This window comes from Bos indicus, chromosome 9 (genome assembly GCF_029378745.1).
Source record: "Bos indicus isolate NIAB-ARS_2022 breed Sahiwal x Tharparkar chromosome 9, NIAB-ARS_B.indTharparkar_mat_pri_1.0, whole genome shotgun sequence".
NCBI classification, from domain to species: Eukaryota; Metazoa; Chordata; class Mammalia; order Artiodactyla; family Bovidae; genus Bos; species Bos indicus.
In genome coordinates, this window is record NC_091768.1 from 23736136 (window position 1) to 24024493 (window position 288358).

At 39.3% G+C, this 288358-nt stretch overlaps 2 protein-coding genes and 1 pseudogene across 22 annotated transcripts in view; 1 reads left to right on the forward strand and 2 right to left on the reverse strand.

Annotated features, from left to right (window-relative positions):
- Window positions 1-7276, forward strand: part of PRSS35 (serine protease 35) — an 18895-nt gene extending 11619 nt beyond the window's left edge. For 3 of the 4 annotated variants that reach the window (XM_070795795.1, XM_019967097.2, XM_019967098.2), the window contains one exon: window positions 4292-7276. In XM_070795795.1, the coding sequence (XP_070651896.1) occupies window positions 4311-5549 (1239 nt within the window). In that variant the 5' untranslated portion in view covers window positions 4292-4310 and the 3' untranslated portion in view covers window positions 5550-7276. Of the gene's footprint in view, window positions 1-832; window positions 1040-4291 lie in introns of those variants that run through there. The other variant, XM_019967099.2, reaches the window with a different exon arrangement.
- Window positions 7277-22506: 15230 nt separating this feature from the next.
- On the reverse strand, window positions 22507-192302 carry SNAP91 (synaptosome associated protein 91). Of its 18 annotated transcripts, none has more exons than XM_070795798.1 (29): window positions 192079-192302; window positions 190721-190880; window positions 131655-131797; window positions 130951-131026; window positions 130104-130206; window positions 128028-128121; window positions 125377-125488; window positions 115905-116011; window positions 111763-111804; window positions 105984-106054; window positions 100422-100449; window positions 94687-94796; window positions 92239-92354; window positions 73781-73795; window positions 73467-73634; window positions 67269-67376; window positions 66096-66356; window positions 65769-65846; window positions 65538-65609; window positions 65012-65095; window positions 63694-63777; window positions 53590-53724; window positions 51895-52044; window positions 48460-48490; window positions 47495-47606; window positions 31571-31654; window positions 30432-30536; window positions 25840-25942; window positions 22507-23920 (listed from the first exon to the last, which is right to left on the reverse strand). In XM_070795798.1, the coding sequence occupies exons 2-28, from the start codon at window positions 190848-190850 to the stop codon at window positions 25850-25852; spliced, it is 2712 nt and encodes a 903-aa protein (XP_070651899.1). In that variant the 5' UTR covers window positions 190851-190880; window positions 192079-192302; the 3' UTR covers window positions 22507-23920; window positions 25840-25849. The 18 variants fall into 18 exon arrangements, with proteins under 18 accessions (XP_070651899.1, XP_070651902.1, XP_070651898.1 ...); XM_070795801.1 differs by lacking the exon at window positions 192079-192302 and adding an exon at window positions 191826-191943 and having other exon boundaries at window positions 51895-52029; XM_070795797.1 differs by lacking the exon at window positions 192079-192302 and adding an exon at window positions 191826-191943.
- LOC109563745 (tRNA (cytidine(32)/guanosine(34)-2'-O)-methyltransferase pseudogene) lies at window positions 53613-63664 on the reverse strand (annotated as a pseudogene).
- Window positions 192303-288358: the final 96056 nt, after the last annotated feature.

Sequence of the window (288358 nt, forward strand, 5' to 3'; positions counted from 1 at the left end):
CACATTTATTACTTCACAGATCACTATTATCAAATGTTAAAATGTACAATGTGATTCTCTGTAGTTTTTAATGAAGATAATTGTCTGACTCAGTCTTTAATGTACTCATATATTAAGTATATAATGAATGGCTGTTATCATGCATGTAGGGCTAACTTAAAATAATTAAAAAAATATTTCCTATACCAAAAAATTTGTTTGATTGACATTTTTCTAAGGATCAAATAGATAAAAAAAATATATGTATCTTTTAAAAAATCATCTACTTTGGTCTGTTGATAAACTGCTGCTGCTGCTGCTAAGTCGCTTCAGTCATGTCCGACTCTGTGCGACCCCATGGACTGCAGCCTACCAGGCTTCTCCGTCCATGGGATTCTCCAGGCAAGAACACTGGAGTGGGTTGCCATTTCCTTCTCCAATGCATGAAAGTGGAAAGTGAAAGTGAAGTCACTCAGTCGTGTCTGACTCTTAGCGACCCCATGGACTGCAGCCTACCAGGCTCCTGCATCCATGGGATTTTCCAGGCAAGAGTACTGGAATGGGGTGCCATTGCCTTCTCCCGTTGATAAACTAAGAGGCAGCAAATAACTGATTTTAGCATTTTGTTTTAAGGGAAAGACAACTTTTCATCTTGGGAAATACTCAATAAAACATATAATTTCAAGATCTCAGTAGTTACTGAGCAGTTAGCCTTATTCATTCCAATCCAATTAAATAAAATGGATGAAATACTCATTATGAAAACTGCATGCTGCTGCTGCTAAGTCGCTTCAGTCATGTCCAACTCTGTGCGACCCCATAGACAGCAGCTCACCAGGCTCCTCCGTCCCTGGGATTCTCCAGGCAAGAACACTGGAATGGGTTGCCATTTCCTTCTCCAATGCATGAAAGTGAAAAGTGAAAGTGAAGTCACTCAGTCGTGTCCGACTCTTAGCGACCCCATGGACTGCAGCCTACCAGGCTCCTGCATCCACGAGATTTTCCAGGCAAGAGTACTTGAGTGGGGTGCCATTGCCATCTCCAGAAAACTGCATAGAAGGTACAAAATACTAAGTGGTTCAACAAAATCATTACCAATATAATTACTGTTTTGTGTAAAATCAAATTTGCCATGGTAATGATTAGAAAATATTGTACATGAGTGTGGATTTTTCCTGAAATGTATTTAATGATTTAGGGGACAATATCCATCAGTCTACAGAAGAATGGCCTGTCTCCAAAATAAAGTACAAGCTATTAGGCAAACAATACAGTTTAATATTCACCAAAATCACCATTACTTAGCATTCAAGTGTGAGCAAACAGAAAAAAATGGTAAAGATTATTCTAAAGTAGAAGTAAAGATTATTCTAAACTTGCTTAACATGTTTTAATATACAATGATTCAAAATAATTATATTTTAATGAACAGATCATGTTTAAACAACAAAGAGATTAATATATGATTTGTTTTATCAGAAGAATGTTATTAGTTTGTTAATAAAGTTCCATACTTGGATATGGCAAGATGAACTCTGTTGTGTCACGAGATGCCCATGTTTGGCTCTGCATCAGAGGCAACTTTTGCTTTTCCTGCCAGTGCTTAGGATCTTAGGGGTGTACCCTGGTTTGTGGGCCATTCCTGACATCCTGTATTAACTTTCTTTTCCATGCAAAGGCTTATCAGAAAGCCGTGAGAGTGAAGGTATTATAGGCATAAACTAACCTTGAACTGACTCTGCTTTATACAAAGTGCAAAGCATTTGGTAAGCCTGGATATGTTAACTATTAGTTAAAAACAACTTGGAACATAGCTCACAAATTTCCAAATTGCTGCTCCAAAGAATGTTACACTCCTCCTTACTCTCACAAAGCAATAACTGATAAACAGCAGTTCTAGGAAGAGATTTACATACCAGCAAACCTAGAGAAGCAGGAAAAGAAGGCAAGAAGATGTAAATAATAGATGAGATATTATATAATTCACCAAGTACTGGCAACTTTCAATGGCTCTCAGGTGATGAAACCCATGATGAAAGGGTCCCATTAAACCTATGATTTAATCACGATTGTGCTCCCCCAAGTGGTAAATCCACGACAATTGCTTGTGCTCCATAAATTCTTACAATTTTAATATCCAGTAAAATGTCACTATAACACATTTTTGTATATTGTTTTGCTTGGGTGGTAGTTCCAAGCACAACTTCGTTTTTAAAAAGAACAGGGTATATTTTTCTTATTTTTGAATAAAACAGCCCGTGCTGTGTACTCTTTATGATAAGGGGTTCTGCTTGTTAAAAAAATCAAAGCAGGTCAATAGTAGAGGAGCTCCTTTATTTCTAAAACTTCTACTGAATATTATATTTTAGAATATTATCTGATGATTAAAAAAATTTTTTTTAATGTAGACCATTTTTGAAGTTTTTTTTATGATGTTTGTTAAACTTTTTAAAATTTTATTTTTAATTGGAGGATAATTGTTTTACAATATTGTGTTGGCTTCTTCCATACAACGTGAATCAGCCATAATTATGTCCCCTCCCTCTTGAACATCCTCCCAACCCCATCCCACTTTTCCAGGCTATTAGAGCACTGTGTTGAGCTCCTTGTGTTATACAGCAACTTCCCATTTTTTCTTTTTTTCCACTCAGTCGTGTCCGACTCTTTGCCACCTCATGGACTATACAGTCCGTGGAATTCTCTAGGCCAGAACACTGGAGTGGGTAGCCTTTCCCTTCTCCAGGGGATCTTCCCGACCCAGGTCTCCCGCATCGCAGGCAGATTCTTTACCAGCTGAGCCACAAGGGAAGCCCAAGAACACTGGAGTGGGTAGCCTTTCCCTTCTCCAGAGGCCCTTCCAGACCCAGGAAGTGAACGGGGGTCTCCTGCATTGCAGGCATATTCTATACCAACTGAGCTATATATGATAATGTATGTTTCAATGTTACTCGTAATTCGTCCCACCCTCTCGTTTGCTCGCTGTGTCCAAAGTCTGTTCTCTATGTCTGCATCTCTATTTCTGTCCTGCAAATAGGTTCATCAGTACCCTTTTTCTATATTCCATATAGATGCATTAATATACGATAGTTCATCTCTGACTTACTTCACTCTGTATGACATGCTCATTTCTGTTTTACATTTTGTTTTTTTGTCTGTGAGGCATGTGGGATCTTAGCTCTCTGACCAATCTCCTGCATCTGGGGTTAGGGACGGGGCGGGGAGTGGGGTGGTGGTGAAGTCTTAACCACTGGGCCAGGGAAGGGTCTATTATTTAATGATTTTATTTTATTTATTTATTTTTAAATTTTATTTTTTAACTTTACAATATTGTATTGGTTTTGCCATATATCAAAATGAATCTGCCACAGGTATACATGTGTTCCCCATCCTGAACCCTCCTCCCTCCTATTTAATGATTTTAATTGCACCATCAATCAGCTTGGTCTGCAAGCCGTGATTCGGGGAAGTAGTGCATTCTAGTGAAGGCCTTTTTTAAAAAAATTTTTTTCCAGTGAATGCTTTTTTTGAGCTCCGTGCTAGTCATTTACATTGTAGAGATGAGGAATTTATGGTCCGTGCCTTTATTAAGACGCTAAGTTCAGGGATAGTGTCAGACATCTGTCGTTATCTTTATTTCTAAATCATCTGGAGATAAGGTTGCAGGAGACCTTGGAAGGTGTGGCTTAGGCACCAGAGGACCCCCCTTGCCCCTCTTCTTATTCTCCCATGCGTTGGGCTGTCTGGAGAGGAAGAGGGGAAGATGGTAGGCGGGGGTGGGATGTGTGGGGATTAGTGCAGGTGGAGGGAAGTTTGAGTGAAATCAAATTTACTGATTTTGGATATCTGTAGGAGCCTGCTTAGTATGGTATTTATCTAATCTCAGTAAAATCTAAGTACAGTGAAAATAGGACTCCTCTTTGTGGTGAAGCTACATTTAGGACTCAAGATCTAAATGAATGGTAATTAACGTTTAAACAGAAAGCAGTATAGGTTCATCTGTACCATTTTTCTAGATTCCACATCTATGCATTAATATATGGTACTTATTTTTCTTTCTGACTAATGTATATGCACTGCCAGGTGTAAAACAGATGGCTAGTGGGAACCTGCTGTACAGCACAGCAAGCTCAGCTCAGTGCTCTGGGGGGACCTAGGTGGCTGGGATTGGGGGGTGAGGGTCTAAGAGGGAGGAGATACATGTATACCTATAGCTGATTCACTTTGTTGTACAGCAGAAACTAACACAATATTGTAAAGCAACTATACCCCAATAAGACAAAAGCATAAAGCTTCTTTTTTTCCTGTTTTAAAGGACAAGATAGAAGAACAAAATGGGAGCTATGTTCTTCGGGTTGATGCTTTTCACCCTTGGGTGGACCCTCATCGATGGATCTGAAAGCGAACAGGATTTTATGTGGCACGTGAGAAAAATACCCCGACTTGTCAGTGAAAGGACCTTCCATCTCACCAGCCCCGCCTTTGAGGCAGATGCTAAGATGGTGTTAAATCGAGTGTGTGGCATTGAATGCCAGAAAGATCTCCCAGCCCCCAGCCTTTCTGACCTGGAAGACTCTCTCTCCTACGAGACTGTCTTTGAGAATGGGAGCCGAACCTTGACCAGAGTGAAAGTTCAAGGTTGGGTCCCTGAGCCAACTCAAAACCTTACCTCACAAGGAGCACCCGTGAGGAGAAAGAGACAGGTGTACGGCACCGACAGCAGGTTCAGCATCCTGGATAAGAAGTTCTTGACCAATTTCCCTTTCAATACGGCGGTGAAGCTCTCCACAGGCTGCAGCGGCATTCTCATCTCTCCCACCCACGTCCTAACCGCTGCCCACTGTGTCCACGATGGAAATGACTACATCAAAGGCAGCAAAAAGCTAAGAGTAGGCTTGCTGAAGATGAGAAATAAAGGTGGTGGCAAGAGACGTCGGGGGTCTAGGAGGAACAGGAGGGAAGTGAGTGGTGCTGGAAGAGAAGGGAGCCAAGACAGTCTGAAGGAGACAGCCAAGGCTGGAAGGAGGAGAAAGGGATCTGCTCGGCGTCAGAGAGCTGCTGACGGGAGGCCCTCCTTCCAGTGGACCCGGGTCAAGAACACCCACATCCCCAAGGGCTGGGCTAGAGGAGAGAGCAGAGACCCAGCCCTGGACTATGACTACGCCCTTCTGGAGCTGAAGCGCCCTCACAAGAAGAAATACATGGAGCTGGGAGTCAGCCCCACCATCAAGAAGCTGCCCGGTGGGATGATCCACTTCTCAGGCTTCGATCAGGACAGGGCAGATCAGTTAGTCTACCGGTTTTGCAGTGTGTCTGATGAGTCCAATGACCTCCTCTATCAATATTGCGATGCCGAATCAGGCTCCACTGGCTCCGGGGTCTATCTGCGTTTGAAAGAGCCAGACAAAAAGAGGTGGAAACGCAAAATCATCGCCATCTATTCTGGCCACCAGTGGGTGGACGTGCACGGTGTTCAGAAGGACTACAACGTGGCCGTGCGCATCACGCCCCTCAAGTATGCCCAGATCTGCCTCTGGATGCATGGGGATGATGCCAATTGTACCCAAGGCTAACAGATACCTGAAACGAGGCTGTCGATGATCTGGACATGGCACAGAAAAGCAGTTTTGATTTATTGTAGCAAAGATCACTTCATAGGTTTTGCCCAGACTTGAACCCTACCAGTAGCATTTCAACATTTTTAATGTTTCCTTTTTTCAAAATTAGGAGCTATTCATACATTTAAAAAAATGTGTAGGTATACATCTTGAAACTAGATGGGTACTTTAATGCCAAGTGTATATTCTTCTTTACATGGTGATAAGTTTCATTTGTGGGAAAGGCTTTGCTTCTTTCTGCCTTTTTAAAGATTGGACACTTTAAAATTTCAAGCATAAATACTATGTGATTTCTCAATGGACTAACTCTCAGGGTCCTACTCTAAAAAGAGGCTTATAGGGTGTTGGTTGCATATTAAATGTGAAACTGCATATCCAGAAGTGGACAGTCCCATGGCTACAATCAAATTTGAGGCAGTAATTTACAACACACTCTGTACTGCTCTGAGACAGACCCCTTCAGCCTATGCTATCCCTCTTTGTTAATATTGTGTTTTCCATTGGGTCTAAGAAGCTTTTAGGTTTGTTTTATTTTTAAGAATTACAAGGAACAGAAAACTTTATAAATAAAACAATTAACTATTTTGCTGCCTGAAAAATACCAACTGCAGTGTTCTTATTTATGGGAGAAATACTTTGTTCTATGAAATAAATTTAGTTTAAAAATAGGGAAGTTGAAACATTTTACGATTTCAAGTCTTTAACTCATATTCAAAATATGGACTTTTCAGGTATGCACAGGGAAGACTGTTGCAAAGTTATAAACCATCAGGTATTGAAAGCCTGCATCATTTTACGCCACGCAATCTCCTATGAACGAAGTGTTACAGTTTTAGACAAGGAAATCTATGTCTTTTTCAAGGAAAAGCCCTTTCATCCCCTTGACAAAGTTATTTTCTTAATAGGGTCATAGATATATTATTGGTGATTTCTCTGATTAGGGGATTTTTATATATGTCCTTTTAACAAGATGAGTATAATTTATGAATATAACTTTTTAAAAACAATTCTGATTGTTTTTCCTAGGGACCAAGGCTCTATCCTCACTTGGGCAGTCTCAGAAGACAAGAGTCCAGTGACCACCCTGGGGCAAAACTCAGAGTAGACACTGAATACTATTTCTTCAATGAACAGATATTTGCTGAATGACTTGTAAGAAGGTTGTGGTGTGCTCAGTTGCTTGGTCATGTCCGACTCTTTGCAACCCCATGGATTGTAGCCCACCAGGCTCTTCTATCCATGGAATTTTCCCAGCATGAATACTGCAGTGGGTTGCTATTTCCTCCTCCAGGGGATCTTCCTGACACATAAGTGCGTTAGTATAGGCCACTGTGTTTAAAGGGTTTTAGTGATCTGTAAGTGAGTGCACTATAAAACTTAGGAGCTGTAGCTAGCCCTGATTTCTGGGCTGTTCTTCCTGGCAGTTTCAAGGATACATACTCTTCTTTTGGAATAAACCCAAGTCATTGATTCTGCCTGAGTTCAAAGTTATTTTACTTGTTATTATTTTCCATAGTAAGAAGTTATACCCTTGTCTAGTATGCAAAGGGAATACATGACTAGATTATTATAAAAAGTGATTTTGTAAATGGTGTTGAAAATAGCTGAAATTTCACACAAGTTATATTCCTTTATAATATGAATCTGTTAGAAATCATTCAATAAATCAACTGTAACTCTTACTATGTTTGTATATATGTTTTATATACAGGGTTTTAGCAAGTATTCAATTAAACTGCTTATTAAAAAAAATTCTATTTAATTCTAAGCACTTTTTGCTGGGAAGTATTTAACTACCAGTAGTAGTGGAATAGGGCTGTTGTCTCAAAAGTTTTGATCAGATCCTTTCTGGGGAAACATCTATTTGATCACTGTGACTCAAATATTTGCACACTTGCAAACACACACACACACACATTCCTCATCTTAGATTCTTAGAAAATAAGTCCTGGGTTTGAGTCAGTTTGGAGGAATTTAGAATGCTCAGCATCAGTAGTTTGGGTCTTAAGGTTAAGTTCTGAATGTACATGATTTCCTTAAAATCACTGTACAATATACTTTCCAAAAATATAAAAGTTTAGCTCAGTTTATTTGCAGAGATTTGATTCTCTCATTTTCTTCTCTTTCCCAAGAGAATCATGAATCTTACATGACTCATCTGGGACCACTAAAATGTACTATTTACATTACTCAATTTAACTTCACATACTTTTTCTGTTACACTTATCAGATTTAAAATAGAAAATTAATTTGAATTCTCTTAGCCAAACACACATACCCACATACACAGGCACTGTCTACTGTGTGCCAAGGATACTGACTTACTGCTTAGAGAGACTTATCAAGGGGTGAATTCAAGTAAGTATTTATAAAACAACTGAAACTTAGAATTGTGAGTTTTTTCTTTACTCAAATATTTCATTTCATTTATGTTTTTTTCTTGCTCATAAGTGTATGGGCAGAAGAGACTTAACAGTTTTTCCTTTTTTGAAATGCTTCTTAGTTAAATCCCAAATGTTCATTTTGAATAAGATTTAAATATATGTATAATCAAGATCAGAGTTTTGGACAAATCATTACCCTTTTTATTTGTAGGTCAAAGAATTCTTTGAAATTCTTATTTCTTAGAATCCCAGGATTAGAAGAGAATATAAAGATCATCTATTTTAATTCCACATTTTAGATTTTAATTTCCCTCCATAGCATTCCACTGAAGGGTCTGTCTAGTAATAAGAAAAATCTTTCACCACTTAAAGATTGTTAGTTATTAAAACTAATTCAGGAATATAATTTATTGCTTTAAATCATTAGTTCATTTTGCTATGTATTGCAAAAATTGTACAGTGTTTATCTTGCATTTTTACCCAATCTTGACAATTTTAATTACTCATAATTCTTTGGCCTTATACTAGTAAATCAAATATTTACTCTCACCAAAAATGAACTGTGATTATTAACTAAGAATATTGGATTAATGCAATTGAACCACTGTACCACCAATAGAAAATCCACTTAAAATGAAGAAAGTAGGGAAAACCACTAGACCATTCAGGTATGACCTAAAGCATATCCCTTACGATTATACAGTGGAAGTGACAAATAGATTCAAAGGATTAGATCTGATAGACAGAGTGCTTGAAGAACTATGGATGGAATTCGTGACATTGTACAGGAGGTGGTGATCAAGACCATCCCCAAGAAAAAGAAATGCAAAAAGGCAAAATGGTTGTCTGAGGAGGCCTCACAAATAGCAGAGAAAAGAAGAAAAGCTAAAGGAAAAGGAGAAAAGAAAAGAATAACCATTTGAATGCAGAGTTCCAAAGAATAGCAAGGAGAGATTAGAAAGCCTTCCTCAGCAATCAATGCAAAGAAATAGAGGAAAATAACAGAATGGGAAAGACTAGAGATCTCTTCAAGAAAATTAGATATCAAGGGAACATTTCATGCAAAGATGGGCACAATAAAGGACAGAAATGGTATGGACCTAACAGAAGCAGAAGATACTAAGAGGTGGCAAGAATAAACAAAAGAACTATAAAAAAAAGATCTCCATGACCCAGATAACCAAAATAGTATGATCACTCATCTAGAGTCAGACATCCTGGAAATGTGAAGTCAAGTGGGCCTTGGGAAACATTGTTACGAACAAAGTTAATGGAGTTGATGGAATTCCAGTTGAGCTATTTCAAATCCTAAAAGATGATGCTGTGAAAGTGCTGCACTCAATATGCCAGCAAATTGGGAAAACTCAGCAGTGGCCACAGGACTGGAAAAGGTCAGTTTTCATTCCAATCCCAAAGAAAGGCAATGCTAAAGAATGTTAAAACTATCACACAAATGTACTCATCTCACACACTAGCAAAGTAATTGTCAAAATTCTCCAAGCCAGGCTTCAACAGTATGTGAACCATGTACTTCCAGATATTCAAGTTGGATTTAGAAAAGGCAGAGGAACCACAGATCAAATTGCCAACATCCATTGGATCATAGAAAAATCAAGAGAGTTCAGAAAAACATCTACTGCTTTAATTGACTACGCCAAAGCCTTTGACTGTGTGGATCATAACAAATTGTGGGAAATTCTTCAAAAGACGGGAATATCAGATCAACTGATCTGCCTCCTGAGAAATCTACATGCAAGTCAAGAAGCAACAGTTAGAACCGGACAACTGCTTCCAAATTGGGAAAGGAGTACGTTATGGCTGTTTGTTGTCACCCTGCTTATTTAACTTAGATGCAGAGTACATCTTGCAGAACGCTGGGCTGGATGAAGCACAAGTTGGAATCAAGATTGCCGGGAGAAATATCAATAACCTCAAATATGCAAATGACACCACCCTTATGGCAGAAAGCAAAGAAGAACTAAAGAGCCTCTTGATGAAAGTGAAAGAGGAGAATGAAAATGTTGGCTTAAAACTCAACATTCAGAAAACAAAGATCATGGCATCTGATCCTATCACTTCATGGCAAGTAGATGGGGAAACAATGGAAACAGTGAGAGACTATTTTCTTTTTTTGGCTCCAAAATCACTGTATATGGTGACTGCAGCTATGAAATTTCATAGACGCCTGCTCCTTGGAGGAAAAGCTATGACCAACCTAGACAGCGTATTAAAAAGCAGACATTACTTTGCCAACAAAGGTCCTTCTAGTCAAAGCTATGGTTTTATCCAGTAGTCACATATGGATATCAGAATTGGACTATAAAGAAAGCTGAGCACTGAAGAATTGATGCTTTTGAACTGTGGTGTTGGAGAAGACTCTTGAGAGTCTCTTGGACTGCAAGGAGATCCAACCAGTCAATCCTAAAGAAATCAGTCCAGAATATCACTGGAAGGACTGATGCTGAAGCTGAAACTCCAATACTTTGACCACCTGATGCAAAGAACTGACTCACTGGAAAAAACCCTGATGCTGGGAAAGACTGAAGAAGGGGATGACAGAGGATGAGATGGTTGGATGGTCTCACCGACTTGATGGACATGAGTCTGAACAAGCTCCAGGAGTAGGTGATGCACAGGGAAGCCTGGTATGCTGCAGTCCATGGGGTCACAAATAGCTGGACACAACTGAGCGACTGAACTGAACTGAACCAAGCACTGGGCATTATAAGGAAGTGGCTCTATAGGTATAAACAGCCTGAAAATATCTTCATTATTCACTAATGTGGTTTTCCTATAATGTTTATTTTGGTTACTGATTTTTAAAAGTACCTGTCAAGGCTTAAAAATATTTTTATTGAAAATGAGTTTTATAAACATTGGAGATGTTACTTGTCCAGTTTTTTGAAGCTCCAATTGATTAACAGGAGAATCTTTTTAATAAAGTGATTTTTCTTTCTTCAATGGTCAAATCATAAAGTTCAGAGATATTTAGGATATTTGGTCTAATTGGTGGTGAAATCATGTTCTCATCATTTGGAGTCAGTGTATAGGCAGATGCACAATTCTTTACTGATTCGCCATTCAACTAAGGGGGAAAATCACACTTTGATAGTTTTCTTTTCTAAATAAAGTCTAGTAGGGCATGCGTGAATGCTAAGTTGCTTCACTTGTGTCTAACTCTGTGTGACCCTATAGACTGCAGCCTGCCAGGCTCCTCTGTCCATGGGATTTTCCAGGCAAGAACGCTGGAGTGGGTTGCCATGCCCTCCTCCAGGGAATCTTCCCAACCTGGGGATGGAAGCTGCATCTCTCATGTCTAAACTGCACTGGCAGTTGGGTTCTTTACCACTAGTGCCACCTAGGAAGTGCAGTTTGATCCAGTTAGTGAACCTGTCTAGAGCAGGATGGCCGAAGTAACTTGTGATCCCAGTTTGGGCTAGTCTGCTTTACCCACAGGCAAGGTTAATTGTCTTCATCAACTAGGGCTGCCATAACAAAATAGCATAGACTGGGTGGCAAAAACAACAAAAAAATTATTTGTCAGTTCTGGAGGTTGGGAAGTCTGGCAAGGTAGGTTTCATTCTGAGGCCTCTTAACTTGGCTTGTGATTACATGACCTCTTCTTTGTGTATTCTCAGAGAGAGGAAGCGAACACACTCTTTGGTGTCTCTTCTTACAGGGGCACTATTCCCAGCATGAGGGCCCAACTTTCACGACCTCATCTAATGGATGTGAGAGCTGGACAATAAGAAAGGCTGAGTGCTGAAGAATTGATGCCTTTTAACTGTGGTGCTGGAGAAGACTCTTGAGAGTCCCTTAGACAGGAAGAAGATCAAACCAGTCAATCCTAAAAGAAATCAACCCTGAATATTCATTGGAAGGACTGGTGCTGGAGCTGAAGCTCCAATACTTTGGCCACCTGATGCAAAGAGCTGACTCACTGGAAAAGACCCTGATGCTGGGAAAGACTGAAGGCGGGAGGAGAAGGGGACGACAGAGAATGAGATGGTTGGATGGTATCACCGACTCAATGGACACGAATTTGAGCAAACTCCGGGAGATGATGAAGATGGGAAGCCTGGGGTGCTGCAGTCCATGGGATCGTAAAGGGTCGGACACAAGTGAGCGACTGAACAACAACAACAAAGCCCCGTTGCCAAATACTATTGTATTGCGGGTAGGGCTTCAACCTATGGATTTTGGGGAGACACAAACATTCAGCCTATAAAAAGTATCTATTCCAAACCCACAAGTTGAAACTTGTATCAGGCCAAGGGAACTCATAAACAAAGCAAACAACAGAGGAACTAGGCAATGGGGTAGAATGGCAGCCCAGGCTAACCAACCCCCTTTTCCTCACTTTCATGATCATTATCTCAAGTGTTTATACCTGGCACAGAGGATGTGCTAAATATATGCTTAAAAATATCAGCCAGTATACCTTGAAGCTTACTCTTTCAGGGCACCTACTCTGTACTATATGATAAGGCTCCAAATACTAAAGGTATTATCGTAACTGCATATTGTGTATGTTCAAGTAATGGAGATGTTTATTTGCAATGAGAATTTTAATATCAGAATATTGTAGTATGCTATAGGAGTCAGACACATGCCACATTCCTTTAGTGGCTATGGTATTTCTGATAAATGTATCTTCAAACCAAAGGGTGCCAGGCTCCTGTAGTCACACCTCATCCCCTGCTCTGCCCTGTAAACATTTCATCAGATAATCTCTGCTTCAAAACTTGCCTTCTAAGTCTTTCCTTTAAGCAACATTTTAAAATTTCCAATAACATGTTAAAATGCATCTCTTTTTCTCAAGCCTGGGGACAAGTAGTCTACATAGAATATCTACTTTAATCCACATTGCAGTGACTGTGACCATGTGATCCATTATTCCCTTCCAGTGTAGTTTTACCAAACTGAGACAATATGATATTTTTATCTGTATTTGTAAATGTTTTACTAGTACTAAAACTTGCATTTATGTTCTTGAAATCGCTGCATATACATTTATACACTGAAATGTGTGTGATACATACTCTAATGCACATGGCATAGGTAAGAGCAGAACTCTGAAAACTGTTCACACAACTGAATACAGATGAGTTTGGTAAGTTCCTCTCACCTTTTGCTCAGCATAACTACCATTCAATTTCATCAGTGATTTGTAACATACCATACAGTGAATATCTCACTTATCCAGAATTTCCTTTGCTGGTAATTTCAAGTATCCAAAATATAACAAAAATATTAAGTTCTAAATGTTATTCTCTGCTGACCAAAATGGATGACATGAAGTTACTTTTACTCTGGAAATGATATTAGTAAGTTTGGTCATCTCATTTCCCAAAACATAATTGAAGACAGCTGTCAAGACAAGTCGAGAACAATGCCCAAAAATGACAGCCTGACAAAGAAGGATGCAGAGAAACTGCATCTAAACTACTGCACATGCAAACTAAACTACTAAAACAACAACAAGAACACGTATTAAAAGCCACAAAATTATAGGAGTTTGAAGCAACTGATTTTGGTGCTAGTAGCTAAGCAAATGATATTAGCTTATGAAAGTATATGTATGTTATGTTCCAGTGTTGACTGAGCAACTGATATAAAATTTAGTTATGTTCTGTATGAGTTTTAGAAGGTATTATAGAATGTTTTTCATAAAAGAGTTTAACATATATTTTTAAAGCTTTGTTTAAAAGAAGAGAAACACCTGTGATCTACAGAATTGACTTGCTTTTGTACCAAGTGAAATCCTAAGATCAAAAATTAAGAAAGAAAAAAAAAATCTTTCCTAAATATTTTATTATACCCTCCAAATCCTTAACCATTTAAATACTTGTGAATTTTGACTGTTAAAGCGGTATGGAAAGTTTAGAAGTAGCCATACAGCTGAATCCAATTTATGCATACCCAGCACTAAGGCATACAAACAGTGACTCTTGTGTACTGGAAAAAATTCAGGATGTGAAATACAGTACTTTTAATTGTCTAACCCTAGTAGACTGCCCTGTATAAAGTAAATGGCCACCAGATATAATATGCTGATAACTGTAATACTAAGTACAATATATAATTAGAATTATGTAACTACTAATTAATTACAATTATAATACTAATTATAGAAATTATCCACTATGATGGAAAGGAGGAAACACTGGAATTTCCTAAGGGCAGAGATCATCCATCAGTCAACCCTTAAAGAACTGGTGTGAGTGTGAATGAGTGTGTATGCTGGCATGTTTTGGGAGCATTGGGGTAATGCAACCAGAAACTCTGGTTTCTGAAACTAGTCAACTTCCCCTCCCCATCAAGTCACTCCTAAGCTTCCAGCTTCCTGGGGTTTTGCCAACAACACAATGTTTTGCTAAGAACTACCTATTAAGGAACTACTCTTGTCTCAGCTAGATAAGGCCCTTAAGGGGCTTCCCAAGAGTAATCCTTAGACTACAGAGGTTTCTGGAAGATAAGAAGTCCCTTTCCATTCCAAGCATGCTCTGTTCTTCTCCTTTTAACTGACAGGAGTAAAAACTGCAACTTTTCCTTTACTTAGGATTGAAACTACAGCTACTGATCCCGACACCAGATCACAAAACAACATAAACCTCAGGGTATAGGAAAAAAAAAATACTAGTAAACAGTAGAGAGATCTAAAAGAACACATTCATTTTTCCCCCCTCAAAATGCCTTTAAACGGATCAGTTGTTAGAAAACTTTGCAGCGAATAATCTTAGAAGATGCACCTTTTAAACTTTTCAGTAGTTTTTCTTTACAATATCTACAAAGTACCATTTAGTTTTTTGTTTTTTTTTGTTCTTTTAAAAAATCAGAATGGGCTTGGGGCCAAAATTCTACTGCCAAACAAAAGTACCACTTTATGAAGCAACTGCCTAAAAATAAAAGCGTATTATTTTTGAGACAGAACCAAATTTAGTATTCTGCCACTGTACTTGGAACATGTACTTTAAAAGGCTCTCTTTGTGGCCTGGGAAAATAAGCAACACCATTGTACCCACCCAATGGGCAGCAGCCTCACTTCATGTAGATGGTACGTGGCTGATGTGGCGCGTGGAAGATCTCCTGGGCACTCATCGGTCAAGCATCTTTCCTGCACACAGCCACCAAATGAAAGTTTGGGTTTTGGTGCAAGCTAATGTATCATAATGTCTTAGGGACCATCTTTTTATGACCAGGAGCTACATGTCTCAATTTTAAAGCTAAAGGCAAAAAAACACACAAAACTTTCTGTGGATTTTTCTATTTTGGAATATCTAGAAATTCCCTCTTTTGTTGGAATCACCTATAACTTTCAAATAGAGCTAAACCCTGTGAGTCTACCCAATTTGTGACATTTTAGTGGTTTCCAAATTTGGTTGCAGTTCATGGGGTCGCAAAGACTCAGACACAACTGAGCGACTGAACAACAACGACGACAAATTTGGTTGCTCATTGAAAGGACCCAGGGAATTATTTTAGAAAGTTTGTTCTCAGGGTCTCACTGAGATCTATCTCCAGAAATCTATATTTGATAAGGCTCTCCAAGTACTTATGATGAACATAATTCAGTTTGATTTGGGAACCACTGTCACAACCCATCTTTCCTAAATTAATTGTCCTTCCAGTTTTCCCTCTGTGCACAATGATGTTTGTCTTTTTCTCCCCAATCAAGTGTTTTCTCAGATTTATCTACTTTTCTATTTTTTCCCTGTAAACTGCCTTAAGTACTTTGGTAAGATAAGTGATGATAAAACTATCAAAATACATAGATGGTATTCTTTTTGGTATTTCTGTAAGTGGAAACACATTTTAGCAATAACATTGTCAAGTTCTGTTTCATGATGGTAAAGTGTTAGTCATACAGTCGTGTTCAACTCTTCGTGACCCCATGGACTTGTAGTCCACCAGGTTCCTCTGTCTGTGGATTTCTCCAGGCAAGAATACTGGAGAGGGTTGCCATTCTCTTTTCCTGGGGATCTTCCTGACCCCGGGATCAAACCCAGGTCTCCTAGTTTGCAGGCAGATTCTTTATCATCTGAGCCACTGGGAAGCCCTTATGATGGTAAGAAAAGAATCAAAGTTATAAAACTCCTGAATATAGGCAATCATTTTACAGTCAGTGACAAAGTCCAATTTTTACTTATTTCCTGGAAATTAAATACTATGTTCTTTTAATTCACAATCCATTTTACACTATCAATTAGATCAAATATCAATACAGCTCAACAAACTTTTATTGAGTCCAATCTTAGGCACATGGGATACAGAATTAAGTCCTAGATTCTACCGTTCTTCAAAGAATTCACGATAGGGTAAGAAAGACATTTTAAAAATAGTGGGAAAAAGGTGAAGCGAGTACAAGTTGTTGAAGGAACACATCTGAGAAGGATCAATTCTATCAGGGTGGACAGATGTGGTGAAAAGAAAGGTTTATCATCACCTAGAGGAGGTGATACTCCAACTGGGGATGCGTTGAAGTTTGCCAGCCTATCAGTGAGGGGCTTGAGGGTGTGGAGGGCATCTAAAGCGAGATGAAACCGCCCGTGGAACGTATGAACGTGAAACAGTTTGCCGTGCGTTTAGGGCGCAGTGTCTGGGGATTGCTGCTATGGGAGGTTAACGCCTCCTAGTGACAAGGAATGAGGCTCCAAACTAGATTTCTACCCTTGAGTAGACTTTTTAAGACTTGAATGCCCCAGTAGAGAGCTTGGACTTCAACTTTAGATGAAGGCTTTGAAGTCAAGGAAAAGTCATGTGATCACATGGGAATTTTGAGAGAGAAAACCTGGCCGACCGTGTAGGCTGGAATGGGGTGGGTTTGGGTGGGGATTAGACTAGAGACAAAGAAACCAGTAGAAGGCTGCTGTTCCAAGGAAGTGGTACCAGGAATGGCAGGAGGGGGCAACTTACAAGACATTCTAAGAGCAGAATGTTCAGTACACTTAGTGGCCCACTGAATGTGGGAGAGAAGAACTGAGGGTGTCATTTCAGCCCAGGTTTCTGGTTTGGGAGTCTAGGGAGACAGAGACCACCAACCTAGACAGGAAAATCAGACTTGAGAGAAATAGAGTTCACTCTTAGACACGTTAAATATTTTTTAGAATATTTGTTAATAAGTTTGGTAACACCCATACATAAAGTAACAAAAAAGTTAAATTATAAATATGATGTGGTTTATAGCAAACTAACCCATTAGTTAACACATCACCAACACGTCACTTATGTAACTATATATTGTTCTGAACCCAATCAAATACGAATCACACCTTTGTCTCTGTTCTAAACGAAATGTTCCTTTTAATGTAGTTTGAAGCCATATATATTTTTTCCTATGAGAAGAGTTAGGTTGTTTTAAAAATCTGGCCCCAAATTTACATTTAAAATATTACACACATGGTCACAACTCCATGCCCTGTTTTCAACAGAGTACCCAAAGCCATGTGATCCAAAACAGCAGATTTTAAAAATAACTCCAAATTTTCTTGACAAAGATTTGTGAGTCACATCAGGTTATATGTTCTTAACTTCCCGTTTAGGTTTTACAAAGACAGTTATTAATTACAAAATTAGTTGACTTACCCCAAAGATGTTCCCTAGTCTGAAGCAGAGAGATGATCCACGGGCTGTTTGGGTATCTGGAGATGAATTTAGCATTGAAGAGTGGCTTAACAGCAGAGAACATGATTACTCAGAGAGGACTATTTCTCTCCCAGCTCCTTGTTGGAAGAGGACCCTTCGAGCTCCTACCCACCTGTGGGCAGTTGTCTACAGACGTGGGTTTTGTCCCAGGCTATAGTCTTTTGCTGCTATAGGCTTCTGTTCAAAATTATCTCCTTACTCCAGTCCTCAGCATCGCAACCTGCACATACTACATCCATTTTGGATATTTTTAACTTCCATCTCAGTCAAATAATCACTAAATATTTTTCTAGTTTTTAAAAAAATCACCATCAAACCAAGTATATTTGTTGAATATATCTGATCTCCAAGTGGAAACACTTTGGCCAATGGAAACAATTCTATTATCGGCCCAAAGCATCTATCATATCAGCATCTTTCATGGAGGCCCTTAAACAGTGTTGTTAGATACTGGAAAGTGTGCTCAGGAGGCAGCTCTAGGGAATCAAGAGTAATTCTGTGCTGGATGCCGGGTTGTACCACATTCAGGGACCTCATCCTCCAGCTCTGAGTTGAATTTTGAGTTGTATTTATATGTGTAACAGGCACTTAATGTTGACCACATTTTAAAACACATTTAGAACTTCTGGTGATTGTACTTTACTAAAGAATATTCCTAGGACTATTTTTTATACTACCATAGCCATCCTTTTGTGTTCTTAAAAGTTGTAGACAAATGACTAAATCTATAGCAAAAATAACAGTAATAATGCTTAAAAATAACAACAGTCATATTTATAGAGCACTGCCTTTATGTCAAGCATTTTCCAGGTATTATTTCATGGAAGAGTAAGTACATAGATTAAATTTTCTCCCTTCCACAGACAAGAAAACAAAACCTAGAGAACTTATGTAACTTGGCTAAGGTGAAAGCGGGTGCCTGAGCAGGGATTCTGTGGAGTTTGATGCAGAATTTTCATTCCTGTACATGCCTCAGCATCCCTTAAGAAGTAACGTAGGGGCAGTGGAGGAGGGCATTTGGAAAGACATTGAACAGAAGACAGTGGTGGTGGTGGGGTTATTCTGTTCACACATGTAGAAAATGATACAATTTGTCAACTAGCCAATTTTCTCTCTTTCAAAGAACATGAGGACAATATTCTTGTATGTGTGGCTATGCTGTGCATCATGTGGAATCTTAGTTCCCCAACCAGGGGTGGAACCCACCCCCACTAAAGTGGAAGCATGGAGTCTTAACCACTAGACCACCAGGGAAGTCCCAGAAACAGTTCTTTGAGATCTGAAAAAGTGGTTTTCCAAGCATGGTCTGGGGACTCCTGAGGAACCCACGGATGCTTTTAGAGGGTCTGTGAGGTCAAAATAATTTTTATAGCCATATTGTATGGTAAAAACTGTTTTTATAATAATACTAAGATGCTCATTTTTTCCACAAGTGTGCTCACAGTAAAATATTCCATGACTACATGACATATTGCAACAGATTGAATGAAGAAGTACATATAAAAAGGTAGCTGTCTTCTGTTAAGTCTACCATTAAAGAGGTTAAAGATAGCAAAACAATGTCACTCTAATTTTTTAAATTGGGATTTTTCATAAAAATATTTCACTAATGTTACTATCGGAGAAGGCGATGGCACCCCACTCCAGTACTCTTGCCTGGAAAATCCCATGGATGGAGGAGCCTGGAAGGCTGCAGTCCATGGGGTCACTGAGGGTTGGACACGACTGAGCAACTTCACGTTCACTTTTCACTTTCATGCATTGGAGAAGGAAATGGCAACCCACTCCGGTGTTCTTGCCTGGGGAATCCCAGGGACGGGGCATCCTGGTGGGCTGCCGTCTATGGGGTCGCACAGAGTCGGACACGACTGAAGTGACTCAGCAGCAATGTTACTATAGAATAGTTTTAATATTTTTTAAAATGAATTAAAAATTTTAAAATATTCTCAGTTTTAATTTCTAACATAGTAAGTATTGACAGACATAAGCCATACAAACAAATACATTTCAGGGAATTCCCTGGCAGTTCAGTGGTTAGACTCCATGTGTCCACGGCAAGGGGCCTGGGTTTGATCTCTGGTTGGGGAACTAAGATCCCGCAAGGCGGTGTGGCCAAAACAAAAAAAATTTTTTTTTTCCAAACTTTAGTTCTGAAAATACAGGGTTTGAACACCTCTGTTCTGTGATTGGATATAGAATATTTAATTATAGAATCAATGATAGCATGGTTTCCTATTTCAGAATCACTTGAAGAGACATGTTGTAAATGATGCATGATTTAGTGTTGTAGCTCTGAGAGTTTAGTGACCATTATCACTAAATCACACAATCTTGCTCCCTCACACATTTCACTCATACGGGAGACCTGAATAGTGTATACGGCAGTGAAAGGTGCTGTCAGCAAGGCTATGAGAAACAGAAGTTTTCTTACAGTCCAAGAGGATGAGTAACAAACTACCGCAAAGCCTGCTGCCTCAGAAGTATAGACCAACATGACTTTTAAACCAAGACAACACACATTTAATCAACCACTTCCACACATGAAAACACTGTCATTACTGCTCCAAGACCATGCTCTTTTTCCACTTCAAAATCTAGGGACCTATTGTTAAAGGTGTGTCTATTTAAGAGGCAGAAAGAGGACTTTACACATTTTATCTTTCTGTGATTCAAACTTTTCATGTATTTTTTCATGTCCACTCCTTTCTTCCTCTTCTGAACCCCATGATTCCTCCCTCAAAGTTTCTATTCCTTTTTTTTAAAAGCACAATAAATAACATGAAAGAGAACAGCGGAGACACTTTCGTACTAAGAGAACCACTAGTAATTACTTCACCATATATGAAGTAATTCAAACCTTCAACTCAAGATGGGTTTTCAATTGGTGTTAATTTTTCCACTGCAATGACCTGAGAGAGAGCTATTCAAATTCTAGTAACATTTGACAATAAATGCACTACAAGAATTATTCTTCAGTCATCAGAAATATGATAACAGCTGAGCAGTATCCAGCTAAGTGGTAAGGCCTCTAAGAACTAACATTATTATGTTTATCCTTCAGACACACGCCTACTGAAGTGCTAGTTGCTAAAGGTTTGAACAAGAGAAAACGTTTCCCGCCTTTCATGCTCCCAAATGGCCAGGGCAGAAGCCACCTTCCCAGACAATGATAACACAGTATGTCAAGTGCTGTCAAGGCTAATGAAAGTTGGGCCCTGAGAAGAGGATGGTAGGGAGCCATGATGGACTGAGGAGTGAGTCACACCGTGGGGTTGGAGAGGGGATTTAGGCAGAAGGCCATGTGTTGGCTGGCAAACTGATGCCTTGTGTGAGCAGTGGTGTGGTCACAACCCAAATAGGGTACTTATGCTCAGGTGTGCATGCATGCAGAGCCCAGGTGAGGTAGCCCAGACACCCTTACCACGTAGAAGAACACATGGGTAAAACGGACTTGTGTTGAAGGTTCTCCAGAAAGATGAGTTGTTTGAGCAGAGGCCCTTATCAAGCATCTCTTCTATGAGATAATTCTCCCAACAAGGACATGAAGAATCTTAGCACAGTAAGGTTTCAGCGTCCAATTTAAAAATAATGCTCTTATATCTTTGTCTATTAAGAATTTATACCACATGGGCCAATGAACAGACAAAGCATATTAAAAATGCAATACTAAAAGCTTAAAATTATTTATAATCTGAAATACATTTTATTACAATATGCTCACAAAGTAACATATGATCATACTATAATCTATAAAAATCATATATAATCAGATAGTAGTTTCTGAAAGCTAGTTCTCAAGACAGAAATCCTAGGTAACTCAGAGAAAGACAATTTAGAAATAGAAATATGCTTCTATTTGAGGAAAAATGGCTTCCCTGATAGCTCAGTTGGTGAAGAATCCACCTGCAATGCAGGAGACCCTGGTTTGATTCCTGGGTCAGAAAGATCTGCTGGATAAGGGACAGGCTACCCACTCCAGTTTTCTTGGGCTTCCCTTGTGGCTCAGCTGATAAAGAATCCACCTGCAATGAGGAAGACCTGGGTTTGATCCTTGGATTGGGGAGATCCCCTGGAGAAGGGAAAGGCTACCCACTCCAGTATTCTGGCCTGGAGAATTCCATGGACTGTATAGTCCATGCGGTCACAAAGAGTCGGACTTGACTGAGAGACTTTCACTTTCACTTTCTATTTAAGGAACACTTCTATTTGAGATTAGACTACTTTTTGAGACATTGTAACAATCTAGTTATAGGCATCAAGTCATGCAATTTTACTAAAACTGGCTAATCTAGATTTTGTGTCTGAGTATCTGTGCATGCCAGTGTGTGAGTATGGAAGTGAAGTGAAAGTTGCTCAGTTGTGTCCAACTCTTTGTAGCCCCATGGATATACAGTCCATGGAATTCTCCAGGCCAGAATACTAGAGCGGGTAGCCTTTCCCTTCTCCAGGGGATCTTCCCAACCCAGGGATCAAACCCAGGTCTCCCGCATTGCAGGTGGATTCTTTATCAGCTGAGCCACAAGGGAAGCCCATGAGTAAGGAAACTATGACCCAAAATAATTAACTCTTCAACTTCCACAGAAAATTGAGGCAAATATAAGAATTTAATTGCATATTTTAAAAGAAAGTTCATCCTTTTCTTTTTTGAAATATGGGGTTTAAATTTATTTGGCAGCAGCCATGGAGTCCCAAGTTTAATGACAGCTGATTAAAATGGTTTTTTTTCCCCCTTACTTTGACTTTATTGAAAAAGAATCAAAACTATGTTGGCACAGACTGTATTTCTCATCCTAAATGGTTTAACATTTGCAATATTTTGTATATGATATGTGTGTCATCTGAAACAGGCTTTTTCCCATTAAAAATAATCAAAGAGAAAAAGATGATGTTTGCATTTTCTTTGTTTGAGGTGTTTATTGCATCTCAGAGGGCGTACATGCACTGGATTTTTGAACTGAAATACAAAGAAAAGCCATGTTGAAATTGGTTTTAGGTAATTTTCCCCATTACAGTGTATGTTATCCCCACAGTAAATTCAGATACAACCACTTTTAAATGGTACCATACATCTATTGAGTAATTTGAAAAAAAGGCAAACACCTTTCCAACCCAATATGCTTTAACAAAGAGCGGCCAAGCCACTAGCAACACTGATCAACAGTGACCTCATGTATGCATCAAAATCTTAAGCCAAGCCATCAGCACAGACAATGTGACGACAACTTAAAAATGAAAGAATACAGTATGTACAGTAAAGAATACAATTCTCTGATTTAGTTTAAATTCTAATCACAGTGGTACAACAAAACCTACTTTGCGCTCAATTGAGGAATGGAAGAACACTAGTCTACAGAACACACAAAGAAATACTAAATTAACAAATGTACAGAAACCCCACAAGAAAATAAACAGATCTGCAGTAAACTTTAAATTACAGCTATACCTTGGGGTGCCTTCATAATCACTTGAATAGCACACTTCTAATTGCATTTTCACAGACAAGATGGAAACAGACCCTTTACTTTCAGTGCACTGAATCAAGAATGAACAAGTAGGTCAATTTAGATGCAAAACCTGTCAAACATAATTAAAATAGATAATTTAATACAGCAGTGATTAAATATGGAATTCTTCCCATATGGTTTTTCATTCTTGATTAAGGTAGCTTTGAGGGGAAATATTTGTTATGGACATTAACCTTTATATTTTCTTTAAAATAAAATTTCTTAACATATACAGTGCCACAAAAATAAACATTTCCCACCACAGCTGAAGTTCCTGTGATTGGAAAAGTGTACTCCACACCGAAAAAAGTTCTGTATATTTAAGAGTGTTTTCCTTACTATCCGATATTATCACACTATATTTGTAACGCAGATACAGAAGAAAAGAGAATTTATGGGGAGAGTTCAGGTGTGTCTAAAAGTTATATATACATTGAAACCTTCAAAAACACAGACACGTCTTTCCCAGTGGCTCACCACACAACAGCTGCGTCATCCGTCCATGGGCGAGGTCCAGAGAGCACTGAAGGCATCAGAAACATCCATTCATTGTTTACGTCACGCAACACACGAAGGACCCACATACACTACAGCTTTGAGAGTAGGGATAACAGCTAAGGTAGTACACATTCCTAATGTTCACTTTCACAGCTGTGCTACACATTTTGGAAGAGAAGTTATGAATAAGCATTGGGATTGGTACTGGTGGCTCCCTTTGAAACTCTGAGCGTCAATTTTATTTGAAGTCTCCAAAGTCATTATTTTTTTTCCTATTCAGTCACAAAAATTGCAGCTGTAAAGATAAAAAAGCACTTGAATTAGAAAACGGAATTATGTAGTTCTCAAACATTTTACCTTCCTTGCAATTTTACTTTGCTGTTTTACACAGCAGGTCTTCATATTACCAACGTCACATTTAAACACTTTTCACAATTCTTTAAGACAAGCTTAAAATTTCATCCAGGAAAATTAAAAACAATTTTTTTTTCAATGTATAGCTTCATTTTAAGTAAGCAAATTCTATTGGCAAAATTTGGAAACTGGATACTTAGAAAGTATCCAATTTCCAATTTCTAAGTATACTTAGAAAAAATCTTAGCAAGACATTCAGTATCAATTAAATACAGTTAACCTTAAAAAAGGGCAGTGATAAAGAGGGGGGAGGGCAAGGACTCCGTTTAAGGTTTTCAAGGAGCCACTAAGTACTTGTACAAGTGACAGAACAGAGTGGGGAGACAACCCCAGTGATGCAAAGCCTTCATTTACACGCCCTCTCCCCTCGCTGCTATCTCCCATGCTGTGTCATCTCTGCAGGAAACCCTTCCTGGGGTCTTCAGGCTTAGGCATGGGCGTAACTCTCCTTTGTAACATAGTCTGTGTCTGTCCCTCTTTTGACTGAATCTGAGAGCAGAGGGTGTCTCAGGCACTTCTCAGAATTTCAGCACATGCCTACAGCAACATTTCTGAATAACAAGTGCTGCTTCCTGCTGCACTCTTGATCATTTCTGAAACTTCAGCTGCTAAGAAATAAGTGCTTGTTGTCTTATTTATGCATCTACATCTTCATGATGCCTACCTCAGCCCAATCCAGCCCAAAGTAGAACAGAAAAGTTGGGCTCAAGGAGAATTACTTGGCTGAGATGTCAAGGCCTTAAAATGATAAATCATTAATGTTGTATGAAGAAAAAAAATCACAAGGCAGAAATGCACGAAAATCATCATAGGCATCAGAAGAAGTTTAAAAAAATATATATAGTAGAGGTATGATAAAAAGAACACCAGACAGGGGTTCAAAAACTTCAACACTCATCCTTCTCTTCCAGTGTGACCCTGGGCAAATCACTTACTGCCAAGGGACAGTTTCTTTAGCTGTGAAATGGAGCTAAATAATCTGGCTAGCTTATCCTGCAGGGTTTGATCTCCAACAGAGGTGATCAAAGAGTTAATTACTGGGAAGAATGAAAAATACTGTGTAAATGAAAAGCATCACTACTAGCGTTCACCCACATTCAGCAAGTATTGGGTTGGCCAAAAAGGTCGCTCTGGTTTTTCTGTAACATGAAAAATTTGAATGAACTTTTTGGCCAACTTAATATTTGTTGAGAAGCTATCCACTGTGTCAGGTTCTGGGGTTAACAGCAAATTGTCTTCATTAGTTTCCTTCTATAAGTCCACTATTAGCCATAACGTACTTTCACAAATTATATTAGAAATTTAAAACTAGAATGTTAGAAATGAAAATTTTGCCTCAATGCAGAGATACAAAGGGTAATCTAAGTTTTACTTGATGAGGCCAAAAAGAATAAGCAAATTAAAATTACAATTGTCACCAAATATATTCTTAGTTTCTAAATGATGTATTATAAATGTTACCTTCCTATAAATCCTAGTCATCATAGAATGCAGTAGTAATTTTCTAATTTATGAAGTAGCTTGGGCAAACTTTTGCTTTTTAGTATAATCTATGGGCTTTCCAGGGTAAGGACAATTTGGAGGTTTCTCTCCCTCTTAATTTTGCAAATTAAGTAAGATTAAAAAAATCACTGACAAAGATAGCTTTCAATATGGATTTCAAAAGCATACACATTCAAACAATTATTATTATATATATGTATTAAAGACACAGAAGTACAAATATTATACCTAATAAAATAGCTAAGCATAGCATAGGTCACTATTACAAGCCCACAGGAAAAGCTCAATATTAGATACCTTAAATTGTTTACAAGAAATCCTTGATGTTAAGATCCGCTAATGGGTCCTTTGCTGGAGGTTTCTTGGGACTCTGAGAGGCAGGTGTAGGGCTTGGAGAAAGCTAACGAGGAAAAGCCAGCCCAAGACAGTGGAAACAGAAAGCAAACAGAGATAGATAAGCATTAGGCCAAGCACATACCACAGAAAACAAACATGCAGAAGATTAGATGGCTAAAAGTTTACACAATCTACTTTGTTCTACTTAAGTCACAGGGTTGTTTTGGATTTAAAAAACATACTTCAAAGGATATTGGCTTTCTTGAAATTATTTGACATCAAATTTAGCCAAAGTAAAATTTGAGGACTCTTGTAGAACAATATGGATATTAGTTAGGGAAGATGTGAAAAACTAGTCACATTAAAGCTATTATGAATACATAGTGAAAAAAACAACTTCTCTATTCAAAGCATTGTGACTTTGAGTTATTAGTACCTCTAAACTAATAAAGGAATATAAATGACTTTTCTCAGAGTGAGAGTGAGTTTGAAGGAAAAATGGAAAGAAAACAGCTTGCAGAAAGTCACCTAAGAAATTACTTTAAAATATTAGCTAAATAGACTAGAATTTCATATAAAGTATTTTAAGTGAACACCTGTCAAATCTGGGGGCACTGTTTCCTTTCGGATGAGCAAATAGTCTAGTTGTGAATGTCACCGAATTCTAATTTTGCCTATCCAGCTTGTAGAGATTAATTACTAGATACTACAGAGAAGAATCATACTGAACTTAAAGCAAAAGCAACCAAAAATTTACTTACCTTGTTTCTGTTTAATGAATACCTGAATTATTTCATTGTGTGACAAACATAAGATTTGGGAACAGGCTTTTGCAGGAATGTTAGGGTTCAAGGCCTTGAAAAAGGTCACGGAGTCTACATAGAACAATAACTAACATATATCCTTTGAGCTAATAATCTTCTATGGCTGTAACAAGATGGAAACTCAGGAACCTGGGACTGAAGGGCAGGGATGTATGTTTTCTTTTTTGGTTCTGTAAACAAAGCTCCAGAAATAAGGAGTTTTAGATTTGTTCCTTTGTCCAGAAACTATTAACTGTAGTATGTTTCAGTCAAATTTCCATTTTTAAAACTGGGATCCTATCTCATGGAAAGGCCAGGAAAAAATAAACATAAAGGGTCAAAGTTGTTTGGAAGGTAAGAAACTCAAGGACTGGTCCATATTTAATAATTAGGTGATATAACATTGAGACACCAACCAACTGACCTACAGAGCAAGAGTCCACACACCAGTAATGAAAAATTTCTATGTCTTCCAAAGCTACTAACTCATGTTTGCTTTCTTATCTAGTATCTAATCAGCTATGATTCTTCTCTGATGTAGGAATACAGCTTAAAGATTGTATAACTATGGCATACCATTTCCCAAATTACCATAAATTCAATTAAATGATTAAAATCCTGTTTTCATTGTATCATCTATTTTTCATTTTCATCCTTTGAATTAAGTAAACAAATTGATGCTATGCAACACTGGTAACAAGCAGGAAAACTACCTTATATAATAAAACTGTGTTATTTCTAAAGCATTCAGCACACCAAATACAATAAGACTTTAAAAAAATCTCAGTAACATCCTTTCAATTTTTATTTTTCAAAAAGGTGGCAGATGGTCATGGATATATTTAACCATCAAGGAAATATTCATAAGTGAGATTCTTTCTTGGAATTTAAATATATCTAGATTGATTGTAATCCCAACTATGAAACCCAAAACCTCCCTTCATATCCACTCCCCGCCCACCACCCTCCCCAACCCCAAACAACATTCATTATCTCAGAGCAGAAGAGAAAATTTCTCAGGAAACCAGTGCTTTGGTGATGGCCTTGAAGGCTAGAGTCTCTTACCTTTTAAATTTATCTTTTTGGACACCCACTATCACTCTCCTGGTCATTATGGCTTTTGAAGGGTTAAAGTAAAGAAACTGAAGCCAATTTTGGGAACAGGTAGAGAAAGAATTTAGAGATGATTCAAGGAAGAAAAGGGGATTAAAGTACATTCAGAAGGTTCACAACAGGATTCCTATTGTGAGGCTGAGACAATATAAACACACGTGATAAATTTAAAAATTATACACTAGAAGTGAAACCATTTACTGATATCCTTAAAATATCTTAGAGCCATGTGTTTTGAGTGCTCAGCACGGTGCTAGTAGTTATAATGTTCTTCCTCCATCCTAAATCAATTTCTCATGGTGAAAACTTCTTTGGTTCTACATATACCTTCCCTTGGGCCAGGCATTTATGAGAGGAATAAACAAAGGGTGATTTATCAGCATGAACATCATTATTAGCAGCAAAACAGTTCAACAAGGTGCATATATTTTAGCATCTTTGCAAATAAAGGTAGCACGCTGTATAGTAAGAAACTTGGCCTCATCCAAAGAGAGGTTTGCCCTTTGTCCTGGACCCTGGTCGATGACTTCTAAACCTTTGGCATTTACCTAGCACCTGGAATGTCTTTGTTATTCAGAGTGGATTTGTGGCACCACACCTGATAATTTATGCTAATTAGGTAACTCAGGGTTGGGGGCTGGCCATGCCAGAAAATCAACCATATGATTACAGTTCAGTCTTTGGGCCCACAGGATATGAACCTGACCTTCAGGGAGGGAGGGAGGGAGGCTGGAGATGGAGTTCAACCACGTGAGACATAATTCAGTTAGTCATTCCTATATCAGATCAGATCAGTCGCTCAGTTGTGTCCGACTCTTTGCGACCCAATGAATCGCAGCACGCCAGGCCTCCCTGTCCATCACCAACTTCCGGAGTTCACTCAGGCTCACGTCCATCCAGTCAGTGATGCCATCCAGCCATCTCATCCTCTGTCGTCCCCTTCTCCTCCTGCCCCCAATCCCTCCCAGCATCAGAGTCTTTTCCAGAGTCAACTCTTCGCATGAGGTGGCCAAAGTACTGGAGTTTCAGCTTTAGCATCATTCCTTCCAAAGAAATCCCAGGGCTGATCTTCAGAATGGACTGGTTGGATCTCCTTGCAGTCCAAGGGACTCTCAAGAGTCTTCTCCAACACCACAGTTCAAAAGCATCAATTCTTCGGTGCATATAATGAGAGCTTAATAAAAACTCTGCGTACTGAAGCTCAGGAAAGCTTCCTGGGTTAGCAATACTGCATGTGTATCCTCACACAGTGATGCCGGGTGGGTAACGCATCCCTGAGGACAAAGAAGCCGCATGTGGGATCCTCTCAGACTCTGCCCAGTGCATCTCTTCTTTTGGCTGGATCTGTTTGTATCTTTTCACTATAATAAAACTGTCATTGTAAATAAAGTTAGTGCTTCCCTGAGTTCTATGAGTCCTTCTAGAAAACTGCCTAATCTGAGGGTGGTCCTGGGAAACCTTAAATCTGCAGGCAGCTGGTCTGAAGTTGAGGGTGGCCTTTGGGACCTGAAGCGTCTGATGAGGGCAGTCTTGTGGGAATTGCTCCCTCAGGCTTTGTTGTTGTTGTTGAGCCACTCAGTTGGGTCTGACTCTTTGTGACCCCACGGACTGCAGCACACTAGACTTCCCTGTCCTTCACCATCTCCTGCAGTTTGCTCAAACTCAATGTCCATTGAGTCGGTGATGCCATCCAACCATCTCATGCTCTGTTGCCCGCTTCTCTTCCTGCCCTCAATCTTTCCCAGCAACAGGGTCTTTCCCAATGAGTTAGCTCTTTGCATCAGGTGACCAAAATACTGGAGCTTCAGCTTCAGCATCAGCCCTTCCAATGAATATTCAGGGTTGATTTCCTTCAGGATGGACCAGTTTGATCTCTTTGCTGTTCAAGGGACTCTGAAGAGTCCTCCAGCACCACAGATAGAAAACATCAGTTCTTCAGCACTCAGCCTCCTTTATGGTTCAGCTTTCACATCCGTTCATGACTACTGGAAAATGCACAGCTTTGACTAGACAGACCTTTGTCAGTAAAGTGATGTCTCTGTTTTTTAATATGCTGTCTAGGTTGGTCATAGCTTTTCTTCCAAGGAGCAAGTGTCTTTTAATTTCATGGTTGCAGTCACCATCTGCAGTGAATTTGGAGCCCAAGGAAATACACTGTTTCCATTTTTCCCCCATACATTTGCCATGAAGTGATGGGACCAGATGCCAAAGATCTAGGCTTCACAGTTTGGCAGACTCACTGCAGTTAGTGTCACTAGTCTTGGGCAAACTTAGCAGCAAGGAGTATGGTGTCCCTAACCTTAATTTTGGCTAACTCTAGGAACACGAAGTAAGACAATGGATTAGAGCTACTCATTTTTTCCTGGAATAAAGGCCTAGATATTTTAAATACCTGGTAGTTCTCAGGAAACATTGCAAATTAAGGGAAGGAATGGAGGGATCTTAGGACAGTTAGTTTTTTCTATCATTTTCCTTTAAATGTCACCACTGTTCATCTGTCTTCCTTGTTCCCTTTACCTCTTCCCAAGTAGCAACCATGAAGATGGCATCAGGTAAAAACATTTTTAAATTGTTGGTCACATGACAGCTTACACTTATAAATTAACGTCATTCTTTTGTGGACGTTTAAAAACTGACCTGTGTGCCAGGTACAGCTGCAACTCCAAAGGGTGGCCTCATCATGGGCTGTGCAAACATGACAGGCTGCTGTGGCATCATGGGCATGCCTGTCCCCGCCGGAGGCTGAAAAAAGCAGAGGGGTTCCCAGTGTGAGTGGAGTCCACTCTGGCAATGCCCTGACGTTTATGTCTTTAATATGTTAAAGACAATTGCTGAGGAATCCAGGTTTGTGAAAAAGTATCACTTGTAATTTTTTACAAAGATGCTTACTTACATTTATTTTTATTTATGTTTTTGGCTGTGCTGTGTGGCATGTGGGGATCTTAGTTCCCCGACCAGGGACTGAACCTGTGCACCCTTACAATGAAAGCATGGATTCTTAACCACTGGACCACCGGGGTGCACACTCAACTGTGTCTGACTCTTTGCGACTCCATGGACTGTAGCCCGCCAGGCTCCTCTATCCATGGGATTTCTGAGGAAAGAATACTGGAGTGGGTTGCCATTTCTTCCTCTAGGGGATCTTCCCAACCCAGGGATTGAACCTGTGTCTCCTTCATAGGCAGGCAGATTCTCTGCCACTGAGCCCACCTTGGAAACTCCAGACCACCAGAAAAGTTCCTACAACTGGTAACTTAGAATGATGGGTGTTGTGAGGCTGGCAGATGGCAGGGAACCCTGAGGTGCCTGACAAGCCTGGCTGGCCAGACAGCACCCTTACCCCAACAAGGCTTTGCTGTTGTTTATCTATCTTCTGTATGTATAGTTCTTAAAGAGGTAAAGACTTATTTCTTTATGGGAAATGGCCCTAAAATTTGCTAGTGATAAAGTGGTAAGTGAAAAGTCAGTATACTGATGAAAAGTTGATTTCTGATGATTGAGCTAAGAGCCCAGGTCACTGGTTTGGCAAACAGAACTCCAAAAATGACATTATCAGTGCACTACAAAAATTATTTTGATGGTGGAAAATTATTTTAAGTGTCTTATAACTGACTTGATCATGTCCTGTGTAGACTACTTAATGTCTAAAGCAGATGACTTAATTTTTAAATTTTACTCTTCTGGGTTATGGGGAGAATTATATTCTATAGTTAATCTGGGATTGGCAAAGTCCTTAGAAGTATTAATTACAATTTTTAAAACAGGTCATCACTCACCATTCCAAACCCTGCTCCAGGTTGTCCGACAGATGGGGCCCCGGCAACAGGAGGAACTGAACTGGTTGGAGGTACAGCTCCTTGCTATCAAAAAAACCACAAAACACACAGAGACACGTACATACATACACACACACACAAACAACAAACAAAAAGAACCAATACAATATGGCTTTAAAAGGACAGAATATAACTTTTAAATGCATGCTCCTAAGTATGTGTAAAGATATAAAGAAATCTCAAATTTCAGTTTTCACTTTTAAAAACAGGCACTAGCACCATGCCAGTGATACAAAGGTGACTAACATGACGTTCACCATTGTGGAGCTATTAGGGCTCAGCTTATGCTCTCTACCTACTTATGCCCCCTTCAATGTAAGGAAGTCAAATTTTTCTAAACTTTTTTTTGTCTAATCATTATATTCTCCAATAGGCATTGAATTAGAAATTTGAGGAATGCTTTCATTTACATGTTTACAACTTGGTTGCCATTTCCCCTCACTTAAAAAAATTAATTTATTTTTTAATTGAAGGATAATTGCTTCATAGAATATTGTTGCTTTCTGCCAAATATCAACATGAATTAGCTATAGGTATACATATGTCCCCTTCCTCTTGAACCTCCCCTCATCTCCCTCCCCATCCCACTCCTCTAGGTTGTTACAGAGCCCCTATTTGAGTTCCCTAAGTCATACAGCAAATTCCCATTGGCTATCTATTTTACATATGGTAATGTAAGTTTCCACGTTACTCTCTCCATACATCTCATCCTCTCTTTCCTCCCCCTGAGTCCATAAGTCTGTTTTTTATGTCTGTTTCTCCATTGCTTCCCTGCAAATAAATTCATTGGTACCATCTTTCTAGATTCCATATATGCATTAGTATACAATATTTACAGTCCGTGGGGTCGCATAGAGTCGGACACGACTGAACGACTAAACAACCACCAACCAACCATACAATGGTTCCCTGGTGCTCAGTGATAAAGAATCTGCCTGCCAATGCAAGAGACACAGGTTCGATCCCTGGATTGGGAAGATCCCCTGGAGAAGGAAACGGCACCCCACTCCAGTATCCTTGCCTGGGAAATCCCACGGACAGAGAAGCCAGGTGGGCTACAGTCCATGGGGTGGCATAGAGTTGGACACGACTGAGCGACTAAACCACCACCAACCAACCATACAATATTTATCTTTCTCTTTCTGACTTCACTCTGTCTAACAGGCTCTAGGTTCATCGGCCTCATTAGAACTTACTCAAAGGCATTATATTATATGGCTGAGTAATATTCCATTATATATATGTACCACAGCTTCTTCATCCATTCATCTGTCCATGGACATCTAGATTGCTTCTATGTTCTAGCTATTTTAAGTAGAGATGCAATGAACCTTAGAGTACGTGTATCTTTTTCAGTTTTGATTTTCTCAGGATATATGCCTTATAGTGGGACTGCTGGGTCATATGGTGATTTTATTCCCAGTTTTTTATTATTCTTTTTTGTGTTATATTTGCTTCTCTCTGACTGTTGTACGTTTGTACAAAGACCAAAATTAATTCCAAGTTTTAGGAAGCATTTAGAAGACTACACATGATACTGTTCACATATCCCATTTCAGGCTCAGGTTTGAGAGTTTTCAGTCATATACCAAAACCCCTATTACTTCCCTTAGGCATCAAATTAACCCTACTGCAATCCCTTGAAATTTATACTGTCCTCCAGTTCAGCTGTAGCCTTGAAAATAACAGCACACATTCCCAGGAATAGTATCACAAGGAGCAGAAAATATTTTAATTATTTGCTTTGTCTTGTCTCTTGTCTAGGTAGCTTCCTAGAAACACTGGCTCAAAAGGCTTGTTGTTATCTTGCCAAACTGGGAACCCATCTAGTGCTAAAGCTGTTATCTGAAGACATTTGTGTAAAATACTTAAAGGCAAATTTTTCAGTTGTTGCTGTATCAGGTAATGGATATCAGTCACGGCAAACAGCAGCCTAAACAAAAAGCTCAAGAGGAAAGGCTGGAGAATGAGATGCTTTGAGGATTAAGGGTTTGAAAAATCCAGACATCCTCCTGGGAAATTAGATAGCCCTGCACATGCCCAGGGCTATGTAAATACTCCGGAAAGACTTGAGATGCCTCTGGGCTGACTTGGAGGCTGTAAGCAAGCAGTAGTAATTGCTAAGGTAGAGTTACAACCTGCCTGTTTGAGTCTCAAGTCATGCCTAACACACACGCAGAGCCCCTCTGCAAATACCAGGAGATATTTTTGGTTCCAGGAGTTTAAGTAGTATCTGTCTAATTCTCAGCTGACGTACCTAAAGGACAAAACAAGCAAGCAAATAACTCAATCTACCAAAGTAGCAAAACAACAATAACAAAAAAAGTAGCAACAACAAACCTTGGGGAAGGGTAGAACATGATTTTCAGTGCTGCCTTATTACAATATTCAACGTATCCAGGTTCCAATAAAAAAATTATGAGATATAAAAAGAAACAAGAACATATAGCTCATATGCAGGAGAAAGATCTCAACTCAATAATCTAAACTTCTACCATAAGAAACTACAAAAAAGAAGAACTAATTCTAAAGTGAGCAGAGAAAGCAAATAAAAACAATTAGAGCAGAGAAAAATGAAAAAAAAAAAAGATCAGAAAAACAAAAGAGGAAAGAAAAGATCTTTGAAAAGATCAATAAAATGAATAAAATTTTAAGTAGACAAGAAAAAAAGAGAAACCTAAATGACCAAAATCAGGAAAGGAAGTGAAGATATTACTACCAATCTTACAGAAATAAAAAGAATTAAAAGGATATATTATAAGAAATTATATGCTAAAACATTAGATAACCTAGATGTAACAGTCAAACTCCAAGAAAGACACAAACTACCAAACCTGACTCAAGAAGAAATAAAAAAATCTAAATAGATGTATAGCAAGTAAAGAGACTGAGTTAGTAATCAAAAACTTTTGATCACAGAGAAGCCCGGAAACAGATGGCTTCACTGGTCCATTCTATTAAAGGTATAAAGAAGAATTAATATAAACCCTTCTCAAGCTCTCAAAAAAACAGAAAAGGAACACTTTCCAATCATTCTTTGATGCTGGTATTACTGTGATGCCAAATACAGACAAGGACATCATAAGAAAACTACAGCCAAATTCTTTATACATATAAATATAAAAATTCTCAACAAAATACTAGCATACCACATCTAGCAGCATATTAAAAGAATTACACACCATGACCAAGTGAGATTTATTCCAGAAATGTAAGGCTGGATCAATTAATGTAATATAATAATATAAGAAATAAAAGAAAAACTTATCTCAGTACATGCAGAAAAAGCATTTGACAAAATCCACAATCTATTCATGACACAACACTAAATAAACTAGAAATAGAACGGGAATTCCTACACCTGATAAAGGGCATTTACAAATAACTCACAATGAGGTCAGGGGCGGTGGCCGGGAGGAGCTACCCCATGTCCAAGGTAAGGAGCAGTGGCCGTGCTTTGCTGGAGCAGCCATGAAGAGATAACTCCACGTCCAAGGTAAGAGAAACCCAAGTAAGACGGTAGGCACTAAGAGAGGACATCAGTGGGCAGACAGACGGAAACCACAATCACAGACAACTGGCCAATCTGATCACATGGACCACGACCTTGTCTAACTCAATGAAACTAAGCCATGCCATGTGGGGCCACCCAAGATGGACAGGTCACGGTGGAGAGGTCTGACAGAATGTGGTCCACTAGAGAAGGGAATGGCAAACCACTTCAGTATTCTTGCCTTGAGAACCCCATGAACAGTATGAAAAGGCAAAAAGATAGGACACTGAAAAATGAACTCCCCAGGTTGGTAGGTGCCCAATATGTTACTGGAGATCAGTGGAGAAATAACTCCAGAAAGAATAAAGGGATGGAGCCAAAGCAAAAACACCACCCAGTTCTGGATGTGACTGGTGATAGAAGCAAGGTTTGATGCTGTAAAGAGCAATATTGCAGAGGAACCTGGAATGTTAGGTCCATGAATCAAGGCAAATTGGACGTGGTCAAACAGGAGATGGCAAGAGTGAACATTGACATTCTAGGAATCAGTGAACTAAGAAGGACTGGAATGGGTGAATTTAACTCAGATGACCATTATATCTACTACTGTGGGCAGGAATCCCTTAGAAGAAATGGAGTAGCCATCATAGTCAACAAGAGAGTCGGAAATGCAGTACTTGGATGCAATCTCAAAACGACAGAATGATCTCTGTTCGTTTCCAAGGCAAACCATTCAATATCACAGTAATCCAAGTCTATGCCCTGACCAGTAACACTGAAGAAGCTGAAGTTGAACAGTTCCATGAAGACCTACAAGACCTTCTAGAACTAACACCAAAAAAGATGTCCTTTTCATTATATGGGACTGGAATGCAAAAGTAGGAAGTCAAGAAACACCTGGAATAACAGGCAAATTTGGCCTTGGAGTACAAAATGAAGCAGGGCAAAGGCTAATAGAGTTCTGCCAAGAGAATGCACTGGTCGTAGCAAACACCCTCTTCCAACAACACAAGAGAAGACTCTACACATGGACATCACCAGATGGTCAACACCGAAATCAGACTGATTATATTCTTTGCAGCCAAAGATGCAGAAGCTCTATACAGTCAGCAAAAACAAGACCAGGAGCTGACTATGGCTCAGATCATGAACTCCTTGTTGCCAAATTCAGACTGAAACTGACGAAAGTGGAGAAAACCACTAGAACATTCAAGTATGACCTAAATCAAATCCCTTATATAGTAGAAGTGAGAAACAGATTTAAGGGACTAGATCTGATAAGACAGAGTGCCTGATGAACTATGGATGGAGGTTCGTGACATTTTATAGGAGACAAGAATCAAGACCATCTCCAAGAAAAAGAAATGCAAAAAAGCAAAATGGCTATCTGAGGAGGCCTTACAAATAGCTGTGAAAAGAAGGGAAGCAAAAAGTAAAGGGGAAAAGGAAACATATGCCCATCTGAATGCAGACTTCCAAAGAATAGCAAGGAGAGATAACAAAGTCTTCCTCAGTGATCAATTCAAAGAAATAGAGGAAAACAAAAGAATGGGAAAGACTAGAGATTGCTTCAAGAAAATTACAGATACCAAGGGAACATTTTCTGCAAATATGGGCTCGAAAAAGGACGGAAATGGTAGGGACCTAATAGAAGAGAAGATATTAAGAAGAGGTGGCAAGAATACACAGAAGAACTGTACAAAAAAGATCTTCACAACCCAGATCATCATAATGGTGTGATCACTCATCTAGAGCCAGATATCCTGGAATGTGAAGCTAAGTGGGCTTTAGGAAGCATCACTACGAACAAAGCTAGTGGAGGTGATGAAATTCCAGTTGAGCTATTTCAAATCCTGAAAGATGATGCTGTGAAAGTGCTGCACTCAATATGCCAGCAAAATGGAAAACTCAGCAGTGGCCACAGGACTGGAAAAGGTCAGTTTTCATTCCAATCCCAAAGAAAGGCAATGCCAAAGAATGCTCAAACTACCACACAATTGCACTCATCTCACACGCTAGTAAAGTAATGCTCCAAATTCTCCAAGCCAGGCTTTAGCAATATGTGAACCATGAACTTCCAGATGTTCAAGCTGGTTTTAGAAAAGGCAGAGGAACCAGAGATCAAATTGCCAACATCTGATGAATCATCGAAACAGCAAGAGAGTTTCAGAAAAACATCTACTTCTGCTTTATTGACTATGCCAAAGCTTTTGACTGTGTGGATCACAAGAAACTGTGGAAAATTCTGAAACAGATGAGAATACCAGACCACCTGACCTGCCTCTTTTTTTTTTTTTTGTTCCTAGTAACTTTATTCATAATTGCCAAAATTGGGAAGAACTAAATGAATGGATACATATACTGCAGTATAACCAAACAATAAAATATTCAGTTCAGTTGCTCATTCGTGTCCGACTCTTTGTGACCCCATGAATCACAGCACATCAGGCCTCCCTGTCTATCACCAACTCCCGGAGTTCACTCAAACTCACTCCATCAAGTCAGTGATGCCATCCAGCCATCTCATCCTCTGTTGTCCCCTTCTCCTCCTGCCCCCAATCCCTCCCAGCATCAGAGTCTTTTCCAATGAGTCAACTCTTCGCATGAGGTGGCCAAAGTACTGGAGTTTCAGCTTTAGCATCATTTCTTCCAAAGAAATCCCAGGGCTGATCTCCTTCAGAATGGACTGGTTGGATCTCCCTGCAGTCCAGGGGATTCTCAAGAGTCTTCTCCAACACCACACTTCAAAAGCATCAATGCTTCACGCTCAGCTTTCTTCACAGTCCAACTCTCACATCCATACATGACCACTGAAAAAACCATAGCCTTGACTAGACAGACCTTTGTTGGTAAAGTAATGTCTCTGTTTTTGAATATGCTATCTAGGTTGGTCATAACTTTCCTTCCAAGGAGTGTCTTTTAATTTCATGGCTGCATTCACCATCTGTAGTGATTTTGTTCAGCACTAAAAAGAAGTGAGCTATCAAAGCCATGGAATGATATTGAACAAACTTGAATACAAGTGAAATAATCTGAAAAAACTATATTCTCTGGGATTCCAACTATATGGCAGTAAGGTCACTGGCCCTATTCCATAAAGTTGATTTAAGAATCTGGATGACCCAGAGGGATGGCACGGGGAGGGAGGAGGGAGGAGGGCTCAGGATGGGGAACACGTGCACACCTGCGGCAGATTCATGTCGACACATGGCAAAACCAACACAATATTGTAAAGGTAAAAAAAAAAAAGAATCTGTTACTATTTCAAAGAAATAAAAAGTGCTTATCTTTTGCCTACTCTGTGACCTTTATATGCAATCTCTCATTCTTACAATAATTCTTTAAAGCAGATGATAGTGACTTCCATTTTACATATGAGTGATCCATTGCTCAGAGAAGTTAGGTTAATTGCTTGAGGAACACAGTTGATATCTGCAAACTATATGATATTCTGCATAATGTAAAACTACGGGGACAATAAAAAGTTAAGTGGTTGCCAGTGTTGGGTTGCCAGAATATGAATTGATGAATTTGGTAATCACAGAGGATTTTTAGGATCGAAAAAAATCTCTGTGTGAAGGATTCATATCATCATATATGTGTTCGAATCCATTTAACGTACAACATCAGGAGTGAAGACTCATGTAAATTATGGTTTTTGAGTATGTTGTGTCATTGTAGGTTCATTAATTGTAAAAAAATTAATTATGCTGTTCAGTGATTTGATGATGGATGAATCTATGGCTGCTGCTGCTGCTGCTAAGTTGCTTCAGTCGTGTCTGACTCTGTGCGACCCCATAGACGGCAGCCCACCAGGCTCCCCCGTCCCTGCGATTCTCCAGGCAAGAACACTGGAGTGGGTTGCCATTTCCTTCTCCAATGCATCAAAGTGAAGAGTGAAAGTGAAGTCGCTCAGTCATGTCCGACTCTTAGTGACCCCAAGGTCTGCAGCGTACCAGGCTCCTCCGTCCATGGGGTTTTCCAGGCAAAAGTACTGGAGTGGGGTGCGATTGCCTTCTCTGATGACCTACCTCTTGAGAAGCCTGTATGCAGGTCAGGAAGCAACAGTTAGAACTGGACATGGAACAACAGACTGGTTCCAAATAGGAAAAGGAGTACGTCAAGGTTATATATTGTCACCTGGCTTATTTAACTTATATGCAGAGTACATCATGAGAAATGCTGGGCTGGAAGAAATACAATTGGAATCAAGATTGCCAGGAGAAATATCAATAACCTCAGATATGCAGATGACACCACCCTTATGGCAGAAAGTGAAGAGGAACTAAAGAGCCACTTGATGGAAGTGAAAGAGGAGGGTGAAAAAGTTGGCTTAAAGCTCAACATTCAGAAAACTAAGATCATGGCATCTGGTCCCATCACTTCATGGCAAATAGATGGGGAAACAGTGGAAACAGTGTCAGACTTTATTTTTGGGGGCTCCAAAGTCACTGCAGATGCTGATTTCAGTCATGAAATTAAAAGATGCTTACTCCTTGGAAGAAAAGGTATGACCAACCTAGACAGCATATTGAAAAGCAGAGACATTACTTTGCTGACAAAGGTCCATCTAGTCAAGGCTATGGTTTTTCCAGTGGTCATGTATGGATGTGAGAGTTGGACTATAAAGAAAGCTGAGTGCAGAAGAATTGATGCTTTTGAACTGTGGTTTTGGAGAAGACTCTTGAGAGTCCTTTGGACTGCAAGGAGATCCAACCAGTCCATCCTAAACGAGATCAGTCGTGGGTGTTCACTGGAAGGACTGATGTTGAAGCTGAAACTCCAGTATTTTGGCCACCTGATGCAAAGAGGTGACTCACTGGAAAAAATCCTGATGCTGCGAAAGATTGAGGGCAGGAGAAGGGGACGACAGAGGATGAGATGGTCGGATGGCATCACCGACTCCATGGACATGGGTTTGGCTGGACTCCAGGAGTTTGTGATAGACAGGGAGGCCTGGCATGCTGCAGTTCATGGGGTCACAAAGAGTCAGACACGACTGAGTGACTGAACTGAACTGAACTAAATATCATATTTAATGTTGAATGACTGAAAGTTTTCTCCCTAAGAACAAGATAAAGAGGTACTGGGAGATCTTGTCAGTGCAATTAGGTAAGAAAAAGAAACAGCATTCAAATAAAAAAGGAAGAAACAAATCTATCTCTATTTGCAGATGACATTATCTTATACAGAGAAAATCAAAGAATTCACACACAAAAAACCATCAGAGTTAATAAACAAGTTCAGCAAAGTTGCAAGATAAAAAATAAATATACAAAAATCAATGTGGTGTTCAGACTAGCAATGAACAATAAAAAATGCAATTACAAAAAATTTAATCTATAACAGCATTAAAAATAACACACTTAGAAATAAATTTAACAAGACAGTAGAACACTTATACACTGACAGCTATAAAACATTGTTGAAGAAATTAAAGACAACTTGCAAAATAGACATCGTCTAATCTATTAAGGACTGCTGCTGCTGCTGCTAAGTCACTTCAGTCGTGTCCGACCCCGTGTGACCCCATAGATGGCAGCCCACCAGGCTCCCCCGTCCCTGGGATTCTCCAGGCAAGAACACTGGAGTGGGTTGCCATTTCCTTCTCCAACGCATGAAAGTGAAAAGTCAAAGTGAAGTTGCTCAGCTGTGTCTGACTCTTAGCAACCCCATGGACTGCAGCCCACCAGGCTCCTCCATCCACGGGATTTTTCAGGCAAAAGTACTGGAGTGGGGTGCCATTGCCTTCTCCGACTAGAAGACTAATATTGTTAAGATGACAATACTTCCCAATTTGCTTTATAGATTCAGTGTGATTCCTATCAAAATTTCAATCCCTATCAACTTTAACTACTTCTCTTAGAAAAACGGACAATCTGAACCTGAAATTTATATGGAAATCCAATGACCCAGAATAGACAAAACAATCTTGAAAAACAAGAATGAATTTGGTTCGTTTACACTTTCTGGTTTCAAAACTTACAACTAAGCTACATTGATGAAAACACTGTGGTACTGGCATGAGGACAGACACATAGATCCATACAGCAGAACAGAGAGTCTGGAAATAATTTACACATCTACAGTCAGCTGATATTTGAGAAGACTGTGAAGAATATTGTTGAAAAAACAGTATTTTCAACAAATGATTCTCGGATTAACTGGGTTTGTGCATGCAACACAAACAATTTGGACCCCTATCTCATACCACATATGAAAATGAGCCTAAAAAATAGGTCAAAGACCTAATGTAACAGATAAAATTATAAACTCTTAGAAAGAAGTCTAGGTATAAATCTTTAAGACCTTGGATAAGGCAACCGTTTCTTGAACATGACACCAAAAGCACAAGCAACAAAAATAGATAAAATTGGAGTTTATCAGAATTTAAAACTTGTGCATTAAAATATACTATCAAAAAAATGAAGGTGACTCACAGAATGGGAGAAAATATTTGCAAATCCTATGTCTCATAAGCATCTAGTATCCAGAATAATGCTGGGAGGGACTGGGGGCAAGAGGAGAAGGGGACGACAGAGGATGAGATGGCTGGATGGCATCACTGACTCGATGGACGTGAGTCTCAGTGAACTCCGGGAGCTGGTGATGGACAGGGAGGCCTGGCGTGCTGCGATTCATGGGGTTGCAAAGAGTCGGACACGACTGAGCGACTGATCTGATCTGATCTGATCCAGAATAATAAAGATCCCTTAGAACTCACCACATTCCTCAAAAAAAAAAAAAAAAAAGATATATACAAATGACCATTAGGCACATGAAAAGATTCTCAAGATCTTTAGTCATTAAGGAAATTCATATGAAAGTCACAATTGAAACCCTATGCACTGATGGTATAAATATATAAGATGATGCAGCTGCTGTGGTAAAGTGCGTCAGTTCCTCAAAAAGCTCAACAGAGTCACACAAGTCCTGACAATTACATTCCTAGGTATATTCCCAAGGAAACTGAGGACATATATCCTTACCAAAACTTGTATACAAATAACAGAAGTATCTTTCATAATAGCCAAAACGTGGAAACACAAATGTCCATTCATTAATGAATGAACAAACAAAATGTGGTATATCCAAACAACAGAACTGTCGGCCATAAAATAATGAAGTACTGTTACATGCTACAACACAGATCAACCTTGAAAACATTAGGCTAAGTGGAAGAAGTCATGCACATAAGACTCCCTAGGGTAGGATTCTGTTTATATTAAAAATCTAGAAGAGGCAAATCCACAGAAACAGTAAATTTTTGGATGTCATGGAATAGGGAAGCAGAAAATTGGGAAAGACCATGTTCCTCTTTGGGGTGATGGAAATATTCTGGAATTATAGAGAATGTAAGTTTTACAACTTCAAAAAAATACTAAAAATCACTGAATTATACACTTTTAAAGTTGTAACTTAATGTTATACAAATTTATCTAAAACATTTTTTAAAAGAAAGAAAATACTGAAGGGTAGCAAAATATCCCCCCAATATGTTTTTTGGAACCAGGATTCTTATGAGCTGATTATTCTGAAGAACAGCAGATGCAGGAGGAGCCCTGACAACAGTAGACATTAAACTTTTGTAAGGTGTGTTTAGATTTACAAAGGAGATCCCACTTAAGGGTCTCCCCCTTTCTGTACCAGGAAGAGTAGGATGACTAAATCACAAGAGAATCTCTTATCAATAGAGAAGTCATTGACTTAAATGTAAAGAATGAATTTTAAAAATAATTCTATTTATTTGTTTATTTCTGGTGGGTGCTGGGTCTTTGTTGCTGCACGGGCTTTTCTCTAGCTGTGGCAAGCATGGGCTCCTTTCTAGTTGCAGTGTGCAGGCTTCTCATTGCAGTGGCTTCTCTTGTTGCAGAGCACAGGTTTTAGGGCATGCGGGCTTCAGTATGCAATTCCCAGGCTCTAGAGCACAGACGCAGTGGTTGTGATGCTCAGTTGCTCTGTGGCACGTGAGACCTTCTTGGGTCAGGGATCAAACTTCTGTCTCCTGCACTGGCAGTCGGATTCTACACCGCTGAGCCATCAGGGAAGCCCTGTATAACAAATCTTACCTTTGTTGACCCGCTTTTCCTGGTAACCTCTCCATTAACTGGCCACCCTATATTTTTCTTTCTTTTGTTTTTAGCTGAAGATGGTTATTTCAGCCAGTGGCTTAGACCACCTCAGGGAGTTACTCATTTTTTCCCTTTGGTATCTCCCATGTATATATGAAGCATACATGTTAACAAGTTTCTGTTTTTCTCTTGTTAATATGTGTTACTACAGGAGTCTCCACTAAGAACTTAGAAGGATAGAGGGAAAGTTATTTTTCTTCCTCTATAAGACAAATATTATATTTCAGATTCACTCTACTCATTATTTCAACAGTCTAGGGGTAGGCTACTCAACAGACTAAGAATTGTATCATTGATTGGAATTGCTTTATCAGAATTGTACCTTACAATAACAATTGTATTTTTTACAAGAATTGTATCATTAGGATTTAGTGATGTGAAAGCAAAAAGGTTTTTAACTAGTTATCAAAACAAAGTGAATCTGCAGATATTCCTGATCAAATAAATGGGTCAAAAATTTAAAGAGAGTCTAAGTTTGTCATTTTGTTCAAATGGTAGATTAACTCAATAATTTATCCCCTCAATATTATTTATCCTAAGGTTTAAAAAATTATTTTCTTTTTTAATCCTCGACAAAATGTTTCACCTACAGATGTATAAAGGTTAGCTGGTTTTAGGGGCAGAACTATGGCCTTCTACAAAATGCACATATTTCTGAGTTGCAAGTACCTTCCTAGTTTGTCTGATGGAAACTGAGCAGGTCTGTTGTGCTCAAAACTACGAATGAATAACCCTATTGATGGCCATGATAGTATGCCAGTCCTGTTAAAAGTTTTTACATCTAATTTGGGTGCTGTCATCTGAAAAGTTTTAAGAGTTGTACCTTTAAGCAGCATGTAAGGGGAATTTAAAACAAACTGAGAAAAGTAACCTAGCTCTTGTCTCTTAATAAAATCTATAAAAGGCAGCAGAAGGGTCTTCACCCTGACATCCAACCTTTCATTTCCTACTCAAAAACAAAGGCCTGCAGATTAATGGGAAAACCTGCAAACCCTCCCTCATTGCTTCTGAAGCACACATCTCAGCTCTCTCTTCTTTTTCTTGACTGTCCTTAGAAAAAGAGACTCAAACGTATTTAAGGAATAGAAAAATGCAAGAGACATTTTATGAGAGAACTGGGGTGGATGGAAGCCAGAGAAACTCAGAATGATTAAAGTGAAAGCAAACCAGAATTTTGATCGGGAAGTACAGTTCTGCAGTAAATGGAGCAAATGGTAGTAAAATTTTGTGACGAAGTGAGGGTTAACAATGAAAAAGTAACTGCCTTCATATTGCTGCCTAGAACGTTAAGGAAAATAAACAAAAGAAACAGAACTACAACTCTGTTTAGGCAACTCTGCCCTCCTAAAAGATTACTTTTGTTGTTCTAATTTCTCTTTCCACAGCTGCTGTGGACATTTTATGCTAAAGTCTACTGTCTTTAACTTTCTTGAGTTTCATTATTAACAGTGTAAAGTTTTCTGCCCCATAAACAAAAATAAGGTGTTTGGGGGTTTAAAAGGAATGAGAATGTTAATCTCAGTCTCTAGGATGCTGCCTGCCAATCAGATAACTGGTGGCCCTGTGGCCTCAGAGAAGCAAAAGAGTTGTTTGTTAAGTATCTGATGAATTCTTGACTGTGTATGGTTAAAATCTTCATCTTAGGGGAGGTGATAGTCAAGGAAAGTCTCCAGCTCAACACTGTCTTTAAAATACTTTTCCCTTGTTCCCCTTTGGGGATAATGGCCTCATTACTCAGCAAACTGCCCCATATAGAAACCTGGCAGCCAGTGTCTTGCTGAGTTTGTTCACAATAATCCCCAGTTGAGTGGATTCTGCCTGAGACTTTTCTTTCTTATCTTACTCTCCACCTCTGGCTCCAAATTTTTTTTTTTTTTTTTTAACCTATGGTTGATCTGCCAGATATCAGTATTCTCAACACCTTTCCCTCCACTCCCCTATCCTCTTCTTTGACTTTGCTATCACCATGACTGTTTTTTAACTAACCAGTTAAAAAAACACTGAATGGGGGTGGGTAGGTGGGAAAGAGGTCCAAGAAGGAGGGATATACACACACACACACACACAAAGCTAATTCACTTTGTTGTACAGTAGAAACTAACACAACACTGTAAATCAACTATACCCTAACAGAAAAAAAAAACCCAAACCAAAACACTGAACAGCTTTATCTTGCTGATAAGAGCAACGTTAGATCCTCAGCATCCCAGTCGTGTCTGACTCTTTGTGACCCCATGGACTGTAGCCTAACCAGGTTCCTCCACCCATGGGATTCTCCAGGCAAGAATACTGGAGTGGGTTGCCATTTCCTTCTCCAGGAGATCTTCCCGACCCAGGGATTGAACCCAGGTCTCCCACATTGTAGGCAGACGCTTTACCATCTAAGCCACCAGGGAAGAGTATAAACTACTTAGGACTGCATATAAGATCTCTTTAATTTTGCATAGAAGAGAATAGAAAAATGAGTTCTTTTAATTTGGTGATGATAATATAAATTATGAGATTTCTTGACAATGTGCAGTATTAACAGATGTATAAGATGTGTTCTGAAGAAGCTTTTTCTTTCTTTAGGGATTTTATTCAGAGTTATCGAGTCTCTCTCCCTCTACTGCCAACGCTGTTTTTGTATTTAAGAATGCAGTGCAGTTGAGGGATGGGGTGGGAGCTTGGGGTTAGCAGAAGCAAGCTCTTATACAGAGAATGGATAAACAACAAAGTCCTACTGTACAGTACAGGGGATTATACGCAACATCCTGTGATAAACCATAATGGAAAAGAGTATGAAAAAGAATATATACATATATATGTACAGCTGAATCACTTTGCTGCACAGCAGAAATTAACACAACATTGTAAATCAACTATATTTCAAAAAAATAGACTAAGAAAATAAAGAATGGAATGCAGCTGCCTAGGCCCAGAGTGCTACCTGCCTATGGTCTCAGCATCTATGTGGGCCACCAGACACATGCTTGGGGCCCCAGAGTAACAATTATGCTTCCTTTCGCCCTCAAAGAGCACTAGTTTGCACAATAAATTATATGGCTATCCTGGGCATGGTGGTGGTGGTTTAGTCACTAAGTCGGGTCCGACTCGTGCGACCCCATGGACTGCAGCCTGCCAGGCTCCTCTGTCCATGGGATTCTCCAGGCAAAAATACTGGAGTGGGTTGCCATTTCCTTCTCTAGGGGATCTTCCAGACCTATAGGTCAGTTTAAAAGAGATGGGTAGTTTTCTACTAAGTATCCTTTACAAAAATTAAAATGGAACTTTATTTATAGATAAATACAAAAATGGCCCTCTTAAGCATTGTCTTATGCAAAGAAAGATTTTAAAAGGTAAACATCCAGATATAATAGGCAATCTTCTCATTGTTATCTTTTAGAAATCACTTCTTAAAATTAAGTTCTTTCAGACTTTGAACTCACCAAAGGCAGAAAGCATTAGTCCTTGAGTTTCCTGCTCTCTTACAAACACCAGCAGGTGGAGTGGGGAGACCAAAGGAAGTGGGTTTTGGAAACCAAGTCTGAGAAGATATTTTCCTATAGAAACTACCACTTAAGTTGTAGTTCAATTAATAATAATAGTATTGAAAACAAAAGTGTTATTTCACAATCGGGTCTAACTCCTTGTAACCCCATAGACTACAGCCTGCCAGGCTCCTTTGTCCATGGGATTCTCCAGAGAAGAATACTGGAATGGGTTGCTATTTTCTACTCCAGGGGATACAGAAACGAGACGTATCTAAATTTCATAGGAAAGGCGGTGATAGTAGTTTCAAATTTAAAAAACAGTGAGAAGACTTCATAGGGTTTTAAAATGAAAGTTCAGGTACACAATAGAAAACAGCTCACTCTTTCTGCCAAGAATAAAAGTATTCATTATTTATGACCATCAGGAAATGTGGGCAAGAGATGTGGTAAAAACATAGATAAATATCAATGGTATTACATGTTTCAAAATATCGAAATATCATTTCTATAATTGTAGAAATAAAAAACTAATGTCTGAAGTAGTATAAATACTATTTTGAAATACTTAAAAAGCTAGGTCACAATCTTTAGTAAATATAAAGTCAATGAAATGTGCCTTTTGGTAAATATTGCATCTTGCTCCATTTCTTCAACACGGATCAAGAAGTACAACATCAGTAGCAAAATTCAGCAACATGCTCCCTGCTCCATACACCTGGAAACTGGCACAGTGCCTGCACCACTCTGGCCTCTGGGAGCTACGTACCAAGGGTGCGCTGGGTGGAACGCCTGCTGACCAGGTGGCAGGGGCTACTTTCGGCTGCCAGTTGGCACCCCCAGTCAACTTCTTCTCTCCAGCATTCCACTGAAGATCTCCCCTAAAATCAACCATGCAAAACACACACACACAATCAGAAAAGAATAGTATGTGGCTCCTTAAATGTTTATTTGTATTTGGGGTCAAGAAGTAATAAAGAGAATGGATGAAACAGACAGAAGAGCCTTACCATATCGTATCTAAGAGAGCTTAAGGACATTTGACAAAAACATCAAGAGAGTTTTGACCTCAGTGACAACAGGAATTTCCTGTCACTGCTCATGGAAAAATGTGCCACAAAATTCAATTGAATTCATCACTGGTTACAAAAACTTCCAAGTAAGTCATAAATACTGTCTACCCTTTGCTGAACTGATAATGAATCCAAGATGGCACTTTCTGGATCTTAGTGGCTTCAACAGAAGGTTTCACACAATTGAATCATCACTACCAACTGCCTTCCAGTGATTATAAGATTATATCTATTGCTAAATGCATCCCAATTTCAGAGAGATTGAAATATGCATCTAAAAAACATATACATTGTCATTTTTACTATTCTTCCTTAGAACTGATTCCATGAGACACTTTTTAAAATCAATGTTAGCGAGGAATATTACAATGCATCTAGAATTTAAAGCTATTAAAGTATTCAAACCACAATTCCCAAGTATTTCTAGATATAATTTAGTGTGAATCTGGAGACTGAAACAGATTATTCCTTTTCATTGCAGAGTCAATAGTGGAATAGAGATTCCAGTAGAATAACAACAAAACAAAAACTGACAATGAAATAAAAACCAATTTACCTAGTCTGAGAATGAGTAATACTCCATTAAGTACAAGGTTTGATAGTCTCAAACAAGTACAAATACACTGTCATAAGAAAACCAGACAGTTTCAAAAATACTTACTTTTTGGATGTGGTACCAGAAATTCCAAGATCTATAAATGGATAAGAGAAAAAAGAATTTAAATCTCTATACTCAGTTTAAATGATATGACATTTAAAAGATCAAAGAATCAGAGGTCTAAAAAAAGTCCATGTTTTGCATACAAATGACTGCATTTAGTTTTACAGAAGAGAAACCACTTTAGGAAACATATTCACAAGTCCAGCATTTTCTTTCACTTCACGTTATTCTTAAGGATCAAACTTTAAAGTCAATCTGTATTCAGAAATGTGTGAACTTAGGAGGCTTGAGATTGCTGCTATCTTAGGCCTGTGTGGGTGGGAACTTGGCTAATATAAACTGTTCTCTGTGGCTCAGTGGCTAGGTCGTGTCCCACTCTTTGAGACTCCATGGGATTTCCCAGGCAACAATACTGGAGTGGCTTGCCATTTCCTTCTCCAGGGGATCTTCCTGACCCAGGGATGATTGGCCGGCAGGTTCTTTATCACTGAGCTACCTGGGAAGCCAAATTGTTCTCTACAGTTGTTCTCCTAATGATAAGCATGGCTCACTTGTCTGAACTGTACAAGCAACTAGGTTTATGCTGAAAATCTGCTTTCCTTTCAGGAGACTGGCTGGTATTTTGGTACATGTTAGGCAGAGTGCCTACAGGATGAGGATCCAATAAAAACCTTGGATGCTGAATCTTTATAAAGGGCTTTCCTGGGCAGAAACCTTTGTGTGTTGTTGCATGTTTGTGTGTTCTTCCCCTCTTAGGGAGGAGAGAGCATAAGGAAGTCCATGTGTGGATTCTTCTGGACTTTTCCCTTGATGATCCAGCTGTGTATCCTTACGATTCTGCTATAATCTCAGCTGAGTACAACCATGTGCTGACTCCCTTGGGTCCTTCTAGTGAATCTACGAATTATGTGAGTTGTCTTGGCAACTCCTGACCCAATGGGTTAAATCATTCTGCTCTAATCTCAAATCATTGACTACTACAGCAAATATTTATTGAGCCCCCATATGCCAGACACTGTTCTAAGTATATGAGATAAGCCAGTGATGCAAATAAAGATCCCAGTCACAGAGGAATTTGCATTCTCTTGGGGTGAGATGGATGATAAAACAACAAAATAATAGAAGAGTATATAAGCTACTAGAGGCAATACAGCAAGCCTATGGAAAAGTGAATATGAAGAACAGGGTAAGAGAGAGCTGGTGGGTTAGGTTGAGAGTGGGGGCAGGCAGGATTAAATAGGGTGCTCAAGGAAGCCTCATGGGATGAAGCTTGTGCAAAGCTGCACAGAGATCTAGGGAAGAGCTTTCTAGGCGAGTCACCTGGTACCCCCTCTGGTGAATGGTAACTGTATGTTTAACATTTCCAGAAACTGCCAAATCACTTTTCATGGCAGCTGCTCAATGTTATCAATACATTCTCCCCAGTAATGTTCAGTTCAGTTCAGTTCAGTCGCGTCCGATTCTTTGCAACCTCATGAATTGCAGCACGTCAGGCCTCCCTGTCCATCACAAACTCCCGGAGTTCACTCAGACTCACGTCCATCGAGTCAGTGATGCCATCCAGCCATCTCATCCTCTGTCGTCCCCTTCTCCTCCTGCCCCCAATCCCTCCCAGCATCAGAGTCTTTTCCAATGAGTCAACTCTTCGCATGAGGTGGCCAAAGTACTGCAGTTTCAGCTTCAGCATCATTCCTTCCAAAGAAATCCCAGGGCTGATCTCCTTCAGAATGGACTGGCTGGATCTCCTTGCAGTCCAAGGGACTCTCAAGAGTATTCTCCAACACCACAGTTCAAAAGCATCAATTCTTTAGCGCTCAGCCTTCTTCACAGTCCAACTCTCACATCCATACATGACCACAGGAAAAACCATAGCCTTGACTAGACGGACCTTTGTTGGCAAAGTAATCTCTCTACTTTTGAATATGCTATCTAGGTTGGTCATAACTTTCCTTCCAAGGAGTAAGTGTCCTTTAATTTCATGGCTGCAGTCACCATCTGCAGTGATTTTGGAGCCCCCCAAAATAAAGTCTGACACTATTTCCACTGTTCCCCATCTATTTCCCATGAAGTGAGGGTTTTAATTTTTCCACGTCTTCATCAAGACTAGTTATGATCTTTTTTATTACAGCCATCCTAATGCGCGTGAACTAGCTTCCTTGGTGGCTCAGTGGTAAAGAATCCGCCTGCAGTGCAGCAGACTTGGGTTCGATCCCTGGGTTGGGAAGACCCCTGGAGGAAATGGCAACCCACTCCAGTTTTCTGGCCTGGAGAATTTCACAGCAGGGAAGCCTGGCGGGTTACGGTACATGGGGTCGCAAAAGAGTTGGACATGATATAGCAACTAAATGGCAAAAAATGGTTGTGAAGTAATATTTCACTGTGGTTTGGATAGACATTTCACAGATGACTGATGTTGAGCCCCTTTTCATGTGGCCATATGTATATATTCTTTGGAGAAATGTATTCTTTAAATCATGGGAATGGGAAACAAAAATATGTCTGCAGGAATACTACATAGGAAAAAAGTTGTCTCAGGGATCTGATAAACTTTTGATATAGCCTTGAGTGAAACAAAATGTATTGGTGATGGTAAGCCCATTCACCTTAACAAAATAACTGAATTCAGAGTTAAAACAAGGCCAATCTTTGTAATAGCTCCCTCATCTCCTAGGATTCTCTCCTTCACTTACCCAGCTCCAGTCACTAATGTCCATGGAACTCCTTGAGTATACCAGGCAATCATCTGCCCCAGTGCCTTTGCACTGGCCATCTCCTTTGCCTGCAAATTTTTTCCTTCAGATATCCATATGATTCATTCCTTTACCTTCAAATCTTTGCACAAATTTTACCTTCTCAGTGAGGGCTACTCTGTAGTACTTACAGACCCTCTTTGGATGTCCTGGTTTTTCTCCATGGCATTTACAACCTAACATATTAGAGAATTTATTTATTTGAAAATATTTAATGTTGTCTCTGCCCTGCTAAGCACTGTAAGAACAGAAATTTCTATCTGCTTTGTTCACTGATTTATCTCTAGAGCTTGGAAGACTGCCTGGTGCTCAATAAATATTTGTTCAATGAATAACTGAAACTAATTTGGATACTCAATTGGTAAATATGTTATTTTCAAATGAAATAAAAAATTAAATACTTTATTTAAGATAATACACTTAGATTTTACTCTACATGCTCTCTAATTACACCTTTGGCAATTCAGATTAAAAGTGGCCTCCATGTTGCTTGTGAGACAATGGCACAGGGACTGTATATCTTCCAAGGAATTGTACTGGGTAAAACACTATGAATTTCTGTCTACTCCTTGACATACTCACCTGTAAGTGAATTCAGAAACAATTCATACAAAAAAAAAAAAAAAAAAGAGAGAGAAAAAAATTCACATATGATTCTGCTAAAGAAAACTATTCTATTACTCACTGCCTACTAAGCTGGCAAGAGATGAGTCAAGGTCACTCCCAAGGGCTTTGCTTGCCGCCATTGCAGGACTTGGTGGTACCAGTGAGATGGGTGCAGGCTGCCCAGTTGGTGCCATGGTTGGCATCAGAAGATCACCTAGACCATCAAACACTGGAAATCAAATAGAACAGGTTCAGAATAATTGCAAAAGAAATATGCAAAATCAAAGGGAAACTCTTTTGAAAAAGAATGAAACAAATACATTTACAATTTTACCAAAGAAGGCACTTAATCCATACTTTCAATGACGATAACAACAAAAAAACATCTCTACATATGGCTACTCATAAAGTACGGAAATACTAATGAACATGAAAGTGGAAAAAAGAAATTGTGTAACGTTCAGGAAAGAACACAGACTTGGGAATCAGAATTGGGCTCATGTCAGCTGCCTCACTAGTGTGTGACTTTGAGAAAGTGACTGTCTGAGTTTTTATTACCTGTAAGTGGGAAGAGTACAACTACAACATGGATTTGTTGTGGAGATTAAACTAGATGATATACGTCATGCCTTTACTATAATGCTCACTCAAAATAGGCATTCAATATGTGGTAGTTACAGTGCCTACTTTTATAAAAATTCTTAAATGAGAAAGAAAGTCTGAATCTCCTAATTCCTATGAAATCAGTGCTGGGGTAAAATCTGATCTGATGATTAGTACCTATTAACAAATATCTGAAAAACATACTGTAGAAGCAAGAATTTTGATTTTTGTTTCTTTCATTGTAGTATGAAAGTTAGAACCACTTCTGGTTCTAACTTTAAGGGCATAGCTACAATATATGCTATTTTCAGTATTAAGAATCATGCTATTATTGATGGTTCCTGATCAGCATGTAACAAATGACCATTTGTTTAGTTCCCGGAATACAGAGAGACTATTCAAAAATGCTGTCTCATAGAATTTGTAGAAAAGCTTCTGGTGATACCTACATCAAAAGTTTTATGGTTGCTAATTTTTTAATATATAAAAAACAATGCATATTTACCATACACACACCACTCTACAATAATTCTAAATTAAAAGAAGGACAGCATTCAACTCAGCACTGGCAATGGAAGCAACCAAATTGTCAGGCAGAGGATATAGTTGGGGTGTTTCTGAAACACAATTACCAAAAACTCACCAATTGAAAATTTGTAGTAGGGACCCAGCATGAGAAGAGTAGAATGGAAGAAAATACAAACAAAATGACAGCAGGATGAAAGGTTAAAGGCAGGCAAAGAATACTATTCGTGTCAACTTCATCAAACGGAGGGCCAGGCAAACTTCAGAGAGTGTAAGCAACAGCAGTGGGAGTGTCTACACATTGAGATACTGCACAAAGATTTAGCACAAAGTATTTGTTTTCCCTTAACTTTCTCCAAACCATGTGCACATAAGCTCATGCAAACAGATGGTGTGCATGTTAAGTTAAATTTCTGCTAAAAAATAAAAACAAAAACAGAAAGAGACTGCAGGTTATTCTTAAAGCCACTAAAAATGTATGGAAAATATTTACTTAGGTTACAGAAGGACAGATTTATTGAACAGTTTTAAAACCAGGTCTTCATTCAATATTTGCTTATAAATTTCCTGATATCACACGAACCTGAGGCGGTGTATTTTAGAAACAGAACAAATAAAAAGAATATTTGAAAAATCACTGCCTCACCTGAAGGATCAAAGGAGCTGCTGCTAGAAGTTGAAGGCGTTGTTCCAAAAGCTGCCTCAAAGTTGGGCTGTAGCAGGTTATTCTGAGCTGGAGTCACTGGCGATGGAGAAGGAGCCATGAAAGAACCCCCAAATCCTGGGAAAAAGTAGTTCCAGAAAAATATAAGCAGAAACAACTAAAGACAGGTAAAGGCCAATAAAACAGAATCAGCAGAAGTAACAGAAGACCAAAAAGGTATTGAGTGCATATGGATGAGAAGGCAATGAAACCCAGGAAGTTATGCTTTTGGAATAGTTTTTCAAGTATCTTAAAATCTGACACATAATGAGAGATTTAATTTAACTGCAAATCAGAGAGCACATAAGACTTTATGTCCCTGTTAAGAGAACCTGCAGCAATCCAATCTACTGTTATGATGGAGTACATAAAGCTGAGGTGGTTTCACTATGGTTAAACTTCAGATAGTTATTTTTGTATTTAAATTTTATTTCTTCAAATCACAATACCAGGTACCTCGAAAATGCTTAGTTTACACATTGGCTCAGCATAATAATAAAATGCAAATCAGAAAAATATGCATGTATCCTGCCATCAACTCCTCCTTAATATATTTCTTATATGTTCCAGTCTAATTGCTGCCATTGACAAATTTAGGCTCACCCAATACAACACAAAGCCACTTTCTGTCTCTAATCTGTAGCTCCTCCAACCTAGCCTTTACAGTGCAGCCAGAGTGATCTTTCTGAGTAGACAATGCTGACAAAGTTACTTCTCTAATATCCTTCATGGGCTCCCCAGAACTTTCAGATTCATATAATGTGGGTTCCTTTATATAGCAAACAAGCACACCTGTCTCTGGACCTCCTTCTCCCCTCCCTGCAAACTCAGTTGCGGCCATAATACATCACAATGAGTCAAATACCAGCCCCAGGAGGGCTTCTTTGCCTCCTTTTGCCACCCACAGCTACCAGCCACAACGACCCTGCCCCTCCCACACCTGGTACACATGGGTGATGTGTCCTGCCTCTGTGCTCTCAGCACTGGTACATCTCCCCACCCTACCCATACACCATCCTTTATTTCCACCCCAAGTCCCCACCCTGGGGGTGGCTTTTTGGTGTCAGGAACTGTCTTTTTTCATCTTTTCCACGAATACTCAGTCAAATATCTAAAACACTGAATTAACACTTATTGAAAGAAGGATACTTTTGAATTTAAAAGGTGAGGAGAAAGCAAAGACCTCAAATTAAGTGTTTCTCTTTTGAAGCCTGGAAGTAAATTATTGCTCTCAATCAACAGACAGAAGCAGAGCTCACTGTATTGCTTCTGTACAAAAAGATATAAGGATTCCCTGGTGGCTCAGATGGTAAAGCATCTGCCTGCAATGAGGGAGACCTGGGTTTTGTAAAGCATCTGCCTGCAATGAGGGAGACCCGGGTTTGATCCCTGGGTCGGGAAGATCCCCTGGAGAAGGAAACGGCAACCCACTCCAGTATTCTTGCCTAGAAAATCCCACGGATGGAGGAGCCTGGTGGGCTACAGTCCATGGGTTCACAAAGAGTTGGACACGACTGAGCGACTTCACTTTCACTTTCATGAAGAAAGTGACTCCTTAAGAAGACATTAGATGATGTCCTATTATCAAACACGTATCAAAATTAAAGAAGTCTTTTTTATACTCAAGTTTGGGTATATATATAATATATATATAAATGTATTCTTTTCTCATCTAGCTATATTTTTTCTTCACAAAATGCTTGCCAAAAAACATAAAGAATGCTTACAAAAAACCTTCAGCTTACACTTTGTAACAGTCAATTTATAATTTTGGAAATGACTTCCACTGAAATTCTCCAGTTACTATTTCTAACCAGAAAATCATGCTGTCCCTGGAAATGGATAGTGACACTGGCTTAGGTTTCCTTGTTTATGTATGAAAAAATGAAACATGGAGAACTGTTACCTATTACAAGATGCTCTCTAAAATTCATGGGGACTACCTGAAGTGATTTTAGCAGTATTCAAGTGACTTAAGGATCATGTAGCCTTCCTAAATGAAGACATCCTGTAGATATTTAAAAATTAACATCATAATGAAGCGAAGATGGGATCAGTTCAGTTCAGTCGCTCAGTCGTGTCCGACTTTTGCGACCCATGAACTGCAGCATGCCAGGCCTCCCTGTCCATCACCAACTCCCAGAGTTTACTCAAATTCATGTCCATTGTGTCAGTGATGCCATCCAACCATCTCATCCTCTGTCGTCCCCTTTTCCTCCTGCCTTCAATCTTTCCTATCATCAAGGTCTCTTCCAATGAGTCAGTTCTTCGCATCAGGTGGCCAAAGTATTGGAGTTTCAGCTTCAACATCAGTCCTTCCAGTGAACACCCAGGACTGATCTCGTTTAGAATGGACTGGTTGGATCTCCTTGCAGCCCAAGGGACTCTCAAGAGTCCTCTCCAACACCACAGTTCAAAAGCATCAATTCTTCGGCACTCAGCTTTCTTCACAGTCCAACTCTCACATCCATACTTGACTACTGGAAAAACCATAGCCTTGACTAGACGGACCTTTGTTGGCAAAGTAATGTCTCTGCTTGTGAATATGCTATCTAGATTGGTCATAACTTTCCTTCCAAGGAGCAAGCGTCTTTTAATTTCATGGCTACAATCACAATCTGCAGCAATGTTGGAGCCCAGAAAAATAAAGTCAGCCACTGTTTCCCCATCTATTTGCCATGAAGTGATGGGACCAGATGCCATGATCTTAGTTTTCTGAATGTTGAGCTTTAAGCCAACTTTTTCACTCTCCTCTTTCACTTTCATCAAGAGGTTCTTTAGTTCCTGTTCACTTTCTGCCATAAGGGTGGTGTCATCTGCATATCTGAGGTTATTGATATTTCTCCCGGCAATCTTGATTCCAGCTTGAGCATCCTCCAGCCCAGCGTTTCTCATGATATACTCTGCATATAAGTTAAATAAGCAGGGTGACAATATACAGCCTTGACATACTCCTTTTCCTATTTGGAACCAGTCTGTTGTTCCATGTCCAGTTCTAACTGTTGCTTCCTGACCTGCATATAGGTTTCTCAAGAGGCAGGTCAGGTGGTCTGGTATTCCCATCTCTTTTAGAATTTTCCACAATTTATTGTGATCCACACAGTCAAAGGTTTTGACATAGTCAATAAAGCAGAAATAGATGTTTTCCTGGAGCTCTCTTGCTTTTTCGATGATCCAGTGGATGTTGGCAATTTGATCTCTGGTTCCTCTGCCTTTTCTAAAACCAGCTTGAACATCTGGAAGTTCACGGTTCACATATTGCTGAAGCCTGGCTTGGAGAATTTTGAGCATTACTTTACTAGAAGATGGGATAAATGCAATTATTTTTGAGGATATGACCAGTTTGGTTTTAGGGAGGTTGGTTGCTGCGTTAAGGTTGACTTCTTGGAAACATCCCCCACAAGTTGGAATACGGCAGTCGGAAATCTAGGCAAAGGGTGTGGTTCTCTTTGTTACAGTTGAACATGGAAACAACTGTACCTGATGCTCAGTTTCTTAAAATTTGGTCAAGAAAGGACAATGTATTCTAAGGTCACAGCATGTCAGTGTTCGAAAGGACATTAAAATCAGCTGATTCAATCCTATCTTTTCACAGCTAGAAAAGATGCAAAGGGAAGTTAATACACCACCCTGACTCAGTAGTAAAAAGAGAAAACCATGTGCATTTACCCAGGGCTCACCTGCTTAGTGCTGGTGAGTTTCATAAGGTAAGGGGTTCATTCCCATAGATGAATAAATAACACTATTTAATGAAAAAAAAAAGATCACTGTTTTCTCTATGAAAGTGAAGGTTTAGCCAAAATTGGCATGAGGCTCACCAAAAGACAGGCACATTCTGAGCAATTTTTTTAGGTTGAACTATCTGAGCCACATACACTGCCAATACTCGACCATTTTGATCCTACAAAAATACCAATTTTATATCATTCAACCTAAGACATATATTAGCTTATTTAAGCCTCACAATCACTCCAGCAATTTTCATGAATGAGGAAACTGGGGCCAGAGAGGTTAAATAATTTGATTCAGGTGACCTGATGGCAAGTGCGGAGCCAGGATTTCAGAAAGGAATCTTCCAGAACCCTGGTTTTTCCCAATACTACTTGACCTCTTTCCTACAGCCAGGTGTGAGGCCAGAGTTATCCCCTTCTGATAGGTTTATAAAGTCAACAGAGATCTGGAAAGATGGCTTTTCCCCATTATACTCAGTTCTTATGAAGCAGGCACCTTCACAAACCTAGACTAATTACAAAGCTATAAAGTGATATAAAATAGCCAACCGATTATTATGTTAAGGAAGAAAAATCTGTCGCTTTACTCTAAAGGAAGAGTTAAGCAGGAAAATGCTAGGCATTAATAAGGAGTTTGGAGAACTCCTGTTAAGTGAAAAGTTTTAGAGACTTGGAATAGAGGTAAGGAGTAAGAGAATACTAATGACGACTCTTTCTTTCTCTTTGTTTTGGAATTGATATTAAGAAAGTCTGTGCAATTGAAAATAAAGTAATAACTGCTCGGCTTCCTGCCTATATATATATATATGTCTCAGATGTCCTACAGACATGTTTGAGCTGTCCTACATGAATCACCAGCTGCAGACATACTGCCTTTTATCACAGATGATCAGTCTTATGAATGTATCTCTCTACAGGGGAATGGCCTACACACTTAATGAAGTTCTATTAATAGAGACAAATCAAAACTGCCAGTCATTGTCTACACACATCACTTGGGTTGAGGGAGTACCATGTTAAAATTACTGGTAGATAAATACATTCCCACACACATTTTCCCACACTCACATGAGCTCTATTATGTTAAAGATGCTGTAATTTCCTTTATTCTCAGTGGTACAGTTATTAAGTCCATTTACTAAAATCAATTTGAGAGAGTCAATATTTCTAAGAATAACAGCCTGAGAACCTTCTGTCTGTTCTGTTTCTGACCCCTAGAGATGAAATGATTGGTCCTCTATAGACCATACCAGTTAGTGGGAACTGTTATTAATTGCACACTGAAAGTTTTTATATTTTAAATCATTTCAAGGACTTCCGTGGCCCTGCTAAAGCTACCTGTGCCATGTGGTTAACAGAAAATGAGAAACTATGAACGGTCTCCCTCCTACTGCAGGACGTAGGTCTCCCTCCCACTACAGGCACAGACCTATGCTAGTACAGATTATGGTGCCGTCATCCCAGAATTGTCTCTTATGGAAGAAAATGGTTTCCCTGTTTGATATCAACCTCACAAATTAGGCATATCCCTCAACATACCTAACCTCCCTTAATAGTCCATTTTTACAGGGCCATCCAGGAAACTGTCTACATCTTTCAAACATCTATATCTTCAGTTGATATCTCATGAGAGGAATTTGACAGTTTTACTCTTCACTGGGTGAAATAACATTTCATTTGTTATAATAACTCTCAAGTTTCCAGCCAGACTCTGTCTGAGATGTGGGTGATGCCTATATCCCACCAGCAACCTCAATGACTTGGAGAGATTTTTTTCTGTTAGCCTGTCCTCCTTGGACACAGAAGTTGCCTCTTCTAGAATGTTCTCTAGTTTCACCACACTAGGTACACCAAATAGAACCTGAAATTTCTACTCAAGGAGAAGACTAAGGTGATATTTTATTCACAGTTCAATTCTGGAATTTCAATTATGTCATAGCTCTAACAGTAAATTAAATGAAGAATAACTAGTTTTTCTGGGATATGTGTCCTTTCAAGAGATTATGCATTTAGTCTTTGAGTTTTAAATTACACACTTAAATTTTTTTTGGGGGGGTGCTACAATATATGAACTTTTTTTTTTAGTACATCAAGTTAGTACTTTAGTTATGTTATTCACTAAAAACAATGTGAAAAGACAACCCTCAGAATGGGACAAGAAAAGTTATGACCAACCTAGACAGCATATTAAAAGCAGAGACATTACTTTGCCGACAAAGGCCCGTCTAGTCAAAGCTATGCTCTTTCCAGTAGTCATGTATGGATGTGAGGGTTGGACTACAAAGAAAGCTGAGTGCTGAAGAATTGATGCTTTGGTGTTGGAGAAGATGCTTGAGAATCCTTTGGACTGTAAGGAGATCAAACCAGTCAGTCCTAAAGGAAATCAGTACTAAATATTCATTGGAAGGACTAATGCTGAAGCTGAAACTCCAATACTTTGGCCACCTGATGCAAAGAGCTGACTCATTTGAAAAGACCCTGATGGTGGGAAAGATTGGGGGCAGGAGGAGAAGGGGACAACAGAAGATAAGATGGTTGGATGGCATCACCAAGTGGATGGACATGAGTTTGAGCAAGCTCCAGGAGTTGGTGATGGGCAGGGAAGCCTGGCATGCTTCCATGGGGTCTCAAAGAGTTGGACACAATTGAGCAACTTAACTGAACAGGATGGGAGAAAACAATAGTAAATGAAACAACTGACAAAGAATTAATTTTCAAAATATACAAGCAGTTCATACAACTCAAAACCAGAAAAACAAACAGCTCAATCAAAGAGTGGGAAAAAGAACTAAAAATGCATTTCTCCAAAGAAGACACACAGATGACAAAGAAACACATGAAAAGATGCTCAACATCGCTCACCATTAGAGAAATGCAAATGAAAACTACAATGAGATACCACCTCACACCAGTCAGAATGGCGATCATCAAAAAGTCTACAAACAATGCATGCCAGAGAGCATGTGGAGCAAAGGGAACCGTCTTGCACTGCTGGTAGGAATGGAAACTGATACAGCCACTACGGAAGATGGTATGGAGATCCCTTAAAAAGCTAGGAATAAAACCACCATATGACTCAGCAATCCCACTCCTTAGCATATACCCTGGGGAAACTAAAACTGAAAAAGACACGTGTACCCCAATGTTCACTGCAGCACTATTTACAATAGCTAGAACATGGAAGCACCCTAGATGTCCATTCACAGATGAACGGAAAAAGAGGCTGTGGTACATATATACAATGGAATACCATCAGCCATAAAAAGAAACGCATTTGAGTCAGTTCCAATGAGCTGGACGAACCTAGAGCCCAAAGCACAGAGTAAAGGAAGCCAGAAACAGAAATACAAACACCATATGGATACAAACATATATGGAATCCAAAAAGATGGTACTGATGAATTCACTTTCAGGGAAGCAATGGAGAAACAGACACAAAGAACAGACCCATGGACATGGGGGAGGGGGAAGGGACAGGGTGAGACGTATGCAGAGAGCAATATGGAAACCTACAATACCACATGTGAAATAGACAGCCAACGGGAACCTGCTGTACGACCCAGGGAACTCAAACAGGGGCCCTGTGACAATTTCTGTGACAAGGGTGCGATGTGGAGGGAGCTGGGAGGGAGGTCTGGAGGGAGGGGACCTGGGCACACCTATGGCTGATCCCACCTATGGCTGACCCCTGTTGATATGTCAGAAAATCACAAAATTCTGCAAAGCAATTATCTTTTAATCAAAAAGACAAATTTAAAAAAAAGATCTTATTCAAAGTAGTGACCAATGTGAACAGTATTTCAAGATGTCCAAAACAACTATAACATAACATTAAATAAGTGACTGTGACCTCTATTGGTGGAAAGTTGCAGACACTGCTTTTACTATTGTAAAAGTAATTTTACAATTCTGATTTGCTGCCAGCATTCAGATTCTGGAGTAAAGCTAAAATTTCAGTTAGTGAAAATAAAAATGTAATGTTTCCCTCCATCAAGTTCATAGATACCCCTGACTTCTACCCAGGGTTAAGAACCCTGCTTTCAGGGTGAGTTCTGGACATATTCGGGACCCATGGCTGCGAAGATTTATAGAAGAAGCAAGACCCCACTCAAGACTCCCCTCTGTAGTGAAGATGGACATTCTGGGATGTTTCTTTCCTTCTATTTGTGGTAGTTGCTGGAGGTTCCCACTTGGGAGTTTGTATGTTTAGACTGGTTGAGGAGATATTTGAAAACAAGATCAACCCAAATTCTGGTTTTCCTAACAGCAAACAGCTTCCCAGTCCTTATCAGATTGTCGGCTAACTTAACATGTTAAGACGAATAATTCACTCCCCTGTCTTCGACCTCAGAGGGCTGCAGGGCGTGGCGCTGTGGAACAGTCAGGGACTGGGGCATCCTGTCCACTGTGCTTGTGGGGCAGTCCTGAGGGCGATCTCCTTGTCCTTGGCCAGCTGCCCTTTCTCCTTCAATGTGCTCGCCTCCTGGTAGGGTGGTGAGATGGGGGCCTGCCTGGGTGGAGTGCACTTGTATTCTGAGCCGTCCTCTAGGTCCAGTGGGTACCTGCAGTCTGAATCATAGGCGCTCAGGTCCCCAGAGGTCACAAATGGCACAATGATGCGGCTGAGGCCATCCAATTGGTTGAAATCGTAAGAGTGATCCAGCAAGGGTTTGGTCAAGTCGGGCAGGAAGCCCTCAGGAGGGTTGTAACCCTTACAGACAGCAAACGCCTCGATGCTGGAATTTCGGCTGCTCCTGGGCTTGGCACATAGCACCCTGGAAAAGAAGACACGCAGCTGGCTGTAGATCAGTGTCACATCCCGGCCTTGGAAGATCTTGCCCACAAAGCAGCCCCCTGGCTTCAAGACGTGCATGGCAAGGTTCAGAGCAGCTAGGAGGAGCTGGGCCTGCATATACTCATCAACATCATGGAGGCCGGTTACATCAGGAGCCCCGTCACACACCACTAGGTCCGCGGGGCAGTCTTCAAAGTGCTGGATGATCTCCTTGGCAGTGGACAGCTGGGTGATATCCCCCTGGATCTGTAACACACCTGGTAGTGGAGCCATTGCCTGAAGGTCCACAGCCACCACATGGCCAGAACCCTGGCCCCCTATCTTCTGGCTCAGCACTTGGCTCCAGCTGCCTGGGGCCGCACACAGGTCAATCGCCCGCGTCACGCCTTGGAAGAGCTGGAATTCCTCGTCAAGTTGTAACAGCTTGAAGGTACTACGGGCGCGCCAGCCTTTCTCCTTGGCTAGCCGGTAGTAGACATCTCGCTTGTCCTTTGATGACCATCCCATCTCACACACCGTTTGCCCAGGGGCCTGCCAACAGTAAGCTCAAACTTTCGGAGCGGGGAGAAGAGGAACGAGGACAGCCGGTCCGTGAGGAGCACGAGCTTCAGCGAGACCGCAAGCCCATGAGAAGTCGTAGGTTTTCGGCTTGTTTCCTTAGTTGCTCTGAAAGCCTGTCGCGCATACCTAACGGTGACCAGAGCGTGCCACGCCTGTCATCGTGAAACGCAGTGGCTCGTGCGAAGCCAGACCGGACCTGAACTTACCACGAGTGCCGGCATCTCACAGCGACATAGCCAGTCTGACGAACTGCCGTTCCCAACATGCAATGGGCGCGAAGAAAGCCACCGGTCTTAAACGGCGAGGCAGAAACATCGAGAGGAACGAGAACTCACATACTAATTTTTGATAGCGCTTTCTCCCCAATTTTGAGATGCTCCTTAATTTTTGGTTTAAAATCTCTAAAAATCATTTTTAACATTTAGTTATGCTATATCTTTATTGCATTTCCTTTTGTATTTACATATAATGTTATTCACTCAAAAAGCACTGTAAAGCAATTACATTCCAATAAAAAAAAGAGGGGAAAAAAAATCTAACCAATGGTGGAAATGTAGAAAAGCTTCTCTTAGAGTATTCACATATTATAGAACTGTCAAATATCGTGGTACATTTCCCCACAAATTCCTTTAAAAAGGGGGGGGGGGGCAATACAAGATAAAAATTGCTGAATTAAGCATATTATTTCTTTAATAAAAAACATGCTAACTGAAAGTAAGGCATATTAAGAGCATCTAATGAGCTGCAGGGGTGGCTTGCATACAACTGATTTTAAGACCAATTTCATCAACTCCTGGGAAATAATCAACTTTCTATTACACAATGTCTTATTTTTCAATTTCATGTCTAAAAGGAAAAGAAGACATGCACCTTGAAATTTATATATTATCTGTTACTTATAAAAATATATCCAAACTTAACTTTCATAAAATACTATTTTATTTTAATGCAATTAATTACCAGCTAGTAGGTCTGCCGATGCTGACGAGCTAGAAGCAGCCTGAGGTGCAGGTTGGGGTTCAGAAGCACTACTTCCGAATGCATCTACCCATTATCCATTATGCAGCAAAAAAGTAAAAGAGTGTAAACAGTAAGTAAGGGAAGTGATTTGCTGAGAAATGCACAGACATGACACTCTGTGGTAAGCTTGTCTCCTGTGGATATGTGAAATGACTGAATGGATTGAATTACGCTCTGACCAGTTCACTCTCTCAAAAGAAGAGTTCTAGGATACTTAAAAATTAACACCTCTTTGTAAGAGTAAGAAAATTATTTTTCTTCTTTTTTTTAAGGGCTGAATCCTATAATCTATCAAAACAGGATCAAAGTTTTAAAGCTTTTTGCTCAAAGCAAAGAATCCCCTCCCATTAGAACTCTATTAAACAAAATTTAACAAACAATTCAAGCAGCAGCTGCCCTACCTGTATCAAAGTTTAATGATTTTGCCACAGGTTTTGAGCCTCTGAATGTCACAAACTGCGACACCTTTGTACCTCTCATATTCCTTTCATGGCACTCGCCATAATGCATCAATATATCCTAACTACTCAATGTGGGTTTCACTTGCTAAGGATGGTATTTTAGCCCACAGCATATGCACTTATGGAAATTCATAAAGAAATCACTCCAAACTTGGACTTTCCCCAATAAATTTACTGCTAACAGAAGACACTGAATGTATCATCCAAATGAGTAGTTCTAGAGTTAATTCAGTACATGTGCCTTTCTTCCAATAGCATACAGGAAAAGAAAAATGCATTTAAGTCAGTGAAACATCTTCTAGTTCTCTGGGAGGATTTAGGAACATTAAACTCAACATAAATAAACCCTATGAAATAATGCATGACATCTAGAGCTTATGCTTTCAATTCTAACTGGCTTATCTTTTTTCATTTCCAAATAATCTATGTTTATATTGCTTTAAAGAACTTGGAAACGTTGATTTAGCTGACAGATCAGGATCACCAAGGAAGAGCAGTAGCAGGAAATTCCAATCAGTTGATTCTACATGAGGATGAATGAAAAGTTAAAAACACAAGACTGCAAATGAAAAATCATCTGGTTTTGTTAGGGCATGCACTAAAAAATAGGATGAGCCAATGAGGATGAAGATGATGATGACAAAGAAATGGAAAGATCTTAAAAATGTAAGTTCACATTTAAAAGATGAAAATAATTTCACATAGTCAAAAGAAAAAAAATAATGAACTACAAGATCTCAAAACTATTCTGGGGGGGGGGAGGATTTTGTGAGTGTTGAAGGTGGAGAGATACGCACCCCCAAAAAGGTCTATCACCCCTGAAGAATCCACTTTTGCTGGCGAGGCAGTGGTTGCAGGAGATGGTGCTACAAACGTATCCACTGGAGCAAAGCACAGAACAGGACAAAGGGCACGTCACCCAAAGGAAAACGAAACCCTGAGCCTTGACAAATAGCTCCCAGAGATTTCATGTTGAATAGCAGGAAGAGCTAACCTCTTAAGATAGACAGGCTTAAAAGTTGAGTAAAAGCCAACAGTTTTAAAAATACATATTTCACAGAAGAAAATAAAACTTTACTCCCTGAGGTCACAGGATGTAGTATGAAAAAGAGTTTTTCTCTTTCCAGTTGGTAGCAGATTTGAAATATAGGGGGTCAGCAATTGTGGATGGACCAAAAATGAGATTTTTTTTTTTTAAAGTGAATTTTGAGCGTAAAAGAACTCAAGACAACCCTCATATTTTTGCATCTGTCTCTCCACACATACCCTCCACCCCCACCACTAAAACATCTAGGAAGGCTTGACCTTGGCAGAAACACTCACCGGATAGGAGGTCAGCAGTGAGAGAGCTCTCAGGCACAGGAGAGGCCCCTTGTGGTGGAGAGGAGAAAGCATCTTCCCAAAGTGAAACAAACCAAAACCAAGCATAAGTGAGTAGAGAGCTGAAATCAAAGTCAGAAATCTAACAAGTGCATTATCACAGGGGTAGACAAAGGGCTTTTTCATGAAAACATCGAGGCAAACTCACGTAAAGAAAGGGAGCTTTGGCTTTACCTGTCCCAAACAGGTCTATGCTAGGAGCAGCCTCTGGCTTAGGCGCGGGAGCAACTTCAGGAGCAGACTCAAACAAATCTAAGACCAAGAACACACATGCCTTTACTCAACGGGACGGACCCGCCAGAAACCGCCTCACTTTCCAGTTGCGGGTGAGCATTTTTGGAAGAGTTCTGAAACGAGCTGCAAATGGTTGCTGGAGAACCATTTCATGACACAGACATCATGCAGTCTAGAGTTGCGTATGCAGGACACCGCAAGGACCGGAATACAATCCACTGGGTGGCAAGAGTTCAATGACATCGACAATGACAACAAAAAAATTACCACCAAAGATATCTAGAGCAGGAGGAGCGGAGGTGGTGGTGGCGGAGGTGGTGGCAGTGGCGGCGGCGGCGGTGGTGGCAGCGGTAGTGGCAGCAGTGGCAGCTGCGACGGCGGGAGCAGGAGAAGGAGCAGTGGCGGGAACCGGAGGGGCTGTACTAGCTGTAGGGGTAACTACAGGAACACTGGTCTCAGGTGGCTTCATTGCAAAGAGGTCCAGCTCGGGTGCAGCCTCTGCACTACCTTCAGACGGGGCAAAGGGGTCTTGGGGAAAGGAAAGTGGAGACACACACACAGCATCAGTAAGGAAACAGGCAAGAGAGCAGCGTTATAACTATGGGGACCAAGACACCTGGCACGGATATTCACACGCTGGCTAGGCTTTAGGCTGCTGGCTACACATTAGCGGCTGGCTAGGCATTAGGCTGCTTGCTTTGAGCTAGGACCCTACTAGTGGGGGGTCAGTGATTAGCATGTTCTTCTAAAGAGAAAAGAAAATCTAGCAGGTACCACGAATTCAGAAATTGAAACACTTAACAAGTATTTGTCAGATTAGACTACGGTCTAGGATTGGAGACTGTTATTTTTTAAATGCTCACTTAATCTGGTCAACTTGGTAGCTTGGAAGATTCATGAAAACATGCCTATATATTGGAATTCAGTGTTACAAAAAGAGTACGATACACTGATAGCATTTATGGTTGTTCTTGAGTTGCTAAGTCGTGTCGGACTCTTTTACAACTCCATGGATTATAGCCCATCAGGCTCCTCTTTCCATGGGGTTTCCCAGGCAAGAATACTAGAGTGGGTTGCCACTTCCTTCTCCAAGGGATCTTCTCAACCCAGGAATCGAACCCACGTCTCCTGCATTTCAGGCAGATTCTTTACCACTAAGCCAACAGGGAAGTCCATCAGTAGCATTAGAGGGGAACAAAAACATTAAGGCAGCATACTTGCAGTGACAAAAATTGTCAATCTTGAGAAATTGTCAATTTTGATAAGTATGCCCTTCGTTTTCTTAATGTTTTAAATGTCAGCATTCTTCATTCTGTTAGGAGGAGTGATATTTTATGCTCAGAAGAAAGTAAAATTAGAAACACAGAGGGCCATGTCTAGCTACGGGGGTTTCACATCAGGACAAAACGACAACAGACGGGCTCAGGATTGGAAACCCACCGTTTCCTGAACAAGCATCAAGTGCCGCTGCTACGGGGGTTGGGGGGGCCGGCGCGGTGGCCCCTTCGGATGCTGTAGGGGCCTCCCCGGGAGAAGCTGCAAAGGCATCTTGGGTGCAGGTTTTAAAACAAAAGAAATGAAAGGGATAAAAAGAGAAGAAAAATATAGTAAAAGAACCAAGTTAAATTGCAAAGAAGGCTCCCTTATACAACATGAATTCTTAAAATGCATTTTTACAGCCCATGCACTATTGGCAGTCACAGAACAGTGACTCCTGGCGCCCCTTCATGTTGGCTACATGCAAAGTGGTGCAGTGTGGGGCCTGCTGAGACCTGTGAGGATCCAAAGGGTGACAGGATTCTCATTGTATAAGGGCTCTAAGAAGCATGTTTTATGCATCACTAGAAAGTAATGGATGCAAAAATTAAAACACAAAAATTACTTTCTTAGGCAGTTTGAGACATTGAGCTTTCATTATTTATATACTGTGTTACTATGATGTCTCTGACTCATGGTTTCTAGCAAGCATGGATGTCCTCTTTAATGCCAATAAAATTAAATATACAATGACATAAACCATCTAAATTCAATTTTCTTTTATAGTCTAGGCAAAATTGCACTGTTAACATGACATATATAAATATTCATAAGTTAAACTTTCATTATCCCTGAGAAACATTTCAGACACAACCAAGGATTTGCTTTAAAGAACTAGAGAAAAAAAATTAGGAGATGATGCCATAATGCCTTTATTTTGACTTAAATTTATGGCTATTTTCAAATACTGCATTGCTCTAGTTATGTTGAAAATTACCTGTTTTCAGTGAACTACAGATATAGTTTCACGTTTTGAAATTACAAGTATGTAACTGTATATAGTAAAGTATAATAATATACAGTAGATCCATTAACATACAAGCAGCCTCCATTTATAAATGCCCAATTTATAAATGGCTGATGTATGCAAAGGATCCCAAATGTGTTTCTGTCAACACACCATGTTAATTATGGTAAAATTAGTTTTACCTGGAGTTTTCAAAGAAACCCTTTCATTCCAAAGTACAAAAGGAATGAAGTTATCATAAATACGACCTGCCTAGAAGAAATTCCTAGAAAGTGGGGACCAAAAAGTACCTGCCACTTACCTGCTAGACTTATATCCTAAACTGCTGCCTTCTGCAGTACTTACCAGCGTTCCCTGGAACACTGCTCCTCCAGCCATTAAAAAGAATTTGTCAAACAAAATGCTACCCAGTATTTCCCCTTTCTCAGAGATTTACCTGGTCTAAGTGGTAGGAAATCCTACAGTCAGGACACTTGTTTCTCAGTTTAACCCAGAGTGTTTCAAATGGATCTGAGTATGAGACACACTATGGTAACATCCTGAAACCCAGCATTAACAGACATTAAACATTAGAGACCCACGTGGGTTAAAAGGTTCTTTACAAAAACACCGATATCGCTGGAATAGACAATAGGACAATCATATGTTACAGCTTGATTTGATTTGATTGCTTCTCACAGCTACACTGAGGGAACATGTTCTGGTAAAGGTCAGTTAAGGGAGATGGTGAATAATAGTAATGGCATAGGAAAACACAGTCGGGGATAGGACAGACAGCCTCCCCAGATGCCACGTTATCACAGAAGACAGGGCAACATGAAAGCACTAAGAACTGGGGCCAACAGTCTAAGAGAAAGTTTGTTATTGTTCAGTCACTAAGTCATGCCCGACTCTGCAATCCCATGGACTGTTGGAAATATTTTGCCGTGAGTCAGGTCTGTTTTCTTTCTAGTCTTATAAAATCTGGAACTGAGGGTAGTGTGATTGGAAGCAATAGAAACAGTAATAGCAGTCACTATTTGTGTGCCAGTCACTAGGTAAATATTTCACTGGCATTATTACATTTAATTTCTACAACTCTCTTGGGATGAAAGTTCTATCATCTCCACTTTGTAGATAAGAGAATGGAAACTTGTAAACTCTGAGGACTTGCCCAAGGTTTGGCAACTGGTGGAGTCAGGATTTGGCTGTAAGCTGTCTGACTGAAGTCTGTGTGGTTAACCACTCTACTGTGATGAACTGTGCCACTTTCTACTATATTGTTCCCTCCTTGTAGGACTGAATTAAGTACCAGTTACATCAGTGCTATTGGCTTCCCTCGTGGCTCAGACGGTAAAGTGTCTGCCTACAATGCAGGAGAGACCCGGGTTCGATCCCTGGGTCAGGAAGATCCCCTGGAGAAGGAAACGGCAACCCACTCCAGTATTCTTGCCTGGAAAATCCCATGGACAGAGGAGCCTGGTAGGCTACAGCCCACAGGATCACAAAGAGTCGGACATGACTGAGCGACTTCACTTTCCTTCTTTCTACATCAGTGCTGAGTTCAAACAAGTATTCACGGGTGTGCCTCTTTAATGATCACTTCTGTGTAAGCAGATGAAACCCTATTTGTAGCTATATTTTCAGGAAAGGTGGTTTTTTATTTTTCCCCTGTCAGCAAGACATCTCCTTTTAATGCTTCTCTGAAACTAAACATAAACTTAACTCATCTACTACCCCCAGCTGCTCCAGCCCATGGCTTTTAAGTCCTCCCAGCATAGGAGACGGAGATGTGAATGAATGAGTCTGGATGATCCCAACCCCACAGCCACTGTATGAATATAGCCATGCAAGGAACCCTGAGAGAGAACTGTCCAGCTGAGCTCAGCAGACCCCCAAGACTGTAAGACTGTGAGAGACAATAAAGCAATTATGATGTTGTTTTCTAAAAAACAATAAAACTTCTTAGCTATCCAGCTTTCTTTCATAATCGATGGCAGCATTATCCTTCCAGCATTGAAAGCTAAAACCACCTCCAATCTAGTTCTCTCTCCGTTGTTACCCACTCACAGTTCATGTCTACATTCTGCCAATTACCAACCCCTGCTATTTCTAGGAAATGTTTTTCTGCTTTTCTACAGTCATGGACTTGGTCCAGTCTTACCCAGAAAACCAGCGTCTCAGACACTGTGCAGACTAGCCTTCTCTTCCTTCTGGCAACATAGGAAAAATTTTCCCCCTAAATTTTTATCATGTGTCTGACTTCCTATGTGAAAATTTCTTACTGCTCTTGTCCTCCCCAGGGTGAACTATCCCTCCTTGTCTTCTCCAGCCGCATAAGCCATCTTTAAATCACCTACATGGCTCTAAGGTCTCAATCATTCTGAACATCTTGAGCCCAAAAGTCACCAGCATTTCATTTTCTTTCCCAGGTCTCAGATTATAACGTTCTTCCATTAAGTCTAGTTGTAAGGGCTTATACTTAAGTACTGATTTTAAGGAAGGTTAATTAGTTTGTTAAGCAGCCTGTACAAATGAAGTCAGGCTTGGGAAGCAAGTCCTTTGGTTTTCCAGCCACTTGGTTCTGTGCTCGCAGCCTACCATCTTCATGCAGGATGCTCACAAATTAACACAGCTGACTGAAAGGATATCCTGGCAAATGCAAGAGGAATTAGCATAAATTTAGCATTGCACTGCTTAGAAAAACACTATGTTGTTTTTAAAAAAAAAAAAAAAACACACTAATATGCTATTGTTACATCAATGAAAAACAGAATGTTTTAAAAAATTTTGTGTTTTCTCTTATTATCTATTTTATTTTTTAAAGCACAACACTGCCTTGCAGTCCTATTCTGCCTGACCAGAGATTTTATTTTTCTTAAAGTTCCTTTTAAAAAATAAAGCATTTAGCAAATATAATGTTTCTTTAAAAATGCTTTTAACGAATTACACTGAAATAACTAAAACATTATGTAGGTATCAATCTGAGTATTTTAAAATAACAGTCCCTATTTTTTAAATCTGTAATGAAAATATAAGACTAAAATGCACAGAAAATTTTAATGTTTAATATTTCATATTCCTGAAAATTTAAAAATTAGCCATTTAAAAATGCATTAATCCTATTTCTAAAGTCTATTTAATCCTGCTAGCCATGTTACATAAAACCTCATAGAGGCATATTTTACAGTCATATATGTGAAATAACTAATGCTCTTATTAATCAAAAGTTCTACCACTTGACCATTTTAAAGATACATTTATTTTAAATGGCCACACAACATGACCGGAGAGATTTTAGTTTGAATTTTAATTTAAAGTCCTACCTCTAGATGATTTCTTATAAATCCATAAAGAACATGAAAGAAACCAGGGAATATCACTGAAAAGTACTAACATAAAACATACGGTGAAACACATACATTTATGAACATAAAGGTTAGAGATTTTACAGCTACCAGTGGCCAGGAGACAGTTTACAGAATTAGAAAGATTAGTAAAAATAATTGTAATGAGATTTGCAGATATACTCATCTCCTCAGCCTCCAGCCAGATGACTAGAAAGGATATTGGTGAAATTAGAGAAGAGCTTCCATTCTTTGGCATTAAGTAATATGATTTGCTACAGTACTGACCTTTTAAACTTACATTGCAGGGAGAAAGAATGACATCATAAAAATATTTCCAAACATACAGATTCTTCTGCTTGATGGATGTCATCAAAGCAGTAATGATCAACACGAACAGCATAATGGCACAAAGAATATTTCCAAGAAATATCTTAGGCTTTAGAGGACCATGAGAGAAGCAAGATGGAGTTGACTGATTTCTTACAGGCAATTAAGCTCCTTCAAATGGACTGAAAACCAAAAATCTAAATAGCTAAAGGAACAGAAATGTTTACATACAAAATTGTTACCATCCTGCTCATATTTTTTTCTTGAATTTTCCTGTTAACATAAGCCTATGAGAAACCGTCCATACTCAAGACCAATCATGGGGGAAGAAGGAGGGGATGAAGAAGTTGATTTTATAAATGTAAACTAAAACTCTAATTTCTGGTCTCAAAAGTTATAGAGGCATAATGAAAAACTAACTTTCTCTGGCAAATAATTCTTTATAATAAATTATTTAAGAGTCTGAAAATCCCTTCTACTTTAATAAAAGCAGATTTTTTTCTGTAATAGCATGGCAGTGCAGCAAGGCAGCAGCAAATTGCCTCACATGAAACAGAGGCAACAATGCAGTGTCAAGCTGAGGACTCTTTGTCTTAGACACTGTTGGTGAGCTTCAGAGAATGCGGCACGTAGCAGTGTTACGTGATGGTGTGTAAGTGTATGTTCCCAGGGGAATTTATGAACTCTACTAGAACTTGCAGAAACTCTCTTGCCCCCACCATATTGTTTGCATCCTCTGACTTCTTTTTTTTTTGCATCCTCTGATTTCTTTACCATGTTCTTAAAATGCCCTGGGCAAGATGTTATGTTTAAATGAAGAAACAAAACTATGATGATTATAACACTATTCAATGTACACATCTAAAATGAGCACTTCTCCAGGTTTGGACATAAGCACCACTCAAGATGGGAAGATGTAAATAAAGTGGCTTCAGATGGTTCATTGCGTCCAGGCATGTTATACTGGCAGAGCCTAGGATATTTGACTCAGGCTTACAGCTGTAAATCAACTCTGTCAGAACTTACATTTACATGGAAAAAAATATTTTCAGACTATCATTTCAAAGTCTGATATAAACCTGTTTTCAATCAGCATTGCAAGTACTGACTCCAGTGATTTCTCAAAGTTCTGAAGCCAAAGACAATCCAAATCTTTGCTTGCAAAGAACAAGCCTAAGGTTGCAAAAATGGATGTCCTTAAACTCTTTTCAGAGACCTCTAGATCTGAACTTCTAGAGGACTTTTTGTCTTAAAACTTAAAAAATAACTTAGACCAGAATTTCTCCTCTCATATTCCCCAAATATTTTTTTTCCTTCTAGCTAGTTCAAATCTAAAAAGAAATTCCAAAAACCCAATCCTAAATATGGGAGGAAGAAGGATCTGAGACCACCCTTATAGATACTGCAGGGCTGGATCCCATATATGGGACAAGAGTCCTAGTAGTGACTTAAATCCTAACTTTGCAAAAAAACAGAAAATAAAACAGGTCCAAAGCATTGCAACCTGTCTTCTAAAACCACTAAAACTAAATGAAGTTGACAAACTGAGCAAAGATATATATGAATAAACATTTAAAAAGTACTTAAAAAGTTGTGTCATACTGTTCTATCATGTACAATATTTTAAACATCTTCATACTATGGTAATTTTAGTAATCCTGGAAGGAAAATGAAAGAAGAAGGATGTGACTGACTAACCTCCAAAGAGATCGACGTCAGCAGTGACAGCAGTGACAGTTGTGGTAGTTGAAGCAGAGGCTGCAGCAGCTGAAGTTTCAGCAGATGTAGCAGGAGGAGTAGGTTCTGGTGCAAATGGATCTGAGATCTGCGCTTCGGAGGGAACAGAGGAAAGTGCAGCCAGAGAATCTACGTCGCACCAGACACAGAACAAATGGAAGAGAAGAAAAGGAAAGCACAAAAGATATACCAGGCTCCAAATGATCAAAGTGAGGACAATTATTAAGATATGGAAGTCTCTCAAAACAGAGGTTTACAGATAAAGCTTTACTCACCCTCTCCCAAAAGGTCTATTGATGTCCATGGGGGTGAGCATATGAAGAAATAAGAGATAAAGCTGAAACTTTCAACCACACCAATGTCCAAGCAGGGTGAGGCACTAACTGAAGACATTTTAGCTTTATGTACCTTTCTGGACCATTTGTAATTAAAAAATAAATGTTACCTATTATTATCATGGAACTTTAGAGCTGGAAGTGACGTTAGGGATCCTCTAGATCAAATTTCCAATTTCATAATGGGAAAACTGAGAGCAAGGGAGGTCGTGAGACTTACCTTAAGTTAGGTCTAAATGGTTTTGATGAACTCAATTGATTTCTTATCAGAGTTACCATTTCATTTGCTTTGGTTGATTTCATTATACTATAATTGTCAATTCTGAAGAAACCATAGTTAATTGAACTTTGTTGATCCTCTTTATTTGATGTGTCACTTCAGTGTAGAATACCAGAGCATGAACAGAAGCTTTAAAATGGCTATAGTTTGACTGTGCAACATATTAACTTGAATGAAAGTTTAAGGGTTAGAGAAAAGAAACTCAAACCTATTTTCTTCTTCATAAGTTTCACATTACCAGATGTTTTTCAGTTTAATATATGACTTTTACAATTATAAACATTATGTGACAACATTGAAAATTATTTTCAAGATGAATGTGAGAGATTCTGTAGTATCAAAACTTTTCAGCCCTTCTGAGGTCAGCATTCCATTGAGAGGTTCATACTTTCTTAGTGATCAACAGTGGGATTACAGATGGCATCCTAAATAATAAGCCTAAGAGGGATTGTTTTTAACTATACTATGACTTTAAGTTAAACATTTAGAGTGTCCAATGCATTCCTCTAGTATCAGTCACGTGATACATCTCAGGCATCACATTTGAATTCATGAATGTTACTGGAAATTTATTTTAAACATGAAACTTTATCAAAACTCATTTGGAAGCTATTTTTTTCAGAGCTTTAAAAACGATATGAGAACTCAGTAAACCAAAAGTTCCAGAAGACATTTAAAAGGCTGAGAAACATAAATTTGACATTAATAATAATTACTTTAGACATAAAGATACACAGACTGAAAGTGAGGGGATGGAAAAATGTATTCTATGTAAATAGAAATGATAAGCCAGGGTAGCAATGCTTCTGTGATACAAAACACACTTGAAAATAAACTCTGTTATAAGAGACAAAGAAAAATATTACATACTAATCAAGGGATTGATTAATGAAGAAAATATGACAATTGTAAACATATATGTATCCAACATGTATGTGTATGTGTGTGTGTGCTCAGTCATTCAGTCATGTCCAACTCTTTGCGAGCCCATGGATTATAGCCCTCTAGGCTTTCTTGTCCATGGCATTTTTCAGGTAAGAATATTGGAGTAGGTTGCCATTTCCTACTCCAGAGCATCTTCCTGATGCAGGGATCAAATCCAAGTCTCCTGAGTCTCCTACATTGGCAGGCAGATTCTTTACCAATGCACCACCTGGGCAGCCCCATGCAACCCATGTAGGAGCACCTAAATAAAGTAAATCTAAACAGACATAAGAGGAGTAACTGACAGTAACACAAAAGGCATAGGGGACTTACATCAATGGATAGATGATCAAAACAGAAAATCAATATAGAGACACTGGCCTTAAACTCGGAGAAGGCAATGGCACCCCACTCCAGTACTCTTGCCTGGAAAATCCCATGGATGCATGAGCCTGTTAGGCTGCAGTCCATGGGGTCGCTAAGAGTCGGACACGACTGAGCGACTTCACTTTCACTTTTCACTTTCATGCACTGGAGAAGGAAATGGCAACCCACTCCAGTGTTCTTGCCTGGAGAATCCCAGGGACGGGGAAGCCTGGTGGGCTGCCATCTATGGGGTCGCACAGAGTTGGACACAACTGAAGCGACTTAGCAGCAGCAGCAGCAGGCCTTAAACTACATTATTAGATCAGATAGACTTTATACGTATTTTTTTATTTTATATAAATTTAAATGTTTATGCACACACATATATAAACATTACATCCAAAAGTAGTAGAAAACACATTCTTTTCAAGAGCACATGGAACAATCTCTAGGATAGATCATATGCTAGGCAACAAAAGAAGTCTCAGTAAATTTAAGAAGACTAAAATCATATCAACGACCTTTTCCAAACACAATGTTGAGACTAGAAATCAACTACATGAAAAAACTTCAAAAAACACAAATCCATGGAGGCTGAACAACACATTACTAAATAAAGGATCACTGAAGAAATAAAAAAGGAAATAAAAAATACCCAGAGATAAGTGAAAATTAAATACAGTGACTCAAAATCTATGGCAAGCAGAAAAAACAATTCTAAGAGGAAGCTTTATAGCAACACAAGCCTATCTCAGGAAATGAGAAAAATCTAAAATACAACATAACCTTACACATAAAAGAACTATAAAAAGGAGATCAAACAAAAGTTAGAATAAGGAAAGAAATCATAAAGATCAGAGCAGAAATAAATGAAATAGAGATTCAAAAACAATACAAAAGATCAATGAAACTGAGAGCTGTCTCTTTGAAAAAATAAATAAACCTTTAGCCAGATTCATCACGGAAAAAAAAGAGAGGCTCCAAATCAATAAAATCAGAAATGAAAAAGGAGAAGTTATAACCAACACCACAAAGGACCATAAGAGATTCCTACACACAATTAAACAGCAAAAAATGAACAATCTAGAATAAATGGATAATTTCCCAATACTGAATCAAGAAAAAATAAAAAATACAAAACAGATCAGTTACCAGTAGTGAAACTGAATCAGTAATTAGAAAAACTCCCAACAAACAGAAGTCCAGGACCAGATATATGGGTTCACAGGTGAATTCTACCAAATATTTATCGAAGAGTTAACACCTATCCTTCTGAAACTATTTCAAAAACCTGCAGAAGAAGGGACACTTCCCAACTCATTCTACAAGGCCAGCATCACCCTGATCCAAAATCAGACAAAGATACCACAAAAAAGAAAACTGCAGGCCAATATCACTGATGAACGCAGATGCAAAAATCCTCAAGAAGATATTAGCAAACAAAATCCAGCAATACATTAGTGATCATGACCAGGTGGGATTTACCCCAGGAATAGTTACAAATAGTTACAATTTGAAGAATAAAAATCATATGATCATCTCAATGGATGTGAAAAAAACTTGTGACAGATTTCAACATTATTTATGATAAAAACTCTCAACAAAAGGGACATAGACGGAATATACCTTAATGTAATATAGGCTACATATGACAAACCCACAGCTAACACAATACTCAACAGTGAAAATCTGAAAGTTTTCCTCTAAGATCAGGAATAGGAAAAGATTACCATTCTTGCCACGTTTCTTCAGTTTAATATTGGAACTCCTAGCCACAACAATCATACAAAAACAATCAGGAAAGAAATGAAAGGAATCCAAATTGGAAAGGAAGTACTAAAACTGTCACTCTTTGCAGAAGACATGATACCGTACACAGAAAATCCTAAAGATGCCACCAAAATAAAACTACTAAACTACTAAAATCGTATCCGTTGAGTCAAGTTGCAGGATACAGAATTAATATACAGAAATCTGTTGAGTTTCTATACACTAAGAGTGAACTACCAAAGAGTGAATCCACACTCATATGGCAATTAATTTACAACAAAGGAGGTAACAGTAAAGCGTGAAAAAGACGGCCTCTTCAAAAACTGGTGTTAGGAAAACTGAACTGCCACATGTAAAAGAATCAAACTAGACTTTCCCACATTATGCATAATAATAAATCCAAAATGGATTAAAGACTTAAATGTAAGACCTGAAACCATAAAACTTCTTGAAGAAAATACAGGCAGTATACTCTTTGATATTGGCCTTAATAATATTTTGGGGAGTATGTTTCCTCAGACAAGGGAAACAAAAACAAATGGGACTATGTCAAACCAGAAAGCTTTTGCACAGTAAAGGAGATTATCAACAAAATGAAAAGGCTACCTACTGAACAGGAGAAGACATTGGAAAATGAGAAATCCAATTAGGGGTTAATAACCAAAATACATGAATAACTCATACAGTTCAACCACAAAAAAAGCAAACACCTTGATTATAAAAGAGAGGACTTGAGTAGACATTTTTTTTCAAAGAAGACATACAGACAGCTATCAGACACATGAAAAGATGCTCCACATCACTAATTGTCAGGGAAATTAAAATCAAAACCACAATGAGATATTGCCTCACACCTGCAAGACTGTCTATTATCAAAAAGACAACAAATAACAAGTGTTGGTGAGAATGTGATGAAAAGGGAATCCTCATGCACTGTTAGGGAAGGTAAACTGGTGCAGCCACTACGGAGAACAGTATAGAGATTCTTCAAAAAATTAAAAACAGGTTACCATGTGACCTAGCAATTCCACTCCTCCAGGTTATTTATCCAAAGAAAATGAAAACACTAATTAGAAAAGATGCATGCATCCCTGTGTTCATTGCAGCAGAGCTAAGATATGGAAGGAACGTAACTGCCAATCACTAGATGAATAGATAAAGATGTGTGTGTGTGTGTGTGTGTGTCTAGCTATCTGCCTATAATGGAATATTAGTCATAAGAAAAGAGTGAATTTTTGTCATCGGTGACAATGTGAATAGTCCTAGGGGTTTGTTATGTAAGTGAAAAAAGTCAGAGAAAAACCAATACTATACGATTATATAGAATAGTATAATTCTATTCTATTCTATTTAGTAGAATCTAAAAAACAAGCCAAATGAACAAACGTAACAAAATAGAAACAGAGCACAGATATGGAGAATAAACAGGTGGTTGCCAGAGAGGAAGGGTTCTAGGGTAGGAGAGAAATAGGTGAGAGGGATTGAGAGGAACAAACTTTCAGTTGCAAAATAAATGAGTCAGGGGATGAAATGTATTGTGCGGAATATAGTTATTAACACATAAAATCTTTGTATGGGGATGGATTATAACAAGACTTAAGGTGCTGACTTCTTTGAAATGTATAGAAATACTGAATCACTATATTGTATAATGGGAACTAACAGTGTTTTAGGTCAAATATGCTTCAAAACAAATGAACACAGAGAAACAGAGATCAGATTTGTGGTTACCAGAGGCAGGGGAAGAGTGATGGGGAGTTTGATGAATGCAGTCAAAATATACCAACTTCCAGTTATAAGATAAATAAGTACTATGGATATAATATACAACAAGATAAACATAATCAGTGCCACTGTATGTTACATATGAAAGTTGTGAAGACAGTATATGCTAATAGTTCTCATTACAAGCAAAAAAACCTTTATTCTACTTCTTTAATTACGTATCTATATGAAAAGATGGATGTTCACTAAATTTATTGTGGTAATCATTTCTTGATGTATGCAAGTCAAATCATTACACAATACACCTTAAAGTGATGTATATCAATTATACCTGAAAACTGGAAGAAAAACATAATCACATTCATTTAACTATGCAATTTGCAAACCCAATAAATGTCAGGTAAAGCACTCTACAGGTCCACTAAGATAATCAAGGCTCTTCCTAAACAAATCTTACATATTTCATAGCAACATTAGAATATTATACCACATGGAGTTCTTGACTTTAGAAATAGTTTTTAAATTTCAGAATGCACATCTAATAAAGAGCTGGAAAAAAGGACCTATGCTGACTTGAGTCTAGGGTATTTTTTGCTGTTAGGTGTCCAGGTCCCAAATCCTGAGAAGGAGAACATCTTTCAAATAATTGCTCAAACCAAATGGACCTGGCCCAACGCAATTGTTACTCTACAGTCACACATCCTAAAAATGTAAATTAGAAACCAACATGGTTCATCAGAAGGCAGAGGGACTTGGTTTCTCTCTTTTCCTGGCATTGGTGGGGCTTTCCCTACCCCTGCCCTTATCAATGGCTATCTTAAGCTGTGATGTGATTTAGCAGAAGAGCTAAGAACCATGCGATTTAAGTTTTCAGACCTCCCACTGCCTATGACAGGGGATGGTAATTTATTTCATACACTTGGTAACTGAGAAAGGAGAAGACTGTTTATGTATACTAGAAGGAACAAAAATGAAAGGATTTAAAACAAAAAGTATGAAAAATTAAAACATTAATTCCTTGCTCCTAACCAATGTTTTGTTAGGATAGAGGGTGACAAAAATGATATAAAAAGATGGAAAGTAAAATTTCCTAGGAAAATGTACAGTGATTAAGCTTGTTGGTGGATAACTGATGCTGAAAACCTTTTTCTACTCTTGGAAACCACAGGGTTTACTCTCCAAAATCTTAATTTTCCACATGAAGCATAATTTATCTTAGGTATTTCTTGGTTTGTGCAAAATTTTCTCTACTATAAAAGCAAGTTCCTATTATAGGATGATGGGAACAGTTATCAAATATTCTCAAAACTGCTACTTTTTATAGAGGATTAAACTATTAAAAAAAAAAAAAACCCACTACAGCATAAGCGTTCCAATTCATTTGCAAGCAGTACTTAATCAGAGCAATTTTTTTGTATTACAGAAATTGCTAGAAAACATTCCCTGTAACCAAGGAAACAGAACTACAACTAAATTAACAAGGAGATCTATATGGTGCAGTGAGATGGAGTCACACTTTAGATTAAGTGTGTTAATATATTTAAGTGCTCACCCATATCCAGAACATATCAAATGCTTGATAATGAGAGTTAATAATAGCAATGACTTAGATGGTAGCTAGCCTTATTGTGATCATTTCAGAATGTATAGAAATGCTGAATGTAGTATACTTGAAACTAATATAATTGGTGTATGCCAATTACACTTCAATAAAAAAGAGCAACAGCTAACATTTAAGTTGACATAGGACTATGAATTTCAAAGTTTCTATAAATCTTTCACAGACAGAAAGTATGTGTGTGTGTATTCATGAATGTGCATGAAAACAACCTACAGATGTGCCCCACCTAGATTTAACTAACAAGCAAAAGGTAATATGGGTCACAAATACTGCTTATAGTATGCTGCTGCTGCTACTAAGTCGCTTCAGTCGTGTCCGACTCTATGAGACCCCATAGACGGCAGCCCACCAGGCTCCCCTGTCCCTGCGATTCTCCAGGCAAGAACACTGGAGTGGGTTGCCATTTCCTTCTCCAATGCATGAAAGTGAAAATTAAAAGTGAAGTCGCTCAGCCGTGTCCGACTCTCAACGACCCCATGGACTGCAGCCTACCAGGCTCCTCCGTCCATGGGATTTTCCAGGCAAGACTACTGGAGTGGGGTGCTATCACCTTCTCCAGCTGATAGTATAGCTATTAATAATATTCACATGGAAACAAAGTCATGTGGTCACATAATATTGATGAGCCTTCAAGAGTGTGTTAATAAATTTCTATTAAGTCTATTAATTCTAAGAAAACCCTAGGAGTAATTCTGTATTTCTCAAAAAGTAGAAATTTTACTTCAAGCATTTACAATAAGAAATTAGCCATTTCCCACTTCTAGGATGCACAGAAATACAACACACACACACTCAGTTGTTTGTACAGAGGGATGCATTTATTATGAAGAAAAAAACACTCTCCCTATTATGAGGAGAAAGATAGGGATTTTAAAAACACTCTGTATTCTTTCAGTCAAAGACGATCATTATTGGCCAGCAGAATGCCACATGTAATATGCACTATTTAAATTAAATTTATAAAATATGAATGTGCTAAATTTGGTTCACACCAACAAAAGTACTATCCTTTACAATATGTCCCATAAATTGGCAATATTTATCAGTACTCAGAACCCTTAACGAGAAATTTGTAAACACTTCGTGTGGACACATCATTAGAAAATGAAATTCTCTTACTATCATTATGGTCAGATAAGAACATACAGATTTCTCAAGAGGCAGGTCAGGTGGTCTAGTATTCCCATTTCTTTAAGAATTTTCCAGACTTTGTTGTGGTCCACACAGTCAAAGGCTTTGGCATAGTCAATAAAGCAGAACAAAACATATTTGTTATAATTTAGAAGCCTCTTCAAATATCACTGTATATCGATGGAACAAATGCAAACTCAAGGTAACTATGGGGCCTTTCAGGTAAGCTCAGTGGTAATGAATCTGCCTACTAAGCAGGAGATGCAGGTTCAATCCCTGGGTTGGGAAGATCCCCTGGCGAAGGAAATGGCAACCCACGTCAGTATTCTTGCCTGGGAAATCCCATGGACAGAGGAGCCTAGTGGGCCACAGTGCACAGGATCACAGAAGAGTTGGACACAACTTGGCAACTAAACAGTAGCAGCAAAGGTGACTATTATCTCTCAATTTCATATTATACTAGTTTACTTGAATTTATTAAGACTTAGGAGTTTTACTATTTGCTTGAGAACTAGAGAATTTATTTATTAGTATTTTCCTCCCCAGCTGACTTTTCTACTGCTATGAAAATAGCTATAGATATTTTGTTGAGACAAAAGACTAATGCTGTCTAACCATCAGGTCCTAAGCCAACACTATGATATACTATAATGTGCTTTGTATTAATTATGAAAAACTGTTTCTGCTGAGCCAGCAAGTTGGAAAAGGTTTTCCTTATTCCTCAAGGATGAAAAAAGCCCACAGCTTGGCCAACAGAAACAGGCTGAATTTCAGACCTCTTGCCTTGCCTTTGAGAAAGACAGACTGCAGACCCACACTGCACAGCCCTAGCTAAACCATACTCATCTGCTTTCTCCTATATCCACTGATACCTCAACGTTTCAATCATCAATAGCTATTCATTCCTAACAAGCAAGAAATGAAGTGTGTTATAATAAAATTGGCTATTATAACTTATTTCTCATAGTATTGTGGGTCTTAGCAAAAAGTACTGAGAGATGAATATGAATAAAAATGTTGGGAATTCCCTGGTGGTCCAGTATTTAGGACTCTGTGCTTCCACTGCAGAGGACAGGGGTTCAGTCCTTGGTTGGGGAATAAAGGTCCCACATGCAGTGTGGTGTGGCCAAATGTTTTTAAAATGTTACAGTACAATTTAAAAATATCTCACCTAGAGTTATTCTTTTTATTATTCCTTTGGTGTAAAACAAACAAACCAAACAAAAAGGACACAATTTCTCTTCAGTTTGACACTGGAGAATATGGTGAAAGGAGACAGTTAACAATATCACTATTTACTTACTAAAGTTTCTAAATCACTAAACCACTATGCTTGATAAGCTCTAAAAATTACAAAGTCTCAAATATCTACTGATTTAATTAGTTGAGAAAATTAGAGTTAATACATTCATATAATACTGAAAAAAATTTTGTATAACCTCACGGATTTATAATTAACACTAAATTTTAAATTATAAAAGTTCTATAAAAGCCATTCATATGAATTTTATGACAGAGAAAGTCTGATTTAAGGATACAGATTTGAAGCATTCTTTAATACATAAGAAAACATAATATGTTGTATAAGATACTGGGGCAACGAAAATAAGATATAAGTTGAAATAAACATTTCAAAAAGATGAAGGTCAGAATGAGAAAGCGTTTAAGGACCAGAAGGCCCTTATAGTACTTATCGCTGATTCATGTTGTGTAGCAGCAACTAACAGCAATGTAAAGCAATTATACTACAATTAAAAAAAAAATACCATGAACACTTGAATACGGTTCTTAAAAAAGAAGGCCCTTTATAAAACTAATTCAACAATATTTTCCTTTACAAACAGAGATTTAATAAAGTTAAGTGATGTTGAGACTTTTTATTTTAAAAAATGACAGCTGTCGGCTTAGGAGTTGAACATTTTAACAAGGGAGAAGTTTGAAGCATTTAAATGGAAAAGCACCAATATTTTAAATGCTCATCTACATAGTCAGCAACTTTATTTCACAACTAGTTACTTTCATCTTGTTACCAAAAAACTTGGAAATAAAATATAATATTAAATAAATATATAATTTAATAATATATAATATTTAATTATTAATTATAATTTAATAATATATTATATTATATAAATATAATGTTTAATAAATAATTTATTAAATAAAATAAAATATAGCAGGTACTTCTGATATCACTCTGCCAATGTTTACCAAGCTCACCCAAGGATTATTTAATTACCTATGGAATGAAGCTTCATTTCATGTTGCAATTTAACATTAATTAAGGACTCTGATTCTGAAATGATGTATCGAATTATAGTTCTTGTCTGCTAGTGATATAATACTATGTTTGGGAGAAAAGATAACCTCAAGACATGATTTTTATTGCCTTATTTTTGAACCCAACCTAGCCATCTTATTTTAACATTCCTTTTCTATAAATCCCAGTTCCTCAAAATGCTTTTTTAACCAGCTTTATCATCTTACTGGTTTCCTCATCAGCCACTTAATGTCTTTTACCAGTGTTGTTTCTCAACCCCCACAGCTTTACTGAGGTATAACTGATGTACAAAAATTGTACATATTTAAGATGCACAGTGTAATAATTTGTTATACATATACATTATGAGAAGATGACCACAATCAAACTAACACATCCATCATCTCACATAGTTCCTGTGTTTTTGTAGTTGGAATACTTAAGGTTACTCTTTTAGCAAGTTTCAAATATACAACACAGTATTATTAACTATAGTATTAAGTATAGTAACTACTGTACACTAGATCTCCAGAACTTCTTTAGCTTACAACTGACCTTTTGTACCCTTTGACCAACATCTTCCCATTCCATGCCCTGCCCTCCATTGCTCAACAACAACTCTACTTTCTGCATCTATGAGTTTGACTTTTTTAAGATTCCACATATAAGTGAGATTATACATATTTGCCTTTCTGTGTCTGGCATATTTATTCACTTGGCACAATGTCCTTTATGTCATCCATATTGTCACACATAGGAGGATTTCCTTCTTTTTAAAAGGCTGAATAATATTCCACTGAATGTATACAACATGTTTTCCTTACCCTTTCATCTGCTGACAAACGCAAGTTATTTTTTTATCTTGGCTATTGTGGCTAATGCTGCAATGAACATGGGAGTGCAGATATCCATCCATCTAGAAGTGAGATTGGTGAATAATGTAATAGTTCTATTTACATTGTTTTGAGGAACTTCTACTCCACTGTTTTCCACAATGGGTGTACCAATATACATTCCCACCAATAGTGTATAATGATTCCCTTTCTCCACACCCTCAACAAACACTTCTCTCTTCTCTTACTAATAATAGTCATGCTAACAAGTGTGGGGTGTTATTTCTGGTTCTGATTTCCATTTTCCTGATGATTAATGACATTTAACACCTTCTCATATACCTGTTAACCATCTGCACATCTTCTATGGAAATGTCCATTTATGTCCTTTGCCCATTTTAAAATCAAGGTATTTGGGTTCTTTTTTTATTTCTAGCAAATATTTTCTCCCATTCCATAGGTTGCATTTTCATTCTGTTGATTGTTTCCTTTGCTGTGTAGAGGCTTTCTAGCTTGAATGTAGTCTCACTTGCTTATTTTTGCTTTTGTTGCCTGTGTTTTTGGTGGCAAACTAAAAAATTCACTGCTAAGATCAATGTCTAGGAGGTTTTTCCCTATGTTTTCTCCTAGGATTTATGGTTTCAGGTTTTATATTTGTTTTAATCCATTTGAGTTAATTTTTGTGTATGATGTAAGATAAGCTTCCAATTTTATTATTTTGCACATGGATATCTAGCCTTGTCAATGCCATTTATTACAGAGACTATCTGTTTCCTGTTGTGTGTTCTTGGCAACCCGGTGAAAGGTGAGCTAACTGACTACGCATGAGTTTACTTCTGGGCTAGGCTCTCTACTCTCTTGTTCCTGTTTTGTTCTGGTTGAGATGTCTGCTTTCATTCCAGTACCATTCTGTTTTGGTTACTATAGCTTTGTAATTTAGGTTGATTTCAGGAAGTTTGATGTAGCCAGCCTTGTTTTTCTTTCTCAAGAGTTCCTGGCTATGTGGGGTCTTTTTTGGTCTATATGAATGACAGATTTTTTTTTTCTATTTACAGGAAAATGCCATTACAGTTTTTCTACAGACTGCAGTGATTCTGTAGATCACTTTGGGTAGTATGGACATTTTAACAGTATTAATTCTTCTAGTCCATGAACAAAGGATATATCTCCATTTATTTGGAGATATTTATTATATCTCCATTTATTATATCTTCAATTTCTTTCATCAGTGGTTTATAGTTTTCAGTGTAGAGGCTTTTCATCTCCTTGGTTAAGTCTATTGCTAAGTATTGGGTTGGCCAAAAAGTTCATTTGGGTTGTTACAGAAAAATCCAATCAAACTTTTTGGCCAATTCAATATTTTATTCTTCTTGATGCTACTATAAACGGAATTATTTTCTTCATTTCTTTTTCAGATAGTTTGTTGTTAGTGTATAGAAATGCAGTTGATTTTTATACATAAATTTTGATTCCCAAACTTTACTGAATTCATTTATTAGTTCTAACAGTTTTTTGGTGGCATCTTTTGGGTTTCTACATGTAAGATCATGTCATCTGCAGAGACAATTTTATTTCTTCCTTTCCGATTTGGATGCTTTTTATTTCTTTTTCTTGACTAATTGCTCTGGCTTAGATTTACAGTACTATGTTGGATAGAACTCAAGAGAGTAGGCATCCTTGTCTTAATCTTAGAGGAAAATGTTACAGCTTTTCATCATTTAGAATCATGTTAGCTGTGGACATGTCATGCTATGCTATGCTAAGTCACTTCAGTCGTGTCCGACTCTGTGTGACCCCAGAGATGGCAGCACACCAGGCTCCCCCGTCCCTGGGATTCTCCAGGCAAGAACACTGGAGTGGGTTGCCATTTCCTTCTCCAATGCATGAAAGTGAAAAGAGAAAGTGAAGTTGCTCAGTCGTGTCCGACTCCTAGTGACCCCATGACTGCAGCCCACTAGGCTCCTCCATCCATGGGATTTTCCAGGCCAAGTGTACTGGAGTGGGGTGACATCGCCTTCTCCGGACATGTCATATATACCCTTTATTATGTTGAGATACATTCCTTCTCTACCTAATTTGTTGATAGTTTTATCATGAAAGGTTGTTGAACTCTGTTAAAGTACTTTTTCTGCAACTATTGAGATCATCATATGATTTTCATCCTTTATTCTACCACGTGGTGTGTTATCACTAGCAACTCTCAAACCATCCTTGCATTCCAAGGAGAAACCCACTTGATCATAGTATATGATCCTTTTAATGGGCTGTTGAATTCAGTTTGTAATATTTTGTGAATGATTTTTGTAGTTTTATGTTCATCAGGAATGATGAACTGTTATTTTCTTTTCTTATAGTGTGTGTATCTGGCTTTGGTATGAGTGTAAAACTAGCTTCAAAAAAGTAAATGTTGGAAGTATTCCCTCTTTTCAATTTTTTGGGTTGGAAGTGTTCCCTCTTTTCAATTTTTTGGGAAGAATTTGAGTAGGACTGGCATTAATTTCTGTTTAAATGTTTGGTAGAATTCACTCATGAAGCTATATGATCAAGGGTTTTTCTTTGTTGGGAGGTTTTTGATTTCTGCTTCAATTTTCTTATTCATGTAAGTCTGTTCAGATTTTCTATTTCTTCTTGACTGTCAGTTGTATGTTTGTTGGTCAGCTGTATGTTGGTCAGCTGTATGTTTCTAGGAATTTATCCATTTCTTTTATGTTATCCAATCATGGCATATAATTGCTCACAACAACCTCTTATGACTCTTCGCATTTTTATGGTATCAGCTATAACGTTTCCTCTTTCATTTATAATTTTAGTTTGGATCACTGCTCTTTTTCTTATTTAGTCTAGCTGAAGGTAATTTTGGGCTGCCCAGGTGACTCAGTGGCAAAGAATCCACCTGGTAATGAAGAAGAAACAGGAGACGTTGGTTTGATCTCTGGGTCAAGAAGATTCCCTGGAGTAGGAAATGGCAACCCATTCCAGTATTCTCACCTGGAAAATTCCACTGACAGAGAAGCCTGGTGGGCTACAGTCCTTGGGGTTGCAAAGAGTCAAATACAACTGAGCATGCACACACGCAAAAGTAATTTTATCTTTTCAAAAAACCAACTCAGTTTTGTTGATCTTTTCTAACGTCTTTCTGGTCTCTATTTCATTTATTTCTGCTCTAATCTTTATTATTTCCTTCCTTCTGCTATCTTTGGGCTAAGTTTGTTCTTTACCTAATTCCATGAGATGTAAAGCTAGATTGTTTGAGATCTTTTTTTTCTTAGTGGAGGCATTTAGCACTATAAACTTCCCTCTTAGTATTGCTTTTGCAGCATCAGGTAAGTTTTGATATACTGTGTTTCCATTTTCTTTTGTTTCAAGGTTCTTTAAAATTTCTTTTTAATTTCTTCTTTGACCCATTGGTTGGCCATATGTTATAAAATCTCCATGTATTTGTGAATTTTCAAAGTTTTGTTATGTTACTGATTTCTAGTTTTATACCACTGAAGATCAGGAATAATACTTGATATGACTTCAATTTTCTTCATCAAAATTTTTTTCTTGTCCCAACATTCTCCACCCTGAAGAATTTTCTATGTGAAATTGAGGAGAAAGTATATTTGGCTCCGTTGAAAGAAATTTTCTGTATATGTCTGTAGGTTCATTTGGGGTAAGCTGTTATTCAAGTTTTCTATTTCATAACTGACTTTCCATCTGGATGACCTATCTATTGCTGTTGAAAGTGGCATACTGAAGCCCCCTACTATTATTGTATGGCTGTCTATTTCCTCCTTCAGTTCTGTTAATATTTGCTTCACATATTTAGGTATTTTGATGTTTATATCCTCTTAGCTGCAATTCACGGGGTTGCAAAGAATCGGACGTGACTGAACTGAACTGAATGAATTATTGTTGTTAAGTTGCTCAGTTGTATTCGACTCTTTGTGACCCCATGGACTGCAGCATGCCAGGCCTCCCTGTCCATCACCAACTCGCGGAGCCTACCCAAACTCATGTCCATTGAGTCAGTGATGCCATCCAACCATCTCATCCTCTGTCGTCCCCTTCTCCTCCCGCCTTCAATCTTTCCCAGCATCAGGGTCTTTTCTAATGAGTCAGGTCTTCCCATCCGGTGGCCAAAGTACTGGAGCTTCAGCTTCAGCATCAGTCCTTTCAATGAATATTTAGGAATGATTTCCTTTACAATTGACCAGTTTGGTCTCCTTGCAATCCAAGGGACTCTCAAGAGTTTCTCCAACACCACAGTTCAAGAGCATCAATTCTTTGGCACTCAGCCTTCTTTATGGTCTAACTCTCACATCCATACATGACTATGGGAAAAACCATAGCTTGACTATATGGACCATTGTAGGCAAAGGTCTCTGCTTTTTAATATGCTGTCTAGGTTTGTCAGAGCTTTTCTTCCAAGGAGCAAGTGTCTTAATGAATTGATTTTATCATTATATGCTGATAGCCTTACCAGGATTCCCTTGTATAGAAGAAACTGCTTTTCTTTTGTTGTTTTCAAATTTTCCTCTTTGTCTTTGACTTATGACAATTGGATTATATACTGTGTCTTAGGTAATATTCTTTGGGTTGATGTTGCTTGGAGACTTTGGAATTTCATGAATTTAAATGTCCATATCTCTCTCATGATTTAGGAAGTTTTCAGCCACTATTTTGGGCTTCCCTGGTAGCTCAGTTGGTAAAGAATCTGCGTGCAATGCAGAAGACTTTGATTCGACTCCTGGGTTGGGAAAATACCCTGGAGATGGGAATGGCAACCCACTCTTGCCTGAAGAATCCCATGGACAGAAGAGCCTGGCAGGCTACTGTCCATGGGGTTGCAGAAGTCCGACACAACTTAGCAATTAAACCATCACCACCACCAGCCACTATTTCTTTAAATAAGCGTTCCTTCTGAAATGGCAACACATTCCAATACTCTTGCCTGGAAAATACCATGAACAGAAGAGCCTGGTAGGCTACAGTCCATGGGGTCACAAAGAGTCAGACATGACTGAGTGACTTCACTTTCTTTCTCTCTTCCTTTCTGAGACTTCTACAATGCATATCTTCATTCATTTTACGATGTCCCATAGGTCCTGTATGCATCCTCTTTTTTCCCTTTTTATTCCTTTAATTGGCTGTTTTCTAATGACCTATCTTTGAGTTTGTGGATTTTTACTCTGTCTGATTCAGTCTTCTGTTGAAGCTCTCTACAGAGTTTTTCTTTTCAATTCAGTCACTGTATTCTATTTCATTCAGAATTTGCTTTGTTCTCTTTTATAGTTTCTATTTTCTTACTTCATGTATCGTTTTCCTGATTTTGTTTTCTTGCCTGCTGTGTCTCCTTGAATCTCACTGAGCTACTTTAGGATGATTATTTTGAATTCATTAGCAGACAACCTAGATTTCTTTAGGGTAAGTTACTGAGCTTTATTAGTTTCCTTTGGCAGTGTCATGGAGTTTTTCTTTGCCTGATACTTTGTATTTCATGTAGCCTTGTGATGGTGCCTGTGTATTTGAAGGAAAAACACCTCTTCCTGTTTTTAAACACTAGTTTTGGCAGGTGAAGATCTTCTCCTGTGAGGTCCCTGGGGTGATGATATTGCCTCTGGGATTGCAGTTGAATGGGGTTGGGGCAAGTTCAGGTGGCTACTCCTGGGTCTGCTGTAGTGCCCATGTTGGTGGGCCTGTTACCAGAGTCTTAGGTGGGTGCGGATCCTGCCTCCTGGTCCCTGAGTGGACAGGACTGCCTTCACAACCTTGGTTAGTAGGGCTGGAACTAGAACAAGGGTCCACTTTAGGGTCTTCAGTAGAGTTCAGGGGTGGTGGGCTTGTTACCAAGTGCATGTTTGGGTGTAGCTCCTACTAGGTCTCTGGGCTGGGAAGGACTAGCCCTGGACTGTAGCTAAGTGGGGCTGAATCAAGTCTGATATTTGCTTGAAGGTCCAAAGTTGGGACCAGGGTCTGTAGGCCTGCCCTTATGGGTATGGATAAGTCTGTCTCCCACAGAGTCCCCAGGTGGGCAGGACAGCTTCCTGACTGCAGCTGGAAGGGGCTGAGCCTAGTCACAAGGCTTCTTTAGGGTCTGAGGTTGGACTAAGGTCACTGGGCCTGTCTCTAAGTGCACAGACAGGTATGTCTCCTGGTAGATCTCTGGGCAGGCGAGACTGCTCCTGGACCAAGACTGAGAGAGGCTGGAGCTCGGTCACAGGCAGTTTCAGGGTCCACAGCTGAGACCAAGGTCAGCAGGCCTGTTACCTAATGCATGGGTGTGTATGGTTCCGGTCCCTTAGCAGATGTTGCTTGTGGCAGGATCATGGCCAAAGAGGACTGTAACAAGTCCACAGGGACATGGCAGTGTTTCTAGGTCTGTTGCCAGGACCAAGGTTGATGAGCCTCCTACATGGACCTGCCTTCTCAAATCAAGCCTTCTTGATCTTGGTCTTTGCAACCTCTTTCCTGGATCCCAAAGCACCCACAAAGGCACTTTTGTCTGTGGATGGCTGTCAAATGATTACTTCTGTGGGGAGGTATGATGGGACACCTACTATTTGACCATCTTGCTTATGTCATTCCCTCAGTGTTATTTCTATAGTTGTATGAGCCATTTTCAAACTTAAAAAAAATTTTTGATAGTTTGATGTGGTAGAGTAAGGTATTTAATACCAACTCTGTGAAACTTTAAGAATGAAGCAATAACCAACTTAATTTTATATTAGCATTAAGTATCCTTTTAAATCAAATATGTATAGAAGTGTAATTTTTTCCAAGATCCATGCCATACTTACATGTGATTGCTCTTAACAAGTTTAGTGTAGATCTTTTCTGGCACAAATAAGAATCTATCCCAGATTTCCAATTGCATGAAATCAAATTCAATATGAATAAAACCAATTCAGATCTAAAGAAATCAACTAGGGAGACTGCACTTGAACCAAATTTAAAAAGCTGCCTTTCAATTACTAAAAATAATCAGGATTTGAAAATAGCTAAGAAAAAATACTCCCACTGTTTCAACTTGAATAATAAAACTATGTGATTACTTGAATATTTTAATTGTATTATGGGTACTTTGGGGGCTTCCTAGGTGGCTCAGTGGTAAAGACTTCGCCTTTCAATGAAGGAGACACAGGAGACATGGGTTCCATTCCTGGGTTGAGAAGATCCTCTGGAGGAGGAAATGGCAACCCACTCCAGTATTCTTGCCTGGAGAATCCCATGGACAGAGGAGCCTGGAGGGCTATACTCCATGAGGCTAGGAAGAGTCGGACATGACTGAGCAACAGAGCACATGCACATAACACATACAGGTACCTTTTGTCTCTCAATTTTTTTGGTCTCTCTTTCAATGTATATTTTAATCAATGCCATTTTTAGCATTTTCTCCCCCAGTTTCTAGCACCATTTTGGATAATCAGAAGGAAAGATTAACAACTATAACCTGAATGGCAACAGCTAAATAGAAAAATGGCACAGCTGTCTGATTCCACTCACCTCCCCACGCAGTGGCGCCTCCTGAAGGTGGTGCTGGTGCTGGTGCTGCTGCTGCTGCCCCTGCAGGGGAGAAGTCTGGCTGGAGGTCCAGGAGATCGCTAGACGGTTTTGAAGTGCTGAAAGGCAAATATCATTTTACAATCAGATTTTTGAATTTTAAATATAAAGATGTTTTTTAAATAAAGACTTACGCAGAAAACATCACAGATTTTGGATATTTTAAATCCAGCAAGAGAATAATATTTGTCAAAGTACAGCAGTAAAACATATGTTCCTCTATACCAAGAGTTGGCCAACTACCTCTGTCAAGGGCCAGATGCTAAGCATCTTAGTTTTGTGGGTTAGACAGCCTCTGTCACTACTTGACTCTGCCAGTGCAGCATGAAAAAGACACAGTGTGTAAACAAACAAACATGCCCTGTTGCAATAAAAATTTATTTACAAAGACAGTGGGCTAGATCTGATCTATGGGCCATTGTCTGCCAACTCCTGCTCCACAAATAACAAAGTTAAATCATACCTCAAGCAATGGCTTACTCAGCGAATCACAGAGCAGAAAGAAAAAGGGAAAATCTAAATGCCTCAAAGTAAGGGGGAATTTTAAACATGTTATGTCTACTGAGTAGTATCTGAAATGCTGATTATGAGGATTCTGACAAAAGGAAACATGCTCTAAATATTAAAGAGAATTATTGGTAATTTTTTCCTTTTCTCTATTTCCTAAAAGTTTTTGTATTTTTTTTGTGTCATGGTAAATAATTCTCATCTTGAAAAGAAGAATTTATTTATAAACCAAAGAACACTAAAATGAATAATCACTGCTGCTGCTGCTGCTGCTAAGTCGCTTCAGTCATGTCCGACTCTGTGCGACCCCATAGACAGCAGCCCACCAGGCTCCCCCGTCCCTGTGATTCTCCAGGCAAGAACACTGGAGTGGGTTGCCATTTCCTTCTCCAATGCATGAAAGTGAAAAGTGAAAGTGAAGTCGCTCAGTCGTGTCCGACTCTTAGCAACCCCATGGACTGCAGCCCACCAGGCTCCTCCGTCCATGAGATTTTCCAGGCAAGAGTACTGGAGTGGGGTGCCATTGCCTTCTCCAGAATAATCACTATTGTATCTTTTTTCTACATTAAACTGCAACATATTAAGTTGGTCTGTAAGAGGCCTCATCCATAAATAATTCCATATTTTTTCACTCTTACTCAGATGGGGCTGTGCTTTCCAAAGCTCTTTCATCTACAGAAGTTCCAAGGAAGAGCCTAGAGCTTTGCTATTCAAAGTACGCTCTCTAAGCTAACAGCATCTTGGGACCTTGTTAGAAATGCAAAGTCCCAGGCTTACCCCATATCTACTATATCAGAGTCTTCATTTTACTGTGACCCCAGGTGTTCACTGTCCATTCAGGTTTAAGGAGCACTGACTTAAAGGCTGCAAGATCAGGTACTAAGCCATCAGGGTCCAGGTTCCCCAACCCTCTTTATAAATAGCAGTTCAATCCCTATCTTTTTTACATATTAGATTTGCAAGTAATGTTCTTTGAAACTTGCCTAGTTTTGATATCTATTTTATAAGTACAACTGGTTTAAGAGCCAGAATAGGGAAACATTTATTATTAAGACCTGAATCAAAGCTTTTATAAGAAGCAATTTATCTTGGTATAGAGGCAGAAAGGACTTGGCCTTTCCAAGCCTGTGATTATAAAACTAGAATTAAGTGAGTGGAGACCAACAGGCATAGTTTACATGGATACGTTATGTGGATTTATTGTACAGAGCATTCATAATCAGAGTCACAGATACTACAAGATGGGACCAGAATCTTCTCAAGGCAAAAGAACCAAAACAAAGAGCTGACCTAAAATTAATACCTGAGGAAGCCTCTCTTAGTTGGGGCTTCCTTTTAGGCACCTCAGAGATTTCATACAACACACAGTCATCCCCATCTTTCTCACTAGTGTTCTGACTTTTAGGTGCTATAAAAGCAATTAGGAGCATCCTGACAGTTTCTTCCTACAAGTGGAGTTTGAGTTCCTATATGTACCACCTACTCGACCTACAACTGCATTTCACTTCACTTCATTTCATTTTATAGCACTTCAAGACAGCCTTTAAATTTCACAAAAGAAGAAATGAATTTCAGAAAACACTGTCCATATCATGCACTTCAGAAGAACCTGAAATGTGTGCATCTTTCTTCCACTTTCTTTCCCAAATATCTGAACAAGGCAATTCCCAGAGCTTTGGTCTTACTTACACCTTGAGAGGTACAAACTTATATAACTGTATAAGGTTAGAACTAACTCTATGTACCTGAAAACAACCCAAAATAGCATACATTCACTAGAATAACATTTCATTTTGTGAAGTCATTTGGGTTCAATACATAAAAATAAAATGAAAACCTAGCCAAAATATTAATAAACAGTTTGCTGCATTCTCATGAACTAACCTGACTGGTACAGCTGCCGATGCAGTTGCAAACAAATCAACCGGAGGCGATGTGTCAATAGTTTTAGCTGGTGTAGAATTAGGCGACGTAACAGTTGTGGCTGGAGAAGACTGAAAGGGAAGAGGCACAGCACGCTCTGGTCAAATCTGAATCTACATGACACAAGGCGACAGGCCCCCCACTCTGCAGACCTATGCCATTTGGTAGGTCCTCATGGGAGGAAAAAACTCAAGAAAATTTCAAATTGAGAATTATAATAAATAATCAATAGTGGACAAAACATGTTTCAAATATTACAAGTTATATGTAATTTATATAGAATTATGACAAAGTATTTGTCCTTACCCAGCAATGACTTCTACGCATATATTTCTAATCGAAGCCAAATTATAAATTAGGAGCTTGGGATTAACAAATATACACTACTATATGTAAAACAGACAAACAAGGTCCTACTGAATATGTATAGCACGGTGAACTACATTTAACATCTGGTAATAACCTATAATGGAAAAGGAAACTGAAAAAGAATTAACACACATATATAAAACTGAATCACTTTGCTGACAATCATAAACTACTACCACATTGTAAATCAACTATACTTCAATTTAAAAAAATAAAATGAAGGCCAAACATATTTCCTAAACAAAAAATTGGTGGGAAAGATCTTGCTACCTGCAAAAATGAAAAAAAAAAAAAATCAACTGCAATGATTGCTTTAAAACCCAGGTCATTCTTTTCTGCATCTTAAACAGACTTCATGCAAAGTCTTCTCAGATGCCTGTAACATCTAGAAATCTAACTTAAAAAATAGTTCAAAAACAGCAGAGAACTATCCCCAAACAAGATTCAAGTCACTGACAACTTGAGAACAGACCTTCACTAATGTGAAAAGATAAAATTTAAAAAGTGAAATAAAACCCAACATTTATTGTCCTATGCTGGCTTAAGAAGAGGACCTAATAATCAGCTAATTATTAAAAAAAATAAGATTCTTGTATAGTGTGGATCACAATAAACTGTGGAAAATTCTGAAAGAGATGGGAATACCAGACCACCTGATCTGCCTCTTGAGAAACCTATATGCAGGTCAGGAAGCAACAGTTAGAACTGGACATGAAACAACAGACTGGTTCCAAATAGGAAAAGGAGTACGTCAAGGCTGTATATTGTCACCCTGCTTATTTAACTTCTATGCAGAGTACATCATGAGAAACACTGGGCTGGAAGAAGCACAAGCTGGAATCAAGATTGCCAGGAGAAATATCAATAACCTCAGATATGCAGATGACACCACCCTTATGGCAGAAAGTGAAGAGGAACTAAAGAGCCTCTTGATGAAGGTTAAAGAGGAGAGTGAAAAAGTTGGCTTAAAGCTCAACATTCAGAAAACTAAGATCATGGCATTTGGTCCCATTGCTTCATGGGAAATAGATGGGGAAACAGTGGAACAGTGTCAGACTTTATTTTTCTGGGCTCCAAAATCGCTGCAGATGGTGACTGCAGCCATGAAATTAAAAGACGCTTACTCCTTGGAAGGAAAGTTATGACCAATCTAGATAGCATATTAAAAAGCAGAGACATTACTTTGCCAACAAAGGTCCATCTAGTCAAGGCTATGGTTCTTCCAGTGGTCATGTATGCATATGAGAGTTGGACTGTGAAGAAAGCTGAGCACCGAAGAATTGATGCTTTTGAACTGTGGTGTTGGAGAAGACTCTTGAGAGTCCCTTGGACTGCAAGGAGATCCAACCAGTCCATTCTGAAGGAGATTAGTCCTGGGTGTTCATTGGAAGGACTGATGCTGAAGCTGAAACTCCAATACTTTGGCCACCTCATGTGAAGAGTTGACTCATTGGAAAAGACCCTGATGCTGGGAGGGATTGGAGGCAAAAGGAGTACGGGATGACAGAGGATTAGGTGGCTGGATGGCATCACTGACTCGATGGACATGAGTCTGAGTGAACTCCGGGAGTTGGTGATGGACAGGAAGGCCTGGCGTGCTGTGATTCATGGGGTCGCAAAGAGCTGGACACGACTGAGCAACTGAACTGAACTGAACTGTATAGTAACTATCCTAATTCTATTTTCTTTTACTTGGTATATTTAATTTGCCTGTATTCACGAGAGAAAGAAAAATGGATCATCTCAAAACAGTCCACTGATATTCAGTTCTGTAAGTGGAAATGAGACATAACAGCAAGCAAAATGCACAAAGACCAAGATCAAGCAAGGGCCATCAGCCACTGCTAAAACAGGACACCTAATTTCAAGCAGACCAAATGTAGGGGAAATTTGAAAAAGAGTAAATTAAGAAAAAGGACTGAGGAGATAAGCAATGTATAGGAGTTTCCAGACTTAAATAGTATCTGTTTAATAGGTCCATATAGTCAAAGCTATGGTTTTTCCAGGAATCATGCACAGATGTTAAGAGTTGGACCATAAAGAAGGCTGTGTGCCAAAGAATTGATGCTTTCAAACTGTGGTGTTGGAGAAGACTCTTGAGAGTCCCTTGGACAGCAAGGAGATCAAACCAGTCATTCATAAAGGAAATCAATCCTGTATATTCATAGGGAGGACTGATGCTGAAGCTGAAGTTTCAATACTTTGGCCACCTGATGCAAAGAACTGACTCATTGGGAAAGACCCAGATGAGGAGAAAGATTGAGGTCAGGAGGAAAAGCGGAGAACAGAGGATGAAATGGTTGGATGGCATCACCAACTCAATGGACATAAGTTTGAGCAAACTCTGGGAGATAGTGAAGGACAGGGAAGCCTGGCATGCTGCAGTCCATGGCGTCGCAAAGAGTGGGACACCACTTAGCAACTGAACAACATATAGCTATTTGCCTAAGAATATGCTTCCCAGGTGACTCAGTGGTAAAGAACTGGCCTGCAAATGCAGGAGGCCAGGTTTGATCCCTGGACCAGGAAGATCCCCTGGAGGACAAAATTGCAACCTGATCCAGTATTCTTACTTGGGCTTCCCAGGTGGCTCAGTAAAGAATCCACCTGCCAACGCAGGAGACATAAGAGATGCAGGTTCAATCCCTGGGTCAGGAAGATCCCCTGGAGGAGGACATGGCAACCCACTCCAGTATTCTTGCCAGGATAATCTGTGGACAGGGAAGCCTGGCACTGTCCATAGGGTTGCAAAGAGTCAGAAACAACTGAGTGACTGAGTATGGGCACAGGCACTAAGAATATAGCTAATAATTCAAAATCCGAAGATATACAAGTGCCAAGCACTCAGCACTTCCAAATAAGATAAAAGATAAACCCAAGAGCAGTATGAATACTATTGCTCAGAAAGGGTCAACTCAAGCTTTGTTCTTCACCAAAAATTCAAAGTTTCCAAATGGAATGTGAAAGAGTTACAAGGGAATAGAAACAACTGACAAAAATGAATTTGCATGCTGTCCCCTGTGGATACTGACAACTCTGAAATAAATTTGTGGTTTTTGTTTTAACAGACACATGTAAATAAGCTTAGAAAGTGATGTTTAGGAAATACCAAGGAGAATGTACTGACAGCAATGAATCTACCAACAGAAATGCAGAAATGAAGATTTCCAAAGGCTTATTAAAAACTGCCTTGTAATAATAAGCTCTGAGGAGATGAGGAAGGGAGGAAAACAGAACCAAAATAATCCTGTTATTACAAAAAGAAAACAGTCAAAATTTGATTTGGCCAAAATGCCAAAACAGACCATCCTAAAGGATTCCAGAATTTTACCTCACTCTACTCAGCAGTCCTGTGGCAGAATTCTTTCACAGACATGATTTTAAATCCAGCTGTGTAGCGGGATCACCAGGGAGCTTCAGTTGTTTGTTTGACTGATGGCACTCCCTGAGGAACTCATGGCAGATGGCCATGTACTGACAGAGTACAGGGTGTCTGGGGTACCCTGTGCAGTCATAATGCCATCTTTCTTGTCTGTAATAACATTAGTTACATGACAGAAATTCGGCAAAGAGGAAAGAGCACATTTATCACATTTTTGCCTGAAAAATACAATGGCAAATCTACACTACCGACCTATAGAACTAAATCACTCTTGTCACTGACAACCCTAATCTTGTCCTCACAAGGCGCTAAAGGAGAAAGAGAGTTGAAGGAGCTATGACCGTTATTACAATACTGTCTAAAAGTTTGGAAGGATACCCAATGACGATTGGTTTCTTTACCATCCCAGGTGGTGCTAGTGGTAAAGAACCCACGTATCAGTGCAGATAGACGTTAAGAGACTCAGGTTCAATTCCTGGGTCGGGAAAATCCCCTGAAGGAGGGCATGGTAACCCACTCCAGTAGTCTTGCCTGGAGAATCCCATGGACAGAGAAGCCTGGTGGGCTATCGTCCATAATATCGTAAAGAGTTGGACACAACTGAAGAGACTTAACATGCATGCACCATCAAGGCAGGCACAACATCACGTGCTTTATTTATCTCACCAGGCTATGATTCAGAGTTCTTGAAAGTCCTTTGAAACTAGTAAGATGTTACACTGATATATTTGTTCTCAGTTGTAATATAAATGTATGAACATTTCTCCTACTCAAAAAAAATTTTAGCCCAGATAGAGGGCTAAGTAGACATTGCTATATGATACTGGACTGAGAAGCTAATGTAAGAGGAAATACAAAAAAAAAAAAAAATTACCTTACCTTTCCTCAAAAAATTCAAAATAAAATTACCACGAAAGTGAAGGTGTTAGTCACTCAGTCAGCCCAACTTTTTGCGACCCAATGGACTGTAGCCCACCAGGCTCCACCATCCATGGGATTCTCCAGGCAAGAATACTGGAGTGGGTTGCCATGCCCTCCTCCAAAATTATCATATGATTCAGCAATTTCACTTCTGGGTGCAGACTCTAGAGAACTGCAAACAGGGACTTGAACAGATATACAAATACCACGTTCACGGCACCATTATTTACAATAACCAAAAGGTGGAAGTGACCTAAGCGATCACCTATGGAGGGATGGATGAACAATATGTGGTCTATACATTGAATGGAATAGTATTCAGACTTCAAAAGAAAGGAAATTTCTGACATATGCTAAGATCTGAAGGGAAAACCCAAACGAACTTTTTGGCCAACCCAATACAACATGGATGAACATGGAAGATACTGTGCAAAGTAAAATAAGCCAGTCACAAAAGAACAGGTACTGAGAGGTTCAACTTATTTGAGGCACCTAGAGTTGTCAAACGGAGAAGGCAATGGCACCCCACTCCGGTACTCTTGCCTGGAGAATCCCGTGGACGGAGGAGCCTGGTAGGCTGCAGTCCATGGGGTCCCTCAGAGTCGGACACGACTGAGCGACTTCACTTTCACCTTTCACTTTCACGCATTGGAGAAGGAAATGGCAACCCACTCCAGTGTTCTTGCCTGGAGAATCCCGGGGATGGCGGAGCCTGGCGGGCTGCCGTCTATGGGATCGTACAGAGTCGGACACGACTGAAGCAACTTAGCAGCAGCAGCAGAGTTGTCAAAATCATAGCAACAAAAAGTAGAACGGTGCCTTGCCAGGAGCTGGGGGTGTAGGGGATGAGGGTGGGGAATAATGAGGAAGTATTTAAAGGGTAATGGGTTTCAGCTTGGGAAGAAAATGTTCTCCAAGTGGATAATAGTGATCGCTGCCCAACAATGTGAATGTACTTACTGCCACTGAACTCTAGAATCGAAAGTTGTTAAAAAGGTCAAAACAAAACACAAGACAAACTTACCTTACTTAATGGAGAGGGAGCACCAGATCTAAAAGGAAACCAAAAAGAATAAACACTAAATAAACCTGAATACATTTGTAGAAGCATTTAAGTCTGATGTTTGGTCAAGCGTTAACTTGTTTATACACAGACTTTTTTTTAGTAATGCATAAACTATTTTCTAAAAACAATTTTTATCTGACATCTGCTTCTAATATTTTCCATCCACTTAATTTCTAGTGCTAAAAATTCTTAAATTCAAAATCTTTTTTTTTGTATCTCTAGCAACTCAGTTAACTACTGGAGTTGATCTGTATTGCCTATGTCCATCAAAAATAAACTGCTCAACTTGCAATTTTAAAAAATTTGCCCAAGAAGACCTGGGAAAAATAATGCTTTATAGATTTTTCTCAAAACTATCTGGTTTAATATTTTCAAAAGGTAGAAAACCCATGAAGGTTAAAGTACATTGTGATTCATTTAATCAAATTGTGATACATAAAAGGAACACTAGAATAAAAAGAAATCCCTACACACGCCTGATATGTGTCTCAACTTTCATGTCCCAGGGCTTGTCTTTTTTTTTTTCATGGCTGTAATGAAAACTATCTATGAGAAATGTTCTTGTTATCCTGTGAAAACTTGAGAGCTTGAAAAGAATGGTAAGCTCAATGCTTGTTTCTAAAGGAATGAGGGAAAATCAGGATGAAATACATTTCTGTTTTCAGTTAGATTACTGGTGGCACTGATTATTTTATACCATTTCCAGCAAAATGCTTCAGAAACAACTGCCTAAACAGCTTAGATTTTACTACCCTGAATTGGCAGAAAATAAATTAGTAAGGAAACATAATGAAGGAAAAAAAAAGATTTCAGTAAGAAGACTATCATCAGGGTCTTAGAGGATAGTTTTCTATTTATTTACAGAGATAATAGCACACGTGGCAGGAGTAAAATAAAATTAGCAGAAATTTAGTAACTGGAGTTTGGTACAGTATCATGAATTTTTTGTTTTACTGGATATAGCAAAAGAAATTTAACCATCTTAGATGCATTTTAATATCTCTTATGTTCAATTTCATCTGCAAACACATGCCTGCCATTTCCTGTTTAGTTTTTACTGAAAATGAACATGAAATAAAGAGATCTCTCACGGAGATCTCTGTGATATAATGAAGATAGAAGCCTATGGGTAATGCTTGATTAGGTTATGTTTAGTTTGGCTGGTATCTTCAGTGTAACATACCCTATGGAGAAAAGGATATATGTTTATCTATGCTGCTCATTAAGGGTCTACTGAAATAAATGGAATAAATAAATAAATCACAGTGTTCTCTGTATCTCGGACACTTATGAACCTACAAATCTAGTACTAAGGTTGAAAATTCCCTAATGAGTTTTTGGTTAATAATTTCTCCAATCCCACCATTTCTTCTCTTTAAATATGTGGAAAAGCAAAGGAGTTAGGTCTAAATAAAAATTCAAGAAAGTAATAGTCTTAACCTTGCAAAGCCAAAACAGAAACATAGAAGCCACCTGATATGGTCACTTTCTAAGAATGAGTTAATTGAAATTAATTTGTTTCTCTCTCAAGAGCTTTTCATGAATCAATTCTTAGTGGTATGACACAATGAGAAATATTAATGCAGAAAAGAGAACTGAGAAGGAACAAGAACTTTTTGAACTATAGGCCCAAACTAATATATAAAAGTTTCTGACATATGCTATGCTCTAGCAAAATAAAGATATAGTAAAAATGACAGAATTTCTCTACCTACAGTTAAAGAATATCATGCTCAAACCTAAGTACAAAATAGCATCACTGGCACGTGATCAGTTTGCCAAGTTCTTTCATGAATGCTATTACTAAATGATACTTGTAGTTACCCTGTGGATTAAGCAAAAATCTACTGTATGTCTCCTCCAATCATTCCACTTATTGCACTGTATCTTATTTGCCTGTCTTCGCCACTAGATGCCAAATTTTTGGAAGGAAGCGAATCTATCTCATTGTTTCATATCAGATAAATACATTGCAGAATAAATTAGTCAAATATCTTAACAGTTATTTTGTTATGAAACTAAACTGTCAGGATGTACGATCTCTGTTTCCATGGACCAGATTCAGGTTTCGTCATGATTTCCTCAAAAAGGGAGAACCAGAGGTGTTCCCAGTGGGGCCACTGCTTTAAGAAGCATCATTTATCACTGATTAAAGTCTGAGAGCTCTGAGGCTCAAAGAGGTAAATAACTTGCCCAAGCCTCATCATTCTTTAATGGTGGATTTCAGGCTCCGGTCCAAGTCTGTCTGTGCGCGTTTCACATTCCAGCCTGTCCTGATGAAAAACACAGGGGAGCCTAGCACATTTGTTCCTCTCTTACGTAATACACGGACTGCTTCTTTTAACCTGTTCTTTGGCGGATTCCCTACCCTACCACTGGCTGTTAGCTCTTTATAAAAGAAAATGCTATTATCTTTAGATATAAAATATGACATTACTTAAAGCCTGGTACTTATTTCAGTACTTATTTCAATTACTTCAGCTAGAGAAATTTAGTACACAGTGAATCACGTGGGGGAAAAATAAGGCATGAATGTAATTTAAGACAAGAATGAATGACCTATAGTAATGTACCCTAAATCCTGTAAAACATTACAAACAAACCATGGGTTTTTATGACGAACACATAAAAATGCCAATGTTTGCTACCAATGTGTTAATGGTAAGCTATCAAAAGAAGAAATTTTATTTCTTATTCATAACACTAATCCCTACACAGTTTTGGTCATAAATGCTAGCCAGAAAGATAGACAAAACGCATATGAGAAAAACCTGTCTCTTCCAAATAATTTTAATTACACTAAACTTGAGGTTTCTTGCACCCTCAATACCTAGTAAATCCACGTATAAAACAAAATCGAGTTCTCTCTTTTGTTCTGTGGAATTACAGAAACAGATAATGTACAAATGCATATCACACAGTATTGCAGAAATTTTAAAAAATGAGTTGTCAATGGATATAAGGTACTAAATAGAAAAGGCCTACATATTTTTTAGCAGACATTTGAAAATGCTTCTTTTAAGTATCTACTTAGAATAATTTTATACTGCTTCTAGAAGACAAATAAAACCTCTTTAATTTTCTCTGTAACATTGTATTTTGGCAGTTCTGCCATGAGCCACAGGGAAATCTTTTGTTTACTAAACAAGTAAAGAAGTCTTTGATTTCTAAAATCTCAGAGGAATATCTGTACAGCTACCTAAGAGAGTTCGTTAGTCTTGATTTAACACCAAAATAAAGTAAAACCATTTATGCCAGTCACCTTGAGAGACAAATTCAAAAGTATAATGGAAAAAACACACATATGTAAAATGGGCAGAAATCAGTTTTAAATGTTCTAAATACCAAATGTGGAATCTTAAGAGTGTTTTTTGCATTTTTAGTAATAACCAAATGCAAAAAAGTCACTCAATACAGTACTCACCCTTCACTTAAGTTCCCAGGTAAGCACAAACACACAAAGAAATAAACAGTTAACTACTATAGTTCATTTATTTTAAAAATAGGGAATAAGCAAAGACAAGTTCAGAGGTGGTCTTAGCCAATTCAGAAAAGAAATCTGACAAGCATTAAATGATTTTAAAGGAGAGAGGAAAACTATGCTCAGTCAAAGGTAATTTAAAACAAAAGACCATTAAGTTTTTATTTCACTACTCTAAATGTCCATAGCTAAATAGCCCAAAAATAGTTTGTAGCAGCCACAAGGGGGCAGCTTGAGATCTGAAGTTAGGCTGATGAAATTCACTCTGGGAGATGGCTTTTCACATGAACGCTGCCCTGGCAGATTTAAGCAGGGAAAAGGGTAGACCTGTGCGAGGTGTAAGGACATGAAGGGGAAAGACGGCAGATAAGCCAGTTTATCCGCCTTGCGCCCATGCACATCCTGCACTGCCCAGGGAGAGGCTCTCACTCTGGGATGTGCATATTTCCTCATCTAAACGGATCCACCGGCCAGAGGAGCAGGGACATTGCCCAGGCTTCCTGTGTCCTTTGGTTTACATCCTAGGTAACTCATCTGGCTTCCTAGACACCCTAATATGGTGTGCGGGAAGGGGCTGCAATTACTGGAAGTGGCCACCTTCTTTTGTGACTTTCTACTTTCGTGCCTTTTTAGTTGACGTCAATTTACCCGCAAAAGTACGATCATCCTTGGCCAACAGTGAAGTGGGGACAGATCTGGGACAATAGTACAACCCTGACAGAGCCCTTAAGAGGTCCTGCCATTCGTCACTCCAAACAGCTCTGCCATCACTGCCTGAGACAGTCCCACATCATTGTTTATTATTGAAAATTTAAGACATGCAATAATTTTTATACTAACTTGTCATAGACGACAAATAACCCTTAGCTAATGAAACAGCAAGCAAAAAAGTGACTTTGAGACACAACAATCTGGATTCTAGGAGAATGCCCAGAGAGAAACAAGCAGAAAGGAGATGCATTTTAATAGCTGTATCACAGGTAAAATCCATGGTCAGCCGACAGCCCTGCAATGAGCAGTTCATGGGTTGTCTCTGCCAATTTCTGCTGTCAGTCTAAACAGAATCAACATACAGCTGGGAACACCAACAAAAACAGATTTCAAACTGGCTCTGTAGAGAGAGCTACATTAAGTTTTTAGATGAAGATAATGAAGTACAAAATAGTCTCTGACCTTAGGAAACAGAAAATCCATTTAAACCACATATGAGGGTGGGGGGAAGAAGAGAAGGGAAGTCATAACACAGTGCAGTGCATGATTAAGGAAGGCTTCATGAGATGGCCCTCCTGGGATGTATAAGATGCCTGCACACAGAGACAAGGACAGGCAGGTATCCAAGATGAACAGAATTACGGTCTAAGCAAGGCGCTAAAACTGAAAAGGATCAGGTCTTGTGAACAGACAAGTATGACCCTGGCTGGAGAGAACAAAAATGGAACCTGGACATTTTGGGCATGTGATCGGGAAAAATGTATATAAATCTAAGTGTCCAAACACAAAGGTGGGAAATATACTAGAAGTGCACTTCTTGCTGCTCGATTGCTACTCTGTCTAGAAAAAGATCTCTGAGTCAAGTGTCAGCAGCATGCCACGCCCAAGGGTCCACGTGGGGAGAGTCTAGAGTGCAGAAAGTGATGCCAGAGGGCTTTGCTTTGTCCACAGTGGGGCTGGTAACGTAACAGTGTTCAAAGGCTGCTTGAGAAATTGGAGTCATTCTTAGTTGTGCCTATTGACAGCCTCAACTTTTAGACAGGAGCAACTCTTTATCTGAGGACTGTGAATCCCTTCTGAGGGCAAATAAATAATTCAGCAAGTTCAACCAACACAGGTAAAACCTACTAATCTGCTGCATTAGCCCATAGATCACCTATATACGGGGTCATGCTATCATAAGTTAATGGGAAGGGTGGGGAGTTTTGAGGGAACTGAGAATTACAATAAAGCATACCATGAAACTGCAGTACCATGATAAATCTCATTGCATAAAGAACAACTCTAGTATTTTTCTGTCTTATTCAGAATATACAACTAATGCGTACTTGTTTCCAGGTTTCTTTCCTTCTAATGTATTTAGATGCTGTTCAAGGGTCTCCATAAGACTGCTCGGAGCCTACAATAAGAAAGTACAAAATAAATGTCTGCACTGCTTTCTTTCAAAATAAACACACTGGAACATCACTGTAACTTTGTATAGTGGAGTTCTGTGTACCCCAATACATATGGGAGATAATTTCATTCCAGGTGCTTTTGGTCCTTAAGTATTTAAATTTCACAGTCTCAAACAGGCCCATCTTACATATACATAACTTCACTGCATAACAAATAGTGTTACAGTGTGGTTTCAGTGTATAAATTACATTGGATAGACTTTTTAAAGATATTATTTAAATGTAGTAAACAATTAAATTCACAATGTACTTCTGTAAGAACACAGTGAAAAAGTAAAGATATTTACATGCAAATCAAAAATATAAGCGCCCAAATACAAATGTACAGAAATATGAAAATACAGTAAAATTTCACTTATCCACACTTGACTGAAAGTCATTACTTTATTAAAAAAGGGAGAGTGAAAGTTGTGGGGGGGAAATATAATTTTAATAGTTGACCACAATTAAGATTTCTTATTGTTGAGCTATTTATATACATAATATAGGGACTTTAGCAAATATTAATGTTTTAATAAGACTACTGCATTTTGACAAATTTAATACATATTTTCAACTTTTAGTAAGAACTATCTGAATGTTTGTTTTCATAATTTTTAGGCAATATAAAGTGATGGCATTTTACTGTATATTAAAAAGAGAAATAACAGGTTCATATAAATATTCTACCCCATCTATTCTTCAAGTATTAGAAATCTAATTTCACCTTTCTTGAAAAATCTTAACTCAAATTAGACCTTGACAGCAGCATAGGCATTCAAAGACTATCATAACATTTATAAGTTAATTTTGATAACTGTTTTTTAATTAATATAAAATTAATTTTGAAGCATTTTAAAGTAACTAGCAATGCTGAAATAGCTCACAGAATTCAAGGCAATTTACACAACTGTACATTTTACATTGTACCTATAATGACAAATGAAAATAAAATTCTTACTGAAATATTTTAATTCTGAAAGTTCAGATATTTAATATTCATTTTCATTTTCCTAACACGCTCATAAGCTGTTTTAACAATAACGACTATTATATATGTAATTACATGATTATTTTAAGTGTAAACTACTAAGTGAGCCAAACATAAATTTACAAATTAGTAAGTGAATAAAAATATTAAATTGACCAAGGGCTGAAGGTAGGGTACAAAGAGATAGCTAGCTCTATGAGCATTATATAAAAAGTTAATGTCTATAGAATAAATGATTATCAGGGGATATAATAAATTTTGAAAACTATAAAATTAGAATTTTTAAATACAGCTCAGGTAAAAGTGGACCTAGCAAATTACAGTAAACTAAAACTAAGGGTATACTTCTAAGCTTTAAAAAATGAATTTTCAAGAGATAAAGAAAATTTTGCTCTACAGCAAAACTATAAACTACTAAGATGTGATCACTTAATAAACAGAATGTGTATTGTAACCTTGAAAAGAAGAAGACAGAAATGGCTTCACAATTTTTAGATGAATCTACACTTGATAACTTCGAAACTGCCATAGTGTCATAATTGTAATCATTATAATTGTCATAATAATGGAACCTAGGAGGCCTGGGAATAGAACTTTAAAAGATTTAGGTCCTCTGAATATTAAATGCAATATAAAAGAAATGTGATTCTGTGCTAAATCTGTTTAAAAAATATTATTTATAGTTACAAAATAGAGAACACTACATTAAATTGACAACAAATTGATAACAAAAGAAGTAGTTATTTTTTCCTATATAATTTCTTAATTATCTAAAACAAAATGTAAAAAACTAGGATGATAGTTTGCAGTTTCATTTTTTTAATTTCTTAATAATTTAAGAAAAAAATTAAAAACCAAGTAGCAGTTAAAAAATCAAAATAGTTGAGACAAACACAGACGGCAAAACTGACTCTGAGGCGTCACTCTGCAATGCACTGCACATAAAATTAAGTTTGCAGCACTTTACCTTAGAGGTTCAAAGATGCTTTATTATTTATATCTCTTATTAGCACATATAAAATCTAACAGAAATAAACACAAATATTTTCAGAGGGAAAGGAACTACTGTGATAATAAAATTCGTGAGTGTAGGAATGCTGACCTTCTCAAGTGCATCTATGGCACTGAGCGCATCCTCCCATGCAGCAGACAAAAATGAAAACTGTCTCAAATTTCCAAAGGGGCAAAATTTTGACAATGCCTCTGCTGTTGTAAAAGGAACTTCAGAATAATTAGCAGTACCCTTAGTGGTTTATTTTAAATAATGCCGAAGTCAATAGACCAATCAGATGAAAACACCAACCCAAAGAATAAGAGGCAGCTTGTGAAAGCGAATAAATAACAGTGATATATCACGGTTACTGATTCAATGGTACAGTCTTTAAAAGAAGACGTTTCTTTACCAGTAGTTTTTAGATCAACCAGAATTCCTGACATTAAAACCTAAGATGTTTTTCATGAATGGAGATATATTAAATTTGGAACATGCATGCACACACACCAAACAGGAAATAATATTTTGAAAATCCTTTTCTTGGAAAAAAATTCATAGCTGATTTTGAAAGGAACCATCCATCTACAACTCAGATGCTTTAGATTCTAAAGCATCATTAAAACCAAATGAAAAAAAAAAGGCAACAAAAAGAGCATTCTAATTTTTGATCATTAGCTCTAAGAAACCATTGGAAAGAGCTGAGGAGGAAATATTTCAGTTCTGATATCACATTCACTTCTTATCTAGTACTGAACTTTTGAGTATTAAAAATATTTTTCTTCAATATTTATAAAGCATTTAAAATGCTGTTATGATGATATTATATGCACAACTTAAGAAGGGCTACAGATGTACACCGTGGTGGATTCATGTTGATGTATGACAAAACCAATACAATACTGTAAAGTAATTAACCTCCAATTAAAATAAATAAATTTAAATTAAAAAAAAAGAAGGGCTACAGATGCCACACTGGTATTTATTGTGCATTTTCTAAGTTAAAAGATATCCATTCAATTCCTCTGTGTCATCTTGCTGCAAAAGGAATTCTAATCCTTTCTCAGTTAGGAACAGCCTTTTCCTACTGCCAGTCGATAGGGAGCCCTTCTGCTCCCCCCTCTTTAATCCTCTTCCTTGGTGGGTATTTTTGTTCATTGCCATGGCTAGATTCAGTAGTCATGGCTGCCACAGAGGAGGCTGGCAGAGAGCAGAATCTAATCTCAGAGATCTTAGACTTCACACAGGTTGGCATTTCTGACCCATTTCCAGATTAGTCCTGGTTTACCCCTATCTGAAGGACTAACCCTAGAATAGCTCACCTTTCAGCTTGTATCAGACCATATTGTCACAACGGGTCTAAACCCCCATCCAATGATGAGCCTCCAATAAGACCGATGGAGACCTCTAAATAAAAATTAGGGAGTGTGTTTAGTTTTGCTGCTCATGATCCCAACAAAAACCACAATTAGGTTACTTGTTAAGGAATTTCAGAAGCACACAATACTTTTGAATTGAGATTTAAATATCTATTGGAGAAATGAAGTAGAGGATTTTTTTTAATAAGGAGGTAATTTTAAAATAAATGCTAATATTAAAGTTTATGTGACTCTTAAGGTCATAACAAAAGCAGAGGAGAGAGCGTTACCAGTGTCTAATGAATCTCTGCATCAGAACAGCTTTCTACTAATACCAGATCCAGAGCAAGATTTACCTTCTTTAAGGATGAGGGTGGGGCTCTGTTCCTCAAATTATGACAATACAGACATCATTAAATAAAATATTATGTCTCTAGACTTGAGAGATTACATAAATTATAATGAATATTACATATCATTAAAATTAAACCCAAGTTTATAAATCTTCTTTTAATAATTTTCTAATTTTACAAACAAAAAGGTATTTAAATATTCTTCTAAACCTTTCTTTGTCTCCCTTCAGACTCTGCCCAAACTAAGTGAGACAACTGAGGACCTATTTTCTTCTTACCTGCCAGCCTATTAAACAATATATCTAGTTTTACTTCTGTTCCATGGCAAGAACAGTCTATATAGTTGAAATAAAGATGATTCAACATTTCTAAAAGCTAATCTTTGAGTTAAATATCCATCTTTTTTGGGGGGTTAACATATAATTTATCTAGGTTAGTTTTAATGTTTATTGTATTTATATTGTATTGTATTGTATAATGAAAATGTTTATTGTAATTAATTTTAAATGAAAGCACACTGATTTTTTTGCTTTTTATTATAGTGATACAAAATTCATAAATCTTTATCTAATAAAGATATTTTTAATAGTATTTTATGCACACTTAATCTTTAACCATAACCAAGATGATACCAATATCTTATTTAGGTATGTAACTGATTAAAGAACACTATCTTCTCATAGTAGCAGAACTACTTTATGCTATTGGAAGTATAAAATAACTTCCATAATAGAGTATAACATACTCTAATAGAAGGTGTTATCTCCCAAATTTTATTGTTTTTAACTTTATGTTTTGGCTGTACCACACAATATATGGTATCTTAAATCCCCAAGCTGGGATCGAACCCACACCCCCTGCATTGGTAGTGTGAAGTCTTAACCACTGGACTGTCAGGGAAGTTTGCTATTGCCCAACTTTTAAATCAAAAAACATAATGCCCTCATGTTCTGAATTGTTTTTTGAGTTTTATTTATAAAGAATCCTTGGTATTTAATTGATATTTTAATACTGTAAATACAGAGATCATTACTTTGGGTTTCTCTGATTTTTAACAAAAATTTAAGGCTAACATTATTTAAATATAGAGACACTTAAAGGGATAATAATAATAACTTTTTTTTTTTAATTTACAATGATAGGAAACTCAGATATTCATTACTGGTATATATGATGACAGTTCTATATTTTCTCCTATCATCTGTCCTGAGCTAAAGAACATGTTTGGGACCGAAATTGACTATAACAGGCCAACAAGCTGATTCAACAAAAACAGTTCCAGCCAATTAGGAGAAAGGTCCTACAATAACTCTGTGCATGTGTGAATGGGCTCAGTTCTCCATCAGAGGAGCTGTACACTGTACTCTCTTGACAGATAAAAGGATTCATAAGGAAGCACTACTACTGCTTTTGCTTTCTAGAAAGTCTCCAGAAAAAAATCACTATCTACCACTACTACTTTTTTTAAAAAAAGGTTCTTTTGTATATAGACATTCCTCGCATTCATAGGGGAGAAAAGAATTAGTGTAGTAGAACTATGACATCAGTGTTCTCCTCATTCGTGCCCCCTTCTCCATCCCTGGGACACACTGAAAACTAGAACAAGCAGAATAATAGTTCAAATGTTCTGATTACATGCCTACGAATAGTCATGTTTCATGAATAAAGTACCTTTTAAACATTATTTAAAGCTTCCTTTTGGTTCAAATTTAAGAATGAAAAAATGAGCTCAATAATTATATTCAGTTGTCTTTCAAAAAGAAATTTTTTAAGAGTAGGAAAATCTCCATATGTCTAGAAATATATTCAATAGCTAGAAAAAATAAGCAAGTTAGAATGATTTCCAAGAAAGGTGGTTGGCCTACATTCAAAATGCATCAAATGCTTACAAGACTCTGCCCGCAGTAAGACCATTTATGGTAAAATATGGATTAGTAATTTCATGCATACTAAGTTTTTCACTTAGACAATCACTCACCTGAGTGAGGTCAGGAATGTCACCTTTATCAATGCCAACTTGCTGTGGATTAAAAAAAAAAGTTACTTAACAGGATTTAAAAAATTAATTTCTTAGATCACCTAGAGTATTAGTTAAAAGCACAGCTCAATCTTGCTAAAAAATAGTTGTTATTATGTACATTAATCTCAGTCTGAATATGTGCTTTTTGTGTAGTTTTCCCATCAACAAAAGAGCAATGATTTTGGCAACAGAGTTAGAAATAACAAATGAACAGAATTTTGCTGAACCTAAAAAAAAGAACTTAAGAAACTGAAATGTAAAAAATTTCCTCCATGGTTAATGGCAACTAGAAGGAAGCTGCTTCAAAAAATGAGGAAACTCTGTATATTAATATGGATATGGCTGTAAGATACATTGTCAAGTTAAAAGCATAATCCCAGTGTATATGGTATACTGTTATTGTATAGTAATGTGGGAAATAATTATGTATTTATTTTGAAGCAGCTTCCTCATCCTATAATTTATTTAACAAGTCACTTATTAATGAACATTTAAGTTGCTTCCCATCTCTTGTCATTGCAAGCAATGCTACAGGCATCATTTTCCACTTGTGTGGATACATCTGTAGGGCACATTTGTGGAAGTAGAATTACTAGATAAAAGCACATGTGAATTTTTAATCTTGGTAGCTTGGGGAAGGAAGAGAAGGGAGTGAGGGATAGAAAAAGAAAGAGCTAGTAAGAATGCAAATATGGGAATAGATTCACTTTTTTTAAGGTCAATCAATGAAGAGGGTATACAGGAGTTCACTATACAACTCTATCAACTCTTTTTATAGGTTTGAAAATTATTCAAAATAAAAAGTTGGGATTAAAATACAAATCGTAACTTTAATTCTCTCATGCTGTATAAATGAGGAAATTGAGGCTCACAGAAAAACGTATCTCTCTGAGAATCGAAGTGTTTTGTTAAGCTGATGGAAATGTAGAAGCACACGCAGGAAGTGTAAGTGTCAGGCTTCTGCGAAGACAGTATGTCAAACTGGAGAGTGGAAAATCCACATGAGGGACACATATGAGCTAACTTCTTCCTTTTGCCTTCTCTGTATCTCCAAGAAGGTCTTTCAACTTGGCAGTATCGACATTTTGGGATGGTAATTCTTTGTTGGGAGCTATCTGTGTCATCCTTATACTCATATTCTTTCAAATTATGAATTATAAATTAAGGCAACTTCACACTTCTGTATATCAATACCTCTTGAGATGATCTATTAAAATACTAACATGAATGAAGTCAGCATGTTTGAAATTAAAGCATTATGTGTGTGTATTAGATGCTCACTCGTGTCTGACTCTTTACCACTCCATGAACTGTAACCCACCAGGTTCCTCTGTCCATGGAGTTCTCCAGGCAAGAATACTAGAGTGGGAAGCTGTTCCCTTCTCCAGAGGATCTTCCCGACCCAGGGATTGAACTTGGGTCATCCACATTGCAGGCAGATTCTTTACTGTTTGTCCACCAGGGAAACCAAAAGCATTATAGATTCTTAATAATGGAATCACGTAGGTAAAAGGTGATGTGATTCTATTAAATGGGTAACTCTGTTAAAGACATAGTTTAGGAATTCTTTCTTTATTTGCTATTTTTACTGCCCTGAACACTTAACTAAGGGGACAGAGCTTAAGTGTGACTGTATTACAGAAATCTCATCACTTTCTGTCTGTAAGTATTCTGGGAGACATAACTCCTACGAGTTGGTATTTACCTTGGAATCACAAACTAAGAATAACTTAGTTCTATAAAAGGGAAGTGCGTTTAGCAGACATGCCTATTACCTGTTAAATAACCATTTTACAAAGTTGGAGCTGTCTGCTTTAGAAGCTTCAGCATAAGAATTCAAAACATGGCAAGTTTTCTGTACTTCAAGCAATTCCCCTGCAAAATGTGGATAAGGCCATAGGAACTATGGATATTTCTTTTAATATGATAGACAATCTAATGTTAATATTTGCCAAACAGCCTATAATAAAGTCATATTTCATAAACAACATTGTGGAAGTCTCCCACACATCCTTCAGACAAATGGTGTTAACTACAGGGCAGCTTACCAGGCAGAAGTCCGTACAAGGTACCCACACAACCACTTTTCGTAGAAAGAGAAGGGTTGTACATTTGTTGAAAATTCTCTGTATTTAACATTCATAACCAAACCACTAAATATTGGTATTCAGTTAGTGTTTAAATTATGGACAATGTAATTTAAATATGAAAGAGAACACAGCCCCTTGCGATTAATATTTATTCTACTAAAAACAACTTTGTCAATTAGTATCCATTCTGGGCTTTCTTGATGGCTCAGATGGTAAAGAATCTGCCTGTAATGCAGGAGCTGCAGGAGACATGGGCTCGATACATGGGTCAGGAAGATACCTGGAGAAGGGCATGCAACCCATTCCAGTATTTTTGCCCGGGAAACCCCATAGAGGAGCTTGGTGGGCTACAGTGCATGAGACTGCAGAGTTGGGCATGACTGAGCAACTCACTTTCACTTTTTTTTCATCCAATCTACAAAAAGTCTTAGTCATAAAGTTCGAATAAAACAAAAATACTTAAAACTCTCAAAATGACATCTAATTTCTGTATATCTCCTTCTCAGCAGCTCAAAATGGGTCTGAGATAACATGAGGTTATCGAGACACAAAATAAAATTTTACATGTAAGAATGGAATGAATTGATAATAAGTACTCCTTTTCTCATGAAGACCTTGATCCCAGCCTTTTCATGTTGATTAGAGAAATATATACCTCAAACTGTAACATGTCCAATGCTTTATTTTTCTGATATACACAATATCAGATGATAACACTGGAAAGAATGTGTACCAGGAATTAATTGAACCGTGAAATAATCTTCTGCCCTGGGTGCTTAGGTATCTTTTCACAGGAAAAAAGTAGGCAAATTTTACTAGATTATACTGATACTTATGGTTAAATCATGGGAAAATCATATCAAATACAAAAACCTTGTGTAGCAGCAAAAGTTTCAAGCAGTTCTATTTTTCTTAAAGGCCACCAACTTCAATAAACCCATGGAAGTACACATGAATGCTTTAAAGCATTAATTTATACAGCTAATCTTTACCTTTTGTTTTCCATATTATATAATAAAAAAAATAATAATAATTTTTTAAAAAAAATTCTGATTATAAACTGAACAGGTCTAAGCTCAAAAGATAGCATTCTGCAAGATTATTCTGAACTTGGAATTTGAATGTGATGATTACCATTCCCATGAATAAATGAAATTTGAAAAATAACACAGGCTAGAGTACTTCTGAAATTACATGTATAAAACTCCTATTATTCCTGTGTTATAGCCTGAAAATGGTGAAAACAGCAAAAACACAGGATAAATGTCCCACGTCCACACCATTTTATTCTTTGCGGATGAGCTTCAGAACCCCTCTCACAAAGTTGAGGGGTTAGCAATCAGTTAGCTGACACGCCAGGGAACCCTTAATTCATCCTGACAAAGGACTGTAGTAAAATGTCATAATCTCCACTATCAGTATGAGTCGATCATTGGATTTCGTAGGAGAAAACACCAATTTATGGATAACTCCAGGAGGAGGACTGTATAGCTACACAGTTACTGTGATTACTTATAAAGAGACATCCTTAAGAAACAATTTATAAACTTTATAAAATTAATTATACTTTGTTTCCTTTTTTCTTGTGTTTAAATCATTTTGACAAAATAATAAAGTAAGAAAGTAAAGAAAAGTATTACATTATTAAAATAATGAAGTAAGAAAGAGTTTATGGTTTGTCATTTACATACTGAGAACAATGGACAGACTTTTTATGGGCTTTTTTCTAGGGTTCAATACAAAGGAATAACTTTCTTACAATCAAGAAGAGTCATAGGGTGGGATGGAGGAATGAACCACCTTGCAAAGCTGTGAGTGAGCTCAGCATCCACGAAACTTTTATTTGGACACAGAACGATCTGACTGAAATGCAGAAGTATGGAGCACAGATCTGGGTGAGAACCTGGATGAGATGACTTCTGCCCCTAATACGTTGTGACTCTGGCAGAATGTCTTTCCAGATTATGAATTCTACTGTTTATTCCGGATATATGAGTTAATATTACTTACCTCTGCAACTTTTAGAAATTCAGACACGCGTGTCATCCTAGTTAGAAATCGTTTGTAGATTTCCAGAGCATCTTTACATTGTCCTTTCTTCATTTCAAAAAACTTTTCTAGAAGAGGCAGATAAGCATTTCAAAAAGAGTATTATATTCAATCTTCTTCTAAGCTTACCCTGATACTATTACTTACAACTTTAATGTCTTAATTAAAACAACTGGCACTAAAATGTATGCTAAGTATGAAAACACCTGAACAAGGGAGGTTCCAGTAGTTCAAGAAAGGTATTATGTTCTACAGTGTCTCGCACAAAACGATTTAAATAATGAAAATACAGTTAAAGTAGAAGAATATATCCATTGTAAGTTTACTTCACGATCTATATACCCTGGTACTCAGTTTCAGAAAACTACCCCAAATTCTTGCTGATAACAAGCTCAGAAGTTACGACTGCATCTTACAGCATCTTTATTTTCTTACTAGTTCATTATAAAGCAATAATCTATTTATTATAATCATTTATAAACTTCCCTGAATTAAAGAATTCTTTAAATTGTCTACATTTCATATAAATAACACTTGCTTTTACCGCTCATCAACTAATTCTTTCAAACATTATTCTTTTAGTTATAAAACAGTGGAGTTTCATATTTTCTAGTCTATAATCATATCCTCTTTCTCAATCTTTAACTTTCTAGAGAGAATTACAGAATCCTTTTGCTGCTCTTTTCTGCCTCCCAAGACTAGAATTCAGCCATGAATAATAATTACAGTATGAGACTGTATTTTCTCCATACATGTTTTGAAGAAAACTAGTATGTTAGCAGTGGTTTCCCTAGCCAATCATTCCTCCATTCATTCAGGGAAAAATTATTGTCATTGCAGACAGAGACACAGTCAGCTGATGTCTACAATAGCTCCCGGGCAACCTTAGATTGTAACTGATGGCTCAGTATCTTCATCATTTTATATTTGCAAAACGTATGCTATTTTTATGCTTTCTCACATCTGAAAGTTCTAGATTTCATTCAGCATGTTATTTTACTACCTCAAAAGTATTTTTAATTTTCTTAAGTTGAATAATATATAATTACACAAAGAACTAATTATCAAGGGTAGCTACTCATTACCTTCAGTTGTCAGTCTTTTGGTAATTTTACTTTTTAACATGGATCTCCCCTGTAGGGCATTCAAGAGAAGCAAAAAGACCAAGAAAACAAACGCATAGTGTTTCCTACTTGTTAAGATTTGAGAGGAAAGTGGATCTTTTAAAAAATGACCAAATTTTAGGATACCTTCTTTATCCACCCTACCCTGTGTTCTCAACTAGAGACAGAATTATGTATGGTGCTATATGGGAACAAATCTTTCCAGTTTAAACCTTTGAAAATTAGGACCTATTCTGTAAAACACTTTTTTTCTTTTAAAACAATCTTCCCCAAAACAATTTCTTCTAAGTGTCTTACTTTTTTCTTTAAACTATAATCTGAGTTTATGTCTTTGAATCAGATCTTCAACGATAACACAAAAAGAGAAATCAAGCTGAATAATCCCAATTTCCTCTTAGAACCAACGCACCAAAATTTTAAGAAATTTTTGTCTCCTCTGTACGCTTTTTAAATTGTTTATATTGTATTATTGTATTTTATTTTTCTTGGTAATTTAGGATTAAGGAACAAAAGAGATTCAATGATGATGGTTTTAGGTTATAATCTCATAAATGTTTCTGTAATAGTGGTAATGACACAGAAAGGCAACAGGTACTGATCAGTGCAAAGCTGAAGTCCTCTTATCCCTTTAGAAACCAGAGAAATTGACACTTTTAACAGAGGGGATGGGCCTAGAAATGCATGTTTTTCTTTCATATTAAAGGTAACACGTTGATTTTCAGTATTTGAAATGATCAAATTCTGACATTTGTAACATGAATCTTTACAAAGTGTTAATAAAGTCCTTTGTCATATTAGTACTGACTTTCACAGAATAACTGTCCTAAGAAAAGGACCAGATGAAAAGGTATCTCATTCCAGTGAAACAAACTGAGACTTTGCATGTGGACTCTTACTAATGACCATTAGTCAGTAAGGGAAGAATCTTCTTATTCATAGGCCAGAGCGATAAAATGCTTGCAAATATCCGCACCACTATAGATTCCAATTTAGATACAGAGAATTGGTCATGAAGTCCTTGACTGAAACTCACCTATAATATAAAGTTAATTGCCAACACCATTTAGTAAACAAACACAAACAGACGTGTCTCAAAACACTCAGGATACTGAGTGTAGTTTTTATCTTCTCGAGTGTTACTTTTACAAGACCAAGTTGACAACAATGATGAACGAAGACCATTCAATGCCAGAGTGTACAACTACCACTTTTGAGAACTCAGGTCTCTAATTTTAAAAGGTACAAATCTTCTTTTCTGCTCCTAATCACAGCCAAGAGACCTCCTTTTTCTAATTAAATAAAAATATTTATTGAAGTGTTATTATTTTAAGGAGAAAATGTATGTTTAGTATAATCTTTGAAAAAGGTCAACATAAAGCTAAGCGGCATTGAAGGAAGGAACTGTTCAAGACAAAAACAGAATAGAGTCATGTGACTTAATATCTTTAATCGCTAAATCAATCATAAAGGCAGAAACAGAAGCGGGGATGAAAGGGGGTACCCTGGGGAGAGAGGATGAGAATGAATCATTTCTGACTGGCATGGATTTTAGTAAATGGGCAACTCAAACAGAGTTTCAAACTGAGGTTTCAGGTTTAGAAGACTAATTATTATAACTAATTATAATTATTAGAAACAGAAACAGGGAGGTTAAGAAGGACAAATTTGAGAGCTGTTTCAGAGACTGCCAAGTTTTAGGTAAGAACATAGTATCTGGGACTTCCCTGATGGTCTAATGGTTAAGAATCTGCCTTGCAACGCAGAGGACGTGGGTTCAATCCCTGGTTGGGGAACTAAGATGCCATATGCCACAGCGCAACTAAGCCCACGTGCCATAATTACTGAGTTCATGCACCACAACTACTGAGCTCGTGCGCCACAACTAGAGAATCTGTGCACCGCAATGAAATCGTGTGTGCCACAACGAAGACCCAACAGAGCCAAATTTTTAAAAATTCCATAAAAAAGAACATGGTTCAGTTCAGTTCAGTTGCTCAGTTGTGTCCAACTCTTTGCAACCCCATGAATTGCAGCACGCCAGGCCTCCCTGTCCATCACTAACTCCCGGAGTTCACCCAGACTCACGTCCATCGAGTCGGTGATGCCATCCAGCCATCTCATCCTCTGTCGTCCCCTTTTCCTCCTGCCCCCAATCCCTCCCAGCATCAGAGTCTTTTCCAATGAGTCAACTCTTTGCATGAGGTGGCCAAAGTACTGCAGTTTCAGCTTTAGCATCATTCCTTCCAAAGAAATCCCAGGGCTGATCTCCTTCAGAATGGACTGGTTGGATCTCATTGTAGTCCATCAGACTCTCAAGAGTCTTCTCCAACACCACAGTTCAAAAACATCAAATCTTCAGCGCTCAGCTTTCTTCACAGTCCAACTCTCACATCCATATATGACTACTGGAAAAACCATAGCCTTGACTAGATAGACCTTTGTTGGCAAAGTAATGTCTCTCTGCTTTTTAATATGCTATCTAGATTGGTCATAACTTTCCTTCCAAGGAGTAGTGAATAGTGAGTGAAGTCACTCAGTCGTGTCTGACCCTTTGCGACCCCATGGACAGTAGCCTACCAGGCTCTGCCGTCCATGGGATTTTCCAGGCAAGAATACTGGAGTGGGCTGCCATTTCCTTCTCCAGGGGATCTTCCCAACCAAGGGATCGAACCTGGGTCTCCTGCATTGCAGACAAACGCTTTACCATCTGAGCCACCAGGGACATATTACTCCAAGGAGTGAGTGTCTTTTAATTTCATGGCTGCAATCACCATCTGCAGTGATTTTGGAGCCCCCAAAAATAAAGTCTGACACTGTTTCCATTGTTTCCCCATCTATTTGCCATGAAGTGATGGGATTAGATGCCATGATCTTAGTTTTCTGAATGTTAAGCTTTAAGCCAATTTTTTCGCTCTCCTCTTTCACTTTCATCAAGAGGCTTTTTAGTTCCTCTTCATTTTCTGCCATAAGGGTGGTATCATCTGCATATCTGAGATTTTTGATATTTCTTCCTGCAATTTTGATTCTAGCTTGTACTTCTTCCAGCCCAGCATTTCTCATAATACTCTGCACGTAAGTTAAATAAGCAGGGTGACAATATACAGCCTCGACGTACTCCTTTTCCTATTTGGAACCAGTCTGTTGTTCCATGTCCAGTTCTAACTGTTGCTTCCTGACCTGCATATAGGTTTCTCAAGAAGTAGGTCAGGTGGTCTGGTATTCCCATCTCTTTCAGAATTTTCCACAGTTTCTTGTGATCCACACAGTCAAAGGCTTTGGCATAGTCAAGAAAGCAGAAATAGATGTTTTTCTGGAACTCTCTAGCTTTTTTGGTCATCCAGCAGATGATGGCAATTTGATTTCTGGTTCCTATGCCTTTTCTAAAACCAGCTTGAACATCTGGAAGTTCACAGTTCACATATTGCTGAAGCCTGGCTTGGAGAATTTTGAGCATTACTTTACTAGCATATCTAAATTTAAATGTCAACATATCGGTAGACATGCAAAACTGAAGCTCAGGAGGAAGGGAAGAACTGAAAGAATAGATGTAAGACTCATCATAATGAAGATAAACGTTTTTCCGTGAAGAGCATACAGAAAAAGCCAAATAGTATATGGCTGAAAATGAACTTCATCAAAAGCTCACATTTATGAGCCATAAAGAAGAGAATTAAGATCAGTCAGAAAAAGTGGCTGGCAAAAATCTTACTTGGCTTGCTGACAAACTCTCCCACCTGAAATAAAAGTGATGTGATTTTGAACGGCAAACCACAGGTAGGAATTTTTCCCCACAAAAGGCAAAGCCTCCCAGGGCCCTGTATTCGACAGTCACTGGTACGCCCGAGTCCATTCTTTTTCTATCCTCGTGAGAAGCCAGGATGGCAAATTCAGCTCTGCACATTAGACAGACTTTGGGGCAATCTGGAAGGGGAAACTGAGGCAGCAGCAGGCTTCCTGTACCCGTCCAGTTTTCTCTTACAGCAAGTGATAAGCTCCTGGGAGGGTCGACATCTTCCTCAGCACTCCACTGCCATCCTCCAGCTTCCTGGGCTTTGAGGGTAATGATCGCAGTCACAGCCACTGGCTCTGACTCCCTAAATCCCTGGATTACAGCATCCAGGGTCACTTCTCCAGCTTTCCAGTTTGCAAGGCAGCCGAGGCAGTTTCAGCACACCTTAAAGGAGTGACCCAGAAGCAGCAGCTTCCCTAGGGCACAGGAACTTATTACTTCAGAAGCATCTCCCGAGGCTGAGCCCAGAACCAGTTCCTGCAGGCTTCCAGCAATTACATGAGGATCCAACCCCTTGTTTGGAATCCTCTTCTGTTTAGAATACATAGAGTGGTTTCTGTTTCTGGCATAGACACAATATTCCGCACTGAACTGGCTTTAGAACTCAGACCCTCAAAAACAAAGGGGGGAGTCTGGGATCAGATATGCAACCTGACTGAATTTGAAGGCAGAGATGACCACCTGCAACTAGAGGAGAAATGGATTAGTGGAATCCGTGCTGCAGAGGAGCAAAATAATTATTTAAATTATGGCCTGTGGTTTTATGAAATGAGCACCTTAGAATGAAGCTTATCAGAACAAGCAGCGGCTGGGAGAGAACCATGATGAGAATGAGGCAGATGGAACGGTGGGGAGGGCGCCTGCTTCTGACTCCACCCGAGAGCTTAAAAAGGAAAATGACAACACAGGATTTAAAATGATTGGCTCAAGGCTCCAGTCAGACTATGGTACTCCATGCTGCCCTGCAATAATCTTATCCTTGCAGTCACAGGGCTGTCATCGCTAAAGTCAGAGTCTAATCTTGTGAGTTGCTGAATTATAACATGTGTGGCTAAATTAAATTTCTAGCCTCAGTGTGGTCTCCTTTGTGAACGTTAGGGCTCTTATTGAGAAAGAAAAGTACTTGGTAGATTCAAACCAAAATGAGCTACCTTTGCTGGAAAAATCTTTTCCTTCTCATTCTGAAGATGTTGGTCCTGCCTTGCTTGGAGATTCTGTAATCACCTTCCACATGCGTGCTAAGGCACTTTAGTCATGTCCAACTCTTTGTGACCCTATGGACTGTAGCCCACCAGGTTCCTCTGTCCATGGGATTCTCCAGGCAATAATACTGGAGTGGGTTGCCATTTCCTCCTCCAGGGGATCTTCCTGACCCAGGGATCAAACCTGTATCTGTCTCCTGCATTGGCAGTCGAGTTCTTTACCACCAGTGCCACCTGGGAAGCCCACCTGCCACAGGGAAATAAAAATTCTCCTTATGCCCCATCCCTCTACTTCTTACTCTTTTCCCCTTGCCAACTGCTTCGATTCAGAGAATGAGGTGTAGAACCCAGCAATCCAGCCTGCCCTCGGGAGACAAGTACAAAGTCTGCCTCAAGAGGAAAAAACCATACATACTAAAAGCAGTGCAAGACTGTCCACGATCATGTTGGCAGTAGGGTTGCCAGATAAGATACATGACCCTGAGTTAAATTTAAATTGTAAAAAAATAATTTTTAACCTAAGTAGCTCCCAGATATTCTAGGGGACTTACTTATAGATGCTGGATGCTTGGGGCTGGTGCACTGGGATGACCCAGAGGGATGGTACGGGGAGGGAGGAGGGAGGAGGGTTCAGGATGGGGAACACATGTAAACCTGTGGCGGATTCATGTTGATATATGGCAAAACCAATACAATATTGTAAAGTTAAAAAAAAAAAAAAAAAGCTTACTCATGCTGATCTGAAAACAAACTGAACTAGATGTCTTGTATTCTTTTTCCTCCTGAATTGGACAATAATAATTGATATAAGTCTAGAAAAACCAAACAAATTCTCAAGTTCTGAGCAGGAAAGAAGGACCCCTACATTTTCTTTTGTGTTGTCACTGATAACTCATCAATGTGAGTGAACAGGCCAAAAATCACCAAATACTGGCCTGAGCATTCGTGAGTAGCTCTAACACAGTGGTTCCCAAATGGAATTCCCAGAGATCAGTGGTAACAGTACCTTTCAAGCCCTTCCTATACACGCAAATTCTCAGGCCCTACCCTAGACCTACTGAATTAGATGTGTATACATGAGTGCTCTGCTGCTGCTGCTGCATGCATGCTCAGTCATGTCCAAAGCTGTGGCCTCATGGACTGTAGCCTGTCAGGTTCCTCTGTCCAACAGACTCTCCAGGCAAGAATACTGGAGTAGGGTTGCCATCTCCTTCTCCAGATCTACTGAATTACAAACTCTGGGTTAATGTCCAGCAATCTCAATTTTAATAAGCCCTCCAGATATTCTTGAGTCAAAGCCTTGAAAGACAGCCTCAGGTATCTATTCCTACCCTACGGCAAAGGGACATTTACCAGAGTGACTACACACATGGGAAAGGGACATACCCAGTTTTCAGGGACACAGACTCTAAGCCGATGCTATTCTCTAAGGATCCCCAAAATGTTGATATTATTTTCTACCAATCTGAGTGAAGGCTTTCTGGGGATTAGGAGATAAAAAAAATTATAATCAGTGGATGCACAAAACTAACATTGGTTATTTTCCCAGTTTTCTGAATATGTAGATGGAACAGAAATACACTGAATCTAGCAGAATCCTCACATCAGCTTCCTGATCTCTGCAAACATACAGGGTAGCAGTTCCATCATATTCCCAGTTGAACTTTCATATCTGGCTTGTGCAAAAGGTAAGTGGATTTTAGAGATGAACCACAGGTTACTGGAAACTTGATCAGGTGATGATTCTTACTTGCAGACATCCAGATGTGTTGTCCTTTCCAGCATAAAATCAGCACAGTTCCTGCCATGGGATAAGCATCTAACAAACTAGCAAGTTCTTTTGTACTTAGTCCAGCAATCAGAGCCCATTAGAAGTAGTTTGCTTTCATCTGGCAAGGATGCCAGTACATGCTCACTGTCTTAAGTATATTAATTTCTCTGGCTGTGCTAACGTCAATGGATACTATTTGATGACATCAGGCTGGCTGTAGCTGGTGGGCAAGAATTTCGTATATGGTAGGTGCCTTAATAAATCACATGCAGGTCAAAGGGAAGGACAGAGAGTCTATGAAAGCCTAGGGATCTGCTACTTCAATGCAGTTTCTGTGGGTCCAAAGGTCCCCTCCACAGGAAAAACAAACTGCTTCACCTTGCACTTCCAAAATGCAGGTGTTTTGTTGAGTTTTTTTCAGTTTTGAGGTAACACACACAACACATGTATGTGCTGCTCTAAACAGAGCATCCAGTATGGTGTCACATGGAAGCAGGGCCCAGATCAAGGATGACTCTGCAACTGCTCCAACCTGGAGCACCATGGGGCTTTAGATTCTGAAGATGGAAAGGCACTCAGAGTGCCTGCAGCAGATCCAAATGCTGCAGGACGGCTCTGGCACACACCAGTAGGAAAATACAGTAGACACTTCTAGTGCTTTGAAGCAGGGCCATATCTTTCTTAGACAGTAACTAATCTCCTTTGGAAAAATTGCTCTTGGCTTGCTTCTAGAGACTGAGGGTTCTGACCTCAGAGAATGCCAAGTGATCATAAGACCAAGCAATATCTAATACACCAAACCATAAAGCTGAACAAGTGCAAGAATATAATCCATCACCAAATGGAGGTGGTAATATAAAAGATCAGCCTGGAGTAGCTCCTGAACACCCAGGTAAGGTTGTATGAACAGGTGGCTCAACTCCCACTGCACCTATGTCTTCTGGATAACTATTTCTCCCCATCCAATGATGCCTATGGTTGCTGGGGAGTTTTCTACGACCAGTTGACAGAAAAGAGAATTCAAGCTTGACTTAGAGATGTTTTTTCCAACTGGCACCAGCTGGAAGAGGTTTGCTGAATCATTACATCCCAGGAAGGGGTGACTTGTCAGTAGAAAGAAATCTTTTATTGTAGGCCAATCATCAAGCAGTATCTCTATCTCATTTTCACTTTATGTGGAAGGAAAGATGGTGAGACGTATGGAATTACTTCAAAATAGGAGCATGTCAGGGGTGGTTTCAGAGGTGGTTGTCAGCACAGTGGAAGTTATTAATCATTATGAGTCTTAATCCAAGAGGCAAAGCCCAGAATCTGTTCCTTCAGTCAATCCAAAATTTTCTAAGCACCAAAACTCCTGTATGGAATCCCTTTCTGCTGAAAATACCTAGAGTGCTTTCCATTCCCTGCACTTAACCTTGATGTAAGAAAACACACAGAAGTGTGACCTGAGTCATGTCTTTAGATTTTTTATGAAGTCTGTGGTATCTAAATCTCTGCATTCTGATACAGTCTCTCTTCATAGACACCATTCAGTAATTCTACCTACCAAGTAAATTAATCACTCCATCGTTGTAACAAGCAAAAAGTTTGATAAGGTCTTTGAAAAGAAGCATAAATGCAGCATTTATGACACCATTTGTTAGTTCATTTGGATGCACCTAGAAAAAAGATGAAAATTTCATCTGTTAACTGCAAGTCATCAAATGACAATTTTTCTCAGAGTGTGTTAAAATGTCTCAAATTATTACCAAGAAATTGACTCATATTCAACAGATGCTATATAACTCTTTTCGTAATCCTACTAATATATAAAAAAGGATTGCCAATTGTTTGCTTCAATTTAAGTCAATGAAGTTGGCCTATCAAGTGTAAGAAAAATACACATTTGATTAATGAGCCACAGATAAACCAAACCCAACTTCTGAACACCTGTCCTCTTGCTGCTTCCACTGTGTTATAGTACATTCTTTCCCTCCCCATATGAAGTGGTCTCTTTGGAAAAGTTCAGACACCAGGGGCCTGCAGTGACTCAGGGAGGAAGCCTAGCATAGGGAATAGACACCTTAGCCAACTACCCCTAAAGTAATTCTTGAGACTCATAGCATTTCCCCACCACCCACCAAACACTCTAATCACCAGCACAAAGAAGAATAATTTCTCCCCATTTCCCAATCCCTGCTCTGCTCTTTCTCATTCTACGACTTCTTTTCTCTTTTAATTAAGACAATACCATCATTAAAGGTAAGGAAAGCTAAGAAAAATCAGTGAATAAAGACAAAAAAAAAAAGTTAAGGGAAGTAGTTCCACATATAGCTAAGGGAACTCTTTACTGTAAAATCTTTCATAAGACAGTAACATGGTTTGCTGCTTTTTCTGAAATTTCACAGGAGTTGGGTGCTGTGACTAGGACTTGGTGACAGACTAACCCAAATAATCTTAACAGAGATTTCCAATAATAGTATTTGAGGAAAATCTTTGTTTTAGTCAACCACCAAAATAGAGGAAAGCTAACAACGTGAGTTATAACTCTCCCTGCTGCTACTGCTGCTAAGTCGCTTGTCATGTCCGACTCTGTGCAACCCCATAGACGGCAGCCCACCAGGCTCCCCCGTGCCTGGGATTCTCCAGGCAAGAACACTGGAGTGGGTTGCCATTTCCTTCTCCAATGCATCAAAGTGAAAAGTGAAAGTGAAGTCACTCAGTTGTGTCTGACTCCTAGCGACCCCATGGACTGCAGCCTACCAGGCTCCTCCGTCCATAGGATTTTCCAGGCAAGAGTACTGGAGTGGGGTGCCATTGCCTTCTCCATAACTCTCCCTATATGTCAGAATATTTTATTTTCATGCATCAGATATGTTTCTTTAATTGAACTTTTATTTTGAAATTACTGCAAGTCCACATTCAATTATAAAAACAAACAAACAAAAAAAACCAGAGATTCCACATACTATTTACAAAATTATAGTACAATCTCACAATCAGGATATGGATACTGATACAATATACCAATCTGATTCAGATTTCTCCAATTTTACTTGCTGCAAATGTGTTTAGTTCTATATAATCTTATCACATGTATAAACTAGTGTAGTTACACCAGAGTCATGACACAGGTATGGTTTTAACAAAGAAGTCATGTTGGTATCATCCAAAAGAAGGACCATGACAGAAGAAAAATAATTCTCTTCTGCGGATGGTGTCACACAAGCAGACTCTATAAAATGGCTTTTAATAGCAGGCTGGGGTATTTACCTGCCGGATGTCCCTTCTGCAGCCACTTGATCCTGTCAAACACAACAGGAGGCCACCATCCTGCTCTGAACATACAGATCCAAGAATGCACTGCTTGTGGTTTTCCAGGACTGAAGTTATTTAATACCTGTAAACTGCTCTGACAATCTGGGCAACCAAAATCATCTCCACCGCACTGACAGCCTAAACTAATTGTTCATCCAGTTCACTGACATGAAAATGAAAGTGTTAGTCGCTCAGTCGTGTCCAACTCTTTGCAACCCCATGGATTGTACCTCTGTCCGTGAAATTCTCCAGGCAAGAACACTGGAGTGGGTTGCCATTGCCTTCTCCCGGGGGATCTTCCCAACCCAGGGATCGAACCCAGGTTTCCCACATGGCAGACAGATTCTTTACCAGCTGAGCCACCAGGGAAGCCCAAGAATACCGGAGTGGGTAGCCCATCTCTTCTCCAAGGGAATCTTCCCAACCCAGGAATTGAACCAGGGTCTCCTGCATTGCATGTGGATTCTTTACCAACTGAGCTACCCGGGAAGCCCCTCACTGATATGTTATTGTTGCTGCTGCTAAGTCACATCAGTTGTGTCTGACTCTGTGCGATCCCATAAACGGCAGCCCACGAGGCTCTCCCATCCCTGGGATTCTCCAAGCAAGAATACTGGAGTGGGTTGCCATTTCCTTCTCCAATGCATGCAAGTGAAAAGTGAAAGTGAAGTTGCTCAGTCGTGTCCGACTCTTAGCGACCCCATGGACTGTAGCCTACAAGGCTCCTCCATCCAAAGGATTTTCCAGGCAAGAGTACTGGAGTGGGTCGCCAGTGTCTTCTCCCTCACTGACATGAGCGGAATCTAAATCTACTTCCTAAGGGAATTCTTTATCTGCAGCCCACTTTCCAATAAAAGGCAACATAACTGTGTAAGATGCATTTTCTGGTGAGATACGCACATCAAATTCCAGCAGTGCATCAATTTGTCCCTGCAGTATGGGCATGCTCTTCAGCAGCTTCTCAGGAGCCATTGTCCTCATGACACCATCAGCCCTACAATTAAGAAAGGAAAAGGCAAAACTTACTTGTATGTGGAAAACTTGAGACCATGCACGTTGTTCTAAGCTATTTTCCTTCTGTGCTGTGCGTGCTCAGTCGCTCAGTCGTGTCCAACTCTTTGTGACCCCACGGACTATAGCCCTTCAGGCTCCTCTGTCCACGGGGATTCTCCAGGTAAGAATACTGGAGTGGGCTGCTGTTTCCTCTTCCAGGGGAACCCCACCCAGGGATCAAACCCAGGTCTCCCACACTGCAGGCGGATTCTTTACCATATGAGCCCTGCAGGTTGATTTTGAGATAGGAAGAGGCCGTGCTGGTTCTCCTCTCTGTACTCACAATCCTCAAATACACAGGCAATGCTTTCTATGCACCACCCTCAGTGTGGTCTGGATGAAACAGGCCAGTTGAATTTATGAATGGACTTTTCTAAGTCTACAACAAAAATATTAATACTAGTATTAACACTCTAGGTTCCCTAAACCCCAGCTTGTTTGTTTTTGAGAGAGAGAGAAATAAAACATGTCTTGGAAGACTTCAAAACCTGTAGACTAGGATAACCATCAAGTGATGAAAAGGACATTCTGATTTGCAGGTTGGTCAAAGACAGCTGAGTGCAAATAACCAGCTGAAGAGAATGAGACTGCACGGAGCACTGCAGGGAGCACTCACTGCAGGCCTCCCAAGGAGCCCCTGTATCCAAATAGTCAAGGGGCAGGAGGACCAAAACAGTGCAGGAAAATGCCCAGGTGATGTGAACGGGTTGATAATGACAGCTTTTGGGGTCTTTCCCACTTCTGGGGCAGGAAGAGAATCGCCAAGTGCCCTTATTTGCCTATTCAGGGTTCAGAAGTTTCTATGAAGGCTGTGGCTCTATTGTGGAGAGGTCATGATTGAGTTAGAACATCAGCTAAGGCTGTCCAGGGCCACATAAGAAGCCAGAGGAAGGCATATGAACCAGAATCATCTCTAATATAAGGGGATAAAGCCAAAATCTTAATTTATAAAATGTTCACCCATAAGAAACGAATCTGTTTTGAACAGGCAAGATTATATTTTTCAGCTAAATTTAGGTCAGCTATCAGAAAACAGAGCTATATCTTTTGGGGGTGATTCTTGAGACTAAAATATTAACTTTTCTATATGTTGCCATTATTTCAAATTATGAATGGATACAGGATCTGCAGAGGAAGAGATGGTTAGATAGCATCATCAACTCAATGGACATGAGTATTATCAGTTCAATTATGGTGTGTTTGTATGTGTGCTTATGTGTGTGCATGTATAATAGTGTGGGCTTCCCTGGTTGCTCAGTAGTGAATAATCTGCCTGCCAATGCAGGAGATGCAGGTGTGGTCCCTGGGTCAGGAAGATCCCCTGGAGGAGGAAAATGGCAACCCACTCCAGTAGTCCTGCTTGGGAAATCCCATGGACAGAGAAGACTGCTGGGCTAATCCATGGGGTTGCAAAAGAGTGGGACAAGACTTAGTAGGTCAACAGGAACAACAATGTATAATAGTAGAACAGTATTACCTGTCAAAAACAGATCTCCATGCATACACACAGTTCAGTTTCACCTCAAACAAAACATACTGAAATAATTATTGTCAGCTACAGCCACATTCTGTTAAATGAAACTTGTTTAAATTCTCTCCATTTAAAATTATTTAAAAGTATGTAAGTATTCAAGAATTTTGAGTTGATTTTAACAAAATAAACTGTTGTACCATGTCAACTTTGAGCAGCAAATCAAATTTTCTGCATGAAAATAAAAGCACAGTAACATTGCAACCTCAAGGCTAGCTTTCATAATATTACTAGTTGAGTTTCTTTTTTTTTTTAAGGTGATTGTAAACTGGGCCTCCATGACCAAAATTAGTTGGTATTTAACTTAGTGAAGATATATCATGTATCTATAAAGATACATCTATAAAGACTTACTCTGTGCAAACAAATATGAGAAAAAAAAAACAACATACCCTTTCTTCACTCTGGCAAAATCAAATGCCATCTGTCTGTAAGAGAAAGCCTTTTCATTCAAATATCTACTATAGCGCCTTATGAAGGTAGACATATCATAACCTGGAGGAAGGGCAGAGGAAATAAAACCAATTAATAAAATATGTTCAACTGTGCTTTGCTTAGTTTCAATTTTTTTTAACTCCTCAAATGTAAATAATTCTAAGATGAGGTGAATAAGTGTACCAGAAAGGCCTCATTTAAAATCCTACTTCAGGCAAAAATACTTTTGGCATGAGACATTCCAAGACTATTCCATTTAGTTATGCTACCGTCTTTGCACAGAATGTCTTTTCTGATTTTTCCTCGCATTTTTGTTCATTATTTCAGACTTAATACATGTAGTTATCTGAGAACTATTCATGCTTGGTGTGCTTGCCTATACATAATAGACAAGCAGAAAATATGGTGAATGAACACATGATTGTCGTACAAATCCTATTAATTTAGAAAAACATTTAAAACTGAGTACTTTTAAGTTGGGAATGTATTTTTAACTTCACTGCCTCCTATACCTTCATAAACAAACAACTGTGGGTCTAGCATACCCACTGTTATTTTTTAAGGTAAATACTGAAAGACAAAAAATAAAATTAATATATAATTCATATGCTGAGTTGCCTAACAATTAAATATTTTAAAGCTACTATAAAGTAACTATATATAGTTATATTTATATTTTATTCTTAGATATCCAGTGGAGCTATCGGTTATAATGATTTTCAATGAATTTTGAATAATTAAAAAAATCAAAAGATTCTGTACCAAAAGGATTAGCAAGAAAATTATAAAACATAATATTCTTACCATGGGATCCACTTTTGTCCAAAAAATTGCTGAGATTGAAGAGTGTATTTCTAGAAGCCAAATACTGAATAAATCTCTGAAAAACAAAAATCAGAATCAAATATCAATATTCTCAAAGCATTAATTTCAACAACTTCTGATATTAAAGGGAATTTTTAGGGAATTTCTAAAAATATGCATTCTCATTGTGATTTTTTTTTTTCCACTCAGTATAGTTTCCTAGTCTCCTGGTTTTCTCTAATGGGGAATAAAAACTAAATCATAGTCACTGAATCAGAATTAAGTTTTATGATCTTGCATTTCTGTGTATAACAGAAACATTTGAATTTAATAGGATTCAGTAGGCATCCCATATAAAATGGCTAATTTTTAGTTTGTGAGTATTTTCCAAAATGAAACACTGTTATGTAAGCAATTTTCACACAGAGGCACAAAGGAATACTTCCAATGGGAAAAACAATTTTGCTGTTTCTTTCTCCTAACATTTTTATCCATTAATATGTTTACATGGTATATACATATTTAACACATGTCTAACAGCATTTTTCTGAAAAACAGGTAAACAGAAGAGCAAGACTGTACTCCAGATGACTTTTCTATATACTTCCTCTTATTTTTCTAACTAGTAAAAGTGGAGAGGGCCTTAAGGCTTATCAGTGCCCCTCCCCTGCCAAAAAAAGAACACTTGGGTCTACGAGCTTTACCTCATTTCCGTGCACCATGAGATGATGTGTAGTGACTAAAGCTTTGAATACAACCACCCAGCTACTGTTCGTTGCCCGCTCAAAGAGCGTGTCTGCCATCTGAGGAATATTAACATTGGTCTCATTGGTAGCCTGGATCAAATCTACGAGAACAGAAGATTTCGGTCAATAACACAAATGATTGCATAAAAAAAATTCATTTCAAATTTTAAACATTTAAACCTGTTTACAAAAGTATGAGCCAAAATTGCATTGACCACAGCTAAACAAATGTTCAAAAATTGTATGTAATATTTTCACACATGGACACATATTAATAAATACATTTACCCAATGTATTTACTTTTTCTTGGGCTTTTTTTTTCCTACTGAATTCTCTTCTGTATCCTCTTCTGAATTTAATCCATTTTCTGGGCCCAGTGTCATTTTTTAGAAATAACAAACTCCAGGAATGCTAAGCTTCATGTTAATCTTTTTTGTTATCACTTTTAGAACAATGTCTTAAACATGAAGATGTTTATTCTATACACCATCTGAAGGCAACAGAATATTTTTTGAAACATTATATCAAAAAGCCTACTTCACCTGGATTTTAATTTTGATGGGTGCTAATGAACATGGGGTCGCTAAGAGTCGGGCATGACTGAGCGACTTCAGTTTCACTTTTCACTTTCATGCATTGGAGAAGGAAATGGCAACCCACTCCAGTATTCTTGCCTGGAGAATCCCAGGGACAGAGGAGCTTAGTGGGCTGCCATCTATGGGGTCGCACAGAGTCGGACACGACTGAAGCGACTTAGCAGCAGCAGCAGCCATGAACACACTTGTCATGTAAGTGACAGAGGAGAGTAAACACTAAAAGAGGGAAGAATTCCTCTAAACCCATCTAAAGGTTTTACAGAACATCATACAGGCATTAAACTACTATGATTTGACCTGAGTTTATAAAAGAGAGCAAATCTTTGTAACACATTGACTGTCCACATCTACATATTAGCTGTGATTCTAGCTGTACCTCAGGGGGAAAAAATGTCTATAGCCCCAAAAGAGGCTGCCCAGAATCCAGAAAATAGAGCACTGTCAAAAAGTTAGCTGAGGCAGCAAAAGATTATGTGCTAAGGAACAGAAGCGAAGCCACTCTGGGGCAGTGTGGCCTTAAGAAGACTATTGCAACAGCACAAGGTAACCTCTTTAGCAAAACAAAACTGCAGGAATTCTACCAGAGGTCATCCCCACCTTACAGAGGACCATATGTGATACCCAGGGCCTAGGATATTCCATGCAACAAACGCAACGACAAACCCATCCTGTTTCTCACTTAAAATCCACACTTAGTACTCATTAAGCTCCACATTTGTCTTATGCATCTATTTTACAAAAAAATAAATTTTTTAAATTGATACTCCATCACTGAAATAGCTCTTATCTAAGATTAAAGGGTGTCAATCGTTGATATGAATTATAAATGGACCAAACCAGATTTCTTTCTTACATTTATTTTAAACTTCTAGTCCCTGAACAGCCATCCCATAAAGTCTCCTTTTACTGGAATTCTACTCATTCTTCAGGAAATCTTTCCTGGTCCTATTTGAATGTAGTCACATGTTCCTCTGCTTAAAAACCTGAGGCATTTTATTCTTAGTGCCTAAAAGCTGGTAGTCTATTGTCCATGGTGTTGCAAAGAGTCGGACACGACTGAACACGCACGCGCGCACACACACACACACACACACACCCACACCCACATCAGATGTCTGTCTGTCATAAGTTCCTATAGTTCCCTGAGGACAGAAACAATCATACCAATGTCTGTTTCCTGGCAGGGCTTTGGAGAACACAGCACGCAGTAAACATGTGTTGAACAAAATGTATAATAACCAAAATACTTTCCCCTAAATCTAAATAAACAGTTCTTTGAAAAAGACAAATTGCTATGCTCTAACATGATTTTCCAAGATTATATCATAGGACTGCTTTATACCTGAAACTCATTATCAGCTACAAGCTCTTCTATTCCTTTATTTATTGAACTGGTAATGTAGAAACGTACTGCTGATCAGAGTAGATGAATACATGCTCAGATAATAAAGAAGTCCCTGGAAGAATACAGAGATGCAGGATGACAGAGCAGGAAAGAACCCAGGTCCAGAGCCCAGCTCAGCAACCCTTTAGATGTACAACTTCAGAGAAATCACTTAATATACCTGTGGTTTGGTACTTTAACTTTAAAATGGCAGTAATAATTACTACCTTTCAGAGTTATCACAAGGGTTCCCTGGGGGCTCAGCAGTAAAACCTCAGCCTGCAATGCAGGAGCTGCAGGAGACTTGGGTTTGATCTCTGAGTCGAGAAGATCCCCTGGAGGAGGGCATGGCAATTCACTCCAGTATTCCTAGCTGGAAAATCCCATGGACAGAGGAACCTGGGCGGCTACAGTCCATAGGGTCGTAAAGAGTTGTACAGGACATGACCGAAGCGACTGAGCACGGGGTTATTACAGAGACTACAAATGGTCTGAAGAAAGTAGGTACCCAAAGTAAATGCTTGTAAATGCTGTGATCCATACACGGCACTGAGAATATGGTGGGGCATTAGCAAAGATGCCATAGCAAAGATGCCATGGAATGGAGAGTTGAGTGGGACCCTAAAGTCAGCTGTGACGTGGGAGGGGAGTGAGGACATTTTTAGCAAATGTGCAAAGAGTAAAGCTGTAAAAAAAAAAAAAAAACGATGACTGTGACAGAGCACTGGGTTTGAATCTAGAGGGGTGGGATGGGGTGGGAGGAAGGTTCAAGAGGGAGGGGACATATGTATACCTATGGCTGATTCATGTTGATGTATGGCAGAAATGAATACAATATTGTAAAGCAATTATCCCCCAATTAAAAAATAAATCAAAGAGGTACCATCTCATGCCAGTCAGAATGGCTGCTACCAAAAAGTCTGCAAACAATAAATGCTGGAGAGACTGTGGAGAAAAGGGAACCCTCTTACACTGTTGGTGGGAATGCAAACTAGTACAGCTACTATGGAGAACAGTGTGGAGATTCTTTAAAAAACTGGAAATAGAATTGCCATACGACCCAGAAATTCCACTGCTGGGCATATACACCAAGGAAACCAGAACTGAAAGAGACACATGTACCCCAATGTTCATCACAGCACTGTTTACAATAGCTAGGACATGGAAGCAACCTAGATGTCCACTGGTAGATGAATGGATAAAAAGTTGTGGTAATATACATAATGGAATATTACTCAGTTATTAAAAAGAACGCACTTGAGTCAGTTCTAATGAGGTGGATGAAACTGGAGCCTATTATACAGAGTGAAGTCAGAAAGAAAAACACCAATACAGTATATTAACACATCTATATGGAATTTAGAAAGATGGTAATGACAACCCTATATTTGAGACAGAAGAAGAGACACAGATATAAAGAACATACTGTTGGACTCTGTGGGAGAAGGTGAGGGTGGGATGATTTGAGAGTAGCATTGAAACATGTATATTATCATATGTGAAACAGATGACCAGTCCAAGTTTGATGCATGAAATAGGGCACTCAAAACTGGTGCACTGGGACAAACCAGATGGATGGGATGCAGAGGGAGGTGGGAGGGAGTTTCGGGATGGGAGACACATGTACTCCCGTGGCTGATTCATGTCAATGTATGGCAAAAACCACCACAGTACTGTAAAGTAATTAGCCTCCAATTTAAATAAATTTTAAAAATAAATAAAATTTTAAAAAATGAGTGCCTCCTAGGAGAACTGTGGTGGTCTGGGGCTGTGCATATGTGGGCAGATGGAGGGGAGAGTTTAACTAGAGAGCTAAGGAAAGGCCAGTGAGAGATCTCACACCTCACATTAAAGAGTTTCAACTTTAACCTATGGAGCAAGGGGAACCCCAGGGAGTATTTCAGCAGAAGAGTACCAGTAAAACTTTTCTTTTACAGGCAACCACTTGGCCGATTACTAAATAATATCTGCAAGATAAAAAGATACACAAGATAAGAAATAATTACCTTTGTCTGAAAAGATACAACAGAGACAAGGGCAAGTTAGAAAGCCCAGCTGAGAGCCAGAGGAGATGAACCTGAACTCATGAAAAGGCAGTGGAGACAGAGAGAAATGGTGAAAGTAGCAGAAAAATATTTAGGAGGTAAAGCTGATGGGCATTTGCAAGTGAGCACACAGATATTGTAAGTAAAAGGAATCTTAAATTTAATTACAGATTTCTAGTTTAAGGCCCAGTGAATGCTTTTTTACTGACACAGGAGGAAAGCTGGTTCCAAAGGAGATATAAACTATTTTTGACATGATATATATGAAGTAGTTGTTGGAACTCAAGTTGAGATGCCTGACAGGGGACTGGAAAGAAATGAAAAGTTAGTCACTCAGTTGCATGCAACTCTTGGCGACCCCCACGGGCTGGGTCTTACCAGGCTCTTCTTTCATGGGATTCTTCATGCAAGGATACTGGAGTGGGTTGCCATTTCTTTCTCCAGGAGATCTATCTGACCCAGCAAACCAGGTCTCCAGTATTGCAGGCAGACTGTTTACCATCTGAGCCACCAGGGAAGCTCAGGGGACTGGAAGCTGGTTCTAAAGCTTAGGAGAAATGCATGGCCTAGACACAAACTTAGGAGTCACCAGCAACAATAAACAACAGTTAGAACCAGACATGGAACAACAGACTGGTTCCAAATTGGGAAAGGAGCACATCAAGACTCTATATTGTCACTCTGCTTATTTAATTTATATACAGATTACATTATGTGAAATGTCGGGCTGGATGAAGCCCAAGCTGGAATCAAGACTGCAGGGAGAAATATCAATAACCTCAGACGTGCAGGTGATTGACACCACCATAATGGCAGAAAGCAAAGAGGAATTAAAGAGCTTCTTGATGAGACTGAAAGAGGAGAGAGAAAAATGTGGTTTAAAACTCAATATTCAAAAAACTAAGACCATGGCATCTGGTCCCATCACTTCATGGCAAACAGATGGGGAAAAACGGAAACAGTGACAGAGTTTTTATTTTCTTGGGCTCCAAAATCACTGTGGGTGGTGACTGCAGCCACGAAATTATAAGACACTGGCTCCTTGGAAGAAAAGTTGTGACTAACCTAGACAGCATATTAAAAAGCAGAGACATTACTTTGCCAACAATGGTCTGTATCGTCAAAGCTATGGTTTTTCCAGTAGTCATGTACAGATGTGAGAGTTGAACCGTAAAGAAGGCTGAGCACTGACGAACTGATGCTTTCAAACTGTGGTGCTAGAGAAGACTCTTGGAAGTCCCTTGGATAGCAAGGAGATCAAACCAGTCATTCTTAAAGGAAATCAACTCTGACTATTCATTGGAAGGACTGATGCTGAAGCTGAGGCTGCAATACTTAGGCTACCTGATACAAAGAGCCAACTCACTGGAAAATACCCTGATGCTGGGAAAAGTTGAGGGCAGGAGGAGAAGGGGGTGACAAAGGATGAGATGGTTGAATGGTATCATACACACAATGGATATGCATTTGAGCAAACTCCTAGAGATAATGAAGGACAGGGAAGCCTGGCGTGCTGCAGTCCATGGGCTCACAAAGAGTTGGACACAACTGAGCGACTGAACAACAGCAGCAACGATACAGGAGATGAGATCATGCGTGCAGAGGAGATAAGCCATGGATCATACACAGAACAATGAAAAGTATTCATTATAAATAAGGAAGTAAGAAGCAAAATTAAGGAAGACCAATATTTAAGAGAGCTTCCCTGGTAGCTCAGATGATAAAGAATCCGCCTGCAAGGAAGGACACCCAGGTTTGACCCCTGGGTCAGGAAAATCCCATGTAGAAGGGAACAGCAACCTACTCCAGTATCCTTGCTTGGAGAATTCCATGGACAGACCACAGGATTGCAAAGAGTCAGACACAACTAAGTGACTAATGCTAGTATTTAAGAGATGACTGGAAAGGAACTGAGTAAAACAGCAGACAGAATGGTGAAGAGAAGCCCGGGAAAATTAAATTTTGGAGCCAATTAATAAGAGAGCTTCAAATATTTCAAGTAGCTATTAGGGATAACTGGTATCAAACTCTACAGAAAGTCCGAGCAACTAGAACCCTAAGAATAGAAGGTGTGACACGGAGACTGCTGCCATGTAAAAGAAATAATTATAAAGCCTAAACACAGCCTGGATGTGACATTTTTAAAGCTAGGAGGCACTTAAGCTTGTTTGAGACCAAGAAGGAAAAATAAAAAAGAGCTGAGTTTGAAAAGAGAGAAGAGGTAATTTATGGGATGTTCTCCAGGCAGGATAAGGTCTAGAACCCAGGGCTCAGATGTTGGAATTAGCCTCAGAGAGGTTTACACAATGAAGAGAGTAAAGATGGGTGCTCTTGAATGGAGATGGGAGAAGGATGACAGAAAGAAGGCCACTGAGAAGCAAGTTCCTGGTGAAGCAGTAAGCTATTAATTTTATTAAATCATAATTTTAGTATACTCATCTTTGTAATACTCTATGTCAGGAATGGCAAACTACAGCTTGCTGGGCAAACCAGGTCTGCTTGATTTTTTTTTTTTTTTTTTGGTTTTCAAATCATCCTTTATTTATTGCTTTTTCATGCTGCTTTATTTTTTTATTATTGAAGGACAATTGCTTTACAGAATTTTGTTGTTTTCTGTCAAACCTCACCCTGAATCAGCCATAGGTGTACATATATCCCCACCATTTGGAACTTCCCTCCCGTCTCCCTCCACGTCCCACCCCTCTAGAATGGGAGAAAATAATAGCATCAATCAATCTAGGTTGATGCAGAGCCCCTGTTTGACTTTCTTGGCCATACAGCAAATTCCCGTTGGCTGTCTATCTTGCATATGGTGATTTAAGTTTCCATGTTACTCTTTCCATGCATCTCACCCTCTCCTCCCCTCTCCCCATGTCCATAAGTCTATTCTCTATGTCTGTTTCTCCATTGCTGCCCTGTAAGTGAATTCTTCAGTATCATTTTTCTAGATTCCATATATATGCATTAGAATACAATATTTATCTTTCTCTTTCTGACTTACTTCACTCTGTTTAATAGGTTCTAGGATCATCCACCTCATTAGGACAGATTCAAAGGCATTCCTTTTAATGCCTGAATAATATTCCATTGTGTATATGTACCACAACTTCTTTATCCATTCATCTGTTGATGGACATCTAGGTTGCTTCCATGTTCTAGCTGTTGTAAATAGTGCTGCAGTGAACAATAGGATACATGTGTCTTTTTCAATTTTGGTTTCCTCAGGGTATATGCCTAGGAGTGGGATTGCTGGGTCATATGGTGGTTTTAGTCTTAGTTTTTAAAGGAATCTCCATACCATCTTCCATAGTGGCTGTATCATTTTACATTCCCACCAACAGTACAAGAGCGTTCCCTTTTCTCCACACCCTCTCCAGCATTTATTGTTGGTAGACTTTTTGATGATGGCCATTCTGACCAGTGTGAGGTGATTATCTCATTGTAGCTTTGATTTGCATTTCTCTAACATTGAGCAAGGTTGAGCATTTTTTCATGTGTTTGTTAGCCAGCTGTATGTCTTCTTTGGAAAAATGTCTGTTTAGGTCTTTTCCCACTTTTTGATTGGGTTCTTTGTTTTTCTGGTCTTGAGCTGTATGAGCTGCTTGTATATTTTGGAAATTAATCCTTTGTCAGTTGTTCCATCTGCTATTTTCTCCTATTCTGAGGGTTGTCTTTTCACCCTGCTTATAGTTTCCTTTGCTGTGCAAAAGCTTTTACGTTTAATCAGGTCCCACTTGTTTACTTTTGTTTTTATTTTTGTTACTCTAGGAAGTAGGTCATAGAGGATCTGGCTTTGTCATCGAGGGTCCTGCCTATGTTTTCCTCTAAGAGTTTTATAGTTTCTGGTCTTAACATTTAGGTCTTTAATTGATTTTGAGTTTATCTTTGTGTATGGTGTTAGGAAGTATTCTAATTTCATTCATTTACATGTAGCTGTCCAGTCTTCCCAGCACCATTTATTGAAGAGGCTGTCTTTGCCCCATTGTATCTTCTTGCCTCCTATGTCATATACAAGGTACCCATAAGTGCATGGGTTTCTTTATGAGCTTTTTATATTATTCCATTGGTCTATATTTCTGTTTTTGTGCCAGTACCATACTGTCTTGATGATTGTAGCTTTGTAGTATAACCTGAAGTCAGGAAGATTGGTTCCTCCAGCTCCACTCTTCTTTCTCAAGACTGCTTTGGCTATTCAGGCTCTGTTGTGTTTCCGTATGAATTGTGAACTTTTTTTTTCCTAGTTATGTGAAAAATGTCATTGGTAATTTGATACTGTTCATGTTGAATCTATAGATTGCATTTGGTAGTATAGTCATTTTCACAATATTGATTCTTCCTACCCAGGTACATGGAATAGCTCTCCATTTATGTCATCTTTGATTTCTTTCATTACTGTCTTGTAATTTTCTGTGTAGAGTTCTTTTGTTTCCTTCAGTTCGGTTCACTCACTCAGTTGTGTCCGACTCTTTGTGACCCCATGAATCACAGCACGTCAGGCCTCCCTGTCCATCACCAACTCCCAGAGTTCACTCAGACTCACATCCATTGAGTCAGTGATGCCATCCAGCCATCTCATCCTCTGTCGTCCCCTTTTCCTCCTGCCCCCAATCCCTCCCAGCATCAGAGTCTTTCCCAATGAGTCAACTCTTTGCATGAGGTGGCCAAAGTACTGCAGTTTCAGCTTTAGCATCATTCCTTCCAAAGAAATCCCAGGGCTGATCTCTTTCAGAATGGACTGGTTGGATCTCCTTGCAGTCCAAGGGACTCTCAAGAGTCTTCTCCAACACCACAGTTCAAAAGCATCCATTCTTCGGCACTCAGCCTTCTTCACAGTCCAACTCTCACATCCATACATGACCACAGGAAAAACCATAGCCTTAACTAGATGGACCTTTGTTGGCAAAGTAATGTCTCTGCTTTTGAATATGCTGTCGAGGTTGGACATAACTTTCCTTCCAAGGAGTAAGCGTCTTTTAATTTCATGGCTGCAGTCACCATCTGCAGTGATTTTGGAGCCCAAAAAATAAAGTCTGACACTGTTTCCACTGTTTCCCTATCTATTTCCCATGAAGTGATGGGACCAGATGCCATGATCTTTGTTTTCTGAATGTTGAGCTTTAAGCCAACTTTTTCACTCTCCACTTTCACTTTCATCAAGAGGCTTTTTAGTTTCTCTTCACTTTCTGCCATAAGGGTAGTGTCATCTGCATATCTGAGGTTATTGATATTTCTCCCAGCAATCTTGATTCCAGCTTGTGCTTCTTCCAGTCCAGCGTTTCCCATGATGTACTCTGCATATAAGTTAAATAAGCAGGGTGACAATATACAGCCTCGACGTACTCCTTTTCCTATTTGGAACCAGTCTGTTGTTCCATGTCCAGTTCTAACTGTTGCTTCCTGACCTGCATACAGATTTCTCAAGAGGCAGGTCAGGTGGTGTGGTATTCCCATCTCTTTCAGAATTTCCCACAGTTTATTGTGATCCACACAGTCAAAGGCTTTGGCATAGTCAATAAAGCAGAAATAGATGTTTTTCTGGAACTCTCTTGCTTTTTCCATGATCCAGAGGATGTTGGCAATTTAATCTCTGGTTCCTCTGTCTTTTCTAAAACCAGCTTGAACATCAGCTGTTTGCTTAGGTAAGTTTATTTCTAGATAGTTAATTCTTTTTGTTGCAATGGTGAATAGGATTGATTCCTTAATTTCTCTGATTTTTCACTGTTAGTACATAGAAATGCAAGTGATTTCTGTTTATTGATTTTGTATTCTGCAACTTTGCTAAATTCACTGATTAGCCAGAGTAATTTTCTGATACTATCTTTAGAGGGTTTACTATGTACGGTATCATGTCATCTGCAAACAGTGAGAGCTTTACTTCTTCATTTTTTTTTAAATATAAATTTATTTATTATTTTAATTGGAGGCTAATTACTTTACAATATTGTATTGGTTTTGCCATACATCAACATGAATCCACCATGGGTACACACATGTTCCCCATCCTGAACCCCCCTCCCACCTCCCTCCCTGTACCATCCCTCTGGGTCATCCCAGTGCACCAGCTCCAAGCATCCTGTATCCTGCATCGAACCTGGACTGGATATTCGTTTCACATATGATATTATACATGTTTCAATGCCATTCTCCCAAATCATCCCACCCTCTCCATCTCCCACAGAGTCCAAAAGACTGTTCTATACATCCGTGTCTCTTTTGCTGTCTCGCATACAGGGTTATCGTTACCATCTTCCTAAATTCCATATATATGCGTTAGTATACTGTATTGGGGTTTTTCTTTCTGCCTTACTTCACTCTGTATAATAGGCTCCAGTTTCATCCACCTCATTAGAACTGATTCAAATGTATTCTTTTTAATGGCTGAGTAATACTCCATTGTGTATATGTACCACAGCTTTCTTATCCATTCATCTGATGATGGGCATCTAGGTTGCTTCCATGTCCTGGCTATTATAAACAGTGCTGCGATGAACATTGGGGTACACGTGTCTCCTTCAATTCTGGTTTCCTCAGTGTGGATGCTCGGCAGTGAGATTGCTGGGTCACGTGGCAGTTCTATTTCCAGTTTTTTAAGGAATCTCCGCACTGTTCTCCATAGTGGCTGTACTAGTTTGCATTCCCACCAACAGTGTAAGAGGGTTCCCTTTTCTCCACACCCTGTCCAGCATTTATTGTTTGTAGACTTTTGGTTAGCAGCCATTCTGACTGGTGTCAGATGGTATCTCATTGTGGTTTTGATTTGCATTTCTCTGATAATGAGTGATGTTGAACATCTTTTCATGTGTTTGTTAGCCATCTGTATGTCTTCTTTGGAGAAATGTCTGTTTAGTCCTTTGGCCCATTTTTTGATTGGGTCGTTTATTTTTCTGGAATTGAGCTGCAGGAGTTGCTTGTATATTTTTGAGATTAGTTCTTTGTTAGTTGCTTCATTTGCTACTATTTTCTCCCATTCTGAAAGCTGTCTTTTCACCTTGCTTAGAGTTTCCTTTGTTGTTCAGAAGCTTTTAATTAGGTCCCATTTGTTTATTTTTGCTTTTATTTCCAATATTCTGGGAGGTGGGTCATAGATTTATGTCGGAGAGTGTTTTGCCTGTGTTCTCCTCTAGGAGCTTTATAGTTTCTGGTCTTACGTTTAGATCTTTAATCCATTTTGAGTTTATTTTTGTGTATGGTGTTATACTTCTTCTTTTCTGATCTGGATTTCTTCTATTTCTTTTTCTTCTCTGACTGCTCTAGCTAGGACTTTCAGAACTATATTGAACAACAGTGGAGAAAGTGGGCATCCTTGTCTTGTTCCTGATCTTAGGGGGAATGCTTTCAGTTTTTCACTATTGAGAGTAATGTTTGCTGTAGGCTTATCATATATGGCCTTTACTATGTTGAGGTAGTTTTCTTCTATGCCCATTTTTTGAAGAGTTTTAATCATAAATGGATGCTGAATTTTGTCAAAGGCTTTTTCTGTATCTATTGAGATGTTCATATGGTTTTTATCTTTCAATTTATTAACATGGTGTATCACATTGATTGATTTGCATCTATTGAAGAATCCTTGCATCCCTGGAAGAAACCCAACTTGACCATGGTGTATGAGGTTTTTGATGTGCTGCTGAATCTGTTTGGTGAAATTTTGTTGAGGATTTTTGCATCTATGTTCATTAGTGATATTAGCCTGTAGTTTTCTTTTTTCGTGTTTTATTTATCTGGTTTTGGTATCAGCGTGATGGTGGCCTTGTAGAATGAGTTTGGAAGTGTTCCTTCCTCTGCCATTTTTTGAAAGAGTTTTAGAAGGATAGGCATTAGCTCTTCTCTGAATGTTTGACAGAGAATTCTCCTGTGAAGCCATCTGGTCCTGGGCTTTTGTTTTTTGGGAGTGATTCCTGTTTTTGTAAATAAAGTTTTATTGGTACACAATCATACTCATTTGTTTACATATTGTCTAAGACTGCTTTCACACTGCAGTGATGTAGGTGAATCATTATAACACAACTCAAACTCAATTCTGTGGTTCACAAAGCCTAATATATTACTCATTAAATCTTTATAGAAAATGTTAGGTGACCCTGTTCTGTCTCTAAGGCACTTCTGATGTCTAACAAACAGCAATGTCTATTTCAAGAAAAAGCAATTGTGTGTTTGAATTATGAGCTGAACTAACCACTTTTGTCACAGACTACTGTTTTCACTTAAAAGTATGACTGACAGATTTCAAACCATCATGATTCAGACTTGGTATTCAACAGTTATTTCTCAAAAATAAAATGAACCTGTCACTTCAAAGAAATGAATGGCAGCACTAGTTGCCATTGATAAATTTCAGTCTTTCAGTAAAAATTAGAATTTCAGAAAAATCATCTCTGCCATGGCAAGCCTGGGAACTCTCTAGTACTTCGAGACTTTTCTGATAAAATTGTTGGTGATATTAATGAGCATCATTTGTTGATACTATTCAAATTAAATGTGTCAACATTTAGAAGATGTGAATAACTCACCTGAGCCAGTATTTTCCAAATGACTAGTGCAAATTACAAAATAATGCAATCAATTCATTCAAAGTACAGATCAACAAATGCCAAAGGATTTTAATACAACAGAGTATAAAAAGTTCACTGATGTGATTTCAGATTCAATACTGCCACTTAAATTTAAGAAATCACCGCTTAGAGAGCAGGCTGGCTGCTTGGTCTAGGGGGATAGTTCTTGCCTCAGGCGCGAGAGGTCCAGGGTTCAGGTCCCAGATGAGCCCTTGTATTTTTGGGTTTCCCTTGTGGCTCAGACGGTAAAGAATCCTACAGTGCAGGAGACTTGGGTTTGATCCCTGGTTTGGGAAGATCCCCTGGAGAAGAGCACGGCAACCCACTCCAGTGTTCTTGCCTGGAGAATCCCCATGGACAAAGGAGCCTGACGGCTACTGTCCATTGCGTCGCAAAGAGTCGGACACGACTGAGCAACTAAACAGCACAGCTCACATCAAAGAAGAATACCCACAATTATCTGAAAAGGTCCTCCCTTTTCCAACTGTTTATCTGTGTGAGGCCAGATTTTCCTCATACACTTCAACTAAGACAACATATTCTAACAGACTGAGTATAGAAACAGATACAAGTCTCCATCTTCTACTGAGCAAGATATTAAAGAGATTTATAGAAACATAAAACAATACCACCCTTATTTGTTTCTTGTTTTGGAAAATGACTATTCTCCCTAAAAGTATTGTGTTAACCTGCTAGTATGTTTACTATGATTATTTAAAAATGAAAAATATTCTTAACTTTTCTCAGCTTTGATTTCTAACACAAGTAAATATCTAAAGATATAACTCACATAAACAAAAGCTCTTTGAATTCCTCAAAAATTAAAGGGTACAAAAATGACCTGAAGACCAGTTTAAGAGCTGCTATTTTTTGATCCATACCTAGAAAGAGAACTGCTAGGTTGTAGAGGGCATGCATATTTTACACTAGGAATGTTTTAACACAGCGATTTCACCAATGTGAAGAAGGCTGAGCGCTGAAGAATTGATGCTTTTGAACTGTGGTGTTGGAGAAGACTCTTGAGAGTCCCTTGGACTGCAAGGAGATCCAACCAGTCCATTCTGAAGGAGATCAGCCCTGGGATTTCTTTGGAAGGAATGATGCTAAAGCTGAAACTGCAGTACTTTGGCCACCTCATGCAAAGAGTTGACTCATTGGAAAAGACTCTGATGCTGGGAGGGATTGGGGGCAGGAGGAGAAGGGGATGACAGAGGATGAGATGGCTGGATGGCATTACCGACTCGATGGACGTGAGTCTGAGTGAACTCTGGGAGTTGGTGATGGACAGGGAGGCCTGGCGTGCTGCAATTCATGGGGTCGCAAAGAGTCGGACACAACTGAGCAACTGATCCGATCCGATATTCCCTGGTGGCTCAGTAGTAAAGGACATGCCTGCCAATGTAGGAGAGGTGAGTTGGATCCCTGGGTTGGGAAGATCCCCTGGAGGAGGAAATGGCAACCCACTCCAGCATTTTTGTCTGGGAAATCCCATGGACAGAGTAGACTGGCCTGGCAGGCCACAGTCCATAGGGTCGCAAAGAGTCGAACAGGACTTAGCGACTTAAGCATGAGCACATATTCTCACCAGCAGTTGGTATGCATTTATACTGCTCTACTTCTTCAGGAAATGAAGAGTTTCCAGGCAAAGAAAGTAAAAAAAATTGAACAAAGACATAAAACATGCAGAAAAAAATTCTTGAAAATCATGAGAATCTAAATGCTAAATATCTATCACATTTGAATTCCTTAGAATTCAAAGTCTTAGGAGAACTTGGGGAAACAAATCTGGTGTCATTCTGGTAATTTAAAAAATAGTTTTATTGAAGTAAAACTGAGATACACAAAACTGCATGTATTTAAAGTACATTATTTGATGATGATGAGTGTATCCATCACCCTGAAGGTTTCCTCGATCGATCTCGTTTATAATCCTCTTTCCTACCCTTCCTCAATTGCCTCCCCTGCTGTCCCTTAGCCACCACCAATTCATTTTCAGTAAATATACATTAGCTTGTATTTTCTAAATTTTCTGTAAAGAAAATCATACTTTTTTCTTTGGGTGCGGATGGGGGCAGGAAAGGATTCTTTCATTCACATAATCATTTTGAGACTCATCATATTGTTGTATGTATCATTCCTTTTGATAACTGAGGTGTACTGCCTTATATGGACATGCCAAAACTGTCTATCCATTCATCTATGGATGGACATCTGAGGTGACTCCAGTTTTTGGTTATTACAAGTAAAGCTGCTACAAACATTAGTATACAAGTATTTGTAAGGACATATGCTTTAATTTCCCTTGGGTAACTGCCCAGGAGTGGAGTGTTCAAGTCATTTGGAAATAAATACTTAAGAAATCAGCAAATTACTTCCAAAATGATTGTATCATGTTATATTCCTACCAGAAGTACATGTGTATTTCAGTTTGTTTATTCTTTACCATTCTAACAGGTGTAGTATGGTATCTTATGGTGGTTTTTCTTTGCACTTCCCTGATGACTGAAGATGTTGAACATGTTTTTCATGGACTTTTCATTAGTTTACTTGCCATTGGTATATATTCTTTGCACATTTTTATTGACTAGTTTTTACTACTGAGTGATTCTAGATAAAAGTCCTTGATCAGACACATGATTTGCAAATACTTTCTCTAGTGTACAGATTTCTTTTTCCTTCTCTTAACAGTGTCTTTCAAAGAACAGAAATTATGATGAAATCCTACTGATCAAGTTTGCCTTTCATGGATTATGCTTTTTGGTGTCATATTTAAGAAATCTTTGTTTAAGTTACGGTCACAAATATTTTCTCCTATATATCTTCTAGAGGCTTTATAATTTTAGGGTTGCATGTTTAGGTCTATAATACATTGTCAGTTTTCACAAAGGGTGTGAGCTATGGTTATATGATCTCTTCTTTTTTTACAGATGGACATCAGATTGTTCTGGCACTATTTGCTGAAAAAAACTATTCTTTCCCCACTTTACTGCCTTTGTTAAAAATAAATTTTAAGCACATATCTTTGGTTCTATTAAACAATTCTTTATTTTGTTCCGTTAATCTATCTGCCCAACTTTATACTAACATCACACTATCTTTACTGTAAATTTATATTAACTGAAATCAGATAAAGTTACTTTTCCAACTTTATTCTTTTCCAAAGTTGTTTTAACTTTTTAATCCTTTGTACTTCCTTTTGAGTTTTAGACAGAGCCGATCAACTTTGACAAAAAATGTCTGTTGGGATACTGATTTAGATTATATTAAGTCTATTGATCAGTTGGGAGTGAACTGACATCTTAACAATATAGAGTTTTCCAATCCATGTATATATAGCCTGTCTCTCAATTTATTTAGATCTGCTTTAACTTCTCTCAGCAATATTTTGTAGTTTTCAGTATACAAGTCTCACACGTATTTTATCAGATGCATTTCAAAGTATTTCACATTTTTGATATGGTAAATGATATTACTTTCCATTTCAATTCCTAATTGTTCGGTGCCAATATTGAGAAATAACAACTTATTTTGTATTATTGGCTCTGTATCCTATAAGTTTGTTAAAGTCACTTAATAGTTCTTTTTGGTAAATTCCATCACATTTTATGCATAGGTGAACATTTGGTCTGTAATAAAAGTCAGTTTTTACTTCTTTGCAATCTCAATACCTTTCCTTCTCTAACTTGATGGCAATGGCTAGAATCTCCAGTGTAATCTGAATAGAAATGGTAAGAGAAGATATTCCTGTCTTTTTTTTCCTGGCTTCAGAGTGAAATCATTCAGTCTTTCACTAGTAAGCACAATGTTAGCTGTAGGTTTTTCATAAATGTCCTATGTCAGGTTGAGAAAGCTCCCTTCTATTCCTAGGTTGCTGAGATTTTTTTCTTATGAATGAATATTGAACTTTGTCAAATACTGATCATAATCAATTTTCTTTTTCAGACCATTATTATGGTGAATTATATTGACTAATTTTCAAATGTCAAACCAACTTTGCATTCCTGGGATAAACACCTTTCTTTGGTAATGATATTTTATCTAAATGTTGTTGGATTTGATTTGCTAAAATTTTGAAGAATTTTTACATCTATGTTCATGGGGAATATTGATCTATAGTTTTTCTTTCTTGTAATGTCTCTGGCAAGCTGTCTTCATAGAATTAGAAGTGTTCTCTTGTTTTCAATTTTCTGGAAGAGTCTGTGTATTCTTCTTGAAAGGGTTTGGGATTATTGCTTTTATAAATGTTTGACAGAATCCAACAATTAAGTCATCTTCACCTGGAGTTTTCTTTGTTAGAAGGTTTTTAATCATGATCTCAATTTCTTTAATAGACACAAGGTTTTTCAGGTTTTAAACTTATTTTTGAATGAGCCTGGTAGTTTGTGCTTTTTAACAAATTTCTCATCTTCATATAAGTTGCTGAATTTATTGGCATCAGGTCACAGCAGCATTCCCTTATTTTCCTGTTAACACCTACAGAATCAGTAGTAATGTCACCCCCCTCTCTTAATTACCTGGTATTAATAATTTACATCTTTTCTGATCAGCCTGGGTAAAGGCATTTAAATTGTGTCCATGTTCTCAAAAAACTAGCTTCATCTCCACCATTCAGGATCCAGCTGGGTCACAGCATCCTGTGCTATGGCATGGAGACCTTCTCGTGGCTGTGAACTTGGACAATCCTACAGCTAACCGTGTTTATTCCCCATCTCTCAGGTATTATTGTCTTTTACTGCCAAATATGCAACATATTGAAAAGAGTTATTTCATATGCTTTGTCCAGTTTCTCAGCTGTTTCAGGCAGGATGGAAGATACCCTGCTACTCTACCTTGACACTAAGTATCAGTGTCTCTTTTTGGTAGTCTTAACTGCAACTAAAAATGTCTTAGAAAAATCTCTCTGAGGCAAGATTATATCACAAGAGAATAAAGAAAATAGATGGGATGGGGGGGGGTAAATCTTGAATTTTTAGAAATTGTAAATGATTGTTCACTAAAAGAAGAAAATAGGAACAAACCCAGATGGCTCTCAATTTTGGGATCACCTGCTTCTTGTTCCATGACTACCTGAGCCTCTCATCCACCTGAGCCACATGGAAAGTTAGCACATGACAGGGTCCTTGTTACCTCTTACTTGGACCTCTAGCTTGTTCTCTGGATCACCTCCAGCCCAGCTAGATATGTCTGTGGGAAAATAACTGCCTAAGTGCATCCTTCTGGTTACAGAAGTCACCTGCTCAAAAGCCCCTGGGTCCTCTTGCTGTTCATTGAATTCAATATGTCAACTCAGAAGGTCTTTCATTAGAAGGCTCAGTTCCCTCCCTAATTTTTTCTCTGCTACAAATCATGCACCAACAATATAGCACTGAAGCCTTCCATGCTCTTCTGATGGGAAGAGTGTCTCTGCCCTCACCCTTCTGATGTCTCAGCTCTCAGAGCCAATCAATACTGTGGCCTCCAGGAGGTTTTTTTTCTGACATCACCCTCAAATTAAAGAAAGGCTAGATTTTTCATGCCATGCAGAGCGGGACGAAGGACACGGGACTTGAAGCCAGTGATCCAGTTCACAACCTGACTCTGCTATTGATGGACAAGTTACTTTGACTACACTGTGGCTCTGTTTTTTGACCTAGAGATGAGGATAATATTAATTAGCTTACAGGACAGACACTGTCCGTTGTGCTAATCCTTTCTTTACACATCTCTGTTGTAGTCCTTAGTTCCTAGAACTGTAATTGTGTGTTGACATAGGGATCTGCCCCACTGAAGCTCAAGAGATCCAATAGGTAGGAATGAGGCCATATCTATGTCTTTGTATCCCTGGTACCTAACACAGTCCCTAACATATAAAAGAAACTTAGTAAACAAAATGGCAGTGACTGGCTTGGCATTATCTGCCTTTAAAATACTTTCATGATAAAATTGATAGGTATTAGAAGCTATTTCTTTCCATAAACCCCTACTGGACATAACTGAATCATCAAATCAGACAAGAAGAATTACTTTCTATTCCATTGTTACACGTACTTTTATCAGCAGCCTACATTTAGAAAAGCATATTTATTTCCATTTAAAAATCTCACACTAAAAGCTAGACAGCTACATATAAATCAATGGAGTTATAACACTCCCTCACATTATAACCCCCCCCCAAAAAAAAACCTCAAAATGGTTTAAAGGCCTAAATATAACACATGATAACATAAAACTCTTAGAAAAGAACATAGGCAAAACATAGTCAAATACAAATCACAACAATATTTTCCTAGGTCAGGCTCCCAAGGCAAATGAAATAAAAGCAAAAAGAAACAAATGAGACCTAATCAAATGTAAAAGCTTTTGCAAAGCAAAGGAAACCATTGACAAAATGAAGACAACCTGCAGAATGGGAGAAAATATTTGCAAATGAAAAAACTGAAAAAGGATTAATCTACAAAATATACAAGCAATTCATGCAGCTCAGTATCAGGAAAAAAACCAAAGAAAAACTGGCCAAGGACCTAAATAGACATTTTCCCAAAGAAGACATACAGATGACCAAAAGGCACAGGAAAAGATGCCCAAAATCTTTTATTATCAGAGAAATGCAAATCAAAACCACAATGAGGTATCACCTCACACTGGCCACCATCAAAAAGTCTACAATTAAATGTTGGAGAGGTTGTAAAGGAAAGGGAACCCTTGGACACAGTGGGAATGTAAGTTGGTACAACCACTATGGAAAACAGAATGCCGGTTCCTTAAAGAAACTAAAAATAGAGCTACCATATAATCTAGCAATCCCACTCCTGGGTATATAATATACCTAGAAAAAACAAAAACTCTAATTAAAAAAGATACATGAACGCCAATGTTCATAGCAGCATCTCAAGTTCCTGTCAACAGACGACTGGCTTAAGAATATGTGGGGGGTGTGTGTGTGTGTGTATGTGTGTATATATATATATATATATATATATATGAATATTATTCAAAAAAAAAAAGAATGAAATATTTCCATTTTGCAGCAACATGGATGGGCCTAGAGAATATTTTACTGAGTGAAGACAGACAGAAAAAGACAAATATATATTACTTATATGGGAAGTCTAAAAACAATACTAAAGAATCTGTATACACAATAGAAATGGATTCACAGACACAGAAAACAAACTTATGGTTACCAAAGGGGAGAGGGAGGGAAAGCACAAGAAACAAATTAGAGAAGTATGGGATTAACAGATACAGACTACTATAGATATTCGGTTGGTGCAATCATATTGTGGTTTTTTGCAATGTTGAACTTCACTGTTTGATAATGGAATACATTCTTAATAAATGTGGTTATGTTGTACATCATTTTAATGCACATTTCTCATTTTATGTTTTTTGCTAATGACTTATTACTTGCAGTTTATTTTATATTTACAGAAATTATGTTAGACAAAAAGCAAATTCAAGTGATTTTCTTATTTCAGTGCAAAATGGGTAATAAAGCAGCAGACACACCTCATAACATCAACAATGCATCTGGCCCAGGAATTGCTAATGAATGTGCAGTGCAGTGGTGGTTCAAGAAGTTTTGCAAAGGAGATGAGCACCTTGAAGATGAGGAGTACAGTAGCCAGCCATCAGAAGCTGACAAAGACCAGTGAAGGGCATCTTCGAAGCCGATCCTCTTACAACGACACAAGAAGTTACTGAAGAACTCAACATTGACCATTCTACAGTCATTTGGCATTTGAAGCAAATTGGAAAGATGAAAAAGCTTGACAAGTGGGTGGCCTCAGGAGATGATCGCAAATAAAAAAAAAATCATCATTTTGAAATGTCTTCTCTTATTCTAAGCAACAGCAAACCATTTCTTGATTGGATTGTGACATGGGACAAAAAGTAGATTTTATGTGACAAAGTTCGTCTAGTCAAGGCTATGGTTTTTCCTGTGGTCATGTATGGATGTGAGAGTTGGACTGTGAAGAAGGCTGAGCGCCGAAGAATGGATGCTTTTAAACTGTGGTGTTGGAGAAGACTCTTGAGAGTCCCTTGGTCTGCAAGGAGATTCAACCAGTCCATTCTGAAGGAGATCAGCCCTGGGATTTCTTTGGAAGGAATGATGCTAAAGCTGAAACTGCAGTACTTTGGCCACCTCATGCGAAGAGTTGACTCAATGGAAAAGACTCTGATGCTGGGAGGGATTGGGGGCAGGAGGAGAAGGTGACGACAGAGGATGAGATGGCTGGATGGCATCACTGACTCGATGGACGTGAGTCTCAGTGAACTCCGGGAGTTAGTGATGGACAGGGAGGCCTGGCGTGCTGGGATTCATGGGGTCGCAAAGAGTTGGACACGACTGAGCGACTGATCTGATCTGAGTGACAACCTCAGTGGTTGGACTGATATGAAGCTCCTAAGCACTTCCCAAAGCCAAATGTCCACCAAAAAAGTGTCATGGTCACTGTTGGGTGGTCTGCTGCCCATCTGATCCACTACAGTTTTCTGAATCCTGGAAAAACCATTATTTTGGTATTGAGAAGTATGAGAAATATGCTCAGCATCTGAGAAGTATGCTCAGCAAACTGATGAGATGCCTGCAGCTGGCACTGTTCAACAAAAAGGGCCTATGTTCTCCATGACAACGCCAGACCATACATCCCACAATCAATGCTTCAGTGTGTTGATCGTAATGGTTCCTATTTTGATCCATAAAGATGTGTTTGAGCCTAGTTACAATGATTTAAAATTCAAGATCTAAAACCTCAATTACTTTTGCACCAACCTAAGAAAATAGATAAGCAACAAGGATTTACTGTATAGCACAGCCTGAGATAACCTATAATGGAATATAATCTGAAAAAAATAATTGCACTGATTCCCTATACACCTGAAACTAATATATCAACAAGCTGAAGACAACGGGGGAACCATGGGAAGCACCTGGTTCAGTGTTGATGATGAGCTTCTAATCAAACGTAGGAACTGCCCCCTCTCCAGGCATCTTGTTAAGGAAGACAGTAGGTAATCTTGTTAATTCTTTACTTGCAGTATTCTGCTATTTGCAGCCAAAAGCATCCGAAGTGATACAACCTATGCAAAACACACCACCACAACAGGAACCAGGCCTGTGACCTCCACAGTGCTTTCCAGCTGTAACATCCTTTGAGGATCTCACTGGTCCCAAAATCACACTGCTTCTGGACTTTGACAGAGTGTTCAACATCCCCTTAATGCTTTCTCTTGAGATAAGCACCCACTGCACAGAAGTTCTGTTTCAGGTGAAGTAGTTCAAAGAATTATATTTGGGGAAGGAGAGTGTCTGTATCCTACAGAAAGACCCTAACAATGTGAAATAATTTTATAAAATATACATTTTGCATATAGAAGCTCTGAGGTAACATGGTGGAGACTAGACAATAATCAAAACAAAAATATAAAGGAGTTGTTCAGATATTGCATGGCCATCCCTGAAAGAAGTTGAGGGGGAAGTACCAGGAGAACCTTGGGAAGTCTGGGTAGGGCTAGCATGTTAAATGAAACAGAAACAGTGACAGACTTTATATTTGAGGCTCCAAAATCACTGTGGATGGTGACTGCAGCCATGAAATTAAAAGACACTTGCTTCATGTAAGAAAAGCTGTGATGAACCTAGACAGTGTGTTAAAAAGCAGAGACACTACCTTGCCAACTAAGGTCTGTATAGTCCAAGCTATGGTTTTTCCAGTAGTCATGTTTGGATGTGAGAGTTGGACCATAAAGTAGGCTGAGTGATGAAGAATTGATGGTTGTGAACTGTGGTGCTGAAGAAGACTCTTCAGAGTCCCTTGGACAGCAAGGAAATCAAACCAGTCAATCCTAAAGGAACCCTGAATATTCACTGGAAGGACTGATGCTGAAACTCCAATACTCTGGCCACCTGATGCAAAGAGCCAACTCACTGGAAAAGACCCTAGTGTTGGGCAAGACTGAGGGCAGGAGGAGAAGGAGGTGACAAAGATGAGATGGTTGGCTGACTCAATGGACATGAGTTTGAGCAAACTTGGGGAGACAGTGAAGGACAGGGAATTCTGGTGTGCCTCAATTCATGGGGTCACAAGGAGTCGACATGACAGAACAACAACAGTAAGGGCTTAGAGGGGAAGTCCCTGTGCTCTGAGCTACATGAATGACAGCAAAGATGGAAACAGCAAGAGCAAGAAACGATGCCCTTCAAGTGTTAAGTGTAGATAACAAGGATGAATGGAGGAGGAAATAGGAGAATAAACATCTTCCAGTTTACAGAGATCAAGAGAGTGGTGATTGTCATCATTCAGCCACCAGTAATGTCCAACCCTGTGACCCCATGGACTGCAGCACACAAGGCCTCTCTGTCCCCCACCATCTCCCTAAGTTTGCCCAAGTTCATGTCCATTGCATCTGTGATACCGTCCAGCCATCTCATCCTCTAACTCCCTCTTCTTCTTCTGTCTGCAATCTTTCCCAGCATCAAGGACTTTTCCAAAGTGTCAGCTACTCACATCAGAGGACCAAAATACTGGAGCTTCAGCATCAGTCCTTCCAGTGAATATTCAGGATTGATCTCCCTTAAGACTGACTGATTTGATCTCCATGCGGTCCAAGGGACTCTCAGGAGTCTTCTCCAGCACCACAGTTTGAAGGCATCAATTCTTTGGTGCTCTGCTTTCTTTACGGTCCGGCTCCCACAACTGTACATGAACATTGGGAAGACCATAGCCTTGATTTTATGGATCTCTGTCAGCAGAGTAATGTCTCTGTTTTTCAACACACTGTCTGTGTTTGTCATAGCTTTCCTGCTAAGAAACAATCATCCTCTGATTTCATGGCTGCAGTCACCATCTGCAGTGATTGTGGAGCCCAAGAAGAGAAAATTTGTCACTGTTTCTACCTATTCCCCTCCTATTTGCCATGAAGTAATGGGGCCAGACGGAGAAGGCAATGACACCCCACTCCAGTACTCTTGCCTGGAGAATCCCAGGGACAGAGGAGCCTAGTGGGCTGCTGTCTGTGGGGCTGCACAGAGTTGGACACGACTGAAATGACTTAGCAGTAGCAGCAGTAGCAATGGGGCCAGATGCCATGATCTTAGTTTTTTTAATATTTAGTTTTAGCCAGCTCGTGAACTCCTCTTCTTCACCCTCATCAAGAGGCTTTTTATTTGGCAAAACTAATACAATTATGTAAAGTTTAAAAATTAAATAAAAATTATTAAAAAAGAGCCTTTTTAGTTCCTCTTCCTGTCTGCCCTTAAGAGCTGGTATCATCCACAGTCTGAGGTTGTTGATGTTTCCTCTCCCTATCTTGATTCCAGCTTGTTACCCTTTTCTCATGATGTGCTCAGCATATAGGTTAAACAAATAGGATGACAGCAGACACCGCCTTTCTCAATCCTGAACCAATCAGTTGTTCCTTGCTGTTGCTGCTGCTAAGTCGCTTCAGTCGTGTCTGACTCTGTGTGACCCCATAGACAGCAGCCCACCAGGCTCCCCCATCCCTGGGATCCTCCAGGCAAGAACACTGGAGTGGGTTGCCATTTCCTTCTCCAATGCATGAAAGTGAAAATGGAAAGTGAAGTCGCTCAGTCGTGTGCAACTCTTAGCGACCCCATGGACTGCAGCCTACCAGGCTCCTCTGTCCATGGGATTTTCCAGGCAAGAGTACTAGTGGGGTGCCATTGCCTTCTCTGCAGTTGTTCCATACAGGGCTCTAATTGTTGCTTCTTGACCCGCATATAGGTTTCTCAGGAGACAGGTAAGATGATCTGGTATTCCCATCTCTTGAAGAGCTTTCCACAGTTTGTTATGATCCACACAAAGGCTTTAGCATAGTCGATGAAACAGAAATAGATGTTTTTCTGGAATTCCCTTGCTTTCTCTATGATCCTGCTAAAGTTGGCAATTTGATTTCTGGTTCCTCTTTCTAAACTCAACTTGGACATCTGGAAGTTCTTGGTTCACACAGTGCTGAAGCCTAGCATGCAAGATTTTAAGCATGACCTGACTAGCATGAGAGATGAGTGCAATTATCCAACGGTTAGAACATTCTTTAGTACTAACTTTCCTGGGAATTGGGATGAAGACTGACTTCTTCCAGTCCTGGGCCACTGCTGGATCTTCCAGATTCACTGACATATTGAATGCAACACTTGATAGCATCACCCTTAGGATTGTGAACAGCTCTACTGGAGTTATATCACATCCACTAGCTTCATTAACAGCAGTGCTTCCTAAGGCCCACTGAGCTACATGCATGAAAGCAAAGGAGCAGACAGCAAGAATAAGAAGTGATGCCCTTCAAGTGTTAAGTGTAGATAACAAGGATGAACGCAGGAGGAAATAAAAGAACAAATACCTTCCAGTTTACAGAGAAGAAGGGGGAGAAGTTTGTAAATGTGCCCAATACAATGAACACATGATGCAGAATAACAGGTATCCCCCAAATTCTTCTTTATATAGGAAGGTATGAAATGTAATCTTTAAAATTTTGTCTCTTAATTTAGTCAACTAAGCTGAATAAAATCTTTACTGGGGCACTGGTGGCCCAGTGATAAAAGCCTGTGCACTTTCAATGCTGGGGACATGGGTTCGATCCCTATTTGAGGAACTAAGATTCCACGTGCCATTGGTGTGGACAAGAAATAAAAACTTTCTTTGTATTTTCATATTACTACAGGTGAACTTTAATGTCATCTAATTTCTAAACTACTATAGGAACTTCTTTCATCTCAAAGAAAACTATGTATACCCTGCAACTTTTTGTAGTCCTTTGCCGAAACACATACTATAAAATTCTCCTTCTTATCCTATTTGTTCCCCTATAGGATTCTAGCAAATTCCAAATCAGGAGACACAGCATACAGAGAGTACAGTCAAGTCACTCACTTAAAGTTTTGGGGCCAGACCACATCCTGTTCACTACCATCTGTTATTTAAAACCTGTGTGACCTTGAGCCAAGGTGCCTCTCTTAAACACCATTTCTGCATTACTGTGATGAGGATAATAATTGCACCTATCTGAGAGCTGTTTCATTACAGCAGGTAATGCAAGCTAAATATCTTGCACAATGTGGAATCTAGAAAAATGGTATAGATGATCTTATTTGCAAAGCAGAAACAGAGACACAGATAGAGAGAACAAACTTCTGGGTACCCAGGGGGAAAGGGTGGAGTGGGATGAGTTGGGAGATTGGAATTGGCATACATACCTACTGATACTATGTATAAAATAGATGACTAATGAGAACCTACACTACAGCTCAGGGAACTCTACTCAATGTTCTGTGGTGACCTAAATGAGAAAGAAATCCAAAAAAAGAGAGGATATATGTGAACATATAGCTAATTCACTTTGCTGTACAACAGAAACAACATCATAAAGCAACTATACTCCAATAAAAATTAATAAATAAAAACCAAAAATATCAGAAAAAAAATCTAACACAGAGCCTGATCATGCTATAAGGGATGGATACTTTGATAATATTTCAGGCTGTGTGCTAGATACTTTGCTTGAGATGTGTATATGTATATACACATGATTTTATATATATATATATATACACACACACACACATATATACACTATTTATATATACATATACACATGTATATGTTTACACACACACACATATATATACACATACTTTACTGTATACGTATCACAGTGTACACTAAAGGGATGAATATACACATACAATGATAATTAGATTCATCCTTCTGCTATCCTGATCAAAAAGGACTCTGCATACTTTAATTCATTCAACTGATTCATTCATTAACAAATATTTACTAAACGCTTATCATGTGCCAGGTAGAGCTAAATAATGTGATGAGAAATAAGGGGACAGAGTAACAGTGGGTACTGTTTCTGAAAGGATGGCCAGAAAAAGCTGCTCCACAGAAATCACATTAGCAACCTAGATACAGTGAAGAAGGAATGTTCTGTGCAGAACAGAGCAGACGCAAAGGCCCTGAGGTGAGAGCATGCCTGATGGATTCAAGAAACAGCAAGAAAGCCAGGGTGCCTAGGGAACAACGAGCAAGTGGCAGAGCATCGATCAGGACCAGGCAACAAAGCATCACAGGTCACAGGAAGGACTTGGCATTTCATTGGAATGCAGTGTGAAGTTGCTGGAGGGTTCTCATCAGGAGAATGGCATTATCTAACATATTTTAAAGAATTACTTTGGTGGCAAGGTGGAGCCTATGTTGGGTAGAGGGAGTGGAGTTAGGGAGACACAGAAAGGAGGCTATTTTAGTAGTTCAGGTGAGAGGTGATAATGAGTGTGATAATGGGCTAGAAGCAGCAAAACAAAAGATAGCATTCTGGATAATTCAAAGGTAGAGCCACAAATATTAACAGGTGGAGATACAGAGAAGAATCAAGAACGATAAGCTTATAGCGCCTAAAGAATTGGAAGAATTGCCTCTTGTACTCTCTGGGACAGAGAAGGTCAACCAGCATATTCTTGGATCTGTGTTTATGTTTCTCTTTCTATTCACTTTCACCCACTTTATCACTCTCCTATGGGACTTTACTCCCATCCGAACGGCACCCTATGCCCTGTGCACTGTTTGAGCTACATCCAACGGAAGGTCTGTTGTTTGTGGAATACATGAAAGGATGTCCCAAGTATTATGCTAATCATTTAAGCATCATGGAACCTATACCCAAAAGAGTTGTAAACATGGGCTGATTTGAGATGCAGGCACAGACGACTTTTAAAATGAACATTTAAATGACTGTGATTCCTCTGACCAACTGGAGTAGAGGAGGTATCAACCATGCTGCCTCCTGAAAGCAGGATCGTGACTGACAGAGCTGCAAGGAGCAGGACAAGTGTTCAACTGCCAGACTGCATGACTGTGGATCCAGGGCCAAAGACCACTATTGCTTGGGACTGGGGGTGGGGAGCAGGTAAGCAGTCCATGTACCAAATACTGCACCCTCAGTTAACGCCTGTGTATGTTAGGCACTCAGTTGTGTCTGACTCTTAGCAACCCCATGGACTGTATGTAGCTCACCAGGCTCCTCTGTCCATGGGATTTTCCAGGCAAGAAGACTGGAATGGGTTGCCATTTCCTTCTCCCAAGGGAGCAAACCCAGCGATCAAACCCAAGCCTCCTGTGGCTCCTGAACTGCAGGCAGATTCTTTACCATCTGAGCCACCAGGGAAGCCCTAGAGTAGTAGAAAATTATTAGGACAAAAATTGGAAGGTTATATTTTTTCCTTTTAAGAATCTGTACACAGCTAGTTCTGGCATTAACAATGTAACCTTGAGGTAGAAGTAATCACGTATATCCACCAGCCAAAACACTACATTGTTTTTTTATATGTTATCCTCTTCCAATTTTTTTCTTATAAATTATCATGGGGTTCTCAAAAGAACTCTGTGCCTTAAGAATCAAATAACAATTTATATAAACAGAATTTTAAAAGCATACAAAAAAAGATGACAGTAATACAAAGGTAGGAGGTGACATTTGTAACAGAACCACTGAAACAGAAGATCATGGTGTTCTGGGCAATCCACAAAGAATCTCAAGCCAGTTCTCTAAGCTGGCAGTAATTGCTGGAAGGACGGCCTTTGCTGACTTTGTTGCCAGGGAGATTTTGGAAGATACGTGCAGCTTGGGTTTCTGATTTCCTGTGACGGCCACACGACGAGCTACCTATGTCTAATCTTTAAGTGCGTCAGGTAAACTAACTCATGCCCTAGTTACATGGCAACCTTCAGTTTTGTTTTCCACAGAGCCTTGAACTAAAATTAAGCTTAAGGGGCTTACATTTTAAGTTATCCCCACACAACATTTTAAGGGTGTCTGGAGAAGAATTTGCCATGTTAGTAAATTACCGTGTTTCAAACACTGATCAGCTCTACATGTCTTTTTAAATGTCTAGCCTGAGTCCTTCATGCACTAACTACAGCCCGTCGCTTTTTAATCCATCCTCAGAAAAGAAGAGCTGTTCCAACCTCAGTTAACTCTTCATATTCAACACCTTCTTTTGGAGCCTTCTCAAGCTATAGAGAATAGCAGCCTTGCATAGTGAGGACTCGAGCAGAAATGAGGCATCAGTTTTCTGATTTCAATCAAGCTCCCCACCCACATATGTGAAGCTTATGTTTCCTAAAAATAAGTAGTATCCAGAAAAGACAGCTCCTGCTGTAGACATTTAGAACTTTCCTCCTTTGCTATGTCTACAGTCTCGTCTCAGGGTTTCTCCCAAACGCTTAGCCATTTTTCATTCCAAGGCTAGTACAGGACTGGATCTTATCTACCTACAACTCCTGTGCCTCTTCTAGGCAAAGATCCTTGACAACACTTCTCAGCACTATCGCATCTCCTTGTTGTTGTTATTTAGTATGGCTGGATGGCATCACTGACTCGATGGACGTGAGTCTGAGTGAACTCCCGGAGTTGGTGATGGACAGGGAGGCCTGGCGTGCTGCGATTCATGGGGTCGCAAAGAGTCGGACACGACTGAGCAACTGAACTGAACTGAACTCGTGTCCGACTCTTAACAACCCTTTTGGCTGTAGCCTACCATGCTCCTCTGTCCATGGGATTTCCCAGGCAAGAATACCAGAGTGGGTAGCCATTTCCTTCTCCTTGGCCTTACCCAAAGTCTTAATGTTTTTTATTCTTCACAACCCTCTACAGAAATTCCTAGAAAGAAATGCCTCCAAAAGATTTGTCTATTTTCTTTCAAAAATACCAAGGAATAAAGTTGCAAATACATATTTAGTATTATTGAATACATAAATAGTATATATATTATTTAACACATAAATAATATATATTATACAAATATATATTGCTTTACCTTTACTGCAGTAAGAGAGAAGAAAAATATTTAAGTGAAATGAAGGGAATGTTTAGACCTCTCCTTCATATATATATATATATATATATATATATATATATATATATATATATATATATATTTAATCCCTAGGGGATAAAGGGAAGTGAAAGTGAAGTCACTCAGTCTTATCTGACTCTTTGCAACCCCATGGACTGCAGCCTACCAGGCTTCTCCGTCCATGGGATTTTCCAGGCAAGAGTACTGGAGTGGGGTGCCATTGCCTTCTCCAGGAGATCTTCCCGACCCAGGGACTGAACCCAGGTCTCCCACATTGTAGGCAGACACTTTACCGTCTGAGCCACCAGGGAACTCCAAAGATAAGGGAAAAGCTAAAAAAAGGTTTTATTATTCCTCTAGAGACACAGAAGAGAAGCTGTTGAGACTACAGGTACAGATGAGTAACTATGGGAAGATGAAAGATGGTCAGAAACTCAGACATAACAGATGGCAGCAGCAGAAAGGTAAACCAGTTCGTCAACTCCTGATACTCCATATCTACAAACTCCTACAAACTACAAACTCCTCTTTAGAGCTGTCCATGTGTAGCATTTTGAGTGCACTCTGCAGACAAGCAACCTCAGAAATCTAGGATATTGAAGCCCTTGGTTTCGCTCTGTTACATTTTCCAAACTTTATTCTTCCAAGTCTGCCCGTCTCCCTTCCCACTTTTCAGGCTCACCACTAAGAACTATGATTTGTGTGTTTTCTTAAGTTCCCTGATGTCTCAGTCTAGAAGAAGTGTCTTAGTCTTGGCACTCCTGGCATTTGGGGCCAGAACCATTCTTGGTTAGGAGCCATCGTGTGCACTGGAGAATGTTTAGCATTCTCCTCCCCACCCCACCCCCCACCAAGCCAAGACAGTCAAACACATCTCCAGACATTATTAAGTATCCCCATGGGGCATTTCCCCCAAGTAAGAACTGCTTGTCTGGAGTAAGAATCTGGAGATCTTGAGAGCTGAAGTTAAGCTAGATGAGGGTCCCCAGGGAAGCAGTCCCAGCCCGTGACCAGTATCTTCTGCAGCTATAGTCATGAACAAAGGACAACACAGCATAAACAACAGGTTGTAAGAACTGAACATACACCGAGAACATGTGCTTTTGTAACCAAAGATTTACACAACAGGAACTCTCACACATAATCGAAAGCAACTCCAAGCTTTCAAAAGTGTATGACTGTAATGATTTTAAAGTTTACAATTGTACTTAGAATCAGGAACATATGCAGTTGAGCTACTGAAATTACCATTTTCATCAATCAAAAAAATGGTTTAACAACATGTGCAATTTCACATCATTCAACCTAACCATTTCCTTCTGTAGGAACAGTGAGTCCCCACACAAACCTATATAATGATTCTACTCCTGCTACCCCTTCATCTCAAGGTCCTCAGGCACTACTGACTCGTATTTTCATTTTCACCAAGCACAGTCTCCACCTCTGATGAGGTTTTCCACCTTTCCAGACCCTGTGGAAAAATGCACTGCCTCTCAGCTCTTCTAAGACCCAGCAGTCCAGGGACTGAGAGATATGTCAGTTTCCTCTGTTTCTCTTCAGCTCTTTCCTCCCATTGATCTAGATCCCCAAGATAAACACAAATCATACACCTTGGTATTGACAGAAGTCCACTTCAGAATTGATCTACAGTTGACAAAATGACAAAGATGACTAGCCAGCTCAGAGGCAAAAGCAAAAGCTGGAAAACGTCAAAGAACAGATAAGGAAAGAGAGAGAACTGAACTTGTTGCAAGTTAAGAACACTAGAGAACACAGGTAACTGAAGCTGAGTACGGTGAGGAGCAATTCTGCATCGTGGATGAGAGCAAGGGTTGACATGTAGGCCAGAGGGTTAGTCATTAAGCAGCAATCAACTCTGCACATGATAATTTGTACTGAAGATGACTCATCGTGCTCTGCCATTCCTACCGAGCGTTCTGAAATGGGGAGTGATGCCAGTAATCCTGACTCAAAACCAGTGTGCAGAAACGCAGGAGTCAACCTCCCAGCTCTCTGGGACAGAGCTCCCATGATCAAGTCACAGAAGTGGGGGAGCAACCCGCACTTGGGAATGTTCTTTGGACTCACAGGATAATGAAAGCTCCATCAAATTCTGCTGAACCCCTCTGAAGCTCCCTTCCACTGGTGGCCTGACAGTCTCTGCATTCTCTCCTCCACCTGTGAGAACTGATGAGTCCCTCCCTCCGTCCTACAGCCACGCCTCAGTCTGGGCTCTCATGCCCCCAGGCCTCTCTGCTCACTCCATCTCTCTTTTCTTTCCATCAGATCCCCTCCTCTGTCTTCTAAATACAAGGTCAACATAACCCCTCTCAGAGGGTGAACAAGCAATCCCTCTCTTGACCCTGGGTTATACTCTAGATTTCCTGAACTCGCACCTTCTCTCTCACCATTTCTTCAGTCAAGCCTCTGGAATCCACTAGAACCCAATCACAGGAGCCTCTACATGACAATCGTCATGACAATCGTCCCCTATCATGCTACTCAATCTGCTCTGGGGTCAGCAGTGGCTCCTAATCTGCCAAAACCAATGCACATCCTCTGGTTCCCATTCTATTCCATTCCATGTGCCACTGAATAACTTTTTTCCAACATTTTGTTTTTAAAGTCATTATGTGGGATTTAGGGAAACCACCCATTTTGGTCCTTTTCTTTTCCTTTTTAAAACTTTTCTTAAATTAGAGGATAATTATTATACAATATTGTAATGGGTTTTGTCATACATCAACATGAATCAGCATTAGATATGCATGTGTCCCCTCCCTCTTGAACCCTCCTCCAACTTCCCTCCCCATCGTCACCCCTCTGGGTTGTCACACAGCACCAGCTTTGGGTTCCCTGCATTGTACAGTAAATTCCCACTGGCTATCTACTTTACATATGGTAATATATATGTTTCAAAGCTATTTTCTTATATCATCCCACTCTCTCCTTTCCCTAAGTCCAAAATGTCTGTGTCTCCTTTGCTGCCCTGCAAGTAGGGTCGTCAGTACTGTCCTTCCAGATTCCATATATATGCGTTAATATACGAAATTTGTCTTTCTCTTTCTGACTTACTCCACTCTGTATAACAGGCTCTAGGTTCATCCACATCACTAGAACTGACTCAAATGCATTCCTTTTTATAGCGGCTACTCAGCTGTTACTCAGCTATTTCTGGCCCTTTTCATTTTTTAAAAAACAAGTAATTAATTTATTTTAATTGGAGGCAAATTACTTCACAATATTGTGGTGGCTTTTGCTGTACATTGACATCAATCAGCTACGGGTGTACATGTGTCCCCCATCCCAAAACCCCCTCCCACCTCCCTCCCCACCACATCCCTCTTGGTTGTCCCAGTACACTGGCTTTGAGTGGCCTGTTTCATGAACCGAACTAGGACTGGCAATTTCACATTTGGTAATATACATGTTTCAATGCTACTCTCTCAAATCATCCCACCCTCGCCTTCTCCCACAGAGTCCAACAGTCTGTTCTTTATATCTGTGTCTCTTCTGCTGTCTGGCATATAGGGTCATCATTACCATCTTTCTAAATTCCATACAAATATGTTAATATACTATATTGGTGTTTTCCTTTCTGACTTATTTCACTCTATATGCTGCTGCTCAGTTCCTTCAGTCGTGTCCAACTCTGTGCGACCCCATAGACGGCAGCCCATCAGGCTCCCCCGTCCCTGGGATTCTCCAGGCAAGAACACTGGAGTGGGTTGCCATTTCCTTCTCCAATGCATCAAAGTGAAAAGTGAAAGTGAAGTCGCTCAGTCGTGTCTGACTCTTAGTGACCCCATGGACTGCAGCCTTCCAGGCTCCTCCGTCCATGGGATTTTCCAGGCAAGAGTACTGGAGTGGGGTGCCACTAGTAGGCTCCAATTTCAGCCACCTCATTACAACTGACTCAAATGCGTTCTTTTAAATAGCTGAGTAATACTCCATTGTGTATATGTACCACAGATTTCTTATCCATTCATCTGCTGATGGACATCTAGGTTGCTTCCATGTCCTGGCTATTATAAACAGTGCTGCGATGAACATTGGGGTACACGTATCTCTTTCAATTCTGGTTTCCTCGGTGTGTATGCCCAACAGTGGGATTGCTGGGTCATAAGGCAGTTCTATTTCCAGTTTTTTAAGGAATCTCCACACTGTTCTCCATAGTGGCTGTACTAGTTTGCATTCCCACCAACAATGAAAGAGGGTTCCCTTTTCTCCACACCCTCTACAGCATTTATTGTTTGTAGACTTTTGGATAGCAGCCACTCTGACCGGCATGAGATGGTACCTCATTGTGGTTCTGATTTGCATTTCTCTGATAAGGAGTGATGGTGATCATCTTTTCATGTGTTTGTTAGCCATCTGTATGTCTTCTTTGGAGAAATCTGGCCCTTTTCTTATCTCTACCTTTCCTTCTCAGTCTCCATTACTTCTTCCTCCAACCCCTTAAATACTAGATATTCCTAAGATTACCTTTCTTTTCACAGTCAAGACTCTCTTTTAAACTCTCTCTTCCATGCCTGGACTTCTACTAGACCTGGATAATCTAAAATGGACCAACATGACACAAATCATTACCTTTTCTTCAAACCTACTTTGCCTCACCCAGACAATGGGGCCACCAGCCACAAGGCACCTCACTTTCTAGCTTGGCATCCTCTTTGTCTTCTCTCTTCTCTTTTGTATTTAATTACCAAGTCATACAGATCCTCCCGCCTACATATCTCTGAAACTGTTTTTCTGCTCTGCTTAATCATCTTATTGTCTTCTACTAAGATCACTCTCACAATTACCTCCTAACTTGTTCCCCTCTCCTTTTCTTGTTTGATTTTTAACCAGCTCTCAAAAGTGTATTTCTAAATACGAATGTGATCATGTTATCCTACTGATGAATATCTTCATATAATACTGTCCTTTTCAACCTGAGTTCCCCAATACCCTAGGGTAGCCAGTGTATGTAACAAATTAACAGCACTTGCAGGGATCTGGAACACTGTGAGCTATAAACCACCACTGGGAGAACTGAGGAAAGAAGTCACTTAAATCATGTTCTCTGTTCTGTGGTTCAGATGAGTCACCCCAGTTGAGAAAGACTAACACAGACCTCCCCCTGCCTGACTTCCATCATGTCCTGCTACTTCTTCACACACACCTGCCTCCAAACAGGACCCCCACGATCCTGCACGCCCGTGTGCATTGCACATGTGGTTCCCTGGCCTAACATTCTCTTCTTGCACTTGAACACTCAAGGGCTCCAATGCATCCTGGGTGTTCACGTAATGCTTTCTCTATCAGCTTCCCTGGACTTTGCAAAACACAGTCCTTTCAACTCTGGACACATATTTCGAGCTCATCTCACAATACTATGTAGGTAATTCATCTATCTGTAGGCTTTATGAGGATGTGAACTCTGTTTCACCAGCAAAATCCCTGGAACAGTAGATATGCCATAAAATTTTTTGGAGAAAATGATAGTAACTTTTCTTCTTCCATAATCCTGCAGTAGTAACTCCAATTCTTGGGGCTCTATCCACTCATTAACAAAATCAGAAACTATGTAACATCACACGAACATCAATCACAAGAAACCCTCAAGCCAAGATGTAAAGACTCCTCTTTCTTAAAGGACAAGAATGTGGGGGAAGCCATGATGACTACCGACACAACGAGCTACGCTAAGATCTATAACCCCACCCCTGAAGATAACCAACATGTGACCAAAAAAAAAAAAAAAACCAGAAGGACAATGAGAAGTATCCATGAAGACCTTGTTAAAATTCTTTTTAAACACCATACTTGTTTGCTGCTCTAAGTTTCTGGTAGAAAAAGGAACCAAATTTGTGCCTCAATGTGTAAACAAGGCAAAAAATGATTGGGTGTCTCAGACCCAACATTTACACATCAGAGAAAGATGTATTAATAATAAGGGCTGGAACACACCCCACATGGACACAGGTGCCTGGTTGTGCCCTTAGAACATGACTGGTGAAACCCTTCTGCGCCTTCCACAAGCACAGTGGGTGTACCAGCTTGGAAGTTCAGGTGTCCTTCCACGTGAGGAGACGTCTCTTTTCTGGCAAAGGGCAGGAGGGGGAAGAGCAATGCCTAATGTGTTGTTTGGCACAGACCAAGAAAGAATCGAGGAAATCATAATTACTTTGATTTTCCCTATCCAAAACATTCACCTCATTGTGATTCAAGAGAATTAAAGTGAGGTTCAACACCAAGAGGGATCATCCCTAACTTTGTTAACTGCTCAACTTCTTATTCAACCATTCTGGGACTAAACTAGAATTGGGAGCCCTGGCATCTCTCTTTCCTGATTACAGCATTAAGTGCTGCAAATGTCCTCAAACCTTTTATTCTATCCACTCTTCCCAATTTCCTTGTAAACACCGCCTACCAACCCTTCAGAACCTGGTCTTCTGAGACAATTCTACCAAAGAGATTCCCATTCCTCCCACCCTCTCTACATTCAACAAGACTGAGGTTCTCAAAATCATCTCTTTGAGCTGATTCTTCTCTTACAAGAAACCTCTGAGCCATGATATAATGATTCATCTTTCTTAAAGGAAGAAGAGATGGAGGGGGAAAACCATGATGATTATTGTTACAATAAACATCAATTTCAAGGGTCTATCACATAAAATCCAGTCATTTTTATCTCACATTCAAGGTCTCACCGAATGAATTTCTACATCTGTGCTTTCATCTCTTTTTTTTTCTATCCCACTTTTTGCCTTCAACATCTAACTCAATTTATTTATGCTTATTGCTTATTGACGGTCTTACCCACCTTTAAGGTAAACTCTACCAGGGAAGTATTTTCATCTATTTGGTTCACTGATGCACCCCCAAGTATCCAGAACAGGACCTGATGAACAGGAGACCTATTCACTGATATTTACTGTTAAAGTGGCATGCACCCTGCCTTTATCTCAACTGCCCAAGTCTAGCCTTCCTTCATATCATATAGTCAGCCCTGATTTTTTTCCTCAAAATTTTATCTAGGTTCTTCCTGTACCAGGCTTGCAAAACAGATAAAATTAGATGAAGTCTCTCAGGGGTAAGTTGGCCCCTTAGTTAAGCCCTATTTTTATTACATCGATTATTCTTCAGAATAGGTTGGTCATATTTACCTAATAAAATTCACCATTTTGTTTTTTTAAGAGTTACTGGCCACAGAGGTATTTAACAACAAGCAGGGAGTAGACTGTAATGAATTTTCTGAAATTTAAATATTAAAGAATCTCTCTTGACAAATTCAGCAGATTACTTAAATTGAGAGCTCAGTTTTGGCCCAGGCCACTATATCGGGGTAAAATCACTTTCATACTTTACTTTTTTATACTCCAGTTATTATCTAGGCAACCTAGAGGAATTTCAAGTATAATATATTAGAGCTTAAATATACTTGAGGCCAATGGCTACATCCACTTGGATTAATGGAATCATACAACAACTGGCACTAAATTTATCAATTCTAATTTCGATTAGTACAACTTAAATTTTTCTTCAATGCTGTTTCATACAAAGGTACAACTGAGTAAAGAAGGGATGAGAGTAAAGAAGTTGATGTCAACTCCTAACACGTTTGTTAAAAAAAAAAAAACACGGTTTGAGAGTCTATTGATAATTGCACAGTTTTGCTAACTAACAGTAATGATGGAGGACTTTCCCTAGTGGTCCTGGGCTAAGACTCTGAACTTCCCAAGCAGGGGGCCTGGGTCTGGTCCCTGGTTGGGACACTAGATCCCACATGCTGCAACTAAGAGTTTGCGTGCTGCAACTAAAGATCCCACGTGCTGCAGCTAACAGCTGGCACAGCAAATAAATAAATATTAAAAAAAAAAAAACAATAATAATGGGCTTCAAGTCCATTTAGACCCTTTTGGTCTTTGCTTTAAGAAAAAGTTATATCCACTAGGGTTTGGCTGTCTTAGAAAATAATTTTTATACAAAAATTAGTCCTTATGATAAAGGTCCAGTTTATCAAGTTTTTGTAGTTAGAAATGGACATGATACAAAATTTAACATGATTGGGTGAACTGCAGTTAGCCAGGAATTCTATGCCTCACTGAAGCTCTTCAAGCTCATGCTAGGGTTTGACAAACTCTAACAATGTAGGCAGAGTAAGGGGTGTGGGGGATTTGGGGTTAATCACTCATTTGCTATGTAAATGTTTACTGCATGGATTTAGTTGTTCTTACCTAGCACTGTGACAACGAAAACCCCTGTTTTAAGAACAAAAATAGCAAATTATTCCATGCCCTTCAGGAAACTAATCCTACATGGGTCCCATGTTTGTGATGAAGTTCACCTGAAGTTCAGCTAACATACAACTGTGGCTAGAACTTCCAAACTATCCCTGCATCACAATTCACCTGAGAACTTAAATAAAATTAATAATGTGATTAATAAATAAAATCTTCTTTCTACATACATTTCATTCTCTCCTACTATATTGTAGGAGACAGAGGCCATTTCACTTGCAGGAAAGGGCATTTGAGGCAGAAGAAACAGCTGGTACCAGGGTGGAGGCCAGCCCGATTCACTCAGAAACAGTAAGAGGCCAAGGTGTCTGCAGCCAGGGGTGGGGGGGCGCAGATCCTACAGACCTTGGAAGTCATTATAAAGCCTTTCCATCTGAGGATGAGTAGAGTGGAGGTTTTGAGCAGAGCAGAGCCACAGACTAGAAGGACACTAAAAAGGATCACTCAAGCTGCAGAGTTATGCAGCTACTGCAGTGATCCTGGTAAGAGATGGTGGTGGCTGGGATTGGCAGAGGAGGTGGTGACAAGTGGCTGGATCACTACACGTTTGCACATAAGCAGAGCCAACAGGTTTTCCTGACTGACAGAATAAAGAAGAGGAGAGAAAGAAAGGAGAAAGAGGAAGACCCTGACGACAAGCTATGGAATGGATGAAGCTGCTATCTTCGACATTCAGATGACTGACATGAGATAAAATGGTTGTGAGGGGAAAACAGATGGTTCAGTTTTGGATGTTCCAAGAGAGTAAGAGTCTAGATGTTTTCAAACTCATTAATTCTGCTTCCATAGTTAACCAAATTAAAAGCTTAGGTTTCTCTGGTCTCTAACCTTTCCCCCTTACCCTTCAAATACAGTCCCACCGCTTCTGTGGCAGAATATCCTTGCAAATCTAGCCTCTTCACTTGGTCTCCTTGGCAATTTTCTTGTTCAGACCCTCATTCTCACTTGACTCACTCCAGTATCCCTATTCAGTCTCCATTCTCCCTAAATGTAGACATCTACTATGTACCCAGATATATTAACATATTCCTAAAAATTAAATCTCATAATGGAACTCCCCTGCTTAAAACTCTGCATTGGCTTCTCACTGCCAATGTTATAAAATGAAACTTAGCAGTGGCCCTATCATCCTTTACTATGCAGTCCCACTCTACCTCTCTTTCCTTTTCACTACACACTAAGTATGTTGTGCCTGCTGCTGCTGCTAAGTCACTTCAGTCGTGTCCAACTCTGTGTGATCCCACAAACAGCAGCCACCAGGCTCCCCCGTCCCTGGGATTCTCCAAGCAAGAACACTGGAGTGGGTTGCCATTTCCTTCTCCGGTGCATCAACAGACCGCAGCCTACCAGGCTCCTCCATCCATGGGATTTTCCAGGCAAAGTACTGGAGTGGGGTGCCATTGCCTTCTCCGATGTTGTGCCTAGTCACACCTCTTTACCTGGAAAACTCCTATTAGTCTCCCTATGTGCAGCCAAACATCGCCAGCTCAGTAAACCTTTCCTGACTCGATTCTGGCAAAACTGACCATCCCTCCTCTGTGCTTTCCCAGTATATTGGTTATACCTGCTCCACATCACCTATAATGGCATATTATTATTGGTCTATTTACACATCCACCCTATGAGGACTCAACAGAAGCTGCTCTGTCTTACCTGCATTTTCACAGCATCTCACAAAGCGGTAGGTTCATGGAAAAGTCTCTGCTAAACTGAGTCCCCACCCCACCCTTCAGTGAAACTATGTGTCACTCAGAGGTAGTAAAGGTACCTGTGATTCAAAATCTTTCATCCTTCAGATTAGCCACCCATCAAGACAGGTCTTAGAACAGCCTCCCCTATCCCATCTGCAACATTAGGGACAAGGACATTTAGAACCACCCAGAAAAAGGGAAGTGGGTGAGGGGCCAAGACAGTTTGATGACAGAGAGCAGCCTTCATGGTAACTGAATTGTCAGGCATCCTGTGTGTTTGAATATACTGAAGTCTTTATAACATGCCTATGGAACAACATAGCACAGCTTTCAAACAAGAATCCAATTAAAAGCTCTATTTTGGCTCTTTTACCAAATTATAAAACCATAAGAGCAAGAAACCCAACACCTAGCAGAATATGGTCCTCAATAGACACATGTTGAACATATCAATGGCAAATGAACCCAAATACATTTTGATCATATAAGGAATGGTTAAAAAAAGGTAGATTTTAAGTAAAATTATACAGAGAACAAGTGCTAAAAAATGGAAACTTTGGGATAAATATTTTTAAAATGGGAAACATTAACCCAATTTCACTATGATGGTACTCTATCATTTAAGTACTCACTTATCATCTAAAGATCAAGAAAGAGGACCAAAAAGAATGAGGCTCCTAATTTTGAAAAAAACTTTTATTCATCTTAACTTCTTTCTACTCCACCCTATCTCTGAACAATTAATTAAAATTTCCTTTGCATTCATTTTAATATAAAAAAACACTCTCAGGTAAATTTTCTTGAACATAAGGATTAAAGGGAACATCATATATTGAAGGTTTTCCTAATGATAATGAACCTAGAGCAATAATTGAACTTGAGTATTTATATTTTTTCCAGGAATTACCTAATACTACTATGATAAACAAACCTCTCCTTGAGGAATATGCTATGATATGGAACACATTTCTGAAGTATCCCTCCTTCAGCATAGCTTTTGAAAAAACTGTGGTCTCATTAACCTTCTTTTGCTGAATAAATCATATTTTAAGATGTCAAAATTAGTTACAAAGCACTTGTTGGAAGAAGGTTTGTAGGTCTAGGAAAACACAATTCAGCTCAGTTACACATTAATAATAAAATACTCAATTCTCTGTTAAAGCAACAGATAAACTGAACAAGTTGTTTTGCTTGGTTGGTTGTAACGAAACTGACATGGCCTGCAAGGAAAGAGAAGGCTGACAGTACAAAACCTTGTGCATTTTCATAGGAGTAAGTCTAGAAACAGGAATGGTGAATCTTCAGCTCAAGAGAAACAGGTTAAGTCTTACAACTATGGCAATTTCTGCTTTTCCATCTCATTCCCTAATATCCTTCAATTTTATCTCTTCTGCTCTGCACTATAAGAAATGAGACGGGCAGGATTAGTTTGGCTCCTACATTAACTAAGAGTCCAAAAATAATTATTATATTAGAATGGGAAAGGTATTAATTTTTCTAAGAACCATGATATAATATAAAGAAAATTATTTAAACTACCATATAACACGATTTTATAGAAAATATCCAAGATCTGATATACATGGTGCAAACATTGCTAATATACCATTTCTTATGCACTTCAACTCCAATGCTCTACTACCAATAATTAATTCCTGGGTTTTTTAATTAAAATTTTAACTCAAAAAATGGTACTCCCACATCAAGACAAATGCTTCCCCTTTTCACACTGTTAACAGAGGTCAGCCAAATTTAGACATTTTTAGAAATACGTAACAAAAAACACACAATGTTTGAAAATGAAATAGTTCATAATTATGAGCTAATTATGATTTTGACAAGCTCTACATACTGTAACCTTCCTAATGTTATAGGGGCTTTCCAGGTGGCACTAGTGGTAAAGAACCCATCCCCCAATGCAAGAGATGTTAAGAGACTCAGGTTTGATCCCTGGGTCGGGAAGACTTTTTGGAGCAGGGCATGGCAACCCACTCCAGCATTCTTGCCTGGGAAATCCCAAGGACAGAGAAGCCTGGCAGTCTACAGTCCACAGGGTTGCAAAGAGTCAGACAAGACTGAAGCAACTTAGCACGCTCCCAAAGTTATATTGCATCTGGCCAACCAGTTTATTTGGAGAAGGCACTGGCACCCTACTCCAGTACTCTTGCCTGGAAAATCCCATGGACAGAGACTGGTGCGCTATGGTCCATGGGGTCGCTAAGAGTCAGACACGACTGAGCGACTTCACTTTCACTTTTCGCTTTCATGCACTGGAGAAGGAAACGGCAACCCACTCCAGTGTTCTTGCCTGGAGAATCCCAGGGACTGCGGAGCCTGGTAGGCTGCCGTCTATGGGGTCGCACAGAGTCGGACTTAGTGACTGAAGCGACTTAGCAGCAGCAGCAGCAGCAACCAGTTTATTAAATGTTATGAACTCTTAACCACAACTACAAAACCTACTGTTAGCTGTAAGGACTAAATTTTCACATGTAAAATTTTTAAGGATTCAATTATTCTGTCAATAGTTTTTTTAAATGTTTTCAACACAAACAATGAACATCAGTATCCTTAACATTACTTATCAGCTGCATTTTGTTATGTGGTTCTACAAAGCCTTGTTTACCTTTCTATTAGCCCTAAAAATCATTAAATCCTTCAAATATATTTCACTGTTAGTATATAAAATATAAATTGAGATTCATCATGAAACTGACTTAACTTTAAAATCAATTTTACTCCACTTCAAAAATTTTTTGTAAATATTTTAAGAATCTTTCAATTCAATAATGCTTAATGCAAATCAGTATATTTAGTGTCTCTCCATTTCTATTCATGTGTTCAAATATAAACCGACAATAGTGCAAAATGCTAACCATGAAGTATCTAGATCCAACAATAAAGTCACTCCATATGTTTCAGTTTTATCACTGCCTACGTGTCTTGTCAAACATTTCAGTGAACTACCATTATTTTTCTTAAAGAAGCAACAATCTTCTTTTACTAAAAGCCTCTACGTTTGAAAAGCTTAATACTTAAAATGCAAAGCTTAAGCCTATACATCAAGTCTCAACAATTTTAGTAGCTGATTTTAATCAAACACAAGATACACTTGTATTTTGATAATTAGTACTAACATCTGTCAACAGAATAAAAACAAGATCATGAAAACCATAGAGTGAGGGTTTAATTGCCCAATTCTCTTATCTTCCAGGAATAAACTATCATCTCTCCAGCAGATGCCAAAGATAAGTGGAGAGCAGCTGAAGTTGGGCTTTTTTATGTATATTTAGTGCCACACAGCGTACCTGAAAGATTTCCTAGGATGATAACTGTTGGGGCTTGGAAGGCCTATTCTTCCAAGGCTTTTTTTCTCTATTAACAATCATTTGTAGAGTCATTTACGGTTGGGGCTTCCCTCATAGCTCTCAGTCGGTAAAGAATCTGCCTGCAATGCAGGAGACCCAGGTTCGATTCCTAGGTCAGGACGATCCCCTGGAGAAGGACATGTAACCCACTCCAGTATTCTTGCCTGGAGAATCCCATGGGCAGTTGAGCCTGGCAAGCTATAGTCCATGGGGTCAAGAGTCGGACACAACTTAGCGACTAACTCACCCTTTAGGGTTGAAATTTATTGTTTTTAACAAATCTATTCATTAAATGTTACATAACCCCATGATGCCTCGGAAAAAAAGGAGACTGACGTGCAAAGAAATGAAGTTCATCTGGCCGACATCACAGCCAGAGAGCAAAAGAGCCTGGAATTAGCATAGGGCCTCTTATCACAGGGCTTCCTGGGGGTTCAGTAGTAAAGAATCTGCCTGCCAGTGCAGGAGACACCAGAGACGCAGATTCGATCTCTGGGTCAGGGAGAGCCGCTGAATAAGGAAATGGCAACCCATTCTGGTATTATAACCTGGGAAATTTCTCATGGACAGAGGAGCCTGGGGAGCTATAGTTCATGGGGCCGCAAAGAGTCAGACACAACTAAGCATGCCCGTATGCCTCTGCTCACAAATCAGTTCTCCTGTTGCACCTCCCAGCACTGCCCAAACTCCTTAATTAACAAATATGTTCAAATCAAGGCTTCGATAGCAAATCATCAAGAGACGTAACTGTTGAGAGGAGTGAGACTGGGTTAAGGATAGTCATTTGAAACTACCCCCATCCACCTTTTTTCCCCTTAGCCAGAAGAGAACAGTCACAGGGGTTTTGCCCATCAAGCTAATTAGCTAGTGGACTGGCATTAGAGCTCACCCTACAACAATCACATGGTATTTTAATTGGCTTTGTTTCCTTTGGATTATTTCGACCTGTGATACTAGAGACTCAGACAACAAGCAAAAAACACAATACAAGGGGAAAAAAAAAATCCTTTGTCTTGCAGTTAGAACCCCTGGCTCCTTCCTGCAATAGACGTTGGACTTTAGGTGAGTGTGCCCACCTCCCTAGGATAAGAGAATTTACTTCACAGGGGTTTGTGGAGATAACAGCAACTAATCCTATACACACGCCAAGTACAATACTCACCCCCTTCAGCCCTGGGTGCGGGCGGAGGAGGTTCCTTTCTTTTTCTTCACTTAAATCTTACAGGGAAAAAGAGACTGCTAATATATTAGACATCGAATAAGTAAATCAAGAATCATCTCATATTAAAAAAAAATCATATCACTGTAGACACTTAAGTAGCAGCTCAAAGAAAATTCCTTGTTACAAAAATTCTACTATGCTTTGTAAAACTTAAAGGCAATTGATTAATACCAGACTCCATGCCTAGAGAAAGTCTAGATTTTGAAGTGTAAAAATTCATAGCATCCTTTCCCTGTCTCACAATTGCTGTAACTGTCTCTGTTAACACAAAACAAAAAATCTTTTTGTTTTGCTATTAAATGTTATTAAATGGAGCAAGGAAGAACCTCCCTCTGCACCCCCAAGGCCTAACCATACAAATCACTCTATTATTAGCTTTTAAAGACAAGACCACTGGCATATGAACCTCAGGCTTGGAACCAATCAAGATCAATGTCAATTCTGGATAAATAAATAAATCCAGATAAATAAATCTAGTGGGCAGTATGCCTCAGTAGCCAGCATAGATAAATTGCCTAGACAAGTGACAGCAAATTTGTTTCATCTTAAATGTCAACTATGATTGACAGTAGAAATCTAAAACATTGTATATGGGTGCTCTCTGAGGCCAAATCAATGGCTCTAAAGAAAGAGTGCCAGAATCTATCTGCAATGTCTGCCAAGGAGGAGGAATATGCAGTGAGGCTACTGACCAGCCGTTTGTCATCCATTTCCAGAATTATCTGGCTTCACAGGAAAAAAAAAAAAAAAAAAAACCAGCAACTAGCATGGCTTCCCAGGTGGCGCTAGTGGTAAAGAACCCGCCTGCTGATGCAGGAGACATGAGATGCAGGTTGAACCCCTGGGTTGGGAAGATCTCCTGGAGAAGGAAATGGTAACCCACTCTAGTATTCTTGCCTGGAGAATCCCATGGACAGAGGAACCTGACAGGCTACAGTCCATGGGGTTGCAAACACTCGGTCCTGACTGATGTGACTTAGCACACATGCAGCTTATTGCTAGATATTAATGACATTAGTATAGCAATGAAATCTCTGGAGATTTCAGTGGCATAAAATAAGTGTTTTTAAGATACAGGTGACAAGCTATAATCCAATTTCTTTTTCCATGGGCATGGTGGAACCAACAATTGTGTGTTTATATCCCATTTCCTTCTCCTCTTGGATTCATATCTAGACTTCATTTCCTACTTTCTCTTACACTTTGGTGAGGCCATTGAAATCTTGCCAATGGAAAATAGGTGGAAATGACGCCCAGGCATCATCACCTCAATATTTCCTGCAATACTTACTCCCCTTTCTGTCTTCCTTCCTCCATCAGACAGATGCATAGAATCCTGGAGGGCTCTGAAACACTAGGTGATGAATTTGCCAAGATGGGATGAACTATCTGTAGCAAACTGTGATGTGATCAAGAAACAAAACTTGTATCAAGCCACGAGCTCTTAGGGCTCCCCACTAAGTAGCTCTGGTTGGACTAGAAACTGTTAGCATCATGCCACATATTCACACAAGTCAACCAGGCCCTGGGCAAAGTAAATGAGTGTTTTTCCTTAAGCTTGTCTAAAACTTCAGCTCTAAGAAGACTGTCCCTTTCTTTCGGTGAAATTGTTTGCCAAAATAGTTTAATCTATATTCTTGTAACTCACATTCAAAACAGTCATGATTAATATGAGTATGAAGCAGAAAGTAAACATCCTTCCATCCACAGGTAACATTTTTGCATATATTCTACCAAAATAAATACTATGGGCATACACATACTTTCTTTAAAAATGAAAACTGAATTATATCTCATCACCTGCCTTTCCATGTCAGCTATAAGAAACTCATTTTTAAAGGTTGCTCAGTTGCTTATTGGCACACACCATCAAGTATTTAGGTGTATTATCTTGTATTCCTATAGACTGCTGCAACAAATACCCTTAAATGCAAACTTTTCTTTATTTTTCCAATTATTTATCTGAGACAAATTTATAACAAATTCCTGGGCCAAAGGATTTTCAAGAGTTTTGACTAGTACTGCCAATCTGTCCTCCCAAAGTCTGTATCAATTTACACCCCTGCCAACTGAGTACCCAACTTACACTCTTATTTTTCCACCTGAAAAAGTAATACTGAACTCAATTAAAGAAGCATCTTTTGATGAATTCACAGTGTAACTGCATGAAATGATTAGTATGACCCACAAGAAAAACCAAAGTCAAATCTTTGCTCTGCCACTCCATATATACACACACACATACATACACAGAACCAACTCTTGACATAGTAATGTTACTACAATGCACTTTTCTTCAAAAAAAACAAAAGCAAAGTATAACTAAAAATTAAATGACTCCTTTGGAACCATGATGAGAATTCTTGGGCAGGGGAAGAACAGAGAAACACAAAGCAAAGAGGAGATGCAGGTGTTAAAAATGGTGCAGCCTGTCCATTAGCACAGGCTCAAATCACTCTTCCATGTACCTTAAATGACTACACTCATGCTCAGTCAAGGGTAGCCAAAACCAGAGTGCTAAGTGTTAAAATACTTAACAAAGAAACCAGAAAAACATGAACACACTGCAATTCTACTGGGATAGGAAGACCACAAAAAACAAAACTTCATTACGCCATGGTCTAACTGAAGTGTTTAGCTAGATGACAGATCTGTAAGCTGTACAATTTGATGCTAATTAAGTTGATAATGAGATTATATGAAATTTTAAAAATTTCTATTAGGGAAGAATCAATAGGACATTTTCTGATATCTTTTTAATATTTACCTCAGGAAAAATTACAAAGGACGGTGACATGAAAGCAACTGGCTTTGGAAAGAATAGGAGAAAGGAAATATTCTTCATGTGGATATTTTCTTAACCTAAATTTTAACAACCTTTGTATTTTTTCTTTGGTGTTAACAGGGTAACAGACCAACCCAATGAAGTATGGTGCAAACATACTTAGACATATTTAATATACATGGTGATTTGGGGTGGGCTTGGGGGGGTTTATATTTTGGGGTTTTTGTTTTAGATTTTTAATAGTTGGGAACATGATTTTACAAAATTCTGTTATTTCAGTCATAATAGTTAAGGAATGTTATAAATTATGTCACCACAAGAAGAAGATCAAACTAAGAGACCTTAAAAGTTTAACACGTCATTTTTAGAAGACTTTCAACTAAATGACACATGTCTGTAATCTTTACAGTCTTGTCACCAATGGCACAGGGAGCATTCTCTGGTGTCAGCACCAGGACCCAAGAACCAAGCAAAAGACAAGGAGAGGCAAAAGGTAAGTAGGGGTCAGACTGGCAGGAACGGTCAGCAGGGGCAGCTGCACGGTAATCCCTGTGTCACAAGTGCCTGGGGTTATGTTTGCATTTATGGTGAACTGAATTTGAATTCACACTCTTAAACACTTGTGCACGTATGTTACATTTCCCACATGACCCCACACAGAGATTATTACCTGGCAAAGGCACAGCAATCAGAATTAGGTGAACAAAGCAATGACCCATTAGGGCAACTGCTCAAGGCAGACAGATAAAGAAGTATTCAGTATTCACACACAAAGAATGTGTGATTTTCACCTCTTTGGGACTCATCCGTAAAAATGAAAAGCTTGGACAACTTCTAATATTCTCTGGATCCTAGAAGACCCTCCAGATCTGGCCCTACCCACAACTCAGATCTTGTCTCATAGCCTTCTCAGTCTTCTTAACCTCAGTCTTCCAGCAGCCCTTATTTAACTTCTTTCAATTCCCAAAATGTGTCTCGCTTGCCCCACGCCTCTTCTAAGATAATAGTCTGCGAAAGCCCTGGTCCACCCCTCACCCAGGTCAGTCACGCTTAATCTTTAAAGCTGGACTTCAACATCACCTCCGCTGCATGCACCTCCATGGAGGACTTCACCTCCTTTGTTAAAACTTCTTTTAGAACAACATGCAATTCGCTTTTTTCATTTTCTGTCTACCCAAGTAACCTGCAAGCTCTCTGATGCCAAGAGTTGCGCATCTTGCTCACTCTAGCATCCCACGCCTTCTGGAACAATTATTGGTGGTGCTGTGTGTGTGCTCAGTAATGTCCGACTGTTTGCGAGCACATGGACTGTAGCCCACCAGGCTCCTCTGTCCACGGGATTTCCCAGGCTTGAATACTGGAGTGGGTTGCCGTTTCCTTCTCCAGGGATCTTCCTGAACCAGGGATTGAACCTGTGTCTCTATCATCTCCTGCACTGGCAGGTGGATTCTTTATACTGCGCCACCTGGGAAGCCCGGAACAATTCCTGGCATTTAGTAAATACTCAAATATTTGTTAAATGAATAAATGATGGGATTGTGTTTAATAAAGCTACTAAAAGACTCAATACTAAAAGTAACTTCTAGTTTCTCCAAACAGGTCATGAAAAGCCAAATCAAATATGCTGATATTCACTGTTCTCTTAATCCAAAGCTTTCAGTTAAGCTGTCTCCTTTCCTCACTGTTTCCCCAAAACCCTCAAGTTGTTAATGGTAATATTATATCACTATACACATAGTGAATAATAATCATTTCAGTGAAAATTAACAGTATGTAGCTACTTTTGAAATAACATTTTTCTTTTATAACTATCCTTACCATTAATAATGTAGGTAGTTATAAATTATAAAATGGCTAGTGAAAAACAATGCTACCCAACTGTATCCAACTCAAAACAAACCAAGCAAATGTTACACACATCTACACCCACATGATGCTAGTGAAGAGTTTTCTTGATATTAACATCCAGTCATCCACTACCTCATCAATAATGATATACACCAAGAGAAGCACACATATGCTTTAAATCCATAACCAAAACACTTTTCCTATCAAGGCTATAATTTTAACCAAATTTAAAATCTCACTTCTGAAACCTAGCTTCACTCATACCTTTTCAGTAGGTTTCAGAAATGAGATTTTAAAATATATAAAGACACAGAAGCAGCACGTACAAAGGCCCCCAAATAATGCAGAGTATAACGAACCTGATGAATGTCAGAGTTGCTCTGGAATGAACTATGGAGTTGTGTAAAGAGGATGGGTGGAGAAGGCAATGGCACCCCACTCCAGTACTCTTGCCTGGGATCCCATGGACAGAGGAGCCTGGTAGGGTGCAGTCCATGAGGTAGCTAAGAGTCAGACACAACTGAGCAACTTCATTTTGACTTTTCACTTTCATGCATTGGAGAAGGAAATGGCAACCCACTCCAGTGTTCTTGCCTGGAGAATCCCAGGAACGGGGGAGCCTGGTGGGCTGCCGTCTATGGGGTCACACAGAGTCGGACACGACTGAAGCAACTTAGCAGCAGCAGCAAAGAGGATGGGGGGCAGAGGATGGGAAAACAGGTGGATTGCATTTCTAGCATACAGGTAAACTAACAAGAAGGAAAACACCTGATAATTTAGATAAATATTACAGGCACCTTCCACTTATTTGGCTGTATTCATGAAGAGGTAAAAGCAATCCCTAAGGCCAGAAACGAAAGAAGATGCAGAAAACCACATGGTAGGTAAACTGCTACTTGAGAGAAGGCTGAGCTGAGGCCGTGTGCTAGTCTGAGTGGCCAGAAGCTTAGATTTTAACAGCTCTTTGAAGAACAAAAGACCAGGCGGTGGGGACTAAGCAAGACGGCTAATTGGAACCAAGACCTCCTCACAGAGCTGGGACCCTCAAGTTACTTCCTTACTAAAATTAGGAGAAAACAAAACAAAACAAAACAAAGAACACCTTCAAGCAAAGGAAGATCATAGGAAAACAATTCACTCGACCTAGGTCTTTGGTAGTTATGGTAGGGGAAAAATCTTTGGGGCATTTGTAAACATAGCTTGTCACCTTGCTGGAGTTTGTGATTCAAATTTTTATTACAGATTCACACTCCTCTATCCAAGACCCTTGAGCCATATATGTTTCAGAATTTAGGATTTTCCACATTTTCCAAAAGTAGTATGAGGCACACACCCATAAACTAAGTAACCTAGTATAATCTGGGCAACATACATACAACGGTCTTTCTGTAGCTCAATATATGAACCTTCAAGGTAGGTAGAAAAATGGCTATGACTGATCACATTTTGTCAACAAATGATTTCCAAAAGAATTTTGTTCTTCTGAGCTTTTTGGATTTTCAAATTATGAATAAGAATCATGGACCTGGACCTGCATTAGATGGGAAGCTCCAAGAACAGAAATTAACTTAAGGTACTCCCAGGATGGTAGTGCATGTGGGACCTTATAGAAGCAAACACAAATCCTCTCGAAATACAGTTAGGCTTTCTAGGATTCCCACAGATGAAGTCCTAGACAACATGATCTCAGAGTCCAAAATTACGAAACATGTAAGGAAACAAATCATTATGGAAGGTCAGGCAAAAACAATAGCAGAGGCAGAGCTTCATGTAATTGATCTGTGAGATACAGAATATAAAATGAGTTGTGTTGAAAATGTTAAAGAAATAAAAGAGAAACTCAAAATGTGAGCAAGAAATGTATATTATCTCAATGCAAGGTAATACTGAAAAACTTAAAAAATGAAAAGTATAAATGAATAAAATTAAAAACTAAAGATGAGTAAAAGCAGACAAGATATAGCTAAAGAGAGAATTAATGAACTGGAAGATATCTGAAAAAGAAAGCACAGTAAAGAAAGTATTAGAAACTATGAAAGGTATATTTAGAGATGGATATAATGAGAAGGTCCAGAACATACATAATCATGTTTGAAGGAGATAAGAAAGAGAATGGATGTAGGGAACAATCAAAGATAACAGAAAGGCAGGGAATTTTCCAGAACTGATGAAAGACATAAATTCTCAAATTCAGGAAACCCATCAAGTTCCAAATAGGATAAAAAAAAGAAAACTACATCCACACAGACATACAGTACAGATGGAGGAGACAAGATTTATAAAGCAGCCAGAGAGAGAGATTACCTGAAGGTAGGCAGACTAATAGATGACTGCTTAAGAGCAACAGTGGAAGCCAAATGTTACCTTTATCGAGAAAATAACTCAATCTAAAACTGTATATCCAGATAAACTATCCTTCAAAAAATGTGGGTAGAATAAAGATGTTTTTTAGACAAAAACAGAGTTTACCACTGAAGAACCTTACTTGAAGGAGATTCAAAAGGATATAGTTCAAGAAAACCTAAGGAATAATGAAGGAATGGTTAGCAAAAAAGTAAAGGTGGATATAGCTACATAAACACTGCCTATATGAAATAATAATGTCTGGCTTTGGAGGTTAAAGGCTTCCCTGGTGGCTCAGATGGTAAAGCGTCTGCCTACAATGCAGGAGACCTGGGTTCAATCCCTGGGTCGGGAAGATCTGGAGAAGGAAATGGCAACCCACTCCAGTATTCTTGCCTGGAAAATCCCATGGATGGAGGAGCCTGGTAGACTACAGCCCATGGGGTCGCAAAGAGTTGGACACGACTGAGCGACTTCACTCACTTTGGAGGTTAAAACAACAGTGGACTAAAACCCTGGACAATAATAGGATGTAAGAAGTGGATGACTGGAATGGAAAGCTTCTAAATTTCTCTTTTGGGGGGAGGAATAAAAAGAGATAGTGGTCTAGGCAGCCTCTAAGTACACATATTAAATTTTTAAGGGCAACCACTAAAAGGACTGAAATAGTATATATATAGTTTCCAAACTATAGGGGAGGGAAGTGGAATTAAAGTAAAAACCAAAGCAATCGAAAGAAGACAAAAAAAAGCCCAGTAAAGGGAAATCAGAAAGGATCACATATCAATTGTTATGTTGGCAGTAGCAGTAATGGCACTAGCAATGCTAACTACAGCAGTGGTAGTAATAACTGATGCTCATTGCATGTTTATGTGTCAAGTTCTGGGCTAGTATCTTAGATGCATTCTCTCTCTTATTTCTCACCAAAATTGAGGTAGATACTAATATTAATCATTTTATAGATTAAGACTAATTATTGATCAAACCAAGTAGAAGACAGCTAAAGAAGGAGAGGTCAGTTCTAAAAGAACTGATCACCCACTGTATTTGAGTGGAAGAGAACACTTGTGGGAGTGGTCTGGGCAATTTAGTGGACAATGTCTGACACCCTACAAGGATTCTAACGTTTCATGTGTGAATTAAGCCAAAGAGACAGAATATACAAAGAAGGCTTGAGTTGTGTCTTTTGTCTTTGGAATTATGAGTGTCTGTTTCAAGAAGCTTGGTTGTGAAAGAAAAGCAAGGGGATGACAGGTTGGTTGCTGGAAAAGGTCATAGAATTCAAGGAGAGTTGTGTGTGGGAGGTTCTGTTTGTTTTCAAGGGAGATACTTGAAAATTTCATGAGAGAGCCAGAGAGAGAAGTTTAAGATACAGATGACACAAAATAACTGATGCAGAAAGGAGAAGAGTTATACCTTAAAATAAAAGTGCTAATCCTAGGGAAAAAAACAAATGATCAGGCCCCAAGGCAAAACCACACAAAGCAAAGATCCAGCTTCTAGCTTCTCTCTGCTGGGAATGGCACATCACAAGATCTCTTAGAAGACATCGGAGCCTTCTTAAAGATGCATAATAGAGAAATCTTAAGGACATATGGGAGAACAGGGGAGGGGGACAGGAGGATCCTCACACACTTGGCACAAATGGAAGAGAAAGCAGGAAAAAGAGCTATGCTGCAGGCTTCAGGTTATAACTCTCTCTGGTTTGCACTTTCATCCAACTGCTCCAAGGAAGATTCCATCATTTTTCACTTATAGGTCATCATGTAATTGACACCGAGTACGCCATTCAACTCTTCTCCCCTTTACGAAAAGCACAAGATAGAGAAACTTCCACATTAGCACCAAAGAAAATCAGATAGCCAACATGTCCCTTACAAGCAAGCAAAGTATTCCTCTGTAAAGAGAAATAAATTTACAAACAAAGTGAAACTTGAGAATAAACATTTTTTAATGGCAAGAAATGCGGCTTTTCAAATTATTTAACTGCATTCAGATTATATGGAAGGTTCTCTGGGGAGCTGCTGGCTCAGGAGTTGAATCATCTAAAATACAACTCTGTAAGGAAAGCATTCTCTGCCCTCAGGGAACATGGTTACATGTCACATTTGACCTTCTTTACCAAGTTATTAAAACCAAGATAAGCTCCAAAGAACACCCTCTCCCAACATCAACCAATTTGAAGAGAGGAGGTAAGATATTTAAAAGGATATTTACTTGTGAAGGGCTTCTCTCATAGCTCAGTTGGTAAAGAATCTGCCTGCAATGCAGGAGATCCTGGTTCAATTCCTGGGTTGGGAAGATCCCCCAGAGAAAGGAAAGGCTGCCCACTCCAGTATTCTGGCCTGGAGAATTCCACGGACTGTAGAAGGGATAGGCTATCCATTCCAGTATTCATGGGCTTCCCCTGTGGCTCAGCTGGGAAAGTATCTGCCTGCAGTGTGGGAGACCTGGGTTGAATCCCTGGGTTGGGAAGATCCCCTGGAGAAGGGAAAGGGTACCCACTCCAGTATTCTGGCCTGGAGAATTCCAAGGACTGTGTAGTCCAAGGGGTCCCAAAGAGTTGGACATGACTGAGTGACTTATTTCACTTCACCTCACTTACTTGTGAAAAGCTAAGGGAAAGACCCACGACAACTAAGTGCACAGATTAAATTTCAAATTAAGACTTCAACAACCATTTATTAAACATTGAAACTAATATGGCAATGAACCAAACATCTAGATTTTAATCTAAAATGCAGGAAGCTAATTTTGCAATTACAATATGAATGTACCTACTGCATACATAGTTTTACATATTTTTTCATATACACAATCTCTTAAATCACTAGAGTAACTTCTAAAAAAATGATTTATCAGTTTTATACTGGTTCTAAGAAAGTATCTGCTAACCACACTGATCTCAAAAGGGAAAGAAAAAACTAAAGTGACCCAAAGATATTGAACATTATACCATAAAAAATATTTCTCTGAAAATGTGGGAAGTAAAAAGATCCAGGAAAAGATCTTTATTGTTCCGGTAACTGATATAAAGCCTACTTAATTATTGGGTTGGCCAAAAAGTTCATTTGGGTTTTCCCAGACCACCTTCCTGAGAGGTATGAATGAACTTTTTGGCCACCCCAATATTTTAAATCATTTCTAGGGCAAGCTCCCTGATCTGACCTAAGACTCTTAGCCACTCTTCTTCTGCTCCTGCTAACCTCTCCACCTCGCAAGAGCTCTTCTCCCCTCCTGGGATGCTGATCATCGTCTATGAGAATGTCACAGGGCCACACAATTGGACCCTTTCAGATTTAAGGTATGAATGATAATAGTGTCGAATGTCTTTAGAAGTCTATTTCCCTCATCTCTTCCTGCTGCTGCTGCTGCTGCTAAGTCGCTTCAGTCATGTCTGACTGTGCGACCCCACAGACAGCAGCCCACGAGGCTCCCCTGTCCCTGGGATTCTCCAGGCAAGAACACTGGAGTGGGTTGCCATTTCCATCTCTTCCTGACTATCTAACTAATAACATAGACTATTCTAAACCACTTCCACGCGGGCTTGGGCTTCTGTTGAAATCAAGGAGGAGGAACAAAATATGCCTTGGTCTAAAAAATTAGAGGGTTTCTTTGGACAATAACAAATAGTTAAATGAGAACTGAAATCAAAATAAAATTCATTTACAGCAAGTTAGCACACTTCTCATATAGCAAGTTACCCTAGTATTCAGTAAGCTTTTATATACTGCTGCACATTAATTTTACTCAGTAAGCTTAGCTTACACTTTTGATATTAGCACTATAGAAATCTTTTAAGTTATCACAAATACAGATACGATGAGCAACTGAAAACTGAACTGATCAACTGAATCAGTATACAAATAGCACTTCTATAAATGAAAATATATTTTAGATGTTATATCCTAAAGAAGCCTATGTAAAGCAAATACATTTTTTATTTAATTGTTCATTCTGTTCACTCATAAAATTTCTTAAATATTAGCAAATATTTTATAAATGAAGTTAAAGTGGCAGGACTTCTGTGGCCATTTGCCAATATCTGCCTTGAATCAAAATATACTCTATATCTCTTATTACCTTTACCTGATATTCTTGTAAGAAATACAATCTTATTTTTTTCTTATTTTTGGAGGGAAAGAATCATTTATAAATGTCAATATCTCTCAAACATAAGCTTTAGAACTTGAATTACTTATTAGTAGAATAAGCTCATTATTAAAAACTCTCAAGAGGTTTAAAATGGAAAAAAAATAGGATTACTGATAAGCGATTTGGCTTTTCATAAGGTTTGGCTTGATGTTGATAATAATCTCTAAGATTGAAATTTTCACAACCTTAAGCAGGGTATTTTAACAATATAGTAGTATATACATAGAAATTGTTCATAAGAGCAGTTAACCAAAAGTAATCTTATACCAGGGCTGTAAAACTTCCCAAATTCTCCCTGCAGGTGTTACTCTGGGTCAACCCTTATTTTGTTGTTGTTCTTTAACCCTGACACAGAATTTGGGTAAGCAAGCACTGGATGTTACACTGGATCATGTTGCTGTATTATTTGACCTGGGTTATCCCTTAGGCCATCAACTACAAAACAGAACCAGAAAAACAATGGAAATGTAAAACAGTTTACATTTTGTAATGTAATGTAACCAAGTAGGTGAATGCTTGCCAAGTCCTGGATATTCTATGTGCAATCAAATAGGTACACAATGTTACAGGGAAAGGATGTACAAAAAAACTAATGTCAAAGTAACACTGACTGCAGGTTCAGTCGCTAGGCTCAGTTGTGTCCAACTCTTTGCGACCCCCCAGATTGTAGCCCATCCTCTGTCCATGGGATTCTCCAGGCAAGAATACTGGAGTGGGTTGCCATTTCCTTCTCCAAACGTTGATTAGGTGTTTAATTTTCATGTGCAAAGGGCAACATTATTCTAGTAGAGTGTGGAATAAAAGCTTTACATAATCTAAAAGAACCTGAAAACACAGAATCCTTATTTAGATTATTAAGGATTCTATCCTTAATCATATCCTTTAAATTTCATATATAACTTCTGATTATGGAGAAACTTTTCTGAACATATTTTTCCCCCAAGAAACATACTATTATTGAAAACAAGGGGAAAAAATTGAGAATATTTGTCCAGTTTCCTTATTTCTCTGCCTTCTTATTATATGAAATTCTGCCTCCAGATGTTAACAAATCATTCCTCCAAAAGCATAAATCATGTATCATTAAGCCTTATTTTATAGATTACCATAGTTAACAATAATTTTTGTGGCCTATCAACCCAAACAGAAAAAATTATCTTTTAAACCAGTATTTTAAATAATATTAAGTACACATTTCATAAAGATTCTGAGCCCAAATTAACCCAAGGTTTGTTTTTTTTTTAAATCACAGAACCATTAACTCTGTTCTTACCACCTTCTAATCCGAACTCCAAACTGCAAAATTACATACAAATCCAACTAGCAAAAACTTTTTTGGTTCATTGCCTCAACTCTGTATTTTGTGCTCTTTTCCTCCTAACTAGTATTTAATATTTTCATGACCAAATAATCTTAAGATTATTTTAGTGCCCACAGAAAAACTTAGCTATATGTTTGCATGTTTTAATAACTGCCGTGACTCACTTTTAAAACTCGTGTGTTACTGGAAACCTGTGAATAAATTACTAAGGTCATCTACTGTTACTGAAAGGAACATTACAAAGAATTCTGTACAAAGATGCCTTCCTACAATGCATATACATATAACATTATTCATTTATATGTTGAGATTTTCCATATCACGTTTAATTAAAATAGGTCATATCAGTAACTTGATACATATCTTTCCAAATTCCACCCTAAGGTTGACTTTAAATGAAGATAACCTATTTTATGCCTTATTGGAAAAGTAAAATGTTAAAGAGAAAGACCAATACTCCTCAGTTCTTGGCTTTTGCTCATTTTTTAAAATCAAAGAATAAAAATTTTTCATGCCTATCATAAAAATTACAATAAGTATGTGGAGTTGTGATGCTCAATTTCACACAAAGCCATGCAAACAGGATGGGTATTCTAAAGATTAGACCATTCCAGTTCGTATGGTTCCTTTCCCCCCTCTCACTAGAGAAGTTAAGTGCAGTGGTTAAAAGCTATGAATATTAGTTACCTTCTCTGAACCTATTATGCAAAGATAAATTAGAAATGTAAAGCTCAGTGCCTGGCACATAGTAACTGCTCAATAAATGTTTAGCTCTTATGATTCCTCATCTTAATAATCTGATACAAGTTCCTCCTTCAGCTGAGTTCTTTAAATATGGAATCTTCCCCCTATATTCCACATCTTCAGAATCACCTCACTCACTAACATATGAGGGCAATACTGAAAAACCTGCCACCTGGAAAATTTATAAAAGATTTTCCAAGATCAAAAGATTAAGGTGACTATAAAGAGTCAATCTTTCTCTGAAACATATTTAAGGAAAGTCTCAAACCTTTGAATGTTCTCTGAAAGGTATCAATATATGGATCTATCATTTTCAAACCATTTAGCAAATCCACAACCTATAGCTTTTTCTATTATGAGGATTGGCTACACTGACACCTACCTTTCAGACATGAGTCATCCTTTCAGAGTTGGGGAAACTGATAGAAACATGGCTAAATGATTCAGCACACTGCAGCAAAACGAGCTGGTCATGAATTTATAATTTCCACTTGTGTTAGGGGTCCTGGCCCAGCTGACCTCTTACCCCACACTGCATGGATAACATACAATACCATAATCACGTTTTGTAAAAGATTCTCTCTGGAAGAGAGTAATAGTGTGTCCCCCTCAGACAAGCTTCTAGAAGCAAAATTATTCATTTTTATGAGACAACAGGTTTGCAAGCCTGGAGAATCCTTACATCATCCAGCTACAAGCTTCATCAAGCTTTGCTTGTAGCAGGACCAGAGTCAATTCTTACAGTGCTTTCATTTTCTCAGTTGCACAAGGCAGACACTGGGGAAGGCCTAAAGCATAAGAAAATCTGAAAATGGGCAAAGGAAGCCAGATGGGAAGTGGGTACAGCTAGACCGTGCCTCTCATGCCAACACTGACCTTTACCAACAAACAACACAGGAGGATAGATTCTAAGCAGGTCCAAAAGACCGAACAGTAACTACAGAATATATTATTACTTGTAAGGAGCCTCACTACTCAAAGCAGGTGAAAGCCTTTTTCTAAGGGTCCCTATTAGCCCTTCAATAACAAAACATTTAATCCAATGAAATCTTTACTTTAGAAACAGATTCCAAACTAGATTAAAGCCTTTCCCATCAAATAACCAAGTTTTTTTTAAAACAAAATATGAACTGAATGTTTTCATTTAAAATTGCACCATCTCAAATGCTGGCAAAGCACAACCATTTTGTGCCACAGCATGGCCATTCCGCCCAGCAGTTCCTGAGAATGGGACAAAGAAGTGTGCCAGGATGTGGAAAATGAAATCTCCATTATCTGTGAAGTGCAATTTCCTCATTCAGGAGCTTAACTTTATTTCAGTTTGCTGTGGTGACATACAACACACACGCACTGAACCTCAGCAGCAGCACTGAAAGAGATGACACTATTTTTAAAACTACCCCAAATGTAAGAAACAACTAGGGTGATAGATTTGACCTTCGAGTGTGCAACCCCTGGTTTCTTCTAATGTGGACTGGAGAAGGGGGGCGGGGTGAAAAGGGGGTTTAAAAAAAAAACGAGGTGAAAAGCTCCTTAACCATAATACACAATTTCTTGGTATCTTAAAGTGTGTTTGTAAATACATACATATATTTCTTTCTTTTCTCCACTAAAACCTTGGAGATCAGTAGGAGGAAAAAAAATGGCTCAAAGACAAGGTTTCAGGGCTGACCCACGGCGACACCTCGACAGTGGGAGATTCTGAGCTCAGTGAGGGACAGCCCGGCTCCGAGGTCGCATGGACGCAGCATAAGCCGCCAGCGAGCCCAGGCCGCGCCGCACGCGTCCAGAGCGCCTCGGCCGTGCGCATGTCCCACTTATATAAAGAGGCTTACAGTCCAGGTGCTTTTTCTTGGGGCCCATCACTTCATGAGTAGTGGCTTTGCAGACCGCTCTGGCTACAGCGGAGCCTGTCACGCTGTACTGAGCCGCGGCGATCCGATCCGTGAGCGTTTGGCCCGACATCTTCTCCGGCCGCGTCTACCGCCTCCTCTTCTGCGGGGAAAGAGGGGGGAGCGGGGGGAGGGGGAAGATGGTCCTGCTTTAAGCCGCAGACTTGACCCTTCGAGCACCCAGGCCTTGCCTCCTCCAGCCGCACGGAGGCTCTATTCTCCGTCCCCGCCCTGGTACCACCTTGCCGGAGCCAGCAGCAAGCTAAGCCCCGCACCGGCGACGCGGTCTGGCGGGGGCTGGGGGAGGGGGAAGGCCTTGAGCGAGACAAGGTCCCCTCCAGGAACCTCAGCGCGGATCCGGCGCCAGCATCACGACAATGTCCCCGAACGACCCTCCACTTCCCTCCCCTACCCGACCCCCATGCTGCCCGCCTCACCCCTCCGCGCCCCTCTGTCCAACAGCACTTTCCCCGCAACCTGATCTCCGGTGCCAGACCAGCCACCGTGTGCGTGCGGGTTATTCCCTAGGCGCCGCGCCCGCCCTGCGCCCACCTCTCGCCTCCCCGCCGCAGCGTCCCTTCCGAGCAGCCCGCAGGCTTCGGAGAATGGACCGGATACCCTAGCCGTGGCCGCCTCCCTTCTCCTCCCCGCGCCGCTGCAGCAACCGGCTCGGCCCCGCTCGGTAGCAGCGGAGATTATCCTATCGTTGCGCCATGTTACGCGTCCGCCTCCCCTTCCCTCCTCGCCGCCGTCTCCGGGGCCCCGCCGAGGCCCTCAGCCCGGAGCCCCCACCCCTCGTTCCCAAAGCCCCACCGCAAAGGCCGCCCCGGGGCTCTGCGGAGGCGCCCGAGTCTCGGAGCGCCTCGCCCCTCCTGACAGCGGAGTACAGAAGGGCTGACAGCCCCAGCCCAGCCCCCCGGCCGCCCTCGAGCGCGCCGCGGAGCTGTCACCCGGCCGCTGCCCTTCCTCGCGCCCTAGGATTATCCCCTCCCGCTCCCCGCGCGGCCCGAGCGCGCAGAGAGGCCCGAGCCGGCGCCCCGGTACTCACCCCGCCCCAGGAGCGGCGCTGCCCGCCGCAGGATGAGCGGACCCCGGGTCGCCGAAGGAAGTCGCGCCGGGTGGGTGTGTGCGGCCGCGCGCGGACCCGGTGCCCCGGGGCGCGATGCCTCCAGCCCCGGCCCAGCCCCCGCCCTCGGCTCCGCGGTCCCTGCGCCCGCCGCCGTGGCCCCAGGAGCCAGCCGCACCCGCCCGCTGCCGCGTCTCCCCAGCCCTCCGCGCTGCGGCCCCATCCCCGCCCCCACCTCAGCTGTGGTTGCTCCGACGAGTCAGGTGACGGCGGCGGACAAACCCGGGCGAGCTCTCCACGCAGCGCCTCGCGGCCCCCTCCCAGCTACTCACACACGCCGCCCCCCCGGGGCCGCGAGCTTCCAGGCAAGGGGGCCGCGCGCGAGCATCCCCGGCAGGCGCGAGCAGAGAGGAGGGAGGCGGGGAGGCCGACACCCGCCCAGCCAACCACCCTCCGCGAGGCGCCCGGCAGCCCGTCTGCTCCCTGGACCCGCACCCGGCACGCACTGCGCGCGCGCGCACCGCGCACACCTGCCGGCCGTCTGCAGGATACGCCCGGGCGGCGGGGGCGTTGGCGCAGCCCGGCTAGTGAGGTCCGCGAGTTCTGCTCGGTGCACGCCGGGGCTGGGCGTCGTCGCGCGCTGCCTGGAAGAACCCAGCCCTTCCTCCCCTACATCTGATTCTCCCGCCGGCCAAAGACAGCAGAGGCCTCGATGGGCAGGACGATTTGAAAATGTCAAATTCTGTTGGCCGACAGGGCCGTTACCTGTGTGTCCTCAACTCCTTGGAACGCCTCCACTTGTCTGTTTTAGTTGGGAGCTCGCGTGGGTAGTTAATTCTCTCGCCACTTTGGTCTTAAACGCATACTGAAGTCTACTACAGGGACGTATAATTAACAAGACTATCGATCCCGTTCCAGATCATATGCAGAGTAGTATTTTAGGTGCGTAAGGAAAACTCTTTTGCACTTTTAATTTTTCCCACTTGAATATAGTCTTTGACTGTGTTAAGTGTATTTGAATTCTATACATGGATTTCTAAACAGGGATTTGGCTACGTTAATGGTTTCACGTGCTGACAGTTTGTGAGATTGTTGTTTACCTTAAACTAAAAAATCTTTTAAATTCTCGCGGTAGAATCGAGATCAGAACTTCACTTGTGAATTTTCTTGCCATTGTTCCTGGCTTTGTTTATGCTTTCTTTCATTTGGTAAAGGGTTGAGTACGCAAAGGCATGATTTTGTAACTGTTGGGACTGATTCTACCATTAATTGTAAGCGTGAAGACTGAAGAAAGACAACTCAAGACTACATTTGTCAGGTTCTAAATGCTGGTCTTCCCATACCTAGCAGTACCACACCTAGATATTTAAATAAGAAAAAAAAAAAAAAACTTCGATTCAAAACCTTGTCCTCAAATTTTGTAACAGCTTTATATGGCGGCACCAAACTGGAAGAATGTCATTCTAGTGGTAAGAGGATAAACAAAGTGTGGTATAACCACACGTGAAATATTATTAAGCAATAACAGGGAACAAAGAACATAAATGAGTCTCAGGTGTACTATGCTACATCAAAGAAGCCCAACCCCACACGCTGCTTATGTTGTGACTATATAACATTCTGAAAAAGGCAAAATTATAGAGACAGAGCATGTCAGATGCCAGGGGTAGGGGAAGAGATAGGCTGCAAAGGGGCAGAAGTTAACATTTTTGAAGTGATGAAAATGCTCTATATTATGATTGTGATAATAGTTACACAACTGCATATATTACTCAAAGCTTACCAGTTTGTACTCCAACAATTGGTGAGTTTATTGTATGTAAATTATACCTCAATAAGTCTGATAAAAAGAACTAGAATGGCAATATCATCAGACAGAGCAGACTGCATAATAAGAAATATTAGTAAGATTTAAAATGCACATTTCATGAAAAAGGAAAGGTTACAACAGACAATGCAGAAATACAAAAGATTCCAAGAGACTATTATGAACAACTGTATGGCAATAAAATAGATAACCTGAAAGAAATGGACAAATTCTTAGAAAAGTTCAATCTTCCAAGACTGAAGCAAGAAGAAATAGAAATTATATACAACCCAATTACAAGCACTGAAATTGGAGCTGTGATTAAAAAAAAATCTCCCAAAAAACAAAAGCCCAGGACCAGATGTGGAGAAGGCAATGGTAACCCACTCCAGTACTCTTGCCTGGAAAATCCCATGGACAGAGGAGCCTAGTAGGCTGCAGTTCATGGGGATCACAAAGAGTTGGACACAACCGAGCGACTTCACTTTCACTTTTCACTTTGATGCATTGGAGAAGGAAATGGTAACACACTCCAGTGTTCTTGCCTGGAGAATCCCAGAAACGGTGGAGCCTGGTGGGTTATCGTCTATGGGGTCGCACAGTCGGACTCGACTGAAGCGACTTAGCAGCAGCAGCAGCAGGACCAGGTGGCTTCACACGAGAATTCTATCAAACATTTAGAGAAGAGCTAATGCCTAGCCTTCTAAAACTCTTTCAAAAAATTACAGAGGAAGGAACACTTCCAAACTCATTCTACCAGGCCACCATCACCTTGATACCAAAACCAGACAAAGAAAACTACAGGCCAAAATCACTGATGAACATAGATGGAAAACTCCTCGACAAAATTTTAGCAAACAGAATTCAGCAACACATCAGAAAGCTCATACACCATGATCAACTTGGATTTCTTCCAGGGATGCAAGCATTCTTTAATATATGCAAATCAATGTGATATACCATGTTAACAAATTAAAAGATAAAAACTATATGATCATCTCAATAGATGCAGAAAAAGCCTTTGACAAATTTCAGCACCCATTTATGATTAAAACTCTTGAAAAAATGGGCATAGAAGGAACCTACCTCAACATAGTAAAGGCCATATATGATAAGCCTACAGAAAATATTATTCTCAATGGTGAAAAACCAAAGGCATTCCCCCTAAGATCAGGAACAAGACAAGAGTGTCCACTTTCCCCACTGTTGTTCAACAGAGTTCTGGAAGTCCTAGCTACAGCAATCAGAGAAGAAAAAGAAATACAAAAAATCCAGATCAGAAAAGAAGTAAAGCTCTTTTGTAGCTCTTTACAGATGACATGATAATCTACATAGAAAACCCTAAAGATAGTATCAGGAAATTACTAATCAGTGAATTTAGCAAAGTTGCAGGATACAAAATCAATACACAGAAATCACTTGCATTTCTATACACTAACAATGAAAAATCAGAACAATTAAGGAATCAATTCCATTCACCATTGCAACAAAAAGAATTAAATATCTAGGAATAAACTTACCTAAGGAGACAAAAGAACTGTACACAGAAAATTATAAGACACTAATGAAAGAAATCAAAGATGACATAAACAAATGGAGAGATATTCCATGCTCCTGGGTAGGAAGAATCAATATTGTGAAAATGACTATACTACCAAATGCAATCTACAGGTTTAATGCAATCCATATCAAATTACTAATGACATTTTTCACAAAACTAGAACAAAAAATTTCACAATTCATATAGAAACACAAAAGACCCTGAATAGCCAAAGCAGTCTTGAGAAAGAAGAATGGAGCTGGAGGAGCCAACCTTCCTGACGTCAGGTTATACTACAAAGCTACAGTCACCAAGACAGTATGGTACTGGCAAAAAACAGAAACATAGACCAGTGGAACAAGATAAAAAGCCCAGAAATAAACTCATGCACCTATGGGTACTTTATATTTGACATAAGAGGCAAGAATATACAATGGGGCAAAGACAGCCTCTTCAATAAATGGTGCTGGGAAAACTGGACAGCTACATGTAAAAAAATGAAATTAAATCACTTCCTAACACCACACACATAAATAAACTAAAAATGGATTAAAGAACTAAATGTAAGACCAGAAACTATAAAACTCTTAGAGGAAAACATAGGCAGAACCCTCGATGACATAAAGCAAGATCCTTTATGACCCACCTCCTAGAGTAATGAAAATAAAAACAAAAGTAAACAAGTGTGACCTGATTAAACTTAAAAGCTTTTGCACAGCAAAGGAAACTATAAGCAAGGTGAAAAGACAACCCTCAGAATGGGAGAAAATAATAGCAAATGAAACAACTGACAAAGGACTAATTTCCAAAATATACAAACAGCTCATACAACTCAAGACCAGAAAAACAAACAACCCAATCAAAAAGTGGGAAAAAGACCTAAACAGACATTTCTCCAAAGAAGACATACAGATGGCTAACAAACACATGAAAAGACGCTCAACCTTGCTCAATGTTAGAGAAATGCAAATCAAAGCTAAAGTGAGATATCACCTCACACTTGTCAGAATGGCCATCATCAAAAAGTCTACCAACAATAAATGCTGGAGAGGGTGTGGAGAAAAGGGAACACTCTTAAACTGCCATTGAGAATGTAAACTGATACAACCACTATGGAAGACAGTATGGAGATTCCTTAAAAACTAGGAATAAAGCCACCATATGACCCATAAATCCCACTCCTAGGCACATACCCTGAGGAAACCAAAATTTTTGCAGCACTATTTACAATAGCTAAAGCATGGCATCTGAAGTGAAATAGATGGGGAAACAGTAGAAACAGTGTCAGACTTTATTTTTGGGGGGCTCAAAAAATCACTGCAGATGGTGATTGCAGCCATGAAATTAAAAGACGCTTACTCCTTGGAAAGAAAGTTATGACCAACCTAGATAACATATTCAAAAGCAGAGACATTACTTTGCCAACAAAGATCCATCTAGTCAAGGCTATGGTTTTTCCAGTGGTCATGTATGGATCTGAGAGTTGGACTGTGAAGAAAACTGAAAGCTGAGCACTGAAGAATTGATGCTTTTGAACTGTGGTGTTGAAGAAGACTCTTGAGAGTCCCTTGGACTGCAAGGAGATCCAACCAGTCCATCCTAAAGGAGATCGGTCCTGGGTGTTCATTGGAAGGACTGATGCTGAAGCTGAAACTCCAATACTTTGGCCACTTCATATGAAGAGTTGACTCATTGGAAAAGACTCTGATGCTGGGAGGGATTGGGGGCAGGAGGAGAAGGGGACGACAGAGGGTGAGATGGCTGGATGGCATCACCGACTCGATGGACATGAGTTTGAGTAAATTCAGGGTGTTGGTGATGGACAGGGAGGCCTGGCGTGCTGCAATTCATGGGGTCGCAAAGAGTCAGACTCTGCTGAACGACTGAACTGAACTGAGAGCATGGAAGCAATCTAGATGTCCATCAAGAGGTGAATGGATAAAGAAGTTGTGGTGTATATACACAATGGACTATTGCTGCTGCGGCTGCTGCTGCTAAGTCACTTCAGTCGTGTCCGACTCTGCGCTACCCCATAGAGGGCAGCCTACCAGGCTCCCCCGTCCCTGGGGTTCTCCAGGCAAGAACACTGGAGTGGGTTGCCATTTCCTTCTCCAATAGATGAAAGTGAAAAGTGAAAGTTAGGTCGCTCAGTCGTGTCTGACCTTCAGCAACCCCATGGACTGCAGCCCACCAGGATCCTCTGTCCATGGGATTTTCCAGGCAAGAGTACTGGAGTGGGATGCCATTGCCTTCTCCTCAGTGGACTATTACTCAGTCCTAAATAGAAACGCTTTTGAGTCAGTTCTAATGAGGTGGATGAACCTAGAACCTATTATACAGTGAGTCAGAAAGAGAAAGATAAATACTGTACTATAACACATATATGCGGAATCTAGAAAAATGATACTGACGAATTTATTTACAGGACAACAGTGGAAAAACAGACATAGAGAATAGACTTATGGACATGGGGAAAGGGGAGGAAAGGGTGAGACGCATGGAAAGGGTAACATAGAAACTTACATCACCATATGTAAAATAGATAGCCAACAGGAATTTGCTGTCTTGCTCAGGAAACTCAAACAGGGGCTCTGTATCAACCTAGAGGGGTGGGATGGGGAAGGAGATGGGAGGGAGCTTCAAAAGGGAGGGGATATATGTATACCTATGATTGATTCATGTTGAGGTTTGACAGAAAACAGCAAAATTCTGTAAAGCAATTATCCTTCAATAAAAAATAAATTAATTTTAAAAAAGCACATTTCATAAAGATAAAATTCCTTGAGCCTATGTAACAATCTTACATATTTATATGTTAAAAAGAAGAGCTTCAAAATGGGCTGAAGCAAAAACTAATATCATTGTAAAGAGAAATAGGCAAATCCACCATTATATTTCAGGATTTCAACACTATTCTATTGATAAGATAGGTAGAAAACCAGTAAGATTTTAGATGACTTGAAATAACCATGTCAGTCAATTTGACTTAATTGACAATTACAAAGAGCTACACTCAAACATTCTTTCTAAGTGCTCATAGAATAGTTACCACATTCTGAGACTTGTCTCATAAATTTAAAAGGATTTTAATTATACAAACTGCATTCTCTTACAACTGTTGAATTTAACTAAAAATCAATTAGAGAGATATCTAGAAATCCCTGCATGTTTGTTAATTAATACATTCTAAATAACTCATGGATCTGATTTTCCTACAGGAAATTTGGATTACTTTGAATTAAATGATAATGAAAATACTACATATCAAAATTTGTTGGATGTAGGTAAAAGCAGAAATCAGAGGGAAATTTATACATGAACATCTCTCTGTCACGGGTCGTAGCAGAAAAATGTCTGAAAATCTAACTACAGAAATGTAGTGAAAATTAGTGAATCATGTTAATGGTAGAACCAACTTTTGAATGTTATTGGTTGTTCTGGAAGAAAATCTTACTAAGCTTTGAAAATAGCAGCATATTTCCAGTGGTAAAGATTAAGAAATGCCAAATTCTATATGCACCCCAGTGTTCATTGCAGCATTATTTGCAAGAACCAGGGCATGGAACCAGTCTAGATGTCCAATGACAGATGAATGGATAAAGAAGAAGTGGTACATATATGTGATGGAATATTACTCAGCCATTAAAAGGAATGAAATTGAGTCAGTTGTAGTGAGGTGGATGAACCTCGAGTCTGTCATACAGAATGAAGTAAGTCAGAAAGAGAAAAACAAATATTGGATATTGACACATATATATACAGAATCTAGAAAAATGATGAGAAAGGACTTGTGGACACAGTGGGGTAGGAGATGGTGGGACGAATTGAGAGGGTAGCATTGACATATTTAAACTATCATGTGCAAAATAGATAGCTAGTGGGAAGCTGCTGTGTGATACAGGAAACTCAGCTCAGTGCTCTGGAATAACCTAAAGCAGTGGGATGAGGGGCTGGGAGGGAGGGTCAAGAGGGAAGAGTTACATGTATGCTTACAGCTGATTCACACTGTTGTACAACAGAAACTAACACAGCATGGTAAAGCAGTTATCCTCCAATTTAAAATAATAATAATAAAGAAATGCCAGGTTCTTATCTCCAGAAAAACCTAGAAATTTCAACCATGAAAGTTGAAAGAGAAAATTGACTAAAAGATACACATTGAGAGAAAGAAAAAGGATTGCTTACCAAAATATTCCCTCTGCAGGCCCAAGGACATAATAAATAATATTCAGCAATCTGAGGCAAGAATAAGCATTGACATTCAATATTTTTACAAATCGATAGAGCCTTTGATCTCTCTCAGTGGTCAGAAAAGAAGTGGAATACAGTAGATATGCAAAACATGTTTTTAGAAAGTAAACTGAACTCAGATTTTCTGAGCCTATATGTATATACATGTCACCCTGTAAATTTTTTCTGCATCTCTGATTTAGTACACATTTTCATATAAGAATCATATTTAATAAAGGAAAACCAAACCAACCATAATTACGTGTAGACAGACAATGTTTGCCAGCATGTGAGGGCAAATGTCTTCAAAATACAAGAGTAGATACAACAAGAGGACAAGAAACTAAAGCTAAATCTGATGGCCACAAGTAACAATCTGCGGTGGAAGTGGAATTTATATTTTTCTCTAAAAACTTAATGTCTTTCTGCAGGTAAAACTATAGGGATATTTTATTCCAAGGATGCTTTTCTGTCAAGGTATAAAAAAAATCTGAGGTGCAAATGTAACTATATTGGGATATATCCACCCCCACCCTCAAATGTGACATGTTTATCCAACCTCAAAAGTAACTGGCAACAAAAAGCAAATTTTTATATCCTGAACGCATTTGTATGGAGACAAAAAGATTGCTTCTCTTTTATGAGATGGCAAGTGAAAGAGACCATGAAAATGATGAGCATCCTAAGGTAGCAAGAAAATAGTAGGTTGCACAAAATATCAGTGAGACTGAGATTCAAACAACTGGATCATCTTAGGAAGTGTAACGTTTTATCTGTGAAGGCATTCAAGTTATTTAAGAATGAAAGTAAACGAACAGAAAGTGTATTCCAAGACAGGACAAACATATTTATTAAGTTTTGTTCTGCTTCTCCTTCAGGCTAGAAATGAATTCCATGACAATTGGCATATTTGAAGGAATATGTACATTTTAATGCATGATAACAATGAGAACAATCTTTAAATGGTCTTTCCATTTTGCTTCCCTGATTTAAATCTCATGTGGCTATTCTGGTACACGTTCTGGTTATTGTTGTACAACCATCCTTGGCTTAAAAAGCAGCTTCTTATTCTCTCTTACAGTTCTGTAAATGAACAGGGCTCTGCTGGGTCATTCTCCTTTGAAGTCTTTCATGTGGTTGCAATCAGATGACAGCCAGGGCTGCGGTCATCGGAAGTCCCTGCTGGGCTGCCCGAGATGGGTTATTCACTCACATGCCTGGCACTTGATGCTGGCCGCTCACTGAGAGCTCAGCTGAGGTTTCTACCAGATACCAACACAGGGCATCTTTATGTGGCTTGGGCTCCTAATGGGAAAGTGGTCCAGGGCAGTCACATTTCTTACATGCAGCCTGGCTTCCAAGAGGGAGCATCCCAAGATGAGTATTCCAAGAAACCTAGGTGGAAGCTATAAATTTTCTTGTAACCTGAATCCAAGGTCATGTAGCATCAGTTCCCTTGTGTTCTATTGATCAAAAGCAACCTACGCAGACAGCCCAGGTTTAAAGGGGAGGAGACTATTACTGGGAGCACAGTGACACATAAAAATAAACCCTTGTGAAGAATCTATAAGAGAAATCTATACTCTCAGAAGTATGAGGTTGTGATTCACTTGACTCATTGAGAACTACCCCAAATATAATCAAAAAAATACTTGGGCCTAAATTAAAATAACACAGTGAAGCATTTTCTCTGGTTGGAATATTCTTTCTCACATACCAGGTAAACTCCTACTCATCCTTCAAGACCCAGGTTGAGTTGTACATGATCTGCAAATCTTTCCCAAATCCTGTATGTGAGCCTTTTCTTTTCACACATAAGGAGATTTAATACTGGAGAGTTTAAGTGACTTTCCTGCTATCACACAGGGAGATCTTGGCATAAGCAATCCTAAATGCTACATGTCCAACTCCCAATCCAATGTTTTTTCCATTTTGTTCACTGCTCTTTTTTTTTTTTTTTTCTTCCTGGCTGTGCTGGGTCTTCACTGTGGTGTGAGAGCTTTCTCCAGTTGCTCTGCTGGGGCTTAGTTGACCCATGGCATGTGGGATCTTAGTTCCCTGACAAGAGAGTGAACCCACATGCCCTGCATTGAAGCTGGATTCTTAACCACTAGGCAACCATCCTCTGATAAAAGATATAATTAGTACTGTGATAGACTCTCATGTCAGAATATTCATAAGCTCTTTAGTCAGCAAAGTCCTTTTTGGAAATTTATGGGCTGGAAAGTGTGGTAGCTGATATCTTAGGTGGTAGAACTGCTTTGGATCCCTAGCATTGGCCCTTATTCGCTGTATGATTTGGGGCAAATTCTGTAGTCTTTAAGCCTTAGTCTCCTCATTTGTAAAATGAGTATGATCATAACATCCACATCAAAAAATTGTTATTACGATCAAATCAGACAATGGCATGTAAAGGCATATAAATGGCATTAAAAGCCCAATAAATGTGATTAATAGTACTCAGAATCGTTCATGGAGTAATGGATTTCATTATTTCATAATATATGATTATGTTACAGTATATTTTTATTATCTTGTTTTAATAATTTGGAACTAAAATTCAAATCCATACAGTTCTCTGGGAAATACTGTCTTCTACTATTACTTGTACCTAGTTCCTGAGATGTGAAAGCAGATTACTTCAAATCATAGGTCAGACTGAGCTCCCAGTAAACTAGAGTAGAAAACACATGCATACGCAGTCATTGTAGAATAATGGTGTTCCAAACAGCAGTTTTTTCCCCCATTTTTTTCCAATCTAAAGAGATGATTTCAAGGGAATTCTTGGAAGTGAGGAGATTTTTCTTTGGGAAAACAAGAGGATTAAGCAGAAAAATTTGTCTGGAGAAGGAAGTTTCCCAAATAAACTTGTAACTTAAAAGCAAGTGAGGGCTGAGCCAGTGGACTTCACCTTCCAGTGTGTATTCCTCTAAGTTTTCTTCTTGTTATTTTGTTGTTGTTCAGTTGCTAAGTTGTTGCCCACTCTTTGCAACCCCACGGACTGCAGCACGCCAGGCCTCCCTGTCCTTCACTATCTCCTGGAGTTTGCTCAAACTCATGTCCGTTGAGTCAGTGATGCCATCCAACCATCTCGTCCTCTGTTGCCCCCTTCTCCTCCTGCCTTCAATCTTTCCCAGTGTCATGTCTTTTCCAATGAGTCAGCTCTTCACATCAGGTGGCCAAAGTATTGAAGCTTCAGCTTCAGCATCAGTCCTTCCAATGAACACTCAGGACTGATTTCCTTTAGGATGGACTGCTTGGATCTCCTTGCAGTCCAAGGGACTCTCAAGAGTCTTCTCCAGCACCACAGTTCAAAAGGATCAGTTCTTTGGTGCTCAGCCTTATTTATGGTCCAACTCATATCTGTACATGAATGTGAAAGTCACTTAGTCATGTCCAACTCTTTGTGTCTCCATGGACTGAGGCCCACCAGGCTCCTCTGTCCATGGGCTTCTCCAGGCAAGAATATGGGGGTGGGTTGCCATTTCCTTCTCCAGGAGGTCTTCCTGACCCAGGGATTGAACCTGGGTCTCCTGCACTGCAGGCAGATTCTTTATCCTTTGAGCCACCATGGAAGCCCCTGTACATGACTACCGGAAAAAACCAAAGTTTTGACTATACAGACCTTTGTCAGCAAAGTGATGTCTCTGCTTTTTAATACACTGTCTAGGTTTGTCATAGCTTTCCTTCTAAGCAGCAAGTGTCTTTTAATTTCATGGCTGCAGTCATTATCCACAGTGATTTTTGGAGCCCAAGAAAAGAAAACCTGTCATGGTTTCCACTTTTTCCCTATTTGCCATGAAGCGACGGGCCCGGATGCCGTGATCGTAAGTTTTTTGAATGTTGGGTTTTAAGTCAGTTTTTTCACTCTCCTCTTTCACCTCCATCAAGTTATTTTTCCTCTCTGTATTTTCAGTTGTTGTTTGTATTTGTGTGCAGTTTATATTCTGAACTGCTTAGGGCAGGTGACTCAGGCTGCCCTTGATAACGGGTATTATAGAAGGCTGTACATTTGTCTTTTTCCAGCTGCTGGACCACGACAGTGCACTAGGAGAAGACCTGAGGTTTTTCACCCTCTCTAATTGTGCAACTGGAGCCCACACACATTGCTGGGCCATTTCAAAAGTTCTCGTGCAAAAATAATTACATATATCAGCTATAATTATATAATTATTATATCAGTCTACCACTTCTGTTTCTCCAGTAAGGAGAACATTAAAGAGAAATGGAAAGTTTAGGCTATTTGATGTTCAGTATAACCAGAAAAGAATGAACTGCTCTGTTAATGTTTAAACTAATTTTGGCTGGAACAAGTAAGGCCTTACTCTTTATAGCACATAATGCATTTAACAATATCGAATTTCATTTCTACTTGCCTCAGGTGCTTTCCTTTGTCTAAGGGCTTATGCTTCAGGCATTTAGGTGTCCTTACATAGGAGAGAGGATTGTCATGCGAGCTTTAGAAAATTAGAAGTCTCTACATTTATACTTTATTCAAATACTTACATTAGCCTCATGTTAGAAAGTTCCCAAATTAATACAAAGATAATGAAACAAAATAGATAATTTCCTTTTTAAGAAAATGTTGTTTTGGACAAATGAATTTTCAATGGAGGATCACATTTTCACGTCTAAAGAGGAAAATAGATAAAAAAACAAATAATAATAATGCCAAAGTGCCTGCTCTTCCCTATGGAAAGAGTGGGCCATTATTGACTTGATCAGTGGATGTCTTGCCCTTAAAATTTTGTCTTATTCAACCTAAAACTGGATTGATTCTATTGTCATTGTGAATGATTTTAGATGTAGTTATAAAAGCAAACTTGAAATTCTCTGGCATCATCACTCATCACTCACTGACATGGAGACTTGTTATGGTTCTGTATCAGATGCTTCTAGAAGGGTACCATCAGAGATGTGATTTAATGACACCTGAATCAGTATCACTGGAGCATCTTTTATATCTGCTAGATGCGGAAAGACAGCCAATTCGTTTCCATTGTTACTCAGTTTATTCTACAGCCCTTGTCAAGTTCACTCAGGGTGTTGCTGATAAGAAAGAATGAACGTTGGCATTACAAGAAAACCCTAAAGCTTCCATTTCATGGGCAAAAGCAATTAAATAGGAATCAAATAAGTAAGTCAATAAACTTAGTATTTATGTAGTTTTGTTTCCTAGGGACATCAAAATGTTTCTCACTAGTCAGCCACAAAATTTTGAAGATGTACATGTCTCCCAGGTAACACATACTATTATTTGGCTTTTGAAGTTTTGTTGGGGGCTTTAACCCCTAGCCTGGTGTTATCCAGCGAGGGACATTATTTGGCAGCTGCGTGGTTTATTGCTGGATGCTGTTCTTTGCATTTGGAGATATTATTGATTGTCATTACCACCCAGCCTTTATTAGGGAGCCAGAGCCCTTTCTGAACTGTGTATATAAATATTGTTGATTGATTTCCAAACTATACTCATAGTTGGCATGGCTGTTTCTATTTGAGACCTGTCTCAGATGCACTATCTTTTGCTTATAAACCCTTAATGGTGATTATATTCACTTAAGTACATCATCCTTCATGGGCTATAATCCCCTCAGGGCTACAGCCTTGCCACTTACTAGGCACTGTTGTTCAGTTTCTCAGTCGTGTACAACTCTTTTGCGCCACAGACTGTAGCCCACCAGGCTCCTCTGTCCATGGGATTCTCCATGCAACAACACTGAAATGGGTTGCCATTTCCTCCTCTAGGACATCTTCCCAACCCAGGGATCAAACCTGTATCTCCTGCAATGGCATGCAAGTTCTTTACCACTGAGCCACCAGGGAAGACCTTACTTGGCATAATAAATAAGTGCTAAAAACCTGGCACTTTCTCTAGTTGCAATTGTCTGAGCTTCAGCTGGCCATCATGGAGGCATTTCTAAGTCCTCATCCCCATCTACTTTCAATTCATACAGTTGTGTGTATCAGAATCATTTAATGTCGGGGGTCTGCCCACAGTCAAGGTACTCATTGCTGTGGAGTCTCTGTTGCCCTCTTTTTTCTCCCTAGTGACTATCTCAAAGACTGGATGACTTTTAAGATAGGTTTAAATGTCATCTGGAAGTTTAGACCTATACATCTGGAGTTTGATACCTCACTGATTCTTCACTTGGCCTGCTTCATCTTGGCCTTCTTGATTCACGAAACCAAAGCATCTATTGTTAAACAATGCCCTATGGCCTCTGGCTCCACAGAGTAGATGAAAGATCCTGATTGCGGTTTTGGCCTCACAGAGGCTCTACTGAGATCAGGTCAGTAGAGATGTGTTCACTCCATGGCCAGCAAATTCCTTCCTATTTGCATGGAAACTTCAAGAAGAATAGCAATTAGCAGGATTATCTGAGAAATAAAATAACACAGCTACTTTCATAATTATGTGAAATATCTTGGGCTAATGGAACGAATGGTTTTTTTACATGCATGAAAGACTGTTCTGACACAAGTGATGTCTATTTTTATCAATTGTGAACAAGTTTATGCAGAATAGATTATTTTAATTGTTTGTTTAATTTTGTCTATTAACAAATCTAAACAATTTGTTTAATTTTAATCTATTAATAATAATAGATTATTTAATTTAATGAAAACATGTACTTCATGCTTTCTTCAGGTGGATGTAAGTACTGCTGCTGCTGCTGCTAAGTCGCTTCAGTTGTGTCCGACTCTGTGCGACCCCATAGATGGCAGCCCACCAGGCTCCCCCGCCCCTGGGATTCTCCAGGCAAGAACACTGGAGTGAGTTGCCATTACAGAAGTATGAAAAAATAGGATCTGAACCTCAATTCAACTCTAGGGTTTGAAGTGTAAGTGCCTAAGCCTAAATTGTACGTATTAGGGTAACATTCAACATGCCAGAAAACGCTTGGTGTTCATTACCCCTGGTGAACTGAGGATGAAGCAAGCAATACCTTGGCAAGCAAGGAAGGCAAGTAAGGAAGAAGAGCCCAGTTAGCAGGTCAAGGGCAGGGTTAGAGTTCCAACATAGTTGGAGTGATTGTAAGAGGAATTCTAGAACAGGGATTAAAACTTATTCTTTAATATTACCTGGCTCTATATGACCCACCAATCCCAGTGCTGGGCATACACACCGAGGTAACCAAAATTGAAAGAGACACATGCACCCGATGTTCATCACAGCACTGTTTACAATAGCCAGTTCATGAAAGCAACCTAGATGTCTATTGGCAGAAGAATGGATAAGAGACTTGTGGTACATATACACAATGGAATATTCAGTTCAGTCGCTCAGTCTGTCTGACTCTTTGTGACCCCATGAATTGCAGCACACCAGGCCTCCCTGTCCATCACCAACTCCCGGAGTTCACCCAAACTCTTGTCCATCGAGTCAGTGATGCCATCCAGCCATCTCATCCTCTGTTGTCCCCTTCTCCTCCTGCCCCCAATCCCTCCCAGCATAACAGTCTTTTCCAATGAGTCAACTCTTTGCATGAGGTGGCCAAAGTATTGGAGTTTCAGCTTCAACATCAGTCCTTCCAATGAACACCCAGGACTGATCTCCTTTAGAATGGACTGGTTGGATCTCCTTGCAGTTCAAGGGACTCTCAAGAGTCTTCTCCAACACCACAGTTCAAAAGCATCAAGTCTTTGGCTCTCAGCCTTCTTCACAGTCCAACTCTCACATCCATACATGACCACTGGAAAAGCCATAGCCTTGACTAGACAGACCTTTGTTGGCAAAGTAATGTCTCTGCTTTTGAATATGCTGTCTAGATTGGTCATAGTTTTTCTTCCAAGGAGTAAACGTCTTTTAATTTCATGGCTGCAGTCACCATCTGCAGTGATTTTGGAGCCCCAAAAAATAGAGTCTGACACTGCTTCCATTGTTCCCCCATCTATTTCCCATGAAGTGATGGGACCAGATGCCATGATCTGCGTTTTCTGAATGTTGAGCTTTAAGCCAACTTTTTCACTCTCCACTTTCACTTTCATCAAGAGACTTTTTAATTCCTCTTCACTTTCTGCCATAAGGGTGGTGTCATCTGCATATCTGAGGTTATTGATATTTCTCCCGGCAATCTTGATTCCAGCTTGTGCTTCTTCCAGCCCAGCGTTTCTCATGATGTACTCTGCATATATGTTAAATAAGCAGGGTGACAATATACAGCCTCGACATACTCCTTTTCCTACTTGGAACCAGTCTGTTGTTTCATATCCAGTTCTAACTGTTGCTTCCTGACCTGCATATAGATTTTTCAAGAGGCAGGTCAGGTGGTCTGGTATTCCCATCTCTTTCAGAATTTTCCACAGTTTATTGTGATCCACACAGTCAAAGGCTTTGGCATAGTCAATAAAGCAGAAATAGATGTTCTCCTGGAACTCTCTTGCTTTTTCCATGATCCAACGGATGTTGGCAATTTGATCTCTGGTTCCTCTGCCTTTTCTAAAACCAGCTTGAACATCTGGAATTTCACAGTTCATGTATTGCTGAAGCCTGGCTTGGAGAATTTTGAGCATTACTTTACTAGCATGTGAGATGAGTGCAATTGGGCGGTGGTTTGAGCATTCTTTGGCATTGCCTTTCTTTGGGATTGGAATGAAAACTGACCTTTTCCAGTCCTGTGGCCACTGCTGAGTTTTCCAAATTTGCTGGCGTATTGAGTGCAGCACTTTCACAGCATCATCTTTCAGGATTTCAAATAGCTCCACTGGAATTCCATCACCTCCACTAGCTTTGTTCATAGTGACGCTTTCTAAGGCCCACTTGACTTCACATTCCAGGATGTCTGACTCTAGGTGAGTGATCACACCATCGTGATTTTCTGGGTCATGAAGATCTTTTTTGTACAGTTCTGTGTATTCTTGCCACCTCTTCTTAATATCTTCTGCTTCTGTTAGGTCCATACCATTTCTGTCCTTTGTCGAGCCCATCTTTGCATGAAAGTTTCCCTTGGTATCTCTAATATTCTTGAAGAGATCTCTAGTCTTTCCCATTCTGTTGTTTTCCTCTATTTCTTTGCATTGATCACTGAGGAAGGCTTTCTTATCTCTCCTTGCTATTCTTTGGAACTCTGCATTCAGATGCTTATATCTTTCCTTTTCTCCTTTGCTTTTGGCTTCTCTTCTTTTCACAGCTATTTGTAAGGCCTCCCCAGACAGCCATTTTGCTTTTTTGCATTTCTTTTCCATGGGGATGGTCTTGATCCCTGTCTCCTGTACAATGTCATGAACTTCTGTCCATAGTTCATCAGGCACTCTATCTATCAGATCTAGGCCCTTAAATCTATTTCTCACTTCCACTGTATAATCATAAAGGATTTGATTTAGGTCATACTTGAATGGTCTAGTGGTTTTCCCTACTTTCTTCAATTTAAGTCTGAATTTGGCAATAAGGAGTTCATGATCTGAGCCACAGTTAGCTCCTGGTCTTGTTTTTGCTGACTGTAGAGAGCTTCTCCATCTTTGGCTGCAAAGAATATAATCAATCTGATTTCAAAGTTGACCATCTGATGATGTCCATTTGTAGAGTCTTCTCTTATGTTGTTGGAAGAGGGTGTTTGCTATGACCAGTGCATTTTCTTGGCAAAACTCTATTAGCCTTTGCCCTGCTTCATTCCGTATTCCAAGGCCAAATTTGCCTGTTACCCCAGGTGTTTCTTGACTTCCTATTTTTGCATTCCACTCCCCTATAATAAAAAGGACATCTTTTTTGGGTGTTAGTTCTAAAAGGTCTTGTAGGTCTTCATAGAACCATTCAGCTTCAGCTTCTTCAACATTACTGGTTGGGGCATTGACTTGGATTACTGTGATATTGAATGGTTTGCCTTGGAAACGAACAGAGATCATTCTGTCATTTTTGAGATTGCTTCCAAGTACTGCATTTTGGACTCTTTTGTTGACCATGATGGCTACTCCATTTCTTCTAAGTGATTCCTGCCCACAGTAGTAGATATAATGGTCATCTGAGTTAAATTCACCCATTCCAGTCCATTTTAGTTTGCTGATTCCTAGAATGTCAACGTTCACTCTTGCCATCTCCTGTTTGACCACTTCCAATTTGCCTTGATTCATGGACCTAACATTCCAGGTTCCTATGCAATATTGCTCTTTACAGCATCAGACCTTGCTTCTATCACCAGTCACATCTACAACTGGGTATTGTTTTGCTTTGGCTCCATCCCTTCATTCTTTCTGGAGTTATTTCTCCACTGATCTCCAATAACATATTGGGTACCTACCGACCTGGGGAAGTTTCTCTTTCAGTATCCTATCATTTTGCCTTTTCATACCATTCATGGGGTTCTCAAGGCAAGAATACTGAAGTGGTTTGCCATTCCCTTCTCCAGTGGACCACATTGTGTCAGACCTCTCCACCATGACCTGCCCATCTTGGGTGGCCCCACATGGCATGGCTTAGTTTCATTGAGTTAGAGAAGGCTGTGGTCCTAATGTGATTAGATTGACTAGTTTTCTGTGATTATGGTGTTGATGTGTCTGCCCTATGATGCCCTGTCGCAACACCTACCATCTTACTTGGATTTCTCTTACCTTTGATGTGGGGTATCTCTTCACGGCTGCTCCAGCAAAGCACAGCCACTGCTCTTTACCTTGGAAGAGGAGTATCTCCTCACAGCTGCCCCTCCTGACCTTGAACATGGAGGACTCAGCTATTAAAAAGAATGCATTTGAATCAGTTCTAATGAGGTGGATGAAACTGGAGCCTATTATACAGAGCGAATTAAGTCAGAAAGAAGAACACCAATACAGTATATTAATGCATATATATGGAATTTAGAAAGATGGTAATGATGACCCTATATGTGAGACAGCAAAAGAGACACAGATGTAAAGAACAGACTGTTGGAGTCTGTGGGAGAAAGCGAGGGTGGGATGATTTGAGAGAATAGCATTGAAACATGTATATCATCATATGTGAAATAGGTCACCAGTCCAAGTTCAATGCATGAGGCAGGGTGCTCTGGGCTGATGCACTGGGACGACCCTGAGGGATGGGATGGGGAGGGAGTGGGAGGGGGATTCAGAATGGGGAACACATGTACACCCATGTCTGATTCATGTTAATGTATGGCAAAAACCAACACAATATTGTACAGTAATTAGCCTCCAATTAAAATTTAAAAAAATATATTACCTGGCTAGTTCATACTTGGAATAGCTCTGATTCTGCAAGGATGAATAAAAGAGCCCCGCTTCCAAAAATGGGACTTCCCTAGTGGCTCAGGGGGTAAATAATCTGCCTGCGGTGAAGGAGAGCTGGGTTCGATCCCTGGGTCGGGAAGATCCCCTGGAGAAGAGCATGGCAACCCACCCCAGTATTCTTGCCTGGAGAACTCCACAGACAGAGGAAACTAATGGACTACAGTCTATGGGGTTGCAAAGCGTCAGACATGACTGATCAACTAACTCTTCTTCCTTTCACAAAATGGGCACGGAGGCAAGAAACAAAGCTCGGCAAGAACTCTGCCTTGTTTCAGTCATTATTGTGCACTACAGTTTCATGTGAAAGCTGCTTCAAGTGGTTTAGAAAGTAGACATGTGTAATCATATTTCTTTATAGCACTCGACATAGAAATGAAGTAACGGTTATTTTGGTGTTTGTATTTGGTTTACTAGCACTACATATGCTTAAATATAAAGATTTTCAATTATAATCTCATTGTCCTACTTTCAGCCAAAGTAACTTAAAACTGGAGCTAATTGAATGTGTTTTCCTTTCATAAAATGAAACATATCATCCTCTATTTATATAAGCCTTCTTATTGTTTCTACAGATAAATTTCCTGACTATGTAATTATCCCATTTTACCTCATAAAATCTGTGTCTCTCCTCAGTACAGATAAATAAATGTTCGATGCATGAGCTAATAAACGAAGGGAGGGATACCTGCCATGGTACTGAAAACAATAAATGAGTTTAATAAAAAAATGAATGGGAAATCATGGGTAGTAATGACATGGACAGTAGAAATGATTTTTTTTCTAGAAATTTTTTTAATGAAATAAACTTGGAAACTTTTCAGATCCCTCTGATTATATGAGGTCAGATACACAGGAAAATTAAAGGGAGACTTTTCAGCACTGTTTGCAGTTCAACTGGATTTTCTCCAAAGAATTCTAGACATTGTCACAAGCTATAATTTGCCAACTACATATTAGTCCTTCAAACACCTTCAAGTAAGCCTTCAGTAGTTCTTCAAAAGTAGGTTTAAAAGGTTAATCATTGCAGTGTTGTGAAAATACTATAATTTTGTTAGCACAGCAGAACATTTTGACTGGTATATGTACCAACATTGTGCAATAGCTAAGGTGTCATGGTGACTCATGATTCCTGACCACGTTTCATACTCTTTCCTTTTCTAAAATTTACCCAGTGTTTTGATACTTTATCAACTAAAAACATCTGTCCATGAACTTGAATAAGGAGACAATGAATTTCTGCTGCAGCAGGAATTTTCATTTTTAAGAATTAAATCACCATATATGCTTTGCCTAGTTATGAAAGTTCGTATAAACACTGATGGGGCTTCCCAAGTGGTGCTAGAGGTAAAAACCCTGTCTGCCAACAGGAGACATAAGAGACTCGAGTTCAATCCCTGGGTCAGGAAGATACCCCAGAGGAAGGCTGGAAATCCACTCCACCAATCTTGCCTGGAGAATCCCATTGACAGAGGCACCTGGAGGGCTACAGTCCACAGGGCCGCAGAGAGTCAGACACGACCAAAGCAACTTATCACGCATGTGTAAACAGCCACTTGTGTTATAACTTTAAATAATAATGTGATACGCCATTAATTCACAAATATCTGTTGAGAATCCATATGGCAGGCACTTTCTAGGAAAACAAAAAAAAGTCCTTTCCCCAGTCCTTTCCCCTTACACTTTAGCAAGAGGAGACAGAAAGTAAGTTAACAAATAAGCAAACTATCAAAATGTTAGTCAAGGAAAAGTTCTGTGGAAGAGTGAAGAGTGCGTGGGGTCTGGAGGTTAATGAGTGAGGAGTGGTGGTGTAACCCTGAGAAAGGGTGCCAAAGGTCAGGGTTCACGGAAGAGGGACACTTGAGTAGAGACTCAAAGGATGGAACTTCCCTGGCACTAGAGTGATTAAGACTCTGTGCTTTCAATGCAGGGTGTATGTTTGAGCCCTGGTTGGGTAGCTAAGATCCCACATGGCACATACTGAAACAAACAAAAAAACCCTTGAAGATGAATGAGCCACTATTGTGTCCAATACATTGATAATTCCTCTTATAAGTTTCCCTTTGGGCAGCCCTCATATGTCTGTATATCTATATGGATGAGATCATTTTCCCACCTAAAACTTCAATCACTCCTTAGGCTGCTTTGAGCATAATGAACAATCTCCTTAATTTGTTCTGTGACAGCACCTGTGATCTATTCCAGTCTCAACCTCCAGTCCTCTGCCTCCTTCTGTTGCTTACAATGCCTGAGCCTCTCTGGATTTATCTCAGTTCCCTCTCTAGTACCAGTGGTTTTCCCACAAGCATTCCTCTCTTCCTGTAACCATTTCCCAAACTGGACTTTTGTTTGACCCACTTTCCAAGCAGCTGACCGTGTCCACCCCTCCACCATCCAAAGTATCCCCTGTTCTTAGATTCTTGATGCACATTATATTTGCCTTCCCAGTCCTTTTTGCAACAGTAAGTAAATAACTGTTTGTGTAATTATTTAATTTCTGTTTCCCTTTATAGACCTTAAGCCATATGACTGGCATGTTGTCTAATGTCTGCCTTGTTCATTCCTACATCCCTAGAGCCTGGCATGGGGTAGAAGGTCATTATTTGAGGGGTTACAGGAGGGCAGCCAGTGGTTGGGGGCTCAGGGTCTGGGGACACCAGAGTAGGGCTTATGAAGTCAGTGTTTATGAGGTGAGGGGGTTCACCAGTGTTTTTGGTGGGGGCTGAAGGCACCACTGCTGGGGATGGAGGCGGCATGGGAGTCTAAATAGAAATAGGGCAAGGAGGTAGGGAGGGGACCCCAGATCCTAGGAAGCCAGGAGCCGAGTGTAGATGACATAGAGCAGCAGCATCAGGACCACATAGAAGAGGATGAAGCCACCCAGACCAGAGGGGGGCCAGAGGGGAGGGGTGGGAGCTGCCCCCCACCAACTTCACAGCCTCCAGGGTGGCTCACAGCCTCTGGCCCTCGCCATTTCTCTCCTCTAGAGCCTCCTAACTCATCTCCCTCTTTCTACCTTCACTCCTCTCGAATCCATCCTCTGCATGGTTGCCTAAGTGATTTTTCTAGAAGAGAGCTCTGATCAGACTCTTCTATTTAAAACTCTCCACAGAATTCTCTGTACCATTAGGATTAAGTTCAAGTTCTCAGCAGGGAGTATTCAAGTAGGACATTTGAGACCCCGGGCCCTGCCCCTTTGCCTTCACAAACTGATTGGATGCCCAGTTTCCATAATATCCTACACATACTTCTTTTTTCTATTAAAATTTTTTTTGTTTGTTTTGGCCGTGCCTCACAACAGATTCGGAGAAGGCAATGGCAGCCCACTCCAGTACTCCTGCCTGGAAAATCCCATGGATGGAGGAGCCTGGTAGGCTGCAGTCCATGGGGTCACTGAGGGTCAGACATGACTGAGCGACTTCGCTTTCACTTTTCACTTTCATGCATTGGAGAGGGAAACGGCAACCCACTCCAGTGTTCTTGCCTGGAGAATCCCAGGGACGGGGGAGCCTGGGGGGCTGCCGTCTATGGGGTCGCACAGAGTCGGACACGACTGAAGTGACTTAGCAGCACAACAGATTAGGTCTTAGTTCCCTGACCCGAGATCTAACCTGTGCCCCCTGCAGTGGAAACATGGAGTCTTAACCACTGGAGCACCAGGAAAGTCCCCACATACTTCTGCATTAGTGCTTTTTATAATTCATTGCCTTCGCACTGAAATGCTTTGTGGGGAACATTGTGTGACAAGGAGACAAAGACTGCAGTGCTTTTCCAGGGTAGCCCAACTGCTGCCCTTGAAAATCTTTTCTTTTCTGAGCTGGGCTAGTGAATAGAAGAGACTGTACTCCATGCTTGTCATGGAAACAGTCAAGTGTATATTTCTGCTCTCCAATTTATTTTCTTTTTTCTTCAACGAAATAAAAGATACGTACCTTTCATTTGTATTGGACATATTCAGCCTTGAATGATGTGTATGTTTCCTATATGTGAACCAGGAGTCCATTTTTCTAGTCTTTTTGTTATTGAGTGTTGACTGCTTCCTAGGAGTTATCTCTATCAGTATCAGCTCAGTCGTGTCCAACTCTTTGTGACCCCGTGAACCGCAGCACACCAGGCCTCCCTGTCCATCACCAACTCCCGGAGTCCACCCAAACCCATGTCCATCGAGTCGGTGATGCCATCCAACCATCTTATCCTCTGTCGTCCACTTCTCCTCCTGCCCTCAATCTTTCCCAGCATCAGGGTCTTTTCAAATGAGTCAGCTCTTTGCATCAGGTGGCCAAAGTATGAGAGTTTCAGCTTCAACATCAGTCCTTCCAATGAACACCCGGGACTGATCTCCTTTAGGATGGACTGGTTGGATCTCCTTGCAGTCCAAGGAACTCTCAAGAGTCTTCTCCAACACCACAGTTCAATTCTTCAGTGCTCAGCTTTCTTCATAGTCCAACTCTCACATCCATACATGACCACTGGAAAAACCATAGCCTTGACTAGACGGATCTTTGTTGGCAAAGTAATGTCTCTGCTTTTGAATATGCTGTCTAGGTTGGTCATAGCTTTTCTTCCAAGGAGTAAGTGTCTTTTAATTTCATGGCTGCGATCACCATCTTCAGTGATTTTGGACCCCAGAAAAATAAAGTCAGCCACTGTTTCCACTGTTTCCCCATCTATTTGCCATGAAGTGATGGGACTGGATGCCATGATCTTAGTTTTCTGAATGTTGAGCTTTAAGCCAACTTCTTCACTCTTCTCTTTCACTTTCATCAAGAGGCTCTTTAGTTCTTCTTCGCTTTCTGCTATAAGGGTTAGGAGCTGGAAAAAAAATTACAGATTATTTTGTTCAATGTAGTTCCATTACATTTCATTCCTACTGGGTTGAAAAGAAAGAAGAAAACAAACCAGTGTCCACCAACACTGTCACATGGTCAGAAACCAAACCCCTCAAACCATGCTCAGAAAAACCAAGCATCATGTGGTCCTATTCCAAGTAAAATACATTATTGATTTAAATTTAGTTGAAAATCACCAAAGCTTAGAAACTACATTTAAATGTATGTTTTTATATTACAGAAAAAATCAAGTTTGAAAGACCAGGACCATATGAATAGGAAGATTGGAGCAGAAGAAAGGACCATTGGACCAAAGGTAATTGAATGTTTATCTAGAACATCCTCCTGCCTTCTGGCAACAACCCATGTAAGTCATTCCACACTACTGTAAATCTCTTCTTTCTATGAAGACTTGAGAAATGAATTCCGTAAGCTCTCTTTTTTTTTGTTGAGGTATATTTGTTGTGCAATGTTATATAAGGTTCAGGTGTATGACAGTGATTTTCAAAGGTTATATGCATTTATAGTTAGTAGAAAATATTTGCTCATGTTGTACAGTATGTCCTTGTAGCTTATTGATTTTATACATAGTATTGATATTTTATACATCTTAATCTCCTACCCTATATTTATATTTTATGATTTTATACATAGTATTGATATTTTATACGTCTTAATCTCCTACCCTATATTACGCCTCCCCACTTCTGTCTCCTCACTAGTAACCACTAGTTTGCTCTTTATACCTGTGAGTCTGTTTTTCTTTTGTTATAGTCACCAGTTTGTTGTGTTTAGATTCTACATATAAGTGATATCATACAGTATTTCTTTTTGTCTGACTTATTTCATTTAGCATAATACCCTTCATATCCTTCCATGTTGTTGCCAATGGAAAAATCTCATTCTTTTTTATGGCTGAGTTGTATTCCATATATGGTAGTACTCCACAACTTCTTTATCCATTTATCTGTTGATGGACATATAGGCTGCTTCCATATCTTGGCAACTGTAAATAGTGCTGCTATTAACATTGGGATATATGTATCTTTTCAAATTAGTGTTTCTGGGGTGTGTGTGTGTGTGTATATATATATATATATATATATATATATATATATCTAGGAGTGAATTGAGTATCATATAACCATATGGTGACTCAGATGGTAAAGAAACTGCCTGTACTGCAGGAGACACAGTTTCAGTCCCTGGGTCGGGAAGATCCCCTGGAGAAGGGCATAGCTACCCACTGTAGTATTCACACCTGGAGAATTCCATGGACAGAGGAGGCTGGTGGGCTACAGCCCATGGGGTTGCAAAGAGTTGGACACAACTGAGTGACTGACACTTCATGCTAGTTCTATTTTTAGTTTTTTGAGAGCTCTCCATACTGTTTTCCATAGTGGCTGCACCAATTTACATTCCCACCAACAATGTAGGAGGGTTTCCTTTTCTCCACACCCTCACCAGCATTTGTCATTTATGTTTTTAATGATAGCCATTCCGACATGTGAGGACAATACCTCACTGTGGTTTTGATTTGCATGTCCCTGATGATGAATGATGTTGAGCATCTTTTCATGACCATAAGCTCTCTTGGTTGTTTATTCCACTGGGATCCACTCGTAATCCCAGACTTCTGTCTCAGCATGTTGTTGTTCAGTCGCCCAGTCGTGTCCAACTCTTTGTGACCCCGTGGATTGCAGCATCCAGGCCTCAATATGTTATCGGCTTTCTAATTTCCTTACTATCTTATTTTTCAGCCTACCTTTTGAATTTTGAATTTCAGTAATCTAAAATTAAAAAAAAAGATCTGGCTCACTTATTTCACAGTGATTTTTGTCAAGGATAAATTTTAGTTTATATTTATTTAAATGGGTTCATGTTTTTTAAAAACACATTTTTTGTCCTGTTGGTAAAAGTGGTGTAATATTCAGGCCTATGTAAAATATCAGATATTTGTAGAATTTAAAAATTATAAGTCAAATTGAAAATCTTTTGATGGCTAAAATAAAAGATTAAAAATTTACTTCATAATTAATAAGATTTTAATAGTTGTTTTTTCAAAATTAAAAGATTTTTCTTTCTGGCTTAAAATTTATTTTATAAACCATAATGTGAAAGTATGCTTAGTTTTAAATATAAAATATTTAAGGAAATATAGAGAATAACTAGTATCTTATTTAAAAAACAACAATAGCAGAAGATGCAAAGGCTAGTTTCTTATTATAGCAGGTGCTACAGATAAAATGCTTTATTTTATCCAATAAATTTTCCCAATGCTTTTCTGCTAAGGTTTCCTCCCTGGAAGCCTGCAGCCTTTGTTATGTGGGTTTCACCTGGAGATCAGGACAAAGATATTGGATATTCACGTTTTCTGAAGAAACTGTACAAATTAATCCATAAGACATAAAAGGAGAGGGAGAACGCTCCTAGGAAACTCTTTTACCCATTTACAATTACCAAATGCACATATTTATTTATCATATTAGGGAGCTGTCATCATAAAAGGATGAAGATAAAATAAGCAAGTAAGTTTTAGTAAAATTTAACCTTTTATTAGGATCACTGAAGTCAAAGGTATATTGAAAGATGGTGTTTTGGGTGTGGTGGTGGTTTAGTTGCTAAATTGCGTCTCACTCTTGGGACCCCATAGAATGTAGTCCACCTGGCTTCTCTGTCGATGGGATTCCCCAGGCAAGAATACAGAGTGGGCTACATATTTCCTTCTCCAGGGGGTCTCCCAGACCCAGGGACCAAATCTGTGTCTCCTGCATTACAAATGGATTCTTTACTGCTGAGTTACCAGGGATGCTGTGGGAAGTCAGAAAAAATTTGATAAACATGATAAGGCTGAAAAGCTAAATATATTTTTACTGTTTTGCCCAGGGCTGGTACTTCATTATTTATTCAGTTTGGCCATGAGTTTAGTTCTTCATGAGTTTAGTTCTTCATTCAACAAGAAGTTACTGAGTACCTACTTTTCTTTAAACACTATTCTACCAAGTGCCAAAGATGAAAAGAACAGAGCCCCTGCTCTAGAAGGAGGCAGTGTTGATGCAAGGGTTTCATAAGACTCACCTAGTGGTTTTGCTTCCAAGGAAATGCCTCAATCCCATCCCCAGAGACTGGGGTTCAGGAAGCATTGAGCCACAGAGGAGAGAGTACAGGTATCCTCTGCGCATGGGGTTTGGGTCTGAATTTTTGCTCTAAATTCAGACTAGCATCCATCCATTTATTAGAAGGAATAAAATGCATCTTGACAAGATGAAAGGAACAGACCAAGAAGGAAAGCATATAAGATAGAGAAAAAATGATCAGGAAGTGAAGGTGAGGGGCAGAGGGAAAGGAAAATGAATGTGAAGTAACTGAGTGGGTCTCGAAAGAGTGAAGAAAGTGTACCATTGGGGTGACACACAAACACCAGGCTCTTTCCACACAGGAAGTCTCCTCACACCTGAAGAAGTGGAGTCCCTGACTTCACAGAGCAGAAACCGTGACAGTCCCTAACTATGCGGCACCAGCGCTCGTCCCTGCTCCTAGAAGGAGGTGCATCCTTGGGCTATGAATTGCTGTGGCAGCCACCCTTGTATTCTGGGGAAGAGGGGTTCCAGCAGTGTGCACTTGAGGGACTTTAGAAAGCCTTAGAGGTTCACACATTCAGTCACTACCCCCTATTTTGGATAAGTCATGTCAGGTAGAGTCATGCATTTTCAAGACTTGTGGGTGCAATGGTCCAAGCCAAGGGGGCTCATAGTTGCACTCCTACTGTGCACTCTGCCCATCAGGCTCCCTCTCACCTGTTCTCTTCCCTGTCACCTTTCAGCCATTCTGCCCAACGTGGCTCCTGGTTCTCAGTTCACCTGCCTTGGTCCTCAGCTTGGACTTGAATTTCTCCTCACCTTGGGCTACTAAGAGGTCACTGATCTCTGTGTCCCTTGGCCCAGTCCCAGACTCCCATTGGTGAACAGCACTCTGACAATTTGGAGCCATACTCGGGCCTTAAGAGGATGGACTAGATGTTGTGAGGAAAGCCATAGTCTCTGGAGCCACAAGGCAAGGGCAGGACAGAGGGCTCCTACAGACCCCTGACTGCTCCTGTCTCATCCATAATGCCCCAAAAGAGAAAGCTGCTTCCCTGTATGCCTCCCATACCCAAATAATAGCAGCACACCAGACTCTCCTACCTGCCTAGTCTGAGGATAAGGAGGAGAAATGGAGACTGTTCCTGCTCCGCACCTGACAGATGATGCAAAGAAATAGCTCCTAGCCGCTGGTCGATAATAGTGAAAGAGCCTGCCTCTGCTCTTCAAGAAGTAGGAGAAGCCAGCCTAGCCACACATAAACAGGCAGTCCCCATGCTTCCTCTGGCTCAGTGGTTCTTGATCACTTGCCGCTGTTTGCCTTGGCTCCACGTCAGGGCTATACTCTCCTGGAGGTGGTAAACAAGATCATTTTCATGAAAACCACGTGGTAGGAGCCTGAGAAGTGATTCAGGCTGCTTTCCTCGGAAGTGTACTATCTTTTAATAGGATTTTGATCATTTATGAACTCCTCCGACAGCCCATCAAGAATGTAAGGCTGGCTTATTCCATCTTATTTTCTGAAGCAATTTGTTGTGTTCTTTGCAGTAGAGGGCACAATTCTCTACTTATAGATAGGAGAGGAATGTTAGCCCGGCGGAGAGGAAGGTATCGAAAGAACTTTCTAACGATAAGAGACTTACAAGAATGGAATGACAATTTCTTAGGTAAACCACAGAGGAAAGGATCAGGAATTAGGTAAAATTGAAAGCATAATACGGAACACTTTTTTTTTTTTTTTTGAGAAGCATTTCCTAGACACATTTTAACAGGTGAAACTGAGAAATCAAAATGGGTCATCGAATTGACCAAACATCTCAAGCTCTGTAATTTGATACACTATAAAGACTAGATTATTTATGCATAAGCAAGACACCTCTTTTCCCTAGCTTGGAGTCACATTTATCTTACTATTCTAGCCATAACAATTGATGACTGCTTGCCCAGACCATTGAAGTCTGCAGTCTCTTTCCTAGGACTCGTCTCCTCACATATTCCTGCTAAGGCACTGGGAACAAACAGGATGCATTCCATAGAGACTACATTTATGGTGACTTCCCAAAACTCTTCAGGAACAATGGGAGATAATTTTATGTAAATAAAGGTTCCATCCTGGTGAATTTCCAGGAACAAAGGGAATTTGTTACCACACTTATCTGATATATTCAACTCTAGGAACTGAAACTTTAAGCAACCTCAGTTGGAAATTCCTTTTCTAAAAATAATAATAAAAGCAATTCTTATGATTCTCCCTTAAATACCACACAGTAAGTTACAGTTACTGTCCACTGTGAATTCAGGTTAGCGTGGAGAAACAGAACACAGATGAGATACCTATATGCCTTTCTTTTAAAAAGAAATAACAAAAAGAGATTGACATTTCGAAGTGTTCATTCATTCATTTATTTTTTTATTTTATTTTTTATTTTATTTTTATTTTATTTTTTTTTAATTTTTCAGCACTTTATTTTTTTTTATTTGATAAATTTAACGCCTTTTATTGCCATACCTCAATTTACTGTGCTTTGCTTTAGTGAACTTTATAGATACATGTTTTTTTTTTTTTTTTTCCTTGTTAATTTTCTGTTTAGTTGATCTATCCATAAGTGTGAGTGGGGTATTAAAGTCTCCCACTATTATTGTGTTATTGTTAATTTCTCCTTTCATACTTGTTAGGATTTGTCTTACATACTGCGGTGCTCCCATGTTGGGTGGATATATATTTATAATTGTTATATCTTCTTCTTGGATTGATCCTTTGATCATTATGTAGTGACCTTCTTTGTCTCTTATTCATTCATTTAAAGAATATTTGCTTATGTATTTGGCTTCTTCGGGTCTTAGCTGCAGTGTGTGGGATATTTAGTTACGGCATGTGAACTCGTAGTTGTGGCATGTAGGGTCTAGTTCTCTGACCAGGGGTTGAACCCACATCCCCTGCATTGGGTGCACAGTCTTAGCCACTGGGCCTCCAAGGAAGTTCCTCTAAGTGTACATTATCTTTCTGTGTGTGATGACAAGTTCCAGCTCAGGCTTTCTATTTTCAGAAAAACATTGACACACATTCATTCAAATAAAATTATGTTCTTATCCTAGACATTTGTGAAAATACAGATCTTAATTAAGCTGCAGAGGTCCTCTGAACAATTATCTAGAAATGAAATAAATGAAACTTGAATACTGAGTTGGTAAGATTTTAAACATAAAAGTTTTAGAATTATACATATAGTATCTGTTTATTGTAGAAAAACTGGAATATATGGGAAAATAGAAATAAGAAAATACCAATAATTCTATCACCCAGAGATAAGCACTTGTTATTTTGGTGTCTTTCCTTCCAGTTTATTTTTCTAATAATTAAAAAAAAATACTGTGATTGTATGATATCTTAATTTTCCTATGTTACTTGAGAATATTTTCCTATAAATCATTAACAAAGGTTTGTAAATATCGTTTTGATGGTCACAAATAGTATTATTGTTGAGCTGGTAGAGACCTTTTTCTTTCTGAGCTTGGTAACAAGCCAGTTTAGTAGAGGTTGATGTAGAAGTAGTTTTCTCAGAACTGAGGGTTCTCCTATAATCTGATCTGACTTACCATATCATTAGTAGGTGACTGGACCATTCAGAAAACAGTTAAAGGCATGAATAAATTATACAGTTTCCCTTCTATCTGAGGTGGAATGTCAGGTGGAACCCTTGGTTCTTGCCTTCTTTAGGCCAGTGAAGATTCTCATTAGTCTTGGAAAAACCTCTAATGATGGGGTTGCTGAGTGGTTCAGTCATAACTACAACTGGCCAGTGCATCAACTTCACCTAGTGGACAGCCAAATGCCTTTCCTGACATCGCCAGACTCTAGCCCAGATGTTGCATGTGCAGTAAGCAAATAGTTCAGACCCTGCTCTTGTGGCATTAGCAACCTAGCTGAGATTGTTAGTCAAAATTTACTTGGAAGTTTCTGTGCAGGGTTACATCTTTGAAGTGTCTCATCAATTAGTAAGCATGTGGTATAACAGAACAGATTATAAAGTGATATTCCAGTTTTTCAAAATGAAACAAATGAAGCAAAGTCTATTCAAAGGTTATTTAGCCTATGTGCATGGAGCAAACATTTTGTAAGCCCTTGGCTTGTGTATTTGGCTGAATTCTGCAATCAGGAAAGAGGTCACTACCTAGAATATATGTCAATTATAGTCAAGATGAGTCATGTCCCTTATAGAACTGAAGAAGTCCAAGGGTAAAAACTTGCCCCTAAATGCCTGGTAAATTACCCTGAAACATAGTGTAATATCAGGGACTTAAAGTTAGTCTTGGAAGCTAGAAGATTGGACATTTGACTAAATAAATGTCATTTCTCCAACCTTGGAAAAATCTCTCATTTAGGAGCAGATGATGACCCTCCGGCAAGTAACAATAAGTAATTTTGTTAAAGTATACTGAACACAACATATTTTTCTCAGAGCTTTTAATCAGAAGATTGTATACTAGGCATTAATTCTATATTTAGCATAATCAAATAATGGAGCTCTTATAGCTTAAAAAAACCCATTTATTTCAGAATAAACAATTCATCCATCTTAAAAGAGGTACTTTAAATGAATTTCATGATAGCACAAAATAATACACATTTTGTTATCCTAATCTGAAGAACATGACAATCACTTCTGGTGAGTTATTCTTGAATGAGCAATAAGGTCAGTGGCTTAACAAAGAAAAGAAACAGAGAAGGGGGAACAGAGAGAGGCCAGATGTACCATTCAGGATGTATATTTATATACCAACACCTGCTACTGAGAAATTCCGAAGACCTCATTCCATGCATGCTGTACTAAAAGCAACCGTTTTATCACATGCACATTTGAATTGTTGGTGCATTAGATAATACTCTTTTTCCATTTGCTTTCCACACTTTAAGATTTCTGAGAGTGTGGAGTGTCACTAATTATGGTGCCTGAACACGTGGTAATTGCGTCAGCCACAGAAAAGGGCAAATTTGCTTTATTCAGTTATTGGTATTGCCACAGGGCAAAACTGACTCATCACTACACAGGAACTTAACACTTTCCATTGCATTCATTACCCTGTATTATATATAAATAAAGACATGAATGGTTTCTAAGTATCCACAAATATCTTTTTGACTATAGATTCTCGTTTTATTTCTTTGCTTGATGCCTACATTAAAATGAAACAGATCAAGACAAAAGGTAGATACTTAACATCACAATTAAACTAGCTCTTTAACTAAATATGCAAAGGTGCTAATTGCCCATTTACAAAACCTTACTAAACTGAGCTCAAATGTATGTGACTACAGACGGAGCCATATATATATTGCCTGTTAATTTTTGATTGGATTTTGAAGGAAAAGTTAGGATTCCACATATTAGGTACACAAAACACACAAACGAAATAGTGCTTGATAGTTAAAGCTGAACTCAGAGTAGGTTTTGAACCTGTTTCTTTGGATGACACGTTACAGGAAAAGGATGCCTTTCATAGTGGGAAACAGTTGCTCAGTTAGTGTTGCCAATGAGTCATTGAAAAAGAAACCCAATACTGTGTTTAAGAAATCAACACTAATACTAGCTTTTGCATTTTATACTTTGTAGTATTCACTGGTGGAGAAGGAAATGGCAATGCACTCCAGTGTTCTTGCCTGGAGAATCCTGGGGACAGAGGAGCCTGGTGGGCTGCCGTCTATGGGTTCGCACAGAGTCGGACACGACTGAAGTGACTTAGCAGCAGCCCCAGCAGCAGTATTCATTGGGGTATTCATTCATTTCTTAATTACAAAATGTATGAAAGGCCTTGTTCTCTGAAATGAGAGATTACCAAAAGTCAGGACCAGTAATGTAAATTTGCTCTAAAACCATAAGCCTAAAAATAGAAATTTCTATGAGACTCTCTTTTCAGAATGGTGAGGAATTGAACTAACAGTTCTAGCTCTGGGACACTAGAGAAAAGTATAAGAATTCGCCAAGGGAAAGCACTAATTTAAAAGCATGTATGTATATGCATTCAGCTAAGATGATCCATGGGCTTCCCTGGTGGCTCAGTAGTAAATAATCCACCTGCAATGCAGGAGATGTGTGTTCAACCCGGGTTGGGAAGATCTGGAGTAGGAAATGGCAACCCACTCCAGTATTTTGCCTGGAAAATCCCATGGACGGAGGAGCCGGGCAGGCTACAGTCCATAGGGTTGAAAAGAGTCAGGCACAACTGAGCATACACACACACAAGAAAATCCCTAGAACAAGAAAAAATGTTAAGATTTTCATAAGGATTTCATTTCTGTTATGCTTGCCCTGTTGCTAGAGTTAACATTGGCTAGGATGGACATCTTTTACATGCAATCATTTTAGGACTTTCATTCCAAATTTTAAGATTGTGGCTGTAAAACAACTTTTATATAAATGAGACATTTATTGAAAAATAAATGTCATTGAAAAATCATTTTGTAATACAAAATAACATCTGAGGCAGAAGTTGAATTTTGTAAGTGTTTACAACACTGAATTGTTAGTTAAGTGTACCTGGAACTTTGTGCTTCCAGTTTTACTTGAAATCAACTTTAAAAAGGTTAATGAAATGATGGACTAGAAGTGGTGAGGGCTTTTTGTATGAAGATATAAGCCACCTGGGATAAAATGGGAAGAATTCTATCTTTATAAATAATGGCAATAGCTGAATTGTGAAACCAAAATGATTTTTTATGAAAAAAAAGGACCCATACTATTCTGCTCAAAAAATTTCTATTTCTTGACGACTATAATAAATCAGCTGTCTAGATATTAATATACTACTACTGGAAAACTATTTTATTCAAATCTAGTGATCAAGAAATATCTGATGAACCCAATAAAGTAACTTTAAATTCCACTTTCTGAAGTTTTTAATGTCTCCTCCTGAGAAAAGTTATCAGACTTAGGGAAACTTTGGGAAAATATAACGTGAGGGACCTTAGGAGTAGATAGCCTTACTTCTGAAACCTGCAGGAACTTCTTGTCGTTGTTGTTGCTAAGTCGCTTCAGTCGTGTCCGACTCTGTGTGACCCCATAGACGGCAGCACACCAGGCTCCCCCATCCCTGGGATTCTCCAGGCAAGAACACTGGAGTGGGTTGTCATTTCCTTCTCCAATGCATGAAAGTGAAAAGTGAAAGTGAAGTCGCTCAGTCGTGTCTGACTCTAAGCAACCTCATGGACTGCAGCCCACCAGGCTCCTCCATCCGTGGGATTTTCCAGGCAAGAGTACTGGAGTGGGCTGCCATTTCCTTCTCCAATGCATGAAAGCGAAAAGGGGAAATGAAGTCGCTCAGTTGTGTCCGACTCCTAGCGACCCCATGGACTGCAGCCTACCAGGCTCCTCCATCCATGGGATTTTCCAGGCAAGAATACTGGAGTGGGGTGCCATTGCCTACTCCGGCAGGAACTACAAGGATGGAACAAAGTTCATAGCCACTTAGGGATATCCCATATCAGCTTTACCTTGTGAATATGGAAGAGAAATATAATTAAGAAAAAAAATCAAACACATATCATAAAATCCCTAGGGATATCTTATCCTTCCTTAACACAAATACTTTGTTTTATCAGGCAAATCTGGGTAAACAATCTACCTGGATTTTGGCATGGTATTTTGCAAAGTCTCTTATAGCAACATAATGGACAGAAGAGAGGAATGTAGACTGCATTATAGTACAGCTGTGTGGATGCTTAGGTGGTCCAGTGAGAAGGGAGACCCTGAGTGTATGTGAGGGGTCATGCATAGGACAACAGGAAATGGAATGAAAACACAGGAGACATTTTTGATCAAATTTTAGATAATCAATTTGCTGGTGTGAACATATTAGAAACAGAATTCATATTCAGAAGAATGCTGAAAGGTAGATTAATGGATCAAATTAATGAGACTGAACTTTGAAGGAAGAAAAAAATATAATACAAAGTATAATACCCCTTTCTGATCTTTAGTGAAACACTTCAAGTGTTTTTCCCCCCCTCACATTATTGTTTTACCTCAAGGGATAATCTTATCTAATTAGTGTTCATTTAGTACCTAGAAGTCAATAACTGGAATTAAAAGAATCCCTAGATTCATTTCCAGAGTATATGATCAAAGAAAACTAAGAGGGGAATTTGAGAATTACCCCTCCCGGCAAATGAAGTTTTATCACAGGTAACTCATCCACCACAAGTTCATATCCTTGAGCCCTTGACAGATTAAATGTTTATTGCCTAAAACTGAAAAAAACAAAAACTTTAAAGGAAGAGCATGACACTCGCCTTTCAGTCCCAACATTTTCCAAGGTTTGGCAACTTTCTAAGCTTTGAAATATGAACAAAATGTAAAGACTAACAGATTCTCTCAGTATGATGAGGCTAGCTGGAATCCCTACAGAGGGGCAGTGGCTAATGGATATAAGTCAAGAAGTGGCAGAGGAAGCTCAGGTGGGTGGAGGGTGGGAAGATGACTTGCACTCTGCTCTGTGCTGTGCTTTGAGGGTAGGGGTTTGAATTCACACTCTAAGAAACTCTATGGTTTCTGTGGGTATAAACAGCAGCCTAAGATCATGATACCCAAAAGGGGAGATGGCCTTAGTCTCACAGAAAGCACCTTACTGTCTGACATAGGCTTCTGTCTGATAGTTGGGACAAGCCAGCAGAGGCATTTTCAGTGGAAAGTACAATCTGCCTTCTACTGTTTGCACAGGAGAAGCTGGGCAATCTGTGGGGAAAGTCAGTTCGATGTATAAAAGAGTCTCAGTCTCAGCAGGGAGAGTGAATTACATTCCAGAAACAAAGGAAACATCTCCACAATCAGGATTGCACATGGAGCAGGGGAGGGAAGTGGGCGTCAGGCTCCTGGGGACCACAATAGTGTGTCAAATGCCAGGCCAGGCAAATCAGCATTAAAAACAACCAACCTATTTGAAGGAGAGGGGCTCTGGATCATAATCCAGCTTTGGTCCACACAAATTATTTTTGAAATGTGAGTACAACTGAAAATAAAGTAACTAAAATAAATACCACAACCACCAACTAGCTTTCTATTATAGCAATATTATAAAAATAAATATTAAAATATAATTAGGGATAGCATAAAATAGGGATAGCATAAAATTAGGGATTAGGAGCCTGGACTCTGAAGTCCCTAGGTTCAAATCCTGGGTCTACCTAGCTGTGTGACTTTGGGTGAGTGAGTTAATTTCTCTGTGCCTCTAATAGCATCTATCTCCAAGTGTTTTTTGCAAGTATTAAATGGGTTGATACTTGTCAAGCACTTAGAGCCACACCTGGAAAGCCATGAATGCTATATAAGCTTTTGCGAAGTGAAAATGAACATTCAGATTGATGATAGCAATATAGAAGCCTACCCCAACATATATATGGGCAAAGACTATCAACAATCACACAACTGATGATTCAATGATTAACTACAGGAAAATATTCAACATTAGCAGTAATCAATGAAACGCATCTTAGAAAAAACAAGGTACCACTATAGCAGTATCACCCTTGCAGAAAAGATGGACTGGGTGTCTTTCTCTATTCCTTCACAAAACATTTACTCTATGTCAGGTACACTTGTAGGTACTGGTAACAGAAAAATGAAGACCTCATCCTCATCCTTCTCTTGAAAATCTCACAGTCTAGGTGAGAGACAAAGATGTAGATAGACTTCCATTTATGAAACAATGTGATATATCTTACACAGACACTGGCTACTGGAATGCACAGGTTAAGGTTATTAACTGCACCTGGAGGAAAAGGCGAGGGTTGGAAAGGTAAGGTGGAGTCAGGTTATAAAAGATGCTTGCATGGTACTGCTAGGGAATTTGGCGTAAGGTATAAAAGGATAGTCGCTGCTCTTCATTTTCTAATTAAGAGGGTAAACCTAATACTTATAATGCATGTGTACATGCTCAGTCACTCAGTCGTGTCCAACTCTTTGAGACGCCATGGACTGTAGTCTGCCGGGCTCCTCTGTCTATAGGATTATCCCAAGCAAGAACACTGGAGTGGGTTGCCATATCCTCCTCAGGGGATCTTCTGGACCCAAGGACGTCTCCTGCATTGTCAGGCAGACTTTTTTTTTTTACTACTGAGCCACGTGGGAAGCCCCAATATCTATAATTTACATCCATTAATTTGAAGGAAACAAAGATATCCTTATATGCTTAGAGGGCAGTCCTTGGGATTGTCATTCCTGCAGAGTCAGGGGATGCCTACCATATCCATCTCCTTTTTGTTTTTGGCTACATTGCTTGGTGTGCAGAACTTCCCCAACCAGAGATCAAACCCTCTGCCCCTGCAGTAGAAGTGCAGAGTCTTAACCACTGGACTGCCAGAGAAGTCCTAACCTTCCATTTAGAAAGCAGTTTGGCAGTAGTACTATAGATTCATAGAGGAAGTTCATCTAACCTTATAATCTTGGGAAATAGGTAGGATTATTTATAATAGTAATACTGGAAATGTTTAATGACATCACGGTGTATTAATTTGATGGAAAATTTGCAGAAGATTTAAATAGGATGAAAAATTTGGAATTTATGTAGAAATATGGAAATGTACTTATGACATAATGTAAAATGAATTAACAAAGTGGTACATATAATTGGAGTATTACTAAGTGTAAGGAAAGACATAAGGGAAAATTTTAAATGATTGATTTGATATGCTTAGATTAGTGGAATTGTGGCTATATAAGTATTTTTCTGATTCTATTTTTCTTTTTTATTTTCTTTTGGCCACACTGTAAACCCTGTGGAATCTTAGTTCCCCAACCAGAGGTGAGCCTGCGCTCGCTATAGTGGAAGTGAAGAATCTTAACTGCTGGACAGTCAAGGAGGTTAATTTTAGTGCAAAAGAAAACAAGGAGAATTGCTTCATACAGGTCTAAAAAGGAGACCAGCTTGGCAACTTATCAAATAAAAAAGTCCAGAGATTTTAGCTATAAATTGAAAATAAAATAAGAATTTGATATCCCTCCCCTCTCCCCCAAACAAATTCCATGTTAAGGAGTAAAACCGCAAGAATAGGATTTATACTTAGTTTTCACTGATTAGACTGTCTGAAACTTACTCTGTTCTGGAAGCCTCACTGTAAGAGGGACATAAGCAAATTGGACTACACCCAGATAAGAAAGGGTGAGAGAATGGAATTGAAGAATGTGCCAAAACCTTAATGCAGAAAGAGGAAGGCAATGTGGGCATAGGTAGATGTCACAGTTTTGTTCAAAAATGTTAAGTGCTGTCTCAAAAAAGACAGAATAGACTTCTTTATGTACGTCCAGGCATTCCTTTGAATAGTCACTTTCAAAGGCTTCTCCTTGGGCTTCCCTGGTGGCTCAGGTGGTAAAGAATCTGCCTACCATGAGGAAGAACCGGTTCCATCTTTGGGTCGGAAAGATCCCCTGGAGAAGGAAATGGCCACCCATTCCAGTGTTATTGCCTGGAGAATTCCATGGACAGAGGAGCCTGGCGGGCTACAGTCCTTGGGGTCGCAAAGAGTAGGACACAAATGAGTCACGTTAATACTATTCAGAACAAAATGGTCAGCCATGAAAGATGATAAATGCTTTGGAATTAGATTGATTAGCTAGATGATGTATACAGTCTGATGGGGATATTACCAAGGAGGTGAGAGTTTGGATTGTTATTCCAATCCTGGAAGTTAATAACTCAAATTGTCCTCTGAAGAAATCCACAACTTGGCACACTTACCTGAACATGGAGAACGTGCTTGTTACTTTTTTTTAACTGGGCTCCTAAGGTTAGAAACAAGAAAGGGCTGGGAACGATGTTAGAATGACAGTTGAAATAAAGTTAATATTTAAGGATGAAAGGGGTGGCTTGAAAAAAGTACTACAATCAAATCCTTTAGTAATGAAAAGTTGGATGAAAAGTAGAAAGCTTGTGTTATAGTAGGTATTCCAATCACTGGTGTTTTGCAACGAGGGACAGTTTTATTAAATTTCATTCCATTAAAAATTAAATCCATTTAAATCCCCAGAAGGAATGTTGAAGGAACATTGCAGAACCTAGAGCAATAGCTATGGACTCACATATTTTCTGGTTTTTGAGAATGAAAGATACACTTAAAATGTATTTTAAAGTGGATTCTTTTTATTCTTGAAAAGCTGGTTTCTGAACTGGGAATTATTTGTGGTTGATTATTAAAGACTTAGTCTCTAGAATATTATAGCATATGTATTGCTCTTTCCTTCAACGATTTTCACAGGATAGCATTCATTTCTTTGAAGTAATAGCATAAACAGAGTCAAAGATTCAGATTATTATTGTAATAATTCAAGGCTTTTTGTTTTAATTGAAGGATTTGTGGCAAATTACAAGGACATAATTCAGTCAAAGGAATGTTCTAAATCTTGGTTTGTCTTCTCATTACCCTTGAAAGTGTTGCACAGTGTAATCAACAAGCAACAACCAATATTTCAGAAGTTTCTTCTTATAATAACTCATGTTAATCTATTGGATCTTAGAATTTTTGTTTTAATGTGGAATTTTAAGTATAAATATTGATATCTATTTTTATTTTTTTTTAAACTTTACATAATTAGTTTTGCCAAATATCAAAATGAATCCGCCACAGGTATACATGTGTTCCCCATCCTGAACCCTCCTCCCTCGTCCCTCCCCATACCATCCCTCTGGGTCATCCCAGTGCACTAGCCCCAACTATCCAGTTGATATCTATTTTTAAAGTTATCAAGCTGCTGCTGCTAAGTCGCTTCAGTCGTGTCTGATTCTGTGCGACCCTATAGACGGCAGCCCACCAGGCTCCCCCGTCCCTGGGATTCTCCAGGCAAGAACACTGGAGTGGGTTGCCATTTCCTTCTCCAATGCATGTAAGTGAAAAGTGAAAGTGAAGTCGCTCAGTCATTTCTGACTCTTTGCGACCCCATGGACTGCAGCCTACCAGGGTCCTCCATCCATGGGATTTTCCAGGCAAGAGTACTGGAGTGGGGTGCCATGTTCAGTTCTTTAGAGTAATGAAATTACGTTGTAAACTAGTCTAACTAAAAATGCCTGATTCAAACTATTTTATCTTGTGAAAAACTGATCTTATGGTTCCAAAAGAGATGACCCATGTAGCAACCTTTCATTTCACAACAATTTGGCTTTGTCCTGACTATCTTACGAGACTTTGTTTTGATTTATTTTTTGTTGTTGTTATTGTTGTCATCAAGAATCTTGTAGATCTTGAAACTTTGATTCAGTTTACAATCATTATTTGGAGAAAAAATACTATATATGTATACATATATATCAAATATATACATATAGTATTTATTGATAGTTTAGAAATTATTCCATTTTGTAAACACTTTATGGGCAAATTTCAGAACAAATGATTTATTTTTTTAAATCCACTTTTCCATGCTGAGTGGTAGACCAAATGACATTTCTTTTGAAGATAGCAGACATGATATAAGTAAATTAAAATGAAAAGAGTTAATTACATCTAAACATGACATGTTAGTACCCCAAAATATCTGGAAGCTCCCATTGTTAAATAAATAGTCAAATTTAAATGGATTAAATATGAGCATAATGGCATATTTATTTATTAGATTGCTACACTTCCCCCCACCCCATGCCAGATAATTATCATTCAGAACAAATATTTTATAATCAACAAAGTGCAACAGAGGGGAAGTAGAGCTTGACAATTATGAGAAAAAATTCTTTTCTCCAGAGACTTATAAGCAGGTGTCCTTAATATGCACAAATACACACACACTCACACCCACACAAGCCTTCCATCAGCAACAACTGCTGCTCTAGCCTATAGACTAATTCTGGTCTTGGCTTTTGGCCATGCATTTCTGGCCTTGGGCCTTGACATTGTGCTTGAAAAAGGAAACAGATGATTGTAGGAAGCTAGTCCAAGAAGATATAGACCTAAATTATCAGAATAGCCAGCAATTCTAGGGAGAAAAATGGGCTCGTGTCCTTACAGACTGAAGCACTGCTCATAGCATCCTTTCACAGCAAAAAATAAGCACAAGTGACATTTATTGATGGAAGAGACCTTGTGGGGAATGAGGAGAAACATCACCTCAAGTCTGAATCTTCCTGCCTCCTGCATAGATTCTAGGAATCTGAAGTTAGCAATGTTCATCAAGAACTGAGTGGTATAGGGTTAACTATTCCAGAAGGCATTAGAATATGAACATTTAAAGAAAGATAGAAACAAATGAAAAAAGACCTGATCAAATGAAAACTCACACTCCTCCTGTTCTTGGTTGGAAAGTCTAATAAGGTATCAATACTTCCCAAATTAATTTAAAATTTTAGCATGTCTAAAGAATCTCAGTGGTATTGGAGGAATTTACCTCAACCATTAACATAGAAATCGAGCTGACATATGATCAGTTAATTCTATCATCATCGTGGTAGTGACTAGACTAGACGATGACAATGATAGAATTAACTGATGAGGACATGTTTCCTTATCCCATCCATTTCAAACATAAAAATTCTAGATAAACATGTAATGCAAAAAGCAAGAGTGAGAAGAAAATGAAAACTGAAGGACTTTGTATTCAAAATGAGTCTGCAAACCAAAATGCCGCCATACATGAGAAAATTTAATTTCAGAAATATGGCCAAACTTCTACTAAGTGTGTTAAGAAATTTGATCTCAGAAACCCATTGAACAAAATCAACAATGGGACATAGTTTGACCTCACATTAAAACAGCATTGCATATCAGTTGAAAAAAACTTTAAAATAAATACATGTAGAATGCTCTAAAAGCTAAATTCAGCAATCTGAATAACAACAAAAACCACCAATATATGAAAAGGCAAAAATTCTTAAATTAAATGGACATGAGAAAATAAACATCCAACAATTATGAAAATAAAGAATAGAGTCTTTCTAAATTATAAAAGTATTAATAACACTGAGTTAAGAACAGAGGCATGGAATCCAGGAAACAATTGTTAGGCTCAGAAAATTATAAAATGATGAAGTAATGAAAAAGTAGACTGTTAGAAATATTTACATATATAAACATTTAAGAGTAACCACCAAAAAGATACAAATTCAACCTATAGCTTCCAAATCAGCAGAGGAGGAAAAAAGGGGCTTATCAGATCAGATCAGATCAGATCAGTCACTCAGTCGTGTCCGACTCTTTGTGACCCCCTGAATCGCAGCACGCCAGGCCTCCCTGTCCATCACCAACTCCCGGAGTTCAGACTCACGTCCATTGAGTCAGTGATGCCAACCAGTCATCTCATCCTCTGTCGTCCTCTTCTCCTCCTGCCCCCAATCCCTCCCAGCATCAGAGTCTTTTCCAATGAGTCAACCCTTCGCATGAGGTGGCCAAAGTACTGGAGTTTCAGCTTTAGCATCATTCCTTCCAAAGAAATCCCAGGGTTGATCTCCTTCAGAATGGACTGGCTGGATCTCCTTGCAGTCCAAGGGACTCTCAAGAGTCTTCTCCAACATCACAGTTCAAAAGCATCAATTCTTCGGCGCTCAGCCTTCTTCACAGTCCAACTCTCACATCCATACATGACCACAGGAAAAACCATAGCCTTGACTAAAGGGCTTATGGGGAATATCAATTCAAAAAGAAAAAAAAAGAAAATAAAAAGAATGATAAAAAGAAAGCCCCAGATAAGATGTATAAATCCAAATATATCAACTGGGGCTTCCCTGGTGTCTCAGAGGGTAAAGCGTTTGTCTGCCTGCCTGCAATGTGGGAGACCTGGGTTCAATAGTTAAAAACAAATACCAAGAGATTAAGCTCATGCATGAAAAGAATTATCTAATCAGTTCTTAAATCCAGCAATATACTATATTCAATAGACACAATTTAAACAAAACTATGTAGAAAAGTTGAAAATCAAAGGATAAAGAAAGATGCACACACTATTGCTACTTTAATAGCAACATCAACATTACATATAGAATATGAACCAAAGTATTAATAGAACTCAAGAGGCATGGCATAACAATACAAAGAAAAATCCATCAAGAACACAGATCATAAACTTGTATTTAACCGCATATCCATGAAATGCGTAAAAAGAAACTAAGAAATAATGAGCAAATTTCACAAGTCCACAATCAGAGTGGGTGATTTAACACAGCTTTCCAAAATTTATGTATCAAGCAGACATAAAATTAGTCAGAATATGGAAGATATTAATGAGGTGATAACATGTTTAATTTATTGGATGTATAGAGAGAATTCTGTACCTTCCAATCAAACAAACCCACGTTGAACCTTTACAAAAACTGACCCTTTACAAGGCAAAAAGGAATTCCAGTAAAGTACCAAACAATCACTGTAACATCCATCAAATCTTCTCACCGTAATAAAATATTCAGTTCAGTCACTTAGTTGTGTCCGACTCTTTGAGTTTCCATGGACTGCAGCACGCCAGGCCTCCCTGTCCATCACCAACTCCCAGAGTTTACTCAAACTCATGTCCATCGCATCAGTGATGCCATCCAACCATCTCATCCTCTGTCGTCCCCTTCTCTTCCCGCCTTCAATCTTTCCCAGCATCAGGGTCTTTTGTAGTGAGTCATTTCTTCACATCAGGTGGCCAAAGTATTGGAGTTTCAGCTACACCATCAGTCCTTCCAATGAACATTCCAGGACTGATTTCCTTTAGGATTGACCGGTTGGATCTCCTTGCAGTCCAAGGGACTCTCAAGAGTCTTCTCCAACACCACAGTTCAAAAGCATCAGTTCTTCAGTACTCAGCTTTCTTTATAGTCCAACTCTCACATCCATGCACGACTACTGGAAAAACCATAGCATTGACTAGACAGAACTTTGTTGGCAAAGTAATGTCTGTGCTTTAATATGCTGTCAAGGTCGAATGTAGCTTTCCTTCCAAGGAGCAAGCGTCTTTTTATTTCATTGCTGCAGTCACCATCTGCAGTGATTTTGGAGCCCCCCAAAAATAAAGTCTCTGACTGTTTCCATTGTTTCCCCATCCATTTGCCATGAAGTGATGGGATCAGATGCCATGATCTTAGTTTTCTGAATGTTGAGTTTTAAGCCAACTTTTTCACTCTCCTCTTTCACTTTCATCAAGAAGCCCTTTAGTTCTTCACTTTCTGCCATAAGGGTGGTGTCATCCGCATATCTGAGGTTATTGATATTTCTCCCAGCAATCTTGATTCCAACTTGTGCTTCATCCAGCCCAGCATTTCACATGATGTACTCTGCATATAAGTTAAATAAGCAGGGTGACAATATGCAGCCTTGACATACTCCTTTCCCGATTTGGAAGCAGTCTGTTGTTCCACGTCCAGTTCTAACTGTTGTTTCTTGACCTGCATACAGATTTCTCAGGCGGCAGGTCAGGTGGTCTGGTATTCCCACCTCTTTCAGAATTTTTCAGAGTTTGTATAGAATTTTAGAAATTTTAAAAGCTAAGATGTTGAAAATATAGGAAAATATATAGAAACACTTAGAAAAGCAGTAGAAAAAGTGTTGTCAGTCATGTATGTGAACCTACTGTAAAGTCACAATAATAAAAGGAGTGTTTACTACTTAAGAATGTATAGCTCAGATCTGATGACAGCACAATATTTGTTATGTTATATAAATTATATATGTCATATTTATATATGTTAATGTGTGTGTTTGTGTTCTATAACAATTGAGTAGAAAAGAAAAAGATTCAATAAATTGTATTGAAACAAGTGGTTTATAATTTGGAAAAATTCCTTTATATTCTCATCTCATACTAACACCAAAATCAATCCCAGATGGACTAAACAGTTGAATTTAAAAGTCAAGATAGAAGATCACTAGACAATAATAGAAATAAAATATCTGTCTCTGAGCAGGAGAATATTTTCTAAGCCTAGAAGCAAACAAAAGATATAGTAAAGATCAATTTGGCTATATAAAATTTTGCTTAAAAATATCTCTAAAAAAGTTTGTAATATAGATTCAAATACAGACAATAGCTATAACTGTCACATACAAACCCTATGAGAAAAACGCCATGAAACAGATAAATGAGCATTGAAAAAAATGAATTATCTCCTGGAGAAAACAATATAAATATAAAATTTTCTATTCACACAATGAAATATACTCTTCCCTAATACCTTAGGCATTTGTGAGGTTCTGATGAGATGGTCAGTCTTGTAAAGAATTGGTACCTAGTTTGGCAGTCTGTATCAAGGTTTTTGTAATGTTTCTATGTCAAAGTATGAACAAAATTTTATTCATGATGATTTTCACCTCTTTATTTAAAAAGTAAAAATTGCCAATAATTTAAAGTGTTCTATAATGAAGGAATAGTTAGGTAAGTTATGGTGTCCAATAAAATATGATGCAATAGAGTATAATTATATGAAGTTTTTATTATATTCCAGATTATAACATAATAATATGCTTTGTCTTAATTTAAAATAAATCATCATACCAACCTATTAATACAGCATCATTTTAACTACTTTAAAAAGTTGGAAGAAAATATATAAATATGTTAACTGTATTTTTCTCAAGCTAGCACTGTGGGTAATTTCTAGTCTTTGAAATATTCTCCTGTATTCTCCAGGTAGGACATATATCACCTTTAATTAAAAAGCAATTTAAAAATAGGGATCTGCACATGGCTTGAGGTAAGATATTGTAATAGCCCAGGTAGAAATGTCAAGGATGGAAGGAGTAACAACTTTAGGAATCTTAGAAACTGCTAAAAAGTTTGCCTAATGATAAAGAACTGCCTTTTAGCATTTGTGTGACCTAGATCAGGCAAAACCAAAACAAAGCAACAAGCAAACAAATAAACACAAATAGTATTTTAATTTAATTTAATGCAAATATTTACTGAGTAGTCTTTATGATGGTGCTTTGAAATATTAATGAACTGCAGTGTTACACTCTGCAGTTTCTTATTCAATTTGTTAATAAATATTTTATTAGGTGGTAACACTGTTCTCTTATTAATGTGTACATTTTGATGTTATTGTTTCTCCAGGATCAATGAATTAATTGATCTGCAAATCTTTTTTAAAATTGATATTTATTTAATTAATTTTCGCTACACTGAGTCTTCGTTGCTGCCCACAGGCTGTCTCTAGTTGCAGTGAGCAGGTGGCTACTCTCTAGTTATAGAGTGCAAGCTTCTCATTGTGGCTTTTCTTGTTGCAAAGCATGGGCTCCAGGGTGCACTGGCTCAACAGGTGCATCGAGTGGGTTCAGGAGTTGTGTGGAATGGGCTTAGTTGCCCCTTGGCATGTGGGATCGTCCCCAACCAGGGATCAAACCCCATATTCCCTGCATTGGCAGGTGGAGTTCTTCACCACTGGACCACCAGAGAAGCCAGATCTGCAAATCTTTTCTGACACATTTTGTTTAGATACCTAGCTTCGCCCAGGATCACCTTTCTGGTACACATAGGGAAGAATGTTCTAGTGCTTCTCAGGCTTAACTGTGTATATGAATGACTTGGGGATCTTATTAAACCTCCACGATTCTGGTTCAGTAGGAAGAAAGCAGGGCCTGATAATCTGCATTTCTATCTGACACTTATTTTTGGTGCAGGCATCTAGGGCACTCAGAGGTGCCCAGCAGCTTCAGATGTCTGTGGGTTCATCCACTACTATTAAGATGATTCCTACAGAGGTGGGGGACCCAGAGTCAGTTATGCTGCAAAGGGCCTTTTCTTCGGTCTCTCTCCACTGACACTTTGATCAACTTGAGTCCTTTGGCTGGAGGACAGAGGTAGGAAGAGACAACCGCCAGATGGTGACCATCAGTGTGGAAAAGATGGCTGAACAGTGGAGGCGGAGGAAGGGGAATTACATGCTGACATGAGTCTCTTTGCTGACTGAGTTCTATTTTATTGATATTGCATCCTTCTCCTGACTTCTCACCGGAACTAATTACATACGCCTGTCAGGCGGATGCGTGACACAGCTTCAACCCCATGAAACTGTAAAATTACATTTAATAGTCCCACTCCTCCAGAGCCTGGAGACTGTTTTACCTACTGGATTTAAGCCAGGCAATGAAAGCTATAGAAAAAGAGGCTTCCAGCACCCCGGCCTTTGAAGGGGCTTATACTCTGGTTGGGGCTACTCTGGTGGCTCAGATGGTAAGAATCTGCCTGCCATGCGGGGACCGAGGATTGATCCCTACTTTGGGCAGATCCCCTGGATAAGTCAAGAGCAACCCACTCCAGTATTCTTGCCTGGAGAAATCCACAGATAGAGGAGCCTGGTGAGCTACAGTCTATGGGGTTGCAAAGAGTCAGACACGACTGAGTGACTAACACACATTCATACTCTGGTTGAGGAGGGCCAAAAAAAAAAAAAAAGAGGGAGAAAAAGCAATAGGAGAATAGGAAAGGAATCTGGATACTTACCATGAAGGACTGAGGACAAAATGTTAACCTTGCTTTGTTTGAAGAAAGATTTGGGTTCAGTTCAGTTCAGTTCAGCTGCTCAGTTGTGTCTGACTCTGCGATCCCATGGACTGCAGCACACCAGGCCTCCCTGTCCATTGCCAACTCCCAGAGTTTACTCAAACTCATGTCCATTGAGTCGGTGATGCCATCCAGCCATCCCATCCTCTGTTGTCCCCTTCTCCTCAATGTTTCCCAGCATCAGGGTCTTTTCCAAGGAGTCAGTCCTTCCCATCAAGTGGCCAAAGTACTGGAGTTTCAGCTTCAGCATCAGTCCTTCCAATGATTATTCAGGACTGATTTCCTTTAGGATGGACTGGTTGGATCTCCTTGCAGTCCAAGGGACCCTCAAGAGTCTTCAACACCACAGTTCAAAAGCATCAGTTCTTTGGCACTGAATCTGACAATAATGTGGATCTTCTATTTTTACATCGTTGATAGACTCAAATCATAGTATTTGGACTATTGATCAATGATACAAGCTCCAAATTTATAATACTAAACTACTTTTTGTTTTTACTTCAAGAGATATATTCAAGGAACAAACTTCCAGTTATGAAATAAATAAGCTATGGGGATATAATATACAGCATGGCAATCATAGTTGATAATACTGTATTGCATATTGAAAGCTGCTAAGAAAGAAAGTCTTAAAAAGTCTCATCCCAAGAAATAAACATTTCTGTAACTATGTCTGGTGATGGATGTTAACTAGACTTATTGTGATGATCATTTAAGACTATATACATATATTGAATCATTATGTTGTATAACTGAAACTAATATAGTGTTGTATGTCAATTATACCTCAATTTAAAAAATCACACAAAATAAATATATTTGATATAATTCTTATTGGCCACCACAGAAAAAAAAGAATTTGATATGATAGTTGGTAAGTCAATCAGGGATTCCCTGGTGGCTCAGCCAGTAAAGAATCTGCCTGCAATGCAGGATACATGGGTTTGATCCCTGGGTCAGGAAGATCCCCAGGAGAAGGAAATGGCTACCTACTCCAGTATTCTTGCCTGGGAAATCCCATGGACAGAAGGGCTTGGCAGACTACAGTCCATGAGATCACAAAGAGTCAGACACGATTGAACGACTAAACCATCTCAAGGCAATCGAAAACGATGGAATAGAACTTCCCTGGCAGCTCAGTGGTTATGACTCTGCTTCTATTGCAGCTGGTGTGAATTCGATCCCTGGTCAAAAAACACATACGGCGTAATGCAGCGAAAAAATTAAAAATCAAACAAATCTAGATTTATTCTTAAACAAACAAACAATGGAATAGCATTCCTGTTCTTAAAACTGTTATTGAAAATACCCTTATTGGACATCGACCAGATATCAAAAGTGCACGGAGTGACCTTATAAGTGAAGTGAAGTCACTCAGTTGTGTCCGACTCTTTGCAACCCCATGGACTGTAGCCCACCAGGCTCCTCCATCCATGGAATTTTCCAGGCAACAGTACTGGAGTGGGTTGCCATTCCCTTCTCCAGGGTATCTTCCTGACCCAGGGATTGAACCCAGGTCTCCCACATTGCAGGCAGATGCTTTACTGTCTGAGCCACCAAGGGAAGACCTTATAAAGCCCAATGCATAGGAAACTGATTTCAAGTTAGCTCCCAGCAAAGTTCTCATGTCATTAGATAACATCCATGGTTCCAAATAGGAAAAGGAGTTCGTCAAGGCTGTATATTGTCACCCTGTTTATTTAACTTATATGCAGAGTACATCATGAGAAACACTGGACTGGAAGAAACACAAGCTGGAATCAAGATTGCTGGGAGAAATATCAATAACCTCAGATATGCAGATGACACCACCCTTATGGCAGAAAGTGAAGAGGAACTCAAAAGCCTCTTGATGAAAGTGAAAGTGGAGAGTGAAAAAGTTGGTTTAAAGCTCAACATTCAGAAAACGAAGATCATGGCATCTGGTCCCACCACTTCATGGGAAATAGATGGGGAAACAGTGGAAACAGTGTCAGACTTTATTTTGGGGGCTCCAAAATCACTGCAGATGGTGACTGCAGCCATGAAATTAAAAGATGCTTACTCTTTGGAAGGAAAGTTATGACCAGCCTAGATAGCATGTTCAAAAGCAGAGACATTACTTTGCCAACAAAGGTTTGTCTAGTCAAGGCTATTGTTTTTCCTGTGGTCATGTATGGATGTGAGAGTTGGACTGTGAAGAAGGCTGAGCGCCAAAGAATTGATGCTTTTGAACTGTGGTGTTGGAGAAGACTCTTGAGAGTCCCTTGGACTGCAAGGAGATCCAACCAGTCCATTTTGAAGGAGATCAACCCTGGGATTTCTTTGGAAGGAATGATGCTAAAGCTGAAACTCCAGTACTTTGGCCACCTCATGCAAAGAGGTGACTCATTGGAAAAGACTCTGATGCTGGGAGGGATTGGGGGCAGGAGGAGAAGGGGACGACAGAGGATGAGATGGCTGGATGGCATCACTGACTCGATGGACATGAGTCTGAGTGAACTCCAGGAGTTGGTGATGGACAGTGAGGCCTGGCGTGCTGCGATTCATGGGGTCGAAAAGAGTCAGACATGACTGAGTGACTGATCTGATCTGATTTGATGCTCTGCCTAGTGGACCTTTTTGTTCTTTATGCTGCTCTGCTGGTTAATGGGAGCTGTTTCAAGAAGAAAAAGCTTGCAAGTAACAGGGTGCTCAGTTTTGGGATGCGGCCAAACATGGAACACTCTCAAAAGAGAAAGGGATTCATGACTCTAAACAAGGGTTTTTAAATTATCTACTAGATGTAATGGTAGTGGTCAGACCTTTTAAATGACCAGGACAGAATTTGAATTACGGATTTATAGGATCCTGGTTTGGATTCAGGGAGAGAGGATAAGGCTAAAGAGGTTTCGGAACACTCTAGATCCCTAGAATTTAGCCAAACCTCATAAGCTCAGAAATTAATATCTAAATCAGAACCTGGGTCAAACATACTTCAGAGAGACACCATGAGTTCCCTTTTCCCTAGTCCCATTCCCCCTGCTGATATTAAATCTCTTTTCAAGTTATATCATTTCCCTCCAAAACCTTATTTCATGCACAGTCTTTCTTGAAAACTGAACTAGAAATCTCTCTCAAAAGTATATTTTAAAAAGCCCTCTATGTGACCTTATAGTGTACCAAGTATTTAGATCCATGAAATTTGGGAGTATTTTCCAAATTAAATGGAGAAGTTTTGGCTTATACTCAGAGCTGCAAATTAAGATCAGACCTGAATGAAACCTCTAGTCTTTCAAGTAAAATCTGGGGTCATTTGAGACCAAGCGTAATCTGCATTTTCTCTTCCTGCATCTCTGTGATGGAAACAATCCCCCTTCTGGGAAGGACTCAATGCCCGAGCTTCTAGGTGTGCCTGGGCTGCAGATAACCCCCTCTTTCTGTGGAATGCCCTTCCCAGAGGCCCACATCCAGTGACTGATGGTGGTGAGGGTATAAGTGTTTAGTTGGTACCGTGATGATGGACAGTATGTGCTCTAGCTCCTGGGGGCATTGGCAGAGGCTTCGTCATCCTGTATCACAGCTTGACATTTCTCTATGCCCAATCTGTGCCAGTTCCTCCTTTAGCCATGTTTTAATAGTTGCATCCAGAGAAGCCAACCTGACACAGTACAAGCACTGGTACAAGAACACAGGCAAGGGACTTCCCTAATGGTCCAGTGGGTAAAGAATCTGCCTTGCCAGGCAGGGAATGTGGGTTTGATCCCTGGTCAGAGAACTAAGATCTCATGTGCCAGCTACTGAGCCCATGGGCCCCCACAGAAGACCCCAAGTGCCACAACAAAGGATTGACGCAACCAAATAAGTAAATAAATGTTAAAAAAAAAAAAAAAAGAAAAAAGAACAGAGGCATATGATAGGACTTTAGAGATGGATGACTTGCTGCCCAGGTCTACTGGTGGTGGGTGGAACAGAGAATCCTTGGCTGTGGCCATGAGTTAGAATGGTTGACTGGTTCAGGGGAACTCACTAGCAGGTGTGATTTTTCAGTTACACCTTGTGAGAAATAAATATAAAGAAAATGGCATTGGATGGCTATTATACCACTGATATATTTGATGATAAAGAAAAGCTGCAGGTTAAGAACCAATGTTCACATCAATAGAAAAATCAGTTGAAATTCAGATAGACCAATAAGGAGACACATTTCTAGACCCACAGATCACAAAACTCTGGAAGACCAGGAAAAAAAAAAAAAAAGGAGGAAGGAGAACAAGAAGGAGTTGAGAAGGGAATAAAGATTTCAGGAAAAAAAAAAAATGAGGAGTTATCTCCAGTAACACAGCTTGTTTCTGGGTGGTCAGTCTCCTTACTAGTCTTTCATTCCTACCTTCCTTGTGGTTTTCCAGTGGTTGTCTGAATCTACGTTTGTGAATTTCATCCATGACTATTCAAATCCTTTCATACATAAATGTGTCATTTGACTTCTTTCATTCAGCTATCTGTCATGATTGCTAATAATGAGATGTGCAAAGGGATAATACATCTCTTTCATTTATATTGGCAATGCTCTTGAATTTTATTAATCTGAATGCTTTCAATGCTGCTCATGCCAAAAGCAGAGAATATGAGCCTTTTTCTGCTTTTATCATTTTGTCATGTAGAATTAAGGCACCAAATGAACATAATAAGTATTTTTTAATGGACCAAAAATTGTTTCTCATTTCCCCTGAAAGACATTGAAATTCTTCTTTTCCTAAGCCTCTTTAGAATTTTTCTAAATGATTTTTTAAATGAACAGTGCATGCATACTCAGTTGCTTTAGTCGTGCCCGACTCTTGGAGACCCTATGGACTGTAGCTGGTCAGATTCCTCTGTCCATGGGGATTCTCCAGGCAAGAATACTGAAGTGGGTTGCCATGCCCTCCTCCAGGGGATCTTCCTGACCCAGTGATCGAACCACTGTCTATTGTGTCTCCTGCGTTGGCAGGTGGGTTCTTTACCACTAGCGCCACCTGGGAAGCCCAAATTGAACAGAAAGAGATACAAACCTCCAGTTACATAGTAAATAAGTCACAAGGATGAAATGTACATCATAAACAATATGGTTAATGATATTGTAATAATTTTGTATGGAGACAGTTACTAAACTTATTATGGTGGCCATTTCATAATAAACACAAATGTCAAATCATTACATGGTACACCTACAACTAATTTGATATTGAACATCAACTATATTTCAACTTAAAAAAAAAAAGAACAAAAACTTAAAGCCAAAAAAAAAAAAAAAGAAGCTGAATACTGATATCAGAACATTAGTTTAACTAGTATCAGGTAGGCATATTAAATGACACCTAAGAGAAATACATAGTACTTCCTTCACATTTATGGATTCTCTTTTGTGCTTGCCATTTTAAAGCAATAGAAATTAATAGATGGACAATAAGGCCCTATTGTATAGCACAGGGAACTATACTCAGTATTTGGTAACAACAGATGAGGGAAAAGTATCTGAAAAAGAACATATATATATATATATGTATATATGTATTCAGTTACATTTATATATATAAAACTGAGTCACTATGCTGTCTGAAACTAACACAACATTACAAATCAATCATGTTTCAATAAAAATCAAATCAAATCAAATAACAGAAATTATCTAAGAAGGTTTTCATGGGAAATCAGAAATGTTCGCTCTTGAATGAAAGCAGTCTCTCAGGAAAGAATCTACGTTGAGTGGATTTGTTGGGGACAGTAAAAACAACTTTAGATATGGGTTCCACGAGTTCCACATAGAAGCAAGTTCTGGTGGGGTCAATTTTCCCCAATGGAGAAGGCAGTATTGCTCACACACATTTAAAACAAAGCTGGGAATCAAGAAAACCTGGCCCAATCACATCACTTCCTGGGACCTCAATTAGCTCCTCATACATAAGTAGTTCTCAAACCTAGATGCATGTTAGAATGATTCAGGAGTTTTTAAAAATCGTAGATTAGTTTTGCCTTTCTTTGAGCTTTGCGAGATGGAAGAATACAGAGTGTCCTTTTGTGTCAGCTGCTTGAGTTCAGCACTGCTTCCGTGAAATTATCCTTGGCATTGCATATGCCAGCAGTTCATCCTTCATCACTGCTGTACAGCATTCCATAGTACAAACGTGTCATAAATTAGTCATCCATTATCTGTTGATAGACATTTGGGTAGTTTCTAGTTGAGGGCTATTATATGTAATAGTGCTATAACAATTCTGATCTGATGCTTAGAGTATACATATGTTCTCATTTCTTTGGGGTAGATACTCAGAGGTAGATTGGGTGAGTCATGGGGGTTTTGCATGTTTCATTTTACTAGATACAATTTTCCAAAAGAGTTGTTCCAAACAGCAGCAGAGGAGAGTTCCAATTATCTCCCACCCTATCTGACCTAGGATATCATTAACATTTTTTTTACTCATTCTGGCAGCTGTGTCACCGTATTTCATTGTGGCTTTAACTTGTACTTTCCTATTGGCTATTGACTGAGTACTTTTTTCAAATTCTTATTGGACATTTAAGTGTCTTTTTTTTTTTAGAATTGTTCACATAGTCTTATTTTTTGTTTTATATTTAATTTATTTTTGGCCACACCACAGGGCTTGTAAGATCTTAGTTCCCTGACCAGGGATTGAACCCAGGCCCTCAACAGTGGAAGCACAGCGTTCTAACTGCTGAATCACCAGGGAATTCTCAGTTTTGTATCTTTTTATTAATCTTTTTTTTAATTGCAGTATAGTTAATTTATAGTGTGTTAGCTTTCAGGTGTACAGCAAAGTGATTCATATACTTTGCTGTATATGAATGGCATATGCAAATGCTATTGGAAAAAGAACGGCATTTTCCCATTATTAGGTATCTGCTTTCATAAAGTGCCTGTTCAAGATTTTGCTCATTTAAAAATTAGGTTATTTTCCTTTTTCTTACTGAACTATAGTAGTTCTTTATATATTCTGGATGCAAGTCCTGTGTTCGATAGTTGTATTGAAAAACTCTTTTATCTCTCTGAATTGTCACTTCCTTTTCTTTGTTGTCTTTCAGTAAAGAGAATTTCTTATTTTTTATTATTTTAAGATAAATTTTTTAATTTAATGAACTCTAATTTATCATTGTTCTTCTTTCTGATTAGTGATGTTTGTGTGCTGTTGAGGAAATCTTTGCCTGCCTACTCCATGGCCATTACATATTCCATGCTTTCTCCTTCCAGATTTATTATTTTTAAAGCTTTTACATGTAAATCTATAATCCATTTGAAATTAGTGTGAGTTAAGGGTCAAGATTAATTTTTCCCCATATGGATGTATAGCCCCTTATATAAAAGATTTCTTATATTTATGCAATAAGATAGACTGGGATAAAATTTACTCTTCTTAAGATGTCCTTGCCAGGTTTTATTATCTGGGTTATGCTGGCATCACAAACAAGTTGGGAAATATTTCCTGTTTCTCTACATTCTTACAAAGTTTGGGTAAGATTAGTATTATGTATTCCTTAAAATGTGAGAAGAATTCACCGATGAAGCCATCTGGACATTTCACACATCAAAGTCTTCCTAGGTTACCATTAAAGCTGTCTAGTTATTGTCTAGTTATTCTCTAGCCTGCCTATGCCCACATAATTTTTTTGCTTATTTGCTCAGTTATAAAGCCATTTTAAGGCATGAAAGAAGAACTGAATATAATTACAGAAGATTTTCAGCAGGTATTCACATACCCAAGAAGGAAGTTTTAGCTATGGTTTAAAAAGCTAGAAATCACATGTCATTTTTCCAGAAAACACACTTAAGTAGATGAAACTACCAGGAAAAAAACATTGGTGTGTAGGCGTGATAAGTGCTCGTTCCCTTTTGTACAAAACAACATTGGAGAGCTGTGTCTGTGATCTGAGGATGTATTTGCTTATTTGTTAGATTTCTAAAAATGTGCCTTCACTAACAGGCTCCTGGGTGTTGGTAAAAATAAGCATTGTAATTAAATGAAATGGCATGGCTGTTGAACTGTGAGAGTTCTGTTTCAGACAGAGATGACTATTAGTCCTGTTTAGGGAAGGAGTAGAGGATAAATAAGTAGATTGTCCAGGTTTGTAAAAAGAAAAAAATATCATCAGTATCTGCTATAGGAAGAAAGGGGAAAACCACTGTCTCCTTTAACTTAGCAATATATTAAATGACTTGACAGGCATTTAATTCTACGGCAGGTGAGAATTTTCTACAGAGACTCTGTCTCTCCCTCCTTCTTCTTCTTTCTTTCTCACTCTCTCTTTTTCTCTGAGAGCTTTGACCTTCTATACTTAACACATTTCAGCTGCTTTGACCTCACTGACTCCTATCTCTTCTGTCAATACAGCCTAAGTGCCTGGTACAAAATAAAATTCCCACCTTCCAACAAAATCAAGGGAAGATTAGATGGTAAAAGAATTCAAATGGGCAGAGAGTAAACCAATGAAGTCAGTTTGTAGAGGTGCTTTGATGATGGTTCCTGTATGGTTCAGGGGAAAGCACAAACCAGATGCAGGATTTGGAGAGGAGGCTCCCTGGGGACCCTTCCTAGAAGATGGAAAAACATCATTGAAAAAACTGGAAGAAAACTCGGAAACATTCAGAGAAGGTTTTTAGAACGGAAGAAGTGGTCAAATCATGGGCCATATTGACTTTCTGACCCAGGGATATGTAATTACTGTAGTGATAATTTTATAAGCAAATTAAGTTATAGTTCAAGTGGGTTCAAGCAATTAAGGGGGTATGACTTGGAAACAGGGCTGAACCTGCAGCTCAAAGAGAAGGGATTTCACATTCTCATAAACCAAGGAAGCTGGGAAATGCAGCTCAGGCTTGCAAGGAAGGTAGTCCTACAAGTAAGTTAGGAGAGGGCTTTCAAAACTATACTGCAGTGCCATCACATGTGTCAATTTGTGTCAAAAGGAATGTAGTACTACCAATTCATGCAGCTGTCACCCACCTGTCTTATGTGGAGTAAACTGACTCTGTATTTTCTCTAGTTCGCTGAACAATGGGGTGGGCGTGGGGGTGGAGGAAGCATGATGGGAGAGCCGGAGGAGGGCGGAGGGGCGGGGCTCATGGCCCAAGGGGCGTGGTCTCTTCAGGAAAAACATCCGGTCTTCTGGAAGTTGGAGGCTGAAGCAACCTAAGTGAAACTGTAGGAAGCCATTTTGTAACTGTGTTTGACCACCTAATATTGCCCTGACACAGCAGCCAAGACTGAGATTGCTTACCAAGCACACAGGGTAGTCCAGTGTGCTTGGCTGCAAGAATTCCATGTGGAATTTCATGTCAGTGTCCTGACCTCTAGGGTAAGATTTGCAACTTTGCCTTCTTGGTAGCCTATGAATTGTTTCAGCCCAAACAGAAAGCCTGATATCACCCTCTGGAACTTTCTGTCAGATGCTGTGTTTCCCAGCAGCTAGCAACCACATTAAATTGTTCCCAACGGCACTTCAGTGGAATCTTGACGCTTTTCATCAGCCCCTTAGATGAAAGGTACCCTGCCCTGCCCTGCTAGCCAGTCACTGTGAAGCTGGTGTGTTTTGCCATTGATCTTCCTCCTGGGCCTTCCTCAGTGGATGACCTGAATTCAAACACAGCTTTGCTTCCTTTCCAGAAATAAACCAGACATACTTTGCTCAGACTTTTGAGGTATACTGCCTTAGGAGACAGAGGGCTATAGGTTGATCCCAGTGTCCCATGTGCCCTTGAAGCCATCTTAGGATAGAACTCAAACAAGACCCATGCCACAACTAAGGCCTGAGGCTGCCACCTAAATCAATATTAAAAAAAATAGAAGACCCAACTCTCTCTCTCTCTCTCTGCACCCCCACCCCACCTCCCCTGTCCATACTGGAGACAGGAAGTCTGTTGGCAGGGATTCATGGCTGACTAGCAAGTCATTCTTGGAGAATACAGTAACCAGTTTTCCTGGGTAGAGTGCAGGGGAGGTGAGACTGCTAATGATTCTAAGGAAGTTATATATTTATCAGCCCTGGATGGTGATTGTATTTATCACAGATCAAGGAGATTATGCAGGTGAGACAGGTCAGAGGGGTCTCCAAAAGAAGTAGTCTCAAATTATATATGTCCCTACCCTCGCTGTTGACTGTAGGTAATAAGATATGGAAACCTATATCAACTCTCCTCTGGTTTCTAAAGCGTGAGATCCAGTAAAAGTCTGGGCTCACACTGAGTTCTTTAAAGCTCTGCTGACATTCAATTTTTGCTCATTCCAGTGCACTCACAAACTCCTACCCTGATCTTTTGCTCTCTGATCGCTCTCTACTCTCTGACCACAGCGGGAAATGAGTAAATGTTAACTGCACAGATGAGTGAGGAATTTCTGGTCAATATCAGACAAAGGAGGTAGGGAGAGCAGAGCAGACAAGGAAGGAAAATAGAGCATGGAAAACTGGATCAGAGGCAGAGAGTTCTGATGCAAAAGGGTTTGAGGCATCAAGTTGGTGTTATTGTGTTAGTCACTCAGTCGTGTCCAGCTCTTTGCAACCTCATGGACTGTAGCCTACCAGGCTTCTCTTTCCATGGAATTCTCCAGGCAAGAATACTGGAGTGGGTAGCCATTCCCTTCTCCAGGAGATCTTCTCAGCCCAGGGATCAAACCCGCGTCTCTTGCGTTGCAGGTGGATTCTTCACTGTCTGAGCCACCATGGAAGCCTGAGGAATAAGTAGATGAGGTTTTGTAAAGGGGGTTGGAGAGGTCTCAAAAATAGTTCTCCTTGGATATTAAATGGGAAGACTGTTCCCTCCCTGCTTCTTTCTCATTCACTGTGAGAACCAAAGGTCAGCCATGGAGGAAAAGAACTGGTATTTGACCAGGACATTTGTTAGTGGGTTTGGAGAATATTTAGAGGAGATAAAGCTACCAGGCCCCGACCCCTTTTTCTTTTCGGGCCTTTGTATGTGTGTGTTGATTCTCTTTTCTAAATCCTTCTCTTCTTTCCCACTCCAACAGTGTTCCTTAATTCTGGCCCTCACATTATTTCCTATCTTAAAGCCTGGAGTGAACTTCTGACTTGTTTCTCAGTCCCCAGTGGTGTCGACCCAATTCCCTGCCAATATTGCTACCAAAGAGATCTTTATAAAGCACATATCTGATTATATTATTACTGAATTAAAAATTCTTCAATGGTCTATTGTATTCCAAACCCAGGACCCATAAGATACTTCACGATCTAGTCCCTGCCTAATTTTTCAGTCTGTCTCCTGCCAGGTGCCCAGTACCGCCAAACCACTTGCAGCCCCAGGAGTCTACAGTGTGCCACTGACCACAATGCCTTTGCACAAATAGGTCCCTCTGCCAGGGATCCCCTGTGTTCTTCTCTTCACCAGCCTCCCACCCATATCACTCCTGTTTATTCTTTTAGAATCAGCTCAGGCATCATCTTGCCCGAGGAACCTCCCTGGAATCCCCATCTGCTGGGGTGCCCTTTCTGAGCGCTTCTTTAGCCTCCATAAGAGCCCAAAGGAAGAGGTTTGAGAGTTCCAGTTTGGGGAACTTGTAGATTTAGGGAAAGAGGCATGCCTGGAGAAGGCACGGAATCTCTGTGCACTTTCCCCATACGTTGCCCTCTTCATCTGGCATTTCAACCGGTTGAGTCACTTCATCTGGCTCTTCCTGGATTATATCCTTTTAATAATCATTTATTGTAGCTGTTAAGACAATACCTGCCAGCAGTTGCTAGCTTGCTTTTCTTTCCTCACAGACATATAACTTCTCAAAAAGCAGAGCCTCAGTCTTTCAAACCCTGTTGCCTGAAATAGTAATGGGCACATCCTGAGTATTCAGCAACTAATTGGAAAAAAAAAAAAAGAGGAAGTTGAAAGAAGGTTATAGTAGAGAACTGAGCATTGCATGCCTGGCTTACAGACCCTCTGCACCATGTGATGCTGTTCCTCAGCACCAGTGGATTAGAACCATCAGTGGTATAGCTTGTAAAGATGGGCTGCGCCAGTCAGATTCATTTCTTGGGGTTTCAGAGTTGGGGAATGAGAAGCTGAGTGAATTAGGAAAGGAAACTGGAGCTAAAGGCATAATGTAGAGTCAAGACACAGGCATGGAGGAAGCAGAAATTAATAGTGATAAGTCAGTTAATAGAGAGGTACAACTAGAACAGATGCATAAAGAAACACAGGTATCATGAGAAAGAAGACATACAACCAGCGAGAGGGAGAGATGGACAGACAGACTTCTGTGGTTCCTGTTACTTCCAGTGTCTTCTGTATTTTAACATTAAATTCTTATGGGAATGAATCTGAATTCTGTTCCATATAAGTTAAAGGGTCTAAACTGAAACAGGGAGAGAGGAGAGAAGAGGTGTGATGGTGTGATCTTTAATATATATTTGCTCTTCATCCCATTTTTGGCAGAGTTCCTAAAATCCTTGGAATTTCCTAAGTGATGAGAACTACAAAGATGTCTTTTGTTGTGTTAATGAGGTGACTTCTGGACTGCACCTAAGGATGGGGCTGGTTGCCAGGAGAACCTGACCTCTAGGGAGGGGAAAGGGACTGCAGGTTGAATCAGTCAACGATGGTCAATGATTTAATCAGTCATGCCTATGTAATGAAGCCTCCATAAGAGCCCAAAGGAAGAGGTTTGAGAGTTCCAGTTTGGGGAACTTGTAGATTTAGGGAAAGAGGCATGCCTGGAGAAGGCACGGAATCTCTGTGCACTTTCCCCATACGTTGCCCTCTTCATCTGGCATTTCAACCGGTTGAGTCACTTCATCTGGCTCTTCCTGGATTATATCCTTTTAATAATAAACCAGTAATCTAGTAGGTAAAACACTTCTCTGAGTTCTGTGAGCCACTCTAGCAGATTGACTGAAGGAGGGGTTGTTGAGACCTCGGATCCACAGCTGGTTGGTCAGAAGCACAGGGTGACAACCTGGACTGAAGGATGCAGCAGTTTTGAGGCACCTTACAGACTGGTTCCAAATAGGAAAAGGAGTTCGTCAAGGCTGTATATTGTCACCCTGATTACTTAACTTCTATGCAGAGTACATCATGAGAAACACTGGACTGGAAGAAGCACAAGCTGGGATCAAGATTGCCGGGAGAAATATCAATAACCTCAGATATGCAGATGACACCATCCTTATGGCAGAAAGTGAAGAAGAACTAAAAAGCCTCTTGATGAAAGTCAAAGAGGAAAGTGAAAAAGTTGGCTTAAAACTCAACATTCAGAAAACGAAGATCATGGCATCTGGTCCCATCACTTCATGGCAAATAGATGGGGAAACAATGGAAACAGTGTCAGACTTTATTTTTCTGGGCTCCAAAATCACTGCAGATGGTGACTGCAGCCATGAAATTAAAAGACACTTACTCCTTGGAAGGAAAGTTATGACCAACCTAGATAGCATACTGAAAAGCAGAGACATTACTTTGCCAACAAAGGTCTGTCTAGTCAAGGCTATGGTTTCTCCAGTGGTCATGTATGGATGTGAGAGTTGGACTGTGAAGAAAGCTGAGCACCAAAGAATTGATGCTTTTGAACTGTGGTGTTGGAGAAGACTCTTGAGAGTCCCTTGGACTGCAAGGAGATCCAACCAGTCCATTCTGAAGGAGATCAGCCCTGGGATTTCTTTGGAAGGAATGATGCTAAAGCTGAAACTCCAGTACTTTGGCCACCTCATGCGAAGAGTTGACTCATTGAAAAAGACTCTGATGCTGGGAGGGATTGGGGGCAGGAGGAAAAGGGGACAACAGAGGATGAGATGGCTGGATGGCATCACCGACTCGATAGACGTGAGTTTGAGTGAACTCCGGGAGTTGGTGATGGACAGTGAGGCCTGGTGTGCTGCAATTCCTGGGGTCGCAAAGAGTCGGACACGACTGAGCTACTGGACTGAGCTACTGAACTGGGCCCCGTGGGATCTGATTCTGTTTCCAGGTAGAAAGCGTCAGAATTGGGTTACATTGTAGGACACCCTACAATCGCATCAGAGAATTGCTGGGTGGTATGGGAATGACTCCCATATAGTGAAGTTAGTGATGAGAATTATAGGAGAGAAAGAAAAGAAAAGAGCAAGTAAGATTTGTTTAGACTACTGACTTTCCTCTTTCCTAGACTTCTGTGCTTGCTTCAGGACTGACTCCATGCCAGAAAGAAACAAAGAAATCCATCCCCCATCCACTAGCCCAGACCCTAGGGGCTCTGACCCCTGAAATCTTCTTCCTCTGTGGGCTCACCCTGGTCACTGCTCTCTTGTATTGTCACTGTGAATCATATACAAATGAACAGAGGTCTGAGGAACACTGAATCCCTGGCGCTAACATGAAGAAATTAATTAAGGAAGTTAAAAATGTTTACTGGACTTCAGATGTAATTCATTAAAAGCCAAACTTCAATAGCAAAAAATAAATGCAGTCAAGATTTTTGACATCAGAAAATTGATTACTAGTTGTTTTTAAAATAGACAAAAATTAAACATAAATGCTTTCAGAGAAAACTTGTAAAATAATAAATGAAAGATACAAAGTGTTTTTTTCATAATGCCGTATCTAAACAATTGTTTTACTGTTGCAAAATTGGAAGTAGAACTCTTACTTTACTGCTTTCTGGATTTATCAAAAAGAATATCTTGAAAAAAATGTCTTACAAGGACTTTCAAAATATTTTCAGATACTAGTTGATAGACAAGAATTTATATGATTATGTAAGACTCCAAACACTGATAGAAGGAAGTAAAATGACTTGCTTATACTGGAATAATGGCTTTTAATAATTTTTTAGGAAGTAAGAATTTATGATACAATATTAGATGCTGGCACAAATTCATTAACTATGTAATATCTGCCATGGAGAAGTTATCTTGGAGGGAAAGGTCCCCAAAGCATGTTTGTATGCAGAGGACCAAAACTTCCAAGAAGGATAGTTTTGACTTAAGTGAGAGGAAGATTCACACTTTATTCTTGAATTATTTCCTTATAAAAAGGAGAAGCTGGGAAACTGCTAATTATAATGATGTGTGTGCCATGCAAAATCTAACATATTTACTTTTTCAGCTTTATTGAGGTATAACTGACAGGTAAAATGATAAGATACTTAGAGTGTTCATCCTGGTGATTTGATATACATAGACATTGTGAAAGGATTTCCACCATCCAGTTAACTCACACTTTATCACCTCACATATTTATCTCTTTGTTTCTATTGGAGGGGTAAGAACATTTATGTTTTACTTTCTTAGCAAATTTCAGTTATATAATACAGTGTTATCAACAATAGTCAGCACATTTTATATTAGATTCTCAGAACTTACTCTTTTTATACATGAAAGTTTGTGCTATTTTATTGACCTCTTCCTATTTCTTCCACCCCGCCAGCCCCCGACAACAAATTTCTACTTTCTGTTTCTATCAGTTTGACTTAAAAAAAAAAATTCCATAAATAAGTGATACCATGCAGTATTTTTCTTTCTCTAACTAGCTTATTTCACTTAGTATAAGGCCCTCAAGGCCCATCCATGTTGAGCCAAATGGCAGGATTTCCTTCTTTCTCATGGCTGAGTGTGTGTGTGTGTATGTGTGTGTGTGTGTAAGATGTACTATATATATGATGCTTTATATATATATATGTATATATATGATGTTTTATATAGAGAGAAATGTTATATCTATATATAGAGAGATATAGATATTGATGGTGAAGATGGCTTTGGGGGATATCATGCCTTATATATGTTATGAACCTCACAGTACATTGTTACCATTTTTGCTCAAATAGCCAGTTATCTTTTCAGAATTTTATATTTTAAAGAAAAAAAATCACATATGTTTATCCATACAACTGCCATTTATTGCGTTTTCTCCTTTCTGCAGATCCACTTTTCCATCAGATTTGTTTTTTCTTCTGCCTAGGCATCCTTTAACATTTTCAGCACTGTGGATCTGCAGGTGATCAATTCTTTCAGCTTGGGTGTGTCTGAAGGATTCCTTGTTTCTTTTAAAAATATTTTTTTTACTAGGTGTGTAATTTTGGATGATTATTTACTTACTCACTTAAAGGTGTTGCACTGTCTTCTAACTTGCATTTTGTGTGTGTGTGTGTGAGGAGAAATCAGCTTATATTTGTGTTTCTTTACATAATATATTTTTAAACTTCTCTGATATTAAGATTTTATCTTAATCATTGGTTTTGAATAATTTAATTATGATATACCTTGGTGTAGTTTTCTTTATGGTTATTATATATTGAGCTTATTCATCTTGTTTGATGTATGGGTTATATTTTCCATCAAATTTGGAAAATGTTCAGCCACTATCACTTAAAATAGTTTTATCTTGCCCCTTCTTCTGGGACTACAATTACATATATTTTATGGTGATTAGAGTTAACCCACAGTTCACTGATGTCTTGTTTATTTTTTAAATTGATTTTTCTTTGTTTCTTATAGGTACTTTTGTTGTTATTGTTATGTCTTCAAGTTTACTAATCTTTCAGCACTATCTAATTGGTTGTTAATATCACCAATTGTTTATCTAATTGGTTGTATATTTGTCATCTCATACATGGTAGTTTTTATCTCTAGGAGTTTGATTTGAATCTTTTTTATTTTTATTTTTTCTATGTTTGATGTTATGGTGTGATGTCATAGAAAGATACTTGTGCTTTGTCCTTGATTTCTGAAATAGAGATATTAAAAGCCTTGGAACTTCTTAAGTGATAGGGTGATAAGATTCTCTTTCATTCTAAGGCAATGTTTCTTGGAGACCTCCATAGCTTTAGGATGGGGATGATAACCAGAAAGACCAAGCTTTGATTTGAAACAGAATTTTCTGTTCAATCCTCAACTTCCAGGAATCGCAGATTGAAATAACTGCTGCTGCTGCTAAGTCGCTTCAGTCGTATCCAACTCTGTGTGACCCCATAGACGGCAGCCCACCAGGCTCCCCCGTCCCTGGGATTCTCCAGACAAGAACACTGGAGTGGGTTGCCATTTCCTTCTCCAATGCATGAAAGTGAAAAGTGAAAGGGAAGTCGCTCAGTTGTGTCCGACTTGTAGCAACCCCATGGACTGCAGCCCACCAGGCTCCTCTGTCCCTGGAATTTTCCAGGCAAGAGTACTGGAGTGGGGTGCCATTGCCTGTTAATGGCCAGTAATTTCATCAATGAGTTTATGCACTGAAATCCCCTCAAAAAGTCCTAAATGATGAGTCCCCAGGTTGGTAAATATATAGAAGTGCTGGGACAGGCATGTGCGCAGAAAGAACATGGAAGCTTTATTCCCTCTACCCCCTTTATCTTTCCTTTTTTGTTTCATTATAACAAACCTATAATGGTAAGTAAAGTGCCTTCCTAAATTCTGCAAGCCATCCTAACAAATTGTTAAGCTTGAAAGGAGGAGACTGTGGAAACACCTCCAACTCTGTAGCCAAGTCAAACAGAAGAATGAGTAACCTAAGGACCTGATCTTGTGACTGGTATCTGACATAAGGATGGTTTTGTGGGTCTGAACTCTTAAAATAGTGAGTCTTAAGCTAATTCTGGGTAGTTAGTGTCAAAATTAAATTACATTATAGAACACCCAGTTGAAAAATTGATTGGTATGAGGAAAGAAAGCAACATATTTGTATCAGAAGTGTTGTGAATAAAGACAGCTTACATAGCCAATAAATCATTGTCAAACACAATGTCATGAAGTTTTACCAAATGTTTTCTTCTAAGAATGTTATTTTAAGCTCTTACTTTTAGACCTTTGCTCTGTTTTGAGTTAATTGTGTAAGGATCCACCTTCATTCTTTTGCATGTGGGTATCCAATTTTCCATGTACCAAGGTTTGTAAAGACTGTCCTTTCCCACTGAATAATCTTGGAAACCTTGTTGAAGATCAGTTCAGTTCAGTTGCTCAGTCACATCCAACTCTTTGCGACCCCATGGACTGCAGCACACCAGGCTTCCCTGTCCATCACCAACTCCCAAAGCTTGCTTAAAGTCATGTCCATTGAGTCAGTAATGTTGAAGATCATTTGACCATAAATGTAAGGGCTTATTTTGGGGTTCCTTATTTTGTTCCATTGGTCTGCATGTCTTTTATATTAGTGTCATACTGTTTTGATTATTATTGCTTTATAAAATAAGGCTTGAAATCAGGAACAATAAGATCTCTAACTTTGTCCTTCTTTTTCAAAATTTTTGGATATTCAAGGTCCCTTGAGATTCCAAATAAGTTTTAGAATGGGTTTTTCTGTTTTTGCACTAAACACCATTGGGATTCTGTAGATCACTTTGCATAGTATTGACATCATAACAATAGTAAGTCTTCCAATCCATGAATACAGGTGTTTTCCCATTTTTTGTCTCCTCTTTAATTTATTTCAGCCACATTTTGTAGTTTTCAGTATACAAGTCTTTCACTTCTTTAAGTTTATTTAAGGTGGTGCTAGTCGTTCCAAAGCCTTTGACTATGTGGATCACAATAAACTGTGGAAAATTCTGAAAGAGATGGGAATACCAGACCACTTGACCTGTCTCTTGAGAAACCTGTATGCAGGTCAGGAAGCAACAGACTGGTTCCAAATAGGAAAAAGAGTACGTCAAGGCTGTATATGGTCACCCTGCTTATTTAACGTATATGCAGAGTACATCATGAGAAACACTGGGCTGGAAGAAGCACAAGCTGGAATCAAGACTGCTGGGAGAAATATCAATAACCTCAGATATGCAGATGACACCACCCTTATGGCAGAAAGTGAAGAGGAACTAATAAGCCTCTTGATGAAAGTGAAAGAGGAGAGTGAAAAAGTTGGCTTACAGTTCAACATTCAGAAAACGAAGATCATGGCATCTGGTCCCATCCCTTCATGGCAAATAGATGGGGAAACAGTGGAAACAGTGTCAGACTTTATTTTGGGGGGCTCCAGAATCACTGCAGATGGTGATTGCACCCATGAAATTAAAATCCGCTTACTCCTTGGAAGGAAAGTTATGACCAACCTAGATAGCATATTCAAAAGCAGAGACATTACTTTGGCAACAAAGGTCTGTCTAGTCAAGGCTATGGTTTCTCCAGTGGTCATGTATGGATGTGAGAGTTGGACTATGAAGAAAGCTGAGCACCGAAGAATTGATGCTTTTGAACTGTGGTGTTGAAGAAGACTCTTGAGAGTCCCTTGGACTGCAAGGAGATCCAAGCAGTCCATCCTAAAGGAGATCAGTCCTGGGTGTTCATTGGAAGGACTGATGTTGAAGCTGAAACTCCAATACTTTGGCCACCTCATGCGAAGAGTTGACTCATTGGAAAAGACCCTAATGCTGGGAAGGATTGGGGGCAGGAGGAGAAAGGGATGACAGAGGATGAGATGGCTGGATGGCATCACCGACTCAATGGACATGGGTTTGGGTAGACTCTGGGAGTTGGTGATGGACAGGGGGCCTGGTGTGCTGCAATTCCTGGGGTCGCAAAGAGTCGGACATGACTGAGCGACTAAACTGAACTGAGTTCAGTCAAGAACCTGCTTGCCAATGCAGGAGATTTAAGAGACATCGGTTCAATCTGGGTTGGGAAGATCCCCTGGAAAAGGGAATGGCTACCCACTCCAATATTCTTATTCTTGCCTGGTGAATTCCATGGACAGCAGAGCCTGGCAGGCTACAGTCCATGGCGTCTCAAAGAGTCAGACATGCCTGAGCAACTAACACATACACACATACACAACATCCACTAACAATTTCTCCCAAAAAGTTTCGATTTGATTCTCCTCTCAAAGAACGTCTTTCTTCTATTTCCTCATATTATTCATTACCTGTCCTTTTGGGTAGCTGTGGAGCTTTATTTTACAACTGCTGAATCTAGATAACTGATTTTCTACCCTCCACTCTCAACCTCCCTTAAAAAGGCATGCACATAATTTGATCTTTCCTGACCCATTTCAGTGCTTTCAATAATCTGGCAAATGTAGAGACTTATCTCTGACTAATAAGCCAGTGTGGTAATTTCTACCATTTTGTACATAGTTTCAATATGGTTATGAAAAAATAATTGGGGGTTAGGAATTTGGGGGAGCCAGTTGAATGGGAGGTGAAGGAAGCTAGTTTGTTTTCTTTCCACCAATGACAAGGCAATCTTAATAACTTTACTCCCAGGGGAGGATATCCCATTCTGAAAAGCACTTCACTCTAGGTGATAAGGCAGGAAGGAGGAAGCATTACTCCACAGGAGAGGAAACAACTGTTTGATAAAGCGCGTAATATAAACCATCTCTGGCAACTGTCATTCTTCCTTCCCCATCAGATTTAGGAATGGTCCATAAACCACTTTCTCTAATATTTCACCAAAAGAAACTCTTGGACTTGAAAATAAACACTTCCTACTTCTAACCCTCCATCACCGTATGGTATCTAGAGCAAGGAACTTCAAATATTTTAAAAGTAAACTTCTACTGACATGTAATACACACAGAGAGAAGTACATAATTCTCTCCAAAACTTTCTGATCTCTCTCTAGTTAGTTTAAAAAAAAAAAAGAGTATATACTCCTAATATGTTTTTCCATATATATGTAGCACTGTGCTAATATTATGTACATTAAAAACATAGAAGAAAAATATATCTTAAAGGTTCTCATCACAAGAAAAAAACTGTAACTGTATGTCAGTGATGGATGTTAACTAGACTTACTGTGGTTATCATTTCACAATATATACATATATTAAATCATTCTGTTGTATACCTACAGCTAATATGATGCTCTATGTCAACTATACTTCAATAAAAAGGTAGGAGATAAAAAGAATGAGAAAAAATAAAGAGAAATTACTTTGTATACCTCAAAGGACCAGCCTTGCACACTACTTGGAAACCACACTTGTGCAAACAGTGGGAGCGTGCTGTCTTAACAACCAGATCAAGTGCAGGCTCTCCAGCAGGCTTGATGACTTCTGGTCTCAGTTGTATGGCACCAGCTTAATCTACAAATGTACACTGGACAGACATCCAGACGGTCCTAAACCTTCAGGACTGTGGCCACAGTATCTGTGATATTCAGGAACTGACTCCCCAGTAGCATGTGTTTATTCACAATGGCAGTCGTCTGGGATCAGGAATTTGAAGAAGGAATGTACAAGCATGTTTTCTTTCTCCGTTGTGATAATTTAAAATTAAAATTATTTAACTGCCATTAACTGCAGAAAACACTAAGGGTTGGCTTTTAGTTCTTAACAAAGTTTAAAGTTATCTTGTCAAAGGAAAATAGAAATAGATTCTCTGTTTTAAATATTTTGTAAGACTTAGATTTAAACTAAAATACCTTGTTTAGCTGACTGGATTCAACAATGGATTAGCTCTAGTTTTAGCTCTGCAGCTAATGAGTTAAGTGACCCTTAGGTTTATTCATATGTATATGAAAGCACTAAACTGGATAAGCCTAAAGCAAGAGAGTTCCAGAAAAACATCTACTTCTGCTTTATTGTCTACACCAAAGCCTTTGACTGTGTGGATCATAACAAACTGTGGAAAATTCTTCAAGAGATGGGAATACCAGACCACCTGACCTGCCTCCTGAGAAATCTGTATGCAGGTCAAGAAGCAAAAGTTAGAACTGGACGTGGAACAACAGACTGCTTCCAAATCAGGAAAGGAGAATGTCGAGGCTGTATATTGTCACCCTGCTTATTTAACTTATATGCAGAGTACATCATGCGAAATGCCAGGCTGGATGAAGCACAAGCTAGACTCAGGATTGCTGGGAGAAATATCAATAACCTCAGATATGCTGATGACACCACCCTTATGGTGGAAAGTGAAAAAGAACTAAAGAGCCTCTTGATGAAAGTGAAAGAGGAGAGTGAAAATGTTGGCTTAAAACTCAACATTCAGAAAACTAAGATCATGGCATCTGGTCCCATCCCTTCATGGCAAATAGATGGGGAAACAATGGAAACAGTGAGAGACTTTATTTTGGGGGGGCTCCAAAATCACTGCAGATGGTGACTGCAGCCTTGAAATTAAAAGATGCTTGCTCCTTGGAAGAAAAGCTATGACCAACCTAGACAGTATATTAAAAAGCAGAGACATTACTTTGCTGACAAAGGTCCATCTAGTCAAAGCTATGGTTTTTCCAGTGGTCATGTATGGATGTGAGAGTTGGACTATAAAGAAAACTGAGCGCTGAAGAATTGATGCTTTTGAACTGTGGTGTTGGAGAAGACTGTTGAGTCCCTTGGACTGCAAGGAGATCCAACCAGTCCATCCTAAAGGAGATCAGTCCTGAATATTCATTGAAAGGACTGATGCTGAAGCTGAAACTCCAATACTTTGGCCACCTGATGGGAAGAACTGACTGATTTGAAAAGACCCTGATTCTGGGAAAGATTGAAGGTGGGAGGATAAGGGGACAACAGAGGATGAGATGGTTGGATGGCATCACCAACTCAATGGATATGAGCTTGAGCAAGTTCTGAGAGTTGATGATGAGCAGGGAAGTCTGGCGTGCTGCAGTCCCTGGGATCGCAAAGTCAGACATGACTTGAGTGACTGGACTAACTGAAAACATTCTGAGTATTGTGTGTGACTAGCACCACCTTGTGGATATTTATATAATAACATATGACCAGGGATGCCGTGTGGCCAGACGTCAGCCTCCACAATAATGGTTTAAGTTCTTCAAAAGAAAATGAAAATTAGAATTTTTAATTATTCAGGTCCCTTTATCTTAACAATTTATAGACTTATATCCCCAGGGTGCTCTAGAAACAGCCGAAGATATCCTTACTGAATCCCTCATCACTGGTTTATTTGGGAAAGAAGGAAAACATTACAAAGAGAACAGAATTCTATCTCATGGAATTTAGGAAGAAGAATTTCAAGCTACTAGAGCCAAAAGCGTTCTGGAAATCTTGCACTCCACTGACATTATCTTCAAGGCTAGCATAACAGGGAGGTGGGGTGGTGGGTGGAGGGTGGGGAGGGACGGCATTTCTGTTGGATGTGAATGGTGCGGCCTTGGAGTCGTTCCAGGAGGCTAGACTGGCTGAAGCAGGCAACTGACCTAGCTGAAACTAATCAAACTTAGGCCTTGAGGCTAAGAGGTATAAACTAACTGATGATTTAGGTATTTGAGCAGTTGTATAAATTTGGCTCCCCAATACTGTTACAGCACAGCCAAATTTTACCCTTCAAAAATCATCCTGAGAGCTTATCTTGGCCATTCCCTGGACTTCAGCCCACTTTTGTACATTGTAATTATATTTGCCATCACTTTGCGCCCTCTATACAATTTCCCAATCCTGGGCTTCATGTGTGGCCAAAACGTAATCGTCTTACAGTGAATACACTTTCTCCTTTAACCATTGAGACTTAAGAAAGCTTTAAAGTTGTAGTTTTTTGTGGGGAGGTGGGGTGGTTTGTAGGAGGTAGGTGTCTTGATGTGAACTGCTGATGACCTTTTATGTGTTCACCATAACTACAGATAATAAAAAAGTTTTCACTCGTCCCGTATCCAAAAAGATCTCAGTGCTAAAAAGAACGGGCTTCCCTCACAGCTCAGTTGGAAGGAATCTGCCCTCAATGTGGGAGACCTGGGTTTGATCCCTGGGTTGGGAAGATCTGCTGGAGAAGGGAAAGGCAACCCACACCAGTATTCTGGCCTAGAGAATTCCATGGACTGTATAGTCCATGTGGTCGCAAAGAGTCGGACAAAGGATGGCACAAACCTTCACTGTGCATCTACTCATTTATTATTACTGTAGCTTGGTTTGCTATTATTTCTTCCACTTTACAGAGAAGGAAATGAATTCAGAGATCATAAAGCCATTAAGCACCAAATCCAAGATTTGAATCCAAGTCTTCTAACTTTAATTCCACTGTTTATTCATCTATGCCCCAGTGATACTAACTTCAAGTTCAAGTGCCAAACATAGCCCCTACTCCCATCCACCATACCTTTACTTCTGAATGGGAACCAAAGGGAAATCAAGAAAATAAATGTCAGATGGCAAGAATAAGCAAAAGAATCTTAGCAAACAAGGATTCTTAAAGGAATTAAGGATTGCATGATTTCTCAAGCATCAAAGGACTATTTAGAACACTTAGTAGGGACTTAAACATATGTGTTCAACGAACACTTGAATGAAAAGGTGTTTACAAAGCTTTACAGTGTCATCCCACAGATTATTCATTTACAAAAGGAAAAAACTGTACTTTTAAATGAAAAGGTCTAGCGGTCAGCATCTTAAGTGATCATCTTAGTGGTCACCAGCACTGGGGCAGCTTGACATTGTGCAACCCTATTGATGCACCAAGAAATGCCCTACACAGTTAGAAAGAGTAATCTAAATCTACTAAGAAAACAACCAGAAAAAATTCAAGATCAGAACATTATACACTGACTTGGATATTTGAAAAAGTTCAGTGTCGTGAAGAAAAAAAAAAAGGCAGAAAGGATTATTTCTGACTAAATTAAAAGAGGAGAGACATAACTAAATAAACTTAGATCTTGGCTGAGGAAAAAAGTTTTAAAAGACATATTGGGACAATTTGGGCAATTACTGCATACACATCTATCATATTAGATATTACTGAGCCTTTCATCTCAGGTTGTCAAAGGCACACCTAAGGATGTAGAAATACCCTTATTCCTAGGAGACGAATGCTTACATGTTCAGGGATGGAGTGTCATATGGTCTTAACTTACTTTCAGCAAAGCAAATAAAGTACTTATGGTAAAATTTAAAAGTTGGTGAGTCTAGGGGGAGGTTATACTATTATCCTATCCCTTGAAATTTCTGCATATTTAAAATTTTTCAAAGTCAAAATGTTTTTAAATTCCCGAAGCTCATCAAGACCATTACCATAAATTCAACTCTTCTATGATCATGACTTGTGAAAATACCAAGTTACAACCAATCAGTCAATTAATAAATCTTTATTATCCTCCTACTTACAAACTAATAACCACTGTACTAGATTCTGGAAACTATTGTGGTGAAAAATAAACATGGCTCCTGTTTTCATGGAACCCACATAGCATACAAGAAAAAAGTGTTGGTTTCCTCAAATATTCATTGCTCATATTTTCCAGACTCCCTGGAAATAGTTTTTCCATTTTTACTTGTAATTCATCCACGAGTCATGTATCAGTTATGTATCTTGAGTGTATCTTTTCTTAGTTCATGCTTGTCAGTCACTCTTTCTTTATTTTTTTTATTCTTTCCATATAAATTTATTTATTTTAATTGGAGGCTAATTACTTTACAATATTGTGTTGGTTTTGCCATACATCAACATGAATCTGCCACAAGTGTACACGTGTTCTCCATCTTGAACCCCCCTCCCAATACCCTCCCCATACCATCCCTCTGGGTCATCCCAGTGCACCAGCCCCGAGCATCCTGTATCATTCATTGAACCTGGTCTGGTGATTCGTTTCACATATGATATTATACATGTTTCAATGCCATTCTCCCAAATCATCCCACCCTCGCCCTCCCCCACAGAGTCCAACTGTCTGTTCTATACATCTGTGTCTCTTTTGCTGTCTCTCATATAGGATTATCGTTACCATCTTTCTAAATTCCATATATATGTGTTAGTATACTGTATTGGTGTTTTTCTTTCTGGCTTACTTCACTCTGTATAAAAGGCTCCAGTTTCATCCACCTCTTTAGAACTGATTCAAATGTATTCTTTTTAATGGCTGAGTAATACTCCATTGTGTATATTAACCACAGCTTTCTTATCCATTCATCTGCTGATGGACATCTAGGTTGCTTCCATGTCCTGGCTATTACAAACAGTGCTGCGATGAACATTCGGGTACACGTGTCTCTTTCAATTCTGGTTTCCTCGGTGTGTATGCCCAGCAGTGGGATTACTGGGTCATAAGGCAGTTCTATTTCCAGTTTTTTAAGGAATCTGCACACTGTTATCCATAGTGGCTGTACTAGTTTGCATTCCCACCAACAGTGTAAGAGGGTTCCCTTTTCTCCACACCCTCCCCAGCATTTATTGCTTGTAGACTTTTGGTTAGCAGCCATTCTGACTGGTGTGAGATGGTACCTCATTGTGGTTTTGATTTGCATTTCTCTGATAATGAGTGATGTTGAGCATCTTTTCATGTGTTTGTTAGCCATCTGTATGTCTTCTTTGGAGATATGTCTGTTTAGTTCTTTGGCCCATTTTTTGATTGGGTCATTTATTTTTCTGGAGTTGAGCTGCAGGAGTTGCTTGTATATTTCTGAGATTAATTCTTTGTCAGTTGCTTCATTTGCTATTATTTTCTCCCATTCTGAAGGCTGTCTTTTCACCTTGCTTATAGTTTCCTTTGTTGTGCAGAAGCTTTTAATTTTAATTAGGTCCCATTTGTTTATTTTTGCTTTTATTTTCAATATTCTGGGAGGAGAGTCATAGAGGATCCTGCTGTGATGTATGCCGGAGAGTGTTTTACCTATGTTCTCCTCTAGGAGTTTTATAGTTTCTGGTCTTACATTTAGATCTTTAATCCATTTTGAGTTTATTTTTGTGTATGGTGTTAGAAAGGGTTCTAGTTTCATTCTTTTACAAGTGGTTGACCAGTTTTCCCAGCCACCACTTGTTAAAGAGATTGTCTTTTCTCCACTGTATATTCTTGCCTCCTTTGTCAAAGATAAGGTGTCCATAGGTGCATGGATTTATCTCTGGGCTTTCTATTTTGTTCCATTGATCTATATTTCTGTCTTTGTGCCAGTACTATACTGTCTTGATGACTGTGGCTTTGTAGTAGAGCCTAAAGTCAAGCAGGTTGATTCCTCCAGTTTCATTCTTCTTTCTCAAGATTGCTTTGGCTATTCGAGGTTTTTTGTATTTCCATACAAATTGTGAAATTATTTGTTCTAGCTCTGTGAAAAATACCGTTGGTAGCTTGATAGGGATTGCATTGAATCTATAGATTGCTTTGGGTAGAATACTCATTTTCACTATATTGATTCTTCCAATCCATGAACATGGTATATTTCTCCATCTATTAGTGTCCTCTTTGATTTCTTTCACCAGTGTTTTATAGTTTTATATATATAGGTCTTTTGTTTCTTTAGGTAGATATATTCCTAAGTATTTTATTCTTTTTGTTGCAATGGTAAATGGAATTGTTTCCTTAATTTCTCTTTCTATTTTCTCATTATTAGTGTATAGGAATGCAAGGGATTTCTGTATGTTGATTTTATATCCTGCAACTTTACTATATTCATTGATTAGCTCTAGTAATTTTCTGGTGGAGTCTTTAGGGTTTTCTATGTAGAGGATCATGTCATCTGCAAACAGTGAGAGTTTTACTTCTTATTTTCCAGTTTGGATTCCTTTTCTTTCTTTTTCTGCTCTGATTGTTGTGGCCAAAACTTCCAAAACTATGTCAAATAGTAGTGGTGAAAGTGGGCACCCTTGTCTTGTTCCCGACTTTAGGAGAAATGCTTTCAATTTTTCACCATTGAGGATAATGTTTGCTGTGGGTTTGTCATATATAGCTTTTATTATGTTGAGGTATATTTCTTCTGTTCCTGCTTTCTGGAGAGTTTTTATCATAAATGGATGTTGAATTTTGTCAAAGGTTTCCTCTGCATCCATTGAGATAATCATATGGCTTTTATTTTTCAATTTGTTAATGTGATGTATTACATTGATTGATTTGCAGATATTGAAGAATCCTTGCATCCCTGGGATAAAGCCCACTTGGTCATGATGTATGATCTTTTTAATGCGTTGTTGGATTCTGATTGCTAGAATTTTGTTAAGGATTTTTGTATCTATGTTCATCAGTGATATTGGCCTGTAGTTTTCTTTTTTTGTGGCATCTTTGTCAGGTTTTGGTATTAGGGTGATGGTGGCCTCATAGAATGAGTTTGGAAGTTTACCTTCCTCTGCAATTTTCTGGAAGAATTTGAGTAGGATAGGTGTTAGCTCTTCTCTAAATTTTTGGTAGAATTCAGCTGTGAAGCCGTCTGGACCTGGGCTTTTGTTTGCTGGAAGATTTCTGATTACAGTTTCAATTTCCGTGCTTGTGATGGGTCTGTTGAGATTTTCTATTTCTTCCTGGTCCAGTTTTGGAAAGTTGTACTTTTCTAAGAATTTGTCCATTTCTTCCATGTTGTCCATTTTATTGGCATTTAATTGCTGATAGTAGTCTCTTATGATCCTTTGTATTTCTGTGTTGTCTGTTGTGATCTCTCCATTTTCATTTCTAATTTTATTGATTTGATTTTTCTCCCTTTATTTCTTGATGAGTCTGGCTAATGGTTTGCCAATTTTATTTATCCCCTCAAAGAACCAGCTTTTGGCTTTGTTGATTTTTGCTATGGTCTCTTTTGTTTCTTTTGCATTTATTTCTGCCCTAATTTTTCAGATTTCTTCCCTTCTACTAACCCTGGGTTTCTTCATTTCTTCCTTTTCTTGTTGCTTTAGGTGTAGAGTTAAGTTATTTATTTGACTTTTTTCTTGTTTCTTGAGGTATGCCTGTATTGCTATGAACCTTCCCCTTAGCACTGCTTTTACAGTATCCCATAGGTTTTGGGTTGTTGTGTTTTCATTTTCATTCATTTCTATGCATATTTTGATTTCTTTTTTGATTTCTTCTGTGACTTGTTGGTTATTCAGCAGTGTGTTGTTCAGCCTCCATATGTTGGAATTTTTAATAGTTTTTCTCCTGTAATTGAGATCTAATCTTACTGCATTATGGTCAGAAAAGATGCTTGGAATGATTTCAAATTTTTTGAATTTACCAAGGCTAGATTTATGGCCCAGGATGTGATCTATCCTGGAGAAGGTTCTGTGTGCGCTTGAGAAAAAGGTGAAATTCATTGTTTTGGGGTGAAATACCCTATAGATATCAATTAGGTCTAACTGGTCTATTGCATAATTTAAAGTTTGTGTTTCCTTGTTAATTTTCTGTTTAGTTGATCTATCCATAGGTGTGAGTGGGCTATTATTGTGTTATTGTTAATTTCCCCTTTCATACTTGTTAGCATTTGTCTTACATATTGTGGTGCTCCTATGTTGGGTGCATCTATATTTATAATTGTTATATCTTCTTCTTGGATTGATCCTTTGATCATTATGTAGTGACCTTCTTTGTCTCTTTTCACAGCCTTTGTTTTAAAGTCTATTTTATCTGATATGAGTATTGCTACTCCTGCTTTCTTTTGGTCTCTATTTGCGTGGAATATCTTTTTCCAGCCCTTCACTTTCAGTCTGTATGTGTCCCTTGTTTTGAGGTGGGTCTCTTGTAGACAACATATATAGGGGTCTTGTTTTTGTATCCATTCAGCCAGTCTTTGTCTTTTGGTTGGGGCATTCAACCCATTTACGTTTAAGGTAATTATTGATAAGTATGATCCCATTGCCATTTACTTTATTGTTTTGGGCTCGAGTTTATACACCCTTTTTGTGTTTCCTGTCTAGAGAAGAATCCTTTAGCATTTGTTGGAGAGCTGGTTTGGCGGTGCTGAATTCTCTCAGCTTTTGCTTGTCTGTAGAGCTTTTGATTTCTCCTTCATACTTGAATGAGATCCTTGCTGGGTACAGTAATCTGGGCTGTAGGTTATTTTCTTTCATCACTTTAAATATGTCTTGCCATTCCCTCCTGGCCTGAAGAGTTTCTATTGAAAGATCAGCTGTTATCCTTATGGGAATCCCCTTGTGTGTTATTTGTTGTTTTTCCCTTGCAGCTTTTAATATTTGTTCTTTGTGTTTGATCTTTGTTAATTTGCTTAATATGTGTCTTGGGGTGTTTTGCCTTGGGTTTATCCTGTTTGGCACTCTCTGGGTTTCTTGGACTTGGGTGATTATTTCCTTCCCCATTTTAGGGGAGTTTTCAACTATTATCTCCTCAAGTATTTTCTCATAGTCTTTCTTTTTTGTCTTCTTCTGGGACTCCTATGATTCGAATGTTGAGGTGTTTAACATTGTCCCAGAGGTCTTTGAGATTGTCCTCATTTCTTTTAATTCATTTTTCTTTTTTCCTCTCTGATTCATTTATTTCTACCTCACTTATCCTATCTTCTGCCTCTTATTCTACTGTTGGTTCCCTCCAGAGTGTTTTTTATCTCATTTATTGCATTATTCATTATATATTGACTCTCTTTTATTTCTTCTAGGTCCTTGTTAAACCTTTCTTGCATCTTCTCAGTCCTTGTCTCCAGGCTATTTATCTGTGAATCCATTTTGTTTTCAAGATTTTGGATCATTTTCACTATCATTATTTGGAAATCTTTATCAGGTAGATTCCCTATCTCTTCCTCTTTTGTTTGGTTTGGTGGGCATTTATCTTGTTCCTTTACCTGCTGGGTATTTCTCTGTCTCTTCATCTTGTTTATATTGCTGTGTTTGGGGTGGCCTTTCTGTATTCTGGCAGTTTGTGGAGTTCTCTTTATTGTGGAGTTTCCTTGCTATGGGTGGGGTTGTACGGGTGGCTTGTCAAGGTTTCCTGGTTAGGGAAGCTTGTGTCGGTGTTCTGGTGGGTGGAGCTGGATTTCTTCTCTCTGGAGTGCAATAAAGTGTCCAGTAATGAGTTATGAGATGTCAATGGGTTTGGAGTGACTTTGGGCAGTCTAGATATTGAAGCTCAGTGCTGTGTTCCTGTTTTGCTAGAGAATTTGCGTGGTATATCTTGCTCTGGAACTTGTTGGCCCTTGGGTGGTGTTCGGTTTCAGTGTAGGTAAGAAGGTGTTTGATGAGCTCCTGTCAATTAATGTTCCCTGGAGTCAGGAGTTCTCTGGTGTTCTCAGGACTTGGATTTAAGCCTTCTGCTTCTGGTTTTCAGTCTTATTTTTACAGTAGCCTCAAGACTTCTCCATCTATACCGCACCATTGATAAAACATCTAGGTTTTAGACAAAAGTTTCTCCACAGTGAGGAATACCCAGAGAGGTTCACATAGTTACATGGAGAAGAGGGAGGAGGGAGATAGAGGTGACCAGGATGAGATGAGGTGGAATCAAAAGAGGAGAGAGCAAGCTAGCCAGTAATCACTTCCTTATGTGCGCTCCTCCGTCTGGACCGCTCAGAGATGTTCATGGAGTTATCCAGAGAAGAGAAGAGGGAGGAAGGAGACAGAGGTGGCCAGGAGGATAAAGGGGGGAATCAAAAGGAGAGAGACAGATCCAGCCAGTAATCAGTTCCCTAAGTGTTCTCTACTATCCGGAATACACAAAGAGATTCACAGAGTTGGGTAGATAAGAGAAGTGGGGGGTTGGGGGGAGGAGATAGAGGTGATCTGGTGGAGAAAAAGGAGAGTCCAAAGGGGGAGAGAGCAGTCAAGCCAGTAATCTCACTCCCAAGTAAAAATGGGTACTGAAGATTGGGTTCTTAAAGGTACAAAATTGATAACAAATACCAAAAGCAAAGATTAAAACTCTAGAGTAGAGGTTGGATTTTCAAAAATACAATATTAAAAAAAAGTCACAAAAATTATAAAATATATATATGTCCACCAGCAGATGAATGGATAAGAAAGCTGTGGTACATATACACAATGGAGTATTACTCAGCCATTAAAAAGAATACATTTGAATCAGTTCTAATGAGGTGGATGAAACTGGAGCCTATTATACAGAGTGAAGTAAGCCAGAAGGAAAAACACCAATACAGTATACTAACGCATATATATGGAATTTAGAAAGATGGTAACGATAACCCTGTATACGAGACAGCAAAAGAGACACAGATGTATAGAACAGTCTTATGGACTCTGTGGGAGAGGGAGAGGGTGGGAAGATTTGGGAGAATGGCATTGAAACATGTGAAATGTCATGTATGAAACGAGATGCCAGTCCAGGTTCTATGCACGATGCTGGATGCTTGGGGCTGGTGCACTGGGACGACCCAGAGGGATGGTATGGGGAGGGAGGAGGGAGGAGGGTTCAGGATGAGGAACAAATGTATACTAATTAAATAAAAATTAAATAGAAAAAAAAATAAAAATAAAATATATATATATATATGAAGTTTGCTTTAAAAAATAGGGTCTTTTTTTTTTTTGCAAAGTAATAGCAGGTTATAAAAATGAAAATTAAAGGAGTAATAGGGGACTTAAAATTTTTTAAAAATTAAAAAAAAAAGAATGATAGTAAAAATAGTAAAAATATATCTGGGACTTTCTCTGGTGTTGTGGGCAGTGTGGGGTCAGTTCATTTTCAGATAGTTCCTTGATCCAGCTTATATTTCTCAAGATCTATAGGCCCCTTCCTATGTAGTTGGTATTAACTACAGGGTTTTAATCTATTGCACCTGTCACTTACAAGGAGGTTCCCTCTGTTTTAGCTTCTTCTGTTTGCTGGTCTCTTCAGTGTCTAATTTCCGCCCTGACACAAGGGGGCGGTGGTGGACACTTTTTTAGGCTCTCTTGTTCAGTTGTGCTGTGGGGAGGGAGGGACACTGCAAACAAATAACACTAGCGTGTGTTCTCACTGTCTCAGCCACACTGGGTTTGTCCCCACCCACGGCGTGTGTGCTTTCCCTGTCTACACTGCTTAGGCTCTAGGTTGCTCTGCTGGGAACTGTCTGAGGCCAGCCCTGGGCTGTATGCACTTCCCAGGTCTAAGCTGCTCAGGTTAAGGCACTTGGATACTCCTCAGAGGCACAGACTCGGTTGGGCCTGCGTTTTGTGCCCTTCCCCAGTCCGAACAGCTCAGGTGACCAAGTGTTTGGCGAGTGCAGTCACTGCGACTTATCGCCTCCCCCGTCCCTGCTGCTAGGTTTTCTGGGTGTACAACCGGTGCACCTTCTCAGGCGGATGTTGACTGTCCAGAATCCCAAGATGTCTTAGTTAGCAATGAAGCCTGCTTGCAGTTTGGTAGATAATGCCTCTCTGGGGATGCGATTGCCCCCTTCTGCCATTGCCTTTAGAGTCCTATTTATTAATAGTCATTAACTGTGGAGAAGGCAATGGCACCCCACTCCAGTAGTCCTGCCTGGAAAATCCCATGGACAGAGGAGCCTGCTAGGCTGCAGTCCATGGGGTCGCTGAGGGTCGGACACGACTGAGCGACTTCACCTTCACTTTTCACTTTCCTGCATTGGAGAAGGAAATGGCAATCCGCTCCAGTGTTCTTGCCTGGAGAATCCCAGGGACGGGGGAGCCTGGTGGGCTCCTGTCTATGGGGTCGCACAGAGTCGGACACGACTGAAGTGACTTAGCAGCAGTCATTAACTGCACTGTTTCTTCTCTCAGCTCCACAGTTTTATCAAAGACTCTTCTTATCATGTCAACATTAGAGCAATACCTTTCAAAATCATCTATTGCCTTGAGTGGAAAAAGGTCCTCATATGTCATACTTATCATACATTTTCCCTTCTTGTTAGTGAACTTGGGCTACCATAACCAAATACTATAGAGTGAGTGGCTTTCTTCACAGAAATTTATATTCTCACAATTCTAGAGGCTGTAAGCTCAGAATTAGGGTGCCAGCATGGTCAACTCCTGGTGAGGGCCTTCTTTCTGGCTTGCAGATGGCTGCCTTCTTCCATCATGCCATCTGTGTCTGCACACAGAGAAGAGGGGAGAGACAGAAAATCTGCACTCTGGTCCCTCTTCCTCTTTAGTATGAACTTCAACATGTAAATTTTCAGTCTGTTATACCTTTTTTCTTAAATTTTGATCTCACAGTTTCTCAAAATTGTCCACTCTGGTATCATAGAACGCGTTTTAAATATTTTATTCAGTTTTTAGAGTTGTTCTCTCCAAGAAAGAATTAAGCTTGCCATTTAAGTTTTGAAATTAGATGAACTTAAGAGAAACCTTCATCATCCGTTGTTTGTTTGTCCCTTGGCCTTGGGCTCTGTTGTGTCCTACTCAAGAAGGTGATTTGAATACTATGGCCACTTCCTTTGAATTAAAAACAATTATAGAAACATGTACACGATAAACATGAGTCAATTATGTACACTGGTGAACAATTTTCAGAAATTTCTATTAGATAACCTTCTATTCATTTTACTGGCTCATAGTACCTAGTCCCTGAACTGTGTTTGTGGAAAACAAGTGATGTTGGACATTTGTGGCATAAAAATTAGATATAGGACAAATACAATGAGAAATCAAAAAGAGTAAATCTAGTGGAAGTAAGAGAGGGGTTGGTTAGGATGCTACAACTTTTAAAAATTGTGATTCAAAGTTTTGTCGTCTCTGTTTTTACGTGGCGATGGCACCCCACTCCAGTACTCTTGCCTGGAAAATCCCATGGATGGAGGAGCCTGGTGGGCTGCAGTCCATGGGGTCGCGAAGAGTCGGACACGACTGAGCGACTTCACTTTCACTTTTCACTTTCACCCATTGGAGAAGGAAATGGCAACCCACTCCAGTGTTCTTGCCTGGAGAATCCCAGGGACGGGGGAGCCTGGTGGGCTGCCGTCTATGGGGTCGCACAGAGTCGGACACAACTGAAGCGACTTAGCAGCAGCAGCAGCAGTTGTTATGTAAGAGATTCTTCAGCCAGGCATAATGTAGAAGAAAGTGTGAGGATTAATTACATTACACTGAAACTGTAGGTTCAGTTCAAGCAGCTATTTAATAGATAGCATAAAATCCCTAAGGAACATCTGGGAGAAAAGACACATTTAGACTTTAATTTGCATGTAAAATGAAATATTTTGTAACTCTTGTTGCTAATTTTGTGTCCTTCCTTTAGATCATTCTGTTCTTCTGAAATTGAACGAGACTTCTCCATGGACTTTCTACTGGCCATGGAATTTTTTGAGGCAATATTATATTGCCCACACTTTGAAAATTCATCAGAATTCCTAATGGGTTTCCCACACAGGCTACTCACACATCATGATCGGAATGTTCTCACAAGTAACTTCAGTTTAAGGGAAAAAGCACTTCCAACTACAGTAAAACTCATTTTAGAAATAAATAAAATCACAGGTATGATTATGAATTATACTATACATGAAGCCTAGATGAACCAAAGTTGTATAAAAACTAAATATATTTGATGATTCATTCAATAGGAATGATTGAGAACCTACTATATTATAGATACATTGAGTATAATTATGACAGTTACTAAAAACTACCCTTCTAGGACCTCACATATCCTCTAACTGTAATAGTGACAGTTCTAAAATAAACACTTTTATATGTTTCTTCTTAAAATTTTTATTGTTACCCTAATAATATTCTGGGGTTTGGATTACAATCCAAAACTGCAAATCCATGACAATCAGACCTTTCATTATTGTGATATAGTTCTCCCCTGTGTAAGGTGAGCTCATCCACCAAGATAGAGAATAAAATAAGAAACAGAGATGGTTAGGGTGGAAGTAGGAAGACAGGGTGCAGAGAGACAGAGTTATATAACATCACTGAGTGTCAATTAAGTAATGGATATTAGGCTTCATGTCTTCACACATCAGTTTATTGTTCTTAAAAACAGCGTGATGATGATGGTGTTTACATTTTTTGAGTAAAAAGACCCACTGAAGATAAATAACATGTCCAAAAGCATATACTGTGTAAGTAGCTGAAGCAAAATTAAACGAGGTGTTGTTTTACTTCAACTTTTGTGGGTCTTGTTTTCTTCACTATCCAGTATTACTTGCCTTGAAAATACAAAAGTATTGATGAACTAATGAATCTATACACTTATATCAGCATTTTAGGATTAGAACTGTGTAGACTCTGCAGTTCCAGTCCATCTTTTCATGGATTAACCCTAAGAATCAGGGGGGCTAACTTGGCAAATATCACTTAGTTTAGTGACAACTGGGTAATAACCAGGTCTCCTTCCTCCTAGGAAAAGTTCACTCTAGAAACAGAATTTTGCCAACAAGAATAAGAAGGGGGTTATATGGGTCTCAAAAATTGTATTTGTAATAAAGTAATGACACATAGTAGTTGTGCATAATTTATTCCATAAAATATTGTGACTATTACATTGTGTGAGAATTTTTTTTAATTTAATTTAATTTTTTTAAAAAAATTTTAAAACTTTACATAATTGTATTAGTTTTGCCAAATATCAAAATGAATCCACCACAGGTATACATGTGTTCCCCATCCTGAACCCTCCTCCCTCCTCCCTCCCCATACCCTCCCTCTGGGTCGTCCCAGTGCACTAGCCCCAAGCATCCAGTATCGTGCATCGAACCTGGACTGGCCTCTCGTTTCATACATGATATTTTACATGTTTCAATGCCATTCTCCCAAATCTTCCCACCCTCTCCCTCTCCCACAGAGTCCGTAAGACTGTTCTATACATCAGTGTCTCTTTTGCTGTCTCGTACACAGGGTTATTGTTACCATCTTTCTAGATTCCATATATATGCATTAGTATACTGTACTGGAATTTTTGAATACATCTCATTCTCAAATAAAGGCAATACCTCTTCATTTGTGTTGTTAGATTGTTCAAAATAGTGCATTTTCTTTTGTCCTTTGACACAGCTGATTGTCTGCTAATATATTATAAATACTATAATTAGAAATTTTATTTTACTTTGTATATTTTTACATTTCTAAGTTGTTCATAGGTTTATTAACTGGAAACATAACTGTTCCTATTTTCACAGGAGGTTTAATTTTAACAATAGGGAAAATGCTCATGACTTCAGAATTTGCTCAGGCTGTGGTGTAACCAAAAGGTATGTTTGGGGGTCTGGCTGCTCACCACCCAAAAGCCAATAAACAGGCCACGTTGGTGGAAAGAAAAGTTTGCTTCGTTTCAGATGCCAGCAATATGGGGAAAGGGGGGAGGGTGGTGGACATCTGTCCAAAGGCTGACTCCACAGCCCCCAACAAGCAGGGGGTGAGAGTTTTTATAGACAGAGTGAGGGGGCTGGGCTACATGGAGAAATAGCATAGCCATCTCTAACAGTCATCTTCAAGTTGGTCATCAGTTGTCTGACCAGTGTCATCTTCATTGTTTTGGTAAAATTAATCTTCAGTTCCAGGGTCCATTTGTTCCCATTTCTTTGCGGTCAGTTCTTGGATTTGTGGCAGCTCCTGTCCTGGGTACAGTCTGGTCATCATGTAGTTAACTTCTCCACCTGGTGTTTTGTTATCTATAAGACAGTTCACAGGATATGGCTCAGAATATTATCTATAGCCTTTGAGAAGGAACTAAAAACCCTCAGCTATGCTTAAAGGCTACATTATTATTATTTAGTCTCCTTTGACTGTTTTCCTTTGCTTCAGCATTTCTCACTTCTCTGATTAAACTTATTCTCTAACTAAAGTTTTCCACAGGCAAAAGGTAGGCAGAGGGCATGGTGGGGTGGCAAGGACCATATATATGGTCCTGTTCTATTTCAGTGACATGATTCCTCATTAAAAGGCTACTGTTAATGCCAAGTCCACAGTAGTCAAAATTTATGCTGTTACATGTCAATCAATTTAATTCCATGAATAAAAGCAATCAAGTGTTATAATGAAAAATTTATGATTCTTATTATCCCTGCTTCATCTTTGTATTTTCAACGATACCAGCCAATAATTCCCCCTGCCATCCTCCCCTCAGAATTTAGCTACATACCTGGTGGAAGCCTAATTAATCCCATAGAATGCCTGAGTACCCATGAATATGTCAATGTCTGTTTTGAAGACAAGTTACACTATTGATGTTTAAGGTTTTCATATTTATTCCAATGCTCACTCATAGATTGCCAAGTAAGGAGGACAAATTCTCCTCTAAGAGATTATTCTTCAAGATACAACTCTGGGCATTGAAGAGAGTTTTTAAGTAATTTATATTCTAGGACTGAATTCAAAGTACCTTGCCATATGAGTACAATCATCAATCCATGCAGTGAAGGAAGCTGCTTTCTCAGTGTCTGAGCACTTGGAGGAATCGTTTCAACAACAAGTAGAAAATTTCTTAGCTACTCTAGACTAAACTAAACAAAACTATAATTTTCCTTTTAACTGTAGCTTTTGTTTCTAATTGAAGCCCCTAAATAATAAATCTCATATTAAAAATGAATAAAAAGTATCTGAAACCATGTTTAAACCTCTGCTAATGGCACAAACCAAACTGATTAAGTAGGCTGATTATCTTCTGATGGTTCTTTTTAGGCAGTTAGAATAGGAAAAAGGAGTCCAAAATGGCGGTGCCTAAAAGACAAAGAAAGGGAAAAGTCTGCAAAAATGGAACAAAAGAAAACCCACGGATCCCAGTGAGAACTTCAGGGGAAACAAACACACCCACTTCTTGGCTAACCCAATTTGCATAGGGCAGGCCCAGCGGAAGGAGACAAATGAATGAAAGGAGGAAGTGAAGATGGATTGAGGCCTCTTCTTTTGGGCTGGCCTGCCCTCACGCCTCCAGGATTATTTTCCTTTGCTTGCTAAATAAAACTGAACTGTAACCTAGCTGTTTGTAAGGCCTCTTCAGACAACCATTTTGCCTTTTGGCTTTCTTTTTCTTGGGGATGATCTTGATCACTGCCTCCTGTACCTTCATCCATAGTTCTTCAGGCACTCTATCAAATCCCTTGAATCTCTTTGTCACTTCCATTGTATAATCATAAGGGATTTGATTTAGGTCATACCTGAATGGTCTAGTGGTTTTCCCTACTTTCTTCAATTTAAGTCTGAATTTGGCAATAAGGAGTTCATGATCTGAGCAACAGTCAGCTCCCAGTCTTGTTTTTGCTGACTGTAGAGAGCTTTTCCATCTGGCTACAAAGAATATAATCAATCTGATTTTGGTATTGACCATCTGGTGAAGTCCATGTGTAGAGTCTTCTCTTGAGTTGTTGGAAGAGGGTTTTTGCTATGACCAGTGAGTTGTCTTGGCAAAACTCTGTTAGCCTTTGCCCTGCTTCATTCTGTACTCCAAGGAAAAATTTGCCTGTTACTCAGGTATCTCTTGACTTCCTACTTTTGCATTCCAGTCCCCTATAATGAAAAGGACATCTGTTTTGGGTGTTTGTTCTAGAAGGTCTTGTAGGTCTTCATAGAACCATTCAACTTAGATTTCTTCAGCATTACTGGTTGGGGCATAGACTTCAATTACTGTGCTATTGAATGGTTTGCCTTGGAAATGAACAGAGATCATTCTGTTGTTTTTGAAATTGCATCCAAATACTGCATTTCAGACTTTTATGTCGACTATGATGGCTACTTCATTTATTCTAAGGGATTCTTGCCCACAGTAGTAGATATAATTGTCATCTGAGTTAAGTTCATGCATCTCAGTCTTTTTTAGTTTGCTGATTCCTAAAATGTCGATGTTCAGTCTTGCCACCTACTGTTTGACCACTTCCAATTTGCTTTGATTCATGGACCTAACATTCCATGTTCCCATGCAATATTGCTCTTTACAGAATTGGACTTTACTTCCATCACCAGTCACATCCACAACTGGGTGTTGTTTTTGCTTTGGCTCCATCTCTTCATTCTTTCTGGAGTTATTTCTCCACTGAGCTCCAGTAGTACATTGGGCACCTGCTGACCTGAGGAGTTCATCTTTGATGGGAAAGACTAGAGACCTCTTCAAGAAAATTAGAGATACCAAGGGAATATTTCATGCAAAGATGGGCACAATAAAAGACAGAAATGGTATGGACCTAAGAGAAGCAGAAGATATTAAGAAGAGATGGCAAGAATACACAGAAGAACTGTACAAAAAAGATCTTCATGACCCCAATAATTACAAAGGTGTGATCACTCACCTAGAGCCAGACATCCTGGAATGTGAAGTCAAGTGGGCCTTAGGAAGCATCACTATGAACAAAGCTAGTGGAGGTGAGGGAATTCCAGTTGAGCTGTTTCAAATCCTAAAAGATGATGCTGTGAAAGTGCTGCACTCAATATGCCAGCAAATTTGGAAAGCGCAGCAGTTGCCCACCAGACTGGAAAAGGTCAGTTTCAATCCAATCCCAAAGAAAGGCAATGCCAAAGAATGCTCAGACTACTGCACATTTGCACTCATCTGACATGCTAGCAAAGTAATGCTCAAAATTCTCCGAGTCAGGCTTCAACAGTATGTGAACTGTGAACTTCTAGATGTTCAAGCTGGATTTAGAAAAGGCAGAGGAACCAGAGATCAAATTGCCAACATCTGCTGGATCATCAAAAAAGCAAGAGAGTTCCAGAAAAACAGCTATTTCTGCTTTATTGACTATGCCAAAGCCTTTGACTGTGTAGATCACAACAGACTGTGGAAAAGTCTTCAAGAGATGGAAATACAAGACCACCAGATCTGCCTCCTGAGAAATCTGTATGCAGGTCAAGAAAGCAAAAGTTAGAACTGGACATGGAACAACAGACTGGTTCCAAATCATAAAAGGAGTATGTCAAGGCTGCATATTGTCACCCTGCTTATTTAACTTATATGCAGAGTACATCATGAGAAATGCTGGGCTTGATGAAGCACAAGCTGGAATCAAGTTTGCTGGGAGAAATATCAATAACCTCAGATATGCAGATGACACCACCCTTATGGCAGAAAGTGAAGAACTAAAGAGGCTTTTGATGAAAGTGAAAAAGGAGAGTGAACAAATTGGCTTAAAACTCAACATTCAGAAAACAAAGATCATGGCATCTGGTCCCATCACTTCATGGCAAATATATGGGCAAACAATGGAAACAGTCAGAGACTTTACTTTTGGGGGGCTCCAAAATCACTGCAGATGGTGACTGCAGCCTTGAAATTAAGATGCTTGCTCCTTGGAAGAAAAACTATGACCAACTTAGCATATTAAGAAGCAGAGACATTACTTTGATGACAAAGGTCTGTCTAGTCAAAAGCTATGGTTTTTCCAGTAGTCAGGCATGGATGTGAGAGTTGGACTATAAAGAAAGCTAAGCGCCAAAGAATTGATGCTTTTGAACTGTGGTGTTGGAGAAGACCCTTGAGAGCCCCTTGGACTGCAAGGAGATCCAACTAGTCAATCCTGAGGGAAATCAGTCCTGAATATTCATTGGAAGGACTGATGCTGAAGCTGAAACTCCAATATTTTGGCCACCTGATGGGAAGTACTGACTGATTTGAAAAGACCCTTATGCTGGGAAAGATTGAAGGTGGGAGAAGATTGAAGAAAGATTGAAGACTGTAGAAGACTGAAGAAAGATTGAAGAAGGGGACAACAGAGGATAAGATTGTTGGATGACATCACCGACTCAATGGACATGAGTTTGAGTAAACTCTCAGAGTTGGTGATGGACAGAGAGTCCTGGCGTGCTGCAGTCCCTGGGCTTGCAAAGAGTCTGACATGACTGAGCAACTGAACTGAACTGAACTGTAACCTAGCTGTAACACTGGTGTGGCATTTCAAATTTTTGCTGTGGCGAGACAGAGCTGAGGAAATTACACACTCCCTCAACAATTCTGACTACCAGTAATACTTCTGTCCTATATTGCATCACTTTTTAATTTCCCCCCAAATCCCAGTATTCTTTAAGTACCTTTCAACCAAAATTGTCCCTTATGAAAATAAATGACATTTTTTATATTATCTGTGTTTGCTAGAGGAAGGTCTCTTTAAGCAAGATCCGTTGTTCAAAAGTCGAAAACAGATTGGTCAATGTCTACATACAAGTGAGACATTTTTACATTAAAAAAGTAAAACTAATAAGTGAAGTCAAGTGACAAAGATGTATCAAACCACGAAAATACCCAAATCACCAAAACAATCTTGAAATAGAAGAAAAAGCTGGAAAGATCACAGTTCTTGGTTTTAAACTGTGTTATAAATCTATAGTATCTTCCCAGGTGGCACAGTGGTAAAGAGTCTTCCTGCCAATGCAGGAAACACAAAGAGACAAAGATTTTATCCCTGGGTCAGGAAGATGCCCTGGACTAGGAAATGGCAACAAAACCATTATCAAGTCCTTTAACAATGTGAGTAAAGTTGATATAGCTAGACAAAGAAGACATTAATTATCAGTATCAGAATTTTATGAAGGACCATCACTATGTATCCTATAGACATGAAAAAGGTAATAAGGAAATATTATGAGCTAAATGATGCTAAGAAATTTGACAAACTAAAATGTATTCACGGCAAGACACCATTTACCAAAACTGATTCAAGCAGATTTCCCAGGTGGCACGATGGTAAAGATTTCACCTGCCAAAGCAGGAGACACAAGAGATGCAGGTTTGATCCCTGGGTCAGGAAGATCATGTGGAAGAGGAAATGGCAATCCACTCCAGTATTCTTACCTGGAAAATTCCATGGACAGAGGAGTCTAGCAGGCTACAGTCCGTGGGGTCGCAAAGAGTCAGACAGGACTCAGCATATATGCACGTAAATAATACAGAAAAGTGAATAAGAATGCTTGATGTAATAACTTCCCTCAAACAGGATAGATGGTTTTACTGGTTGCCTTCATCCTTCCAGGATGCTATAACAAAAATATCATAGACTGAATGATTTAAACAACAAGCATTTATTTCTCAATTGGAGGCTGAGAAATTCAGGATCAAGGTGCTGGGAGATTCAGTGTCAGTGAAAACCAGCTGCCTGGCTCACAGAAGGCCATTTTCTCTCTGTGTCCACACACAGCAAAAGGAGGGAGGAGGAACAAGAGAGTTCTCTAGGGTCTCTTTTATGAGGGCACTAATCCTATTCATGAGGATTCTACTCTTATGATCTAGACATCTCACAGGGGGGACACAAACTTCCAGTCAATAACAGTTCATGCTTGGTCCCCCAAGTTCATGTTCTCCTTGCATAAAATATGTATTCATTCCATCCCAACAGTCCCAAAAGTTTTAACTCATTTCAACATCAATTCTAAAGTCTAAGTCCAAAGTCTCATCTAAATCCTCTATGGATGAGACTCAAGGTATGATTCATTCTGAGGCAACTTCTTCTCTAACTATAGACCTATGAAACCAAATAAGGTGTGTATCTTCTAAGATAGGGCAGGCATAAAATAGACATTCCCATTCCAAAAGGGAGAAATAGGGAATAGAAAGCAGTAACTAGTCCTAAGTAAGTCCAAAGCCTAAAACCTAAAAGGGCAAGCAACATGAAATCTTAAACCTTTTTGATTTGATTCTTTGTCCTCTACATTTTCTGGAGGGTCAACATTATCCCAACAGCTTAATCTGGAGGGTCCTTGCAGTAGCTCTCTGCTTACTGACCACTTATTGCAAGTAAACAGAGAAATTTTTTGGATTTAGCAGAGCTGGTGATGGGAGTTAATCTTGTAGGATATTTTTTAATCTGTGTAAGTATGCTGCTGCTAAGTCACTTCAGTCGTGTCCGACTCTGTGCGACCCCATAGACAGCAGCCCACCAGGCTCCCCCATCCCTGGGATTCTCCATGCAAGAACACTAGAGTGGGTTGCCATTTCCTTCTCCAATGCATGAAAGTAAAAAGTGAAAGTGAAGTTGCTCAGTCATGTCCGACCCTCAGCGACCCCATGGACTTCAGCCTACCAGGCTCCTCTGTCCATGGGATTTTCCAGGCAGGAGTTACTGGAGTGGGGTGTCATTGCCTTCTCCGTGTGTAAGTATAAAACAGCATAAAACAGGGGAGCCCCCAAAGTAAACTCATTGCCTTTGAGAACAGTGTATTTGCACACATTTTTCAGAATACATCTGTTAATCTGAATTCGAATTGCACATTAGTGCACCAGAATGAGACAATTAGGGTGCAGTGTCTGAAGATTTCTTGCCCTCCAAAAATAAATTCTGTCTCCGTCTGTTTCTTACTTGTATCCTCAAAATCATTAAATAAGTTTAGGATTGGGAAAGATTTACAATTCATATGAATCTGCTTTGACAGTTATATTCTTTGGGTTAACACATTCACAGTAAGAGAAATGCAAATTAAATATATGCTGGCCCATTTCTTTGGGCCATCTACTCTGAAATTAGCAAAGGTAATTCATGAAACATAAAGTCTTTATTTCTAATAGCAGGGCAAAATAGTACAAGACTCACAGAAGAATCTGGCCATGTATAACAAAATAACGTACATTCTCACTTTTAAAAAACCTTTTTATTTTGCTACAATTATAAATTCATCAGCTCAATTCAGTTCAGTTGCTCAGTTGTGTCCCACTCTTTTTGACCCCATGGATTGCAGCATGCCAGACCACCCTGTCCATCACCAACTCCCGGAGTCCACCCAAACTCACCTCCATTGAGTTGGTGATGCCATCCAGCCATCTCATCCTCTGTCATCCCCTTTTCCTCCTGCCCCCAATCCCTCCCAGCATCAGAGTCTTTTCCAATGAGTCAACTCTTCGCATGAGGTGGCCAGAGTACTGGAGTTTCAGCTTTAGCATCATTCCTTCCAAAGAACACCCAGGGCTGATCTCCTTTAGATTGGACTGGTTGGATCTCCTTGCAGTCCAAGGGACTCTCAAGAGTCTTCTCCAATACCACAGTTCAAAAGCATTAATTCTTTGGTGCCCAGCTTTCTTCACAGTCCAACTCTCACATCCATACATGACCACAGGAAAAACTATAGCCTTGACTAGACAGACCTTTGTTGGCAAAGTAATGTCTCTGCTTTTCAGTATGCTATCTAGGTTGGTCATAACTTTCCTTCCAAGGAGTAAGCGCCTTTTAATTTCATGGCTGCAGTCACCATCTGCAGTGATTTTGGAGCCTCCCAAAATAAAGTCTGACACTGTTTCCACTGTTTCCCCATCTATTTCCTATGAAGTGATGGGACCAGATGCCATGATCTTCGTTTTCTTAATGTTGAGCTTTAAGCTAACTTTTTCACTCTCCTCTTTCACTTTAATCAAGAGGCTTTTTAGATCCTCTTCACTTTCTGCCATAAGGGTGGTGTCATCTGCATATCTGAGGTTATTGATATTTCTTCTGGCAATCTTGATTCCAGCTTGTGCTTCTTCCATAGGGAAATGCAAAAAATATACAGGAAAGTTGCAGGTACCCATCACCTAAATTCCTTCAATGTTAAGATTTAAGTCCTTACATTATCAAAACTCGGAGAAGGCAATGGCACCCCACTCCAGTACTCTTGCCTAGAAAATCCCATGGATGGAGGAGCCTGGTAGGCTGCAGTCCATGGGGTCGCTACGGGTCGGACATGACTGAGCGACTTCACTTTCACTTTTCACCTTTACGCATTGGAGAAGGAAATGGAAACCCACTCCAGTGTTCTTGCCTGGAGAATCCCAGGAGCATGGTGGGCTGCCGTCTATGGGGTCGCACAGAGTCGGACACGACTGAAGTGACTTAGCAGCAGCAGCAGCAGCAGGAGTATCAAAACCAGAATGTTGACATTGCTTTAATCCATTTGGCTTGTTCAAATTTCATCAGTTTCAGCTATAGCCATTTGCATACCTGTATGTCTTTGTATCTCTACAAATTTATCACATGTGTAGCACTGTGTAATTACTACCATTGTTAATATAATACACTTAACTGTACCATCATCACAAGACTCGGTCATCATTCTACCTCTTTACACTGCTTCCCCGGTGGCTCAGTGGTAAAGAATCCACCTGCCAATGCAAGAGACGCAGATTCAATCCCTGGGTCAGGAAGATCCCCTGGAGAAGGAAATGGAAACCCACTCTAGTATTCTTCTCTAGGAAATTCCATGGACAGAGGAGCCTGGCCAGTTACAGTCCATGGGGTCGTGAAGGAGTTGGACACAACTTAGTGACTAAACAACAAGCATTCTTTGACATGGATGCACAAGTTTGTTTATTCATTTATCCACTAATACCATTTGGGTTCCTGGCTATTATAGTTATGGGGTACTATAAATAAAGCTACAATAAATATCTGTATACAAATATTCTACCTGGAAATAAGTTATCATTTCCCTGGGATGTGTACCTAAGAGTTTAATTGCTTAGTTATATAGTAAGTCCATTTTTAGTATTAAAAGGAAATGCCAAACTGTTTTCCAGAGTGGTTTTCCCATTTTACATTCTGTCAGCAACATATGAATGATCCAGTTTCTTGCATCCTAACTAGCATTTGTATTACCACTATTTTTTCTTATAGCCATTCTAATAGGCATGTAATGATATCTCACTAAGGTTTTTAATTTTAATTTCCTCAATAGCTAATGATGTTAAACATCTTTTCATGTGCTTATTTGATATCCATATCTCTTCTTACCTAAAATGTCCTTTTATGTCTTTAGCCCATTTTTAAAATTAAACAAAATTATTTAAATTGAAGCATAGTTGATTTACAATGTTATGTTAATTACTGCCATAAAGCAAAGTAATTCAGTTATGCACGTATATACATTCTTATCAAAGAAGGCAATAGTACCCCACTCCAGTACTCTTGCCTGGAAAATCCCATGGACAGAGGAGCCTGGTGGGCTGCAGTCCATGGGGTTGCTGAGGGTCGGACACGACTGAGCGACTTCACTTTCACTTTTCACTTTCATGCATTGGAGAAGGAAATGGCAACCCACTCCAGTGTTCTTGCCTGGAGAATCCCAGGGATGGAGGAGCCTGGTGGGCTGCCGTCTGTGGGGTCGCACGGAGTCGGACACGACTGAAGCGACTTAGCAGCAGCAGCAGCATACATTCTTATATACATATATATATATATATATTGACACACACCCACTCCTAGAAAAGTTTTCTGCTCAGGCCCAGTAATGAGCAAATGGCTAGGTAGAATGTTGGATTGGATACTTTAATTAAAGAATTCCATTTTCATTCAAGAACTCAATAAATGGAATCCCCCCCCCCGTTTTTTTTGAGTAGCTGATTTTACTCCATATTTAATTAAGTTGAACTCGATGACATAACTAGAGAAAATTTTAACAGGATTAAAAATGATAAATGTTGCCAAAAAAGTATTTCACCAACAGTATAAAAATGAAAGTGTTAGTTGCTCAGTCATGTCCAGCTCTTTGCAACTCTATGGACTGTAGCCCACCAGGCTCCACTGTCCATGGAATTCTCCAGGCAGGAATACTGGAGTGGGTTGCCATGCCTTTCTCCAGGGGATCTTCCCAACCAAATATCCTGCATTGCAGGAAGATTCTTTAACGTCTGAGTCACCAGGAAAGCCCCTCCCCCAGTCTCAAAGGTAAGATAAAGACTAAGTACAAGAGCAGCTCAGGAAAGAGTGACAAACATAGGCTGAGATTAGCACATTATTGACTGGAGCGTATTAGGATGTCTTGTGTCACCCAAACTTTATTGACTGGAGATATCAATACATTTTTTAGCAAGTGATACAATTAACATCACTGTGTGCGTTCAGTTCAGTCGCTCAGTCGTGTCTGACTCTTTACGACCCCATGGACTGCAGCACGCCAGGCCTCCCTGTCCATCACCAACTCCCGGAGTCCACCCAAACCCATGTCCATTGAGTCGGTGATGCCATCCAACCATCTCATTCTCTGTCGTCCCCTTCTCCTCCTGCCCTCAATCTTTCCCAGCATCAGGGTATTTTCCAATGAGTCAGTTCTTCCCATCAGGTGACCAAAGTATTGGAGTTTCAGCCTCAACACCAGTCCTTCCAATGAACACCCAGGACTGATATCCTTTAGGATGGACTGGTTGGATCTCCTTGCAGTCCAAGGGACTCTCAAGAGTCTTCTCCAACACCACAGTTCAAAAGCATCAATTCTTCTGCACTCAGCTTTCTTTATAGTCCAACTCTCACATCCATACATGACTACTGGAAAAACCATAGCCTTGACTAGATGGATCTTTGTTGGCAAAGTAATATCTCTGCTTTTCAATATGCTGTCTAGATTGGTCATAACTTTCCTTCCAAAGAGTAATTATCTTTTAATTTCATGGCTGCAGTCACCATCTGCAGTGATTTTAGAGCCCAGAAAAATAAAGTCAGCCACTGTTTCCACTGTTTCCCCATCTATTTGCCATGAAGTGATGGGACCAGATGCCATGATCTTAGTTTTCTGAACGTTGAGCTTTAAGCCAACTTTTTCACTCTCCTCTTTCACTTTCATCAAGAGGCTCTTTAGTTCTTCTTCACTTTCTGCCATAAGGGTGGTGTCACCTGCATATCTGAGGTTATTGATATTTCTCCCAGCAGTCTTGATTCCAGCTTGTGCTTCCATGAAGTTAGAACTTAAAATTGATCAAGGGTTCATTATACAACTTATGGTTGTTGTTATCAGTCACATTTTGCTCCATTAGGTTTTCATTCTAACCTCATGTATGTTATAAATATAGAATTTTCTAAAATGACGCTTTGTGAGTTTTGAGTGAAGAACGTTTTGGTGAATTTTATGCAGATACTTTCTCTGACTGTCCAAGCAACATATATACTAATGTCTCAGAAGATTATAGTTCTTCAGAATATAGCTCTGATTCAGACAATGTGAGTATTACACCAATAAAAAAAAAAAAAAAACCTTAGTGATTGATTCTGATGTGGAAAGTGAAAATGAAACTCACCGGTGCGGGGGAATGCTCCTTTGCTTCTGTAGAAGGGTGAATTGAAGACAACATTTCACAAAAACTGGAAGACTTTACAGTGTATCAGGTGTAACTATTGAATGTAATAACCTGCAAAGTGTTAGTGAAAGAACAGAATTAATTTTTGGCCAGCCAAAGTGAAAATTGCTGATCACAGGCTTCAGTTTCTGTAGAAATCTCCCATTCAAAAATTAACATAAGAAGAAAGTAGGCCCAAAGAGCGTGAAGAACCATTGCCAGAATAATATTACGCATATGCAATGACAGCAGGTTGTATCAGGAGCAAGACCACCACATTGGTGGGAGAACTGGAATGTGAAAAAAGTAGTGGATAGTAACTTTGGGAAGATCAATTATTGCCTCTTTTAGAAATGCCTTTAAATTCAGATGGAGGAATTTTGAGGCTCTTAAGTTATATGTTTTAGTTTAATAACAAGGACATAATGCTTGCACAATACTTAGGCTCTCTGAATGTTTGTTCCTTGCTTGTTTAGCAGTCTTTTACATAGCTTTATTAATATGTTAATGCTTTATTAAAGCATTAATATATGCTTTATATAAGCATACAATAAGCTGCACATTTAAAAATATATTCACTGATAAGTTTGAGAAGTTTAATATATGTGTAGAGATTTGAACCCATCATCATAGATAATGACCGTATGTGCTATTCTAAAAAACTTCTTTTCCCCTTTGTATTCTCATCCTCAAGAACCTCCCAACCCCTTATGTCTACTCTCTCCCTGCCCCACATGCAGTAACTCCTCACCCCACCCCGCTCCCCAACTTCACAGGCACCACTGATCTGCTTTCTATCACTGCAGATTAGACAACATTACCTAGAGTTTTCATTCAAACAGTTGTGCACTCTTTTTTTATCTGGTTTGTTTCAGTTGTCACAATTATTTTGAGATTCAGCTATCTACTTGCACTTGTCAATATTCATTCATTTTTATTGCTTAGCAGAAATTTTAATTTAAAAAACGTGGGAATTGGAAAGAGACTGTTGAAAGTCTGAGGCAGGATAATGACTTCCCTTAAAGAGCTTTCAACATGGTTAAGAAGAAAAGTTAGAACTGA

Coding starts and splice junctions, on each gene's coding strand:
- SNAP91 (XM_070795798.1), bottom strand. CDS start 190,850: ATGTCGGGCCAAACGCTCACGGATCGGATCGCCGCGGCTCAGTACAGC. Junction 116,012..125,376: donor TGGAGTGATTAATTTACTTG/GTAGGTAGAATT, acceptor TGCCTCTTCTAG/AAAAGTTTTTTGAAATGAAG. Junction 31,655..47,494: donor TTCCACCCAGCGCACCCTTG/GTACGTAGCTCC, acceptor TTTTTTTGATAG/CAAGGAGCTGTACCTCCAAC.